Source organism: Rhinolophus sinicus, chromosome 11 (assembly GCF_057876585.1).
Source record: "Rhinolophus sinicus isolate RSI-liver-muscle chromosome 11, RSI-T2T, whole genome shotgun sequence".
In the NCBI taxonomy this organism is placed as follows: Eukaryota; Metazoa; Chordata; class Mammalia; order Chiroptera; family Rhinolophidae; genus Rhinolophus; species Rhinolophus sinicus.
In genome coordinates, this window is record NC_142511.1 from 5001 (window position 1) to 230185 (window position 225185).

The 225185-nt window shown below is 53.0% G+C and overlaps 20 protein-coding genes, 3 long non-coding RNA genes and 1 pseudogene across 63 annotated transcripts; 10 read left to right on the forward strand and 14 right to left on the reverse strand.

Moving 5' to 3' along the window:
• Positions 1 to 16488: 16488 nt before the first annotated feature.
• Positions 16489 to 33341, reverse strand: LOC148756597 (uncharacterized). Of its 2 annotated transcripts, none has more exons than XR_016022675.1 (3): positions 31975 to 33341; positions 16719 to 23116; positions 16489 to 16613 (listed from the first exon to the last, which is right to left on the reverse strand). It is a non-coding gene; the product is annotated as an uncharacterized LOC148756597 (long non-coding RNA). The 2 variants fall into 2 exon arrangements; XR_016022676.1 differs by lacking the exon at positions 31975 to 33341 and adding an exon at positions 25065 to 25428.
• Positions 25492 to 30425, reverse strand: LOC148756598 (mitotic spindle assembly checkpoint protein MAD2A pseudogene; annotated as a pseudogene).
• Positions 33342 to 36364: 3023 nt separating the features above from the next.
• Positions 36365 to 58587, reverse strand: CD244 (CD244 molecule). Of its 2 annotated transcripts, XM_019713010.3 has the most exons (9): positions 58388 to 58587; positions 49787 to 50128; positions 49382 to 49702; positions 48023 to 48130; positions 47567 to 47631; positions 45511 to 45570; positions 43793 to 43858; positions 42451 to 42507; positions 36365 to 41406 (listed from the first exon to the last, which is right to left on the reverse strand). In XM_019713010.3, the coding sequence occupies exons 1-9, from the start codon at positions 58446 to 58448 to the stop codon at positions 41326 to 41328; spliced, it is 1161 nt and encodes a 386-aa protein (XP_019568569.3). In that variant the 5' UTR covers positions 58449 to 58587; the 3' UTR covers positions 36365 to 41325. The 2 variants fall into 2 exon arrangements, 1 of the variants encoding a protein (XP_019568569.3); XR_016022677.1 differs by lacking the exon at positions 36365 to 41406 and having other exon boundaries at positions 42489 to 42507; positions 44144 to 45570.
• A 5226-nt stretch (positions 58588 to 63813) lies between these two features.
• F11R (F11 receptor) lies at positions 63814 to 91895 on the reverse strand. Of its 3 annotated transcripts, XM_088801518.1 has the most exons (10): positions 82991 to 83174; positions 67796 to 67864; positions 67579 to 67686; positions 67251 to 67397; positions 66786 to 66988; positions 66533 to 66635; positions 66311 to 66418; positions 66212 to 66224; positions 65875 to 65923; positions 63814 to 65741 (listed from the first exon to the last, which is right to left on the reverse strand). In XM_088801518.1, exons 1-10 carry the CDS (start codon positions 83049 to 83051, stop codon positions 65706 to 65708), a joined length of 897 nt encoding a protein of 298 aa, XP_088657644.1. In that variant the 5' UTR covers positions 83052 to 83174; the 3' UTR covers positions 63814 to 65705. The 3 variants fall into 3 exon arrangements, with proteins under 3 accessions (XP_088657644.1, XP_088657642.1, XP_088657643.1); XM_088801516.1 differs by lacking the exons at positions 63814 to 65741; positions 65875 to 65923; positions 82991 to 83174 and adding exons at positions 83243 to 83455; positions 91754 to 91895 and having other exon boundaries at positions 66070 to 66224; XM_088801517.1 differs by lacking the exons at positions 63814 to 65741; positions 65875 to 65923; positions 82991 to 83174 and adding an exon at positions 91754 to 91895 and having other exon boundaries at positions 66072 to 66224.
• LOC141569354 (uncharacterized) lies at positions 83229 to 91620 on the forward strand. Of its 2 annotated transcripts, XR_012492896.2 has the most exons (5): positions 83229 to 83368; positions 83689 to 83792; positions 87307 to 87456; positions 89378 to 89481; positions 91122 to 91620. It is a non-coding gene; the product is annotated as an uncharacterized LOC141569354 (long non-coding RNA). The 2 variants fall into 2 exon arrangements; XR_016022679.1 differs by lacking the exons at positions 83229 to 83368; positions 83689 to 83792; positions 87307 to 87456 and having other exon boundaries at positions 89052 to 89481.
• TSTD1 (thiosulfate sulfurtransferase like domain containing 1) lies at positions 91779 to 93155 on the reverse strand. The gene is made up of 4 exons (XM_019713002.3): positions 93016 to 93155; positions 92681 to 92803; positions 92049 to 92211; positions 91779 to 91961 (listed from the first exon to the last, which is right to left on the reverse strand). Exons 1-4 carry the CDS (start codon positions 93023 to 93025, stop codon positions 91910 to 91912), a joined length of 348 nt encoding a protein of 115 aa, XP_019568561.3. The 5' UTR covers positions 93026 to 93155; the 3' UTR covers positions 91779 to 91909.
• A 187-nt stretch (positions 93156 to 93342) lies between these two features.
• USF1 (upstream transcription factor 1) lies at positions 93343 to 98522 on the reverse strand. Of its 4 annotated transcripts, none has more exons than XM_019713001.3 (11): positions 98367 to 98522; positions 96718 to 96810; positions 96301 to 96350; positions 96124 to 96208; positions 95672 to 95773; positions 95279 to 95474; positions 94951 to 95038; positions 94758 to 94816; positions 94575 to 94669; positions 94231 to 94359; positions 93343 to 94059 (listed from the first exon to the last, which is right to left on the reverse strand). In XM_019713001.3, the coding sequence occupies exons 5-11, from the start codon at positions 95768 to 95770 to the stop codon at positions 93970 to 93972; spliced, it is 756 nt and encodes a 251-aa protein (XP_019568560.1). In that variant the 5' UTR covers positions 95771 to 95773; positions 96124 to 96208; positions 96301 to 96350; positions 96718 to 96810; positions 98367 to 98522; the 3' UTR covers positions 93343 to 93969. The 4 variants fall into 4 exon arrangements, with proteins under 4 accessions (XP_019568560.1, XP_019568557.1, XP_074178357.1 ...); XM_019712998.3 differs by having other exon boundaries at positions 96093 to 96208; XM_074322256.2 differs by lacking the exon at positions 98367 to 98522 and adding an exon at positions 97725 to 97862 and having other exon boundaries at positions 96093 to 96208.
• A 910-nt stretch (positions 98523 to 99432) lies between these two features.
• ARHGAP30 (Rho GTPase activating protein 30) lies at positions 99433 to 113409 on the reverse strand. 2 transcript variants are annotated; one of them, XM_019712995.3, is made up of 12 exons: positions 112965 to 113409; positions 108449 to 108551; positions 106787 to 106931; positions 105882 to 105964; positions 105629 to 105736; positions 104938 to 105065; positions 104298 to 104469; positions 104115 to 104218; positions 103957 to 104034; positions 103039 to 103440; positions 101911 to 102176; positions 99433 to 101826 (listed from the first exon to the last, which is right to left on the reverse strand). In XM_019712995.3, the coding sequence occupies exons 1-12, from the start codon at positions 113059 to 113061 to the stop codon at positions 100195 to 100197; spliced, it is 3318 nt and encodes a 1105-aa protein (XP_019568554.3). In that variant the 5' UTR covers positions 113062 to 113409; the 3' UTR covers positions 99433 to 100194. The 2 variants fall into 2 exon arrangements, with proteins under 2 accessions (XP_019568554.3, XP_074178356.2); XM_074322255.2 differs by lacking the exon at positions 112965 to 113409 and having other exon boundaries at positions 106787 to 106927.
• Positions 113410 to 114062: 653 nt separating this feature from the next.
• NECTIN4 (nectin cell adhesion molecule 4) lies at positions 114063 to 135870 on the reverse strand. 8 transcript variants are annotated; one of them, XM_019712916.3, is made up of 11 exons: positions 135734 to 135870; positions 133271 to 133400; positions 128087 to 128236; positions 120380 to 120739; positions 118888 to 119178; positions 117986 to 118106; positions 117029 to 117177; positions 116721 to 116892; positions 116292 to 116367; positions 115919 to 115993; positions 114063 to 115702 (listed from the first exon to the last, which is right to left on the reverse strand). In XM_019712916.3, exons 3-11 carry the CDS (start codon positions 128160 to 128162, stop codon positions 115478 to 115480), a joined length of 1545 nt encoding a protein of 514 aa, XP_019568475.1. In that variant the 5' UTR covers positions 128163 to 128236; positions 133271 to 133400; positions 135734 to 135870; the 3' UTR covers positions 114063 to 115477. The 8 variants fall into 8 exon arrangements, with proteins under 8 accessions (XP_019568475.1, XP_074178118.1, XP_019568472.1 ...); XM_074322017.2 differs by lacking the exon at positions 135734 to 135870 and adding an exon at positions 135473 to 135610 and having other exon boundaries at positions 116721 to 116877; XM_019712913.3 differs by lacking the exon at positions 135734 to 135870 and adding an exon at positions 135473 to 135610.
• A 296-nt stretch (positions 135871 to 136166) lies between these two features.
• On the forward strand, positions 136167 to 137949 carry KLHDC9 (kelch domain containing 9). 2 transcript variants are annotated; one of them, XM_019712930.3, is made up of 4 exons: positions 136167 to 136705; positions 136998 to 137157; positions 137245 to 137443; positions 137671 to 137949. In XM_019712930.3, exons 1-4 carry the CDS (start codon positions 136182 to 136184, stop codon positions 137835 to 137837), a joined length of 1050 nt encoding a protein of 349 aa, XP_019568489.3. In that variant the 5' UTR covers positions 136167 to 136181; the 3' UTR covers positions 137838 to 137949. The 2 variants fall into 2 exon arrangements, with proteins under 2 accessions (XP_019568489.3, XP_019568488.3); XM_019712929.3 differs by having other exon boundaries at positions 136998 to 137443.
• Positions 137950 to 138149: 200 nt separating this feature from the next.
• PFDN2 (prefoldin subunit 2) lies at positions 138150 to 144296 on the reverse strand. Its single transcript, XM_088801522.1, has 4 exons — positions 144145 to 144296; positions 139161 to 139249; positions 138929 to 139052; positions 138150 to 138449 (listed from the first exon to the last, which is right to left on the reverse strand). Exons 1-4 carry the CDS (start codon positions 144217 to 144219, stop codon positions 138276 to 138278), a joined length of 462 nt encoding a protein of 153 aa, XP_088657648.1. The 5' UTR covers positions 144220 to 144296; the 3' UTR covers positions 138150 to 138275.
• On the forward strand, positions 144292 to 147086 carry NIT1 (nitrilase 1). 3 transcript variants are annotated; one of them, XM_019712940.3, is made up of 7 exons: positions 144292 to 144448; positions 144888 to 144980; positions 145229 to 145507; positions 145600 to 145703; positions 145892 to 146025; positions 146165 to 146290; positions 146561 to 147086. In XM_019712940.3, exons 1-7 carry the CDS (start codon positions 144432 to 144434, stop codon positions 146825 to 146827), a joined length of 1020 nt encoding a protein of 339 aa, XP_019568499.3. In that variant the 5' UTR covers positions 144292 to 144431; the 3' UTR covers positions 146828 to 147086. The 3 variants fall into 3 exon arrangements, with proteins under 3 accessions (XP_019568499.3, XP_088657645.1, XP_074178114.2); XM_088801519.1 differs by having other exon boundaries at positions 146450 to 146580; XM_074322013.2 differs by having other exon boundaries at positions 144313 to 144682.
• Positions 147087 to 147355: 269 nt separating this feature from the next.
• DEDD (death effector domain containing) lies at positions 147356 to 156112 on the reverse strand. 4 transcript variants are annotated; one of them, XM_074322022.2, is made up of 6 exons: positions 155969 to 156112; positions 154408 to 154440; positions 149585 to 149971; positions 149370 to 149477; positions 148971 to 149117; positions 147356 to 148525 (listed from the first exon to the last, which is right to left on the reverse strand). In XM_074322022.2, the coding sequence occupies exons 3-6, from the start codon at positions 149907 to 149909 to the stop codon at positions 148149 to 148151; spliced, it is 957 nt and encodes a 318-aa protein (XP_074178123.1). In that variant the 5' UTR covers positions 149910 to 149971; positions 154408 to 154440; positions 155969 to 156112; the 3' UTR covers positions 147356 to 148148. The 4 variants fall into 4 exon arrangements, with proteins under 4 accessions (XP_074178123.1, XP_074178124.1, XP_019568501.1 ...); XM_074322023.2 differs by lacking the exon at positions 155969 to 156112 and adding an exon at positions 155720 to 155742; XM_019712942.3 differs by lacking the exon at positions 155969 to 156112 and adding an exon at positions 155561 to 155582.
• A 157-nt stretch (positions 156113 to 156269) lies between these two features.
• On the forward strand, positions 156270 to 166216 carry UFC1 (ubiquitin-fold modifier conjugating enzyme 1). Of its 4 annotated transcripts, none has more exons than XM_074322027.2 (7): positions 156270 to 157046; positions 162332 to 162619; positions 164509 to 164576; positions 164820 to 164883; positions 165179 to 165255; positions 165466 to 165556; positions 165766 to 166216. In XM_074322027.2, the coding sequence occupies exons 2-7, from the start codon at positions 162497 to 162499 to the stop codon at positions 165844 to 165846; spliced, it is 504 nt and encodes a 167-aa protein (XP_074178128.1). In that variant the 5' UTR covers positions 156270 to 157046; positions 162332 to 162496; the 3' UTR covers positions 165847 to 166216. The 4 variants fall into 4 exon arrangements, with proteins under 4 accessions (XP_074178128.1, XP_019568508.1, XP_019568507.1 ...); XM_019712949.3 differs by having other exon boundaries at positions 156270 to 156770; positions 162329 to 162619; XM_019712948.3 differs by having other exon boundaries at positions 156270 to 156770.
• A 395-nt stretch (positions 166217 to 166611) lies between these two features.
• USP21 (ubiquitin specific peptidase 21) lies at positions 166612 to 172631 on the forward strand. 2 transcript variants are annotated; one of them, XM_074322008.2, is made up of 13 exons: positions 166612 to 166950; positions 167746 to 168366; positions 169141 to 169200; positions 169358 to 169478; positions 169671 to 169782; positions 169943 to 170098; positions 170482 to 170594; positions 170834 to 170937; positions 171088 to 171174; positions 171441 to 171519; positions 171753 to 171860; positions 171963 to 172077; positions 172269 to 172631. In XM_074322008.2, the coding sequence occupies exons 2-13, from the start codon at positions 167767 to 167769 to the stop codon at positions 172357 to 172359; spliced, it is 1746 nt and encodes a 581-aa protein (XP_074178109.1). In that variant the 5' UTR covers positions 166612 to 166950; positions 167746 to 167766; the 3' UTR covers positions 172360 to 172631. The 2 variants fall into 2 exon arrangements, with proteins under 2 accessions (XP_074178109.1, XP_019568466.2); XM_019712907.3 differs by having other exon boundaries at positions 166631 to 166950; positions 170530 to 170594.
• A 567-nt stretch (positions 172632 to 173198) lies between these two features.
• On the forward strand, positions 173199 to 176739 carry PPOX (protoporphyrinogen oxidase). 3 transcript variants are annotated; one of them, XM_019712909.3, is made up of 13 exons: positions 173201 to 173421; positions 173530 to 173623; positions 173765 to 173899; positions 173983 to 174131; positions 174297 to 174429; positions 174656 to 174800; positions 174904 to 175094; positions 175556 to 175616; positions 175766 to 175884; positions 175954 to 176064; positions 176142 to 176291; positions 176401 to 176443; positions 176524 to 176739. In XM_019712909.3, the coding sequence occupies exons 2-13, from the start codon at positions 173537 to 173539 to the stop codon at positions 176664 to 176666; spliced, it is 1467 nt and encodes a 488-aa protein (XP_019568468.1). In that variant the 5' UTR covers positions 173201 to 173421; positions 173530 to 173536; the 3' UTR covers positions 176667 to 176739. The 3 variants fall into 3 exon arrangements, with proteins under 3 accessions (XP_074178121.1, XP_019568468.1, XP_019568469.1); XM_019712910.3 differs by having other exon boundaries at positions 173203 to 173421; positions 174016 to 174131; XM_074322020.2 differs by lacking the exon at positions 176401 to 176443 and having other exon boundaries at positions 173199 to 173421.
• Positions 176740 to 176835: 96 nt separating this feature from the next.
• B4GALT3 (beta-1,4-galactosyltransferase 3) lies at positions 176836 to 182272 on the reverse strand. Of its 8 annotated transcripts, none has more exons than XM_019712921.3 (8): positions 182159 to 182272; positions 181202 to 181346; positions 180594 to 180884; positions 179831 to 180066; positions 179102 to 179292; positions 178872 to 178994; positions 177716 to 177820; positions 176836 to 177598 (listed from the first exon to the last, which is right to left on the reverse strand). In XM_019712921.3, the coding sequence occupies exons 2-8, from the start codon at positions 181281 to 181283 to the stop codon at positions 177325 to 177327; spliced, it is 1302 nt and encodes a 433-aa protein (XP_019568480.1). In that variant the 5' UTR covers positions 181284 to 181346; positions 182159 to 182272; the 3' UTR covers positions 176836 to 177324. The 8 variants fall into 8 exon arrangements, with proteins under 8 accessions (XP_019568480.1, XP_019568487.1, XP_019568484.1 ...); XM_019712928.3 differs by having other exon boundaries at positions 181202 to 181276; positions 182159 to 182249; XM_019712925.3 differs by having other exon boundaries at positions 180594 to 180861; positions 182159 to 182240.
• Positions 182273 to 182357: 85 nt separating this feature from the next.
• LOC109435217 (uncharacterized) lies at positions 182358 to 188176 on the forward strand. Its single transcript, XR_016022678.1, has 3 exons — positions 182358 to 182581; positions 183076 to 183171; positions 186739 to 188176. It is a non-coding gene; the product is annotated as an uncharacterized LOC109435217 (long non-coding RNA).
• Positions 188177 to 188803: 627 nt separating this feature from the next.
• On the reverse strand, positions 188804 to 199053 carry ADAMTS4 (ADAM metallopeptidase with thrombospondin type 1 motif 4). The gene is made up of 9 exons (XM_019712906.3): positions 195386 to 199053; positions 194140 to 194463; positions 193781 to 193913; positions 193115 to 193285; positions 192049 to 192335; positions 191762 to 191948; positions 191351 to 191526; positions 190368 to 190543; positions 188804 to 189950 (listed from the first exon to the last, which is right to left on the reverse strand). Exons 1-9 carry the CDS (start codon positions 196016 to 196018, stop codon positions 189524 to 189526), a joined length of 2514 nt encoding a protein of 837 aa, XP_019568465.3. The 5' UTR covers positions 196019 to 199053; the 3' UTR covers positions 188804 to 189523.
• Positions 199054 to 199200: 147 nt separating this feature from the next.
• Positions 199201 to 207050, forward strand: NDUFS2 (NADH:ubiquinone oxidoreductase core subunit S2). Its single transcript, XM_019712920.3, has 14 exons — positions 199201 to 199509; positions 200229 to 200335; positions 202251 to 202441; positions 203789 to 203909; positions 204118 to 204230; positions 204436 to 204510; positions 204618 to 204695; positions 204832 to 204917; positions 205098 to 205217; positions 205782 to 205911; positions 206148 to 206243; positions 206395 to 206478; positions 206596 to 206653; positions 206801 to 207050. The coding sequence occupies exons 1-14, from the start codon at positions 199319 to 199321 to the stop codon at positions 206836 to 206838; spliced, it is 1488 nt and encodes a 495-aa protein (XP_019568479.2). The 5' UTR covers positions 199201 to 199318; the 3' UTR covers positions 206839 to 207050.
• Positions 207051 to 207167: 117 nt separating this feature from the next.
• FCER1G (Fc epsilon receptor Ig) lies at positions 207168 to 210364 on the forward strand. 2 transcript variants are annotated; one of them, XM_019712947.3, is made up of 5 exons: positions 207536 to 207694; positions 209207 to 209298; positions 209425 to 209457; positions 209861 to 209881; positions 210032 to 210364. In XM_019712947.3, exons 1-5 carry the CDS (start codon positions 207646 to 207648, stop codon positions 210092 to 210094), a joined length of 258 nt encoding a protein of 85 aa, XP_019568506.1. In that variant the 5' UTR covers positions 207536 to 207645; the 3' UTR covers positions 210095 to 210364. The 2 variants fall into 2 exon arrangements, with proteins under 2 accessions (XP_088657647.1, XP_019568506.1); XM_088801521.1 differs by lacking the exon at positions 209207 to 209298 and having other exon boundaries at positions 207168 to 207694.
• A 1686-nt stretch (positions 210365 to 212050) lies between these two features.
• On the reverse strand, positions 212051 to 213318 carry APOA2 (apolipoprotein A2). Its single transcript, XM_019712952.3, has 4 exons — positions 213256 to 213318; positions 213017 to 213102; positions 212617 to 212749; positions 212051 to 212279 (listed from the first exon to the last, which is right to left on the reverse strand). The coding sequence occupies exons 2-4, from the start codon at positions 213066 to 213068 to the stop codon at positions 212165 to 212167; spliced, it is 300 nt and encodes a 99-aa protein (XP_019568511.3). The 5' UTR covers positions 213069 to 213102; positions 213256 to 213318; the 3' UTR covers positions 212051 to 212164.
• Positions 213319 to 214981: 1663 nt separating this feature from the next.
• NR1I3 (nuclear receptor subfamily 1 group I member 3) lies at positions 214982 to 223052 on the reverse strand. Of its 5 annotated transcripts, none has more exons than XM_074322371.2 (9): positions 222781 to 222982; positions 222496 to 222632; positions 221909 to 222039; positions 220726 to 220895; positions 220434 to 220573; positions 220093 to 220238; positions 219885 to 220001; positions 219588 to 219693; positions 214982 to 215122 (listed from the first exon to the last, which is right to left on the reverse strand). In XM_074322371.2, the coding sequence occupies exons 2-9, from the start codon at positions 222600 to 222602 to the stop codon at positions 215008 to 215010; spliced, it is 1032 nt and encodes a 343-aa protein (XP_074178472.2). In that variant the 5' UTR covers positions 222603 to 222632; positions 222781 to 222982; the 3' UTR covers positions 214982 to 215007. The 5 variants fall into 5 exon arrangements, with proteins under 5 accessions (XP_074178472.2, XP_074178474.2, XP_088657646.1 ...); XM_074322373.2 differs by lacking the exon at positions 214982 to 215122 and adding an exon at positions 215547 to 215987; XM_088801520.1 differs by lacking the exon at positions 214982 to 215122 and adding an exon at positions 218604 to 218744 and having other exon boundaries at positions 222924 to 223052.
• Positions 215415 to 219421, forward strand: TOMM40L (translocase of outer mitochondrial membrane 40 like). Its single transcript, XM_019712945.3, has 10 exons — positions 215415 to 215550; positions 215831 to 215898; positions 216158 to 216250; positions 216523 to 216624; positions 216780 to 216885; positions 217074 to 217196; positions 217311 to 217387; positions 217600 to 217702; positions 217817 to 217957; positions 218981 to 219421. The coding sequence occupies exons 1-9, from the start codon at positions 215436 to 215438 to the stop codon at positions 217954 to 217956; spliced, it is 927 nt and encodes a 308-aa protein (XP_019568504.1). The 5' UTR covers positions 215415 to 215435; the 3' UTR covers position 217957; positions 218981 to 219421.
• Positions 223053 to 225185: the final 2133 nt, after the last annotated feature.

Here is a 225185-nt window from a genome sequence, read left to right on the forward strand (position 1 = left end):
GATATTTACCCGCGACTGGAGGTGTAGTTTGTTTAGAGAGCTTTGCTTAGCTCGGTGTTTGCCGTGGAGACACTGCTACTCTGGGGACGGCATCGACTGCCGTCTATACCTGCTTCTTTCAGTATTTCCCAGAGAAACACTGCACAAGGGAAGAGAAGGTAAGGGGCTTCCTGTGCTGCCGAGTCGCTGAAGGGGGTGTTGAGCCCCGGCGGACAGAGCGGAGGCCGGGCTGGGTGTGGAACCAGGGCTGGTGTTTGTTATGTGAAGCGAGATAGGCTTTAGGGTCATTGTTCTACGAGCGGCTGTTTACTGTTTTCACTGCCATTCGTGTAGGTTTTATTTTAAGCTCCATTTTGCTTCCTTGATGTATGTGGTTTATGTCAATTCCACTGTGTTGCTTATGATTTTTTGTCTTTTCTCGAGTGACCTGGATGAGTCCATTAAAACTCCTACTGTGTCTGCTGACACATTTCTAGTTACTCACGTCACCTGAGGCCCAACGGCTGCTGATGTAGTCTTCACACATTGCCTTTTAATAAAACGGTGATTGCAACAGGGGTGAACAGCTTCACCTCCTTGAGTGAACTTGGATATGCATAGGGCTTGGACTCTATGAAATGCATGTCTTTCTGCTTTCATGGTCCGGTTTTGACATTGTTGTGTAGAATTGTAATTTACTTTCCATTAATTTCAAACGTGAAAACTTTGAATACCATTACAGGTACTATGTCTGCACTCAAATTATGCAGCTGCATAGCATCTGTTGATACACAAAAGTTTTTAAAATTGAGGAAATAGCATTTGTCCATTATTTATTACTTCTGCTTTGGTGTCAGATTACAGAAACCATGGTCAAGTCCTAGGTCAGACATTCATCACGATGTTTTCTTTTAGCTTTCTTAATCTAATCTCATACATGTAAGACTTTGATCTATCTCAAGTCAGTATTTTATGGTGTAAGTTAAGGGCACCATTTGATTCCTACACCTGGGGATACTCCATTGCCCATCACCATTTTTTTGAGAAGACTCTTTACCTAAATGAATGGTTTCCTCCTATGACAAATGACTGAAGATGGATGCATTGATTTTTGAGGTCTTCATTCGGTTGCATTCTATGTCTCTAGAAATGCATCACATCGTGATATTTCTGTCAGTGAGACTGGACATATCACCGTGACCACAGAAAACTATAATGGTGCAGAAAATCTGTCACCTGGAGATGTCCTAGCTGTCCTAATGTACCACAAGGCATCATTCACGCATTCGTGGTGATGCTCATATAAATACTACAGTGCTGCCTGTCATCTAAAGAATGTACTTAATGTGAAAGTGTACATATTTGGAGTTAGCAATTTGCAGAGATGTGTGAAACGGGAAAAGTGATGGGAGATTGGAAGTTCCAGGCCCCACATACATTCATAGGGCCTCACCCCTCCAGGATAGTAAATGTGTTACAGAAAATGATACACTTAAATTACACAGGGGCAAATCGTGACCGGCTTCATGTAGGCTATTGAATGGTCTGTGATCTTTCTGTGATGCTCCTGTAAAAACAGTGAACCAAATGCAGGGGGTAGGAAGCATTGGTTATTCTACTTTATCTTCAAAAATGATGAACTTTAGACATCAATATCTATGCATAGAATGGGTGCTTCTACTATTTTTCTTGGTAACTGTCGTGCAATTACAGTCTGGGCAATTCAATGGGGCTTTGACCTTACTGGGATAACTGATGTGCCCTTCAATAAGTGAAAAGTTTTTCATAATATATCATAGTCACATTTTTAACATAAAAGGTGGATCATCTGCAGCTTTAAGTCAAAAGGTAGAAAAAGGGGCATCTGCATTATAATGTTTTAGGTTCAGTAGTCTGCAGTTTGTACCATTCTCTAAACGCGTGAAGCTAATAAAAAATTCTCTTTGTATTTAACAAAGCAGACGTCAGTTTTACCTCTTAGCTCAGAGAATATCCAAACCTGTTTGGAGGGAACTTGGTAAACCTCTTTATCTACCCTGCAGGTACTATGTCTTCGAAGACGAGGTGGAACGTGCTTTTGTACCTGCTTTACTTCAGTATCTCTTCAGGAACTGTGGAAAAGAAGAAAAAGGTAAGGAGAATCTTCCTGTGTGTATAGTCTGCTGAGAGGTGGGGAAAAGCTTATCTGTTATCTGAAAACGAGGCATAGAAATGAATTGGTGTGAAAAATCATGGTTTTTTTTGTGGTATCAGTAAGTATTCAGTGCTGATTTTTTTGCATGTGGCTGTCCAGTGTTAATAGTGCCGTTTATGTGAGTTCAGTCATGGGCTCCTTTATGCTCTATGATCTGTCTTTGGTTTTATGCCAATGCCACGCTGTTTTTGCTACTATACTTCGTGGTCTAGTGATCTGGAACACTGGAAATAAAAATCTGATTATGTCTACCGTATCCCAGGTCACCCACGTCACCCGAGGCACAGTGCCTACTGATACAGTCTCCCAACAGTGCCTCTAATTAGCTTCACCTCTTTGGGAGAGTTGGGTCTGCGTAGGTCTTATCCCCTCTGACAGACTTGGATGTGTTCTGCTTTTCTGGCATAGTATTGATGTGGTTGTTTCAAATAGATTACTATGCAGTTATTACAAAGTTATGGAAAACTTTCTATAGCACTAGATTCTTTCTGTGCTCAGATTTCAGGGTTCGGTCCCTAGTCGGGCTCTGCATCTGATATCCGGGGTTCCAGACTGGTTGGGTCCAGCTTCAAGTCTGGGCCCATGTGTGTGGGATATGTACAGCTCTGGCTCCAAGGTTTGACGTCTGCAACCTAGTATCCGTGGTCCGGCATCACATGTGAGGCTCTGGCGGTTGGTGTCCAGCATCCGTGGTGTCTAGCTTGTGTTCTGGCTTTGAGACTGGCTCAAATTGGGGTCCGGTTCTACTCTGCGACATCCGATCGATGTCCCGGGGTCTGTTGTCCAGCGTTGGAAAAATGGTTAGGTACCCAGTACAGATTCGGGAACACAGGATGTGTGTCCCGAATCTAGCATTGGCAGCAGGTGTCTGTCAAACTATGATCGTTTACCATGATTCAATGTCAAAAGGAATCCCCAAATTGGGGTTGTGGTGAAGATGGAAATTGTATTCAGTGCAAATAGCTCTATTGTGATACAGCATTGCTGTGAGAATAGCATAGCTGTGGAGCGGCTCGGTAGTGTTACAGCTCAATTATGCATCATCGGAGCCCTAAGTAGAAGAGACCCTGAGGTGAGTTCCCTCTCTGGCTAGACACTTCTGCTCTACGTTCCTCCATGACCTCCGGCGTTGTCTGGTCCTGTCTGCTTTGCCCCTGAGAGACATCGTTCATGTGCAGTGCACTGTGGGAGGCAGGCGGTTTCCTGCCAGACTCTCCCTGAAGTGTGGTTTGTGTAAAAACCGTGTGTGAAAATGGCTGCTGGGCTACCTTTTTAACAATTTGAGGCGTTAGCCGGCCTTGACACTTAAGGAGATGTCTTCTTTCTCAGAGCTTACGTCTGTGTTCTTTTTGCATGTGAGGGGCACGGGTAAATGAAACATGGCTGCCAGAGTCTCCTGAGAGCAATTAGGCAACAGAAACATAGCTGTCAGAATCTCGGGACAGCAGAGTTTCACGCTAGAAACTTGTCCTCTGAAATATCCCAAGAGCACTTCCGTGTGAAAAATATGGCCACCAAAATCTCCCGAGAGCACTTTCGCTTGAAAATATGGCGCCGAACTCTCGCGATAAATATGGCCACCGAGATTTCCCGACAGCACTTTCGCGGAAAAATATGGCGCCGAAATCTCACGATAAATATGGCCGCCGAGATTTCCCGACAGCACTTTCGCGGGGAAAATATGGCGCCGAAATCTCGCGATAAATATGGCCGCCGAGATTTCCCGACAGCACTTTCGCGGGGAAAATATGGCGCCGAAATCTCGCGATAAAGATGGCCGCCGAGATTTCCCGACAGCACTTTCGCGGGGAAAATATGGCGCCGAAATCTCGCGATAAAGATGGCCGCCGAGATTTCCCGACAGCACCTTCGCGGGAAAATATGGCGCCGAAATCTCGCGATAAATATGGCCGCCGAGATTTCCCGACAGCACCTTCGCGGGGAAAATATGGCGCCGAAATCTCGCGATAAATATGGCCGCCGAGACTTCCCGACAGCACTTTCGTGGGAAAATATGGCGCCGAAATCTCGCGATAAATATGGCCGCCGAGATTTCCCGACAGCACTTTCGCTGGGAAAATATGGCGCCGAAATCTCGCGATAAATATGGCTGCCGAGATTTCCCGATAGCACTTCCTCATTAAAATATGGCGGCAAAATCTCGCAATAAATATGGCCCCCGAGATCTCCTGAGAGCACTTCCGCATTAAAAATATGGCTGCTGAAATCTCGCCACAAACACAGCCGCCGGTATCTCCTGACAGCACTTACGCGTGAAAAATATGGCCGCCAAAATCGCACAAGAGCAGAGGTTCACGCGCGAAACATGGCCACTGGAGTCACGGGAGAACAGCCGTTTGCACGATAAACGTGGTCGTGGGAATCTCATGAGAGCAGAGGGTCACACCAGAGCTGGGGCCGCTAGAGAATCAGAAGAGAGGCCTCTGCCGTGACAGACGCCATGATGCCTTTCGTGTCCTGCAGCGGTATCTTCTGTGAGGGAACTGGTTTTTTCACTGTATCTATCCTGGACGCTCTCCGGCTGGGACACGACATGCGATTTCCTTCTGTACCTGCTTTACCTCTCTGTCTCCCCAGGAGGCATGAACGAGAGCCAAAGGTAAGGAGACTATGCCGACTCTGCGGTTCGCGGGAGGTGTGTTGGCCAGTGTTGGCCACTAGAGGGCCCAGCACAGAAAAGACATAGTAGTGAAAATTGTTGGTTTTTATTTGTGGCGTAAAATAGCGTTCAGTGCTTTTGTTTTGCATACAGCTGTCCCATATTCCCAGTGTCGTTTCTGCTGCTTCAAATTTGGCTGGATTCTGCTCCACTGATCTCCGTGTTTGATTTTATGCCAATACCACCCTGTTTTGGTTAATATAGGTGGTTTTTAGAATAGTAATCTGGAAAACTGGAATTATAAATCTTGCTGTCTTCCAAAGCCCAGATCATCCACATTACCCAAGGCACTAATACGGTCTCCCCACAGTGCCTCTTACGCCAAGGGCAGTTAGCTTCACCTCTTTTGGAGAACTGGGTCTGCGTAGGGCTTGTGCTGTGTAATAAACTGGGATGTCTTTTCCAATATTTCGCTGTGGTGTTGACATGGTTGTTTAGAATTATTACTTTCCAGTGATTTCAAAACCATAGCCATTCTACTGTGTGTGAAAGGGGTATCGTATTGTGATTTCAGTTTTCATTTACACGAGTAATAATGTTTAACATCTGTTTGAGTGTTTTTTGCCCATTGGTGTCTTCTATGGGGAAGGGTGTGTTCAAGTCTATTTTCAGCCATAAAAAAATAAACTGATAAATACCCTAACTACAGAGATGAACTTTTGTGGTTTAGGTGCCTGAAAATTAGTTCAGTTTTGTTTTACTGTAATGTAACTGTTGGGCATTAAGCTTTTGGTTGCTGAGGCACCAACTTTAAACCATCCATCTAAAATATACTTGCGCAGGTACACAGTCACAGAGCCAGGCTGCCTCACCCATAAACTTCCCCTTTAAAAAAGCCCAAGTTGACCTAAATTTCTGCCTGCTAGAGTGACCCAATAAAGAGTGAATCTCTGAAACCCAAGGTACTCCCAACATCTGCCCCTACAAAGGCAGAAACGCAGGTCTGCACGTGCACTCCCTCTATACCCAGGACCTTACCGTGTGGCCAGGGACAGTCAGACCTTCCACGGGCTGTAAATATAAACCTTGTTTTATTCCCCCCTCATAGTTTCCTGATAGTTGTTGCTGAGGTCATTCTTACAATCATAATAATAACAAGGGCGGGTCCGGCCACATTGCTTCAGGTCAGGGAAATATCTACAGCGGCTCACGACAAGTGACAAAGACCCCAGGCGTCCATAGGCAATAGCATCGTGACAGACCGGCTCAGACCAACGCAAAACAACCTTGACAGAACGCTAAATGACGGCCAGATAGAAAAGGCCACCGATAGAATGCTTCTCTTTATATGGATTTATACAGATGTCCAGATTAAGTACACTCCTAAAAATACAAAGTAGAGTAATGGTACCTAGGGGATAGGGGAAGGAATGGAGTCACTGTGAATGGCGACAGGGTTTCATTTTGGAGTGATGATAATGTTCTGGAATTTCACAGTGGTGAGATTTGCACAACTGTGTGAATACCGGGGTCCCCTAGATCTATGTTTTCTCACTTTCCGTGGTCAACTTTGGTCCAAAATTATTACATGGAAAATTCCACTAAAAAAATTTTAAGTTTTAAAATGCAGTGTTCTGAGAGGCATGATGACATCCAGTAACATTACGTACTTTTTCACCCAGGATGTAAATCATGCCTTTCTCCAGCGTACACACGCTATATATTTTCCCTGCATATTAATCACCTGGGTTATCAGGTGGACTGCAGCGGTACTGCAGTGCTTTTGTTCCAGTGACCCTCGTTTTACTTAATTATGGCTCCAAAGTACAACAATAGTGATGCTGGCAATTCTGAGACACCAAAGAAAAGCCATACAGTTCTTCCTTTAAGTGAATATATATGTATGGTTCAGTACAATCTGAGGTTTCAGGCATCCATTGAGGATCTGTAAATGTATCATCCATAATTAAATGGGAACGATTATGCTGAAAGTGACACAATGATAACCTTTAAAATGATGAATTGTATGGAATATAGATATTATACTTCACTGACTCTCCTAAAAAGAGAGCAATTTTTTAACCTCAAAGATTTTGAGTAATTTGATAGTTTTTCAACAGTCATCTCATCAAGATTTACAACATTTCCATTGCCCTGGAAGACAATCTTTTAAATGCCAGGCTTACTAGAAACTAGCTGGAGTCTCATAGTATCTTCTGCATTCAATCTACATCTTGTACTTGTGGAAATGCATTAAGGAAATATGGACACGCCCAAGTATGTAGTTGAAAAAGGACAGGTAGTTTAATATGCTTATCCAGTAACTGTGGATATTGCTCTTAGACAGTAAAAACTGAACAAGGGATCATTTACTAGCAATGTACAGTCTGAGATCATACAGATGTTGACCTTAAACAAAAAGTCAACTAGATATTCCTTCGACAACCAAAGAAAAGGTTTATTTGGGGGAAAAGGGAGAATTCCCACCCAGGACATGCAGCCGTGGACAGCCGTGCTGCCAGTCCCCAGCAGAAAAGCGGAGATTCTTTTCTAGGAGTTTGGAGAGCTGTGATAACCAAGGGGCTCTTCCTGTAGGGCTTTGTCATCCATGTAGCAGTGAGAGCTCCCCCTACTATACCCTCCCCATTCCAGTCTTTGGCGAGGGTCTGTATTTTTTTTTACACAGGCAAACTTTTTTTGCTGTATTATATTACAATCCATTGGTCTAACGTGCACTTTAAATCGTAGTTTCGTGCATGATTTTGTAACATCATGCACTGGTTATTTCAAAAAACTATGGGTTCGATGACCTATGCAGATCTCACGAATGTGAACACATTTCATTTTACATCAATAATCATATTCATCACTATCATCAGTCTTAAGTACTTGGAAGCTGTGACGTTCACAGTGGCAGATACAACTTTTCCAAAATTCTGTTTTTCATTTGAAGCTCAGTTTTATATTGCCAAGAAACGCTGTTATTTATTTTGCATGAATTTTCCTTCATGCAAAGTTGAGCTTCCAAATCTTATGATCACACAAGTGCTCTTTCTGGGGACAATTTAAATACAAATTGTAGAATATTTGTTACATAGATATTATAAGACAGGTAATCAAAAGTTGAGATCTTATAAAATTATTTTTTAACACTCCATTGAGGACATTCTGAAGTGAAATATGTCACATTTCTTAAAACTGTGAATGTGGTCATGAAGAATAATAACATAGCTACTGATTAATCAACTCTAGTACCATTTGCTTGATGCATAATGAGTGGCAATAGTTTTAATGACTATAGTTTTTGCAAATCAAGGGAAATAATGCAAATAATCGGTGGAAATCCAACAAATATGTTAAATCTGGGATTATCAGTGATAACTGTAAAATTCTTTCGTCTTTTCTGTATGTGTGAAATTTTTCATAATAACGCATTGGGGGAGAAATATAGTAGACAGCAGGACAGATGTGGACTATGATCTATTGTTTGCCAAGTCCTGGTGAATTACCATAGGCCAATACATCACTGTCTCGTTCTTAGAGCATTACGGTGAGCCGTGACAAGTAGTAGGTCAAAACACTTTTTATTCTTCTTCAAAGTGGTCTCGGTTATTTTAATTCCTTTGGTCTTGCATGATATTTTAGACTCTGATTACCCACTTCGACATATACCACCCTTTATGTATATTGTGATGTCTGTTAGGATGTATCTCCATGTGCCAAGCACGGTGTCTTCATTATCCAAGGACTATCCTCTCCCCTTCCTCTTTGCTAAAAGATGACTATGTCTTTACTTATTGGTTGGTGATAAATGTATGACACCTGCCCATTTGTGATTCACTGGATGAAGGCTGATGTCTTCATTGATTCATTCAACACTTGAGAAATATTTCTCAAATGTCAGGTATGAGCCTGCCACGATTATTAGGCACAGAAGATACATCGGTAACTAATGTTCCTTGTGATAAATTCATTGAGGCGGGGAACACATAACAAATGATGTAAATATTGATTTTTTTAAAGGTAACAAGTACTATGGAAAAAATAGAAAAAACCAACTAGAGGGGATCGGCAGTGCCAGTGGTGTAGCTGCAATGTTAAATAAAGCAGTGCCTTAGTTTCCTAGGCCTGCTGTAACAAGTACCACATAGTGTGGACTTAAAAAAAAATGTATTGTGTCACAGTTCTGGAGACTATATGCCCATAATCAGGGTGTTGGTAGCATTGGTTCCTTCTGAGGGCTGTGAGTGAAGGATGTGTTATAGGCCTGTCTCCTTCACTCGTAGACCTGTCTTCTCTCTGTGTCTTCACATCATCTTTACTCTATGTGTGTCTGTGTCCACATTTCTCCTTTTTTGACAAGAGGTATTGGATTGGTGATCTAATGACCTCACTTTACCTTGATGACCTCTGTAAAGACCCTTTCTCCAAAAAAGGCCGCATTCTGGGCCTGGGGGATATAACTTCCGAGCGTGAGTTTTGGGAGGACACAATTCAATGCTTAACAGACAGTCAGGATAGAATTCATTAATTTGTAAGGTGATACACACTAAATCTAATCTTTTTCCATAGGACTGTGTGATTGAGTGAACTTTGTCACTGAAAATATCTAAACTGTAATTGCTGATGGACGTAACCAAAAGCGGTTGGTCTTTCAAACTGTTTGAAGCCCAAAATCTGTGGAATCTCTATTCCCTTGCCATCCATCTCTTAAATTCATCTCATTCTTGGAGTAACTTGCCAACTACAACCAATAGCTGGTTTTATACACCATTACTTTGTTTTTACTTGATTCCTGTACAGCTGCTGAGACACTAGCAACATAGTTAGTTTGGAACTCAGCTAAGGACGAAGTTAACTAAATCAATTTCTTTCCCTTCCTGCCGTGTAACAAGAAAACCAATGCCACCGTTTTCATCAGTGTATGCTTAATGAAGGGATGAATGTTAAGAAGATACTTTGACCCCCCATGTGCCTATAGCTTTGGACACTGTGATGCTGGGGTTTTTTAATTCCTCAGGGCTTTTCTATTCCTCTTAGTAAACCGCCAAGATCCTTAGCCAGATGTGGAGGCAGCAAGGAGTTTCAAAAAATATTGCAGCCTCTAGATTATGGAGCCAAAGTGATCTGGGTGTGAACCCTGGCCCCTCTATTTCGTATTGTGCAACCTGGCCCGGGTCACTTTGAGCTTATGAAGTGGAAGTTAATACGTATGAACAGATTTACCGTGAAATTTAAATGAGATGGTGCGTGTAACTCACATGCCATATGACGTTTAAAACATAATTACTTCCTTCCCTTCAAATTCTAATTTCTACTTAGTAGCCATTGCATTTTAAGTTATTACATCAACACAATGACAGAGGGAGACGGGACAGTGTTCGAGGGAGCTCTGAGTGATTTTTCAGAGAGAATTATTATTCTCTCAAGAGAATAACGATGGTAGGGCATATTTACTTTTTCAGTTGTAATAGCCGATTTTATAAGATGCTATGCCATGTGCCAGGCATTATAGTATTGAGACCAGACACACACTAGCCAGTTATTTTTTAATTGAAGCTTCGCCATTACTAGCTATGTGAATTTGGGCAAATTACTTAAAAAGTCCAAACTCTAGTTCCCTTAACTAGAGGGGGGAGAATATTATGTTCCTCGTACGGTTATAGATAGAAATAACGCAGTAAAGGGCTCAGCAGACGGGGTACCTCACAGTCAGGTCTGTAGTTTTTTAAATAAGCAACGATGAGTACAACTTGTTATGAGCATTCACTTGGAGCTAAAGATTTGTTTCCCCAAAATCAGTTTTTCTGAGTATTTCTTAAAATCGGCTTTACTGAGGGTACAATTTACAGAGAGCAAACTGGGTCCATTTAAAGTGTTACCAAATGAATAGTCACGGAACCACCACCGTCAACAGACAGATCGCTCCCAGTGGTTCCATGGTGGTCCTGTTTGCAGTCCGTTGCTCTCCCATCCCCAGCCACAGACAACCAGGGACTTATCTGTTGTCATTAGACATTACCTGTTTTAGAATGGCATATACGGGAGTCACAGAGTGTGTACTCTAGTGTGTCTGACTTCTTTTACTTAGAGTGCTTTTCACATTTAACCATGCAGTTGAGTGGTCATTAGTTTGCTATATTTTATTGCTGAGTAGAATTCCATTATATGGCTATACCCCGATTTGTTTATCCAGTCACGTGTTGTGAATTATTATACGTGACATCTGTTCTTTACATGTACGTAGGGTTTCAATTCGATAAATGGACTTGATGAATCATATAACTGTACGTTTAGCATTTTAAAGACATGCCAAACTGTTTTCCATAGATGCTGCACTATTTCATAATCCCCTCAGCCAAGGATGAGGTTTCTATTCGCTCCAGTACTCATCAATTATTACACTTTTTATCTTAGTTCTGTTACTGACTGTGAAGTACTAGCTCCTTGGCTTTTCATTTGCATTTCCATAGTGACTAATGAATGCTGAGCCTCTTTACATGGGTTTAATGGACAGTCAGTCCTATATATTCTTTTAAGTGAAGCATCTGGTAACATATTTTTATAGTGGGTTGTTTTTTTTTTTTGGTTTCTCTTACTACATAACTTATGAGTTATAAGGGAGACATTTTATACTTCTCACTGTACAGACCATCCTCGTTTCGTTACATTTATCTAAGTGTCTCATGTTTTTGTATCACCCAGAAAGCACAGCTCATGATGGAAGTAAGGTTCGGTGGATTAGGAAAAGGCCTGACCTGAAGCCCAGAATGACTGCTGCTTTTACTGTAACCAAAGCAACTGGGAAACCAGGGGCTCACAAGGCGGTGGATCAGCCCAGGAATGTTAACAGTGTAAGGGGCGGTATTTCCAAAATTACGATATTTCCAAAAGCCACACCTATGACTTGTGCCGAGTAAGGCCAAGTCCCAGACATGCTGACCTCTCAAAGTTGGGGCTCAGTGCTACTCCTGTGAACGCAGCACAGCAGCCAGAGGGAGGGGAGGGCAGCAGGAGACTGTCTTAGGTCTGGGTCAGATTTTGCTTCCAGAAAAGCATATTGGGTAGCAGTGAGCCCAGAAGGGCTGGTGCCGAGTCTGCACATGTAGCGGCTGAATGAACTCAACCAAGGTTTGGCACACACAAAAGCCACCACCAAACACTGATGACCACAGACCAGCAGCAGGGTTGTGCCACATGGGTGTTGAGACCTTAGTCTCTGTGAATTAAATCCCATACTCAGGGAGAGAAGGACTAGAATCCAGGCCTTCTGAAAACCAGAATAGCCAGTAGTCTCATTGGAACTCGTGGGAACTCATATATGTTATACATGAGAGAGCACAAGCTCCTGGGTTGACCTGATTGTTTCCAACGAAAGGATAACTGGGGGGGGGGGGGGGGGGCCTGGTTGGGCCCAAAGTCCAACCCCTCCTCTGATCACCAGCCTACTCTCTTGTCAGTCACGGGGGGGGGGGAAATCTTTTTAGTTACTTAGCCCAGAGTGGCTCCTTTTCTAATCGTCACTTCTTCATGTGAGACTGCAGGAGTTCTGAGAGAGGGAACTCCAGCATTAGGCCTCTGGAATAGGTGCCATTAATAGTTCTGATGATGACACTTAGAACTCACATGAGTGAACATATTAAAAATAATGGTAAAACTTTTTAAAATAAAGTTGTACTTGAGACTTATTGATACTAGACAAGACTAATATTTATACTCATAGTTTTCCATCTATTGAGCAGATAGTGTACTGGATAGTGGAACTGGAATAGAAACATACTGAGAAAATTGTGTGCATACATTATTCTCATTGCTCACCTGGTAACTTAATCTCCTTCCTGCCATCACCTCAGAAAAACATGGTCAGAGCGGGGAAAAAATGTTTACAGACCCAGTTATACAGAAACTCTACAGCTAGGAGTGCACTCTGAGGAACTAATATTTAATGTGTGGACAGTGTTAGAATATTCATTGCAGAGAAATAGTTGAAGTCAACCTAGATTTAATGGGAGGAAGTCTATAAATACGACATATACGTGAGATGGCATATACGCAACCATTTACAATCATGTTTACACAGAATATGTACGCAGTGGGAAATAATCTTGATGTATGTGGAATTTCTTAAAAATGTACTAACGGTCTTGGATAAATGTCAAGGAACACAACACCTACCAAGACTAAATCTCAGACAAATAGAAAATCTGAATAGACCTGTAACAAATAAGGAGATTGAATCCGTAATCAAAAATCAAATAGAGTAGTATATACAGAGAGGGCTTTGGGAAATGGGCAGAGGTCTACAAACATAAGCTTTTATTGCAGAACACTTAGCAGAATTGTGTCTATAGGTTTACCCAAATTACTTAATGTCTGAATGACTAAATGAGTCTTTTCAACATATGATTGGTAGAAAAGGGAATGGTGAAGATGCTGAGGAGTCACCCTCCCAGTGTCACAATGGCTCCTGTGCCGGTTCATGCTCTTCTAAGTTTGCGGCACTTCAGTGTGTGAGCAACTTGGGGAAATAGGAATTTAATTTTTAAATGACCTGAATAGAACCTTCTCCATATTAGACACACAAACGGTCAACAGGCACTAAAATATTAAAGATCATTAGCCATGATGGAAATACAAATTAAAACCACAATGTGAAACCCCTCCACGTGAAACAGAATGGCTATAATTGAGAAAAATAAAACAAATGGCAGCAACAATGTGGAGCAATTAGAACCCTTAAATAGTCCTTCAGAAAGTGTAAAATGGTGGCCTGAGTGTATTATAGTTGGGAATTTCTAACCCATAAAAAAATTCCCGTGAGGTACAACAAATCCACTCCTAGAAATAGACCCCCCAAAATTGAAAACAGATGTTCAAACACTGATACATGAATCCACAGAGGCACTGTTCACAACAGCAGAGGCCTAGACAATCAAAATGTCCATCTTAATCAGCAGTGAAAACTAAGTAAATAATTGTGTAGCTATACCAGGATTCTTTAGATTGATATAATTATGAACATATTAATAATTTCTAGAAACATGTATCCCCATAGCACACACAAAAATTTTAATATACCAGAAGACATATTTACTAATACACCAATATATTTAGTTCCTCTACAATAAATACCAAAAAGTTGATAAATCTATTTTCAGTAATCAGTGTTTCATTATTTTATCCTATTTGGAAATAGTCTAGACGTTAAATGCATATCCATCATTAATTTAGATAACAAAACTGTTAAGTTTCAAATTACCAAATACACGTAGAAAACCTTTTCAATGCTTATGTACAATATAATTATCGCTGAAAAGTTTCCATAAATATTTTTTATTTTCATTGTATCTATCTTACCTATTAGTTAAAAATTTGAGATGTCAAAATCAATTATTACCGAGGCTATTTTCTGGACACATTTTGTAACACAGATAACAAACTTATTTTTAGAAACACAGTTAAAATATATATATTTTATGTTAATGACTTTCACAGATGTGACTATGTGATAAACCCAAACTAAAACCATCTTTAATATCAAATATTTCACCACATCATCTGATCCTGAAAAGCATTTGGGTCAGTTTGTATTTTATTTCTTAATTTATATAAGCATTTGATTTGTTCAAACCAATCAAATATTACACTAGTAACACCATCCACAGATACAAAACATTTTACCACACACAAAACAAACTGGTTTCACATAGAGATCACAAATTAACAGAATTAGTAATAACTTAGAGAACGCACAAGATGGTTTACAAGAAAACAGCTGGTAGTCACAAGAGCTCTGTAATACAATTTAAATGTAGAAGTTTTTCCCATTCCACGATCCATCGTCTATCCCTGGACAGTGAGGACTAAATAGTAAAACACACCAACCAGCCTCCTTACAGCTCAGGCCAGGAAGCCAGAGGCCCCTACACACGGAATATAGAGGAAGCAGCCCTCCCAGAGCCAAAGGGTCACCCCCAAAGACAGTCAGAGAAAGTACAGACCTTCGTCACCCAGGAGGTCAGGATGGAGGTGTGGACAGGGTGTCTCAGGTCTCCCACAAAATGGGAGGCACCTCCAGCCCCAATCCCACTAAATCGTGGTTTCCGGGAGGTGCTACTAGACTGGGATCTGTCCAGCTCTAACGGGTGAGAAAGGCTGGGGGGACAGATGCCCCTTATGGGCAGAGGCCCCTCAGGACACACTCCCCTGGGAGCTGGCACAGCCAGGCAGAGGCCCACTGGGAACCCCAGCTTATCTCACTGGCCACCAGGTGCAATGGAGTAAGTGCACGTGGCCGATGGTGGGGACGCCGGTCTGGACAGAACCGCTTAACTCCCCAGCCTGTGGGGCCGGCTCCAACGACAGGCTTACGGGAGCCTGTGCCTGTGTTCCGTCCCCGTGGTAGTGACTTCTTAGGACAAACGACATGCAAGACACAGATACAAGAAAAAACGAACACCTCTGGGAGGAAAGAATATAGAGTCTCTAGGTGCAAGAAGTTAGCTGCACAAGTATTTTTTTCTGACGATCTAAATTCAGAAAAGAGACAAAAGCCTCGCACCCCTTCTAACTTCTACCCAACCCCAAAGACAGAGACCAGGAATTATGATACATGCGCACCTAGAATTCACATCACCATGAAATTTCCAAATACAGCGAGGAGAAATCAGGTAAATATGACATTTAGACAAGGGTGGGAGTGGACTCTTACATTTTAGATGTAAAAATGGGAGATTTACAGGTAATTCAGGAAAAGCTGAACACACGTGGCTGGTACATTTGGTGAGGCTCCTGCTTGGAGTCTTCCTGTCTACTGCTAAGGGGATTGTGGTCAGGGTTTATTTGTGCTTCACAGTCTTTAAGGAGGCAGGAAAAGGGGAGTCAGGCTGGAAGAGGGAGGCTTGTATTGTTAAAAATGCCCCTTTTGCAATTTATTTTCCTTGGCTCAGCTCTCTGGCCTCAGATAGTTGTAGGCTGTGTTTACATTTCTGATCTGCTCGGCAGAGGACCTGGGGGAGATGCTGAGACTCTAATTTGTATCAGACTGAAAAAGCCGCCTCAATTTTGGTCAAGTTCCTGATCAGTTATTACATTCCTTAAAACTTGTTCCAACATACCAATTCTCGTAATATTAGATCGAAATACAGTTTTTAAAAATTTGCACATCTCTTGATTTTCCCTTCTGCTTTTTTTAAACCTAATGTTGACATTAGCATTTTTAAGACCCAACAAGATGAAGAACTAATTCAAAAGTTAAATCTCCTTGAATTCGTTTGTATCAAACATGTGGTCTTCCTCTTAGGTTCCAATAAAACAGCTGTTTGCCATGAAAATTCTCCAACGCAGTTTCAAAATTTGAAGTTTTTCCAATTCAAAGCAACTGTGGTAGGACCATTGATGATAGGATTTTAATAGCTCCTAAAACCAAAAAGCCCTTTGACTAACTTAACCAAGGAAGCCAAAGGCTTTCTGTCCCTGTGGTATTTTCTTTCTTTTTTTTTTTTTTAATTAGAGTTTATAGGAGTGACAATTTTCAGTACAGTTACATAGGTTTCAGGTGTACAATTCTGTATTACATCATTTATAAATCACATTGTGTGTTCACCACCCAGAGTCAGTTCTCCTTCCATCACCATATATTTGATCCCCTTTACCCTCATCTACCAGCCCCCTCTCCCCTTGGTATTTTCTTTCGATTACAAACGGCACAAGACACAGACACAGAAAAAAATGACCACTTCTGAGAGGAAAGGATCAATAAAGAAAACCTGAGTCGCTACTCCCGAGAAGCCAGCTTCACAAACATTTTTTCTTGCCAATCTACATGTAGAAAAGAGAAAAAGGACACGCAGCACTTCTAAATTCTCCCCAACCCCACAGAAATAGACAAGGAAACATGACAGGGTGAACAAAAACACCGCTTACCTCTGCCTGCAGATGAGATGTCCATGAGCTCCCAGCTGCAGAGTTTCCAGGCGCTGTAATCCAGCCAGTAATTCTCCTCCCAGGCTCCCCAATACTGTGGGGCTTTAACAAAATTCTTTTGCTCTCATCTTGTGTGTTAGAGGAGATCAGGTCCTTGTATCTATCACCACAGGAAGGCATTCCAGGACGTAGGAACAATGCATCATGAGCAGAGGCGAGCAGGCCAAGGATTTAATAAAAGAAACAAAATATATTCCCAATATGCAGGAGTGCACAAGACCACGAGGAGAGTGACTGCACTGGAACAAAGAAAAGTTAGGATTATATCTGAATGAGGGCGGGAAATATTCAAGGGTGGAGTCACAGGTGATCTGTGGGCGTTTCGAGGGCGTTCCCAGGGCCTGTCTTTGTTGATGCCTCCTTCCCACCCGGAGGAGGGATTCCCTTATAGGAACTGTGAAAGGGGTGGAGAATTTTCCCGCCTGTAATGCTAATACTGTCATAGCCAATTACAATTAGCTGTAGCTGTAGCATTTCTTAGGAATTTTTCCCTGCCTGGAATTCTGATAGTGTTATAATCCATCACAGTTAGCTGTAGCTGCACTTTCTCTTAAGAATCATTGCATTGCATTTCTGTTTTCTTTGTTTCCTCTCACATCTTCCTTCCTTTCCTCCCCCATCTCCCGTGGCCCTGTGCTCTCTGCCTATGGTAATTTTTTCTAGCTGAGCTAATCATAAAATTAATAGAATCAGATTAACGTAAAATAGAATTTTAACATATGCGCATGGGGAATTCACATACGTCTAAAAATTCCAAAGGCAGCGAGGTCAGATTGGGTGCTTGGCAGGTAATTTAGGGAGAGCGGCACACTCTCAGGAGGTAACTTGTTGTTAGGCAACCCAGAAAATAATGGGACTGGGGGAAGGGTGGTCAGCAGGCTCCCTGGGCGTCTTCCCGCCTTATGCTAAAGAGTTTATGCCAAGGTTCCCTCCCTAAACCAGGTCTTTCCATCTGAATCTCTTAGACAGGAAGGGGGGAGGGTCAAAGGCTGTTTCAGAGTCTTTTGTTCCCTAACAAGGAGCTTAAAGTCAATGTGCACAAAGACAAAACTTTTCATCCTCTTCATTCCCACCTTTGTAACTTTAATACAAGTTTCACAGCCAGAAGTTAAATTGGTAGATTGTTCCGTATTTCATTGATCTAATCATTCAATCCGGAGAATAAGTTAGTTAAATTGTTGGATCTTATTTCATGATGCAGTGATGTAGATACAATCCCAAATTTCACCTTTTAGTAACTACCCTGCTTAGGTGACTTGCTCAGGTGGAGGAAAGGAACAAACCGTCTTCTACCCTCAAGGTTTCTTGTGGCTGCTCTAATAATCAAACAGACATGAGACAGATTAGCCAAGAGAAAATAAGCCGATTTAATACATACACATGGGAACCCCGCACACAGGAGAGAGTGAGAGACCCCACGTACAGGATTGGTAGGGAATTAGAAAGGGAACCTATGTAGCTAAGACATGCCAAGCTAGGAATGAAGTAAGGTCCCTTGGGGGCTTGAAAGTGTCACTGCAGAGGGGTGACAAGAGGAAATGTTTCATAAATATCTTGAACCTAGTCAGACAGACAGATGTTGACAGACACTAAAGGAGGTCCGACAGGGGCAGAAATAGACAAAGCATGCTGGGTGTGGGGTGCTGAGCTGCTACCAGCCCAAGGTCGCTGTGTGCGTGACCTGTGGGTTTGGGATCTCTCGGGGTGTCCTTGGCTGCCTCTGCACTGTTCCCAGTTCTTCCATATATGCCTTTAAGCCTCCACGAGCCTGAAGTCCCCACACCAGGCCAGCACTCTGGACCTGAGAGTGGCCCCAGCCTTGGATGAGACCCCTTATGCCAGGGAAAAGCTGAGTGACTCTACCCCAACCCACAGGACAGGTCCAGCTACCACAGCCGTGCAGGGGGGAGCCTGTTCCAGCAAAGCTGCCCCAGGAGCCCGGTGTTCAGCTCCCCCTGCAAATGCTGCACCTGGAGTGGAGTCCCCAAGGCCCCTTCAGCCCCAGTGCACAGGCCAAACCCTGGGATCCCACCACAGCCAGCCTCCCCTGCCAGGAATGCTAAGTGTTTTAACCCACTCCAATTAGCTGTAGCTGCACCATTTCTTAGGAATAATCTCATCTCCTCTCTTTTCCTTGTTTTGCCTCACGTCTTCATTCCTTTCCTCCCCTCTCTCCCTGAGGCACTGTTCGCTCTGCCTATGGTAACTTCTTCTAGCTGAGCTAATCATCAAATGAACAAAATGAGATTGATGACATACATCAAATTTTAATATATGTGCATGAGGAATTCACATGCTTGTCAAGATTGGGGGCTTTGCAGGTAATTTAGGAAGAGTGGCACACTCATGGAAGGTAAATTGTTGCAACTCAGAAAATAATGGGATACGGGGGAAGGGTGGTCAGCAGTATCCACTGGGCGTCTTCCCGCCTTATGCTAAGGAGTTCACGCCAAGTTTCCCTTCCTAAACCAGGTTTTTCCATCTGAATCTCTTAGGCAAGAAATGGGGGTGGGGTGGGTCAAAGGTTCTTTCTGAGTCTTGTTTCTTAACAACCAGCTTTAAATCAATGGTCCCAAAGGCAAGTTTGAGTCCTCTTCTTTCCCACCTTTGAAACTTTATGAGTTTCACATCTAGAAGTTAAATTGGTAAATTGTTCTGTATTTCATTTATCTAATCACTCAGTCCTAATGATGGAGGAATATTTTCCTATGATTCCCCAATTCATGTAGATGATGTTGGATCTGCCGGCAGTTTCTGGGTGTAGGCCAGGATCGTGTCTCGTGAGACCCAAGAATGGAAACACGGACCCAGGAGAGGTAGAGAGTTTTAAAAAGAGGATAGTTTATTCGAGGCAAAGAGTCAGAGCTCCCGAGCAGGAGGGGGTCCCGAATGGGGGTGGCCCCGTGACGGAGGCAAAAGCCCTTACTTTTATATCTTCCCTTGCCTGTTTGGGAAAAGGGAGCTGTTTGAAGAAGGGAACTGACACCTTCTAATGCCTTCTAATCTAATTTCTCTACCATGTTTGTGCTGCTTGCCCATCCTAAAGGAATTAGGAAAGTAATCCACTCTTATGTATCAGATCTGTTCCGTTTGTCAGGCCAAAAAGAATTTTATGATTAATCTAAAGGCCTTGTTATATTACGTCCTGGAGCAAAGGAGTGATTTCAAAACCTGGAGTTTTAGGATTATGGCTGTCTTTTGTTTATTCCACCAGGGATGCTAGCTAACCTGTATCACTAATAAGTTAGTTTATAAAGTAATTGTTGAATCTTATTTTATGATGCAGTGATATAGATCTACTCCCAAATCTCACCTTTTGTTAACTATCTGATTACTTGCTTATGTGAAGGAGGAAGAAACTTTCCTCTACCATCAAGTTCCTTTTGGCTGCTCTGATAATCACATAGACATGAGACAGATTAGCAAGAGAAAATAAGCAGATTTAATACATACGTAGGGGAACCACACACACAGGAGAGAATCAGAGACCCCAGGTACAGGAAAGGTGGGCAGATAGAAATGGTAAACAAGGCATCCAAGCTAGGGATGAGATAAGGTCCCTTAGGGGCTTCAAAGTGTCACTGCAGGGGGGGTGTGACAGAGCAGATGTTTCATGACTATCTTTTTAACCTAGTCAAAGAGATGCTGACAGAGACCAAAGGAGAAGGTCAGACGGGGACAGAAATAGAAGCACGGTGTAGGGTGTGGGGTGCTGAGCTGCTGCCAGCCCACAGTTGCCGACTGAGTGCGTGGCCTATGGATTTGGGATCTCTTGGGGTGTCCTTGGCTGACTCTGCACTGTTTTCCCAGGTCTTTCATATATGCCTTTAGGCCCCCTGCTTCCTCAGCTGTCCCGGGAGAGGCTGCAGTCTGGACCCTGCAGGACTCTCTCTAGTCTCTCTGAAACATGCCCAGATTGGGACACCCACAAAAGAGGCCTCACCTCTCCCTGTCCTAGAGCTTAACAGATGACCAACCCACTCCCGGAGGTTTGGGCTTGGAATGTCCCGTTCCTGAGCTTAGGAGATCCCCAGGTCCCAGTTACATGCTTTAGATAATTACCCTGAAACTTACGCTTGCTTACTAGTCACAGTGCCCTGTGCTTGCCGATTACAATATTTAAGGCCTAGCATTCTTTCAAGGTCACTGCTCCTGGGTTGGTGAACACGTTCGAGAGCCAAGTCGCCAAAGGGAAGCCTCCATGCAGACCCCCGGAACCATCACATAGCTTCTGGAGGAATGCCCAGATTTCCCCATAAATACGACAGGCAGGTCTAACAATGTTAAGGCAGTTTTTGGAGGTGTTAACCCGCTGCCTTCTCAGGCCACCGGTGCTCTGATAATAAATGCTTATTCTATGACCCAACTCCTGTGTCGGTCTATTGGCTGAGCAATGCAGGCAGCACGAGCCCCGGACTCGTTTGCCTCCGGTTTCAGTTTCTGGCCACCCAGATGGGACAGCCTCGGGACTCCTCCGGTAAGTCTCGGCTTGAGGAGGGTCTCGGGGGCTGCCTGGGACTGGGCAGATTCCTTAGTGCAGGACCGACCTCTGCTGAGATATTTTGCTCGTGGAGGTGGGGTTTGTGCCAGGGCCTGCCCGTCATGGATGCCTTTTCTGCACATTTGGGATAGAATAAGCGTTGGCTCTGTTTCCTGCCTCTAATTTCTGGTTTGGAAATCGGGGTGGCTCTGGCATGCGCAGCCAGAGGACTTTACACTCAACATCTGCGGCTCCTCTTTGAGGGCCATCTGGGGGTCATACTGACCCATTGGCATCAATAGGTGAGGTTGCAACATCCAGCAAGGCGTAATACCCCCACCAGTAAGGGGCTCTGGTTGCAGGCTTCCTCTGGTCTTAGAAGCACGCCTGTGGTCGGCACTGTGAAAGCCACCATGCTCGGTTTCAGTCTTTGGGCATTGGGTGGCCTTAGGGCCACACTTGGTTTTCGGTATTCGCTCACTAGCTGATTGTCTGATGGTCAAAGGACCATGTATATGGATTAAGACGATGTCGCATCCCAATTTGGTGCCTGGCCAGGTTTTGGTTTTGGTATTCGGATCCAAAGTTAGTTTTTCTGGTTTTTGTCTGTCTGATTCAGGAAATACTTGGATCTGTCTCTGTGTGTGTGTGTGTGTGTGTGTGTGTGTGAGTGTATATCAAGTGTAGCTGTATGTGTTCAAGCTCAAATATGGGATCTAAGGTTTCAATCCCAGCTGGGAGCCCATTGGGTAAAATATTAGGACATTGGCAAAAGTACAGCTATAAGCCGTTGACCAAAAAGACATTAATGTTCTATTACAGCGCTGTTTGGCCAATGTATACATTAGATTCTGGAGAATGCTGGTTGCTCGATAGTTCATTAAATTACACTATTTTGCAATTGGAATTGTTCCGTTAGAGATCTGAGAAACAGGGTGAAATTTCTTAGGTATGCCTTTATGATAGACTCTGAAAAGAATGGAACTAAACTGATAGTTCAGCAAAAAGGGGACTCTACCCATCTCCTAATCCACTAATGAACAGGAATGCTAAGGCTGAGGTAACGGAAGCAAAAAAAGACACTTTTAAAACCAACTGGCTAATTCTCAAGCCAGACCTCCCACCCTTTGTTCCAGCATCTTTGAAATTTTAAGGGTAACTGTAAGATCTTAGGACCTCTCTGCAATTGTTAATGATTCTGTTCATATGTATATTATCTGTGATATGTGTGTTTGTACATTTTATATATAATGTTTTTGCCTCCAGATGTATTGCCAGTTTGTAATTGATTGGCTTAAAAAAAAAGATTAAGCACTTATAAATTTAAATACTAAAAACTAACTAGAGTACTTGATACTAAAATATTTGATACTAAGACTAGTTTAACTTTTAGTTAGATATGTGTGTGTTTTTTAGGTTAACGTTAAATATGGTATCTTTTGCCTGGGTTTACAAAAATAAATTCATGTTATCTCAGTCACAAAATTTGTCCAAAAATAGCTTGGGTAATAATTACCTTTGAAATCTCCTAAACTTAAGAACTAATAAAATGTTAACAGATAAAACTTTTCAGTAGTAATAGAGTGTGCATGCTTGGACGAGGTTTCTCAGCATCTGTTGGTAACTTAAGATTTCAGTTTTAGGCGACTGGTTGGCTCAGTGGTTGGAGTGCAGTGCTCATAGCAACAAGGTCGCTGGTTTGATTCCCCCGTGGGCCAGTGAGCTGCGTCCTCCACAACTGGATTGAAAGCAGTGACTTGACCTGGAGCTGAGCTGCGCCCTCCACAACTACATTGAAAATGACTTGACTTGTAGCGATGGGTCTTGGAAAAAAACACTGTTCTCCAATATTCCTCAACTGAAAAAAAAACAGAACAAACAAAAAAAAAAACACCTATAAATAAAAAGATTTCAGTTTTACTAACCTGTGTTAAATGATAAAAAGTATTGAATATCTAGGTATTTCAAAATAACAAAATGCTGAAATATTAATTATCGGATGAGTCTGAGTTAACCTATTTTTTGGTTTCTTGTCACAGGATATATGAAAGCTAACTTACGATGTCAGTAAATGTGTTTTTTAATTTCCTTTAAAATATAATTTTTAAAAATTGGTATTGCTAACAAAAACCTATACTTCTAAAGGTTGCAAAATGTGTTTATGGATTTGCTAATGGAAATGTTGAATACTTGCTTTTAGTTGTCAGTAAAAATTAAGGCTCTGAAGGTTATGGATTTTCATTAATATGTAAGGAAATGATGTATGTTTCCAAAAAATGCATAAGGTATAAAAATATATTTTTGAAGGAAAAGAAAGGAGTTTGTCCTAAGTATGATTATTTCTGAATAAGTAAGAGGACGCAAACCAAGAGGGACTGGGAAAATTATAGAAGGTTTGTGAAGAAAAATCTTGAAGACATTTTATATATGGTTAAACTAAATGTGACTTAAATAAATTTAAGTATCAAAAGTAAGACAGTACAAAATTAGTTAAGTTTTCTCTCTCTGCTAAATAAAACAAAGTTTGTTAGACTAGTGGTCTGCTACTGATATTATAGAAAAGTTTTCCGTCTGAAAAGCAAAGATTTTCTGTATCATCAAAATAATTTTCTATGTTTATATTGTCTTAATTAAATCTTCAATTACTCAGGAAAATTAAATCTAAGAACTGACTTTTGCTAATAGTTATGCAAACTTGTGTATTTCAGGACTGCTGGCGTTCACGTGTTCTTCTCGGTGTCAGATCTAGACCAATATAAGGAAGCTTGTTTTCCTAACCTGGCAAGGTAATACAATGGTTCTGGTCCACTGTTACATTCCTGATAAAGGCTCAGATCCTAAAAGAAGGACAGGGGATTTGTTTATTTGTCTTTAACAACCACGACAGGGAAAAGGAGGAAAGAAAGGAACACTGACACTGTAGATGAGGCCAGAGGCAGGCCACATTTTTGGCTGCAGTTAATAGACAGGCCAAGGCCAGGGCCACCTCCGGGCCACCCTAGCAGCCCCAGAAAGGAAAAGGAGCCTGCTTTGGACGTGGAAGCCCAGGCCACTGGGGTAAGGCGTGCTAGAATCCTGCAAAGCAGCCATGCCCACTGTGCAAACTGAAGGGCACTGGAGGAGGGATCGTCCCCTGTTCTGAAGGGAGCAGGGACCAACTCCTTCCCTGCAAATGGCTGTAATTGACTGAGGGGCCTAAAGTGTCCAGTGGCTCCTCAGAAGAAAGAGCTCATGCTCATCACAGAGGAGGAACTGCCGGTGACCCTTGCCGTGGCAGGTAAGCCTGTTAATTCCCCGATTGATATGGGAGCCATTTATTCTGTCTTGACTGCTCACTCTAGACCCATTTCTTCCTCTAAAATCTGCTTGGTTATAAAAACAGCCCCTAGACTTGGGCTCATTTTACTCAGCCTGTTCCTTACCAATGGTCTATACCTGAGAGAAAATATAAAATGAACGAATCAGACTTAAAAAGGGCTCTGGAAGTTTTCTGAGCAGACCTCTAGGCCTGCCCGTTGCTTTAGATTGTGACCTCAATTCTTTTACGTCCTGTGTTAACTTGGGAGAGGTTCAGCAGACGCTTAGGAAATATGGGGGACCAGTACCTCCCCCAGGCCAACCCCTCTACATATTGTAGCCCCAGAAAGCCAGGAGGCCAAATACTACTGAAAGCCTGGAAGGGGAGGAGTCTCTAACAGATCAGTTAGCTCAGAAATGAAAGGGACCCTTTGCAGTTTTCCCAAGCCCCACAACTGTTGTTGAGCTTCAGGGAGTCAGTGGCTGGGTCCACTTCCCTTGAATCAAACCTGTTTCATTTCAGTCTCCACAGGACGCCCCCAGAAGGAAGACTGTCACTCGTGTCCTGTGAGCCGGCTGAAGACCTTAAGCTCGTCTTCAAACAGACAAGTTTGTGTCGTCTGAAACACAGCAGTTTCATCTCCAGATGGCCATCTGCCAGGGTTCCAATTCGTCCCTCCTGAGGATGACAAGCCAGGCCAGTAGCCACGTAATAACCAGAGGACCTTTCCTCTGTAGTCCCCTCCCCGCTAGAACTGAACAGCAGAGAACTCTCTGTTAGCCAGAGGCAAGGACTACGCACTCTCAGCAGGAAGTAGCAAGAGACCTTGTCACCCGTATCCCTGGATTTAAAAATTGTCTTTATAATATAGTTATTTGTTTCTAATGTAACCTTACCGATTTTATATAAATAAAATGAACATAAGATGGGGAAATTTAAACCCGGGCCCGGTTGGAACCACCATGAAATAGGCCTCGCCTCTCCCTGCTCTAGAGCTTAACAATTGACCGATCCCCCCTCCCTGCGGTTTGGGCTTGAAATGTCCTGCCCCAATTCCTGAGCTTTGGATGCCCAGTTCCCTGCTTTACATAATTACCCTGAAACTTGTGTCCCTGTACTTACTGATCACAATCTTTGATGGCCTAGCATTCCTTCCAGGTTACTCTCATCACTGCCCCTGGTTGGTGACCACATTGGAGAACAACATCGCAAGAAGGAAGGCTCCATGCAGACCCCTGGAACCATCAGGTGGCCTCTGGAAGAACGCAGAGGTTTCCCCTTAAATATGCCAGGCTGGTCTGAGAATGTTATGGCAGTTTTTGGAGGTGTTAACCGGCTGCCTTCTCAGACCACCGGAGCTCTGATCATAAACGCTTATTCTATGACCCAGCTCCTAGTAGGTCTAATGGCTGAGCAGTGCAGGCAGCACGAGCCCGGAACTCGTTTGGCCTCCCTGTGGTCTTTCCATACCCAACCTTTCAGCTCTCAGACCTGGGTTACTTTTGGTCTGGCCCTCCTGGGCTGCCTCTTTTACAAGCAAAATAAACCTTTGGTTTGCACCCCACTGCTCCCAGATGTGGTGACTTACAGAGGCTGCCTAGGCGCACTGTTAATTCAAAAGCGGCCCTGGGGATGCTCGGGAGCCAAGAGGGGAGGGTGGCCTAAGGCAGCATAGGTAAGAGACAGGTAGGAAGGCAGTTAATTCTCGTGTGCCAAGCCCTGTGTTTGGTTTCACCTCCAGGACTCCACATTCCAGCGGGCAGCTCCCAGGGCACAGAAGACTGCACCTGGGGCACAGCCCTGGGTCTGACACCTTGGCTCAGAAGCCTTTGGAAAGAAGAGCTTATCCTGACCTCCACTCAGCTGTTATTCCCAAGATGCACACAAGATGGCAGCAGAGAATAACTTTTCCCGGTCACCTGCACAGGGTGTTAATTCCAAAATGCACACGAGATGGCAGCAGAGAGCATTTCCCTGCCCACCAGCCTTAAAATGAGAATCCAGGCCCCTGGGACTACATTCTCTTTGAGATAAATCTGTTTTAGGCCCTCACAGGTCCCATCTCACCTACTACTCCTATTTTCCAATTGAGGTAGAAACAATTATTATCTCCCTTTCACAGGTATTTAAAATGAAGACTGATTCTAACGCAGTTCTGAGTCCGAATCGAGGCTGAAATTACCAGCGTGGGCCAGAATAGCTTGCACACACAGGGTCCTGGACAAACAGAGTGATCCAAATAGTCCTTATAGCATTGGGTGCAATCTTGGTTATTCTATTCTGGAAAATCTGCAAATAACCTTAATAACCTAATCTAGTGAGCTGAGCTAACCAGCCACCCCTAGAAAGATATTTTTAAGAGTGCTCTATTACCAGAATTTAAGCAGTAGAAATATTAGTTTTGTAAGTGTAACTGATATACATTACAACCCAATTGGAGATTTTTTCAGTATGGTTACTATACAAATAAAATAAATGGCAAAAGGACATGATAGCAATGTTTTGTTATTTATGTATCACCAGATATTTTAGGACATGAACAAAGATTCTGAGTGTTCAGACTTCTTTTGTTGTGTTTCATATTTAAATAACTCCCTACCTGTATTCCGAGTCAAGCTACTTGACAAACAGGTATGATCTGAGAAGGCATTTAGCTTTATACCAAAAGTTTTTCTAACTACAGTTACCACCTTCAAGGAATTGACATTACGAGACAAATAATATGCTGGGTCCCTTTTTTGAACACTGCAAAAAATTGTGTCAACAGCACTGGAAGTCAAACTGATACCCCCCAAAAAGGGAAAAATCATTCATGGTCCAGGAAAGTATGTTAAGTTCTCCCCTGCATAACAGTTAAGCAATAAAATATGTAAACTACAGTTGACTTGGTTTCAGGAGAAGCACATTTGAGGATTACGTTATTGTTCTCTTCTCATCTACAGTCATTAGCAGGGATTCTGTGGGCCACCATGCTATTTACTCTGTGGATTGTGGTAGTGAGGCAGGAAGACAGACTTGCTCACAATTGGTGATCAACTGTGGTCCTGTCTCTTCCCATTTTTCAGGCACAACCTAATATTTGTATAAATCAGGAGGTCAAAGGAACAAGAAACTTCCGACAATGACAGGAATATCACTGTAGCTGTGATCTGTCTGATCACAGAAAGGATTTCATCTTGGAGAGCTTTCTGAGCCTTTTCTCTGGGTGTACTGTCATCTCTGGCAGTCTTGTCACAATATCAAATTACCGTCTTTCAAGGACCCTTTCGATATGTGAGAGGACTGCCACTACTTTCTTAACTGAACTCTTGTATAATCCAACTTTTAGTTGTCCCACGTTATTTAGGTATTTCATGAGCTCTGAATGAGTAGTTAGAGTCAAGGTGAACCCACATTTCTGCACTAGAGTCAAGTTTTCAAGTGGATACAGGCCACGCTGATATAACATGTTGTTGATGTCAAGAACTCAGCCATGATGTCAGTGCTCGTGCAGGGTGGTGCCTCACTCCTGGGAGACCTGCAGGACCATTGCCAGATCCACAGACGGGCGAGCCCACTCACAGGGTGATGGCAGGGCTTACGGCAGCTCCCCGTCATCTAAGTCCAGTGATCTTTTTTCCAAACATAAACTATTTTAATTGTATATCTCTTACATACAGTAAAATGTAAAGATTTAAAATCCATTGGTTTTTTTGTTGTTGTTCAAGGGTCAAAATCCATTGATTTTTGATAAAGGGCAGACAACATTAAATTGTGTAAAGAAGGGTATTTCCAACAAATGTGCTACACAGCTGGCCATACACATGAAGAGAAATGAAACTGGACTCTAACCTCACACCACATACAAAAATTAACTGGAAATAGATGAAGGGCTTAAATATAGGAGGTAAAAGTATAAATTCTCGAAAAAAACATGGAGATATATTTCTGTGACCTTCGATTAGCAATGTTTTCTTAGACTTGATAACACATACAAGCAGCAGCAACAAATAGGTAAATTGGACATCCTCCAAATTAAAAACGTGTGTGTATCAAAAGGAGCTAGCCAGAAAGTGGAGGCAGCCCATCAAATGGAAAAATATTATATACCTGACAAGAGTCTGTTATCCAGAGTAAAGAATTTTTAAAACTCATGAACAAAAAGACAACTAAAATTTGTAAATGACCTGAATAGAACCTTCTCCACATTAGACACACACATGGTCAACAGGCACAGGAAGATGTCCCACATCCTCGGTCCTGATGCAAATGCAAATTAAAGCCACAGTGTGATCCCCCTTCACATGCACCAGAATGGCCATAATGGAGAAAACTAACACAAATGGCAGCACCAATGTCGAGAAATCAGAACCCTTAAACATTCCTTCTGAAAATGTAAAATGGTGTGGCCTCGGGGTACTACAGTTTGGCATGTCCACCCCATAAAAGATTCCCATGTGTTTCAACAAATCCACTTACAGAAATAGACCCCCCCAAAAAAAAAATTTAAGAGCTGTTCAAACAAAAACTGATAGACTGATACATAAATCCACAGCTGCACTGTTCACAGTAGCAGAGGCCTAAACAATCCAAATGACCATCTTAATCAGCAGTGAAAAGTAAGCAATTGTGCAGCAATACCAGGATTCTTGAGATTGATGCAATTATGGACATATTTAATAATTTCTAAAAATAATATTCCCCATAGCACATACAAAAATTTTAATGTGGCAGAAGACGTGTTTACTAATACACCAATAAATTTAGTTCATCTACAATAAATAGCAAAAATTGATAAATCTATCTTCAGTACTGTTTCATTATTTTCTATTTGGAAATAGTCTAGACATTCAATACATATCCATCATTAATTTAGATAACAAAATTTCAAAGATTCAACTTACCAAAGACTGGTAAAAAACCTTTTCAATGTATATATACAATATAATTATTGCTAAAAAGTTTACCTAAATATCTTTTATTGTCATTGTATCTATTTTATATATTAGTTAAAAATTTGAGATTTCAAAATCACTTATTACCGAAGCTGTTTTCTTGACACATTTTGTAACACAGATGACAAACTTATTTTTATAAACCCACTTAAATATATATATATTTTACGTTAATAACTTTCAAAGACATGACTATGTGATAAAACCAAACTAAAACCAGTTTTAATATCAAATATTTCACCAGATCATTTGATATTGAAAAGCCTATGGGTTACTTTGTATTCTGTTTAATTTATATAAGCATTTAATTTATTCTACCCGATAAGATACTACAAACTAGTAACACCATCCAGAGCTACAAAACATCTTACCACAAACACAAACTGGTTTCACACTGACATTACAAATTAACAGAATTAGTAATAACTGTAGAGAACGCACGAGATGGTTTACCAAGAAAACAACTAGTTGTCACAAGAGCTCTATAACACAAGTAAATGTAGACGTTTTTCCCATTCCGGGATACATCGTCTGTACAAGGACAGTGAGGTCTAAATAGTGAGACAACCAACCAGCCTCCTTACAGCTCAGGCCAGGAAGCCAGAGGCCCCTCCACACAGAGTGCAGAGGATGCAGCCCTCCCAGAGCCAAAGGGTCACCCCCAAAGACAGAGACAGCACAGACCTTTGTCACCCAAGCGGTCGGGATGGTGGGGTGGACAGGGTGTCTCAAGTATCCCACAAAATGTGAGGCACCTCCAGCCTCAAACCCACTAATTTGTGGACCAGAATCTAGAAAGCTGGGGGGACAGATGCCCCTTATGGGCAGAGGCCCCTCTGGCACACTCCCCTGGGAGCTGGCACAGCCAGGCAGAGGTGCACTGGGAACCCGATCTTACCCCACTGGGCACCAGGTGCAATGGAGTAAGTGCACATGGCGGATGGTGGGAACCAGAGAGGATTACCTTCCTCGGTCACAAACCCAAGCTCCCGGGACACAGCAGAAGGAAAGAAAAACCTCATGCGGTTTCTGGACAGGGACCCACACAGCAAAGTTTGTTTCCGCAGACGCCGGTCTGGAGAGAACCGCTTAACTTCACAGCCTGTGGGGCTGTCTCCAACGACAGGCTTATGGGAGCCTGTGCCCGTGTTCTGTCCCTATGGTAGTTCCTTCTTAGGACAAAGGACACGCAAGACACAGACACATGAAGAAACAAACATCTCTGGGAGAAAAGAATTAAGAAAACTCTGGAGTCTCTAGGTACAAGAAGTTGCTTCAAAAATATTTTCCTGCAAATCTTATTCAGAAAAGAAAGAGACTCGCACCCCTTCTAACTTCTACCCAACGGCAGACAGAGGCCAGGAATGTAATACATGCACACCTGGAATTCACACAAGCATGAGATTTCCAAAGACAGGAGAAATCAGGTAAATATGACATTTTAGACAAGGGTGGGAATGGGCTCTTAGATTTTAGATATAAAAATGGGAGATTTACAGGTAATTCAGGAAAAGATGAACACACGTGGCAGGTCAAGTTTTGTGAGGCTCCTGCATGGAGTCTTCCTGTCTGCTGCTAAGGGTACTGGGCTCAGGTTTTCATTTGTGCTTCACAGTCTTTCAGGAGGCAGGAAAAGGGGAGCCAGGCTGGACAGGAAGGCTTGTATTGTTAAAACTGCCCCTTTTGCAATTTCTTTTCCTTTGTTTAGCTATGTGGCCTCTGGCAATTGTGGGCTGCGTTTACATTTCTAAACTGCTTGGGAGAGGACCTGGGGGAGATGCTGAGACCCTACTTTCTATCAGACTGAAAAATACAGCTTCCATTTTTGTCAAGTTTCTGATCAGGTATTAGAATCTTTAAAACCTGTTCCAACATAGCAATTCTCATACTCTTAGATCGCCATGCGGTTTTTAAAAATTTGCACATCTCTTAATTTTCCCTTCTGCCTTTTTTAAACCTAATGTTGATATTAGCATTTTTAAGACTCAACAAGCTGAAGAACTAATTCAAAAGTTACATTTCCTTGAATTCGTTTGTATTAAACGTGTGGTCTTTCTCTAGGTTCCAATAAAACAGCTGTTTGTCATGAGAGTTTTCTTAACACATTTTCAAAATTAGCAGTTTTTTCAATTCAAAGTAGCCACAGTCTGGCCACTGATTATAGGATTTTAATAGATACTCAAACCCATAAGCCTTTTTACATCTTAACCGAGGAAGCCAAAGGCTTTCTGTCCCTGTGGTATTTTCTTTTTATGACAAACGGCATAAGAGACATAGACACAGAAAAAAATGATCACTTCTAAAAGGAAAGAATCAATAAAGAAAAGCTGTGAGTCGCTACTCCCGAGAAGCTAGCTTCACAAACATTTTTCCCTGCCAATCTACTTGTAGAAGAGAGGAAAAGGACATGAGGCACTTCTACATTCTCCCAAACCCCATAAATACACCGGGAAGACTGACATGGTGAACAAAAACACTGCTTACCTCTGCAGGCAGACATCCTTGTGCTCTCAGGGGCAGCGGTTTCCAGGAGCTAGCAGTGCCCCAATAATTCTGCCAGGCTCCCAAAAACTGTGAGGGCTTAAAAAAAATTCTTTTGCTCTCATCTTATGTCTTAGCTGAGATCAGCCCCTTGTATCATCGCAGAAAGGCATTCCAGGATGTAGGAACAATACCTCATGAAAAAAGGCAAGCAGGCCAAGGATTTACTAAACGAGAGAAAATATATTCCCAAAATTCAGGAGTGCACTGGACCAGAAGGAGTGGGACTGCACCGAACAAAGAAAATTTAGGATTATGTTTGAACGGGGCGCGAAATATTCCAGGGAGGTGATCTCTGAGCGTTTCCAGGGCGTTCCCAGGGCGTGTCTTTCTGGATGCCTCCTTCCCACCGGGAGGAGGGATTCCTTGTAGGAACTGTCACGGGGACACAAGAGGTAGAGATTTTTCCTGCTTGCAATGCTAATACTATTGTAATCCATCACAATTACCTGTAGCTGCACCTTGTCTTAGGAATTTTCCCTGCCTGGAATTCTGATAGGTTATAATCCCTCACAATTAGCTGCAGCTGAACCTTTTCTTCGGAATGATTGCATTTCTGTTTTCTTTGTTTCCCCTCACATCTTCCTTTCTTCCCCCTTTCTCCTTGTGACCTTGTGCTCTCTGCCTGTGGTGATAACTTCTTCTAGCTCAACTAATCATAAAATTAATAGAATCAGATTAAGATAAAATCGAATTTTTATATATGCACATGGGGAATTCCCATACATGTAAAAATTCCAAAGGCAGCGAGGTAAGATTGGGTACTTTGCAGGTAATTTAGGAAGACTGGCACACTCATGGAAGGTAAATTGTTAGGCCACCTAGAAAATAATGGTACACAGGGGAAGGGTGGTCAACAGGCTATACTGGGCATCTTCCCTCCTTATGCTAAGGAGTTTACCCCAAGTTCCCCTCCTAAACCAGGTCTTCCATTTGAATCTCTTAGGCAGGAAAGAGGGAGGGTCAAAGGCTGTTTCAGAGTCTTTTGTCTGGAACCCTCGAACTCTAACCGGAACTAGAACTCGAACCCGAACTCGAACATGAACTCGAACCCGAACTCGAACTCAAACTCGAACCAAACTCAAACCCGAACTCGAACTCGAACTCGAACTCGAACCAAACTCGAACTCGAACCCTAACTCGAACTCGAACCAAACTCGAACCCAAACTCGAACTCGAACCAAAACTCGAACCAAACTCGAACTCGAACTCGAACTCGAACCAAACTCGAACCCGAACTCGAACCCGAACTCGAACTCGAACTCGAACCTGAACTCGAACTCGAACTCGAACCAAACTCGAACCCGAACTCGAACCAAACACGAACTCGAACTCGAACTCGAACTCGAACTCGAACCTGAACTCGAACCCGAACTCGAACTCGAACCAAACTCGAACCAAACTCGAACTTGAACTCGAACCAAATTCGAACCCGAACTCGAACTCGAACTCGAACTCGAACTGGAACCAAACTCGAACTCGAACTCGAACTCGAACCAAACTCGAACTCGAACTCGAACTCGAACTCGAACCAAACTCGAACCCGAACTCGAACTCGAACCGAACTCGAACTCGAACTCGAACCCGAACTCGAACTCGAACCAAACTCGAACTCGAACCAAACTCGAACCCGAACTCGAACTCGAACTCGAACCAAACTCGAACTCGAACTCGAACTCGAACCTGAACTCGAACCCGAACTCGAACTCGAACCAAACTCGAACCAAACTCGAACTCGAACTCGAACTCGAACCTGAACTCGAACCCGAACTCGAACTCGAACCAAACTCGAACCAAACTCGAACTCGAACTCGAACTCGACCTGAACTCGAACCCGAACTCGAACTCGAACCAAACTCGAACTTGAACTCGAACTCGAACCAAACGCGAACCCGAACTCGAACTCGTACCAAACTCGAACTCGAACTCGAACCAAACACGAACTCTAACTCGAACCAAACTCGAACTCGAACTCGAACTCGAACCTGAACTCGAACCCGAACTCGAACTCGAACCAAACTCGAACTCGAACTCGAACCAAACTCGAACTCGAACTCGAACTCGAACCAAACTCGAACTCGAACTCGAACTCGAACTCGAACCCGAACTCGAACTCGAACCAAACTCGAACTCGAACTAAACTCGAACCCGAACTCGAACTCGAACTCGAACCAAACTCGAACTCGAACTCGAACTCGAACTCGAACTCGAACCAAACTCGAACTCGAACTCGAACTCGAACCAAACCCGAACCCGAACTCGAACCCAAACTCGAACTCGAACTCGAACCAAACTCGAACTCGAACTCGAACTCGAACCTGAACTCGAACCCGAACTCGAACTCGAACCAAACTCGAACCAAACTCGAACTCGAACTCGAACCAAACTCGAACCCGAACTCGAACTCGAACTCGAACCAAACTCGAACTCGAACTCGAACTCGAACCTGAACTCGAACCCAAACTCGAACTCAAACTCGAACTCGAACCCGAACTCGAACCCAAACTCGAACCCAAACTCGAACTCAAACTCGAACTCGAACTCGAACCCGAACTCGAACTCAAACCCGAACTCGAACTCGAACTCGAACCCGAACTCGAACCCGAACTCGAACCCGAACTCGAACTCAAACTCGAACCTAAACTCGAACTCAAACTCGAACCCGAACTCGAACTTCGAACAAGGCAGCATAGGTAAGAGCCAGGTGAGAAGGTAGTTAATTCAGGTGTGCCAAACCGTGCGCCGGGTTTCACCTCCAGGACCCCACATTCCAGCGGGCAGCTTCCAGGGCACAGCCCTGGGTGTGACACATTGGCTCAGAAGCCTTTGGAAAGAAGAGCTTATCTTGACCTCCACTCAGGTGTTACTCCCAAAATGCACACGAGATGGCAGCAGAGAATAACTTTTCATGGTCACCTGCAACCAGGTGTTATTCCCCATATGCACACGAGATGGCAGCAGAGAATAACTTTTCATGATCACCTGCAACCCGGTGTTATTCCCCATATGCACACGAGATGGCAGCAGAGAGCATTTCCCTGCCCACCAGCCTTAAAATGAGAATCCAGGCCCCTGGGACTACATTCTCTTTGACATAAATCCTGTTACAGGCCCTTCACAGGCCTCAGCTCACCTACTGGTCCCATTTTACAGAAAAGGCAGAAACAATTAATATCTCCATGCACAGGTAATTAAACGGGAGAGTGATTCTAACACAGTTCTGAGTCCAAAACCGGGACCGAAATGGGCCCACATGGGCCAGTAGAGCTTGCATACATGGGTTCCTGGTCAATATTATCTACGTATTATCAGATACTTTAAAACATAAGCAAAGAGTCTGAGTATTCAGACTTCTTTTGTGGTGTTTCATATTTCAATCACTCCCTACCTGTATTATCAGTTGAAGTACCTGACCAAAAGGTGTGATGTGACAAAGCATTTAGCTTTATACCAAAAGTTTCTAGTTTTATACAAAAAGTTTTTCAGGGTGAGGCCAGGAAGCCAGAGGCCCCTCTATACAGAGTGCAGAGAATGCAGCCCCCCCAGAGCAGATGGTAAACAAAGACAATGAGAGAAAGCACAGACCTTCGTCACACAGGCAATAGGGATGGTGGAGTGGACAGGGTGTCTCCGGTCTCCCACAAAATGTGAGGCACCTCCAGCCCCAAACCCACTAAATCGTGGTCCCCAGCAGATGCTACTGGACCGGGATCTGTCCAGCACTAACGGGTAAGGAAGGCTGGGAGACAGATGCCCCTTATGGGCAGAGGCCCCTCAGGACACACTCCCCTGGGAGCTGGCACAGCCAGGCAGAGGTGCACTGGGAACCCCAGCTTCTCCCACTGGCCATCAGGCCCAATGGAGTAAGTGCACCTGGCTGATGGTGGGGACCGGAGAGGATTACCTTCCTTGGTCACAAAGCCAAGCTCCCGGGACACAGAACGGGAAGGAAAAGAAAAACCTCAAGTCCGCAAACACCAGTCTGGAGACAAACACTTAACTCCCCAGCCGGTGGGGCAGGCTCCAATGACAGGCGTATGGGAGCCTGTGCCTGTGTTCTGTCCCCTTGTTGGTTCCTTCTTAGGACAAACGACATGTAAGACACAGACACAGGAAAAAGTGAACATCTGTGGGAGGAAAGAATAAAAACCCTAGAGTCTCTAGGCAATAAGTTCACAGATATTTTTTTTCTGACGATCTAAATTCATAAAAGAGAGAAAAGCCTCGCACCCCTTCTAACTTCTACCCAACCCCACAGACAGAGACCAGGAATTATGATACATGCGCACCTAGAATTCACATCACCGTGAAATTTCCAAATACAGCGAGGATAAATCAGGTATGACATTTAATGACATTTAGACAATAAATATGACATTTAGACAAGGGTGGAAGTGGACTCTTACATTTTAGATGTAAAAATGGGAGATTTACAGGTAATTCAGGAAAAAGCTGAACACACGTGGCAGGTAAAGTTTTGTGAGGCTCCTGCATGGAGTCTTCCTGTCTGCTGCTAAGGGGATTGTACTCAGGGTTGTATTTGTGCTTCACAGTCTTTAAGGAGACAGGAAAAGGGGAGCCAGGCTGGACGAGGGAGGCTTCTGTTGTTAAAAGTGCCCATTTTGAAGTTTTTATTTTATTTAGCTCAGCAGGCCTGGGGCAGTTGTGGGCTATGTTTACATTTCAGATCTACTCAGCAGAGGGCCAGGGGCAGATGCTGACACTTTCTCATTTCTATCAGACTGAGAAATCAGCTTCCATTTTTTGTCAAGTTTCTGATTGGTTGTTAAATCCTTTAAAACCTGTTTCAACATAACCGTTCTCTAACTCTTAAATCTCCAGAAAGGTTTTTAACATTTGCACATCTCTTGATTTTCTCTTCTGCCTTTTTTAAAACCTAATATTGATATTAGCATCTGATATGACCCAAGAAGCTAAATACTCATTGAAAATGTTAAGAATATTTAAATTTCCTTGTATTCATTTGTATTGAAAATGGGGTCTTTCTCTAGGGTCCAATCAAACAGCTGTTTGTCATAAGAGTTCTCTGACACATTTTCCAATTTAGAAGTTTTTCCAATTCAAAGGATCCATAGTCTGACCACTGAAGATAGGATTTTAATAGCTACTCAAACCGATAAGCCTTTTCACAGCTTAAACAAGAAAGCCAAAGGCTTTCGGTCCCTGTGGTATTTCCTCGTTACAACAAATGACACAAGAGACAGACACAAAAAATGACCACCTCTGGGAGGAGAGATTCAATAAAGAAAACCTGTGAGTCGCTACTCCCAAGAAGCCAGCTTCACAAACATTTTTTCCTGCCAATCTACATGTGGAAGAGAGGAAAAGGACATGCAGCACTTTTAAATTCTCCCCAACACCACAGAAATAGACCAGGAAGCCTGACGGTGAACAAAAACACCGCCTACCTCTGCCTCAGACGTCCCCGAGCTCTCAGCAGCAGCGGTTGCCAGGAGCTAGCAGTGCTCCAGCCGGTAATTCTCATCGCAGGCCCCCCAATACTGTGAGGGCTTTAAAAATTATTTCTTTTGCTCTAACCTAGTAAGTGTGTTATCGGAGAGCAGGTCAGAGTCATCACGGGAGGGCATTCCAGGATGTCGGTTGTAACAACGCCTCATGAACAAAGGCAAGCAGGCCGAGGAAGTATTAAAAGAAAATATATCCACAAAATGCAAGAGGGGACAAGCCCAGGAGTAAGAGCAACTGTGCTGGAACAAAGAAAATTTAGGATTGTACTTGAAAAAGGGCGCAAAACATTCAGGGATGGAGTCACAGGTGAGCCCAGGGCGTTTCCAGGGTGTTCCCAGGGCCTGTATTTACAGACCACTCCTTCCCATCGGAGGAGGGATTCCCTTGTAGGAACTGTCCTGGTGACATAGAGGGTGGAGATTTTTCCCTGCCAGCAATGCTAATAGTATTAGAATCCATTACAATTAGCTGTAGCTGCACCCTTTCTTAGAAATGATCTCATCTCCTCTCTTTTCTTTGTTTCCCCTCACATCTTCCTTCCTTTCCTCCCTGCTCTCCCCTTGGCCCTGTTCTCTCTGCCTATAACAACTTCTTCTAGCTGAGCTGATCATAAAATTAACAGAATCAAACTAAGATAAAATAGAATTTTAACATATGCACATGGGGAATTCACATACACGTGAAAATTCCTGGGACAGTGAGGTAAGATTGGGTGCTTTGCAGGTAATTTAGGGAGAGTGACACACTCATAGAAGGTACATTGTTGTTAGGAAACCCAGAACATAATGGGACTGGGGGAACTCCCGGTGGTCAGCAGGCTCCTCGGGCGTCTTCCCGCCTTATGCTAAGGAGTTTATGCTGAGGTTCCCTCCCTAAACCAGGTCTTTCCATATGCATCTCTTAGACAGGAAAGGGGGAGGGTCAAAGGTTCTTTATGAGTCTTTTGTTTCCTAATAATCAGCTTAAAGTCAATATGCCCAAGGGCATATTTTGGTCCTCTTCATTCCCACCTTTGAAACTTTAATAAAAGTTTCACATCCAGAAGTAAAATTAATAGATTATCCCATATTTCCTTGATCTAATCATTCAGTCGTGAGAATAACTTAGTTTAGTTACAAGGTTGAATCTTATTTCAGGACCCAGTGATGAAGATACACTTCCAAATTTCACCTTTTATTAAATATCTGATTACTCGCTTATGTGAGGGAGAAACGGACTTTCCTCTACCCTCAGGCTTCTGACTGCTGTAATAATCAAATAGACATGAAACAGATTAGCAAGAGAAAATAAGTAGATCTAATGCATACACATGGGAACCGGCACTGTTTCCCCAGGTCTTCTGTATATTCCTTTAGGCCCCCCAGGACTGAAGTTCCCACGCCAGGCCAGCCCTCTGGACCCAAAAGTGGCCCCAGCCTTGGACCAGACACTTTATGCCAGGGCAGAGGTAAGGACCTCCTCCCCAACCCAACGGACAGGTCCAGCTACCTCAGCTGTGCAGGGGGGAGGCTGTTCCAGCAAAGCTGCCCGAGCCTGGTGTTCAGCTCCTCCTACAAATGCTGCACCTGGAGTGGAGTCCCCAAAGCCCCTTCAGCCACAGTCCCCAGGCCAGAGCCTAGAATTCCACCACAGCCTGCCTCCCCAGCTCTCCCTGGGGGCTGCAGTCTAGCCCTGCAGGCCTCCTTATGGCCTTTCCATACCCAGGCTTTAGGCTCTCAGACCTGGGTGCCTTTTGGTCTGGTCCTCCTGGGCCACCTCTTTTACATGCAACATAAATCTTTGGTTTCCACCCCACTACGCAAGACGTGGCGACTTACAGAGGCTCTCTGCGCACACTGTGAGTTGCAGAATGGCTCCGGGGAAGGTCGGGAGGCAAGAGGGGAAGGTAGCATAAGGCAGCATAGGTAAGAGCCAGGCGAAAAGGCAGTTAATTCAGGTGTGCCAAGCCCTGGGCCATGTTTCAGCTTGAGGACTCCACATTCCAGCGGGCAGCTTCTAAAGCACAGATGACTGCACCTGGGGCACAGCCCTGGGTCTGACACGTTCTTCGTTGGCTCAGAAACTTTGGAAAAAAGAGCTTTTCCTGACCTGCACTCAGGTGCTATTCCCAAGATGCACACGACATGGCAGCAGAGAATAGCTTTTCCTGGTGACCTGCACAGGGTGTTAATTCCGGAATGCACAGGAGATGGCAGCAGAGAGCATGTTCCTGCCCACCCGACTTAAAGTGAGAATCCAGGACCCTCCGACTGAGCTCTCACTGTGAGATAAATCCTGTTTTAGGCCCTTCACAGACCTCATCTCACCCACTGCTCCCATTTTCCAGGTGAGGCACACACAATTATTACCTCCATTTCACAGGTATTTAAAATGAAGACTGATTCTAACACAGTTCTGAGTCCAGAACCCAGGCTGAAATGGGCCCACATGAGCAAGTCAGAGATTGCACACACGGGGTGCTGGACACACAGAGTGATCATAATAGTCCTTGCAGCATTGGGTGGAATCCTGGTCATTCTATTGAGGAAAATCTGCACATGACCTAATGGTCCAGCTTGCCTTGCACTCACCAAAGCAGGTTTTGGGGTGGGACCAAGGCAGGCAGTGGGGAGTGAGGTGGTGGCCCAGCCCTTCACAGGAGCACAAGCCGCACCAGATCCTATGACAATGACTCCCCCCGTCAGCTATGCGATGGGGGAGTCCTGTGCTCGGGCCTTTGAAAATCTCTTCCTCCTCAGCCCCGAGCATGGGTCTGCTTCTCCCCATCTTCCCTTCCTCTGAGGTCACAACTGACAAGAGCTTCCTGGCTGCTCAGAATGGAGTCTGGGGTGACACTTTCCTTATGGGGGGGGTTGCCTGAGCCTCAGACAGGCGCAGAGCTGGCTTCTGTCTCCTCCAAGTACTAGCTGTGTGACTTCAGACAGAGACATGGAAAGTCAGCCTCCTCACCTGGGGTAACCGCTCCCTCTCAGGTGGCTGTGAGATCAGTGAGGTGAGGCAGGTCGGCTCCTGCCCCACACGTGATGGGCCCTCACTCCCCCTCCCTGTTCCCTTCTCAGTCCTTTCTCTACCTCTATGGGCTGGAAGGATCAAGAGTTTAGCAGATAGTCTCCTTGTGGCGGAATGAGCTCTCCTGTTGGTGTCCACACAACCACAGTCCCCTGAGTGCTGACTCTGGTATCTGTGCCAGCTTCATCCACAGGGCAGGGCTCACCACAGCCCCTCCCTGGTCTTCTCACCCCTGCTCCTCTCCAAATTCAGGGTCCCCGCTTCAGCTCAGGCCAGCACCACCAGAAGAACCTGCCAGGGGCTTAGGGCTGGTTAGTCCACCTCACAGGAGGGGCTGTTTCTCCTTCTGCATCACCATTATCTTTTCTTCCTCTGTGGAAGATGGGCTTGGACAAGGGGTGGGTCTAGAAATGTGATCATCCCAGGTTACTGGGATGGGACACAGGTTGCAGATTATAAAAGCAGGGGAAGAGAATCTTGAGAAGAATAAGAACCCCTACAGGTACATGGGCACTGACAGTTTACGGTACCTGAACTTGCTGTGCAGTCTTTTGTAAGCTACCCAAACTCTCCACCCATTCTGGTCCGGTTTGTAAGTTGAGAGAGATGGTTTAACAGTCTTGCTCTTACAATGGCTGTTAGAAATCGTTTTCAGAACAAAATACAGTCCATGAACAAACTCCCATATCTTCTCCAGACTGGGAACCATGGTGCAGAGACTCGTGTGGTGCCCCCGGCGTGCTGATGCCCAGAGCAGACACCGGTACACAAAAGATGTGAGAATAGCTGCGGCAGCTAGGAGTATGCACAAAAGTTCTCCAGCTCCTTCTGGCTCAGGCACACAGGACGCTGGGATTTGGGTTGTCTCTTTCCAACCTGTGGAAGAAAAGAATTTCAGACCCTCCCACTGGACTGCCCACCCCATCCCCGTGGGCTAAGAATTGTTACCCCATCTTACACATTAAGAACGTGAAGCTCAGCGTGGTGAAACAAATCACTTGGTGCCAACAACTACTATAAACTACAGAGGGCCTTGAATCCATTCTTCTGGCTCCCACTTGAGTGTGTCTGGACCACCGTGCTTCTTCGTGACCCCGGGATGGCCTTGGCCCAGTGTCCTCTACAACCCTGCACTGTCCAGCTGGCTTTGCTGTGGGGCCCCAGCTGTAGCGCCACAGACCCTAGCAGGCAGCTATCCTCTGGCTCCCCTTGTGACCAACGGCAGCGTCTTTATTGGACCCAGCGGGAAGCCTGGGTACAGCATGAGGCGAATGGGTAACGGGTGGGGTGCTCTCCCGACTTTGTGGGTATCAATGGGGAGTGTAATTATACTGACTCATAACATTCTGTGGGGGTTTTTTGAGATAATTCACATGAACACACTGGTAGGCTGCCTTATACATAATAATCACTCATTAGAGGTTGAGTCCCTGCTTTCCATTCCCTAAATGGTCTGAGAGAAATCAGCCACCAGGCTCAGTGGCATCTTTGGACATTATTCATCCCAGCTGATTAAGGTCACTTGTGTCCTGGAATGGTTCCCAATTACTTGCTAACTTTAGAAAGTCATTTAGATTCACTTATCCTCCCTTATCTGATCCCACCACACCCCACACACACACTTGGAAAAGAGACAGAGATGCCCAGTGTGTGACCCACAGCTGGAGAACTAGGCAGGGAACAGCCCTGATTTAAAACTCCTCACCAATAAGAGTCAGACCCCAACACACAATATGACCTTGGGTTAGACTCACTCTCCTTGGGGTTCCACTTGTTCATATCTGAAATGAAGATCTGGATTAGGAGATCCGTGTGATCCCTACAATTCTGAGACTTTGTGGATGACTTTTTCCTTAGTGCACAACTTCACGGCTATGCTATTTGCACGAACCCCATTCCAAAGGGGTTCCCGAATCTTACCTCTTCATAGACAGTGCTGATAAAGGAAGAGCTGTGGTTCCTCTTCTTGGATCCAGACTGGAAATTCAAGGGGTAAAGAGTGCTTCACTTCAAGTTAAGAAATACCCCCTCCTAAGTGATGTGAGAGGTCCCAAAAGGGACTCAGTGCTCAGAATGGCCCTGAAGTATCCACAGCCAGAAATGAGTAGAATCTCCTACCCCAGGAGTAAACAACACTGTTTACGGTCCAGAAAAGGTGTAACACACACCTGCCTGTGATACGACAGTTCTGAACCAAAGTCAGAGTTCAGCCTCCCACACCCACAGGCCCCTCAGACAAACCTGATACAAACACTGCCTCACAGCATCTCTTCAACACACCGCCTAGTTCCCACACACACATCCATACCAACCCTGGGACAGTGACCACAGCAGACCGGGGAGCCTGGACTCAGAAGCACTGTCAGCAGTCAGCAGAGTCATCAGAACATGAGACGCGGCCTGTTGCCATGCTGCCTGCGACCGTCAGACGGCCACGTGCTGCCGCGTGGATTCTAATCCCAAAGGGCTCCCCGATAGAATCCAAGCGGAGGGCATGACTTGTTGCAAAGGGGGGTGAGTGAGAAGTCTGCAGCCCGGCCTAACCCTCTCCCCCATTTGGTACAAACACATGACACCCGCCTGCCTTGCTCATGCTCAGTGCCCCCACAGCAGGGCAGCGCGCACCCTCCCCACACTCCACATGAAGGCTATGGATCTCTACTGTGACTCCAGCCCTGGGAACAGCCTTCTTCCCATCACTTCCCCATGGACACCTGGGCACCCGACCCTGAGGTTCCAGGTGCACATAAGCGCTGTGAGCCCAGCCTGGGGCACGATTCACAGGCACTCTGAGGGGCTGCCTCATGCCAGAGGCCTCCACCACTCACTGGCAGGCCAGAACCTCTGTCTGTTTCCCTGACAGTCAGTCCTGGGTCTCTGGATCAGTCTTCTCGGCAGCTCCGGGCTACATGCTCCTGGCCTCGAAACCGCTCCCGTATCTTTCTCCACAGCCTCGCTGACCTGCTAAGGACTGCGTGGTCCTCTCTGTCTCTGACTGTCCCCACCTCCCACAGAAAATCTACAGACACCTTGAATCCACTCTTTTCTTAGTCTCAACACTGTTCTTTTTCTTCAAATAGAACTGGAAAGGCATTTTCTAGTTGGCCCATTAAATAACACTCATTTAACACAAGCTACTCAGATACACAGTGGAAGACAGTTCACTCAGAAGTGCACACTACACACACACACACACACACACACACACACACGTCTGCACACACACCTGCTTCAGTAGCGCCCCCTGCAGGCGGAGACTCACCTTCCGGGAAGGCTGCACTAGTGAATACAATGTATTTCCAGTTTTTGGTGATGTGGGAGCAGAAGGCTAACGAAGAGAGAAATAAAATCACTCCAGCAGCATAGGTCGAGCACAACCCTCGGGACGGAGCTCATTTCTGCATCCCTCCCCCTCCACCCGGACCACACAGAAGCTTTAAATGTAGTGAAAAGAACCCTGGACCGGTCCGGAGGTCACACAACCGGAATGTTAGTCCCTCTCTGTCATTACAGCCGGCTCTACGTCTTGAGCACCGGCTCTGCACACGTGTTCTCCCCAACCCTTAAAACACTCCCCTACGGTGGCATGATCGTAATTGGCCTCGTTCCTCACGTGGGGCTCCAAAAGGGCGAGACGCTCAGGTCTGGGCGTTCACGGTACCAGCACCTTTAAACCCCGACTCTCCAGGGTTCTCTCCTCCGCACCGCAATGCCTCCCTTTGGCAACACGCCGTCCTTCTCTGGACCCCGCCAGGCGTCCTCAGAGGTGCTCACCACCTCCTAGGGCTGCACGGGACGAATCTCACGCTCACGTTTCAGTCTGACTGACTCTGCTTCCTTGCACTTAATTTAATGCCTCTTGTTGGAATTCAATGTGGCTAAAGCCGGACATCAATGGCTGTGCAGCTCTGGGAGGCTCTTCAACTTGACCCTCCAGCCGTGAGTCACATCCCAAGGGAGCGAGGGGAGGCAGCACCGCGCCTGGGAATCCCGGAGCGCGGAGAGGCCGGGCACCCGCACCCCGCCCCGCCGTTTCTCTCCTTCTTTCCTCTCCTCTTCGTGGTCTCCCTTCCTTTCTGCCCTTTCGCTTTGTCCTCTTCCTCCTGTTCTTGCCCTTTCTCTGAAGACTATAACCTCCCCCCAAAGGATTTTCTTTGTCCTGCAGCTGGACCACCAAGCTGAGGACGTTGCTGCCTCACGCCTTAAAAATAAATAAAACATAAAAAAGCCGTTTTTATCAGACATGTATCTTCAGTGGCCACCGGAGGGCAGTGTTTCCCTGGAAAGCGATGCCAGTCTGGGTACCAACAAGTGTCACCTCAGCTGCCAGCATTAGAGGCGCTTCTCCAGTTCCCGGGTCAGCTTCCACTGAGCGTTAGAGGTGGGGTGGGGTAGGGCGCTGGAGACCCGGCTTGGCCTGAAGCTACGTGGCCTTGAGCACGTTAGGCAGCCTGGCTCTGCTTCCTCATTTGCATTAGACCTACTTCATGGGCGTCTTAGGTAAGCTTCAATTAACAAGATGGACATCACAAGTACTTACTAAATGTTACCGTCAGGTCATAGTAAGATACAAGAGAACAACACAGATCCATTCTTTCCTGAAAACAGGTATAATACAGGGTGGAGATGGAAGGACCACGGCCCCTGCACTGGAAGCAGCAGGGAGGGACACGGCACCCCAGTGCCCTGACAAGCCTCCTCTCCCGCCAGCTGTCTGTGCCTCACCCGCTGCTGACCCGGAGGCAGGAGCCGGTGTGCGCCACACTCCCAGCTGTGCTCAGCTCTGTGAAGAGCCTCCAGGACCACACTGGTCCTTTCAACCAGCTTCATGCAGCCAAAGCCAAGCGTCTCCAGGGCTCCAGGAGCCCCAGGGTCTTACTCTGTCATTCAAGGGTGTGAGTTTGGGGGCGGGGTGTGGGGCCATGAGGAAGTCTCCTGGACAGGCATGGAAGGACTGGATTCGGGGAGCTAGAGTGATACCTGGGACTGGATCCTGGAGTAGATGGTGCTCCCTTCTCCAGGCACACTCTGCTGCTGCTCCTGCACAACAGATAGGAAGGGAACATTTGATCCACGCAGATCGCGGGTCTGTGCAGATTGAAGTGGGGAGAGACCGCCCAACGATCAGAGGCTCCAGGGAGCCTGGGAGGGACGGCGGGGAGACAGAGCGGAAAGAGCAACTCACAGGGTGGCAGGGTCAGGAGTGAGGAACCGTCCAGGAGGGAAGGGAGTGTGACCCTGGCCAGGCGGCTCATGTCACTTGATTTACTTGGTAACTTAGAGACTTGCCTTTGCTAACTTCTCAACTAAATTTGCCACTGACAATGGCACTGAGCTATGAATAAGGCTGAGATCTGAGCATCACCCCAGGGCACGGAAATTCAGAGACTTTGAATGTTTTCAAGCCCCCTCTCTGGATCCAGCCTTGGTGGTCAGCTTGTCTTGGCCTGAAGCCAGGCCCCGGGGCAGCTGCACTGCTGGGTGAAGCCCTGGACCCAGGCCCAAGGACATGCTCCCCTCTTCCCAGGAGATGGAGGGTGGAAGTGTTTCATTGCTGGGATGGGCTCTGCTGGGGAGCCAGTGGACCAGCAGGGCTCATTGCAAGAAGAAGAAGCTAAGAGGAGCAGAGAAACACCAGCTGTCCTTGGACATGGGAGAGTAATGGCAACTGGCCAAAAAACAGCAGTTTGTTGTTTTTCTCTTCTGACCAGACCTGATGGAAGTGTCTCCAGCAAGGTCAGAGGTGGGTGCTAAGTGAGACCACAGGACACTTGACATTGAGGCCTTTGGACAGAAGCAGGGGACAGTCGGCAGAGCCCGGGAGGGAGTGGGAGCACCCAGCTCAGAAGCAGGGGGACAGCCTGGATCCCCAGTAGTGTTTTTACTATAAATAATGATTCTCCCCCGTCATCTCCTTCATTTTTCTACTCTAGGTCATCTTCTTGGGCAGTGGGGGGGGGGCGGCGGGGGATATTATTAGCAAGCATTTGGGCACCAGTGGCTGCCGGGAGATAGACTTGCACTTATGAATTTGAACCAGAGTCCGGTAATGATGGAAGAAAATGTCTCCCATTGTTTTTCACACCCCATTACCCTGTGCTGCGGCAAGGAAACGGGCTGAGGGGCGGCACTGATTCCCAGACCTCAGGCAAGTTGCCTCTGTTCTATGAGCCCTCCAGGGCCTGACATGTGTGACCAGGACAGAAGAGCCCCACCACCGTGACTTCCTGCCTCTGCTCCTCAGGCCAACCCCCACACGCCACCGTCCCCACCTGGCAGTTCAATGAGACAGTGCCTTTCCCCAAGGCCTGTCACCACATCCTGTCTTGCTCAGGGGCAGAGCAGTGGGGGCACCCTGCAGCCCCACTGGAGTGTCCACTTCTAGTCGACACATAGGTTGGCCACTGCCGGCCAAGGCTGACTGGCAGAGAGATGCCCGGAGACGCTGGCTCTGGCTCATGACCTTCATGCTAACCCAGTTACCCTGCTGCATCTCATCCAGGCCCTGGCCTCTTCCCTAAACGGGGCGAACACAGAGCACTGAGCAGCTGCAACTCTGTCACGCTTTGGCTCGTCAGCCTGGCATCCTCTCCAGCCTGGGTAATGATCAAGGGACCCACAAAAGGAAATTGGACTTGCAGGGACACATGAATCTGTGGTCAGACACGAAACAAGAAGGTTGAGTTCGTCCTTGGGCGCAGGACAGCTGGTGAGGCTGGGAAGAAAGGAGAACAAGGTGCGTGCAGAGGCAGGAGCAGCGCTGCCGGCCGCTCCTGGGCTCTGCTGCCCCCAGCCCTGCTCAGCAGGTGCAACCCTGCACCCGATGCCCCTGTGCCCGTTTCGGCTCTCTCCCACTTCCTGTTTCCCTAGGGCCAGAGCTACAGGGCTCGTGGGGAAAAGATCGATAGGGAGGGCTGAGGACCACTTTGACAGCACAATTGTATGGTTCTCTCTGCCCCCCTGGTCTGAATGGTCATCCTCCCACGAGCATTTTCCAGACCAGCTGAGAGAAATCCCAGCCCACAGGACACCATACTTGATTTCTCCTGATTGGCAAGTTGATTTCTTCATAAATTGTCAGCACTTCCTTTGGGCTGGGCTCTGTGAGAAGAAAGAAGCAAAGAATGGAGCTGCCGTGCCCTCCACAGGGCATCCTGTCCAGTAGTCTGCTGCCAGCAGTGCCCTGTTCATCCCAGATGGCCAAGACCTTGAGAAAGTTCTAGAAAGGAAGAAGGTTAGTGCTGTTCCCAGGACACCCAAAGACCTCGGGGCAGCAACCACCCCGACACTCCTCCCCATAGGCTGTGCCCCAAACCAGCCACCTGCAGGTTGGGGATCAGGCTGTAAACATTAGGGGCCACCCCAGAAGGCGAGAACTGGGAGAAAAGGCCCAGCAGGTGTTTGTCCAGTGTGCACATATCCCATCGCTCCCAGGCATGGCTGCCGGGCTGTCGCCTCGGGCAGCAGCTCCTTGTAGGGGCCCTCCACTTACGCGACCGCTTCCTCTTCCTCCTGCGCACACAGACGTAGCCAAGGGCGCCGAGTGGCAGGGTGGTTATGAGAAACACGATGGGCACCAGGAAGGTCAGAAAGCTGAATTCTGAGGGACAAGGAAGGCAGGAGGCCTGGTTCCTACCCGTCCTCAAGCCCACAGCGCTCTCTGCAGTCCTGACACCCTGGGACTTCAGTCAAGGCTGGCTTCCTGCTGGTGCCAAGAACGGGGGTGTCAGCGTCTGATGGGCTTGTCTCCGGTTCTGCCTCCACACACTGTGCCCTCGGGCACCTGCGTAACATCTCTGACTCTGTTTTCTCTTAGGAAAAGGACGTGATGTCTACATAGGGGTTAATCATAGGACTTAACAGACGCAAAGCACCTGGCAACGTAAATGCTGCCACACCCCATCAACACTTACAACGTGTCTTCCACTTCACCTTCCTGCACCCATCGCTCTTGCTCATGCAAACTTCCACATGTAACGTTAGTGGCACCATGCAGCGTCACCATATATAATCCAATCAATATTCCTGATGACAGCTGGCTGGGCTCCTTATAAATATTATCTCATTTAATCTTAACAGTAACTCTGTTAGGTGTTTGTTATCACCACTCTCATTTTACCCAAGAGAAAACCTGAGGGACAGAGAGGCTTAGGAATCTGCCTGAGATCACACAGCTGTACATGACGAGGCTATGGCTGACATGACCCAAGGGACAGAGCCCCTGTCAGTCCAAATTCCGCAGCTGGCTCCTTCCTCGTTGCCCATGAAGACTTGGTTTGTTGTCTGCTGGCTGGCTGTAAGTTCCTTAGCTCAGGGACTGCAGGTTGCCTTTCCCTGGGAGGCCCAGGCTGATGGCACATAAGCCTTAATTTATCTGACACAAAGTGGTGCAAACTTAACGCGGGGAACTAGCAGGACAAGCACAAGCGGGAAACCAAGAACTCTCCCAGGTACCCTGCGATCAGAATGCAATAATACCCCCTGACCCAGGGTTCCATGTACAGCGAAGTCAGCTCCTGGGCAACTATGGGGCTTTGGGGGTTGTCACTTGAGAGGAGGAAGCAGGTCCCCATGAGTCTCTGAGGAGCAGGAAATAGTGATTGGCAGCCAGGGTGGGGCTGTGACTCACCAAACAACTATGCATCTCCCACTTAAAGGAAATACTCCTTGATGGGGAAAAAGTTCTTCCCAGACTGAGAGGCCTGGCTGTACAGGAAGCGCATGCCACAGGCCAAGATCCGCAGCACTGGGGGGCAGCCAAGGGTGCTCCTGCCCCGTCCCTTTTGCACGTGCGCCTTACTGTGGGGTCTGACACCTCAGCCCCTGCTGTTGCCCAAAGTGCTGCACTTACCCTGCTGGGTACTCGGACAGGTGAGTCTGTGGGTGTAGTTCGCCCAGCTGACAGGGTTGCTGACTCTGCAAGTATAGGTGTGCTCGCCTTTGGCGTCAATCCACTCTTCCAGGGTGGTGAGGTCCCTCCCTGTCTGGATCAGCTCGCTTCCTCTGTACCAGATGTAGCTCACGTTCTCGTAGCTCACGTCATCGTAGCTCACGTTCTCGCAGTTCACGTTAGCACCTCTGGTGACTGAGCAGGACAGATTCACTTGGCACAACCCTCTGTCCACTGCTTTCAACTTCCCCCGCTGGCACAGGAGGGGCTTCCCAACATGGTCTGGAAGCAGAGACTGTGATCAGGAAAGTGCTGCAAACACAAGCCCTGCAGGGGAGGGGGCGGGGAGCTGTCCTGGGCTCTCACCAAACACAGAAACATAGAACTGGTGCCTGCAAACACCCCCAGAATTGTTGGTGACCTCCAAGATGTAGAGGCCGCTGTCCTGCTGCTGGGCGTCCTTGATGAGAAGAGTTAGGGTCTTACTCACGAAACTGAATCTGTTGCTCAAATTACTGTGACGCTGTATGTTGTCCGACATAGATTCACTATTCCACGTGAGTATCAAATTAAATTCTTGCTTTGAGGACAGCTTTACCCTCCAATCCACAGAATGTGTCCTCGTATGCATGCTGGGAGGCCGTAGCCGGAGAGAAGTTCCTGCCAGTGCAACCAGACTGTCGGCCGGGGCTTCTAGGAGACACCAGGCTGCAGGAGGCAGGAAGGGCGTCAGGCGGGCAGCTGGATGCCACTCCCCTGGGGGCATGTCTGAGGAGCCCAGAGCCCGAGAACACGCACATGCTTCATCTGTCTCCGCTTCTCCCCAGCTCTGAGGAAGCCCGCAAACCCAGCAGGGCAGCGAAACTCTCCCGAGTACTTACTTTGGGACAGGCAGGGGTTAAACTCTACTGTTTGATGGTTAAACTCACAGTGACCCTCTGAGATTCTCTCTTTTTTTTTTTTTTTTTTTTCATTTTACAGCTAAGGAAACAGATTTAGAAAGAACCTACAAGTAACTACCACAAGCTACATAGTGACAAAGAGGAGCTTAACAGCCCATCAGTCTGGCTTCAGCGCGTGAACCCTTAAGTATTAAAACTACCATGTTACAAATAAACATCGGATGTGAGGCGAGCCCCCCCCCCCCCCCGCAACACTGAGGCCACCGCGAGTGGCCAGCGGTGACAGCTGGAAGCTCCAAATGGTCAGGCACAGCGGGCCTCACACTCCAGGCTGCACTCAGGAAGCCCCCTCTGTCCCTAGCACTGGATTCAGGGTCCTCTCGCAGCACTTGGCACATGGAAGTGTGCTCATTACTCATTAGTGGTTGACAGTTTTTTAGTCACGGCAAAGTCTCCACAAGGATTGCTCCCTAGAAAACAATTAGCAAAGGACAAAGGAAAATACACTGCCCAGGCAGGAATATCGCAGCACGTCCCTCTCTAGGGACCCAGATGGACACCAATGTACGTGAGGGTGTGACATACAGCTGCGTGTCACTGCTCACCTGAAGTTGAGTCCCCCCCCAGCCCCTGTGCTGCTATGGAGAAAAGTGGGTGTTCCTGTTTGGGGTGTGGCCAGTGGATGCAGGAAATACAAGTCTGGATGGTTGTGGAGGGTCGAGGAGGACTCGGAGGAGAGGAGGGAGTGGATGGGGCAGCTGTACAAGCAGATCTGCTACAATGGAGGCTGAGAGCAGAGTGATGGGGAGACAGATTTTCAGGTGTCCGTATGCGTGGTAAACACTCCCTGTGGCCACACCTTCATCCTGGCATTTCCTCAAGATGTCAACAGCCAAAGCGCCTGTGATTACTATTGGTTGACAGAAGATGTTCCTTTGATCGTGACACACCAAGAGTAAAACACTTCTTCATATTCATATCCCATGGTGAATTGGGTCTTCCTGGGACCAAACCAAAAGCAGAGACTGCGTTCTCAGGGTCTGTCCCGTGGCCTCCATACAATATGTGACCGCAGGCCAACCCAGCAAGCACTGGGCCAAGACCCTGAGTGCAAAGGTGAGTGGGAAAATACCTACCGAACCTACAAAGAGGACACGCACTGTCATCATTGATCACTGAGTCCTTCCTAAGACCCCACTGTCACCAGAGCCCCGAAGACTCAAGACCTCTTCATGCACAAGACACGTCTCCTGATACAAGACAATTTGGGATCTGGGAACAGATGATCCTTTTATTCCACGCCACAAATTTATGGGCGGAGATAAATAATCACCTAGGGAATTTTAATTCTGACAATGGAAGGCCAGATTAAGACACGCTAACCAATGCCCCTGCTGAGAATAACGGAAAAATGGGCAAAATACAAAAGCATGTTTTTAAAGGGATCAAAGAGATAAAAACAGTGAGATATTATGGGCCAAGGACTGAACGAAGGAACTCAGAGAGGTGAGAATAGCATGTTTTTAATGCTGTTCCCTGGAGGCATCTTCTGATTCCAGAAAAGGCAGCTGAAGGGTTGAAAAGCTTAGCAGAGCTTATAATAACCTCAAGGAACTAAGAGCATGGAGTCCAGGGACTTCCTGGTATAATAGGAAGTGGATGTATCTAAAATCGATCAGACTTGGGGTTGGGACGATAAATGGTAGACAAAGAGTAAGAATGAACAAGACACAGACCAGCTGTCACAGAAACTACAGCCCACATTTGAATCATCTCCACCCTGAATTGGGTTAAAGCGACCTAGAATCTCTAGTATTTCTAACATGGCTGCTTACTAGAGGTGAATATAAATTATCCCTGGAGGAAAATGGCATCGACGAAAGCATTAAACTATTTATAAAATTTTTCATACACTATGTCCAAAATGAAACAAAAAATAAATTGGCATAACAAGAGTAAACATGTCCAAAAACCAAAAGAAACAAAAAAGCCATAGAAACAGACCCAAGGGGCATCTAATGCTAGATAACAGAGGTAGTAATTCATACACTTCAAAGTGCTCACGTTTCATATGCTCAAGGAAATAAAATGTAAGTTTGAGAATTCTAGCAGAGAACTAGTACGATAAAAGGCAAACATGGCTACTCCCCTTGTGGTGGTACTTTGACCTCTTACCCTCATCCAGACATGGGGACACTGCCCATCTCTTGTCACGGGCCTCGCCTTCTTGATAAAAGCACGTTGTGCCAGTTCTAAGCTGAGGTCTGCAGAGGCATTGCACATTTTTGCTTGTCTCTTGGAATCTTATGTAGCTGATTTGTAAGCAAGCCTAAGACAGCTGGAGTGTAAAAGACACAGAGAAGAAAGACAACAGAGGGAAAACTGAGTGGTTTTCCAATAGTTTTTTAACTGAGGAGAATGAACTAAGAGTGGAAAGCCAGCAAGAAAGGAACAGTCGAAGACAGATCAGAGATGTCCTCAGGGGCTGAGCAGGTCCTGGACGGCCCACTGCTTCCCATAGTGATGTCCAGAGCATGGGGGGAAGGTCATGGCCAAGGAGAGGAGGATGGTTCGAAGCAGATGGCGTGTGTCGTCTGTGGGTCAGGAGAGGGGGCTGACCCTCGTGGTGTCTCCATTTCCTTGGAGAAGGAGGGGGAGCTGGTGGAGGCCGTGATGGTAGAACAGGACCTTGCAGAGATGGTGACAGTTTGAAGTCACCTGTGAGGAATGGGAGGAGCTGTGGGCCAGAGACCAGGATTCCCAGGACACAGAGGATCCCGCTGAGAGCAGAGGCTCTGAGCCTGCCATTGCTCTTTGTGGTTGAATTTTCTTCTGCAGCCAACAGTCAGTCCAATGTGGGGAGAGGGAAGGTGGCCAGAGTAAGGCAGGATGGGGGTGTGTGGCGCTGAGGGATGGTACTGTGTGCTGGGTACTGTGACTGCCACAAAAAGAACTTAGCCCTGTCCCGCAGGGGTGCGTGTGACAAATGGAGAGACAAGAAGTGCAAGCATGGAAACTTCAACACCAGTTCTCATGCTGGTGGTGAAGGAGCCAACAGCAGAGCTGCGTGGTTCAAAGGAGTGAGGCCACAGCAGGTCGCAGTGGTCAGGGGGCCCCCGGGACACTGCTAGGCAGTCTCAGGGCCCCTCTTCCTGTGGTTACGAACGAATGGGGTGAACCGCTAACTGCAGCGACAGGCCCAAGGCAGGTGACTGAAGGGCCTGTGCAGGAGGGCGTGGGCAGCCTGCATGGAGGGGAGTCAAGGAGACAACCTGGCTGTCACTGAGTCCCTCTCGCCCTGAGCCCAGCTGCAGCTGCTGCAGCCTCCAAAGCCACAGTCAGTTCAACTTTCTCAGAACTGGTCCTGCTGGTGGGAGGAGAGGAGAGGCCTGAGAACCAGGAGGACCGGCAGCAGGGAGTCGCAGAGCCGTGTAAGTGCTCCAGCCCTCAAGGATGTTGAGGTTTTCTCAGCTAAGCTTAGGCCACCAGGCTTGACGTGAGGCTCACAGGAGGGGCTCCTGCTGGCACCTGAGTGCACACAACCCAGTAGCGTCCAACAGTGCTGAGGCAGGGGGCCCCAGCCCAGGCGAAACCCTGAAGAGTGACCTCCAGCGCCCACGCCCGACCCTGGGGGCTGCATACTGACCATGCCAACTCTTCTCAGGCAACGCAGCCCCTCCTCTCTGGCAAACCTACCCACCCACGTCTCCATCCTTGTGTGTCAACTGGACCACGTCATTTATATGTGACACTATCCTCCAAGATAACAAGTGCTTTTGCCTTTCACAACTCCACTCAGACCCTGCGTTCCCCTGCTTCTGTGCAGGCTGCCCCCCTTGCTTACACTGTCCTCGTCCCTTCTCCTCCACTCTTGTTTACCCTTCAAGGACACTTCTGCAGCGCCCAGTCTAGAAGGAATCTTGGTCTCTTCACTCCCTGTGAGCGACTCAGCATTTCCTGTCTTCCCTTGTAGTTGTGATTTTACATGATTAGTTCCCTCTGAAAGAGCCTTAGGAACAGAATCAACATCTTCTTTCTCATCTTTGTTCCCCCACAAATTCTTGCATAGTTCTTGTAACATAAAGGCTTGATGACGCTGTTTAGTGAACTGTCTAATTGAATCCCAGAGTGCATCTCGGTAACTCCCGGAAGTGACTCTAATGGAGGATTTCCTCGTGGAGGTCACCGAGACGTGGTCCCCTGGGCACCGGCCTTTGCCTCACAGGGTTCACGCCCCTGCAGGCCCTCAGGATGAAAGGCTCACGTGGCGTTATCACAGAAAACCTGCAGGTGACCCAAAGTGTCCTCAGCAGTAGAATGGGTGAGTAAACTATCCAATAGTCACACAATGAAATATTACACAGCTGTGAAAATGATCAGCCAAATAACAACACAGATAACATAACAACATCCCATCAGATGTTGAGAGGAGAGGAGACAAGCACAAGAGCACCGTCTGATTCCACTTAAACACAGCAAAACTAACCTATGCTGTCAGAGGTCAGAGAAGTGACTGTGCTTATGGGAGCAGGAGTGGGGGGAAACGGAGGGGAGAAAGTAGGTGGTGCGTACAGAGCTGCCCTCATCCAGCAGCCACTCAGAGACGCCCATTACAGTTACATGCACTTTTCTGTGCATGTCACACCTCAATAATAAAGGTGTGTTTAAGACAATGGCCTGGCCACCCCTAGCACTCGGGTTCCACAGAACCAGGCTCCTGCAGGGTGGCCCTGAGTTGAATCCCGGGCTCTCTCATGCCCAGCTGCTTCATCACTGACATGTTGTGATGGGAAGAGATGGGCCCGACCACGCTGCCTTCTCAGAACTTGCCTGGGTCCCAGCACGAGCAGCGGCCATTAGACCTCTGGGAAGTGAGTGCAACTCGGCCACCCTCACGGCAGGTGCCCCACGCTGCCCACGCCACCTCTGTACCCACAGCCCCAGGGCGTTCACAGCCTGCACTGTGTCCTTTGTGGTTTCCTCAGAATGTGCAGCCAAGGCCTGACCTTGGGTCCAAGATAAACGTTAGGGTCCAGGCCCCCTCCTGTGGGCCGTGATGTGAAGGTCTCTGCTCTGCAACTCATCTGACCCCCAAATCATCCCAATCTGCCTGAGACATGTGAAAATAGCTTTTCTTTCACTCAACTGCCATGATCCGAGCACCTGCTGGGCTCGGTGTACACGAGTCACAACTGGGATTACACAGTAATCCTGCAGCGACGTCGGCTCCACAACGGGAGCCATGAACCTACCCCGAGTCCTCAGTGCCCACCCAGCACCTGGCACGGAGCTGCCCACACACACCTGGGGACAGGGACAGAAAGGGAGGCGATATTGTGAGAACAGTAAGCATGTTTTACAGTACAATGTAAGTGTGACAACACACGCTCCTTTATGTTACAAATGTTGGAGGCTCCCTGAGAACCTGGGTGTGATGATGCGGAACCTTCAGAAAGAGCCACACATTGAACGTGCACGGCTTTTCCCTTTCTACTCAGTTTATTAGTCAGTTAAGGGTCACTGCATAGTCTGTCTCTTGCCTTTGATCACACAATTAAGTGACATAAATATGTGTCCTGCCTCCAAAGAGACGAATAGCATGAGCCCTCACCTGGGGACTTGTCAGACGCCACACTTTTCTATGCACTTTCTACACCACGTCCCCCAACCCTGCCCGTCCCTGTGCAGCAGGCACCACGCTGAGCTCCTTTTCCCCTGAAAAGCTGGAAGACAGCGTTAGGTGAAGGTCTCAAGACTGGGAGGGAGCCCGTGCTCACACGTCTGGAACAGCTTTTCCCCGACAGCGTGTCCAGCCCATAGATAAGCTCACTTTATTCCCCAAGTTACTTAAAGTTTTCTTTCATTCTGAAATATGAACTGAGGGTCTGTGCCAGAGACTGTTCGAAATGATGAAGACACAGCAGTGAGCAAAACAGACAGAAGCACCAAGGGACTCACATTCTGGTGACATAGTGGAACCTGGAGACAGAAAATAAGCAAGCCAACAGGGTAGAAGGTGACCTGCAGAGGGCCTGGGAGCTGCAGGACAGCTGGGGCGGGAAGAGGGGGCAGAGGGGGCGGGGGGGGGGGGGGGGGCAGGGCGAGAGGCTGGTGTTTGCCCTGAACTCAGAGGGGTAGAGGGAGCAAGCCACGTGGAAGGGGACGATGCTGAGTGCTGGGGACCGGGGACAGTGAGCCCACGGGCCAGTGTGGCTGAAACGCAGGAAGAGCAGAGGGACAAGATCAGGAGGCCGCAGACCTCTGTAAAATGTAGGGCTTTCACTGTGCAGTGAGGAGCCTTTGGAAGCTTTCTGCAAAGATGGACGGCGACGTGAGCCTCTCAGTATCTCACATATTAAACTCTTCAATAAACCAAGTTTTTAAGACAAAGTTTCACCTTCAGCACGTCTCCTGATGGGACTGACAATGAACAGCATCACTTTAGCAATATTCCTGCCCAAAATACAGGACGTGACTCACTTGCAGAAACATCTGGCAGACCCAGGATGAGGAGCCGTCCCCAGAGCGCCAAAACCGTCAGCGACAAAACACTGGGAAAGCTTGGCCATCCCAGAGGCGTAAAACGCAAAACAATTGAGTCTAACCCACGAGCCTGACTAGATTCTGGATCGGAAAACAATAAAGCCATAAAGCACGTTACTGCGAAAACGACAACACTTGAAACGGACTGTCAGTTCGCTCGTGTTGCGGTTTTCCAGATCCGATCATCGTGCTGACGTGGTAGGAAACGCAAACGTCCTTGCTTACAGGATATGTGCCAAAAGATTTAGGAGCGAAGGGGCATTACTCTCAAGTGGGCCAACAAAAATCATCATACGTTATACACATATACATATATACGGAGAGAACAAGAAAGAAAGCAGATGTGATAAAAAGTTAACAACTGTGAATCTAGGTGAAGGAAATACAAGATTTTTTCTACTATCCTTGCAATTGTTCTGCAACTCTGAAATTATTTTACATTCAAATGTTTAAAAATTCAAACAAATAAACAGAGCGGTTTCAGTCAGCTTTGACCAGGCTAGCACCACAGACAAAGGACTTGGCAGGAAAAGGAACAAGGCCCCTCAGACCAAGTCCATGCGTCCCCTGCCCCAGGAAGTCCTCCCAGCCACCTGCACAACAGCCAACGACAGGGCTGGAGCCTGGACTCGGGGTGCAGGGACCATCATCCTGTCACACAGGCTCATAATGTCAGCCTCAACCTTCTGTCACTCTCAGCCCCAAAGCCAGGCCCCAGACCCTGTCAGTCCTACCTCAGCTTCCTAACAGACCATGGACAAACACCCCCTGCGCCTCAGTTTCCTCCCTTTGCACCCAAGTGTGCCCACCTCTCACACCACCCCTCCCAAGATGAGCCTCCAAGAATCACTGACCTAAAATGCAGGCTCAAAGTCTCACAGTGGGTGGAAGAGGGAAAGTGCCCTGGGCTGAGATCCCCACCCAGCAAACATTAGCTGGCCTGGTACCCCGCTGGCAGTTTGTGGTTTGCTAATGTTGCCCTAATGTTAGGACAATAATATTAGGACAAGGGCATCCTAATATTATCCCTTTCTCTCCCAATCTCTGCCCCCGACCTCAGCCCCACATTTCCCCAATAATTCTCAGGCTCCTGTAGCTTTGTGAAGCCACAGGTGCTAGGGGACAAAGGACCTGTACAGGAAAGCCTGAGTCCTGCTCAGCTTCCCTGCCTCAGGGAGCAGCACGACTTCCTAGGGAAACCGAAGCCCCGGGCCAGTCCTCATGTCTGCTGCCAACCCCACAGAATTCGTGTTCCCTTGCTCCTTCTTACAGCCGGCAGGAAGGACATGCTCCGTCCGCACGCAGAAGGGAACCCAAAGCTAGTGGAAAGCAACCTCCTTGCCTGGGGCTGCCTGCACTGCTGACTGCCACAGCCAGCGAGCTTCTCAGTGATTTCCCAAAGTCCACTGCCAGCCTGTCCAGACCTGTTAGGGCTGCTTGAGTCACAGATCCAGTCAGAGGCTCTGGGTGCTGACCTCCCCGTGGGCCGCGGCCCCACCGCCGGCCAGGCTGGGCCCCTTACCTTGACCCTGATGCCCCTTAAGGAGCAGGAGGAGCGTGAGGCTGAGAGCTTGGCCCAACATCCCACAGGACACAGGGTCAGCCTGGATGCACAGCTCCCAGCAGACGCTGTGTGCACAGGCTCGGCAGCCACCAGGCACGGGGGATGAGGAGGAGAACTGCCTCGCTGCCTGTCTGGCCACAATTTCCTCAACTCGGCTGTTCTCACTCACAGCTGACAAGGCTGCAGTACAGCCCCATGCCTGGACCTGGTCCGACAGTTCTCAGCAACGGAACTTGCTAGGTCGGCCTCAAGTGGGCGGGTACTTGGGGTTCAGTGACTCACAAACCAGCTTCATAATCTTGCCTCTCACTCTACCCACACCCAGTGGCTTTGTCCAAAGAGCAGAAACCCATGAAATTTCCCAATTCTCTTCACCCCACTGGCAGTATGGAGAAACCTGCATGGGGACCAGCCCTTACCCCGGACTCTCATTCCAACAGACATTGTGAAGCGAGAGGGGGAATGTTTGGGGACAGTGTGGGCTGACAAGTGGGACCCCAGCTGAGTGGGTCCAATCTTAGAGGAGTAGGGGGCACTAGAAAAACCTGACAGGCCCAGGGGTTCTCTGCAAGTTGATCCCTAAGTTGAAACACATGCAAATTCAAATGTTCTGGAAGAATTTGCTTTTGCTCATTTCCCTATCTGTGCTCAATTCCCTCCCTTCCTCTTTCTGCTTTCCCCTAGTTCTCCCCTCCCTCAACTGATGGGATGGAGGTGCACGTCTGCTGTGCTCTCCCATCCACAGTTCAATCGGACACTCCAGAGGCCAGGCAGCCCAGGGATGGTCAGGGGTTCATTCTAACGTCCCCCCAGGACGTACTGGTTTGGAGGCCACAGCCCAGAGTCCCAAGCCCTTTTCTTTCTTCTGCTTTCCCTTTAGTAGCAAATACTTGCAGTTCCCTTCAGGACAGCCCTTCCTTTTTCCATCCTGTGATCCACTTGCACTCACCTTGTCTGGAACTGGGCTGAGAGGCCAGACTGAATCCTGGCAGCCAAGAGAGGGAGGAGAACACAGCACTGGATTTGGAGCCGAGATGCAGACTTGGCTCAGGGAAGCTTTCCAGTAGCCCCTTTGCATACACACACTTATGTTCCCGAGACCTTGGTGGACACAGAACAGTGAGTGGGCTCGAGAATTCGGGCTCTGGAGCCTTGTCTCTCGGGGGTTAGCATTACGGCTCCACTACTCAGATCTGTGACCTTGGTAAGGCACCTAACCTTCTTGCGCCTCAATTCCTCGTCTGAACATGGGGATAACAACACCACCTTCCTTCAGGTGCGAGGACAACGTGAGTCAGTGCATTTAAAGTATTCAGAACATGGAGGGCCAACAAGTCCTCCAGTTCATCCCCGTACAAAGCTCTGTGCAAACTCAGCCCAGGCTGCCCCCCAGCCACTGCCCCTCCCCACGGGACAACTCCCACATTGTCGGATCCTCAGTGGCACCTGCACTTGTGGCTCCGTGAGGGGACACTAAAGGCTGATTTCCACCTGAATCTCTTATCTCAAGCACTGAAGAGTGTCATGGTGATCACATCTTTGTCTGTGACAGTTTCACGAAAAATAACCCCACCCTTTCTCTGCCTGAACATCTTTAAGAATTTCAACCTGTGTTTCATGGGGTACTCCTCTCAACAACAACAAAAAAGACATCGAATATGTCCAGAATACACCCAGAATGGGCAACTTTGGCATATTATTTTGAGCTAAAGGCAACTGAGAAGTGGTACAAGAAAAGCTCTCTCTCTCTCTCTGGATGTGAAAGGAAGGAATTAAGAAATACAAATTGGTAGTTACAAAAGAAACGGTCACAGCGCTGTCAAGCACAGCATAGAGAATACAGTCAATAATGTTGTAATAACCATGTGTGGTGTCAGGGGGGCACTAGACTAACCAGGGGGATCACTTCGGAAGCTACATAAATGTCTAACCACGATGCTGTACCCCTGAAACTAATGTAAAATAACACTGAGTGTCAGCGTAACTGAAAACTAATGAACACATTCGTAATCATAACAATACATCCCTCTGTCCTCCCCTATTTGCCTAAAAGCAGAACACAAATTTGTCAAGGTGTCCCCTCTTCTCCACCACGAAGGACAGAAGAAAACTCTCTAGACCCTTGGCACAGAGACAGCACCAGAAGAATCTACATAACAAATCTGTGTAATTCCTGTCTTCCATTCGTTTCCACACTCTGCTACCCGAGAAACCTGAAGTCCTTTTTCTGTGTTGTCACTTCTCTAAAAAGCTACTAATTGTTAGGGTGCTATGTAAACGTAGTTCTAAACATTCCTTTCAGTTACTCATCTCAGAGTGCTTCCCTGTGTAAGCATAGTGCAGGGTACAAAACGTGTTAGTCTCTTGTTAACCTGTCATTTGCCAGTCTAATTTATAGGCCCCACTGGAGAACCTAGGACAGGAGGGGGGGAACAATTTTTTCCTACCCTACAACATATACATTGGCTCCAGGTATTGTGTGTGCAAACTGTTGGGTACGGACATTTTTTATTCTCCCCTTATAGGTTCTTTGGCTAACCTAGTCATTGTCATAAGACAGATAAACAGGGGGGAAAACAAATTTTTATTTCATATGTACAGGAACTTAGATGAGAGTACACAAAGTACCAAAGCAGGCAGCATTTATACCTTTTAGACAAGGAACCAATACATTTGTGAAGAATTGACAAGACAAAGAAGTTTGGGCTTGGAGCAGCACGTTACTGAAGTAACAAGGTCTGTTTATACAGCCTTCTTAGCCCTGCGTCCGAGTCTCTCCCCACCTCCTGGTACAGGGAGGGGAGGGCCTTTCACAGGGGAGATTGAGTTCCTGCTTTCAGGGGACAAAGGAGGGTCAGTGTGTCCTCCTTGAACTGGCGGTCTCTGTCACTAAAGTAACTTTAACCCACATAATAAACATACCAAAGGGGCACACTCGGGGCAGCCTGCCACGAACCCCCATCACAACTGAGTAAGAGGTCATGAGTCTGTTAAGAGTGCTGCCAAAACGTTGGTGAGAAGGGGTGAGAAAGGCCTGAGGCCTTGGGGGCTCTCCTTGCTACTCAACCCCAAACTGCCCTTGCCAGGCCCCTTCCCAGGGAAAGGGACCTCTTCTCAATGTTTAGCCTTATTTTGCACAGGCTGAGGTCTCCCTGGGGAAAGTTTCAACGGGGTCTTAGCGGCCACCTCAACACCTTAAACCATAAACTGGGCTCAGAGGTTAGGAATAGCGCTGCCCCCTGTAAAGGACTCAGCTCACCAGAGACAAACAAATGAGGCCACTTTGTTCTGTTCTGGACCTGCCCACACACCAAGAACAAAGTATTTGTGGTGCCACCGTTTAAAAATTCAGGGCCTGGGACCCTCTGTCCCTCGGCTCCCTTCTGCTTTTCATTTCACTTGGACACAAAAGACAAGAGGTGATAATGCTGGTGACAGACTACATAACAGCTGTCACTCAGCTTGACTGGTGTTGATTTTGGAACCTGACACTTATTCACTGACCATATATGGACAGCACTACGCGCCTGACCCTGGGCACGCTCTGTGAACACAAGCCCCCACCCGCAAAGAAGCTGGGGACACATCCTACTTACTGAAATAATGACTGAACAACATCATTTTATTATTTCCGCATAGTTTAACAATCAACTAGAAACAGAAAGTGGATTTAAGTGTTATGACTCAGTGGGGATGGGTCTCCCCACACCACACCTCCTGCCCCGTCACTTGTCACATGCTGGTTTCCATCCTCTCTCTTCTCTTACAAGTTTCTGTATGACATGGTTTTTAAGTCCCTTTACCATCCACATCACTTTCTATGAGCATACTTCAGTTTGTCTGTAACTGTCTTCAAGTGTGGAACCTAGAACAGAACTTCATTACTTCAGGATGTAGTGCCACCGGCAACGATGGGATTTATCATTCCTGCCTACTCAGATCTTTTTTTAAATCATTCTGCAAGCTGCTGAGGTTGCCCTTCCGTCTCTAACTGCTTGCCATCAGTAAATATGACACATACCTTTTCGAGTCACCAGCAAAAATGCATGCAGTTCACTCTTCACTCCAGAAGGTGGCACTCACAGGTCCATTTTGTCAAGAGCTCACTTGTCTGTCCAGCAGATCCTGCTGGGATGGCAGACTCACGTGATACGGTCACAGCTCAGAGGAAACCGCAGTCACATCAGGACTTTCATTGTCCTCTCTCCCGAGACCCACATTCCCACCTGTCCAGAGGAAGTTACATTGCGTTGGCTCCTCCTCCTGCTTTCCTTTCCTGTCAGGGTCACTGAGAGCAGGAATTGGGCTCCCAGCTCCAACCTCCCCCTGCCACCCCCCCACCCCCACCCCCCACCCCCCCCACCCCCGCCCCGTGTCCCAGCCCCAGAAATCCCACTTGCCTAGTACTGGTTATGTGAACACAGGCAACCTCCTTGTAATTTCTGTGCCTCTAATCATTCAACAAGTTACCCCAAGAGAGTAAAAAAGATCCATTTCATATTAGAATTTTTTTTTTAAAGATTTTATTGGGGGAAAGGGTACAGGACTTTATTGGGGAACAGGTATACTTCCAGGACTTTTTTCCAAGTCAAACTGTTGTCCTTTCAATCTTAGTTGTGGAGGGTGCCGTTCAGCTTCAAATTGATGTCCTTTCAATCTTAGTTGTGGAGGGCGCAGCCCAGCTCCAGGTCCAGTTGCCTGTTACTAGTTGCAGGGGGCAGAGCCCACCATCCCTTGCGGGACTCGCGAGGCGTTGAACCAGCAACCTTGTGGTTGAGAGCCCACTGGCCCATGTGGGAATCGAACCGGCAGCCTTCGGAGTTAGGAGCACAGAGCTCCAACCGCCTGAGCCACCGGGCCGGCCCCTCATATTAGAATTTTACATCTACTTAACAAAAGGGGGAAAATTGGAGGAGCTACAGAATTCTTTTCTTCAAGTGGAAGTTGCTCTTTTTCGTCCTTCATCCCCTTTAAGTTGCCGCCCTGCCCCATAGAACAGAACGTCCTGTCCCCTCACTCAGAAATGGACCAACCTAGTTCCCTCCTCTTCCTCCCCTGGCCTTGACCTGTAGATCCAGTGCAGATGAGAACACATCCTTACACGCAATCATTAATCCCTGGTCATGGGGGCTCATGTCTCAAAATCCCAATCTCCAGGAAATTGCCCTATTCCCCATCTCCCAAGTCTCAGTTTAACATGAGAAATGTCCAGTTCAGCCATTCCCATTCAAGCACAGACCCTGGGTAAGTTAAAGTGTAATTATCAAGGCTTGGAGAAGGCTATCTAATTTCTAATCAATAAAAATATCAGGTGGATTTTGAATGGATACATCACTCTGGGAGTCCCAATTCTTTTAATGTAGAACTTCAGGATATAAACAAACTCAATGTGAAAAATAAACATTTATTACAAAAATCAGTTTTGACATTATACAATGAAAGCAGACAAGGTGTTTTCCAACCCAAAGGGGCGGCTGCAAGCTGCAGAGGTGAATACCTAGGCTGGTACCAACTGCCTCCTCCTCACAAGTGGCCCAGGGTGTGAGGAGACTCACAGGGCAGTGAGTCACCTCGGCCTCTCCTCACACCTCCCAACAGGATACAGAACTGAAACATACTTTACAAATCTCATGCTTACTGAACCGTTCCATAATCTCTGCTTTTATTGTCAAATTTGATTTTACTTCCATCTGGAAAATTTTCTTTGTTCGCGTGTGACCCTTACCTGATGGTTTGATTGGTCCTGTTTTTCCTTTTGGGTCCTTGCTACAAAACTCAAACTCTGTTGGGATTTCCAGATCAGGCAGCGGAGTACAGCAAAGCGGTACTTAGTTTCCTCCACAGAAATAATCAAATGACCCTAGAATATCCCTTATTTGTGCTCTTGCTAGTTAATCAACAGACTGGGGGACGGTGGTAGGTGGGGAAACAGTAACTTAAGGGCAGAGAGGGACTGACAGGAAGACGAGGACAGGCAGGCCTACTCCCTCCTGCGCTCGCTCACCCACAGCCGGACTCAGACTCGGTCACCCAGGATCTTTTCCTTAAACACCCACCCCACCACAGAAAGTAGCAGCTACTGCTAAAGACGAGTCTCCAAATGGTCTGAGACGCACTCCTGCCTCAGGCTCCAGCACTTTCTCCTGCAGCCCCAGGGGATGGCTGGTCGGCAGAGGCAGACGGAGGGCTTTCTCCCCTCACTCAGGGCTCAGTCTCACATAGAGTGCCATCCTCCAGCAGGGGAGGCGAGGCACAGGGAGCGCTGGCACCCGGTCCAGTGTTTGGAGCTCCACGCTGAGACAGGAAGCAGGAAGGGGTGGGAGAGGAAGGGGTGGGACCAGCCCAGGTTGCTGGAAAGCAGGGCTTCTGGCATTTTCTTGTTTGTACAAAGGAGCCCAAGAGCCTCACTGCCCCACTCACAGCAAGAAGCTTCCACAAACCAGGTTCTTATTTCCAGCAACATCCAGCTGCACACAAACTCACACAAACACCAACCCACCATGAGCTGAGCAGCCCTCCAGCACACACCCAGGTCCGCACAGAACCAGGAGCACACGCACTCAGCAGACACTACGACACACGTCCCCACAGCCCAGCAGACACAGCGTCAGAAGGTCCATCCAGCTGTTCGGCCAAAGGAAGAGTGATGGCTCGAGCCACCAGCTCCAGCTTCCGTTTCTTTTAATCAGTGGTTAAAAACTTCTGCTTCATGTCCCCTGAAAGCTGACTAAGCTCTCCACAACAAAAGCACCAGTTTTCCCCACTGACACAGTTGGTGTCAGTCTGTGTGTGGCATTTCCTGTGGGAAAGCAGAGGTGGAAGGGACCTTTTCAGCTGCTCTGGTCCCCAGTCCCCACTTGACAATGGCTGATGCCAGTTATCAGAGCAGCGTGGGAGGAAACAGTTGAGGAATCGGGCTCGAGGCCTGTACGATGGTGGCTGTACCCGGGGGTGAGTGCCCTGCTGCTCCTGCCGTCTGCCGTCTGCCGTCTGCTTGGGAGGGAGCAGGCATCACTCAGCACTCCTGCTCAATCCCTCGGAGGGGCGGGAACGAAAGCTTTAGAGTCCCAGGCCACTCAGTGTTGGTGGGAAAGGAAGGGAGGGATGAAAAAGGACGGGGCACAGAGCTGACGTTATTAAAAAACATATCGGAACTAAGATAAAAGTGGGGCCCCCTGAGGGGGGCTAGAAAACAAATAAGGCATCATGTGAAGCTACAGACATCAGGGGCCAGAGTCTGGTAGCACCTGAGTGAGGCAAGCGCAGAGAACCAACGTCACACCAGGAACGAAGAGGTCTGTCGGAACTCCCCCTGGGGACACAAAACACCCAGTCAGATCTCTATAGTCTTCTTGAGCTGATGCTCCCCCAAACACACAAAGGCAGGCCAGAAGCCCCTCACTCCAGCTGGGAGGGCCTCCCCGCCCCAGTGTGGGCAGACTTACTTCACTTCGAGCAGTGGCCTGGCTGTAAATCACCTTTTTATTTGCAGTCCTGCAGACAAGCCAGAAGATGGACACACTCAGTCCCCGAGCCCCTCTCCTGAACCTCTGCTTGCCACCTTTAGAGGCCAGAACTGAGAACTTTACAGAAGCAGAGTTCTGGGGGATCGGGGGAAGAGGAGATAGCACAGGGACACAGGGAACAGAGGTAGAAAGGCAGGTGTCTTCCCTGCCAGGCTGGTGGCCTCCACCTCCAACCCCCTCCCCAGCCCATCTCAGCCTCAAACCACATGCATCCTGTTCTCAGCTCCGGGGAGCCCCAGCACAGCACCTCACTCACCCTTTCTTCATTCCTGAAAGAGAAGAAATGGGAGCATGAGGTCAGCATGGCAGAGGTCTGTGACGGTGGGAAGGAGAGCCTTGGCGGGCAAATACTTACTGTCAAAGTAGCCTCGGCTGTAGGCAAACCAGATGCCGAAAATCAAGACTCCAAGGAGAATGAGGGTTACAAGGACGGCGGCCACGATGCCCCCCACATTCAGCTCCGCTACAAGACATCGAGAGGTCGGGCACGTGAGCGCTTGCTTGGGGACAGCACCACGGAGCAGGGCCATGCAGACCCGACCCCCATCTGAGCTCACCCTGCCACACCCTCGCTCACCAGCTTCCATGCGCAAGGGGTCTGACCTCACGGGTGTCCCGTACCCATTCTGAGCCTGACACATGTATTCTCCAGTGTCAGAGGCTGACACCGGGTCAAAGACCTGGAGGGCAGAACACAATCAGCCTCCTGCTTCCAAAGCCAAGTACCGACCTTTCCTGTCCCGACCCAAACGCCATGCTCACCCTGTTGCGCGTTCTACCCCCACCCTCAGGGGTTCTGCATCCCTGCCCCCCACACTCCCCATCCATACCAGCTCCCCTGTCTTGTGGTTCAGGGTGTAGGAGGAATTGCTGAAGGCACGGCTGCTTTTGGGCTCCGTTGGCATCAGGGTCCCGTCCCTGAACCAGTAGTACTCGGAGGGTGGGGAGCCGTCTTGCTCGGAGCAGGTCAGCACCGCGCGGCTCCCGATGGTGGCGGACGAGGGGATGCTGACGGTAGGTTTGGATGGAGGCACTGCGAAGGGAGAGGAGGTGCTGGTCATGGGCAGGGAGGGCTACAGGCGGTAGGTAGGCCGCTGACGAGGACACCGCAGCCATCAGCTCTAGCCTCCCTCCCTTGCCATGCCCGGTCCCCCCTAAATGGGATCTGGTCCCCTCTGACAGCTGTGACAGCATCCCCCACCCACACCACAATGAGCTGGGCAACTGGCAGACGGATCCTACTAAGCCTTTGGGGGAGACTCATCCTGGCCCCCATGGAGACATGGGGCACATACCGAGCACAAGTAGCTGGACGCTGGCCTCCCCGTAGGTGTTGCCACCTTCGTCAGAGACCATGCACGTATATGTCCCGGTGTCTTTCCGGGTCACAGAATGGAAGGTGATGCCACTGTGTGAGAAGGTAACTCGGTCCTCGTAGGAAGCTGCCGGGAGGCAGAAGCAGGGGCAGAGTGAGCTGGGGCGCTAAGAGAAACTGGAGTTGGTGGCCCCCAAGCCCTAGGGGCCACTGCCCCCCCCCCGGGCGGGGTGGGGGGGTGGGGGGGAACCCAGGCAGATCTGTCCCTCCACAGCCCGGGCCGGCAGGACAGGGGTGGAGTGTCTCACCTGTAATCTTGTTGTTGTAGCAAACGAGGCTGGTGGTGTCGCCTTGGGCAAACTTCCACTCCACCCGTGGAGAGGAGAAGCCAGAGTAGGAGCAGGACAGCTTGGCGGCTGCAGCAGATGGAAGTGGGCGTGAGGAACCGGAGGGAAAAAACGGATGTGGGCGGGCGCTCCCAGGGCCCCAGGGGTCTCCCCTCCCCCCCAGCCCCTCCCAACTCACGTTTATTCTCAGCAACTCTGACTTCGGGTTCGGGAGTGAACACGGTACCGCTGCCCAGCGCCAGCGAGCCTGCGGAGGGGGGGGGGGGGCGTGCTGTCAGGAGCGCCCGCCCGGGGCGGAGCCGTCCCCGCTGACCCGTCCCCGCTGACCCGTCCCCGCTGACGGCACCCGGCTGGGGCCTCACGGAGCAGGGCTCACAGCCGCTCACAAATACCTTAAATACCTTCTGTAAGTGCCTTCCGCTACGACTGTAGGCCAGTACTTCTTTTTTTCTTTTAATTTATTGGGGTGACAATTGTTAGTAAAATTACACAGATTTCAAGTGTACAATTCTGTATTACATCATCTCTAAATCCCATTGTGTGTTCACCACCCAGAGTCGGGGCCAATACTTCTTTATCAATGGAAACAAAGTGCTTCTTTCAAATGTAACTTCTCTCATTGTGACTCCCAGTAATCTAATTAGGTCCCCACTACCATTTCATAATTCAGAGAAAGCGTCTCAACTGCAGCCACTTGTCACAGTACTGGCAGGAAGCCACCACAGCGGGAGCCGGGGGTGGGGGGTGGGGAGTGGGGGGGGAGGGGACCGTGGGGCAACCCCACATGGACTGCAGGGCACGTGTGCTTGGTTAAGTGCTTTCCCAGACGGAGACCATTTGATCCTTGAAACAAAACCGACAGATCAGCAGGGCAAGTATTATCCCAATTTTCCAGGAGGGACTGAGATGGGAAGGAAGGGAGGGAGGGAGGAAGCCTGCCTGAGCTCACACAGCTGCGTCAGGCACGCAGGGAGGACCAGAACGGGACCCTGATGACCATGAGCAACTCCTCCAGGCGGAAGGACCGGAGAAGAAACGGTAGAGTAGGCAGGGTGGAGAGGGGCGGGGAGGGGAGACATGGGGTGGGCTGGGGGTGCAGCAGGGGTCCCAGGGGGCTCAGACCGCCCAGAATGAGCAGCAGGACGCGGGGCTCAGGGACAGCAATGGCACTTGCAGGTTCTCTCAGTGTTTTCAGAGCTCAGACTCATGCCATCTGCTCTGTTTACAGTTTAGGTCAGATTCCCGTCTTCCTTAGATAAGTGCAAGCATGTCGGTTAAACACAGCACACTTCCCCTTTATTTATTAATTACGCACAAAGTAAACCTGCTCTCTCCACCTCTGAGGCTTCCTTTGCTCACCTGAAAGGTTTGAACCAGATGCTCTCTAAAGTCCTTCAGGTTCCTTTTTTGGCATTAATGTTGACATAATTTATTTTAATTGACAGACAACACTGAATTAGTCTAGATAAACACTCTCTCCCCCATTTTACAGGTAAGAGAATTAGCTGCTGAAAGGTTAAGAGGCTGGTGAAGGTTTCACAGCTGGGAAATGGTAGCGGTGACATGAGCAGACAGGTGACTCCTACACCCCTTTTTTCCTTACTGTGTCATACGTTGATTAACCACGCCTTCTCAGAAAAGCCACTGGTTTCATGGAGGCAAACTATGTAATAAAATGGCGTTCTTTTAAACTTCAGGCCCATTTTTATGTATAAATTCTAATAATATTACCTTGTATGTATATATCTGGCATTACATTTTAATGTCAAATCTATTATCGAATGTAATAACAGATACAGAAATTAAGTCCAGTAGCTTTACAAAATTGAAAACTAAGGACATGAAATCTCAGCTCTCATCAAGAATGCTGATAATGAAATGCTTTGATTTTTGTCCAAGTCAGTTTTCTCTGCTGTAATGATCAGAACTTGTTTTTTTAAGATTCTCAGAATTTACAATGTGCTACCTGTGATCAGTGCCTGAACCAGACCTCTCCTCAGGAAGGCTTGTCCCAGCCACGAGCGGGGACGCCCTCTTAGAACAGCCAGAACACTGTGGGCTGGGACACACCTCCCGCCAGGGCAGGAGTGGGGGCTCCCACTGCCTGATCAAGGACAGGACGGGTCTATGGAGGCCTTGCTCCAAAGCCTCCCGGGGATGGGCGGCCACTCCAGTGCGACTTGGCGTGTCCCTCTGCCCAGCACCCCCTCCTTCCAGAGGTGTGGGTCCCAAGAATGTCCCGGTACGATGACTTGACAGCTCAGAGTCAGCGTCCCAAGAACCCAACCTCTGACACCACCCAAATAAAGAACAGTTTCCCATTAAAATAAACACTAGCCTATGAAGTAAAGGGCAGTACACATACAAAAACAAACAAACAAACAAACAAAAAAAGACACAGCATATGTGTTTCTGCGTTACTTCTGCCTTTAGCTGAGGTTCTTTTCTGAGTCCTCTCAGATCATCAGATCTGAAGCACATTCAGGAATTACACCCAATACATACAAACACTGTGGGCCACACACATCTCTCTTCTCATGAATCCTGACCCACTACCAACCTGGTACAGGCCTCTCTTCTCTTGTTTACAATCCAGGACCCTTCACCTCAAGTGCCTCCCACCTCCCCCCAAGGCAGGACGACGGTTGTCTGCCTGTGTCTGGCTGTCTTCCTGTCTCTCCCTGCCTGTGTCTGTCTGCCTGTCTCTCCCTGCCTGTGCCTGGCTGCAATACTCAACTCTACTGTGGCTGCGTATCTCACTGTGACTCCAGGCTCACAGCCATGCCCCTCTTATCACCACAGAACACCTCAGCCGATGGCCACTGCGTCCACAGTGCCCCTCTCATTCCTGGAACCAGACGGCCTACATTAAATTCCCATCTCTGTTACTTACTAGGCTGTGCAACCCGGGCAAGCCGATTAGTGACTGTGAACCTCAGTTTGCCCATTTGTAAAAGTTTCTACATTCAGAGGCTGTTGAGAGTTAAACTAATACAAAGTGCTTCCAACAGTGTCTGACCAACAGAAAGCACCAAATCGCCATTATATCTTATCGTTATCGTCTGTACACACTCCCTTGTAGGACTTCAATGTTTTCTTCAACAAGACATATAAACAAATATAAATACTGCCTGAAAAATGCTTCCACTCCAGCCCACCAAACCTTCTCTCCTCTATCACTGGAAAGACTAACTCTTTTCTAGAACCTTCACAGATAGGCCAGCAGACCTGAGGGCTGTCCCTCACTGCATCCCACGGCCGTGCGTACACCCAGTCATCCTCCCTGCCCACTCCCCTCATCTAGGCTGTCGCCTCATCCTGGCCTTCTCTTTGCCCTTAGCTGTGGACCTGCACTTGGCATACGATGCACACATACAAATGTCCTACTAATGCACACGATAAACCAAAAGAGAAGCAAATTTCATCCTTTCCACTGTGATGTTTGCTCTAAGTTCACAACAAGAAAGAAGTTGAAGGCATCAATACATTTTTGGCCCTTTCACGTGCAGAAAACCTTTACTTTATCTTGCACCCCGCTCTAGATGGAATGCTTTCCCATTCCTTTTCGCTCCAAGCTTCTTAAGGAAGTCATCTACCCACAGCTTCCAGCAACACACCCAAGTACCACTCATCCTGCTGTAGTACGGCTGTGGCTCTCACCTGGGAATTACAATGGCTTTTACCAAGGCTATCGGTCACTGTATTCCTCAATTCTTAGAGAAGAGCTTCTTGGGGGAAATTATGTTAAATATATACAAGTACATAGGCTATAAATCACACCCCAATTTCCAAAACATTAAAGCAGCCTTAGAATAAAGAACACCCAGCGTTTGTTCAGTTACCTCCTGTGGCCCTTGTAAGATGTCTGCCCGCTGGTCACTGCCCAACTCAGAGGTCACTCCACCCCTTTGGTTTCTATGTGTGGCCCTTCCGGGCTTCTCCCTGCCTGACTTTTGTCTTATTCTCCGGGGAATTCGCTCCCTCTGTCCATCCCTTAATATTAGTGATGCCCAGCACCCATCCTGGGCCTTTTCTCTCTCCATATTCTCTAGGAAATCTCAAACACAGCCTGAAATTCATCCTCCCCCACGCCTGGCGAGCTCCAGCCACTGCCTCTCACCTGAGCCCCAGACCTGTGGCAGTGCGTTGGGCCACGTCACACTGCTCGGGACATCCCACCAGCTCTTTCCTCCCACGCCTCCCTCCGGGTAGATGGCATCACGATTTATTTGGTCACTCAAACCAGAAATCTTCAGGCCACCACCCTCTTTCCTTCACTCTAGTCAGTCAAACACGGGGAGCTTTACAATGTCACCTCCCAAATCTCCACCAAACTGGCCCCTCCTCTCCATACCCATTGCTACCGTTAGTGCCATCGTCATCTGAAGAACTGCAATTGGTCTCTAACTGGCTTCTCTGCTTTGTATAATCCTGACCCATCCTCTATGCCACTGCCGGCGGGAGAGCCAACTCTTACCACCCATTGGAAGTACCCTGCGTGGACCATCATTGAATCCCTACAACAACCTTAAGATTTTCATTTTCATTTTCACATGGGGAAACTGAGGCCCAGAGCTGTTATGTGGTGGCACAGATTCAAATCAAGGCAGGCAGTGCTACACTGTACAATACCACCTTCCTCAAAACGCAAATCTAATACTTGGTCAAGCTTTCAATGATTTCACTGTTGCCTACAAGATAAAATCCAAATTCTTCAGCAAGGCAAGAGTTCCAGCACAACCTGACCTTGTGATAAGCTTATCATTTTCATCACACTCTCTACTCTTGCAGTTTACCCTCTAGCAATACGAAACTAAATACTTACAACTCCCAATAAAGACCAGCTGTGTCACAGCACGCCACTCCTGCTACATGTAACACCCTTTCTCTTTCCCCACTTTCTTCATCTGGCCAGCAGCAGCTCATCCACATTATTTTCCAGGAAATGATCTGCCCTCATGACTTGACCAGAGCAAGGTCAAGGCCTGTCCCAGGCTTCCACTGTCCAATGCGAAGCACTGTCAAAGCCTGTCCCCGTTATGATGACGTCGCTGTGCACGCGTGCGTCTCCCTATTGTACAGTAAATCCTCGGCAGCAGGGACCCTGTGCTACCCTGTTTGTGCGCGCTCAGCGCTGAGCACGATGCCTGCACAGGTCGGCCCGCACTAACGAGGCCACAGCCCATCACTCACTCCTACATCCACCTGTTTAGGTTTTTCTACAAAGATGAGCCCACTTTTCAAACTGGCAGATGGGGCATGCCCAAAGGAAGAAAAAAACAAACTCGATTCAAAGCCCAATCTTTTAAAAATTTTAGTACTAGCAAAGGTTTTGTTTGTTTGTTTTTAACTGTTCAGCTCTCAGGGATAAAAATGAGTGTTCCATTAATCTTTATTAAAACTTAGTCTCAGAACTTAAAAATTAAGTGTTTCTCAATTTGCTTCATAGTTTTGAAAAGAACTCAAGTTCTTTGCACATGGGCGATTTCGGCCTATCATTCTGCGAAAGGGACTTTTCTCGCATCCGGGCTTATCTTTGGGTGTCTGCATGACAGTAGCAGAGGGGGCCTCCTGCATCCCGGGGGAGTGTGCCGGGGTCAAGGTGGGACACGTGCAGGAGGTTTTCTAATGCCGGGTCTAAAATAGCAGTGCAAAGGGGGGGAGACGTGGATCCATTTAAAGTACCCCCATTGTTTTCAGGACCATGAGAGCAACCGAGAGACTCCAAGCGGGCCCAAGGCAGCTAAGGCGGAGGCCCCCGGCTAGAGCAGAGGTACTTTGCAATTGGTTCAGGGCTGTTACGAACTGAACTGCATTCCCTCCAACTTGACAGCCTGACCCCCAGGACCTGAAATGTGGCTGTGGAGAGGGGCCTTTACCATGGTAACTAAGTGAAGACAAGGCCCTAAAACACGCCCTGAGCCACGCTGACGGTGTCTTTACACCCAGAGGCACCAGGGTGCTCATGTGTCTTTATACCCAGAGGCACCGGGGTGCTCATGCACACGGGAGGCCCATGTGAAGAGGCAGCGTGTGGGCAGCCATCTGCAGCCCAGGAGAGAGGCCCCGGGAAACCAACCTGCCCACCCTGATGTGAACGTCCAGCCCCCAGAACTGTGAGAAATTACTGTTGTTTAAGCCACCCTGTCTGTGCTATTTTGCGATGGTGGCCCGAGCTGACTGATCCAAAGGTCTAAGCTGGCATCAGCAGTGGGCATTCGTTTGACTTAGGTAAGCATGACGGCATTTCTTTACAATGAAGGAAACCATCAACGAATGGCAAGGCAATGAATGGCAAGACAATGGGAGAAACTGTTTGCAAACCATATATCCATCTGATGAGGGGCTAATATCCAAAATGCATGAAGAACTCACATAGTTCAATAGCAAAAAGAACCAAACAATCTGCTTAAACAATGGGCCAGTGATCTGAGTAGACATTTTTCAAAAGATATGTAGCCAGCCAACAGGTATATAATGCTCCACTGTCACTAGTCACTGGGGAAATGCAAATCAAAACCAAAATGAGCTGTCAACACACAACCGTCTGAATGCCTATTATCAAAAGGACAAAAGATAAGTGCTGGCAAGGCCATGGAGAAAAGGGAACCCCTCATGCACTGTTGGTGGGAATCTGATGGGTGCAGCAACTATGGAAACCAGTATGGAGGTTCCTCAAAGATGTAACAATACAACTACCTACCTTATGCCACAGCAATCCCACCTCTGAGGATTCACCTGAATAAAATGAAAACACTAACCTGAAAGGTTATCTGCACCCCATGTTCACTGCAGCCTTACTTACAACAGCCAACATGTGGAAGCAACCTGGGTGTCCATCAACGGACAATGGAATATGATTCAGCCATAAAAAGAATGAAATCTTGAACTCCATCACTAGAGGAACGGAGAAATAGAACGTGCTATGTTCACAGGGTAAGGTGCTATCAGCCAATAAAAGGACCTATATCTATATATTTATACACCTATAGACATGCATTTACAATTTATATATGACTAGTCCTCAAAGCATCTTATTGTGAAATAAAATTTTTGAAAGAAAAATAAAGAATGAAATCTTGCTATTAGCAGACAGCAGCAAGAATGATCACAGAAGCACTGGCTGTAACAGTGAACGAGAAACCACCCAAACGTCCACCATCAGCAGAATGGAAGAATGTGGCATCTTCCCCCAGCGAGGTGCTACAGAGAAGCAAAGCTGAGTACGCCTAAGTTGCACGCATTCTCACAAACACACCAACGAATGCCGAAGTCAAAAACATGCCAGAAGAAACACACTGTTTACGGATACAAATATATGTGGCAAAACCAGAAGGAAAAGCAAAGAAATGTTAACTATAAAATGACACCTGGAGAGGAAAGAGTGCGGGAATGTATTAATCATTGTGGAGGGGTTTGAAGGTATCGATGAAGTTCTATTTTTTAAGGTGGTGGTGGCTGCATAGACGTTCATTATTCTTTAGTCTGTATGTTTTGTGTGTGTGTGTATATATATATATACACACTCTTTTGTAGGGAAAGATAAAAAAATCTCGCCGTTTGCGACAACATAGATGGAACTTAAAGGATTATGCTGAGTACAATAAAACAGATGAGAGACAAATACTGTACGATCTCAGATACAAATTTTGTGGGTATGTAATACACAGCATAATGAGTATGGTTAACAATACTGTACTGCGTATGTAAAGTTGCTGAGAGAAAATCTTAAAAGTTCTTGTCACAAGAAGATAAATTCTGTAACTATGTATGGTGATGGATATTAACTAGACTTGTGATCATTTTACAATATATACCAATATCACATCATTACACTGTACTCCTGAAACTAAAATAATGTTGTATGTCAATTATATCTTAGTAAGAAAAAAAATAATTATTTTTAAAAAAGGATCAACAGAACTCTTAAAGACCTTCATAAGGCTTGTCCTATACTTTTAATTAATCTTCTCTGAATTCTAGACATATTACTTACGGAGCATGACCACATGAATAAAATAATAGCATGTGCCAGGTACTCTTCCGAGACCGTTACATAAGGTTTAATTCATTTAATCCTCACAATACTGCTATCAGATAAATACATTACTCCCACCTAACATATGAGTGCAGTGGGGCTGTGGCTTTGCAGGAAGCCCTTTAGGCTTCTAATCCAGGTAACCCGGCTCCAGTACACGACACATTCACAACATGGAAAAATGCCATGTTGCCACCCCAAGGTCAAGGCAGGTCAGTTTGTACTGGCATAGAAACATGTTTAACATGTAAAAACAGCATATAGAACGTGATCCTACTTTTGTAAATAATAAAAATAACCTGCGTCGATGCATAAACAATCTCTAGATCTCAAACAACGGACAGTGCACATTGCCTGAGGGATCAGACCACAGGTGGCTTTTCTTTTCCAGGTTCTATATTTGTGTAAAAGTAAATATGGATTAGGTATTTTAATTTAGAGAAAAAGAGGGGGAAAGGGGAATAGAAAAGGAAAAAAATCAGACAGATGACAAGGAAAGAAAAACCAAACAGGAAATATCAAAATAGTGGCACCCGGGCCAGCCCGGTGGCTCAGGCGGTTGGAGCTCCACGCTCTTAACTCCGAAGGCTGCCGGTTCGACTCCCACATGGGCTCTCAACCACAAGGTTGCCAGTTCGACTCCTCGACTACCAACGGCAACCGAATCTGGAGCTGAGCTGCGCCCTCCACAACTACGATTGAAAGGACAACAACCTGACTTGGAAAAAGTCCTGGAAGTACACACTGTTCCCCAATAAATTCCTGTTCCCCTTCCCCAATAAAATCTTTTTTTAAAAAATAGTGGGACCCATACCAGGAAGCACTGAATGGTTAACTAACACGTTAGAGGTGAAATGAGGTAACAGATGAGTAAGAAATATGAGATTACTACACCTGCAGTGTAATTGTGAGTCTGATACATTTCAAGGAGAGAGAAAGGGCAGGAGAAAACCAGAACACAGGTCACTTGGAGACAATGGAACTGTGAACAGGAAAGTGGGTAGGTGGAACCGCACAGGGGTAGGAAGCGGAACAGAAGTTGGGTACAGAGAAGGGAGGTAGTGATTTAGGCGCTAAGACACAAATCAATCACGCATGTTCTCATACAGCTCAGATGAGAGTTGGCGGTGTACAGATCTCCAAAACTGGGGATACAATTCTTGCAAATCACTTTGTATTTGAGTAACAAAGCAACTATGGCAAATTGTATTTTCCAAACTAGACACCTGTCTATATATTTCTCTCATCTGGCATGCTTTTCTTACATTGTGACTGAAGTCGAGCCTACGTCTCCTTCTCTTGAAACTGAGCGAGGTCTCATGACTGGCTGGGTCAGTGGAGAGATGGCAGAGGTGACAGGGAGCCCCCATATTAAGGCTCGTGCCTTGCATGCATTGTCTCATTAAATTCTCGCAAAAGCCCCTGAGACAAGTACTATTGTTATCATCCCATTTCACAGATGACAACGCTGAGGCTTACAACAGTTGCCCCAAATCGCGCAGCTACAAACAGCAAGTTGAAAACCTTAACCCAGATCTATGTAGTTCTAAGACCCCAAAATTACTATGCTTCACAGCATCTCCATCACACAAGCCAGGAAACCTCATTCATCCTTCAAAATCCTGTTCAAATATCCCTCGATACATTATGCCTTTCCCAGTCAAAATTAATCTCTCCCCAACTTCTACGAATGTGGCCTAAGAAAATAATCAAAGATAAGATAACAGACGCATGCACAGGATAATTTAATGTTATTTAGTCCAGCAAAGAAAAAGAAAACCTAAATGCCCAACAAAAGGCGGACAGTTGCGTAAATTATGTTACAGCCACACAGCTGAATGGATTTTGCTGAAAGCATATTATACTTAAAAAAACACATAGGGCTGGCCCAGTGGCTCAGGCGGTTAGAGCTCCATGCTCCTAACTCCGAAGGCTGCCGGTTCGATTCCCACATGGGCCAGTGGGCTCTCAACCACAAGGTTGCCAGCTCAATTCCTCGAGTCCCACAAGGGATCATGGGCTCCGCCCCCTGCAACTAAAATTGAACACGGCACCTTGAGCTGAGCTCCCGGATGGCTCAGTTGGTTGGAGTGCGTCCTCTCAACCACAAGGTTGCCGGTTCGACTCCCGCAATGGATGGTGGGCTGTGCCCCCTGCAACTAGCAACGGCAACTGGACCTGTAGCTGAGCTGTGCCCTCCACAACTAGGACTGAAAGGACAACAACTTGAAGCTGAACAGCACCCTCCACAACTATGATTGAAAGGACAACAACTTGACTTGGAAAAAAGGCCTGGAAGTACACACTGTTCCCCAATAAAGTCCTGTTCCCCTTCCCCAATAAAATCTTAAAAAAAAAAAAAAAAAAAAAAGAAAGAAAAAAGCCACATATGTATACCACACATCTACTCAGAGGGAAGACTGGAATGAAACACCAGCTCTAAGTTTTTATCTCTAGATAAGAGAAGTACATGTGATTTAATTTTCTCTATTTTCCCATTTTTCTACATTGAGCATGTATCATTTCTTAATTAAAAAAAATAAATCTTTTTAAAATGTACCACTCTTCCATGCTCTCAAAACGTTTTGTACTTTGACGCCACCCCTGGCACACTCTACTCTGTGTTCCGCTTGGTCAGTGTGTCTGTGGCTCCGTGGGGACAGAGGAAGTTATGTTCGCATCCTGGCCAGCTCCTAACACTGCTTTGCCCAGACAGAAAATGCTGTGATGAGAAGCTGATCACAGAGGGGGTGGCGTCCAGATGCCGGAATGAAGCCACCAACAACCAACCCTTGTACAAGCAGGTCATAGCCACCACAGAAAAGCTACTTCTTTCTACTGCTTTATTAAGAAATCTTTGTTTTCTCTATACACCCTATTGATTATTAGAATTTTACTTAAGTTGCTTTCTTGCCTTGAATTTGTTTGAACTCGTTGAAGAAAAGAAAAAGGAGGGAAACCAGCCAGGCAGTCTCTGGTTTTCTCTAAGAATTCATCCAAACTTCCCCTCTAGACATATGAGCCTCACAGGACCTTCTAACCATCAGGGAGGACCCAGGGCCTCCGAAAGCCACCAGCTGAAAGCCACCATCTCCAGCGGACTCTGTACCTTAACATAGGCTAATTGTTATGGCTGCCTCTGGCTCCCCTCACAGCTTTCTGATCGCAGGTGTGCCTGCTTTTTTATCCCTGACCTCTGGCACAGTACTCAAACATAGTAACCACCACTGTTTATTGGGTTAACCAATGAATTGGACATTGCAGTACAATAAGAGCCCAGACCTAGAGCTTCCACCCCCGCCTGCTGGTCTCACCCCTCACACTCACTCCTGGAGGTTGGGGTGGGACAGGTAAGGAATGTGTGGACAGAGAGAGGAAGGCGCTGTGAGCCCAGCGGTAGCTGTGCTCCGTCTGAAAAGCCTTCCGACGTCAGTCAGCTGGCAAAGGCCCCTAAGGAAGGCAGACGGTGTAATGGCTGTGTAGGAGAGGGCTTTCACTCCACCTGGCTCCTGGCATGCTCTCAGCAGAATTTCCAGTTCTACCTGCTCTGCCCCTCCCCTCCCCCACCTGTCTCCCCATTACAAGGAAGGTTCTGCCTGCCTGCCCAGGGCGCACTCCAGGGCCTGGCATCTAGCTTCCTGCCAGCCAGCTGCTTCCTCCTGTTGTACTCCCACACTGTGAAACAAATGACACAGCCGGACTTTAGACAGAAACCCTGCTTATCACGGAGTCCCAGGCAGATGAACTCTGCGTTTTCAATGCCTGGGAAACCCCAGTATGTGCCCACTCACCCTGCTTCCCACACCTCTCACAACACTGAAACCTCTTTCAGTTACATCTGATGAGTGGTCATCCAGATCTTTCCTGAACCTTCTGAAAGGAAGCAGGTTTGAGGGTAGAGATCCCCAAGGTCTGTCCTCAATGCTATCAAATGTGAAAAACAAGCTCCATTATTTTGTAATCTAGCACATAAAATGTGCAGCTTTTAAATCTATCGCCGAGCATGGCTGTCTGCCGTGTCTGTGTCCACAGAACAGGCGCCCCTTGACCACGCTGACTTTGGGGGGCAGGTAGGGGCCCCCCTAATGGCCAAGACCACAACACCTGAAACACCAACGTGAAAAGCTCTCCAGGGAACATGAAGTGACATAAACAAGATGAAGCATGTAACAGGAGCCTCTTTCTGTGCAAAAGAGGGAGAAGAAAAAACTGTATGTTGGTACATACTTGTGTCTGGGTAACAAATAGCAAAACACTGAAAGCTACATGAGAGACTATGGGGGGTGGGGTGAACAGGAGACACCCCCACGCCTTTAATATCACTTTGATTCTCAAACCACATCAATGTATGAGCCTATTCTAATTCAGTAAGCTTTAAAAAAGAAATTACAGCAGCTCTAACCCAAAGCAAAACGAGGCCAGAGGTGGCAGAGCAAGGTGGGTAGACTGGAGAGAGACATCACCCAGTGAGCGTACAGGAGGGGCAGAACGCAGGCCCTGGAATTCCACTGCCACTCACTTCCCAGTTCTGGCTGTGGCCTGTTTCTAGTGTCTGGTTTTTCTAGTTTCTGGTTTCAAGGAAACAATTCTTTCCTGGGAGTAAATTCAACTGGGGGAGAGGGAGGGAGAGGAAAGGCGGGATGACCCCGGAGTCACACCTCTGGGGACAAGCTGACCCTGCTGCAGCAGAGCTAGAAAGCACATCAGCAGGAACAGCAGGGTTCACATATGGCCCAACCTGAGCCGTCCCTCCACCCTGGATGGCCTCCGGTGGGACGCTACATCCAGTAAGGGTGGGCGGGGCAACGACCAGCATTCCAAACTAGGTTCCCTTTTCTCCCCTGTCCTATTCACATGCCTCTCTGCTAAGCAGAAATGCCTATTCACTGCCTGGGAGACAGCTGGAGCCTTGTTTAAGCACAGGCTCTCTAGGGAGAGGGGACTGGTGCTCTCGTCAGCAGATGTTCTCTCAAGCCCTGTTCTCCCTGAGTTTAGTCTCCGATCCCTGCCAATCCCTGCCCAGCAGGCTCAGACCACCCTCTCCTCTAGGTTCCCAGGATGGGGTTGGGCCTTTGCTTAATTGTCAGTCACGTCTTGCCCTGTCTTCTTCCTCAGACAGCAGGCCCACACTGAGCAGCAGCAGCCCGGGAGGGAGGAGGGAGAACACGCAGGCGTCTGTACATACTTCTGACGTCCCAGGGGTTACAGGACAGACTAGACACTCAAGAGCGAGCCCCTACTTTTTTAACTTTTGCCATTGGGGATCTATCAAGATCTCTCCCTGCTTTCTTTGACCTACTTTCCGAGGGACAGATTCTTCCATCCTTACAGAATCCAGAGGGGATCACAGCTGCCCAGTGATGCCTTCATGTGTACGTAATATAGCCATGATGCCGTTAAATCGTCAGGACAGGGTTAGGACAAGTGTCACTGCTCCTGTTTTACAGACGAAAAGACGGAGCTACTGGCCTAAGATCACGGATAAGGCAGAGCCAAGCCAGACCCCAGGCGGGTGGCCTGGCTCCTATTTCCATCCTCAGTGTACTAATCAAATCACTCTACCCAGGGCTAGCCTGATTATTTATTTATTTACTTAGAGAATTTTTACATGTTTATTTCAGCCAAACTGATGACATATGCCAGAAGCGAGACCTCAAATGCTCCCCAGGCATAAAAGTTTTGCAGCTTCTTTAATGCATTTGAAATTAAGGAGGGAACTTAAAGAAGAAAGCGAGGTGGGGATTGGATTACAGGACGAAGTCCAGCCTGATTTAAATGTTACAGGGTTGTTTCCTCCAGCCCCGGACATGTGACTTCCCTGGGCCCACTGTCCTGTCAAGCTGATGCAGGGTCACCTGGGACGGCCTCCGAACCCGTTTTCTGATTCCCTGAACAGACCCAATCTCAGAATGGTGCTGTCACAACTCTCTCAGAGCCAGTGTGACTATTATGTGATACAGAAAGTTAGGAGGAAGGAAAGGAAAGGAAAAAGGGGGGGACACAGCTCCAGGAAGATTACAAGCATGACAAATACAGTGCAAACAGAGTCACTGGCGAGGAAAACAGCAGCTCATAGGTTTGGGGGCAGGAGGCACAGTACAGAACCGGCAGTCTTCAGTACTGAGTACCACACACAGCCAACAACAACCATGGAGTCACCAACAGTCCTGAGATCCAGGCAGAAGTAAAAAGGTGGGGTAGGCAGACAATGGAAACTGAAGATAAAAAGGCAAAAGCAGTCAGGAGACCTTTGTTGTCAGTCTGGAAAAGTCATTTCCTTTCTTTGGAGCTGTTTCCTTATCCGCACAATGGGGAGACCATTAGGCTCGCCTCTAGTCCAGTCCAACCCAAAGGCTTGTTTTTGTGACAACGGACAAATGTTTGTGACAAAGTAGTCAGTCCATCTGTCTAGGGCAGGAACCTGTCTCCACCCTTCAGAACTGAGCAAAATGAATGGCCTTAGAACTGGCGATATCGACGGTATTTGATCATTTCCTATCACATGGACCCTGAGGGAAAATCAGAGATTCACACCGACCGCAGACTGACTGACACAAGGACACACAGAAGCGTGGGCAGGGCACTCAGGGAGCAGACGACGGACACGCGGCAGGTGCGGACGCAGGCCGCCGCCGGGGGCACCCGCACCCGGGACGGGCAGGTCCCGGCAGGCCAGCGACTCACGGAGGCTCCGACTGGCTCCGAGGAGGATCCAGCCAAAGACCGCGCCCGGACCAGCCAGTCACTCAACACCGTTTATTAAGGACTCGGGTATCCCCGAAAGGAACAATGAATGCCGTTTTCTGAGCAATTTCAGATTTCAGCTGTATTTCCTCTTCAGACTTTGCACCCAGCCACTTTTCCCAGGGCAGCCGCCGCCCCGCAAAGACGCGGGGTGCGGGGCAACAGCCGGGGAAAGAACCCCCCGCCCGCCTCCATCAGCTTCCCTGGAGCCCCTGAAGGAGCAGGGCTTCCAGGGGCCCCGGGAGTCGGCGGTGACAGGCTGGTGGCTGCTCTTGGGCTGCTGGGCCCGGTGGCTGGGTGGTCTAGGGAGGCGACCCTTCCCAGGTGCGCGGCCGCGTGACCGTGGGCAGGGCCCTCGCGCCCACTGTCCATCCCAGGGTGAGCGCGGGGAAGTGGAACCAGCGCCCCGCGCTGTGTGCGCCTGCGGACCCCGCCGCTCCCTGGCCCGGGAGCCCCGGGAGCGGGCACAGCCGCCGGGTGGGGGCGGGGAGCGGAGCGGGACCGGAGGGCGCGGCGGGCAGGTTTCTGGACTCCTCCCCTCCGCGGGAGGGGCCCGACCCACCGATTCCTCCCGAAACTCCGGGAACTTACACAGGATCACCGACGTGAAGAGAAGCGACTGTTCCCTCCCGACTTTCGCCTTTGTCCCCATGACGACCAGGATCCCGACGCGAGAGAGGCCGCCGGAGCCCTGGGACAGACCCAGCTTCGCGCACAGCCGCGCGGACGGAGCTCCGGCCCAGGTTGAGCCCGCCGGCCCGCCCTCCGCGCTCGATTGGCCGGCGCCCCGCCCCTGCGCACTCCGATTGGAGGAGGCAGCCGCCGATCCTCTGAGTGACTCACCGCCGCCAGGTGCAGTTCCGCCCACCATTCTCCCCGTGAAGCTGGGGGGCGTCTTTTCAAGCCCGAGGCGCCTCTGATTGGCTGGAAAACAGTCGCCAAAGGAGACCGACTCCTCAGCTTCTGCAGGTGAGCACACCCTGATTGGGCGGCGTTTCCGAAGTAGGGTCTCTTGGACTGGCTGGGGGTTGGGTTGGAGCTGCAGTAGGGGGATACCTGGAAGGGGGAGGTAGGGAAGGCGGTCGTGTTGCGCACCCCGCGGAGACCGGCCTGGTTTTGTTGTTTGATGTTTGTTTGGCTGTAAGTTACTGGGTGCTGGAGAAGCCTTGGGCGCGTCCTTTATCAAATGAAAACCTCATTAATGTGCGAGGGGTGGGGGGCGAGGACCAGGAGAGAAGAGCACAATGCTACAACCCAAAACCGTGTTCATCTGTCGACCCCACTGGCAGCATTCACAAGCTTTGAGAGGGCCTGCGCTGAGAGGAGGGAAGGAAAGGAGAGGGCGGGAGAGAAACCGGGGAAAGGAGAATTACGTGGCTCAAGGAATTTAAGCGTAAGTACAGCACATAACACAAATTGACATGCAGATGCTCTGTGAGTATCACTATGACTATGTCCTTTAACGTGTGCGATCTGTCACAAGAGCCCTGTTTCAGAATTCTCTGCACAGTGACTAATGGTTGGGTGCTGACTAACCCCCTCTTTCTATAGACTATGTTGATACCAAACCTTTCTGTTAATATATTGTTACGTCATTTTTAAATGAAACGCATGTTCAACACCTTTACTGTTTGTAGTTTCTACTTTACAATGATTTAATTTTACCTGATCTTTGTGCACCCAGGTTACCTGTGGGAAACTTCCTGAGCATTCTCTCACTGCACATAAAAAGTTCATACTTTTATACAAAACAGTGGTATTCCTTGACCTTCTGCTCCTTCTCTCTTTGTTTTCATTCCTTGGTTCACGTATCTTGGGCCAAGATCCACTTCTGGTTCTGCCGTACTTTAAGCAATGTTTAAGCAATGTTTAAGCAACGTACTTAAAGCACCTGCTGGGTGCTGTAGGGGAATACAAACAAATACTAACCGCCATCCCTGGCTTCAAATGGCTTACAGTCTACTTCTAGGAGAAATACAGGAAACAATAACCGGAGGAGAAACTTCATATTAGTAAATCGAAACAAACATTTGGGTGCCTACCATGTGCAAAGCTCTGTTCTTTACCCTCAAAGGGAGGCACATAGACACAAAGGTAAGTATGAGAATGAAGAGGCGAAGAGGGACGAGCTTGAGAAGGGACCAGTGACTGGGCTGTGACCGGCAGAGGAACCTTGCAGGTGGGGGAGCTTATGCAGGGCTTTAAAGGAACTCTGAGACTGAGCGAAGTCTTTAGATGCAAGGGTCATTTTAGAGGTCATTTAGGTCTTCCTCTCACACTACACAGGAGGACCCATACAACCACCAAGAGTTTATACAATACTGCTTAAACTCTTCTAAATATTCTCAAGACGGACCACTCTGCTTTTAGTACACCTGTTAATTGTTAAAATATCCTTTCAACAAATTGGAATCTGCCTCCTGGTAACTTCCAGCCACTGCTCTCTAGAGTTCACAAAATATCTAATTATTCTTTGCCAATGGCAGCCCTTCCTTTAAGTATTTTCAGACACGTATTATGAGCTTTGTAAGTCTTTCCTTTTCCAAGCTAAACGTCTTTATAGCCTTCAAAGAGTCTTCTTATGGTACGTGTTCACCAGCCTCCCCACCCCCATCCCTATTAGTGTCCCTCTGCTGGATCATCCTGTGTTTGTTACTGACCAAGGTCTGAACCGGGCACTGGAGAAACCACCTCTCCATGGGATGGACAGATCTTGGTTCACACCCAGATCCTCAATTTCTAGCTATTGGTCTGTCGTTAGCCAGCGCACATCTCTCTGAAACTTTCTGCATCCAAGGTAGTCATGGTAATAGTGGTATCACTCACCTTATAGCAAAACAAGGATAATAAGTTAAGCATGGGGCCAGGTATATTTTAAATACTGAAACGGTAGCTATTTTCATCACTCTTACAATGTAAGAATGTATTTGCAGATGTAATAGCCAAATGACACTATTGAATTGTAGTCAATTTGTAGCAAACTAAAACCCACGACCTTTTACTTTCACTCGGACTACTATTAAATCAGGTCTCGCGTCCTATATTTGGGCAGTTCTTTCTTGATCAAAGGTTGTTTTGCATGTATCCCTATTCAACTTCTTATTTCTTGTTTTGAAAATGAAATATTAATATAAAGAAAAGTAGACGTGAAATAATGTTAATGATTACTATTAAATGAAAGAGAGTAAATACAAATTGTATGCATCCCAGTTATTTCTGTGTGAAACAGCTGTGTGCCCATTTACAAAGCATGAAGGTAATTGTGGAGCATGCAAATCATTTGACATTCACCCATTTCCTTCTCCCATAAAGTTGTTTAAATAAATAATAAAATTTTAAATTTCATTGTCATTGACATTTGTTTTACGTAATCTTTTTTTTAAAAAGAACAGATTTTGTAAACATCAAACTGGAGAGTTTGTCTGCAAAGTAGAAAACTCTGAGATTATTAAACATAAACCTTGACTCTGTCATCCAATATATTAGCAGTTGCACCTGAATTTGTGTTACATGCAAGTTCCATAAACATGCTCTCTGTGTCAAATCCAATAGGTTAATAAAGATACTGAACGAGGACGGAGTTGAAAACAATCCTGAAGTGACCTCTGGCCGAGGTGCCATGGCACAATGACAGTACTCCCTCCCCGATGTTCCGTCATGGGGAGAAACGCTGGACCTCTGTCATATGTGTGTCATGGATACCTTGAATTTTACAACCGATCCTATTGGTCACTTTACTTTGGTCTCAAGGAAGACTGAATCCACATTTGCAGATTAAGTCCTGACTTCATCCTGTCTTCACCTGACTCTGCTGTTCAATTTCCCCTTAGCCACAACTAGACATACGGTCTAATACAGTTGTTGCATCCTTTTTGGAACACAGGGTTTTGTGCATGTGGATGCCGTGAGATGCTACCCAGACTCCCCTTCAGGAAGGAGGGGTGTATCCCCCACGTATTGGCCTCTTTGGGAACTGCCTCCACTGAAGAGAGGCAACTAGGGCAAAGGCTCTCCCCTCCTGAGAGTCACCTAACTGTGTCACATGTGTCACCTCGAAAGAAGTTTCCGTGGGATACTGGGGAGGGCAACAAAACCTGTACGGAGCAGGCTAAGGAGGGAGTGTAAATTGAGGAGATAAAGGCTGTTAGTATAGACAGTTCAATCGAGATTCTGCTGAGAAGAACAACAGAGAAAAGATGAAGTAGCTGGAGGGGTGTTGGATGCAGACAGAATAGGGATTTTGTTTACGTGGAAATGCTTGTATGCGAATGGCAATGAACCAGTAGAGCGGAAAAAGTTAACGCTGTGTGAAGCAGAGGGGATAGCTGCAGTACCAAGTTCCAGAGGACGGAGAAGATGGGATCCAGAGCTCAAGATGAGGGTTACAAGGGAGCAGAGACAACCATGTACCACAAGAGTCAAGTATGTGGTGCAGTGGCGAAGATGGTGGAAACTCAGTCTGATTTCTTCTGTTCTCAGTGGAGTCTGAGGGAAAGTCATAAGCTGAGAATGCAGAGGAAATGGACGTTAGATCTGGAGCGGGGAGAAGTGCAGAAGAAACTGAACACACTAGGGACACGTACATGTTAGGGCTGGTGAACAGTGTTACGTGCCCAACAGAGACTTTGGACATGATTAAAGAGAGGCCAGTCATACAGGTCTGAATGGAAATAACTTCCCCACTGGAAGATAATGAAAGAATTGTTTTGTGTGTGTGTTTTTAATTATTTTTTAAGTTGAGGTATAATTGACCTATAGCATTGTTAGTTTCAGGTGTACAACATAATGATTTGGTATTTGTATACATTGCAAAGTGATAACCATAGTTAAGTCGAGTTAACATCTGTTACCATACGTACTTACAAATTATTTTTTCTTAGGATGAAGACTTTTTTTTTCTTTTTAAGGAGGGTGCGGCTCACAGTGGCCCATGTGGGGATCAAACCGGCGACCTTGGTGTTGTTAGCACCACACTCCAACCAACTGAGCTAATCGGCCACCCCAGGATGAAGACTTTTAAGATCTACTCTCTTAACAACTTTTAAATATGCAATACAGTATGAAAGAACTCTTATTGATGGTTTCTATTTTTAAATCTTTGATCCATTTGAAATTTATTTTGGTATGTGGTATGGGGTATAGAGCCTATCTATCTATCCGCACGCGTTGTTTTCATTACTAAGGATTTAATATATATTTTAATAAATGGTAGGGCTTGCTCCCCTCATCGCCATCCTTTTTCTAGCTTTTCTTGGTTCTTCGTTTGCTTTCTTTTTCTAGCTATTCTTAATTTCAAGTAAACTGATACCTTTATGAGGCCAAGTCTTCCTACCCAAGAACCTTTTAAGTCTTTTCTTTTGTGTCTTTTTTTAAGATCTTTTCTCTGTGTTTGAACATTTTCTTCATATAGTCTTGAACTTTCATGGTAAGTTTATTCCAGGTTTGGCAGTGAGGAACCTTCATGGAATCCACGACCGGATTAGGAGTAAAATAGTAAATAACAAAATGCCGTTCAGGTCAGTTAATTGGAGGACTTGCTTGAGGAATAGGATTAGAAAAGAGAAGACTGGTAGAATGGATGAGCTGGAAGGGATTCCCACTGGGAAATACTATCAAGTATAGTTTCTGAGGACTTTCAACTTCCTTCTCTCATTCTCTTTAGAATCTCTTATATTTCTTTAAATTTTAAAAATCTGCTTTCCTATATCCCACTTATTGTGTAACTGTGCTTAGCTCTTCTTTGGTTCATATGAATTTCAGAAGACATGGTCTATTACTCCCACGTAAACACTAACCAAATGAAGCTGGTGCTGTACTAAGAGCAAACAAAACAGACTTTAAGGTGGGAAGCCTCACCAGAGCTAAAGACGGATGTAATGAAAAAAGGATCCATTCAGGAGGAAGCATAACAGTTCTAAATTTGTACAGTCTGATAGCATAGTCTCCAAGTACATAAAATAAAACGGACAAAACTAAAAGCAGAAATAGACAAATCCCAATCACACTGAGAGATTTAAACATACCTTTGTAAGCAGCTGATACAACAGGCAGACAGAAAAATTTTAAAGAGGTAATAGATTTGAACAACATAATAAACTGTAACTAACTGACATACATAAACACTGTACCCCAAGACTGCAGAATACACCCTCTTTTCAAGTGTTCATGAAACATTTATAAAAATTGATCAGACACTTGGCCACAAAGCAACACTCAACAGTTTAAATCATTCAAGTCATACAGCACATGTGTTCTGACCACAGTGGTGATAAAACAGGGCCACAAGGTAAAAATTCATCAAGCTGCACACTTATGACTGACTCTTCTATGAAACATATTTTCCTTTTTAATACGACATCCTTTTCCACTGCCTGTCACAAGCTCCCTTCCATCATGTTTCAAAATATCTATGCTATTTAGCATAGTGTTTATTATTCATTCTTGTAGGCACATCTCCAAAACCACGTTTTATATGGCATGTACTTTACATGTTATCCCAGGAAGCTTTTACACCAATCCAAAGAGACAAGTCTTTTAACTCCCATTTTACAGGTAAGAAAAGGGAGAGTTGGAATAGTTTAAAATAGTAACTTGCAGTGACCACTAAGTAGCACTGAGTCAGAACTGGAACTCGGAACTCTGATTCACGGCCTTCTCTCTTTACATAATATCATGCTACCATTCGTGAGTATCATTCCCAACTTTCGTCCTTTGCATTTTCCTCCCTAAACACCTGAGTAAAACTTCAACATCTGTTGAATACCGCCTATGTGCTGGGTTCTGGTTTAATTGTTGGCCAAAAGTAAATAAAGTGAACAGCTTCTCCCCGTAAAGAGCTCAGCTAGAGGGGCGGAGTCACACAAGTTACAGACAGGTGTGTACCTGCCTCACTGCTCTCCTGTTTCTCCTGTGTCCTTCATGGAATTCAGTATTATCATTTATCTGGTTATTTTTCTCCCTTCTCCTTCATTTTAAAAGCCCTCTGGATGACGACAGCAAGTGTCCTGCCAAACAATTCTTCTAATTCTTGGGGAATTCAGAGTGTTTCATAAGAGACCGGAAGCTTCACAAATGGGGCAAAGGTGAGTCAAAGCCAGGGTCAGGGAGGAGTGGAGTTTACTTGGGCCACGAGAGAAGCCAGCTGATGGAAGATAAGTTTGGAAAGGCAGGGTGACCCTGGGTCCAGACGACAGGTTACATAACAGGGCAGGCACAGGTATATGCTGGGGTGTCTAGGCAACAAGGACCTGCTGTAAGTGATCTGCAGTGAGAAGATCAAAGTGTTGCTTCAGGATTGCTCAGCCAGTGATGTTTCAGAAAGGCTTACATTAGAAGATGCTGAAAGTCAGGAGGCTAGTCGAGCTCACAAATAGCTACTGAGAACTCGTGTTTGAGGCACTAGACGTAAGGAAACACGGGCAGTTCCTGCCTTTGCAGAGCTCACAATCGACTGAGAGAGAAACCATGAACATGTCATGTGGGAGCTATGATGACACAGGCACACGGGGAGCAGAGCCTGGGGGTGGGGGTGGGGGCGTCAGGTTTGGTGCTGTGGTTTGGAAAGGAAGACAGAAGGCAGGGATGTCACAGAGCTGGGACACTGGCTCTTAAGCCTCACCTGCTGAAACAGCCAGCTCTGTGGAAACAGAAAGAGCACCTAGGGCCAGGTAATGGGTGGGGGCAGCCTGTCAAGATTATGGACCCAACGATGAGGGAGAAAGAGGAACCTGCTTAGAATAATCAAGCCAGAGAGAGCGGTCAGCTCACTCTACTACCAGGATTGGAACCAAAGGACTGGAACCTCCATCAGCTAAACTGCACAAAGCGCAGCACAGGCTGGCAAGCAGGAAGAAGCTGGGAAACTAGGTTATGGGGACAGAAGATGGCAAATGGTGGCCTAGAAAGTGGCTAAAGATGTAACTGACTGGAGAGGGGCCTGAGAAATTCTGGGGCTTTCAGTGTCTTCTTTAGGATGGGAGTTACACGTGAGCATACCATTGTCTAAGCTCGATGAACTGAACACTTAACAACTGTGCTTTTATTAGAAGTAAATTATGCCTCAACTAAAGAAATGACATAATCGAATTATAATACTTGAGGAGGGAAAAAGGGAAGACTAGAACAGTTAAGACGCAAAGAGGGAAATTAGACCCCAGGAAAATTTCCCAAGCATTCTGAGACGAAAACAGTAACTGACACCTACTATTTATCAGACCCTGGGCTAGCCTCTCACCTTTTTTCACTTTATCTCCAGACCCACGCTGTCCAGCTAAGACAGGAATGTACTGATTAGACAAGAGTGGACGATTGTGTAGACTGTGCAGCGTAGACTGTGAGGGAAAAGATGTACGAGGGCTGGGTACAGTCCAGAAGGCAGAGGAAAAAAGGGAGGGAAGGAGGGAGGGAAGGAAGCAGAAGGAAAAGGAGGTGAGAGAAGTGCAGGAAATGCAGGAAATGTCAGAAGGAATGTCTTCAGAAACTTGAAAAATCAGAAAATTGGGTCCATCTCTGACCCCACTCTCTCTTCCACAAATAAAGGAATAACACTTTTTAAAAAAATCAAACTTAAGAAGTCAGAACTCTGCCATTACAATATTTAAACGGCATGGAAGGATAAGCATCAAACTGTCACAATGCCAGCGGGAAGTTACACGCATACACGTACCGTGTAGTGTTGAATTTTGCCTCAGTAAACATGTGCTTTTTCATTATTTTTACCCAGTTATATTTCGTTCAGCCCAGTGCGGGATCGGAGGACAGTGCTGATGACAGCTGGGACCTGTTTTTGGTGGCACAGCAGAGCCCGCACAGCCTGTGTTTGACACATCTACAGGGATGGCCTCCACCACTACAGCCAACAGCTGGGACTGGGGACCTGGAGGTGTAGAGCGAGGGTAGGCACACTTTCCAGAAAGGACTAGATAGTAAACAGCTCAGGTTTTGAAGGATGCAAAGTCTGTTACAAGTATTCTGCCATGTTGGCACAAAAGCAGCCATAGCCAATATGTAAATGACCGGTGGTGGCCGTGAGGCCAGGGGCCCTAGTGTGCTGCCCTCCGGTCTACAGCAGTGGTTCTTGCTCCTGACACATATTAGAATCACTCGAGGGGCTCACTTGGGGGTGCCCAGGTCTCACCCCTAAGATTCCAAATCTGGATGGGGCCCAATTCTTTTTTTCTGATGTACATCCTGGACTGAAAACAATTGTTGTAGAAGGAGAATTGTAGTCGCAGGAAACTGCTGGGATTTTTTCTTTTGTTTAGTGTGTGTAGGGTGGGGGAGCAGATGAAGCTGGAAGGAGGACTCAGGGGTAAAGTGAGACCTAGATTAAGATCAGAACTATTTTCAACTCACCTGACAAGTTGGATGCTTCCAGGGCTTTGATGAAATGCTCTTTATTTGATGCTTTTGCGTGTACAGGCGTGGCCCAACCCAACAAGTCAGCCTCTTCATCACGTTTATTTCGGTGTCTCTTGGGGGTGGGCTCACAGTCCATAAGCCACCTCCTACCTAACCTCCTTTCTGGAACCATTCTCTATAGGCCCCGGCATAGTTGCGAGCCCTGTGGAGACAGGACCGGGTGAGGGCAGGGCAGGCCGGGCACAGTCAGTCCCCAGTTGCTCCCCACCAGCAGCCACCCTCCCCATACCCTCTGTATCCAAGGCGCTGGGCCAACTGGGTGGCCTGCAAGCCACGCTTGCCTATCTGACAGAAGAAAATGAGATTGTCATCTTCCAGCTTCGGCTTCTCAGCGGAGTACAAAGCCTGGAAAGCAGCGGGCTCCATCTGCAGGGCACTTTCCAACTCAGACGCTGGGAGGAAGTCAGAGGACAGAACGGAAAGTCGCAGTTTGGCGGTCTCAGGTTCAGAGGTTTTCCTGGAAGGACTGGGTCCTGGTGGTCGAATAAATCTCGAGGGGCCCCCAAAGCAACATGGCGGCCACCAACCCCAACCTCACGGGTAGGATGCAGCCCGCCCGCGCTGGGAGTCAGCCAAACCACCTGTGACCTGAAGCCGCTTTTTGAGGAGTGAGGAGAGGCGGGACTCCGTGACGCAGCCTCGGGAGTCGGCGGAGAGAATGGGGGCAGCCCCTCCCCGCCGCCTGTCACCTCTCAGACACCAAGGGCGGTTGTGCTGCCAGGCCCGCCTCCAATCGGCCTCCCCCCAGGAAGCCTGGGGGGAGAGGGATGGCAGAGCCTCTCCGCACCACCCTACGTGAGGCCCCTCAGCTAAGACCCCCTGGGTCCACCACGTGGCGGGCGCCCCCTCCCAATCCCGTACCCGGAATGTTGAGTGCCCCGGGGATGGTCCCGGCGGCCGCTTCCTCCCGAGATCTCACGTCCACGAGCCGCGCCCGCCCGGCAGCCAGGAGCGAGCGGAGTTCCGGGAGCAAGACGGTGGGTGCTGCGGGGGGAGGGGGGGCACGAATGCCTGGAGGGCTCTGCCGCGGCGCTCCCACCCAGCACGCCGCCCCACAAGGTCGTACCCCCCACCCCGCGGCACCCCAACCGGGAGGGGCAGCTGTGGACCGCAGCCACGCCCCCCACCCCACTACACTCCTCCCGGGGAGGCCACACGCGCGGGGCAGGACGCGACCCCAGGGCTCCCTCAGGTACCTGCAGCCATGGTGCGCGCCGCGATCGCCAGCTGCAGGAATGCTGCCTGGCCGGCCCACGGGCGCCCGCAGACCGGAACCGGAAGCAAGGCATAGCCTCCCGCACCGGCCCGCAGCTCTGGTTCGCCGTGCCTCTAACACTCGCCAACCAGAGAAATCCTGGCGTTTGTGACGACCCACTGGTCTGGCCCATGTACTAGGACTCGGAGTAACGAGCACAGGAGCAGCACACGGTGGAATCTTGGCCCAACCCTCACTGGTCAAAGCACAATGTGCCCCCTCCATCCTGCCCCAGGGGCCCACAAAAGAAGAGAAAACAGGAGACAACTGTGGCTCTGAATATTTTATCTTTTTTTGAAAAAAAAAAAAAAGGAAAGAAAAGGGAAAAAAGACCCAATCCCCAGGAAGGGGAAGGTCCTTTGAGCCCCGGCCTGCGGCTCTCCCTGGCTCCAGAGGCTACTGCATAGGCCTCCGCTGAGGGCCAGTCTTCTCCTGGGGCAGCAGCCACTGCTCAGCATCTGTTCCCCAGCGTCCTCAGGTGCACCTCTGAGCTCCAGGGTCGGGAGAACCAGTGCAAGTTCCCGATTCCCAGGGTATCCGGAGCAGCACTGCTCAGCAAACCCTCTGCTGGCACTGTGAGCAAGCACTGGGCGACCCCCAACTTCCGTGCGTCCAGTACTCAGCATGGAGCCCGCACACGCACTGTGCGGGAGGGGCCCCGGGGCCCAGGGCTGCGCGGTGGGGCTGGGCGAGGCTGTCAGGACACATCCATGTGTCACACCCCTGCAGGCTGCTGTACCACAGGGCCTCTGGACACGCGCCTCTCAGCTCCCCCAGTCCCGTCCGTGCCAGAAGTGGGCAGTGAAGGAAAGGGGCCCAGGTTAGCCTGCTGCTCCTGGGCTGTCTGCAGTCCTGGGAACAGGGCTGTAGGGCCCACAGCCCTGGATGCCCACAGCTAGTTGCTGTCACTCTTGATGACCACCTCCACCCCGTGGTGCCGCAGCTGGGCTCGCAGCAGCAGGTTCTTGTTTTTCAGATCTTCCACCTGCCGTGAGAAGGAGGCACTAAGGGGCGAGGTAGACGCGTGGCACAGCCAAGTCCCTAACTTCCGCGGATGACCCCCGCAGATGGGAAGAAGATGGCAACCAAGCGCAGCGTCCCCAACTGGGCCAGAGGCCGTGGGGCCGCAGGGGCTTCACTGAGGCCTGGACTCTACCTGCTGTCGAAGTACGTCATTATCCAGCTGCAGCTGGTCCAGCCCCTGCAGCTCTTCAGACAACCGGTGGTTACTCTGCCGAAGCTCCTGGATGTAATCGCAGGCTTTGGAGAGAATCCCACCTTTGCTCTGCAAGAAAAAGCCAACAAAATGAGGACTAGGATAAGTCACGTGGCTTGCGTTCCAGAAGCTCGCTCACACTTTGGACCTCGGTGTCCCCTGAGGAGCCTCAGAGAGAGATAAGAAGAAAGCAGTGCCGTGAGTGCCCACTTGCGACCACATCTGGGCACAAGCCCAGGAGACAGGATGCGGGCCTCCCGCCCACCCCAGGGTCCCGCCATGACCTGGCCAGACTTGGTGCTCTCCATGGAGCAGTCGGGGATGATCTTCGACAGCTGCACAATCCAGTTATTGATCTTGTCTCGGCGGCGGCGCTCCACTGTGGGGCAAAGTGGGGGACAAGGTGAGCGGCGAGAAGTCCCCCTCAGACATCACTGCTGTCCCCAACCCCAGCACGCCACCCCTACCTTCATTATGCTGAGCCCTGCGTTTCTCATCCCGAGTTGTCCGGGGAGCTTCTGACTTCCTGACAACGGAGCCCAGGGTAGCCAGAGTGATGGAAGGTCAAAAAGTAAGATTGGACTGTGGGGTCAGGAATCGCACAGGATTTGGCAGGGACTAAGACCACTCACGGAACTGAGAAGAGACAGGGTTACTCACGGGGAGTAAGGGTGGGTCCTGGGGGCAATGGAGCGCTGGCCACCTCCTTGCAACACTTCTTGTGGTGACATCATCACAAAGAACTGACCTGTGAGCATGCAGGTGGGTGCCGTAAGGACATGGGGCGAGAAACGTCAGCCAGCTGAGGCCAAGGCCCTGGGACCCGCCTCTGACAAGAGGGAACTTCCTTCTGCTGGAAGGGCAGCCCCAGACCCCCCGCCTGCGCAGGCCTCAGTGATCCTTAGGGGCCATGGGGAGAGGCCCAGCGCCCAGCGGCTGGCCCACAGCCCATGCCAGCCCCTCCAGCCAGCACCTCACAGCATCTTACCAGTGCCGGGAGGGGTCGCCTGTCCCAGCAGTGCCTCGGAGCCCTGGGTAGTGACGACAGCTGCTGTGCTCCCGGATGTTGTCCCTGCCGCCCCATCCCCCACGGCCGTGCTGGGGAAGTAAGTGTAATGCGTCTCAGCAGCTGTGCCCTCTGTGTCAACGCCATCATCACTGGTGAATGCACCCTGGATCACCGCCTGCAAGGGGAGCAAGAGAACTGAGTCCAGTGACGGTCAGATTCTCCCCCAGGAACTGCTCTGCAGCTACCCAGAGGGAGAGGCATCCAGACAGGCACAGGCAGCTCTGGGGGCCTCGGGCCCCCCCCCCCCACTGTTTCCCTTCTTCATTTCACTCTTCAGAGAGCCAGTTCCCTCCCCCAACCACACCCCTGTACCTGGGTCATAGATTGAGTGGCAGGGTATCCACTGATGGCACCAGTCCCCTCAGTCTGGCCATCCAGCTGCCCCTCGGACACCTGGATCACCCTGTACATCACCTAGAAGCAGGGAGGGGAAGAGAGGATGAGAGTGTACGTGCTAAGGCTCCCGGGGCCCCTCACAGAGCTTCTCGTAGATAGAATACGAGCCCTTCAGGGACACAGACCCAGCCTCTCCCCTTCCTGCACCCACACAGAGGTTTCAGCGTAGCCCTACCCCGTACCAATCTCTACTGCAAATGTAGTGCCCCACCCCCACCCCCTAAATAGCCCACAGCTTCACCTCATCCTCCAAGCCAGGTCTCCCCTGACAGGTTCAACGACCTCCCTCAATCCCAACCCCCAGGAACACCTGCAGCCACCTGGCCCCCTCCCTTACCTGGCCCCCATTCTCAGTTCGGAAGACGTACTTGACGTTGGGGTCAGGGAAAGTGGCGGCTGACTGGATGCTGGCAATAGCCACACTGGTTGGGTCTTCCCCAGTTGCCACTGCACCTGAATTACAAGAGCACAGGAGGTAGCCCATGGGAGAGAGAGACGCCATGATGGGCTCTTGATCCCAACTCACTTCTGTTTCTACCACTCACCTTCCTGGATCTGCACTGTCCCCTCTTCCGTTTCAGCTGTTTTCTGCTGCCTGTTTGTGGAGGGACATGGGGAGAATCAGGGGAGGAGTGACTGTAAAGCTCACTGGCCCAGTAACATGTGGCTCCCAAGCTCACTGGCATTCCCCACAGAGCGAGGTTAGGTTAGAATCTACTGAGTGTTCCCTGCGTATGGAAGCCGAGCTAAGCACTGAACAGGCACATCCTATTCAGTACCATGAGTGGCGCTGGTAACACTACTTTCGTTTTATGGAAGGGAAGGCCAGCCACAGAGCTAGTAAGTGATGGAGCTGTGACCTGAACCCAGGCCTGCCTGGCTCCAGAGCCAGTGCTCTGAGCCATTCTGCATTCTCTAGGCCTCCCGTCCCCCATCCCAGACCCTACCTCTTCTTCACTCACCCCTTCATCTCTCTGTGAGGGGGCACATCCGAGGAACTGGTCCTTCTTTGGAAGTCTTTGTATCTCCTGACTCACAGGCCTGAGTGCTAAGTCCTGGTAGAAATCAGGTAGTTTGCAGTGACTCTAGGAAACTGAGCAGCCTTCCCCCCAACCCCACCCCACCCGCCCATATCTAGAACTTAGGCTCCATGAAGACACAGCCAAGAACAGGGCACAATCAGCTTCCTTCATTCTGATGCTGGGGAAGGGGCTACAGTGACTGAAAAAGCAACTGTATAAACAGTGAACCAAGAAATGTCTGTTGTCAAACCTAGGAAGGGAAAACTTGAACCCCATTGCCGTTGGAAAACCCTCCCGAATTATAAATGCCACACTTGGCCCTCGGGCCCCATTCCAGTGACAGGGCTCTTGTTTTGGGGTGTGCAGATTTATATCAGTTATTATTGGTTAAAGATTCAAAAGCCCAAGTGTATCCTCTTCAAGCCCAAGTGTATCCTCTTCAAGCCCCATCTATTTTATTCACCGAGCCTAAGAACAACAGAGTTGCTACAATGTTGCCATGACAACTCCAAATCAATGGAGCCTCAGCAAGAAGGGAGAAAACTCCAGGCCAGGGTTGGAAAAGACAAGGGACAATGAATGAGGGAGGGATCCATCCACAAAGTGCCTTCCTTAGGACCCTGACACCCAGCCAGGGGGCAGGAAAAACAAAGGGTTGAGCAGACAGATGCCTCCAGAAAGAAACAGCTACATGGTACAAACCAATAAAATAAATCCCACATGAAAGGGTAACTTTTGTGTAAATTCTCTACCCATTCAGTCCCCCAAACCTTTCCTATCCAAGGAAAATCTTCAGCGGATGACCCTTTGAAAGCCCGAATCCAAGGAAAGTGTTAACCAAACAGAAAAAAAAGAATTGGGAACTGAAAGTGAAACTGTCCGGAGGAAGTACCGCTGCAAGAAGCCCCCAGTCCCCAAGGGGAAGTGGCGCCGGCTTTGGGGACCACCTGCTTCTCCGTCCTGGAACCTGCGGGGACAGTGCCCCTCCAGGCTCGCGGCGCTGACTGCAGGAGGAGGCAAGGAACGAGCGCGGGGCGCGGGAGGCGTCGCCAGCGCCCACAGCTGTCAGCCAGGGACAGCCGCCGAGGACAGCCGCCGGCTCAGGCTGCGCATTCACATCCTCGCGGGACGTGCGGACGCATCTCCTGAGCACGAGGGCACGCGACACGGAGAGCAGGAAGGGACGCTGTGCCGTGCACGCTCGGGCGACGAGGGCCCAGCGAGAGCCCTGCTCGGTCCGGACACAAAGGGGCAACAGTCCCGTCGCGACAGCAGCCGGCGCGCAGACCTCGCCGGGGAGCGCGGCGGCGTCTCCCGCAGGCTCGCCGGCCACAGGCGCGCGCCCCGGCCCCGGCCCGCCGAGCCGGCCGAGAGGGCGCCGCGCTCGGCCGGGCGCGCAGGGCGGGACGCGCGGGGCGGGCGCGAGTCGGCCCACAAAGCGGGTGGGAGATAAAGAGCCTGGCACGGCCCCTCCCTCAAAACAAAGGCTTCCCCAGGCGTCCCCGGACGTGAAACACGGAAACAGAGCCTCGGCCGCCCGGTCTGGCCGGCCCACCCAGCCTCCAGCCTCCCGCGGGCCCCGCACTCACGGGCCAAGGCCGCCTCAGCCGCCGGTTCTCCCCGACAGAGCAGCCCCTGTCCCGACTCCGGCAGCTCCATGGACCGCTGCGCATGCGCGACCCCGGCGCGCGGCCATGCGGCTGAGGGGCGGAAGTGCCGCTGAGGGGCGGAAGTGCCCGGTGGGCCCGCCCAGCCGGGAGCCGCCCACTTCCCCTCGCGGCGCCTTGAGGGTTGCGGGGTGCGCCGCACGGGGGCGTGGCTGGGGCCGAGGGGCGGAGACTTCCCGGGAACCCGGAAGGATGACGAGAGGCCGGCGCTTTCGGCGGCGGCAGGGGGGAGACGCCTGGCTGTGCTCCGCTCTTCCAGCTGGACGCGGCCGTGTCGTTCAGTTCCGGGAGAGGGCGTGAGGCCCGCAGAGGTGTGGGCACGGGCGTGGCCGCCGCGCCGTCCTTACCGAGGGCGTCCGGGCGGCCAAGGGGGAGTCGGGGCACGACGTGCAGCGTTTCCTGCTGGAGGCTAGGACGTGGCTGGGCGCGCTCAGGCCTGACCGCTGCTTCGTGGCGGCGTCAGAGCCGCGCACACAAACACCCCCGCCCCCGGGCTCCCAGCTTTTGAGGCTCGAGCCTGTGACGGGGACCTCGCTTCCCGTCCTCGCCGGTCAGCACCCGCCCTCCCCCCGTCGGGGTCGGAGGAGCGCGGCGTGACGGGCCGAGCGGAGCCGGACTCCAGGGGTCCCAGCCACGTCTGCCACGCGTCACCGCCCACACCGCTGGCAGGCCTTTGGGCTCCATTAGCGTTAGTTTCCTCGACCAAAATGCAGAGGCCATTCCCCGCCCGACAGCTTCGTACGGCCGAGGGCGGAGACTCCATGCGCCCCGGAGACCCAGCCTTCATGGCGCGTGGTGGACATTATGTCAACGTAGGTTTCTCTTCCCATCTCCTGACCGCCAAGAGCCCAGCTCTGGTTTCTAGCCGCAGGTCTCCATGGCAACTGAGGAAGAGCTCACGAACAACAGGACGACAACAATTGGCCAAACGTATGCAATTAGCATACCTATCACACAAGACTTGCATAAGAATAATGAAATCCCACTGTTTACATGTAAAAATACAACTTTTATTCTGAAACGTCACCCCTTCCTTAGAATGGGACTGGAGGCCCCGGCCCGCCTGGAGAAGCAATTCCAGTGCCTAGGGGATACCCTTCCCCTTCCCTGGAATAGGAGGAAATGACTCCAAAGGCAAAACGAGACGCCAGACAGGCCTCTTCCTTCAGGTGACAGAGGCAGGGGTGGAGGAGATAGAAAGGGAGCCAGTCCCTCCAGCAAACACCGAGGTCTTCAAAGAGCCTGCTGAACGTGTCACTCCTACTCAGGGACTAAGAGGGCCAGCAGGGATACAGGGGTCCAAGGACAGAACAAGCTGAGCAATCCTCCAAGTGTTTGTGTGTGAAAGGCTCAGAGCCGGCCCTGTTCCCCACCCCCACGCTGGGGGCTTCCATGGAGAGAAGTTCACGGCCTCAGAGGAGGCAGAAACTTGGCCGGAGTTCCCCCTTCAGTCTTCACTTTGACAGGCCTCTGAAGTGTTCTGCCTGCTCTTTCTTCCCTCTGGCCAGTGACCTCACTCCCTAGGAACAGGACCTTTTCTTGGGGAATCTCCTGAGGAATAAGCGCTTTGTGTCTGAGCCAAGTTCAGGCAAACCAACCGAGGCAGTGCCTCCCACAGGCAGAGAGACGCTAGAGGGCCGGAACCCATAGAGGTGGGCTCCACAGCTGCTCAGGCTGCAGAAGTCACAGCTGGTCAGGGACCCAGAGATTCAGGACAACTCCTGTCCCCTTTGCCCAGTGCTCTGGCCCGTTACAGTCCCTCGCCCTTCTCAGGGTTGGCGTGTGTCTCAAATGCATATGTTCGACGCTGTGGGGGCAGAAGGGGGTGAGGGGGCTGGGCTTCTCTGGGGGGCAGGCTAAGCCGACTCCGGGGTCCAGACCCTTCTGTGCCTACAGATGGGAGCTCCAAGAAGCTAAGGGGCCGAGGGGAATGGGCAGGGGTCACGCTACAGGGGGAGGTTCTGGGGAGGAGGCTGTAGTCCTCTCCCCCAGTACAGGTCTGGGTCCGCCGAACTCCCTGGGCCTCAGTCCTCTGGCGGTCTCGGGCCAGGGCCACAGCAGCATCAAAGGAAAGACTGCCCCCATTCCTCCAGGAGGTGCGGGAGGCTCTGGACCCCCAAGCCCTCTCCCCAGGAGTCCCATCGAGCCGGCCAGGCCTCGGGCATGGGTTTGCAGGAGCCACGTGGATCTTACTACACATCGCACTGGGCATCTTGGCAAACTGTGGCTTAGGGGGCACCACTGGCACGGAGCGCACCTGTTGGACCTGAACCATGGTGGCAGCCAGGCGCATGCTCACACCACCGGCTGGGCCCAGGAGAGAGGGCCACAGGCTGCAACCCTCCTCCGGACTGGGCTGCCCCTCAGGCTCCATGTCCTCCAGCCGAGGTGGCTGTGGGGGTGCCCGCTCCATCTCAGAGGGCTGGGCGTTGCCCTCTTTGGCACCGTCAACCTCCAGGGACTCTCCACAAGGCCCTTCAAAGAGGAAGTCGTCTTCTAAATGTCCTCCAGCCGTCCGGTCTCCCTCCGCCTCTCCGTCTCCACTCTCCCGTTCCTTGCTGACCTGCCCCGCTCCTCCTTCAGCTGATTCTTCTGCACTTGTGCTGTCTTCACCATCTCCTTTGTCTTTTCTTGCCCCTTGGTCCCCATTCTCCCTGTGTCCTTTGACTTCATCCTCGTCCTCTCTGCCTCCCTCAGCCTCCTGTTTGTGTCCAGCTCCCTGGCTCTCATCAGCAGCTCTGTCCTCCGGGGCCTCGAGCTCTGGGTCCCTTCCAGCTTCTACCTGGGTTCCCTCTCCTTCCTCAGACCCTTCCTCTCGCTCAGTCTTCCTTTCCTCCTGGTGTTTCCCCTGCTCCCCTCCTGTGTCCTCCGCACCCTTAGCTTCCTCCGTACTCGCCTCCCCCTGCTGACCTTTGGGCTCCTCGCCCATGGCCTCCCTGCCTTTCCCGCTTGAACTGACCATCATCTCCTGGCTTCCCCCAGACCCTCCTCCGTCCTCACCTGCCTCTGCAGCCTCTAGCTCCCTCTCTGGGCTCCCCTCAGCCTCCTCCCTGATGTCCCACCTGCTGCCAGGCTCAGCCTCCTCGTCGTCCCCAACTGCCCCCTGTGCCTGCCGCCCCTCAGCCTGCCCTGGCGCCTCCTGAGTCCTGCACCCTGCGGCCTCGGCCTCCGGACTGCCGGGACCCTCCCAGGCCAGGGTTTTGGCCCCCAGAAGGGGACTTAGGTCATCGTAGGCACTCAGAAAGACTTCCTCCCCATTTTCCTCCTCTGCTTCAGGTCCGGGGCCAGCAGAGTCCAGGGGACAGCAGCTGGGAGCGAGGACAAACTGTGCCTCATCCAGAGACAGGTCATCCAGGGGCGGCTCCACAGAGAACTCCTCCACCTGCGGGCATAGCGCTGTCTGAGGACCAGCTGGTCCTGCCTCCCCCAGCTTACCACCCGCAAGCCCGGCCCAGCTCCTCCTCACCTGCGGCCCAGCTCCCAGGAGCTCCTCCAGGTAGTTCATCCCAGGCTCGTCCTCCCCGGGGGAGAAGGCTGCTGCTGCAGTTGCTGCCTGGGCTGCTGCTGCGTCCTCCGCCCCCGCCCACTCAGGCTCTGAGCTGCTTGAGTCCTCGAGGAAGGAGAAGGAATCCTGCACCTCCTGAGACAGGCAGGCGTCCAGGCCCGCGGCCATGTCCTCTGGGTCTGAGCCAGCCAGGGGGCTCGGGCAGGGACTGGCCTCTGACTTCTCGTCTGTCGGAGAAAAGGTAGTCCCAGGAGTACAAAGGCCAAAGCCGTTCCTAGCACTGCTGCAGCGCGGGCCCAGCACTGGGACTTTCGGCTCACAGCTGCCGTTACTGGGCTCCCACCAGGTGCCAGGCACCATCTATGCATTTTGCAATATGCTGTCCTACCTTCCACACAAAACCACCCTATCGGGACATTTATCTTCATTATATATATGAGGGAACTGAGACTCTGAGAGAGTAAACACTTTGTCCCAGGTCACACAACAAGTAGCACAGACGAAACTTGAACCCACACGACCCAACTCCACGGCCCACGGCCTTACCCACTGCCCTGTGTGCCCCAGCACTTGTCACCACTGACTCTTGAGGAAGTGGAGTCAGAGCAAAGGTCAGACCACAGCTCTGCCACCTCCCACCTAAATTAGTAACGAATTGCTTAACCCAAGTCTCAGGTAGGTCCTGCTGCTGTAACAGGATAGCACCCGTGTCACGGATTATGCGAAAACGAAATAAGCTACACCTGCAAAGCCCTTAGCTCAGCACTCGGTGTGTGATAAGCCCTTGATAAATGTCACCTGTTAGAGTTAATGTGCTGACTGTTATTCCCATGACAGTGCACGTCCCCACCTTGGACGCGATGACCCCTGACACAGACCCCACCCTTGGGTAGATGACCGGTCCCCTCTCTGTGGGTTTCACACCAGTTCAGACATAATATCATTGGATCCCCCAGCCTTGAACCAGGGAGCCAGCTGAAGTTACCCACCCAAAGCCCGTGGCCTGCGGCTTCTGATGTCCCCAACGTCCCAGCTCCGCCTGGAGTTCTAGTCCCCTCTCCCAGTGCTGGGCGGCCCCTGGATCCTCACCTGGGGGCCCAGGGCCAAGGCCGGGGCCGGGGCCGGGGCCAGAGGCAGGGCTTGGCCGGGGCTGCAGAGCAGGGCACTCCAGGCCACGGGTGAGCCTGGCCAAGGCGACGTTGGAGATGATGTTTGGGGGCATGCTGAGGATGGAGCTGATGTGCAGCGGGAGGTTGACGTTGTAGGGGTCTGAGATGTGGACGCCAGCACAGCGCTCCGCACGGCTGCCGCCCCCAGCACGGATCGCTGACCGACCCGCTCGCGGCGTGCCGGGCTCAGAGTTGCTGTTGCCCGGGGCCTCTGCGTCAGGCTCTGGCTCACCATCTGCTGCCTCCACAGACTCACTCTCCAAGCTCTCAGGCAGCAGCGGGCTTGGCCGGGGGCTGCTGGCTCCCACCAGCCCCTCTGGCTCTGCGGAGGGGCAGAGGTGGGCAACAGCTTCAGCTGCAAGGGACCTGCACACATCAGTGATGCTCCCAGCTCCCTTGGCCACTCCAGCAAACACTCCACAGCCAGCAGGTCCAAGGTCACCCTGCCTGCACATACCTAGGACCCCTTTCCCTGCCTGAAGACAGTCACAGGCTGTTATGCTCACACCACTCTGTCTCTGCTTGTGCTTGTGCCACCCATAGAGGGGCAATGAAGTCACCACTGTTAACTCAGCACCTGGCTTGGTGGCTGGTATATAATAGACGCTCATTACATAGTTTTTAAGTTAGTGAGCACACGTGGCCACATGTACACACACACACACACAAATTCACAGTGATCTTATTAATAATACTGTGATTCCCTTACAGACACACTCACAGACATGCTCCCACACAGTTGCTCACAGGCCCGTGCTGTTAATAACACAGCACGTGCACACATGGGTATATGTGCACACACGCACGCAGACACATGGGAATGCACACCTATACTCACCATCACCGGCCGCAGCCATAGCACTCAGTGAGTCCATGCTCTTGGCTGGCCGCAGCGTCCCCTTATCAGATTTGTCATCTGCAAGGCAAGGACAGCATAGAGGCAGGGCCTGGCCCCCCAACCCGCGCTGCAGCTCTCCCGTACCTCCCCAGACTTACCCCTGTCCTCAGCCCCCCGCGGAAGTTTACGCTTGGTCTCATGGCCAGAGCGACCCAGATTGAAGATCGATCTCCATTTCCGGACCTTCAAAGACCCTTTCCTCCTGGAGGGGATGGAGAAATCACTGGGGTTGGCACCTGGCAGTCAGCGTGGGGCAGGAGGGTCCAGGAAGGAGGCCTTACTTGTGTTCGGCAATCTCAATGATAGTGTGGTAGGGCCGTATCTGTGGGGGCCCGTCCCCAGCCTGCAGGACGCTTGGCAGCTGGTAGGGCAGGGACCTGGGCATAAGGTCCTCAGGGCTGCCCGACGCCCGGGCCCCTGGAAGGGACCGCCATCCGCTATCCATCTCACCACCTCGGAAAAGAAGAGGGATTGACCGGCCAAGAACAGAGACAAGACAGGGCTGCAGGCACCCAGCTCATCTACCTGCCCACTCACCCACTACCACGCTACGGATATGCCCGGAGGGCCCTGTCTGGCCCCTCAAGAGGGAGTGAGCTTTCCAGGACAAACGGCCAGGAGATCCCAATGACACTGGCCTGGTGGGCTGGCATGACAATGATCAGTCAGCAGCTTGAGACCCAGGACAGCGATTAAGAGTCAAGCTATGCCCAGATCGAGAGCAGCCTGCTCCAGTCCTGACTGCACCACTGTCTCTCCAGGCCCTCGCCCTGGAGAGGTGGCTGTAAGCATCACCTCCCTGCAAGGCTCGGTTTCCTCATCTGCAAAACGGGCAGACTGAACTAGACCCCTTTTGATGCTTCCTGTGGCTCTGACTCAACTCCCAGACAGAAGTGCTGATATGGCCGGAAGGACACTCACTCAAGAGGGCAGCACCCCCAAAGAGCTGCTTCACGTGCGTGAGGATGAACTCGACCACGATGGACTGCACACGCACCTCCATGAAGGCCGCCGTCCCGTTGAAGCCTGAAGCCTCTATATCCTTAGACCTGTGGAGACATGGACTTATTCTCCCACAGCCCCACCTCACTGCCTTCCCTGAATTCTCCCTGCACGTACTTTGCACCCTTTCCCCTGCTTGCCCTTAGCGCCATCTCCTTCTCTTAAACCATATGCACGAGTCAAGTCTCAAATGCCACTTCCTCCAGGAAGCCTTCTTGGACATCCTCGTCTCAATTAATTTCTACCGTCCCGTACACCCACAGTGCTTTGTTTATAATGAATATCGGGATTTCTCACAATCTGCCTTGCACCATAAAGAATGATATGCAGGCCAGTTCTCCAACAGACTGCAAGACATTTGCCCAATACACACTTGATGAGGACCTGTCCTGTTCAAGTCCCTGAGCTCAGTGACACTGTGAGGATACTCAAAGGGCTGCCCGTAGGGACTTTGCCCACGCTCAGAGCGTGTTACGGGGTGAGTGCCACCCCACTCAGGGTGACCCTGTGCCTCCCCGTTTCTCACCGGGCTCTGTGAGTCCCCCTCTGCCCTCTCCAGTGCATCCACACAGCCACAGCCCTCCCAGAGCCGTCCCCACACAGTGCCCACCTCAGCAGGTTGGGAGCCCACACGATGGCCAGGTTGCGTGCGTGCATGTTGGTCTGAGCGCTGAATGAGGCCATGTGCACCAGGTGACGCATGAGGAACTCCAGGGTCCTGCGGAGAGGGGCACCACGGGCCAGGGGGGTCACACAGGGCCACACAAGGCAGGCGTGGGGCTGGGACCTGGGAGCTGGCGCCGGGAGGAGCATGCGCCTGGGCTGTGTGGGGGCGTCAGGGTGGGGTGGGGGGCCACACACACCTGTAGTTTGGAACGGGGAGTTCCCGAAGCACCTCTAGGATCTTGACCAAGCGCTCGGGCTCCAGCTGCACTGCCACAGCCTCCTGGTTAGGGAGGGTTCCAGAAGCCGGAGTCAGTGCCGCAGCACTGGCCCTGCTTACTGCCTGGAGCTCTGAGCGACTCCCTGCCCCGGAGGAAACAACACACGCTGGCAGCAGACAGCTCCGATCTGGGGCACACAGACCTGCCGCTGAATCTGGGCTCTACCACTTAAAAGCTCTTGTGGCCCTGAGCAACTCACTGCTACCCTGTGGCGTAGTCCTCTGTGGGTGGCTCTCTGGCACTGGACTGTAGCCATGCCCCCCCCACACACACACACCGTGGGTGCCCCTAGGCGTGGCTATTCCAAGGTACGCTGGGAGGCCACGCCCACCCAGGTTAGCCGCGTGGGCCACCGGCTGCCACAGTGGTCAGAGCTCCAAATATTGTCATGCTCAATAAAGTGCAACTCGTTTTAAACTTTCATTCTGGACGGCATTTTTGTCACGTTTTCTTACAGATGGTCAACATACAAGCAGTTCATGGAGAGTTCCAAAAAGGGTTCTCATTCCCTTAAAAGTAGGGGCCCCCCAGTGTCACCCCTGCATGTGGTCGGGGACCTCGGTCCAGGTGACTTCCAAGGGCCTTGCAGCTCTGACCCCCTGGTCCCTACTCCTCCCCCAAGTGTCACCCCTGCATGTGGTCCACAGGCCTTAGGGAAAGGATGTAGGGGAGGGGTGGGGAGGGCACAGGTAGGGGAGAGAAGATTCAGGGGAGGAGTCTTCCCCAGGGATGAGTCCCTGTCACTCAGGATCACTGGGACTCTGCGTGGCACTGGACACACCTGGGATGTCAGCCCCAGGGCAGCCACCCAGACGCTGACTCACAGCGAATTTGTCGTAGAGCCGGTAGGTGAGCAGGGGATCGGGCAGCTCCCTGAAGTAGGCCTTGCACAGGGAGGACACACAGTGGATGTCCTGCAGGTACACGTCCCGCCGCAGGTCTGGCTTCCGCTCAGCCTCGAACTCCTGCCTAGGGAAGTGCACACACTCAGGGGGGGTGGGCGTGTGTGTCGCGTACAGAGCGGAGGTGAGGACACACGTGCATGTCCACGGGGACGCTCGTCAGGGCTGTAGCTGCAGGTGTGAGTTGCGATGTGGGGTCTGTAGGGGTCAGTGGGAGTGGGGGATGAGCCTAAATGTGTCCTGGGCACCTATAAGATGGGTGGGTGCGTGTAACTCTCAGAAGGACACATAAGTGTAAATCTTCGTAACCTTGCTTTAGGCAACGGTTGACATGAAAAGCACAAGTAACAAAAGAGAAAATAAATCAAACATCAAAATCACAAGCTGTTGTGTGTCAAAGACCACTGTCAGGAAGGTGAGGCCTGCCCACGGAGTGGAAGAAAGTATGTGGGACTCACAGATTTGATAACTGCCTAATATCCAGCATATTAAAAAAACTCTTAACAGTTCAAAAGAGACAAATGACCCAATTTAAAAATGGACAAAGGATTCGAATAGACATTTCTCCAAAGAAGACATACAAATGGCCAAAAAGCTCACAAGAAGATGCCCATATTTCCCTAGCTACTAGGGAAATGCAAGGATAGATAAACTGTCACTTCACACCCACTGGGGTTGCTATAATAAAAAAAGACACAGAGTGACAAGTGTTGGCAGGGATGTGGAGAAAGTGGAACCCTCAGACACTGATGGTGGGAATGTAAAATGAGGAAACTGCTATGGGAAAAGTGTGGCAGTTCTTTTACGAGTGCAGCATAGAGTTTCCATATGACCCAGCAATATTACCCACTCCTGTGCAAATACTCAGAAGATGAAAGCACAAGTCAACACAAACACTTGCACGTGGACGTATTCATAACACCAAAAGGTGGAAACAAGCCAGAGAGCCATTAACTGATGAATGGATAAACTAAACGTGCTGAAACTGTAAAACAGGGTACCACTCGGCCATGAAAAGAAATGAAGCATTGGTACACATGACAACATGCACGAACCTTGAAAACATACTAAGTGAAAAAGCCAAATACAGAAGGTCACAGATGTCTGGTTGCACTTGTGTGAAATGTCCAGGAAAATCCACAGAGACAAGTTGGCCAGTGGTGCCAGGGGTTGGGGGGGAGAATGCGGAGTGACTGCTGATGGGGAGGGGGTTTCTTTCCAGGGTGATGAAATGTCCTGGAATTAGATCGTGGTGATAGATGCGTACCTGTGAACATACTAAAAGGCACGAATTGTACATTTTGTAATGGTGAATTTTATGGTTTGAGGATTATATCTGAACTTTTTAAAAAGCTGGGTGGTGTATGTGGGCGTGGAGAGGCGTGTGTGTGTGTGTGTGTGTGTGTGTGTATGTGTGTGTGTGTGTGTGTGCAGGGCGCTGGCGGGCCTGGGGCGCATGGCCCCCCTTTTCCGGGAGCCCTTCCCTGAGACAGTCCGCAGCACCTTTGTCCCTCCCCACCCCCTACCCCCGCCCCCCAGCTCGTGGCTACCTGGCGACAGCCCTGCCTGCACTGCCTGACTCACCGGAGCTTCTGGATGTTGGAGGAGACCCCTGAGAGGCGGTAGATGCCGTCCACCACTCCGTGCTCCTCCACAAAGTCTGCACAGCTCCTTAGCACCTGGGGCACTGGGGACACACGGGGCAGAGGAAGAGAAGTCAGAGGTCTGGGGGTCAGAGATAGCAGGGGCCTGTAGGACGGAAGCATCAGAAAAGGGGGTTTGGGGACACTGAGGGCAGAGCCCACCCAAGAGAGGCTTGTCCGATTCTCAAGGGGCATCGGCTCCAACCTGCCAACCCCACAGCCTCTGCCTATGGGGTCTGCAGCCTCAGCATATGCCCCCCCACCCCCACCCTGTGAGGGGCTCACTGCCACGCAGACTCTCCCTTCCTGTTAGAATGCTCTGCCCTGTCGAGCTGAAACTCATCTCGCTGTGATTCCTAGCTGCTACTCTGGAATCTTTGCAGGGGCAGCAATCTGGTTGAAAGGGGACTGACTAAAGGTGAGGACCTGGTGCTGACAGTGCATTTCCAGAGCGTTCTACATAAGGTAAAGGGACAGGAGTTGTCCCACCCACAGTGGAGCAGGGCTGAGGGGAGCGCTGTGAGACACCCCCTCTGGGAAGCAAGTTAATGGGCGTTAGCTCTGTCCTAGGAAGGTACACAGAACAGTGACAAACCTTCACTGAGGTCGATTCGGGAGAGAAGCGTCTGTGTGCCTAGCACTGTGCATTACGTACCTAGTAGTGCCCATTTTGTAGACAGGAAAACTGAGGATCAAAAGTCTGAGGGACCAGTGTCACCCAGTTAGAGCCAGGAAACAATTCCTAGAGCTCGAAAAGCAGATTATGAGTCCCAACCCTGGGCCCCTCCTCTGTCGCTAGACTGTAGCCTCCCTGAGGACAGAATCTACGCATGGCCCATCTAGGTGGTCCCGGTGTCATCTGACATGGTGTCTCCTATGGGGTAACCCTCAAAACCATGTATGGAACCCCATCCCCACAAGGCCACACAGCTATTTCCAAGGCACGTCCCTGCTTTCCATCTTTTGTCTTGCACACACCCTGCTCCACCCCAAGCTTCACTGCTTATCTTCCAGATACAGAATAAAATATAAACTCCTCAGCGTGATATAGAAGACCCTTCACAAATCAAGTCCAAGCTGCGCTCCCGCTGTAGCCCCAACCAATTCCCCAACAGATCGCCCCATCCAGCCCTTGGCGAGTCCATGAACAAGCCTCAGGACCACCACTCCTGTTACTCGCCCCTCGCCTGGACTTGTCCTCCGCTCTGCCTGCGGGTGTGGGGGCTGCTGCAGACCTTCGTTGACATCTGTGTCAAAGTACTCACTGCCCTTTGTTATGATTGGTTTCTTTTGTGTCTATGCCTTTGGACAAATAGTAACACCCTCCGCAGCAACCAGCACAGTGCGCCGCAGAGCCTGTGCTCAATAAATGGTTACTAAATGACTCAGTGAATTAACCAATCAACTCTGAGGACTGGCGACATCACTGGAGATTTAATAGAGAATATTGCCTAAGATGAAACATTGAGTCGTCCTATTAACTGACACTCACCAGAGTCATCCTTCTCAGGCGTCAGTGTCAGAAAAAGCGGTGTTTCTCCTAAGCCACCTGCTTTGCTTTGCTTTTGGGCTTTATGAGGCTCCCACCCGATTGGGGTTACCTCTACTGGCATTGCCAGGAAGCTCAGAGCCCACGGCCAGAACCCGCTGAGACGCATTTCTGGGTCCTGATCTTACCCTTCCTCCTGTTCTCCTGTCAACTCAGTTCCTTCCGTCCTTTACTCTTTTTGTAAAGTTTTGTGGTTTGGAAGTCATCCATCCCAATTTCTTTGTGGAATTAAGATAGAAACACAGAATGGAGGAAATAATTCATCCATCAACCACTACTTTATCTGCCTCGTATGACCTGGTGTCCACACCCTAACCCTCCTGCACTCCAGAGCCAAGACTTGGATAAGACAAGGATGGCTCCGAGGGTACGCAAGTGAAGGGAGCGTTCAGTCTTGGGCCTGCACAAGCCCACTGTGCACACACACACCCTTGAGCACCTCCTTACCAGAGGCACCTCACCTAGGGCAGGTGCACAACCTGAGGGGACAGCTACCTTGGATTGGGCACCCCAGCTTAGTCCTGGCCCTGCAGGTCACCATCTGCCCCTTCCAGACCTGTGCCCTTTGCAAGGGCCCTCCTGACCTGAGCACCCTGCCCCGAAGGCAGAGATGGGGTGGGCCTTCCTTGTTGAAGCTGCTCTCCTGTCATGGGCGCTTAATGCTACACCAACTCTTGGCCACCACGTGACTCATAAACAGTCTGCTGTCCCCTAAACCCTAGGTCCTTTTCACATGGATCGCAAGCCAGCCAGCTGGATCTTCCCCACCCTGTCCTTCTGTTGATTTTGAACCTCCAGAGAAGACTAAAAAAGGCATTCGAGTGGAGCCACTGAGGACACGGGTCAAGGAAATGGAGAAGGGATAACAGGGTCAGATGGCAGGGGAGTCAAGAAGCTAGAGATCAGAGAGCTGGGGTCAGAAATACAAGTTAGAGACAGGGTTGGGGTGGCAGAGTCAAAGGGATAGAGACATCAAGGAAATTGGGGCAGGTCAGGGGAGAGGCCTGAAGCTCAGGGACCTGGAGAATCAGAACTCTGAACAAGGTGTTACAAAGAGATAAAGATTCGGGAAAGGAAGAACTCAATACGTGTGGGGCCTGTGGGGGGGTGGGGAAGGACGAGAGCAGGGAGCTGCTGGGACAAAGAGCTGGGAGAAGACGCTGAGATGGAGCCAGGGTGTGAGGATGGGGGACCAACATAATCAGAGGGAAAATGAACGAGAGACAGATGTCCAGGCCAGGACTTTCATTTCTGCTGGGCCTCGGGATAGAGAAGCCGTCACCAGCTTTCCCTGTCCTTCCACTTTCCACCTGTCAGTGCCAGGAGGGGCTGGGGGGGGGGGGGTCGCGGGCGGAGGGGAGAGGAGCTGCCCTGGGCCCCAGCGAGGCCGTTACCAAACCCCTGGGCTCAGGTGCGGTTCTGGGAGGGCAGCAGGTGCTCCTTCCCCAGGATGCACTGGGGTCAGGGCCAGGCCACCAGATGTCTATCCCTGGCAGAGAACAGGGCCCTGACGCGCAGGGGTGCAGACAGAGGCCAGGAAGGGTCAAGGAGCGGGTCTGTGCTGGATGTGGGCTCAGTGTTTCAACATGAGCTTGGAGGGCGGGCCATGGGGAAGGGCAGCGCCCAGGAACAGGCTGCACTGGGTTTGCAGAGAACTGGAAAGAGAACATCAGCCCCAGTGAAGCCATGTGCCCTTGGCCGGGAGTCTTCACTGTCAAGGGGAGGCCCCTGTGAAGGGTCGCCCTGCGCCCTGCACGGGGCGGCTGGGCTTTGCCCTTTGAGAAGCACCAGGCACCAAGGAGCTGCGTCAGCCATTCAACACTCTTCCTTGGGGCCTGGGTTTTCCCTTAACCGAGGCCAGTAGGGATGGGGGCCTCTGGGTGGGGAGAAAAGGGGAAGAAGGTGTCTGGGGATACAGGGCGGGGCTACGAGCAGGAAGTGAGCCGGGAACCACCATCACCCGCTCCACTGCAGGCCACAGCACAGAGCAGAGCAGAGGACAAAGAGGAAATGACAGATTGGGGTGGGGTGGGGGTGGGGGAAGAGCGGGCCCTTTTCTGGGAGGAGATCGGTGTGCCCAAGACAAGCTGGGCCGGGCCAGGATACCTGCGTTCAATTTCAATTCAAGTCAAGAAATGTTTTTGAGTGGCAACTTACTCCAGGCCAAGCACAGAGTGGAGGGAGTAAGCCTGGACTCTGGGCCCTGGTCCTCCTGAGTGCCAAGCCCTCCAAGCCCCCCGGGAGGAAGCTGGGCCAGCTCCACAGACAGTCCCCGCACCACCCTCCTTTGCTCTCCCCACCCCATCTTCAAACCAGGCCTCAAGCCACCTCTCACTCTGCTGGTGCCCCCACTTCAGCAGTCTCCCCCCTTGTCCTGCACTTTGAACCAGCTTCTCCTTTGTGCGGGGACACAGGAGAATCGTGGAGAGTAGGGAAGGACTGTCCCCACTCCTCACCCTCATCTGTGGTGGCAGAGGGCTCGAGCCCCTTAACCTGGTCCCTGGGCACTCTCCTCCGACCATGGTGCCAGCCTCAGACCCCCGGGGCCCTTCTGTCTCATCCCATTCACCCCAAGGACCATGGGTTGGCCCTTCTGCCAGCCATGTCCTGACCCCGTGCCCTCAGCCTCCCTCTGCTCCCCAGTGGTCCTCCCTCTGATTCTCCTACTTGTTCCGGGTTCCTAGTCTCTCCATCCTCACCCGCTTGGCCTCCCTGTGCCCTCCCAGGCAGTCACAGGGGAGCGGCCCTGCCTTCTTCACCGAGCACATTTCCTGCCTTGGCTGCTGGCTGGCAACCCCAAGCTACTGCCCCTTCTCCATGGGCACCCGGAGGTGCTCGTGTCCTCAGACTCGATGGGGGGCTGGAGAAGCTCCACCCCTCCCGCGCGCAGCTCTGAGGGGCCCCTTACCCTCCTGGCCTGAGTGCTGCAGGTGCTCCTGGAGGTCACACCCAAACACCCGTTCCTTCGAGCTGCCCTTCTTCTTTCCTTTCTGCCGAGACTTCATGGCTGGAGCCCCAGGGCTCTGGCCCAGCTGCCTCTGTCCCCCAGGACCTTTGCCCTCTACCAGTCCCCCATGGGATCCCAAGCCAGCCTCTGGGCTTGGCCCGGCCCCAGGGGCAGGGCTCCCAACTAGGGGTAGAGGGTGGCCTGGCAACGGGTAGCAGCTCCTGCCTCTGGGGCCCTAGCCGCACGGAAGTGGCTGTGGAAGAGGAAGCTGCCAGGACCCCGGCAAGAAGCTGCGTCTCGTGGCCGACCTGGCACTCGCCCTTCTGGCCCCGCAGCCCTGGGGGTGCAGGAAGCTGTGCAGCTCCTCAACCCGCTTCCTGTTAGAGCATCTTTGCAACCACACAGGCTAAGGGGGGGGACGGGGACGGGCAACTGACATTCAGATCCTCACCCACGCCTGGGACTTCCCTCACTGGCTGAGGGGAGGTGATGTCAGAGCTTTGGGGGGTGCTGGTGCCCGGGGCCGCAGCAGGTGACTGACCCTCGGAGACCAGAATTCTGGTGTTCAAGGTGGAGACCCAGGGCTGGCCCGAAAGTGAAGCAGCACAGGGCTGCCCCCACAGGCCTGTCACCTGTGGAGTGACAGGAGTCCACAGAGCCTCCGTTTCCACACACAAAAGTGAAGGGAGTGGACGAGCCCATCTTCAAATCCTCCCACCTCAAACATTCGTTCTGTGGGGCTCGTGAATGAGCTGCTTCTTTGTAATGAGCGCACACTGCTGCCTACCTCCAGGCCTGGGGCGGGAACTCCAACGTGACACAGCGTCCCAACCTGCAAACCAAGGTGCTGCCTGTCCTGGAGGGGCTCTGAGCTCTACTGTCCCATCTGGGGATGCTCACAGTGGCTGCTGGTCTTGTGGAGGCCGTGTGACTCCCCCTTCCCTCTGGGCCACAGGCCGCTAGGCCTCCCCTCGTTGGGATCATGGGGAGGGTGGTGCTGAAAGAGGGTACAGGGGTTCAGGGCTTCCACAGCTCAGAGGGCAAGATGGGAGCCAGACAGAACAGGTCCTATCTGTTTATTTAAAAACAGAACATCATTTTATGTACAGATATGCATATATTTATACAGAATGTACATACGAGGGTCCAAACCCAAAGTCCAGGGCTGGCTGGGGTGCAGGGTTAGGCTGGGAGTCTCTCCTTTGGTCCAGAACTCCAGCACATTCCAGGCCAAGCAGGCTTTGGGCACAAATCCAGGTATTCTGGCTAAGAGTGTTTGGCTGGACCGGGCATTAACAGACCCTATCTAACCACAGCCTCCACCCAGAGAAATTGCCACAGAAGCCCTGAGGTGGTGGCCCCAAGACCCCTGGGGGATGGGGACACGCTTGTCCCCAGCAGCTCCTTCACCGGCACCTCCACGCTCCTGGAGCCACTACCCTCTCTCCCCTACACCACAACTGAACCAGGAGCCCTGTTACCAAGTCCCAACAACCCCCCAAGGGACCACCAACAACTGTGCACACAACTAAGAAGAGACAGGAGGCTAGGGGACGAGCTGGGGACCGAGAGGCTGAGGACCCTAGTCTGTCTCCCCAAGCCAGTCACTACATGCTCCCCCCAAGAGGCCACCTAGGTTACGATGCCTTACAAGGAGCACATTTCAGAACCATAGGAAGTAACCCCCTGGGACGGGGAGTGAGTGCAGGCTACTCTGCTGAATTGCTGTGTAAACTGGCCTCACTTTGAACAGTCCTGGTAATAACAAACATTCACACATATCAAGCCTCTTCTCCTATTAGAGGGTGCGTAGCAGTGGTCCTTACAGAAGCCCCTCGGCAGGTGCGTTCACAGAAAGTCTGTACGAGCAGCAGGCTCCAGGCTGGAGGGCAGAGGGCTCCTTCTCAAGCAGTGGGAGATCGCAGACCCCCAGGCCACTCGCCCCTCGGCTCCCAGGTGGTGGGAGCCCGCTCCCCCACTTGGGATGCCAGATTCCAGCTCCAGCTGTGCCCGCACACCTGGCTGTGCCCGTAGCGTCCACCTGTCGCCTCCATCCTCCAGCTCCTTAATACTGCTCTGGGGTCTAAGGGAAATACTGCGTCCACAGGCAGGCCTGTCACATAGCACACCAGCGACCAGTCGGCCTTCCCCAGGCAGCTGCCCGAGTCCCGTGGCTCATACAGACCAGTCACCTGGACTCTGACATGACAGCACGATGCACACCACAGATGGTCACCCGTCCATGCACATGCAGTCAGCCAACACGCACACACATGCACACACACACACACACACACACACACACACACACACACACAGGAGGGACTCAGCCCTCCGGTCATCGAACGGAAGGGCTGGAGGAAGAGGATGAGCAGTCAGTGGGGTGGGAGCATCTTCCTGAAGAAATAGGTGTTTGGGGCCCAGAGATGCCCCTGTCAGCAGATGGAACGGGCACCGGGTGGGGGGGGGCCTGGTCACACCAGGTGCCCCCGCCCATTGATATAAATGCCATTGCCAGTGGGCTTGGCCCGCAGAGTCCCATTCTCCTGCACGAAGTGGTTCATGGCCTGTTTGATGCCTTCGTCCCCATCTTCCTCCTCCTCGGCATGACCGGAACCTGGAGACAGCAGCTCCGTCTGTGTTTCTATCTCCCTCACGGTGGTCAGCGTGGAGTAACTCCGGCCCTCTGGCTCTTCACTCTGGAGGCCAAGGGCAGAGGGTATGTCAGGGACCAAAGTAGGGCAGTCAGGCTTGAGGGGCTAGTGGGCACCGTGGGGTCAGAGGCGCAGGGCTCAGAGATGGGGCCAGGAGCGCTAAGCATCGGGAAGGGACATGGGACCAGGGTGCAGGGGGCTGCCTGAGCCAGGGCTGAGGGGGGGCATGGGGAGGGACACCGGTGGGGCCGGGGGCCTCACCATCACAGAGCAGCTACTGTTGTCCTTGAGACTATCAGGGTGGCCCTCGGCTCTCAGCCCTACACTCTCCTCCGGCTGCGGGGCCCGGACATGGGGCAGGAGTCAGAACCAGGCTCCCCGCTGGCCTGTCCTCCCTCACCCCCTTCCCCCCAACCTCAGTCCACTCTGTCCTTGTTACAAACACCCTTGTTTCCTCCCCCCATTCCCACCGCAACCCCACGGTGGAACCAGTGCTGACGCTGACGGTGGCTTCCCAGGGGAGCCCAGCAGGCTCAGACCAGCTCTGCTCCCCCACAGGCTGAGCCCCGGCTCACAGTCAGTGCCCCCCGTGGGGGAGGCTGTGCTCCTGGGCAGCAGAGGGCCCGGCACACACCTGGCTCCTGGGGTCTGAGCGATGGGAATGCAGCCTCCGGATGGAGTTCTCCCTGGTCAGGGTCAGCTCCTCCTCACTGGGAAAAACACCCCCGGTCAGGAGCTGAGGGTGGTGGCCCCCCCACGGCAAGCCTGTGAGTCGCGGCTGCAGGTGTGGGTGCTGTGTGCTCCTGCAGGCGTGAGCCCGCGGCTGCAGATAGCAGTGTGGCTGCAGAGCGTGCATGTGGTGTGCAAACGTCTGTACTTGGTGACATCTGGGCATATGGGTCCAACCCTCAGGCAGGCGGTGGGGCTGTCATCCAGCCGGGGTTCAGGCCCCAAACTCCTCCCCCCTTCAGAGGCTCCGCCCCCTCCGATCCCCAGGCTGCCTACGTCCTCGGCCCGGCCCACCTCCTGCTTGCCCTCTGTCCCGAGAGCGGCTGGCACTCACTATTTCTGCGTCATCTGCTGGGTCTTGCGCCGATGGTACCGGGCCATCAGTAGCACCACTGCCACCAGCAGGCCGACCAGGAGCGCTGCGATGGCGCCCACCACCAGCATAGAGGCCGACACCAGGTCCACCTGCCTCCCGGGGGCCTCGTCGGGGCCTGTGGACACAGCCGCTGCTGCGTGAGTGAGGCATGCCGCGCTCTGGCCCCGCCCTGACCCGCAGGCCAGCCCCTCCCCCATCCAAGGTGTCGGCTTCCGTTGTCCCCACCAGACCGGGGCCCAGGTCCCTGTGTCTGCCGGGGTGCTTACCAAGAACCTCCACAGTGACCTTAGAGTCCCTCGAGGACAGCTCATTGCTGACGTGGCAGATGTAGACGCCACTGTGCTCAGTGGTCAGCGGGGGAAAGCCCAGGGTGTCCCCTTCCGCTCGCACCCCGCTCGGCAGAGGTCCGTCCAGCCTGGAGGGCAGCGAAGCTGTTGGGTGCCACCGCCCAACATGCCCAGACCGCTCTCCACCTCCCGCCTCCATGACGTCACCCAGCGCCGGAGGCTGTTCCCACAGTGTCCCACCCTGCCCCAGGCAGGTCTAGGCAGCGGCCCCCTTCTCCCTGCCGCCCAGCCTGACCCAGGCACCCCACACACGCGTGCCATCCCCATGCTCCCAAAGGCATCACGTCACCCAGCACGGGGTACCAGGAACACGTGGGATAAGGTCCACACAACAGGACACTTCATTCCCGCCAGGGCCCAGAGGCACTTGGAAAGGTGACTGCGCGCCCCACACCCACAGCGCTGCGTGCAGAGCCCAAGGCCACACGCCTGCCCGGGGCTCACACACGTGCGCCCCTGGCCCCGCCTGGACTCCCGACACCACAGACCCTGGGAAAAGGCAGCGTCTCTGAGCTGCTGGTCCGGAGTTGTTGCTTAGGCAGGAGTTGGTTAGAAACAGTTACAATCAGCTCTATCTTTTGTCTTACCCACTTTAGGAACTTACATAAGTATAAAAAATATTGAAATTTAAATACTGCATTATATTTCAGTGTTTAAAAGTAAGAAAAAAGCCGAGGTGTTCCTGGCTTATGCCCACCCAACAACCATGAACCGAGACCCCTGGGTGTGAGCGATGGTGTTTGCTGACCATGCGTGTTCTTGTATCGGTGGGAACACGAAGCCCAATTTATGTGGGGTTCAGAATCTATTGCCCCAACCCATAACGAGTACATGCTGGCCTTGGGGGGGCGGGCTCTGGTCCCAAGTGGGCCTCACCGTGTCCAGTTGTAGGAGGGGGGAGGCTGCCCTTCACTCAGGCATCTGAGAACAGCCCCTTCTCTGCCAACCTGCCACAGCTTCTGGTCTTCAAGACCCCTCACAGAGGCCTCGGCAAGGACTGGAATGGAAGGTGAGAGGAGAAAACATGGGGCTGAGGCCTGGGACAGCTCCCTGCCCTCTCCCAGTCACATGGCCCCCTCCCTAAGCTCAGGGAGGCCACACTGGTTTAACCAGGGCAAGGGGCCTCTTAGTACCCCCGAATGCAAACAGGTTGCTGCTTCTGAGTCCCTGTGATGCCAGGTAGTACCAGGCACAGATCAGGTATTCCATAAGTGCTCCCTGATCCTTCGGAGGCTAAACAATCCTACTACTTCATTTCTGTAACAAACATTTGTGGAGGACCTACTTTGTGCCAAGGGCTGGGTTAGTCTGAGCAGAGAACAGCTCTATGTCCCCAGAGGGTCACAACCTACTGCTGGGGAGACACCTGCTTCCTCTGTGCTCCGTGCAGTGTGTGGGTAGTCCTGTCTGCACCCCCTGGGGACCCTGCCAAGGGGGAGGGTTGTCCTCACTGCCAATGGTGCAGCCCTAACGAGACAGGATGACAGCGGCGAGCAGAGAGCCCAGGCTCGTCCCGTCTGTCCATCCCTAAGCCCTAAACTGTCTCACAAAGTGCTTTTGGCTCCGTGTGTGCCCATGTCCCTGTGAAGCAGGCAACATCCTCTGTAAAGAGGAGGACACTGAACGTTTGTGAGGTCTCAGTGATTCGCCCAGGTTTCTGGGCCGGGCTGCAGGCCTTGCACCTTCCAACTAGCGCTGTCTCAGCCACACAACGTGGCACAGGACTCAGGCTGGCTCAGGCCTCTCGGCACGTCACCGACGCCGATCCAAGTACTCACAGGCCACTTGGAGGATGTGAGTGATCCTTTGGTCCTGCAGCAGGCCAGGGTGGGACACCACGCAGGTAAGTGGTTGCCCATTCATGCTGCGGCTAGGCACCAGGTGGAACTCTGATGTGACAGCAGCTGAGCGAGAGTGCTTGAAGGAGCGGCTGGAGGTTGTGCCCTTGACCTCTGTGTCCCAGGTCACATTGGGGGCTGGGCTGCCCTCTGCTGTGCAGGAGGCGGCCAGGGTCAGCCCCTGGCCCTCTTCTAGCGCTGGACCAGGATTCAGCGAGGGCAGAGGAGGCACTGTGGATGGGGGAGGGGGTCACAGTCTGCACAACCTTGTCCAGGAGGCCCCACCCCAGGCCAGTCCTGGCCCCACCCCACCCGAGGCCCATCTTGCACATGTGCAAGTCTCAGGCCCCTTTTTCTTCTGTTATTTCACCAAGAAAGACAGCAGACGGGTGGTAGAATTTAATCTGACTCTGTACCTTTGTCCATTGTTTGAATTTTTAACAATGAGCATGGAAAATTTTTGAATGAAAACGAAAAAATTTAAAAACTAAGCAGATAACATGTGCATAATAATAAGCGCCACTAATTAAGCACTTACTGTGTGCCAAGTATCATGCTGAACACTTTACAAAGTGACCTCATTTAATCCTGTCATCAAACCATCGAGGTAGACAGATGTTGTCATCCCCGTTTCATAGGGGGGAAACTGAGGCTCGGGTCGCTGAAGCCTAGACTCACACCCACAGTTTCCTACCACCAGCTGGTGTCACTAACTTCCATGCGGATCGAGGAAAACGGTGAAGGCCTTTACTTTAACCTTCACAACATGAACTGCCAAAGCACAGAATGCTGAAGATTTAGCTTTAACACAAATGCCCACAGTGCAAAGTGGTTTAAAGGGCAGCTGTGGTATCCAAAAGATACTACCCCACCCACAGTCTTGGGCCCACACATCGGCGTCCAGCCCCACATGGAGCCCAGATGTGAGGGAGGCTTTGAGCGCGTGTCTTGGGTAGAACTGTTCTAAAGACCGGTAAGTTTAGCTTAGAGAAGAGGAAGCTGGGTGGGGCATGAGACGGGGCCTCAGCTCTTCGCAGTGCTGTCAGGGGACAGTCACTGTGGATCGGGGATCACGTGGGAAGGTGAATGAGCTGGGTAGGAATGGGAGGACCTGGAAAGGCACTGCAGGTGAGGGACCAAGGTGGGCACACAGGAGGAGGGGTGCTGGCTGGTTCAGGGAGCAAAGAGGAGAGGGAATAAGCCTGGGCCATGTGAACCCAAAGGGTGAAAGAAACCAAGAGGGAGGTTTCCCGTCGACAGAATGGGGCACTTCCTAATGGATGGGGTCTCCGCCAGGCTGACCGAGAGGTATGGAGTCCCCACCACGTGGGTGCGCGGGCGGACCGGTGGTACCTGCCCCTCCCGCCGCTGCCTCTTGCTCCTGTCCTGCCCCCACCCCTGCGGCCCGCCTCTGCTCTGCAGCCCCGCTTACCCAGCACGCGCAGCCTCAGCCGCGCCTGGAAGCTGCCGGCGGGGAAGGTGCTCACGCGGCACTCGTATTCGCCCTCGTCGGCCTGCACGGCGTTTCGCAGGAGCACCGCGCCGTCCTGGGGGATCCGTGGGAGCGGCGGCCGTTCCACGCGGCCCTCGTAGGCCGCGCTCACGTGCAGCCCATACTCGGAGTGCAGCAGCGCCAGCTCCCGGGCAGCGGCGCCCGCATCCACGCGCAACCAGGCCACCTGCCCCACTTGCTCGCCAGGGTCCCCTCGGTAGAAGCAGGGCAGCTTTGCGTCCTGACCCAGTACCACGGTCACCAGGTCGGAGGTCTCCAGCTCACCCGCCGGGCACCGGCCTGCGGGGCAGACAGAGGCAGCCAGGATTAGACAATCACGGCAAAGGCAGCAGGAGCTCCCTCAGCGTTTATGCTTGCAAAGCACGTTCAGTCCATTACCTCATTTACATCCACACGACATTCTCAAGAGGGAGGTGCTATAGCACCGTTTAACAGATGAGGAAACTGAGACCCAGGGAGGAAGTGACTTGCCTAAGGTGGGCAGACAGGTATGGAAGTGTCACGCCCTCTCCCAGTTCAGGGCTGTCTCCTGAGCAATTGCAAGGTGGGGACTGCCCTCCGGTCCTCTCTGGGGAATGCAGCTTCTGTGCACGAAGACAAACGCATCTACCAAAGGGGAACGTGAGTGCTCTCAGGGGGAGGAAGGGTCAGGCGCAGCTGGCACCTGGGAAGGGCCTGTGGCATGGGAATGTCCACCCAGCAGGCCCTTTGGAACGTGCTTCTCATGGCTTAAAGATGAGAGACCTGGATTCCCAGAAAGGAAGGTGTTCAGTGTGGGAGGGGTGGCACGAGCTGAGGCTCCCGGGAAAGACAAACAAGCGGTGAAGACAGAACGGCCCACAGACGTGAGGTCAGGGCAGACACACAGTGACACTCAGAACAGTGAGCCAGAATCAGAGCAGCCGATATGGGGACGACCTCGGAGGGCGGTGACGAGCCGAACAAGGCATTCGGGGACACCGGTCATATAGCCTTTTCTGCCCTCACGAAACATGGCATCAGCGTATATGGAGACCGACTGGACATGTGGTGATTTCGGATTTAGTGCCTGGTGCCGTGCGGGGCACCAGTCCTGCGGAGCCCAATCACGTGGGAAGCCTCATGCAGAGCTGGGTGGGATCAGGAGGGGGGCACACACAGAAGGCGTTCCAGGTGAGAGACCAAGGCGGCTGCCCCGAGGTGGTGGGGAAGGCAGGACGGAGGCAGGGGTGAGACGTGTGGCTGGGACCAAATCACCCAGGACCTTCCAGACCAGACAGAGGAACTCAGATTTGGTCAACAGGAAATGGGGACTCACTGATGAGGCTGGAGGTGGGCTGCCCGGTGTCCTCGGCAACATCCCTCACAGTGCTGCAGGGTGGGACGGAGGGGACAGTTCTGGGGGAAACTCAGCAGGATTTGGTCACTGACCAGAAAGAGCCGAGAGACAGAAAAGGCTCAAAGATGACGTCTAGGTTTCTAGGAGGACAGACATGAGGGAGGCAGGGCCTGGGGAAGCTCAGAGTTGGGAAGAAATAAACTTGGAGTTGGTGAATAAACATGTGAAGTGTAGGGCTCAGAGGCCCCCCAGTACTTCTACTGGGGTGCGAGAGCCACTTGCGGAAGCGGGTTCCAGCAGCTCCCCAGTTGGGCCCTGCCTCTGGCCAGCTGCTGGTCGGCATGGCCCCTGCTTGGACGGCCCCACCCTACCCGGGTAACTCCTACTCATCCTTCAGACTCACTGGGATAGACTCACTCCTACCTGATGCCCTCCCTCCCCACCCCCACCTCAGGCAGGGGGAGGTGCCCTTCCAGTCCCCTGGCAGCTGCTTTGACCCCATCTTAGCCCGTTTTCTCATAGATGGTATTTGATATTTTCTTGTCTGCTTCTCCCACCAGACTGAGCTCCTCAGAGTAGAAACTGGGTCTCACTTCAAATGTGGAAACACTGTTTCTGATTTAGATCTTCCTCTGGGAGCATGCGGTCTGCATGCCTGCCACATAATTGGGACTCAATTAAAGTTTATTGAAGGACTTGGTGAATGAATGAATGAATGAGAGACAGGCAGCAGGAAACGATGGACCAAGGAGAATGAGAGTCTTTGGTTGGGCTGGCAGGGGGGACTTGGCATGGCGACCCTGGGGTGCAGGCAAGATAGGCTGGCTAACTGGGTTCACTGCCCAAGAGAGCAGCTCTGCACTGGACAGAGGGAGAAGTGGGCAAGAGGGGCAGTGAAGCCCCCAGGAGTGGACAGAGGGGTCCGGTGAGGCAGAGCCTGGGGTGGAGGGAGGGCCAGGACCTGAACAGGACCGGACAGACCTGCAGGGCCAGATACCAGGGCCCTGAGCTGCCTGAGCTGATGCTGGCCCCGCCCAGCCCGGCCTGGGAGTCCAGCTACCACCTGTGCCCTCCCAGGCGCCCCCTGGGCCCCGGCGGGAGCAGGGCTGCCCAGTGGCCTCTGTTTCAACACTGGCATCTGTGTGGCCACGGGTCCTAGGCCCTGCTCCACTGGGACACTCAAACCCTTCTAAAGACGGTTTCCGGGACAGTATCAGATGGAATATTTTTCATTCCCATCCTTACACTTGTCAACTGTCTGTCCACCACTAATCACCTACATTTACCCCCCAAATACCTTCTTAGGGCACAATAGGTATCGAGTACCCAGCTCATGCCTGAAGCCAAGACCTGTACTCCCAAGCCACAAGCCCAAGCTTTGCGGAATGAGGAACCCCTTAAAGTAGGAAAGTCCCTTCTGCATCTCTTGCAGCCCCATTGCCCCAAATGCAGTATTCAGAGGGAGCACCTTAGCTTGGGGCAAGACCTCCCAACACACACCTTTACATACCCCACACCCACATACACACCCCCACGCCCCCACACACACACACACCACACCACACAAGGAAGAGAGCTTGGGCTCCAGAATCTGTCCTGGGCTGAGTGGACCCAGACACCCAGGTCAGGGTTACGAGGCTGCCTCCTCCTCCTCTTCCCCACCCAGTGCCCCCTGGCGTCAGCATAAAGGAGACACCTGCCTGCCTGGCGAGGTCGCTATGCGGGCATGGAGTGGCCAAGCCCGTGGACCCTCTGCTGCAAGCTGTTTGCTGGGGCCCGTGATGGACTCTGCTGGCTGGGCACTCGTCCCTAGCCCTCCCCTGCTCCTCGGAGACCAGGCCGAGAAACCAGCAGCCAGCACCTTGCGCAAGGGAGAGAACAGGCCCAACTGGCCCAACGGGATCCCTGCCCTGGCCTCCCCACCCTGGCCAGGCCCCCACGGCCTCTTTGGGGCCCTGCCCTCTGTGTGCCCCGCCCACCCGCTCCCAGACGGCCCTGCACTCCTGGCTGGGGCTGGCTGGCTGCTCCCCACCCTGTACTTGGGTCCCAAAGTCCCTGTCTGTTTGACACCTGGCCTCTGACCTCAGCAGGGAAATGAAGCCCCAAGCTGCAGTGTCTGGGGAAGGAGGCTCTTCCTTCTGAGGGGCCTTTCTCCATCAGCATCCCCTGCTAGTACATTCGGGAGTGCTCGCTGGGGCCCCAGAGGCGGCTCTGTGAGTCTAGTGTGTGTGTGACATGCAGCTTTGGTGCCGACGGCCTGGTGCTCAGTGCTGGGCCGTGGGTGCATGCGGCTGTCTCCTTGTGTGAAGTTGGAGTGTGTCACACACGTTTGTGTCTTGTCCTCAGGACAGTGTGTGCTCGTCGGTGGTGTGTGACGGCGTGTGTGCGACTCAATGCCATGTCATGTCAGGGCGTGCTTCCTATTCCACGGACTGTGCACACAGCGGCTATTTCCATGTGGGTTACCCTTGGCTTCTGTGTGTCCCCCTGTGTCACCTACCCATGGCCAGTGGTGTGTGGCTCTGTGTCCATCTGGAGTGTGGTCCAGGCTGCCCTCCCACCTCACCCCAGACTGGGGGGCAGAGTCATCTCAGGTGGAGGGACCCAGAGACTGTTCCTCCAGGTGACGAGAGTTCCATCAAGTGCTCCCCAATAGAACAAAACAAAAGCTCTCCCTTCCCTAGCTCCTCCATTCCTGCTAGAAGGGCTCCCACACTCTTACCCCCCCAGCTAATCCTCTGGCCCCCCCAGGAGGCCTCTCCCTGGGAATGTGTCAGGCTGCTGCTGCTGCTGCTGCTGCTGCTGCTGCTGCCACCACCAGAAAAACCAGCTCCAGCACCAGGCCTGGGGTAAGGGTTGTCTGGTGTGGCTTTGGGGGGGGGGAGGGGTCCAAGCCATCCAGGGTCTCATTCTCCTTTCTTAACCCTTGCCTCCCTCACTGCACAGCAGCGCCTCCACCAGAGAGCTGGAAGATATGGGTGAGATTGGGGTGGGAAAGGTCCTGGGAGAGGAGCTGTGAGGCCCCCCCATCCAGGACAGGTGACATGAACAGCCCAGCAAGTCCCTTTTCTTCCCCCTCCCCCATAACCTTGGCCTTGCAGTGCTAAGGAACTTGAAATCCAGGAGATTCTCCCTCTGCCTTCACCCACCTCCCTCACTTACCCCCCACTGTCCTAAGCCCCCCAGCTTAGCGAGAGCTTCCCAACCCGGGCAAAGCGCCCACCCACCGATTAGAGTCTGGGGAGGGGGACTGCACCAACCTCAGAGGGAGGTGAGAACAATGGGGGAGGGCAAGCCTTGAGGCAGCCGGCTCTGGCCCAGACACAGCTCCCAGCACAGATAAGTCCCCTAAACCCCCCGGAGCCAGTCTGAGCCCGGCTGAGTCACTGCAACAGCCACACTGTGGGTGGGAGACCCAGAGCTCAGCTTCTCCCAAACCCCTGAGATCCTCGCCAACCCCCACCCCGCCCCCGCCTCAATCCTGCCAGCCACCCCCCAAGTGTGGACAGCCGTGCCCCACCCAAATCACAGCCTCAGCTCAGCTCTCAGGACACACCAGCTTTAAAGGCAAGAGGGGCAGGGGGCAGAAAGCTCTGGGAGGGGCCACAGGCTCCCGTGCCAGCGAGAGGGCTCACACCACTTCCCAGCCACCTCAGGGGCTCAGTGGCCCCCACTTCTGAGTCTCCTTCTCATTGTTTCAATTCCACCCCCAGCCCCAGCCCCCATGTTCAGCCCTTCCCGGCCTCTGACTCAGCTCCCACTCACTCCCCCCTTCTCTGTCTGCACCTGGATCAGAAAGGGTATATTCTGGAGGCTAGAAAGCTCAGGTACTCTCCCCTCATGAAGCTTGTACCCCCTCACTTCTCCTGAGGACCCCAGGATCTCCAGGCTGTGACCCTAGAGTCTGCTCACTCCTTGCTGCCAGCTCAGCGGCTGGGCCCCCTCAGCACAGCCCCTGCCCGAAACAGCAGGCTGGGCCGAGGTCACTGGGGCCATGGGGCTCCCGGGTCCTCCCTGTCTGTTCCCCTCCCTTTCTGGCTTCCATGGGTCTGGGTGGGTCCCACAGTTAAGAGCCTGCCCCTGCTGTGAACAGGAGTAGAAAAGCAGGGATGGGCCCCTCCCTTTCTAGGAAACTAACTTCAGACAAAAGGCTGACCATCACCCTCAGAGGACAGGCTTCAGAATTCAGAGAACCCTAGCCTCTGATACTGTGGGGCCCAGTTGGGCTCACACAAAGACCTGTGCGGGGGACCCTGCTGGAGGGGTGTCTGTAGATTTGGGGCCCTGGGCCTCAGGGCAGGAGATGGGCGAGGGAGGAGGGCGGGTGCCTCACCCGGAAACTCATCCCATTAAGGAGAAACAGAGCTGTGGTGTCAGGCACCTCCCAAGCCTGGACTCCTGGCTCCTCACTGTCGGGGGTGGGGCGGGGGCGGGGATTGGGTGGGTGGGGCGGTGGGGGCAAAGCGAGCTAAAGGCCCAGCAGTTGGGGGCAGAAGGCAGAGCCCAGGGGAAAGCTACCCTGGTCCCAACTCAGAGTGCAGCCAGGACATCCCCCTTCAGTCAGGGGCCGTTTTCCCCACCGCCAGAGAACCCCGAAGCTGGCGGCCGTGGATATCTCCAGCCTTACTTCTTGGTCTCCCAAAGTCTAGTTTCTTAGTTGCTCAAGGTCACCTAGCAAATCAATAGCAGAAATGGGGCCTGAACCCGAGGCTTTTTTAGAGACAAGAGACACTCCAGCTTCCTAGGAGGAGACGCCTAAGCCTAGAGAACGGGGTTGGCAGTGAAGGGCCGCATTTGGTTCATCTGGCTGTGCGGGTGGCAGCAGCAGAGTGTGGCCCGCTGGGCACCGGCCTCCTGGGCAGCCCTGGAGCCAGCCTGCCTTCCTGTGCACAGGGCCCACCCGTCAGGGCAAGGCCCGGTGATGCCATCACCAAAGGGGCCTCCGCACCCTCCCCGGAGCTTCCAGCAAGGACAGCGTTGTGCCGTCTGCCTGCAGTCATCTCTGCAGCGCCCGGGTCCTGCGTAGCCGGTGTGCTCAGAGCCCTGTCCCTTCAGAAGAGCAGACACGGACCCACTGGTGCTTCTGACAGTGGTCTTGCAGGTGGCACTGGCCTACCTGCTCCTCTTGGTCTTCCCGTCTGTACAGTGAGGGAGTTGGAGCCCTGAGCTCTTTGATCCCGTCTAGTCCTGACACATCGTGATGGGTCGGCCCTCAAGGGAGTGGCTGCTGGGTTCCCTGGCCCCAGCAACCAGTCCCCACCGCCTTGCCCTAAGCAACTGAGAAGGGCTGTCTGGAAGGTGGGAATTAAGATGTGGGGGGCAGGGGATGGCTGGGGCTGGAGCTTGGTGCCCTGTGATGGGAGGCTGGCCCACGACCCTCCCACTTCAAGACCTTAGGAAAGCAGCCCCACCCACCATCAGCTGGGGATGAGGTGGGGACATGGCTGCTGGGCCCTGGGGGACAACCAGGCTCCTTTCCTGCGCTGGGGCCTGGGAGTCAGGCCATCCTATGCAGACAGGACCCGCCTTCCCAAAGACGAAGATTCCAGTTACTCATCACTGTGGGCACGGCCCATCGAGTCCGTGTGTCCTGCACACACACACGTAACATACACATTCTCCCCCCACCCCCTGTGCTGAAGAATCCAAATCCTGTCATATCTGCTTTATACACATTAGACACAAGTAACACAAGGCGCCTGAGAAAATGGGGGGCAAGGGATGAACAAAAGGGAACCACACCCTACCTAGCAGGTATCCCGACTCAGCTAAGTAATCACCTGGTACCATCCTGGCACCTAATACTGAGTGCTGGGAAAGAGAGGGACCCGAGGCCCACAGGTGCCCTGGTCTGGTACTCCAGGACATCACAGGGACAGGAGGAGGCGGAAACCACCTGCCACTCTGGGCATCAGAGGCCCCTATTCCCGCTGACTGCTGAGGCCAGCGCGGCCGTGTCCACCCAGCTCACCAGGGGGTCAGCGAAGGCTCCTCTAGGAAATCCTGGGGCGGAGGGTCCCCCCAGTCCCACCTCCCTGCCCACCTGCACTCAGTCACCCTATGTGGTCCCCCAGAGGCAGCTCCAGCCTAGGCCAGGCTTTGGCACAGGCACTCAGGGACCTCAGACATAGTGACCTGGCCTGGGGCTGGAAGGGGACACAAAGCAGAAGAGCTGCTCTGACTCTTCTGATGGCTGGGGTGGAGAGGGTCCAGAGTCAAAGGGAAGAGTGTGAGTGTGTGTGTGGGTGTGTGGGTGTGTGCCAACGTGGGCTCAGCAGCGAGGGTCCCGGAGGCCCAGGCAAGCCTACCTGTAGATGACGCCAGCAGCAGCAGCAGCAGCCAGGCCTCAGGCCCCCACATGTCGGCTCCCAGGGACGGGGGCATTGGTCCAAAGGGAGAGCTGCCCAGTGTTTCTGAAGTTCCACCGAGTCCTCCCTGGGAGCCGGCTCGAGAGCTGGCTGGGGCACCGACACAGAAGTCAGCAAGCCACGGAGTCCCCAGGCTCTGACACACCTGCCTGTCCCCCTGGGGTTTCCGCTAGGGGACCCGGCCCCGTTCTACCCCCCAGCTGCTACCCCCAAGGAGCGCTGACCGGGAGCTCGGAGCTCCCCCAGAGCTGCTTCCCACGCCGTGGCCAACGACGACGGCAGAAACCTGGGAACCTGCTCAGCAGGTCAGAACAGGTGCGTCTCGGGGGCTGGGCCTGGCACAGGGATCCGCAGACGCCGCCCCCATGTCCTGGGCTGGCTAATGGGCGCCAGTGAGGGAAGGACCTGGGGGTGGGATCCCATCATCGGTGTGTGGAAGGGGCTGTGAAGGGAGAGGCAAGGTGGGCAGGTGGGTAGGAGGCCCAGGTTGCTCGAAGAGGGAGGCACCAGGCCAGGAGAAACAGGGACAAGGCCCTGAGGGTGGAAAGGAGCCTAGGCATCCCACACCTGCCAGCCGTGCCCCTTCCCGGGGCCTTGCCAGGCTCCCCCAGCTCCTGCAAGGACAGCACTGCCCTGAGATGAGAAGGCGCCCAGAGAGGGAAGGGCCTTGCTGGAGGACCTGCCACAGTTTGCTCAGACACCTCTATCCCCAGGCAGGGACCAAGTTCAAAGGCCCCTGAGAAAGGACCCCTGATCCCACCCACGTGCAGAGGCCAAGGAACTGACCAAGGAACTAGCCGCCAGACTCCTGGGCTCTGCAGCGGGCCCTCCCAGCTTCAACAGCTCCGCCTTACCTGGCCGGGGGTCTCAAAGGGCATCAGCTGTGCCCGAGAGGAAAGGGGAGCCTTTCCACCAGCTGGTGGCCATGTTACCCATTAGCTCATGACCCTGGACGAGACCATACGTCTGCACTCCATGCAGACAATCCTTAGCCCCTGCTAGTCCCGTTACAGCTTGTGTGCTCACACTCTGTGCACACCTCATCTCCTTGACTAAACCAGGATCTTCAACTCAAGAAACGCTGACCGGCGCCTGCTGTGTGCCGGGGAGTGGGCCAGTGTGGAAACTGAGGGGTGGGACGAGGTTGCCTGTGGGCTCCTGAGCGTGTTCCTCCTGAGCTGGTGGGTGCACGGTGTCAGCATGCAGTGGGGACAGGTGCGGTCAGTGGCCGGACACCTGGCTCCTGGCCCTGGGCCGTGGCCCCATGCTGGGTCTAGATCCCAGCTCTCAGCGATGAGCATGGCAGGACCTCTCCCTCAAAGGCGCTTTCCCTTAGGTCAGGGGTGGCCTCAAGCGCCAGGCTGGATGCCACCTCTGCCCTCTTCAGGACTCAGGCCCCCCCACCTGCCTGTGCCAGGGCAGCAGACCCACCCCAGTGCTGCCTTGAGAGCCACGGGGGCAGGGGCGGGGGGGGGCTGGGGGACGGCAGGGGAGCACCGTGTTATAATCCTCACACTTCGATCCTGTCCCATGGTTTTAGGGCAGCTCCCGTCCTGCCCATGAACTCACCCCTCCTGGTCAGGAGACCCCAGGAGAAACTGAGGCACGGGGTGGGAAGGCAGATCCTGGGGTGGGAAAGCAGGTACCAGTCCCCCTGTGTCCTTCAGCTGTCCCAGTCACGATGCACCCCCCCCCCAAGTGCTTCCAGTCAAGTCTGTGAGCCCTGGTTGGGACCCTCAGTCACTCGCCCCCAACTCCAGCCATGGTGGGGTGGCCACTGAAAGGGGGCAGGACAGATGACACTGTTCCATGCTGTGCTCAGGTCCCTGTCAACACAGCTCAGGGCACCACACAAGCCAGACAGCCACTGCAGGCCTTGCTTGAGGAAGGGGTCTCTCTCGTCACATAACCAGCACCTCCCCCATGCCCCCAGGCCCCCAGTCCTTGTGCATCACGGGGCGTTGCTCCTAGGGAACGCACCCTCAGAGTCAGAGCCTTCCTTCCGTCTTTGTCTTTGGGGAGAAGCCTGGGGTTGGGGCTGGAAGGAAGCACCGGCGGGGAGATCTGCCAGACCAGCGCCTGGTCCCTGGGCTCTGCTCCTTCTTCCTCCCTGAACCCCCATTCCTCTCGTGCCTCACTCCCTGCCCTCCTCCCACACCTTCTGGCCCTAAGAATGGGAGCAATTCAAGCCAAGGCAGCGTCTTTAGCACGTCCCTACCCATGTGCCCAAGTTCACCCAGCAGACATGTGCTGAGCTCCACTCTGCAGGCTCCAGGGAGGGGACGACACAGAGCACATGACCTCGATTAGGAGAGCGTGCTGTACCCCAGCGCCGTGCACAACTGCGGTCCCCACGGCCGGCTGCACACCTGAACCAAACCGGTTGGAGTGGGTAGTGCTGAAATGTTTGTTTGTGTGAATAGGACTTGGAGGTGAGTCAGGGAGGGACAGGGACGGGTGGGGTGGGGTGGGGGAGCAGGAGAGTGAGAGTGAGGGTCACATGGACCGGGTCAGGGAGGGCTGGGGTGGGAGTGGACAAGAGCTCCGCCTGTGAGTAACATCCTGTTTGTCTGCTGAGGTCCAGGTCAGAGAGGAGGTAGGGGTGGGGGACAGGGCCTTGGGAGAGACCCGAGTGGGCAGCTCCTCAGAGTGGAACAGGTAGGAAGCACACGGGGATCCATTTCTACACAGCTCTGCTTCTCTGGGTCTTGTTACCTGCTCGTTGCCTTGGTTTCTGCACTTTGTACGCGGAGGTGTTGAGGTTCTGACACTGTAGGACTTGATTCCACCCCCAAGTCTGTCTCCCTGCTCCTCCCATGCAGGATGGGGAGGGAGGGACCCCCGGAGAACAGGAGCCCCAGCAGCTTTCCCTCCCCTCCAGCTGGAGCCCAGTATTAGGATGGAGACCCCGTTTCCCCAGAGATTCCATCTAAACGTTGCCACATGTGGTGCCGTCCTATCCTGCAGGCCCAGGAGTCCTGGTCCCAGCCCCGTCCTATCCTGACAACCTCACTTCCTGGTGACCTAACAACATCCCTGGCGCTCAGGGGCCTGCACTTGCTTGTCCCTACAGAGCCCCAAAGCTAGAGTGACACACAGGGGATGAGGTGGCTGGACAGAAGTTGCGCTTGGGCGCTGCTTCTCAGGAGGCTGTTGCGTGCACAGCCCTCACCCCAGGGACACCCCAAGTTCTGTAAATACACGGCCATGAAACCAGGGCCCAGGCATATGGGTCTAACAACAGTAGGAGCCCGTGAGGAACTGTCTTCTGACAACAGCAGCGAGCAGGAAGTAAGAGTGAAAGCTAAGTGGGGCCCAGAGAACTGGGTGAGAGGATGGGTTCTCAGGAGGACCCAAGCTGTACTCCCCACACCCTCCTGTCTCCATGCCGACCACACAGTGGACCCACCTGTTGGGGACACAGATACAGCCCCCAGGGGCCAGCAAGGCCCGCAGAGCCCCCCACACCAGGCGTGTCTCCAGGCAACACTAGGCAGCTTCAGCTTCCCAACCTGACGCTGAGGGTGTGGCTCCTCCCTGAACCAAAGACTGCCACTTCCTGGCCATCAGCCTGAGCTCCTGCCACCACCCAGGGGAGAGCCTCCTGAGGCCCTGCAATCAAGCGTCACCCTTCACCCAGCCCTGGGGGGTGACTGGACAACTGCAAAACAGAAACTGAGGCTCAGGTCGAGAAAGATACCAGGAGATGCAGGGGCTGTGAGAAGCCTGGAAGGGCTGGGAGATTAGGCAAGAGGGTGGGGAAGACGCTGAGGGGAGACATTAGAGGAGCGGGGAGAAGCCAGAGGACCCCAGGGGGAGAGGCAGTGGGGGGACTGGTAGGAGCTGAGGGTGTCTGTCATCTGAGGGCACATTTTCTTTGGAGTTTGTTAGCATCATCCTCTTCTGCTCCTTGAAAACCCTAACCCCTTCCTTTCTGTCCCCATCAGGACCCAAAGTCACCTCAGACCTGCAGCTCTATCTGTGTCTTCCGCCAGCACTCAGAAGGCAGGTGCAGCTGCCCTGCTGGGGGGCGGGGGCCCCAGGCTCCTAGTCCTGGGAAGCAGGGCCAGGTCTTTTGGCTTCAGCAGGACTCGTCCTTGGCCTCACTCCCACTGCACTTGGAGACCTGGACCCTGCCCTGCAGTGGTCTTCAGCCACACAGGCAGCGTGGCCGAGAGCCTCCGAGCGGAGACCGCAGCAGGCAGGTCCCAGACACGGGAGAAGCAGGGGTAGAGCCCAGCGGAGCCCCCGAGTCCCTGAGCATGTGCTTCGTGCCTTCCTCACAGGAGCCCCTGGGAACCTCCCTCCAGCCTCCCCTTGAAGCCGTCCCAAACCTCAGTTTCCCCTTCAGTTCCAGACGTGGCAAAAACATAGAAGGTCTATGGATCAAGAAACAGCCCTCGTGTGTGATAATTAGTGAGCTCAGGAAACACCAGTCTGTGAGCTGGCAGGAAGAAAGGCTGCAGTCCAATCTCCCGGCCAGCCTGCTGCCCTCTGGGCCTCCACACGCGCGGTCCTCTGTGGGAAAGTCCTGCACCTGGAAGACCCACTCTGGCCTCCATCAGTAAGCAGCACCCTGTGCCTGTGCCCAGGGACCCCGAGCTGGCTCTGCAGTTCTAGAAAACAACCACGGGGCCAGGCCCGGCCACTCCAAAGCCCCTTGCAGGAAAGTCAGAGGGCTGCACAGAGATTGAGACAAACAGCACGGCAGACCCAGTGAGAGAAACACAGAAGGGGGAAGGGTGAGACACAGACCTCAAGGCACAGTGGGACAGGAGGAAACCTAGAAAGAGAAAGATGCTCGTACACGCACACATACACATACCGGGAAACCTAGAGACAGATACACATACGGACACACACGCACACACACACACACACGCACACGCACACAGTTGTTGAAGAGGGTAATTCAGAGATGGAATCTGAAATGGAAACAGAAAGACCCACAGGGAGATTTCCGGGTGCCTATGTACCTACTGCTGCCATCACTCAGCTGCCTCCCTCTTGGGCCCTCAATTCTGACCACTCAACAATGACTTCCACACTCAGTATCTCCAAGTCCCTCAAAAATTCAAGTTCTTTCCCCTCCTCACCCCACTTCTGCATCATTCTCTGACTCACCTGATGCCTGTTCCCCAGCCTGCCTTCCCCCGCGGTCCTCCAGGCTCGCATCTCAGGAGCGCTCACCGTCTGGCCTCCTGCGGTCTCTTTTCCTGCTCATCCTCTGTCCTTGTTGGTCCATGTCCTTATTCTGGCTGAGCAGAGAGCAAAGAATCAGGTGCTAATGGGTCAGAATGAGCTGTGGGAACAACATGCAAGGGTCAGGGGATAATAGAGGAAGAGCCAGAGAGCTGGGAGATAAAGGCAGAGGGAACCAAGATGTCTCCAGGAGGGTCACCAAGACCCACTGTTGATGTGTGTGTGCACTGAACATCACTGAGAACCAGGGATGGTTCTGGTCAGAAAACGGAGTTAAGGGAAGGAGAAAACAGATGAAGAGCTTTGTGGGGCGGGGAAGTTGGGCTCCAGGGATCCTTGCCTGCCTGTAAAGGCCAACTGAGACCAATCTCAAAGAGTCCCATCAGGATTAGGAGACTTGCAGGACGAACTGCCCTCACCCCCACATCTGGACAGAGGTTGTCCCTGGATATTATTAGCAGGTGGACAAGGCGCCCTGGCTGCCCTTCTATCTCACAGCTCTCTCGACCCTTGCCACTGTCTTAATGCCTTTTCAGTTTTGTGTCATTGACAGGTCATCACAGATGCCACCCTGGGGTGTAAAGTATGTGACATGCAAGTGCTGTTGACTTGTTTTCTCTTCTCTTCTTTTTTTTTTAACCTGCTTTTTTTGTTGGTTGGTTTTTTCTGCCTCCTCAAACATACAGGTTTGGTTCAGACCAACCAGGGGAGGTAGGAGTCCTGGGCAACTCATACCTGGAGAGCAGCAATGATAAGATACCTCCAGAAGAGGTGCACACCTAGAGTGGCTGCGTGTCCAGGTGAGATGCCAACTGCTGAAGACAAGAGTCAGAGTGGATCCTGAGCAGAGGGGGAGACAAAGCTGGGAGACAGGAGATGGAAAGGCCCTGGAGTGGGGAGTTCCTTGTTCTGTCCAGGAGAGGCAGAAAATGAGTCTGGCAGAAAGAACAGCCAGACTTAGGCAAAAGCAAGAGCCCTGAACTGGCATATCAGCCAATAAAATTCAAGCAAAACGACCCCACCCCCAGGCGGCTGCTGGCCTTAACCCCAGGAGGTGACAGATCTGAATCCAGCTGTGGGACGTTAGCCAGTCACAAGCCTTAGGGAGGAGTAGTTTCCGGACTTCGGCCAAGCACATTATAAGTTAGTGATTTAGGGCCGGCCCTGGTTGGAGCACGGTGCTCCTAACGCTGAGGTCGCTGATTCAGTTCCCACATGAGCCGGAGAGCTGCGCCCTCTACAGCTAAGTTTGTGAACAACGGCTCTCCCTTGAGCTGGGCTGCTGTGAGCAGCGGGAGGTTGGCATAAGCCCCAGTGGGCTACCGGGGGCAGCCGGCGGCCAGCGTGAGTGGCTGGCAGGGGCTGACCGACGACTGCCAACCGACTACCTCAGCCGGGGGGAGCACAAGGCTCATAATACCATCATGGGCTAGGAAGCTGTGTCCTACACAACTAGACTGAGAAACAATGGCTTGAAGGAGGGGGGGAGCAGAAGAAGGGGGGAAAAGTATAGTGACTTATTACAGATTTTTTTTTTACCATGATCTGTAACATAGAACCCTCCTTACAGACTCAGGGAAAGCAACAGCTGGGAGGGCCAAGACGTTCAAAGCTATTACTGAGTCCAGCTTTAAGGTACAAGGGGGGAACAGGGCCTGCTAACCTTCCTGACCACACTTTCCCTGCCCAGTTTTCTCTGGGGATCAAGTTAGGAGTAGGAGGGGCAAAGCCCTGCTGTGCTGTCACATCCCAGAACGGGGACCCACCCCGCTGCAGCTCTGACCATTCCCTCCACGTCCTGGGCATGATGGAGACCAAGCTGACGTGTGGAAGCCACAGGCAAAAGTAGCGGTCACCGTCACTCCCATCCACGCACAGCCCAGCGTGGGGCACACAAGTCCTGTGTCCGTCGGCCGGCTGTGCTGTGTTCCTCCTGTAGCCCAATCTAGCCAGCTTGGATTTGGGTCCTGGGGGACAGAGCAGCTCAGGGGCCTGGCTTGAACAAAAGGAAGACACAGGGAGGGCCAGGGGTCTGTTCTCACGCCTCCCGCATCCAGCTCCTAATGCTGGGCAGCTCTTCTCAGGAAAACCTCCCGCCCAACTCGACTCCAGACGCCAGGGTACCTCCGTTTTCTTGTGCTGTAGGAGCCCAGGAGGCAAGACGAAATATGGGATTCATCTTCCCAGGACTCAATAGCGACAGGCTCAAGTGTGCCTCACCCCAGCCGTCACACGCGCAACGACAACGCGCACAGAGACTGGGTTCTGCTCCCCTCTAGCGGCCGAGCCGATGGGTCGGGCCTGCGAGCCTTTACCGGCCCGGCTCCGGACGACTCCGAGGGAAACGGCCAGTGCACATTATGTGGATGGGAAAGTGAGGCTTACGGAGAAATGACCGCCCCGAGAGTCAGGGCGCAGCGGGACAGAAGCCGCGCCGGCCGTGGGCTCTGCTGCCCGGCGCCCCGGGAGGTCACACGCGGTGCCTCCCGCCCCGCAGAGCGGCGCCTGCGCTTCAAGCGTCGTCACCAGTCACCTGGCCGCTTCGGGACGGGGCCCTCGTGAGGAGCCGCTGACCTGAGGCTTTCTGACCGTCAGAGTCGTCCAGGATTTGTAGTATGGAGCTTGCACAGCTCCTGTCGCCACGGTAACCGGCACTTTGCGACCTTCGGTTTGCGGCGGGCGATCGCGCTGCAGCCGCGGCGGTGGTTGCTGGGCGACCGCGGAGGGAGAGAGCGGGGCTCGAGGCGTGACGCTGCGGGCTCCGGGAAGCCCCCCATCTAGGGCTCCCCTCCCGGGCCCCACAGCCCGCAGCCCGCAGCCCGCAGCCCGGGCCATGGCGGTGGCGCCCCCGAGCGGGGCAGGGGGCTCGCGCTGGACCTGGCGGCCGGTGGCCCGGGACGCGCTTCTGGCGCGGGCCTTTCACTCGTGCACGGAACTGCGGGGTCGGCTCTATCTGGTGGGGGGCCTCCTGGCCGGAGGGGCGAGAGAGCCCAGCGGTGACACTGTGGTCTTGGACCCGGCGGGGGGCCAGGCCGTGCGGCTGGGGGAACGGAGCGGCCCGAGGCGCAGCCACCACGACGCGGCGCCGCTGGGCGGGCGCTGGCTCTGCGCCGTGGGCGGCTGGGACGGGTCGCGTCGCCTGGCCACGGTAGCGGCCCTGGACACAGAGCGCGGAGAGTGGGAGGCGTGGGCCGCGGCCCCCGACAGCTGCCTCCCCGCGGGCCTCAGTAGTCACACCTGCACCCGCCTCTCAGACCGAGAGCTGCGGGTGGCAGGCCGGGAGGGCGGGACCCGCACTCAGCGTCGCTATGGAAGCGTCTACACCTTAAGGCTGGACCCCTGCGCCCGCACTTATTGGTATGGTAACCCTGCCCCAAACATTTCACCCTCCCTTTATCTACACTCTGGAAAAGCCAAGGCTAAACAATACCGTTGGCAGTTTATCCGCATCCTCACCCTGACAGTCTCCATCCTGGGAAGATGACACCATGTCTATGCTGGCCGAATCCCCCATCCCCCTCATCCGACCTACCTCACTGTCCCATGCCTCCTCTTTTATCCTTATCAGAGGGTGGAACAGGGGAAAAGGCAGTGCAGCACTTCGATTCCCCAGAAAACCCAACTTAGGCCCATTTCTGCTCCCCCACAGCTATAAGGAAGAAGGCTGCCACACAGCCTCACGCTCAGGGCACTGTGCCGCCCTGCTCCCAGTTCCTGGGCAACGCCCAGGTCACCAGCTGCTGCTCTTTGGAGGGTGCAAGTCAGCGGAACCAGAAGTAGCTGGGCGCTGGAGTGCTGGGCAGATCACGGTACTTATTACCTTCTCACACCTTGCTTTGGGTGGAAGGGACAACTCAACCCCAATGCCATGGACAGTCCCTCCTTTCTCCCCCAAGGAGGAACCACCTGCTGCCCCCCGTTTGACGCAACAGCTTGCAAAGCTTGTGAGCAGTGGGCAAGGGTCCAGGCAGGGGCCCGCAGGACTACGGCATCACTCATGTTCTGTGGTGGGGCCCTTTGCTGTGCTGTTTGGTGGAGAGACGCTGACCAGAGCTAGAGACACCATCTGCAATGACCTCTACATCTACGATGCCCGTGAGAGACCGCTAATGGTTGAGGAGGGGATGGTTGGAAGATGGGAGAACCTAAAACCAGAGAAAGAGGGTAAAGTGGTGGGGCAAGGAGAATTAGTTGGCAGGTTAAAGGAATACACAGAATACTGAATTTTGAAGAGGCCTGCCAATCAAGTGAGAAGAAAGGGGCAAGCCTTTGGTTTTGGAGCCCCATGGGTGCCAAAACCCACCCTCTGCCTTACCCAACAGGCAAGTCTCCTTCCCTGTGGTTCCACTTTGCCTGTGCAGACCGTGAGCTGAAACGCACAGGCCATCGGACCTGCCTCTGGAATGATCAGCTTTACCTGGTCGGAGGCTTTGGTGAGGACGGCAGGACGGCTAGCCCACAGGCTTGCATCCTGGACCTCTTTGTCTAATGAGTGGTGCCAAGACACACCACCACGCTTGTTTTGTCATAAACTCATAAAGCATTATCAACAGTTACCTGCCTCGTGTCAAATGCTTATTAAACTTCAACGTGAAAGTCAACATTGGTCTCTGAATCTTTTGGGTGAGGGCAGTAAATAAGTAGACACATCTTTATTTGCAAGGGAAAGGATCAAACAAGGGACCTCCTCTGATACTGTAAGCCATTAACCTGATGGGATCAAAAGCCACAAATCATACGCTTTTCCCTGTCCCCATGCAAATTCCGGCCCTAACTGTGGGAGAAAGCGTCAGGCTAGAGCTAAGCATTCTGACCAAAACATTTAATTAACAAAAAAATATTACAATAGCAGAGAAAATAATAATAACAATAAAGAGAAATCAGAAGACGTAGGAGTCAGGGTAGAAAAGATGCCACAGCCTTGGTCCTAGGAGACCAAGACTCCGGCCGAGCTGGCCTTGGCTCCAGCCCCTTCTGAGCTGTCCTTGGCCGGCTTCTCGTCTTCCCCCATGAGACGAATGTTGTGCTTTTCCCGAAACTCATTTAGTTCTTTTCCCTTTGCCTGAAGCTGCTGTGTCAGTGTCTCGATGATCTTCTGTATCTAGAGGAGAAGCGACAGCGATTCCATAAGAATTCCAGCACTCCCTCCCCCACTGCGTAAGGACTGCGGTTGACACCTCTAACTTCACCTTTAACCTGGAAGTAAGAGTAGACCCAGAAACCAAAAGTATTCCTCTCTCAAACACAACGGTTCATAAACTTGAGTGCACATAAGAATCACCCAGGCTGCTTATTTTAAAAATGCCACTTCATGGACCCCACATGCGAAGCTTCTGAATCAGGAGAGGGCCTTGGAAGCTGCGTTTTACATCAGTCCTCCAGGTGGTCTGGATGCAAGTACCATGGACTCCACTGTGAGGAACTCTAGTCAAAGCCCCCTCCCCGCCCCCCACACACACCAGCCAGGTCAGCGACTGGGAAAAAGCAGCCCACAGCCCGCGGCCCTCGTGTCCAGGAGCTGGACGCAGAACAGCGTGAGGAGCATGGCTCCTCGGCAACCTGAGCCCCTCTCCTGCTCACCTGCTCCTTGTTGCTCTCCAAGGCAGGCAGCACCTCCTTCACAGTCCGCTCCACCAGCACACCTCCCACCATGCGGTAGCACCTGCGGGTCTCACCCACCTCCTTCAGCGTGTCGATCACGAGGCTGCGTGGGGACAAGGCAGGGCCTGAGACCCAGGCCCACTCGACTGCCACCCTCCCTACAAACTGGCCTCCCCACTGTCCTCTTGTTCACGTCTCCTGGCTCCCTGACCTGTGCTCATTCAACTCCATCTCTAGCTCAGCTGCCTTGGATGCCAGGCCCCGCTGTTCCTGCCGAAGGCGGTTGAAGCCAGCAATTACCTAAGAAGGAGAGAAAGACAAGAAGTGAGAGAGGAGACGGGAAATGGCAGGCTTGGCAAAGCTGCAGTGGCACACAGATGCCTTGGGAAAGGCCGAGGACAACCTGGCACGTCTGCCTTCAGTCTGCCCGGCATTCCATTCACCCGACACTCGCAGAGCGCCCCCTGAGTGGGAGATGCATGCAGATCCCTCTTGCAGTTCATGGTGGAGGAAGAGCCATCTGTAATGTGGGGAGGTGGACAGCTACTGGGCTTGCAAGGAAAGGAGGGCGTCAGGAAAAGCTTTGTAACGAGGAACTCCCGTTACTCTTACTGGGTTCAATGGAAGAAGAGAATCACGATTGGACGCATCTGGAAAAGCATTTTCTAGGGTATCGCTCCACTAATTATCTTTTCAGTTTAGTGCCCTCTTCTCTGACAAAAATACTCAACTCGACCAGAGAAAACTTCTTTGACTTTACTACTCCATTAAATAACGGTTCTCATCCCTATCGTCATCAAATTGTTTTAGGACTAGTCTATACTCACAGCCTCCACTGCCTCACTTCCCACTCACGCCCAACATACTGTAAGATGCACTCTAATTGCTTTCTGTCTATACTAGTTATAAACCATTAGTACTTATTAAATTGTCCTCTCAAAGATCGTGAATGGCCTCCTACATAAGTGCATAATCCAACGACCTTTTCTCAATCTTCAATCTGCTTCTTGACACCTTTTTCTTTAAGTAGCAACATAGTATGATGGAAAGACTCCAAATTTTTTAATCTGACCTGGGTTCAAATTCTAGTTTGGCTATTTACTTGCTATGTGACGAGTTATTTAACTTCTCTTGGTTTACTCACTTACAAAAACTGAGCTAATACACCACAGAGCAGAGTCTCTCAATATCAGTACTATTGATATTTTGGGGGAGATAATTCTTTGTTCTGGGGGGCTGTCCATCGCACTGCAGGATGTTTAGCAATGTCCCACTAAAAGCCAGTAGTACCTCCTACTTGTGACAACCCAAGCCCTCTCCAGGTCAAGTGTCTCCTCGGGGCAAAAATCACAGCAGGCTGAGAGCCACTGCGGCAGGTAACAGTGAGAGTCAAGTGTCTGACAGAATGTAGCTTCTCAGCTCTTAGTTTCCAGGACCCTTCAGTTCTCTGGTTCTCCTACCTCTCCCAACACTCACTCGTTCTGTTCTGCAAGTTCTTCCTCTCACCCCTACAAGGGAGACAGGATCTAACACTCTGTTCCAAGTACCCCTCCCTTTATTACCTATATGATTTCAGTTGGCATTCTTAGCTACTTCTATGATTTCAACAATCGCCCTCATTCTAATTGACAGCCAAGCCAGACCTTCTCAGAAATTCTAGACCCACATTCCCAAGTTAGAGGAAGGAGCCTTGGGTCAGACAAAATGGCTCAAGTCTGACCATGAGCAAGTTGTTTCTTTTTTTAATCTAAGTTTTTTCTCTAGTAAAACAGAAACATCATCTGTCTCATAGGATGTTGTGGGGAGTGATTGATTGATTACGTCAGGGGTTTAGAATACTAGCCAGCATCTGACAGGTTGTCATCAAACAGTGCTGCGATTATCACAGAACCTCTCCACCTCAATGTCCCAGGAACACCTGACTCAGGTCATTCAAAGCTGAGCTGATCACCTTTCACCCTGTTTAAACTGTTCCTCCTCTTGTCCCCCCTATTTTTGCTAACGACAGCACTCGAGCCCTCCAGGTAGGAAACCCCGGTCCCAGCTTTGAACACACCCGTATCCCAGCAACTGCCAAGTTTATTGCACCCACCTCAGCAGTTTTTCTTTGGCTCAATGACATCACCCTAATTCAAGCCTTTATTACCTCTTGTCTGAACTAGTACAACAGTCTTTTAAATTATCTCCCTATTTTTGGACTCTCCAAATCCATCCTACACACTGCTGCTGGCTTCATTTTCCTAACACTTAGATGACATAGAAAAATGTTCATGATATATTATTAAGCTTAAACAGCAGGTTATAAAACAGGACATATTATATAATACAACTTTTGTAGAAAGTATACATTGTAGAATGACAAAGTTATAAAATATGTAAAATACACACGTCCTCCCTTTTTACACACACACACACAAGCGAAACCATCGAGGAGGGGAAACCTCTCAGAGAATATGCTCCTAGACAGTAAGAATGGTTCTCTCTCGATCGCAGGGTCATGGTAATTTATTTCTTACTTTGTACTTTTCCCTGTGTTTTCTACAATCTCCACAATGAACATGTATTATTTTATGTAATAGGAAAAGAACTCAATAGTGGATCACATATCCTTCTATCACTCCCTCCCTGCTTCCATCAAAAACTCCAGAATTCTTTGTCGTGCAAGCATCCAACTTACTTGGAAGATCACACCTTTCTGACTTATACCTCATGACTTCATTAAACCAACCGGTCACTGCCCTTCGCATCAATCTATGCTCTGTGCTCTCCCCTTCTTCCTGTTTCCACTGCCCCTGTTCAAAACTATCCACTCCTTCAGGCTCAGTTCAAGTTCTTCTGGTCTGATCATTGTATACGTGAAAAAAGTAGGTCTGTCTGATTCTCAAGTCCCTCAATTAAAAGCCCTGCTCTTCCAGTTACTGACTCTTGGTAAGTGAACTAAAGCCTCTGAGGCCCAACTGTCCTTATCTGTAAGGGAGGACAATACAGCCTACTTCAATGGCAGTAATTAAGTAACAGAAGAGAAAAACCAGTAAAGTGCCTCGCACAATCAGTTACTTGCTTCCATCTTGTTTATAAGGGACATATGTGGCTCCTATTTGCAGCAATGATAAATCTTATGTTTTTTACCCAGTGTTCTCTCTGGAACAAAAACAAAAGCCAGAGTGTTAAGCAAGAACAGTCTCAGAACTCAATGATCACACTCCTCTGTGTCTTCTGAGGGCTTCTTTCTCCACCACCCTTACATGTTGGTTCCACCCCACTCTGCTTCTTTTTTCACTGTCTGTACAAACCCTAGATGATTTCATCCACAACCATGGCTCTGTCTACCACCCAGAAAGCCACACTTCTCTACTTTAGAGCTCCAAGTCAGATTTCTTTCTGGAAGTCAAGATTCATAAATTGAACCACTTACTAAATGTCTCTACCTGGATGTCCCACAAGAAACCCAAACTCAAATCCTACAATAAACGTATTCCCTCCCCCCAAACTTGTCCATCTTCCTGTGGCACCACCATTCATCAAAGACAAAAGCCTGAGAAGCATCCGAGATTCTCTTTTCACCCCTTTTTCTGCACATTCAAGTCTTGCAGACCATTTCAAACTTTAAGTTCACCTGCATCCCAAACATGTCAGGCAGTTTCATGTCTTAGTGCTTTTACACACATTGTTCCCTCTACCTAGAAAATCCTCCACTTCCTTCTTTGCTTGACTCACTTCTCTCATCCTTTGGAATGGAGCTGAAGGATTATCTCTTCTAGAAAACAAGATCATTAGCACTTATTAAACCCATACTTTATTCCAGTCACTGTGCAAAACACTGTGCACGCATTGTCTTGCTTAATAACCAGGATTCAGTGATGAGGTAGGTACCATTAGGTTTTCTACAGGCAGGAAAGCCAAGAGAGGCAACTCTTGGGAGGTCATCCTCTATGGTAGAAATGGTCAAACACACGCCTGTCCGACCCCAGTGCACTTCTTATCTTAGTCTTAGCCACCCTGCTATCCCCCAGCTTCCCTTTCTGCCGCCCGCCCCTGCCAATCCCATAACCTCCTGCTTAGTTGGGGTCCCTCCTCTAGCTGCCCTAAATAAGGGCCTGTGTGGAACACTGCAAACCTTATTGTTTGGTTTGTCTTTTCTCAAAGGAGTCCAGCTACCTTGAAAACAAGGTCTACTTCATTCATCTGTTTCCCTGTACCCAGTAGAGTATCTGGCACATAGCAGACCCTCAAAAAGTACCAGGTTCCCTCTCCCTTCCCTTTTGCACCAGTAAGTCTGAGGCTATGTCTTCCTCCCTCCTCAAAATCCCACAGCACTTGATAGCGCTCCTCGGACACTTACCGGCTGCCTCATATTAACATTTCGTGTTACCTTACGAGTATTTTCCCCAAGCAGACTAGAACTCTTCGATGGCAAGGGACAGTTTGAAAAAAGATATCTTTATGCTGATACATTTGCCTGAGTAATTGTTCAACGAATAACTAATGAAGGACTCTGTAATTAAAAGAGCTACTGTTTAGCTATGTGTTCCTTTCTCTTGTGTAGATTCCTTCCCACCTCTGTTAAACACTAGCCCCACTATTAGCAAACCATGCTTCCCAAACCACAAAAGGCGTTCTGATTCATTTATAAAACGCTGCCCGATGCTGGGCACTCGGGGAAATGCAAACTCAGATCAGAAGAGGGTTTCTGGCCTCTAAGGAAATTCAATCTAATAGTGACTCCCGACTCAAAACAGCATGACACAGAAGACGCTCGGCTATGAGCGTCACGTGGCTCTGCAGGGACTGCAATTGTCACCTCGGTCTCAGGGTCAGGTAACAGACCGCACAACCAGCGCGAGGACGAATCCCCGGGACCCGCTACGAGCTGCCGGCCCAGCTACATCCCGTCCGAGGGTGCGGAGAAGCGGGGACAGTGACGACCCGGGTCCGTCAGACCCGCGCATCCTCCCAGGCCCTGCCGCTGGCGGCTTCGCTCCCCGGAGCCCCACCGACACCCCGCGGCGGCGCGGCTTTCGCCTCCAGCCCGCCCGCTCTCCCGCAGGCTCGGCCGCCTTCTCCCACGACCCGCCCCTGTGAGCGGCCACCCAGCGCGGGCCTGGAGCGAAGGCCGGCGGCAGCCGGGGCGCCCCCTCTTCCCGCATCTCCTCCGGACGCCGCCGCCCGCCCCCCTCCGCCTTCTCCGCCCTCACCTGCTCCGCCGACACCGCCCCCTTCCCCGCGCCGCTCCCGCCGCTCTTCCCCGCGCGACCGCCGCTCTCCGCCATCTTCGCCGCCCCGGGGCTTCCGGCGCGCAGCGCAGACCTCGCGTCACTTCCGCCCGCGGGTTTCCGCCCGCTCGCCGCCGCGCCGCCGCCCCCAGGCCGCTCCGGGTCAGGACCCTGCGAGTGGTTCCGGCGGCGTCTTCCCGTGGGGCCTCGTCCCCGCCCCGCCGGCCGCGGTGACTGCCACCTGCGGTGCTGTGACCTGCGCAGCCGAGATGCCGGCGCTGCGAGGGCAGGGAGGACGGGTTAACGGGAGAGGGGGGCGCGGGCCGGGACCCGCGTGCCGGCGCCCGCGTCTACCGCGGGGGGGGAACCGGGGAGGGTGAACCTGCCCTCGGACGGGTGTGCGGGCGGTGCAGTCAGGAGAGGCGGGGGAACCCAGGACGTGCCTGGGCGAGGACTGGGACCGCTGCGGCGCCCGGCAGAGGACGAGGGCTTCCGTTTAACGCGAGATCACGGAGTCCAGGTTTCTCCCTTCTTCCCACCTTGTGATCTCTTCCGTGGCCCGTAATTACCTGCGACAAAGAGCATCTGAAAGACTTGGGGGCGGAGGGGGGTGTTTGCTGGCAGGGCCCTGATTCGGCGGCACAGCATGAAGAGAGAAGTCAGAGGAGCCTAGAAACTCACGGCTTAAGGGAGGGGTTGGTGTCCTTATTTCTCCCTTTCCTCAGGCAGGGCTTCATCATAAGGCCTCATCAGCTCCTGTCGCTTCTGTGTCCTGGACTCCGGATACCTCGACTCTCAGTACTTTGTGCTCAGCCCAGGTAACATGTTTGTCGTATCTTCAGTGCCTGGCACGTAGTAGGTGCTCAAATGTCTTGTTGGATGAATGGATGGTGGGAGACAGTGGGGTACGAGCCATCCACGGAACATTTGATGGGTGGGCCATTGTTCCTTGTACGAGTAGCATCAAAGGGGTGTCCAGCCTTCTTGCCTCCCCATTTGAGCCCTTTGCCGTTCAACTTGGGTTTCCCATGCTGGGAAATCTGAGTCCTTCCTGCGCTCTCCGCAGGCCCAGAGCCATGGCTCTCTCCCCCTCCTCCTCCTCCTCCTCCTCCTCCTCCTCCGACGCACTGCCCCTGGTGGCTGTGTGCCAGGTAACGTCCACACCAGACAAGCAGCACAACTTTAAAGCGTGTGCTGAGCTGGTTCGAGAGGCCGCCCGACTGGGCGCTTGCCTGGCTTTCCTGCCTGAGGCATTTGACTTCATTGCACGCGACCCTGCAGAGACTCTGCACCTGTCTGAGCCACTGGGAGGGAGCCTTTTGGGAGAATACACGCAGCTGGCCAGGTACCAGGGAAAGGGGGAGGGAGGGAGTTTCTTTGTTGGTTAGTGTCTCTGGATTGCCAGATATGAGAAGTGTCAGTGTCCCCTTCCCCCAGGGAATGTGGACTCTGGCTGTCCTTGGGTGGCTTTCACGAGCGTGGCCAAGACTGGGAGCAGACTCAGAAAATCTACAACTGTCATGTGCTTCTGGACAGCGAGGGTGAGATGTCATAACTCTAGCCTGCCTCTTCCCAGGCTTTTCTACCTAAACAATTCTCCAGAATTCTCAACATTGAGTATCCGTACTTCTCGGTTCCTGGACTATGAACTATCACCTTGGGATAAGAGGAACTAAAAGCTGGGCTTCTAGAGAATCAGCCCCAGGTTTCCTCCTCTCTTTTACTCCAGGGTCGGTAGTGGCCACTTACAGGAAGACGCATCTGTGTGACGTAGAGATTCCGGGGCAGGGGCCTATGCATGAAAGCAGCTCTACCATGCCTGGGCCCAGTCTCAAGTCCCCTGTCAGCACACCAGCAGGCAAGGTGGGACTGGCATATAGTAGGACGAGAGGGAGGGGAACAGGGACACTGGCATGTAGTAGAGGAGAAGCAGCCCTAAGGAGTCGGGTAGCGGTGTTGTGACGGGACGGGGGCTAACCAAGTAGGCTGGTTTTCCTTCCAGATTGGTCTGGCTATCTGCTATGACATGCGGTTCCCTGAACTGTCTCTGACATTGGCTCAGGCTGGAGCAGAAATACTTACCTACCCCTCGGCTTTTGGATCCGTAACAGGCCCCGCCCACTGGGAGGTAAGAGGACACCTCTTCAAAACACGCCTTCTCTCAACCTGTCTTCCCTCAGCCCTGCCAGTTGACTTTCTCCCCCTTCCCAACTAGTGGGAAAATTCATTTTCCAGGCTGTTGCCTCTCGTATGTTAAAGAACAGTTAACATCGTAAATCTTTCCTAGGCAGTTACCAGAATGGTCACAGTGGGTAGACTGGCCTGCAGTGTCCATTGCCTGTCAGTTCCCCACTAGCTGCTACGTGTGTGCGTCAGTGAAACACGTCCCCACCCCCAGGTGTTACTGCGGGCCCGTGCCATTGAAGCTCAGTGCTACGTAGTGGCAGCAGCACAGTGTGGACGCCACCATGAGAAGAGAGCAAGTTACGGGCACAGCATGGTGGTGGACCCCTGGGGAACCGTGGTGGCCCGCTGCTCTGAGGGACCAGGCCTCTGCCTCGCCCGAATCGACCTCCGTTATCTACGCCAGTTGCGCCAACACCTGCCTGTGTTCCAGCACCGCAGACCTGATCTCTACGGCAGTCTGGGTGGCCCACTGTCTTGAGACTTCTGACTTTGGGGTGCTGAGACCCCCATTGTGAGCCGGGGTTGCTGTAACTTATGGGCAGGACCCAGGCGCAGCTCCCCTCACTTGGAGAACCTTGAGGCTCAGCTTCTTGGCAAAGAAGAAACTCATCTGAGCTCAGATTTCAGTTTCAGAAAGGTGGAATTTTATATAGTCACTGTTTATTTCAAGAGAACTGAAATTATGCTGAGGGCTGAGCAGCACTGGCATTGAAAAAAAATATAATAATCATAAAGTCTGTGTGTGGACATCTCCTTCGGGAGCTGAAAGGGGAGGTGGTGTTGGACCAGCAGACTAGGAGCCATCCAGGCCTCCTGGCTCACGCCACAGGCCTCCCTACCTACATAAAAGTGCGACACTCAGTGCATGGCCTGGCCCCATGCTCCCAAGCCCGGGAGTGGGAGTGGGGGCGGGGGGAGGACAAAGAAGGGAGCTGATACTGAATTCCTTCACTTTCACCTACTGTGCCCTGTGCCCAAGCCAGAAGGATGCAAAGGGGAAAAGGGCTGCAGGGTCCATCATTTATTTTCACTTGAACATGGAAGGAAGGCTCACACTCCCCCTGCCCCTTTTCAGGGGGAGTCTACTTTCATCAGCAGCCTCGCCCTGCCCACCCGTGCGTGTGCACAGACACACCGCAGTCGGTGGGGAGGGCGACCAGGCTGACCTATTCCTCTTACCTACTCTCCCCTGAGGGGGGTTTGACAAAGGGGAAAAAGGAGGAGCCACACCAGGCAGAGGTCTCGGCCATGGCGTGGAGGGAGTGAGGCAGAGGAGCAGCACCAGAGGCCAGGAGACAGTGGGAAGGGCCACAGCTTGTTTTTTGAAAAATTCTATAATTTGGGAGAGGGTGGCGATTAATTTCCAAAACCCACTTCCGAGTCCCACCTTCCACACAGCTCCCTTACTCACAGCCCTTTGGTTTTTCAGACAGGATTTAAGAGCCCTCGTGAAGCCAGTTGCACTGCTGACCCCCACGCACACACGCAGACGCAGTGTTCACTTCAGTCCCTTACGGAGACTGCGCTACAGCCTTTGCTTGTTGTCCCTGCACATCTGTCTTCTGGCTCAGTGGCAAGGTGGCTGTAGACACATGGGGTAAGTGGGAAAGGGGACAAACAGGAAGCCCAGGCACATGGCTGCAGGGAGGGGTGGGGACACCGCTTCCATGGTTCTTTGTCTTTTCCTTAAAAAAAAAAAAAAAAAAGGCAGGGCTGTGACCGGTTGGCAGGGTAAGAACAAACCCCAGAACAGAACAGTGTGCGCTCCAGACGTGAGTGGTGGGGCAGCCCCGAGGAGGTCAGGGCAAGGCCTGCAGCATCAAGTTCGTCAGGAGCTTCTGTCGGCCCAGCTCATAGTCCTCCTCGTCCACGTTCACCAGCAGCTTGATAGCTTCGTGGCCCACGGCCTGCTTCAGGGAGTCTGTGATGAAGACACCTTTGAGCGCCTCCAGTAACGAGCCGTTGATGTAGTCGCGCCAGAATGCGTCGAGGTAGGTGAGCTCGGAGAACTTGATGTCGCAGATGATGGAGCCCAGGTCCCGGGACTTGAGGATGGTGTTGGCCTGGTTGAAGCGCTCAAACTGGCGCTCGAGCGGGTCCTGCCTGTTGGAGAAGACGTTGCCCTGCAGCGCGGTCTCGTGCTGGCAGTACTCCGCCCGGACCCGCAGTCTGATGTCTGGGAAGGAAGACGTGCACAAGAGACTGCGGTCAGGGGTGGCTGTGCGAGAAAGGCTGGCAGAACAGGGTGGGCAACACCTGACAGCTCCCTACCTCTCTCCTAGGACTCGTTCCTTCCCGGGGCCTGAGAAACCCTGGCCCTAACGCAGGAGGTTGGACCAAGTGGGCCAGACCCAGACCAGACTCCCCATCACTCATAAGCGGCCCCTTCTTCTACGAGGCCTCCTAGTCACCTCACTACCCTGTCATGATCTGGTCCACCATACAATATAGATGTCATAATGGCACCCCTTTGATTTAGTATCAACTAAAAAGAGCTGAAATGCACCCTGCCACAGGTGGAGGGGCCCGAGACACCCCAGCCTCGCTGTGCAGCCGCCACGCGAGCCCACACTGCCCAGGGTCCACAGTCCTCATGCCCTCTGCAGCCCCCACGTCCTCACCACATGTCTGTTTCTCCTTGGGATCTGCTGTCACTGACTTCCGGCGTTTTCGCTGGCTCCCGAGTGTGGCTCTCCCTCGAGCTGGCCTCTTGCTACACATCTGAGGGCCCGGAGTGGGGCAGCACACCACAGGATAGTGGGGAGGCACTGACCAGAGGGTGAGAGGGGAGAGGACAAAGTCAAACACCTGCCGCACAACGAGGGGGAAATCACTTACACTGAGCATGGAACGCAGTCGCCACGATGTGACCCCCAGGTCGTGGACACCTGGGGACACAGGGCTAAGGTGATGCAACAGTGCCTCACCTGGCTTATGGGGCTACGTGTCCTTTCACTTAAGCCGGCAGAACTGGGGCTGGGATGGGATCACAGCAATGAGGGGACTTCATATCCTCTCACCTGTTTTAGGGGGTTGGGTGGGCCTCGGTTCCGGGTCACTGAGGGCTCTGGGGGTCACATAGCGAATCGATGTCTCCTCCAGATACTTGTCCACGAGATCGGGGCACACTGTGGGGGAGGGGTCATTCAGGAAGAAACCCCACTTCTGGTGCAGCCCTCCCGCGGGGCCTCCCCCGCCCCTAAGCCCCCAAGCCCCCAGCCCCGGGCGCCCTCACCAGCCCGCCTCCGCTTGAGCGTGACGTAGGGCAGCAGGTCATGGCGAGTGATGACGCGCAGCAGCTGTAGCACCTGGCGGAAGTTACTCTCGTCACAGCGGCCCTGGCGCTCCAGCGCCAGCAGGAAGTCACGTCCGTTCCGGATGAGGCCCCGCTCGTGGTCGTCGATGACATCAACAAACAGGAAGGAGAGCACACGCACGTCCCTGTGTGTCAGATGGGTGCCCACGACGTCGAACATGCGGTGCAGGCTGTAGAGCCCGTGCTCCAGCGCGCCACGCTCCTCCGGCCACACCTGGCTGGCACGCCGCTTCAGGCCCGCCATGCTGGGCTCAGGGGCGCAGCGCCTCCCAGCGGTCCCGCTCTGCCGCTGGGGCCCCCGCTACGCTGCAGGGCAAGGAAAAACCATCGTGGAGAAACAGTCACTTCTCCTAAGTGAGACTCAGGTGCAGTTTCAGTGCTGCGTTTCCAGCAGGAGTTGCTCATAGATATTACCATGATTGGCCCTCCTGCCACCAAAATACTGCTTTTGGTTCCTTGTTCCCTCCCCACCTCCAGTTCACCTCTTAAATGTAGGCAAAATTGAGAAGAAGAGAAGTCACTCCAACTCCATTATGGAAGCAGTAACAGATGAACTGAGGGACTAACAGCAGGGAAACTGAAAAGCTTTAGGGCGAGAACGGTTCAACTCTGTATCATTAAGCTGTGTAGCTGTGTCACCTTAAGCACGTCACTTAACTTCAAAGTCTCACTGCCACCATCTACAAAACACGGATCGAAGAAACCACTCCTCATTCTTGTTAAGAATCCACTTAGAAAAGACATGTAAACCACTTTGTAAACCTCACACACATCGTCGTGAAAGCGATTTCAGAGAGAAGCATCCAGGACCTCTGCGGCCCAGACTCGCCCCTCCAGAACCTATCCTTAGGTTTCCTACCATCCGACCAAGTCCAGGCCAATCAGTACTCACCCAAAACCGCGGGCTGACGTCCACACACCTGCCATGCCCGTGCTGAGTGGCAGGAGGTGCCACTTGGACATGTCACCTCCTGCCTTTCCTCATGGCTGTCACTTACCAATCACAGCCCTATACTCGTATCAGTGGGCATTTGACTCACAAAGCCCCTCCATCATCCTGTGAATGACCCAGCCCAGGACCCATCCTCAGGTCTAACAACGTCACATCCGTTCCAGTCACTCATACTCACTGCCCCCCAAGAGCACACGCCAGTACTGCTCCCCTCTGACCACAACCTCCAACCACCCAATCACTTATAAATCCCTGTTGATGCTGCTTCTGAGTATTTCCCAAATCGGCCTCACCTTGCCACCGCCACCGCCCTGGCTCAGGTCCCAGGGAGCTCTCACCGGGGCTTCTGCAGTGGCCTCCTTAAGGGCATTTTACCTCCAACCTGTATCGCCCAAACCCCTCCCCACAATCAGCTAAACTGCTATCTACAGTGCATGCCTGACCATCACTTTTCTGCTAAAGACCTAGCTACAGCCTCTCCTGACCTGTAACACTCCCAGCTCCTTACACAGCACACCAAACCTGCCCACATTTCCAATCTCCACCCACCTCTCATTCTCTAAGGTTACTGTTTACAGTGCATACACATCACTCCATTCATTCTGTCCCTTCAGACCACTCCCTTTGCCTGAATGTCCGCTTCCCAGCACATACTGCCCCTGTGAGAGTCAGCTCAGATGCCACCTTCAAGTTCCTTCTCTATACCACATGGGTAAGTAGCCCTCCTCTGTGCTCCCATGGACAGTCCTGTTTCCTTGAAGCCATTTATCAACGTATACAAAAATTATTTGTGCGTTGATTGTCCCACTAGATCTTAAGCAACTTGTTAGAGGGACTAAACTATATCTGCCTTTAGATTCCCAGTGCCTCGCAGTGGCCTAGCCTCGCATACACTGACCTCCATGTCTGCGAGGTCATCACAGCAATACCAATTGGGAGACAAAGTCACGGGAGTCCAAGAGCGAGAGGACCTCATTAAAACCAGACACGCAACTCAGAGACCATGCTGTGCTCTGGCTGTGGCCTCCCCTCACTGCAGGGCTGCCCTGCCACCGCACCCTACTCAACAACAAGGGGCTGTCTGTCCCTTTCTTATACCAAGCGACTGGGTCTGGGTTAACAAGGAGAATAAAATGAGCTACTTCAGAAGAGCCAAGCTGGCGGGGGCAGAGGGGTGGGGTGTCTCAGGAAACTGAGGAGCAAGCAGGACCTGATCGCCTCTCCCTCAGTAACAGTAAAATGGAAGCATGGAGATTCACACCTCTAAGAGAAGGCGCGTGAATCACTTAGCCCCATCCCATGGGTTCTGATATGTGGATCAGAAATACAGCCCATTTCTAGTTATGACAGCCCAGATGCCCACACCCCCCGAAGCATGGGCAACAGCTGGGAAAAGAGCTATTCAGCTACACACTGGATTTCCTCCCCTCGTCCTCTCACTTCACACCACAGCCCCTGGTATAAAGGGAGAGGCTGAAGGAGAACAACTTCCTGCTCAGGACAGGCGGCCTGGGGACGCGAGCCCCTCGCAGCCCGACCCCTCCCTGTTCTTCATCCAACCTGCTCCCTTTGGCCGGCTGCTGGTTATAAGGAGCCCCGAAAAGCACATGGGCTCCAGGACTCCCTGATTCAAAATGCCCTGCCTATAAACCCCAGGAAATAAAGAAATATTGTCCCCACATTAACCGGCCACTGGAAAACGAGGCAAACTACAGGAAAACACTATAGTCCTAATTATTCGTCAATGGATACAACTCTATAACAGACCTCAACCGTCTGAGATTTAACGCCCTACATTTGAGGGGAAAAACAGCCACTTTTAAGTCCTAGATCCCCAGGCCAGATCACTCAAGGTGCCAGGAACTCAGAGCTTCTAGGTCAGCAGTTCTTAAGCGGGGGCGATTTTGCCCCCCAAGGGTTATTCGGCAACATCGGGAGACGTTTTAGATTGTCACGAGGGACGGGAGTATTACCAGCATGCATTATTACAGGCATGGATGTTGTTAAACACCCTACAACACAGGTCAGGCCCCACAACAAAGACTTATCCAGCCCAAAATGTCAACGACGCTGAGGGTGAGAAACCTTACTCTATATGGAGCAGAACGAAGGGTCAGAAAGAATAGAAACAGAATGTCACTTTCCACCCAAGATCTGGAGAGGAAGCCTTCCATCCCCAACCCAAACCCATCAAACAATGTTCCAGAAGAAAAGGAAAGCCAGTCAGACACAGACTTATTTAACTCATGAGTCGAACTGGCACTTGGGAGTTCCATCCCAGTTCAACCTCAGCTGCTCTCTGTCACCTGCTGTCCCATTCAGGTGAAGAGCAGTGACAAGCTACACTGCCTTCTGCCCCATCCCAGGAGTCTAATCTGACCTAGTTCAGTGCCATCCTCTGCCAGACAGACAAGAAGGATCCCACACTAAACCCTCACAGCCAAAGTTCTAGAACTAAAGCAGTAGCGGACCTTCCCTGGTTAGGCCACTTCTTCAGTGAAGTGAAGTGGAGAAGAGGCCTGCGTCTCCCAAAGCCATGTCCTCGGGAGAAACAGCAGGAGGCTGGTGTGCAGGCTATTGCACCACTTAATTATCGTCTAGGATGGTGAGTTCACTCACTCAGCAACCCAGATGTGGATTCCAAGAATCTATTTAACTTCAGCATTAAAAGAACATGGCCAGGTTCCCCTTAACCCAAAAGATACCCAGCTTTCTGTGGCACTGGAGTGAGGGAACCCAGTGAAAGTTACACAGAGCTCCTACATGAAGTTTCCAGCACGGTAAGGAGAGCGTACCCTCTGCACAGAAGATGAGCAAGACCTTCTGAGTCTTGGTGTCTGAAATTGTGCCGGTCACCAAGACAAACACGGACGCCAACACGAGTCCTGATCCTACTGGCTGGTTTGAGTTCGTTTGAGATTCTGATGTATGAGTCCCCCACTAGATTCCCAAAAAGAATTCTTTTATTCTGATGAATTGCTGCATTTCCTAAAGTTATAGTTTGTTTGTTTTCTTTAGGGGTGGTCCGAGCCAGCCAGGGCTAACGGACAGTCTCTATGTATCTACAGGATTTCCTTGATTGCTTGTTCTGTTAGATTCTACTTCCCAGCAAAGTCTAGTCTCGGCCCAACCATGGATGGTATCTGTATTTTCACAGAACTAGAGGTATTTGACTCTCTCAGAGACCCTTAGAGAGGAAAGTCATGAGGAAGAACTAAAAAAGAGTGATGTCTTGAAACTTGAAATAAAAACACGGAAAACCTTAAAGATGGCTAAATGTACATGAAGAGGTTTCTTGCTGGTGAGACTAGGGAAATGTAACCAAGTATCTGGAAGTCAGAATTACATAGTAAGATTCCTCAAAAGGAAGGTTCCAGGAACCCTGAACCCTGAGGACAGCATAAGCTACAGGAAAGGCCTTCCCATGGAAGGTGGTGCCTCAGCAGCCCTCCAAGGATGACTTTCAGTAGACACTGTGCTCGAGTACAATGTCCCATGTGCTAAAAAATGTTTCTCTCAGAGCTGCCCAAGAAGACTACATGATAACAAAACAAAGCTGGGGACTTACGCCAAGACACCTGATTTCTGCTCTCCTTTCCCTCCTACCTTTCTCCAGTTACCTAAAGAGACAGTGACCGCAACAGATGCTATACACTCAGTTTGGGAGGTGAATGAAGACTCCTTCTGCCTGGCACCTACCCCATCACTGGGCTCAACCCCAATACATTTCCCATGCCATTTCCCTTCCCATCAAGGGTTTGAAAACAATAAAAAAAAGTTCCAGACTTACCTCTGCAAGAAACTTAATTTCCCAGGTCTCTTCCTAATGTAAGGTTCAAAGCCAGCAGCAGAACAAAAATAAGGGAGAAAAAAAAGAGTTAATTTTCAAGCTTTATTTTGAATCCTCAAAGGACCAAAGAGTTAGTAGATCATAGTTGCAAAAATACACAATCAAGCCTAAAGCCATTTAGATAGAAAAGCTCTACTCCAAGCTAAATAAGAGAACTCACCCCGCCCAAGTCCCCAGGCTTCCCCAACTGTACTGGCCAATTCACAAAACAGTACCAACTCCAAGAATTTCCAGCCTCAACAGCTCATGGTAAGAAAGGTCCCAAATGCAACAACTTGTGGGAAAACCAACTATCCTCTGACACCTTCCCACCTGACTCCTCAATTCATTATGAGACCCACCTATGTTGTTAAAATATAAACATTGATTTTCGTTTTCGGGAGAACTGGGAGGAAAGTGATTACAGCCGAAGAAGGCACTTTCATTCCACCAAGCAACCACTTCACGTATCAGACCACAACGTCCTCCAAATTCTGTCTTCACCCTCTCCCTTACCGAGCACACAGTGAGGACAAACTAGCCACCGGGGCAGCATCCATCTCAGAAGAGACATTTTCTACACCCGAGTACTGACCCCTGCCTCCTAGCACGTGAACAGCAGAAGGAGGGTCTGAAAGCTAAAGCCCGGGTTCGACGAGCCCGGGTGCCTACGGGCCCTCCTGCGTCTCTGTTCCGCTTCTCACACTTCCAGAGCCGCGTCCGGAGCGTACAGGCGCCAGCACAGCGCGGCCGTCCCCCTATTCTCGCACTGCTAAGATCCAGGGGACTCCTTGCTCTCACCACACGCCCGCGACAGCAGCTTCCCCATTTCCCCTGTCTTCGTACCCAGGAAAAACAAGGCAGAAGCAAGCGAGGGAGCCTTTGAAAGCAAACCCAAGTCCACTTCTCCAAGCCCACATGACCGTTCCCTTCCGCCCGTCCCACCCCATTAAAGCTGCAGGCCCGGCGATGAGAATTGGCTGCAACTGATGCTGCCCAACTGCGCCGCCTCCTTCGCACGGGGGGGCGGACACCAGGCCCTGTCACCGCGCAGCCCCGCTGTCCCGTCCGCCATCCCGCCCCCCTCCCTCTCAAACTTTCCTCCCAGTCTCACTTTCTGCACGGCCTCGTCACGCCGACGCGCTCTCGGGTCCCCACACCTCCGTCCGCTCCCATTCCACCCCGATTCTCCCGGAGGCCCTTCCCCCTCCCGCCCCAATTTAACCCTTTCAAACCCCGTCCCGCCGCGCGAGCCCCACGCTCCCCCGGTCACCTCGCCCCAACAGCCTCGAGGGAGTGCGGTCCCCTCCCAACTGCTGGCCGCCGCAGGCCCCTCGCCGCCCCCGGCGGGACCGCGGCAGCGCGCCCCACCCGCCGCCCCCGCACGCCCCCTCGGCCGCGCCCCTCCCCCGCCCGGCGGCGTCCCGTCACCTCCCCTCCCGCGGTCCGCGGGCCGGACGTCGCCCCGCCGCCCCCTCCGGCCTCCCTCTCGGGCCCTGTGCGGCCCGCAGCCCCGCCTCACCCCGGGCTCAGGCTCGGCGCCGCCATGTTGGATCCATCCGCGCCGCTCCCCCGGCCGTCTCCCGGCGCCGCATCCGGGCTCCTGCCGCCGCCGCCGCCGCCGCCACCGCCGCCGCCGCCGCCGCCGCGGGCGTGGGGCGGGGGGAGGGGAGGGGCGGGGGCGTGGCGGGCACGGGCGTGGTGGGCGTGGCGGGCGCAGGCTGCGTCCTGACCGCGCGCCGGAACCTGGTCGGCTCTGGCGGCTTCGGGGCCGAGTGACGCAGGGCCGCGCAGCCATGCTGGGTGAGGGCAGCCTGGCAGCGGCGCGACTCGGGGCGGGGTCAGCTTCACTCGGGCGGCGACAGTAGGTGTTGGCGGCCATCTTGCTCTGGGGCAAGCTGGCAACGCCGGTGTTTCTTGGCGGACCGCGGCTCCGGGGACACGGTTGCCTTCGTGAGTGTGGACACGTCGGTGGCGCCAGAGCTGGCTGTGACGACGTGCAGACCCACTGACAGACGGACTGGCGGCCATGACGCGTGAGGGCGGAACGCGACCGGTCGGATTGCCTGCGAACTTGGGGAAGGTTCGGGATCCGCATTTGACCTTTGCTCTGAGCTTCCTGGTAACCCGGACGAGCCTTGCACCGGGGTCCGGAGCGGAAAGCGCTGCACCGGTGCCCTGTCGGATTTCACTCTGATCCTCTGCTTATGAGCACCCGTTTCCTGGAAGAAGTGTCGCCTGAGCCGAATCCTGGACTGTTGGGAATTGGGGAACGGGGCCCGGTACGCTCTGGAGCTGCCAGCCGACTGGTGTGATTAAAAGAGGTAATAGATGAGATCTGTGAGCTGAGCTGTGGGGAACCAGACTACACGAGGCCTTGTAAATTAGTTGATTCATCCTAAGAGCGATGGGCAGGCTTTGAAAAGAGTCTTAGCCGAAGTGTGAACAATTACATTTGCATTTTAGAAGATCACTGTTTGCAGTGGGGACAATGGACTGGAGGAGACGAAATTAGAGACTTGGAAGCAAGGAGAACAGTTGGGAAGCTCTTACCCCAGGCTCTGCCTTACAGAAGGGAGAGTGCAGATGGGAAAAAACAGGTGGGAAATGGGTATGAGGCAGAGGGAGAAATCCAAGACATTGCCCAGCCATTCTGACTTGGGCAGTTGGGGAATAATGATGCCATATTTTATTTTGGGGGAGAGAATGGGTTTTAGGTGCCTGTGGGATATTCAGTAAACAATGGAACGTTAGATAATGTGGGCTGGGAACCCAAAAGAGAGGGTCGGTGGGTGGGTGTGCGCGTGTGCGCATGAGCACAGATGGTCGTTGAAGACATGGGAGTGAATGCGATGGCCTAGAGAGGAATTACCTGCACGCAGGGATGAGATGAGGGAAGAGGACACTGAGAAAGGGGCAAACAGAGGAAAGGGAACCAGGAGAGAAATATCAAGGGAACTGCTCAGATAAGATGCTGACTAAAATGTACCCGTTGGATTTTGCAGCAAGGAAGTCATTTAGTAGTTTTGGAGAGAGCTGTTTCAGAGGTATGTGTGGTGGGTTAAAAACCAGACTGAGGTAAATTGAGTGGCTGCAAAGGCACAGTGTATAGTTACAAAGACAGTTTCTTCATGGCGTTGACTGTAAAAAGAGACCAGTTGTAGGATGCAGCATGAGACTGAGTGCCAAAGAAAGGAGCTTAGGGGACTGGGACGGCCAGTGGAGATGTCCTGATGGCAGTCGGATATATAGATCGAAACACAGGAGAACAATACACGAAAAGGAAAGAAAGGAGCTGTAGAACAATACATATGGCACAATTACACAGGCATTAAACAATTAACCATGAAGCGTAGGCATGGGAGGGATGAACTTACTTTTTTATTTTAGATCCAACTTTACTGTTTCAATTTGTTTTACTATATACATGTATTGCTTTTATACAAAACTACTTTTTAAAAACCCCGGTGACGTGTCAGCCAGAAATTCTGAATCATGAACATTTCAGTGCTTGCTGAAGCCATAGGTTTGGATAAGCTCCCCAGAGAACAGCAGAGCTCTAAGAAGAGTGCTCTGGGGAATTCGTCACTTAAGGCACAAAGGGAAGAGGAGCCCTTGGAGAATCTTTGAAAAGGAACAGCCAGTGAGGAAGAATAAAAACTGGGTGATGATTGTCACAGAATCGAAAACTTGAGAAAACTCCACTGAGAAGACTGAGAACCCGTGTAGGGTTCCCTTGTTACTGTGAGTCCTCTGCCTTTCCCATCTCTTCCTTTACTTCAGTTCCTGTCTCTTCCTTGGAGCCCCATCTGAGAAAACATCCCTCCAGCTTTCAGAGACTTGCCCCTTCAGCTTGACCCTGGTTCCCACCCTTTTCTGCTTCTCAGTGCACTCTTCTCCCACAGTTGTCTCTATTTCACTGGACTCTTCAAGCTGACACCCTTTCACATGCTCTTTCCACTGTCCTATGAAATAGTTCTCAACACACTGTAATTCTGTGATGAGAAAGCCCTTTTTCTGTACTGAAGAAAATTGACCTCTTCGTAACTTCCACTTATTGCTCCTATTTTTTCTCTCTGGGTCAAAATCACAGCTACATGTCAGCCCTTCAGATAGCTACCATGTCCCTACTAAATATTTTTTTTCTAGGTCCATGGTAGTACCAGTTCAAGGTGTAGCAGATGTCTTATCTTCCGTGATCTGAATACTCTATTAAGGCTGCTTGTCCCAGTCCATTGCTGTTGCCCAGCTCTGCCAGAATTAAGATCTTTTCAAACCAGATGTTCCCTTAAAGAAGTCCCTACCCTGTTAGCAACCCATTCTCCCAAGTATCTTCTTAACTCTTCCGTGCCCACTCTGATCCCTGTGTCCCTGGCTGGGCTTTACTCTTGAACTTGACCTGACAGTGGCTTGCTGTCCTGACAGCCCTCTCCTGTTCTTGGTTCCCCATTAACTCCAAACTGCTCCACTTACTCATTTTCACACAGGCATCATACTGGCTCCTAATCTCAGTTGAGTTTCAGCCTCGCTGTCAACCCTTAGCTAGAATTCCAGTGTCCCCTGGTTTCTGAATAGAAGAGTAGGGACCACAGTCAGTCACTGGAAACTAATGATCTGCTGTCCAAAATGCTCCTTCAACTGTGCTTCGTTCACCAGTTCTGACCCTCACTAATAGGACTTTGGGCAAGTCCCTTAACTTCTCCAAGCTTATTTTCTCATTTGTAAGAAGGACAAATATAACATGCACCTCATAGGTCATTGTTTTAATAGTTATATTACATAATATACATGAAGTGTTTATGGGACCTAGCTCACTGTAAATGCTCAATCCATGTTATCTAACATATCTAACGGGTTTCAGAAATTCAGCTTCATTCTGACTGCTCTCTGCTGCCCCCATGGGGGTGACTTTTTCTAAGTGTGTGCCAGGACAAAATACAGCCCTGTCTCACCAACCCCACCAGCTAATTAGAGAATTAATCAATTCTTCTTTGGTTGATTGTTCAATCAAATAAAAATGCTCCTATATTCTTGCCCATTCTCTTGTCTTTTTCAAAGAACCTATCAGAAAGCATGTTTTTCCTGAAATCAAGATATACTGTCCCTATAATGTTCTTCGAGATTGTTAATTGAGTAACACTGGTGACAAAAGTCATTCAGTCATTCTCTTAATAAACACGTGACTTCGTGGTGCTCACTGTTTATCTGGGAAGACAGACACTAAGGAAAGAAGATACCTGTATCATTTTAACACGTTGCGTACGGATCACGAGAATCTTCGTTTTTTCTGAGCGGATTTTTATGAGGGATTTAAACCCCGCCGTATACAACGTGTTAAGTTGAGATGGGTGCTGTGGAGAAAACAGAATGCTATGACAGGAAAATGAATGATCAGGGAAAGCCTCTCTTTAAAGGGGTGGCATGGAAGCTGAGACCTAAAGAGGAGGAAGGAGCCTGCAATCTTGCAGAGAATGGGGACGTGTCCTAGACTGACAGGACACCTGCAAAAGGCCAGGAGGCAAGAAAGATCTGACACCTTGGAGAATGAGTCCCAAGGATCTCCAGGAGGAGCCACTAAACATGGGGGGTCACGGCTTTTATTTCCTCATCACTCATAAATCACTCTTCAATAGCTGTTTTATAATGTTACGAAGAATCAATAATCTTTTTTAGTTTCCAGAATTTACCATCTGAAATTTCTCTCTTTGAAAATGTGGACATTTGCCATATTATGAGTTCCTCAGATTACCTACAGGGGACACAATTTCACTTATATAATACTTCTGATTTCTAGAACATGTGTCCCAGCCCTGAACTCATTTAAAATGCTAAGAATCCTGTTACTATTGTACTTAATCATGAACTTATAACTAACGAATTTTTCTAATTCCTCACCTTACCTAATTTCTTCATGTTGTCTTCCAAACTTTATTTTTATTTGTTTTAATATAGCAAAAATAATGTAATTATCATTATTGCTCAATACCTAGATAACTCCTGAGAACTTAAAAATTATCACAAATAATAACAATTTAGTAAAGTGGGGAGAAAATACCATGAGGAAATAAATAACCTTTATATATACAAACAGTAAGTTAAAAATATAATCAAAGACCCAATAGCAACAATACAGATAAAATGCCTAGGAATAACCTTAAGAATGCATGATTGTATGAACAAAATTTTAAAATAATACACACATAAAAGAAACTTGAACAAATGGAAAGTAAATTATGTTCTTGGATAGAGAGAACATGCAATGATGTTAATTTCCCAAAGTTGTCTATAAATGTAATGTGATCTAGGTTAAAATACCAGCAAGATTTAAAAAAAAAAAAAAACAAGCTTATTTTAAAGTTCACATGTTAAAATAAGGGAGAATTGAAAAATTCTGAAAAAGCAAAGTAATGAATAAAAGCTAGCCCAACCAGATATAAAAATGTATTAGAAAGCTACAATAATGAAAACAGTACCCTGTGAATAGACAAATTGCTATACATGTGATGATTTTATATACATACATGTGGTGGCATGTAATCAACGTTTTTATGGTGAGAATGCTTAAGATCTACTCACAGTAACTTTCAAATATACGACACCTTCATTACCTATAGTCACCATGCTGTACATTAGATCCTCAGAATTTATAAGAATTTATTATTCTTATAACTGAAAGTTTGTATCCTTTGACCTACATGTCACCATTTCTCTCCTTCCCCATTTCCAAAATCTTATGACAATGGCAAAGCCTCATTCCAAATGCCTGCACTCCACCACACCACAGTGCCTACACCCAAAAGGGAATAAATATTTTTCCCTTGGAGAGAGCTCTCCAGTGAGATACTAAAAAGCTTTGCTTTAGCCTTTTCCAATACCCAATATTAAAAAAAGAAAAAACATACATAACATGCTAAAGATTAAAACCACATCATCTTAATGAACACAAAAAGCATTTGGAAAAAATTCCAGCATCCGTTCATGATTAAAACCCTCAACATCAGGAATAGAAGGGAACTTCTTACCTTTTTAAAGAGCATCTATGAAAAGCCTACAGCTAACATCATACTTCATGAAGAAAGACAATACTTTTCCCATTAAAATCAGAACAAGACAAGGATGTCTGCTCCCAATACATTTGTACTGGAGGTTTCAGCCATTAGAAATTAAGATGTAGTACGCTCATCACATTTGTAGATAGACTATAGAATTTGATGATTAATAGACTCTGTTCCAAAATTACTGCTGCAGGCTGGAGTGATTAACGGAGTAAATAAGATGTGTAAATTAAAGCTAAAACGAATTTATTTAAGTTTATAAAACCATTGCAAGAAACAAAATTCTGCAGGTTACGGGTAACTACTGCGTGCCATCCACTAGACAGACAGACATGATTCCTTCCTGGATGGGTTAATTCCAGACCCAAAAATGTCTAGGCTGGACGAAGGCACGTCTTCTTGTGCCCTCTAAACTCCCTTGGCACTCACTAAGAGTTCTCTAACTCGATCGTGTTATTTTTTCGGGGCCGAGACTGTATATTACACCTTGATTCTCCAAGGTATCCGGTAATTATCCGGAGTTCAATACCCTTCTATTGGATGACTACATCGGCCTCAGGCCCATTGCATGAAAGCTAAGGGCGCTTATTCGAAGCGAAAACGTCAATCACGTGTTTTAGGACGACTATCCGGAACGGTGTCTAGAACAGCCTGAAATTCGAACCACTCTCCAAATTTGGGGAGGTGCCGGAAGAGTTTTCTGAGATCACTTTTCTGAGCATGAGCGGAAGTCACGCTTTGAGCCTTCGGCTGGGTTTTACTGATAGGTGCCATATTCAGGACCGAGCAGTCCTTTTCCATTCTGTTCTTCCCGTTGTACCCACAAGCAGGTGACCAGGTGACAAATTTGTCTTCGCTGCAAGAAAATAAAGATCGCATTCAAGGAAGTCTTAAGGCAGCCCAGCTCCCCGTCTTCCCATAGTAAAGATGGCGGCGCCCTGAATGTGAGCGACAGGTAAAGCCACTTCCGCGTTTTTCTTGCGCCCTTGCCCAAGATGGCGGACGAGGCCACCCGGCGTGTCGTGTCAGAGATCCCCGTGCTGAAGACTAACGCCGGACCTCGAGATCGCGAGTTGTGGGTGCAGCGACTCAAGGAGGAATATCAGTCTCTTATCCGGGTCAGTTGTGCTACTGAGGTCGACCGTCTCGCAAAAGGGTGGCGGGCAAGCCGGTGTCCTTAGGAATAGGCTCCGTGTGGAAGCCGCTTCCGGTTTTAAAGTTTAATTTCCCAAATTCATAGCAATTGGAGAATTGCGGGGTTGGGGAACTTGGGGACGTTGGGGAGCAGGCAGAACAGACTCGCGTTAGGGGCCACAGTGTGACCAGACTTTCTGGCTGAAAGCAGTTATTTAGGGATACGCCTCCCCGGAAGGTGACGTGTCTCTCTGGCTCCAGGGGTTTGCTCTCCTGGATGTAGGGGAGGTGGTCAAAAGGAGTCCCTGCGGCCCTAAGCCCCGGTCCACATCTCTAGGTTCCCTCCTTCACTCTTCCGGAGGGAAGAACACGTATTAGGGCTGAAAATTCCAGTAAGTGTTAGTTGCAGAGAGCTGAGGAGCAGAGGTCACAGTCAGGAACGAGACATTCTGTCAGCTAATCTCCCTTCTGTGTAAGAAGAAAGTTTGTCTTCCTTGTAGTGGCCTGTGTGTTTCAAAGGCCAGCAGCTTTCCTGCCGCATGCGTTCATTCGCTACAAAAAAAAAAAAAAAAAAAAGTTTTATTGTACATCTGCTACCTAAGAAGGGGTCCAAAGCCGACTGAGGTAGACAGAAAGTCATTGTAATACATTGTTCAAGTGGATAGAGCGAGGGAGGGGGGTACAGGGAGCCTGAGAAACTGCTAGGATGTTTTGAAGCAGGAGGAGAGATGCCTAATCCAGTTTGGGTCTGGTCAGGGAAGGCTTCCTGGAAGAGGCAGTGCTTGAGCTGAGACTTAAAGGGTAAACTAAACATAAGTTAGCCGGATAAAACATGAGGGTAAGAGAAGGACATTCAAGGCTAAAGGAACAGCATGAACCAAGGCATAGAAGCCAGAAATGCCATCATGTGTCTGAAGAAACCTAAGCAGTTCAGATTTGCCACAGCATCAAACGTGTGGCAGGGAGTGATAGGAAAGGCTTGACAGATAGGTTTGGGCACTTGGCTGTTATCTTGGAGGCTTTTGGTATACCTCTAAAGCATTTTAAACTGAGAAACAACATGGTCAGATTTGGGTTTAGATCAATCACAGTGGCAGTAGAGAGGGAAATAGAATTGACAGGGTAAAAATTGAAGGTAGGAGACAAGTTAGGAAGCTGTCATTAATCGAGGCGAAAGAAAAAGGTGATGATCCAAGCTCGCCAGCCACAGTGAGAATAGAGAGAAGAGGTAGACCTGAAGAATATTCAGAAGGTGAAATCGGCAGGACATTGTGAAGGACTGGGACAGAGTAAAGGCAAGGGAGGGTTGAGAGTGACTCCCAGGTGCTTGGTGACTGAGTGAAGCTGAGACTGCTGCCTGAGATTGATGCAGTGGACAAACAGGCCTGAAGGACAAGGGGGAAAGGCTGAGTTTGAGGTACCTGTGAAATGAAGGTAGAAGTTTCAATACATAGTTGGATACTGGAGTCTGAAGCTCTTGAGAAAATGTCTGGGTTAAAGATAAACATTTGGAAGTCATCAGCATGTGGGTGCTAGTCAAAACCGGGACTATATGAGGTCCTCCAGGGAGTGGGGGTACACCATGAAATGAGCTGTAGACTGCAGGCTGACGCTGTCAGAAGTGAGAAAAGAACAGAACCCAGGTGATATCATCAAGTCTTTTGTGCTAAACCGAGTGGAACCTAAGCATTCTGTGTTCTGCTCTGGGCAAGTCCTGTGCTTATCAGTGTAGCTTTGTCTTCAGCTTTTCTTATATCACAAAAGTTGGGTGAACATACTAAGAGAAAAAGTAATCACACACTTTTCTTTTGAAGGAAAGGGGACTGCCCTTGGCCCCAACTTCCCTCTCAAAGACCTAATTCTCTGCTTTTAGTATGTGGAAAACAACAAGAATGCGGACAATGATTGGTTCCGACTGGAGTCCAACAAGGAAGGGACTCGGTAGGTAGGCAGACCATTTTGGGAGGTATGGGGGTGCGGCTCTGACATGGCTTGAGCATTTTGGTGTCTCAAAGCTCACTGCCAGCCTTTCCTGCTTCATATTAGCTGTGTCCACTCCCATAGCTCCAGAGTTTCCCAGTTCCCTTCCCATGAAGCTCCCAGGCTGGTCACCTAGGCCAAGATGATGTCATTTGAGAATGAGAAGGATGGGCACATTGGACTGAGGTTTGGTCTTTGTTACAGATGGTTTGGGAAATGCTGGTACATCCATGATCTCCTCAAATATGAGTTTGACATCGAGTTTGACGTGAGTATGATGCAGTAGGAAATAGGGATGTTGGGAGAAGGCAGGTGGATAGTGTTATTGTTAACAAGCTAACCTTTCTTGGAAGGACCAAAGAGAACTTTAAACGGGAGGGAGAAGCTGAGGTTTAAAGTGTAGTTTACAGTCACTAATCTCCAGGTCCAGAGGCCTGATGTGCACGTGCCTCTTGGGGGGTTTGCCAGACACTTTAGTCCAACCAAGAAATGTGTGTGTGTCTGACAAGATGAGTTCCTTTCTATCCTCATTCTGTTTTATTAAGGCTTTATCATTCCTCCAGATTCCTATCACGTATCCCACTACTGCTCCAGAAATTGCAGTCCCTGAACTGGATGGAAAAACAGCCAAGATGTACAGGTAGGACTGAATAGGAGATGGAAAGGGGTCACAGAAGGGCTTAGTGAAGAACTGGGAGGCAGGAATTTTCCAAGTCTGCTGGTCTAGAGGGCTCCAGGCCTCCTACCGAGCCTGGCAAAGTGCTCAGCTGACCCTGTGCTCCCAAGAGGCTGCTTGCTTTATGGTAAATCTTGCGTGTCAGCACCTTCTTCCCTCTTGTTCCTCTCATAGGGGTGGCAAAATATGCCTGACCGATCACTTTAAGCCTTTGTGGGCCAGGAACGTGCCCAAGTTTGGATTAGCTCATCTCATGGCTCTGGGGGTAAGTTTGGGGCGTTTGGTATAAGTGTATGTGTGTGGGCAGGGGTAGGCCAGGCCCTGAGCTGTATAAGAAAGTAACTGAGAGTCAACAAGGAAGAACAGGGTTTTCTTTTGGGCATGTTCCCCTAGAATCTCCCAAGAAAGTAGCTGCTGGGACAAGAGACATTGACTGGGTGGTAGTAATCTCACAGGGTCTCCCTTGTGTTACAGCTGGGTCCATGGCTGGCAGTGGAAATCCCCGATTTGATTCAGAAAGGCGTGATTCAGCATAAAGAAAAATGCAGCCAATGAAGGATGGAGTCACTGAAGCCGGACACAGGGACCTTTGATACACTAATTCCTGTCTTCCTCTGCCCCTCTTCTTAACTCATGTAACAGCTTTCCTCACACCCCTTCACCCTCCACTGTTAGTTTCTAAGTAGCTGCAGCAGTACCAAATTCCCAGCAGTGCTGGGGAAAGAAAAACAGTTTTACTACTGAATTTCTATGTTCGGCTGCATAGAGAGGGGAAAGACGGGCTTTGGAAAACCACAAGGCAGTTTACACCTCTTGCCTGGTGGAGCAGTATGAGATCCTGGAGGGATGGGGGGTACTGAACGTGTGTGTGGAGTCTTTTCAGTTTCTGGAGATAACTCATCAATAAAAGCTGCTTCCTCCGGTGGCCTGTGGTTCTCATTGGTGGCTGTTCACAGAGGGTGAGCAAGCCAAGGCCCAATGCACGTGCACAACTACCTTTAGTTTGGGAGGGAGCTGGGGAATGCAAGGAAAACCTTGACCGCTCTCCCTGCTGCTGAGACCCTGTTGTCCGTTAGCGAGGAGCCTCCTGCTTTGGCCTGCAAGGTGCTTGAGGGACAGTGCTGCTTGGCCAGCATTCACGCCCCGCAGGGGTGCTGGACACCCCTCTCCCCCGCCCCGCCCGCCAGCTCCCTGAGAGGGCTCTGCTGCAAGCCTGGGGGCCACATTACAGTTGTCAGATCCACATGCCTATGGGCCGCAGGATGGGGTGACGGGACCCTATACTCCAGGGAGCTGGTTTGGAGCAACGGTTTAAGCACGATGATGGCAGGGCTGGGAACTGGCGGTCCTAAACTTGGCTGCGTTTCCATGGTGTCGGCGGCGGAGCCAAGGGGGCCGGCTCACGCAAGCGCCGAAGGAGCAGGCGGTAGGGTCCGACTGTGGGTACGCAGGCGCAGTGAGCGACGGTGAAGCCGGCGGCCGGTGGCCTCTGGGGCCGACAAAGATGGCGGCGGGCCCGGCGGCGGGAGCGACCTGGGCGACAGCTGCGGCTGAAGCTGCGGTCGAGCCCGCGGGGGTGCTTCCCGGGGGCAGTGGGGGTTGGCCCTGAGCTGGGGCCTGGCTCCGGCTGGCCTCCCCCGCCGCCTCACCGGGGGACAGGTACGGACCGCGGCGTTATGGTGGCGGGCGGGGGGGTCCGAGGGAAGGCTGTCCTGGACCCGGGAGGACGCCCTCCACAAAGGCAGCGGCGTGGGGGGCCCGGTAGGTCTGGGAGAACTGGGCTGGAGGGGCAGCATCCGTGGGTCGTGGGGAACGCACCGCCGGACTCCTAGCCAATCAGCGGCCTCGGCCTTTCTGCCCTCGAGGGGGGCGGACCCAGCTGAAGCCCTGCTTGCGGGGCGGGGTGGGGGGGGCGCAGAGATTAGGGGTCCGGTAGTTGCTCGTCCTCCCTTCCCGCCACTGCCCCTGAGGCCCTACACCACGTTGGAGCTCTAGGGTTTTGGGGGGGGGGGGGAGTGGTTCGCAAGTCACCGGTTTAGTCGGCTTCATTTGCAGCCCGGAGGGGCAGGGGTTGAGCATGGCATGCTGTCCTTTGGGCTGTTACCCTTGCATGCGCACCCTCATTTGACCAGAGGTCTTAAGTGACCCAGGGCACATCCTGCTTGACTACCAGGTGTGGGGCTCCTTGTCATGAGGGTTAGATTATAGAGACAGGGGAGGTACAGGTTATCTTTGGCTTCTCAGCAAAGCTGTATTCTGCAGGAAGGTGGTGAGGAATGTAGAAAGAGTCACAGTGCCGGCTGCTATCATTCCTTCATTTACTTACTCAAAACTAAGTGTTACTTTGTGCCAAACATTATGGTAGGTACTGGCTCTGCAAATAGAAGCTAGTATGCTGGCTCAGGGTCCCACCTCCCTCCATACTCACATGCTGACCCTCTCTTTTCCTCCCAGGTCCAACCTGTGGTGTCCACAATGCCCCAGGCCTCTGAGCACCGCCTGGGCCGGACACGAGAGCCACCTGTTAATGTCCAGCCCCGAGTGGGATCCAAACTACCATTTGCCCCCCGGGCCCACAGCAAGGAGAGCCGAAACCCAGCCCCTGGGCCGAACCCCGTGTTACGACCTCTGCCTCCCCGGCCCGGTCCACCTGAGGAACGGCTCAAGAAGCTGGAGCTGGGACGGGGACGGACCTCAGGCCCTCGTCCCAGAGGCCCCCTTCGGGCAGATCATGGAGTCTCCCTGCCTGGCTCACCACCCCCAACTGTAGCCCCTCCTCTCCTGTCCAGGACCAGCCTAGCTCGTTCCAAGTCTGTGAGCAGCGGGGACTTGCGTCCAATGGGAACTGCCTTGGGCGGGCATCGCGGCACGGGAGAGCTAGGGGCTGCACTGAGCCGCTTGGCGCTCCGGCCTGAGCCCCCTCCTTTGAGACGGAGCACCTCTCTCCGGCGCCTCGGGGGCTTTCCTGGGCCCCCCACCTTGCTCAGCATACAGACAGAGCCCCCTACTTCCCACGGCACCTTTCATGTGGTATCTGCCCGGCCCTCCGAGCCTTTCTACTCCGGTGACAAGATGGTGAGGACTCGCCAGCACACATGGCCTTGCATTGCCGTGTTCCTCCACACATCCAGCTTTCTTGCCACCATATGGGTTTTCAGTCCCCTTTTCCTAAGTCCCTTTTTCAACCCCTGGTTACAGGACTCGCTGTCCTGTCCCTTACTGAAGTACCATCACAGGGTTGTCTGTGACTCCTCAGCGTGCTGGGCCACTGCAGTCCCCAGGGAATTGACCCAACCTTTTGGAATTCTCCTTTGTGTCCCCAGGCCCTTACTTTCCCTGGCTGCATCTTCTCTCCCAGGACACCGCCTAGGCTTAATTAATCTCTGGAGCTGAAGGGGGCGGGCTCAGAACCTCTGAGCTATTGTGGTTGCCATTTCCCGAGCCCAGAGAGCTAGGCTGATTGCGTTTGGAGCCATCAGGAGAGGGTGCAGGAAGGGGCCACGGGGGCGGGAGGGGGCCTTGGAGGCAGCAAGGTGGGAGTGGGGAGCAGCTGGGCAGCCATGCCAGTGCTTGGGGAATTGCCCCAAGAGCTGCAGCGCCGGCTCGCTGGGCAGAGGAGTAAGTGGGGAACAGGTGGGGCAGCCCTGGCTGAGTCTGTGCTACACTCAGCTGTGATGGGCTTCCTGCTCGTGGCCTGTGAGGTAGGGAGACCCCAGTACCCAGTGAGGGAAAGGGTAGAGCTTGGGGGTGAAATATGGGCTAGGGGAGGCAACGGGCAGCATGCTGTTGAGAGGTTAAAGGGCCAGCTGACACGTAGGGGGACCTGCTGACTGTCCTCTGACTTTCCAGGCTCCCCACACACTGCTTCTCGGCTCTGGTCATGTTGGCCTCCGAAATCTGGGGAACACGGTGAGAGCCATTCTCCTGTTCTTCCTCCAACAGGAAGGTGAACTGGTGCTGGGGGTGGGGAACTTGCTGACGGGGAAGGCCTGGGGATGGAGGGCACGGAAGTCCTTCCTGGGCAAAGGTCTGGAGGGATGATGGCAGTGTGTCTGCTGCTCCCCAGTGCTTCCTCAACGCCGTGCTGCAGTGTTTGAGCAGCACTCGGCCTCTTCGGGACTTCTGTCTGCGAAGGGACTTCCGGCAAGAGGTGCACGGAGGGGGCCGAGCCCAAGAGCTCACTGAAGGTGGGCATTGACTCCTGCCCCCACCCAAGTCCTCTTTCCCCCAACCTTTTGCAGCCCCAACTGCAGGCCCCACATCTGGCAATTGTCCCTCCCAGCACCTGCTTTCCCAGAGTGCTCCCCACCTACTGAGACGCCTCCTGCTTTCATGTACCAGTCACTAACCTGTTTCCCTCCCCGCTCCCACCCTGATAGCCTTTGCAGATGTGATTGGTGCCCTGTGGCACCCTGACTCCTGTGAAGCTGTCAATCCTACTCGGTTCCGAACTGTCTTCCAGAAATACGTTCCCTCCTTCTCTGGATACAGGTGGGAGAGCTGGAGGGTATGGGATTTCTCTGGCCATGTCTGGGGTAGGGCCAAGCAGGGGTCTGGCAGCACCGTTCTCCAGGCAGGAAGTGGGGACCGATGTCTGGGCAGGGGCTAGTGTCTGGACGGGTGGGGTCAGTCGCCCCTACTCTGGCTATAGCCAGCAGGATGCCCAAGAGTTCCTGAAGCTCCTCATGGAGCGGCTACACCTTGAAATCAACCGCCGGGGCCGCCGGGCCGCGCCGCTCCTGGCCAGCAGCGCAGCACCCTCGCCACCCCGCCGCGGAGAGGCTCTGCTAGGCGAACCTGAGTTAAGGTAAGGCTGCCCTTCTCCCTCTTCTCCCCTGGAGTTGGCCAGCAGTTACTTCCTTCACAGAACTGAGCTGGTCCAGATTGGGGACGTAGGGTCCAGGGAAATGCTTAACCCAAAACCTGGTTTGAGAAGCAGTGCAAAAGTGGGAGGAAGGCAGGAGAAGGAGGGGAGCCGACAACAGGCACATAAGGGTCGGAAGCCCTCGGAGGAGGACAGCATGCTCTTCCTGGTCTGCATTCCTTTCTCTTCCTCGCACCGTGGATTTCCCCAGAAAGTCCTCTGAAGCGTTACCCCTTTGACTCCTCTTTGAAATGTAGAGAAGGAGCTGAGGTATGGGCGGGGTACAGGGCTCTGTGGATCCTTTCAGTGGTGTTTGGGGTGCCCAGTGTTCCTGCTGTCTCATGGGTGCTCCCCATTTCCCTGACCTGTGGTAGTGACGACGACCGCGCCAACCTAATGTGGAAGCGTTACCTGGAGCGAGAGGACAGCAAGATTGTGGGTATGACATGGGGCACAGCAGTGGGGACGTGGGGTGGGAGGGGGCGCGTGCTTGGGAGAAGAAAGTGATACGACCAAGGGTGTAGGAACGACTGGGTGATGACAACGTGGGAAAGGTGTGAGGGCCTTGTTAGGAGTTGCGGGGGGAGGGTCGGGTGGGGAGGGGGTAAGAGATGAATCCCAGGCAGCCTCTCAGTGCCTCACAATGACTGTTCCTCCTGCCCCTTTGCCTCTCCCTAGACCTGTTTGTGGGCCAGTTGAAAAGCTGTCTCAAGTGCCAGGCCTGTGGGTATCGCTCCACGACCTTCGAGGTTTTTTGTGACCTGTCCCTGCCCATCCCTAAGGTGGGATTCCAGGGGTGGATGGGACATGGGTTCGGTGACCCAACCCTACCCACCCCACAGTGGGGGAGGGAACAGTGGAAGCCTGGATTGACAGAAGAGCTGGGAGAGGAAATTGAGAACATGCTGACCCTTTGTTCCCTTTCCATCCAGAAAGGGTTTGCTGGGGGCAAGGTGTCTCTGCGGGACTGTTTCAGCCTTTTCACCAAGGAAGAAGAGCTGGAGTCGGAGAACGCCCCGGTACGTGGGGTTCATAAGGGGCACGGCAGGGGTGAGGTTCTGGGGGCCCCCTATGGGTAAAGGGATTGCATGATGCCTTAGTGTGGGGAACAGTGCTTGTGTGTGGGTCTATTTGGGGTCTCAGCTGTGTCCTCGCACTCCTGGGACAAAGGGGAGTGGCCCAGAGGACACAGGAGTGATGGGGAAATAGTGTGGGTGTGGGTCAGGGTGTGGGAGAGCCAGGCAATGTGAGGAGCACAGTAACCTAACGTGTGACATTTATTCAGGTGTGTGACCGATGTCAGCAGAAGACACGAAGCACCAAAAAGTTGACAGTACAAAGATTCCCCCGGATCCTCGTGCTCCGTATCCTGATCTCCAAATTCTTATTTCTTCCATTCATTCCCTTTTCTCATCCCCCTCGTTTGCAGAGGCTGGACACTAGGGAAGTGAGTTTTCCTTAGGAGAAGCCGGCCACTCCACTGATCCCAGCCACGCTCCACGTGTGTCTGGGGGATGGGGGGGGGTGGAAGCATCGAGACCTCAGTCCCACTTAGAGGCCCTCCGCCTCTTCCAAGTGCTCCTTAACCAAGGCTTAGATCTGAACCGATTTTCTGCCTCCCGAGGCTCCATCAAGAAAAGTTCAGTCGGCGTAGACTTCCCGCTGCAGCGACTGAGCCTAGGGGACTTTGCCAGTGACAAAGCCGGTGTGTCTGGGAGGAAAAGTCCTGAGGAGCACCAGGAAGGGGAGGCAGAGTGGGAGCAGGCACAGCTATGGTTGTAGAATCTGAGGGTGTCTCATTCCGCAGGAAGCCCTGTGTATCAGCTGTATGCCCTTTGCAACCACTCGGGCAGCGTCCACTATGGCCACTACACAGCCCTGTGCCGGTGCCAGACTGGTTGGCATGTCTACAATGACTCTCGGTGAGAACCACCTCCTGCCCGTTCCCACTGCAGCCCGGACACCTCCCCCAGCATGAAGCCCCAGGAGGGCAGAGTGCCTGGTGAAAGGAGAGGTGGGGTCTCCCTTGGCTTCCTGCATGTTGTGCGGTTGACCTAGGGGGCAGCAGGGAATATGCAGGAAATAGCACAGCCACTTCCCATCTCCCTCCTAGTGTCTCCCCTGTCAGTGAAAACCAGGTGGCATCCAGTGAGGGCTACGTGCTGTTCTACCAGCTGATGCAGGAGCCGGCCCGGTGCCTGTGACACCCCCTTTAAGCCCTGGCACCTGTGAAACTCGTGCAACGCCCTTAAGCCCCAGGCTTCCCATTTACCTCAGAGACGTCTATTTTTGTGTCTTTTTAATGGGGAGGGGGACGGCGTGGTTGTAGCTCCCATTATTTTTTTTATTCTGAAGCACCCTTCCACGTGGAGGTCCCGTCTCCCGGCCCCGTGTACAGAGCCCCCCAGGCCCGTGCCCGTGTACAGCCCCCAGACCTCTACAGTCTCACTTTTTGTGAATAAATTTATTAAGAAAAGGTGATGTCCTTGTCTGCATTTGTGCTCGGGGTGGGCCGCGCTGGAGTCTTCCTGGGGCGCGTTGATGCCCACTTTCCCCAAGCAGTGACGGTTTGCTTTGGGAGGAAAGGGGGACCCTGGACCAGAGGCTGGCACCGGCGCGACGGTTTTTGCGGCCGAAAGGGGCTGCGCCCGGCACCCCAGGGCCGTGTTGACAAACACTGGGTGCGTTGCCGGGCGGCCGTGGCTCCCGCAGGCCCAGGCTGTTGCTAACCAAGGAGCTGCGTGTGGAGCCGCCTCCCCGCGGACCAGCTCCCAGGGTCCCCAGCCAGTGTCCCCACAGCCGAGGCTCACGGGGCCGTCCCCCGGGGTCTCACCGTCGCTGGGCCTGGAATTCGGCGCAGGGCAGCGCCGACCAGGACGCGGCTCTCGCCGCCGCGGCCCGGGGGAAGGCAGCGTTGGACACGGCCGCTCACACCCACCTGGCACCCGACCGGCTAACACCGGGCTCCACGCCGCAGCCTGTGCGACCCGTTCGGGGTTTTCATTGGTGAGTGGCATCCGGGGCCTTCCCGGACTCGCCAATCCAGAAGCAGGAAATGCTGCGCCTGCGCGAGCCGCGAGAGTCCGCGGGACGGCGAGTCCGAGGGGCCGAAAGGGCTGGGGGCGGGGGCGGCACCCTGGGCCGCGGGCCCGGCGCGGCCCGATAGCGCGGGTGTGGCCCTGGCCCGCCTCCCCGCGGAGCGCCGGCGGGAAGTCCTGCTCCTGCCCGCCGCCTGGGCCTCCCTGTCGTCCTCGTCCCTCTCGCGGGTGAGTCCTGCGCCCCCGGCGGTCCCAGGTTCCCCTAAAGCAGTGAGGGGCGGGCTTCTGGAGAGGGGGCGCCCCCGCTCAGCCTGTCGTCCTCGCGCCTCGCCCCAGGCTCCCAATGGGCCGGACCGTGGTCGTGCTGGGCGGAGGCATCAGCGGCTTGGCCGCCAGTTACTACCTGAGCCGGGCTCCCTGTGCCCCCAAGGTGAGTGCCCACGCGCGGCAGGGAGCCTCCTTTACACGCGTCTCCCATTTCCGGCGGAAGGGAACGCGCCGCCCGCTGCCCCTGCAGACCCGGTACCCCGGGGCTGGAGGCCGTGCTGCAGGATCTCTCCCGTGACCGCAGGTGGTCCTGGTGGAGGGCAGTGAGCGTCTGGGAGGCTGGATCCGCTCTGTACGAGGACCAGACGGTGCTGTCTTTGAACTTGGACCTCGAGGAATTCGGCCGGCGGGAGCGCTGGGAGCCCGGACCCTGCAGCTGGTGAGAGGCCGCGGCGGAGGGGGCCTTTCTTAGAGGACAGCGTTGGCCGGAGGAAGTGTATTGGTGGTCAGTTGTTTCCTCAGTTTCTCCTCTTCCCGAGGACGTGCGGAGAGCAGGTTTCCGAGCTTGGTTTAGGCTCAGAAGTGTTACCTGTCCGCGGAGACCATCCAGCTGCCCGGAACAGGTTCCTGTATGTGGGCGGGGCTCTGCATGCCCTGCCCTCTGGCTTCAGGTAACACTGGCACCTCCCGACTGCCCATCCTTCTGCTTTGCGCCGGCCTCGCACGGCTTCCATTTCTTCATGTCCCAGTCTGTCAGCTGTCCAAGGCAAAGGGGTCAAATGAATGCACGTGACCCCTGGAGCCGGGATGGTAAGGCAGCCCCTTCATCCGTGCAGGGGGCTTCTCCGCCCTTCACCTCCCTTCTCCAAACCTCTGCTTTGGGCTGGGCTGAGGGACCTGACCACGCCCCGGGGCAAAGACCCTGATGAGACTGTGCACAGTTTCGCCGAGCGCCGCCTTGGACCTGAGGTGACACTGCCCAGAGGCCCCAAATCCCCCTCCTAAGCCAGCTGCAGAGCCCATTTGGGAATGCCCTTTTTCTCTTCATACCGAGTGGTCGCCAGAACTCGGTGTTGGGGCGAATGCCTTCACTTCCTTCTCCTCCTTCTGTGATGGGGGGACTGCTTCCCAGCGCGCGCCCTACCCTACCTCCTCCCCCACCACGCGCGGGCCTCAGTCCCAGGCTCACCTCTAGGTGGCGTCTCTAGCCGTGGACAGTCTCTGCCGAGGAGTGTTTGCAGGCAACAGTCGCGAGCTCAGCGTCAGGTCCTGCTTCCCTAGTCTCTTTCGAGCTGAGCAAACCCATCGTTCCGTGTTACTGGGGCTGCTGCTGGGGGCAGGTGAGGGCGGCACTGGTTTAAGGGGGATTCCACTAAGAATCGCCAGGTGAGGGACCGGAAGCAAGCGGTGCTATTGTGATTCTTCTCTGCTTCCTCGGTGCAGGGCGGAGCTCGCAGCCTGACTCCGCCATCATTCGCCAGGCCCAAGCTGAGCGCTGGAGCCAGTGGTCACTACGTGGAGGGCTGGAGATGCTGCCCCAGGCACTCACCACCCAGTTGACTCATAGGGGGGTCAGTGTTCTCAGAGGCCAGCCAGTCAGTGGGCTCAGCCTCCAGGCAGAAGGGCGCTGGAAGGTAAGAGAGCCCCCTGGAGTGTGATGAGCCTGTGCTGGAGTTGCCCTCTCTGCCTAAAGGTTACAACCAGGCCAGGGCTGGCAGGATTGGAGCTACTTACTGGTGCCCTAGGCACTATTTAAAAGTGCGCTACCCCCTCACCCCCCAACCCCCCACCTTCTTAGGCCTGACTTGTGGACCTTGCTCCAAGAGCCATTGACCAAAGTCTGTGGGTAGATGTCATGCTTGTAAGCGGCTGAGAGATAGGGGAAAGAGCTCCCCACCCACACTGGACATTCCAGAGTGGACACGGGCCTGTCTGGCCACTTCCTGGAGGCATAGGAGGGTGACTGGGGGCTGACTACACAGTCTCGCAGTCTCTTCACCCTGGGTCAACACCCAGTCTGATGCCACTTGGGTGCCCCCGAAGCTGAGGCAAACTTCCCGTTATGTCTGTGTCTCAAATGCCTTCATCCCATCAGGTGTGTCTAGGGAACCGCAGCCTGGAGGCTGACCATGTCATTAGTGCCGTTCCAGCATCAGGTAATGGGGCAGCTGCCCTCCCCTTCCCCAGCCGGGGTGAGGCAGGCTGTAGGTCTCTGGGCCAGCAGGACCATGCCACACCCCCAAACCGGTCCTCCTGGGCGTCCGAGGAAACGACAGCGTGAGTGCCTCTGCCTGTGCCCCTCCAGTGCTCAGCAAGCTGCTGCCTGCGGACGCTGCGCCCCTGGCTCGTGTTCTGGGCACCATCACTGCAGTATCCGTGGCCGTGGTGAACCTGCAGTACCGACGAGCTCGTCTGCCTGTCCAGGTGACAGAGAGGAAGGGGACGAGGGCTCCACCGCACCCCTTCCCTGCTGACCAGCCTCCTCTTCTCCAGGGATTTGGACATTTGGTGCCATCCTCAGAAGACCCGGGTGTCCTGGGAATTGTGTACGACTCAGTGGCTTTCCCTGAGCAGGATGGCAGCCCCCCCGGCCTCAGAGTGACTGTGAGAGGGGCTTCCCAGGGCTCATCTGGGCCGGTGTGGCTATGGCCAGGCTGCTCAGTGCCGTGTTCTCCCCCTAGGTGATGCTAGGAGGTTCCTGGTTCCAGACGCTGGAGGCCAAGGGCTCTGCCGTGTCTCAGGAAACACTCCGACAGCAGGCACAGGAAGCAGCTGCCACACAGCTGGGGCTGAAGGAGCCGCCAAGTCACTGCTTGGTCCACATGCACAGGGTGAGCCCCTCGCCGAGGGCGCGCACGGGTGCTTTTGTCATTGTCCTCGTCTTCCGAGGCCTGGGACAGCAGTGATCAATTTCCCCTTTCTCTCCTCTTCTCTCCCCAGAACTGCATCCCCCAGTATACGCTAGGCCACTGGAAAAAACTGGGTACGCTGGGAAAGCAGCTGGGCTGAGAAGGGCCAAGGAATGAGAGCCCAGCTCTAACGTTCCGTGTCCTTTCTTTCCAGAGTCAGCCGCCCAGTTTCTGGCCACTCAGAGGCTGCCCCTGACTCTGGCCGGCGCCTCTTATGAGGGGGTTGCCGTGACTGACTGTATAGAGAGCGGACGGCAGGCGGCAGCCCAGGTCCTGGGCACAGAACCCAGCAGCTAAGCCTCACCCCACCCCTCCCTGCCCGGCTGGCAGGGCGTCTGTCACCCATGAAAATAAAAGTTGCTGGAGCGTGGCTTGGTGGCCGTTCTGGCAGCTCGGGGCAGAGTGGCGGGGGCCAGAGGGCACAGACATGCAGAGGGTGCCTTGGACGCAGAAAGTGGGAGCAGAGGCAAGGCAAAGTCCTTTATTAGAAAATATATCAAAACCCCGCCCCCGAGCCAGGCCCAGAAGGGAAGCTGCCCAGCACTGGCGGAAAGCACCCAGGGGGAGTCTTACTTCACCAACACACTTCCTGGGAGCCATAAATAGAATAAATATTCACAGGGGTCCCGGGAGAAGCCAGGTCACTCTTCTCTCCATGGAAGAGGACGGGACTTGGGGTCCAGCCCTGCTCCTGCCCCAGGGGCAGGGGACTCCCAGGAATAATCACAAAAAATCATGACATCAGGATTCACAGTCATAGCCCTGGCAGATGACCCTAGAAAGAGGGACCCCCAGGTCTAGAGGAGCCCAGCTCCAGTCCAGCAGAGAGGAGAGGCCTGTGCCCCAGCACAGCACTAGTCAGATCCCCCACACCCCTCTAAGAGCAGTGAGGAGCTGAGGGGGGAGGACACGGCCCTCTGATTCAGCTTCATGATTGAGGGGCAGGAAGAAGGAGTCAGTGTGAACCGTGGGGGGCTGTGTGGTTGGCAGTAGGCAGAGGGCCGGGCCTGGCTGGGGGCCGGCGCTGCAGCATCTCCTGACGGAAGGCCTGGGAGGAACCAGGTGGGTAACGGGGACCAGAGGCAGTCCGGGGACCCCGAGGGTCCGTCCCAATATCTGCGGTGATGTTTGTGTAGAGAGGGCGCCGCTCTCGAGCCAGCAGTCGGTATGTCAGTGAGTTCATCCCATCCTGCGTCCATGAATTCTGGGTACGGACCAGGAGGTCAAATCTGAGGGTTAGAGGTCAGAGACTGAGACCCAGAAAGGAGCAGCCGGGACCGTTGGGCGTTTCCTGGTGGCGTGCCGAGCAGAGGCCAGCCAGGCGTCCCGGTTCCCCCCACTCCTACCTGTGGGGGTTCTCCTCATTGCCCTTGTCTCCCCGGTGCCTCACCATCTTGTAGTGCCCCACGGACGTGGGGGGGCGGGAGATCTTCATGCCAGCCAGGCGGACCCTGTGGGAAGAGAAGGCACCTTGGGGATCCAGCCTGGAGGAAAGAAAGCTGGTGACAGGTGCACAGGGCCAGCAAGGAAGGGACAGTCCGTTCTGTCCGCAAAGAACAACTATTAGCAGGCCAGAAAGTGAACTATTTCGAGTTAGTGCCAAGTCCTGGAAGGGGAGAGAGAGTCCAACAGAAAGGCAATGGCTGAAGAGGACGTGCAAACCCTCAGGACCTTGTGCGAGGTACCCTGGGGCCTGTATGCAACTAGCAGAGGTAGGTTTGCACCTTCCACCTCTGCTCCCTGAGTGGCTCCCAGGAGCAGCCCTTGTAGTCTGGGAGGGACAGGACGAGACGGGCCGACAGACCCAAGCCCAGTGGTTCTCACTACAGTAGGGGCTGAGCTGCCTCCTGTCTGCCCTGCAACACCTGGTTCATGACCAAAAAAGGGTGGAACCAGGTAAAGGGACAAACCCAAACTCGGACACAGAAGCAAGAATGAAGATGGCCTGGAAAAGTGCTGAAGGAAGGCATTTAGAAACTGCTGGGTGCTTTTCCCACAGGACTAGAATTCACCGAGGTGTCATCGTAGAGGACAAGGTGGGGGGAAAGCAATGGATCCAGTATATCAAGCTCCACTGTTCACACTACAAATAGGAAACCGGGTCAGTGGAGGCTGAAGGTCAAATGGAAAGGGAGTTATCATCACGCCAGTGGCACAGGCTCTGACAGAAAGTGATTCTGGGCTATAGGAGTGCCTCCTGTCCCAGCCCCATAGGAAGTGGCCTTCATGCGACCCAAGCAGAAGGAAGGACAACTGTCTCTAGGCCCTTCCCAGTTCTGGAATCCCATGATACTCTCTAGCCTATTGATCTAGGAGACTAAAGGGTGACAGAATGGAGAGTGGCGTGCAAAATCTGACCTCGGACACCCAGAGGACGAGGAGTGGTTGGGCACAGGGCAGGACCAGGGGACTAGGGTCAGTGTTCAAAGGTCATGGCCAGGGGTGGCCTCAGAAGATGGACCAAGGCTGGGCAGGGGAGGGTGTGGTGGGCGGAAGTCTGACCTGGCAGCAATGTCGTCATCCTCGCCACCCCAGCCCCAGTATTCATTGGGGAAGCCGTTCATCTTCAGGTACTGGTCAGGAGTCAGCGCCGAGACCCCTCCAAAGTACTGGGGGTACGGGAGGCTAGAAGAGAAAGGTCCTCGGGTTCTGAGTCTGGGACGCCCCTCCTCCACCCCTCAGCGTGTCTCCCCCATGGGGGTGGTCTCCCAGCATCCTCTCATGCCTCCTACCTGTATCCAAACTTGTTCATGGCGACAGCCACGTGCCGGGGGCCCCGGGGGTCGCACACGTACAGATTGTGGTCGTTCTCTGGCAGGAGGTCCACGTCGTGTAAGAACAGGCAGTCCCACTCCTCGTCACGCAGGGCCTCCCGCACCCCCACGTTCAGCAGCTTTGCTCTGTTAAATGTGCCATTTCCAGCCTGAAAGACACCGAGGGGCACCAGGCTGTGTCTAGTGCAGAGAAGAAGTGCCGAGGGATAAAAATGGAAAGGGGGAAATCAAAGTGGGACGGGGGCAGAGAGACAAGCTGCGTTACATTTTTCATTCACCACATGTCTGAGCCACAGTACATGCATCTGTACTGCCATGTGGCCGTTCAGTTCCTCCTGACAGGCACCAGCCATGCCTAGCACGTGGGCGCCAGTCATCGCTCTGCCCCACTTCAGGGAGCAAGCATCTTGCTTAAGGCCACATACGAAACACATGGCTGAGCTAGAATTTTAGTCCAAATCTGTCCAAGTCCAAGTTTAACAAAGGACAAATCACGGCGTGTTGGACCATGGGAATACCCTCAGCAGAATAAGTACGGGGCTAGCAAGTTGGCAGACAGTTCCAGGTATTACTGCATGTTCGACAGTCTGACTGTTAAAATTATCCCAGGACACATCAGAGGAGGAGCGTTTACTTGTGGCTTTGGCTTCCTTATAAGACAGTCAGGGTGTGTGTGTGGGGGGGTACCTGGTGGATGACGTAAATGCCGTAAGCGAGCTGCTGGCGCTGCAGGAAGGGGTGCAGGTGGTAGAGTAGCAGACGCAGGTGGTGCTCCCGGGCACGGTGGGGCACGATGATGGCGGTTCGGGAGCGGGGCTCGCACCCTGCAGGGCGGTAGCGGCCCCCCGCTTCCACCCGGGGATTCCTCTCCACAATGTCTGCCAGCGACGGCACTGGACTAAAGGACACGGACACGGGACCCACTGTCGGGAGGGAATGGAAGGGATTAGAAGACCTCCAGGGACTGGGAGCATCTGGGGCCTGGCAGCCTTGGTTGGGAGCTCAGCAACCCCCAAGGGCTCGCTCAGAAAGCTCACAAGCCTTGAGTTCCCCATCACTGGGACAGCTCTGCAAAGTCTGGAAGGTGCAGGCCCCTCACCCAGCTTACGCTCTTATTTTAGGGTTCCACAGCTCTGCCTCACAGCTGCAGGCTACAGTTAGGGGTGGAGAGAACATACGGACTTGCCTAACTAAGAAATTGGGGCTCACCGACAAAGCGAGCATTTTCTGGTGTGAGGCAAGAAGCAGCCCTGACAGGGCAGGCGATGGAAAGTAGTGGGTAAGCCCAAGAGTCAAAACTGCAAATGCAGCATCCACTGTACGTCAGCCTCACCCCACCTTCAGTTACTAAGCCTCCTGTGCTAAGTCCCACGCCTGCCACCTTTGCCTTTCCAGGCCTCCCAGCCCCCACCTTGGCCTTCCCTTCACCCCTCCTTCCTTCTGGACTCACCTAAGAGAGGGGACCGCTCTGGACAATAGGGCAGGCCTTGAGGAGCTGGAAGGCCGCCTGGGGCCCCAGGCAGGTGACTGAGGTTACTGTAGACGTCATGGGGGTGAGAATAGTCAAATGTGGGCCCCTGCTCTCGGCCAAATAGGGCACTGAGGCTGCGGAAGCCACCCAGTGACAGGTACATCATGACGGCCAGTTGGGAGCCCGCGAGCAGGGCCAGCATGCAGGGGCGTTCCAGCAGCCTCCGCAACATCCTGGGCTGTGAGGTCTGGGGAGGGAGAGAGGACAGCTCTGGGGGCAGGCAGGCAGGGAACAAGCCAGCAGAGACCATCCGTAGGGATGCAGGTGGTGCAGGGGTAAAGGAAAAACAGGCGAAGAACAAAGTCACAGAAAGGAGCGCACAGGGACACGGCCATCGCAGTCACGCAACGGGAAGAGATAGAATGTTATCACAGCAACCCCACCTCCTGTCCCTCCCAGCCCAGGTGTCACTCTCCTCCACCCCTCCCAAACCCTCGGCTGCCATCTACTCTCTGTCCCTACCCCCCAGTTCAGAGGCGCCTCTGGGAAACCTCCCTTCCAATTTAGGGGGGAAGAGACAGACTAACCTAGGCTCAAACTGTCTTCTTCCAGATCAGGGGGGCTGCCGGGGGTCCCGGGGGAGCAGAGATGTGAGGCATCATCTAACATTGGAAATGTCACAGAGGACAGAGAAAAGCTCCATCCAGTACTCCGACAGCGTACCTGGGACAGCTAGAACAAAAGTGGGCAAGGATGACCGAGCCACGCGCAGGGGGCAGAACCCGGGACCAGGCGGATGCTGGTTTCCCGGCAAGGGAGGTGAGGGAAAGTGGTTGGAAAAAGAAAAGGGGAAGAGGAGGAGATGCTAGGTCCCTGGCCTCTCCCACAGGCGACCCCGCAGCGGGAGGTCAGCTCCACACTTAACCCTCCCCCACCCCAACAGGACCAACCTGTTCAGGGAGTGGGGACAGGGCAACGAATGGACATATTATTCTCGCCAGCGGGTGAGGCAGTCATGACAGGGCTGCGCAGCGGTCTCTAGAGACCCGGGCGGAGTAGGAAACAGGCTCTTTTCCATTCCTGACGTGCCTGGGAGCTAGCTCCGCAGGTGCAGGGAGCGTGACCACCTGGGAGCTGCAGGCAAACACCCCGAGGCGCGCGGGGAGCAGCGTGGGGGAGGCGTCCTCTGCCTTCCCTCCCCCTCCCCAGTGCCAGCGGGGTGGGGAGGAGGGTTCCTGCTCAGGTGAGTCGGGGGAGAGGGCTGGGCGGAACCTGTGCGGGGCACCTGGCTGGCTCACCTGGAGGGGTGTGGCCAGCGTTCTGCGGGCGGTTCCAGCCGCAAGCTTGCGGAGCACCCACCGCACCCCACCCTCCTCCCGCGTGCGCCCTACCTTGCTCTGGGAGCCCACCAGCCTCGGTCCACACTCCCACCTGGACCGGCTCCTTGTTCCAGCGCGTCTGCAGCCTTTGCCCCAAACTTCTCCTCCCCGTGGCCCGAAGCTTTTGGCCGGGCCTCTCACCCCCTCCGCCCTTAGACCACATACCTGGTCCTCTGCTTCCCGTCGTCACCGCCACCCTGACAGCCGGGCAGGCACTGCAGCCGCCATCTTGGAAGCGGGCGCTGATGGGGCGGGGCGTCGCGTCACGGGGCGGGGCCTCCGGTGGCGCCGGAGGGACGCAGGGTCGGAGAGCCGCGGGCCGGGGGCGGGGTCTCGCGTCCCGGGGCGGGGCCTCGTGTTACAGGTGGCGCCTGGGACCGACCGGACGCAGAGCCGGAGCGCTGCGCGGCCGGGCAGAGCTCGGAGGAGGCTAGGTAACCAACCCGGAGGGGCTCGACCCCCGGGGAGCGGGCGCGGCGGCTCATCCACGCCTAAGTGACTCCTGGCCGAAGCCCACTTCCCACCCCTCAGACTTGTGAAAACAGCAGCGCAGGGCGGAGACTGAGCAAGAGGCCGACTGACCAAGAGGTCAGTTTCTGGCCCGTCCGAAGACCCCACCATCAGCCCGAGCTAGGCTGAGCCCTTTCCTCTGTGAGTCAGTGGCGCCCCCTGCGTCCTGATGCCACTTAGTATCAAAACTGTTTCTTGCTCAGGATACATAGTTGCTGACTGCTCTGGAGCATTTTTGTATCCCTGTGATATCCCGCAGGCCTTGAAAGAGAAACAGTTGCCAATGAAACAAGGAAACATTGAGTGTGGATAGAGGGCAGCGTGTGCTTTAATGTAAAAATTGTTTCCCCAGATATTAGAGTACAATGGACGCTCCATTAGTATGCAGTATGTTTATTTTGTGGCTTCCGCAACCTCCTTAGCATATTGTGTTCCGTGGAAGCAGATGTTTACACTGAGGAAACGGTGTGCCTCAAAAGCTCACGGTCTGGTGTGTGTGAAAGCGGGTGAGGGTGTGTGTGTGAACAGAGCGTGACAAATATGATAGCCCGGAAATGGCCCCTCATTCACAGGGACGGTTGCAGAAAGTCGGAGCCCTGAAGGACTTGCCAACAGCACAGCCTTCTGCTTCGTAAGATTCTATTTCCATGGAGCTACTTTACAACTCTGTAAGTAACTGAGTGACATGCAAATTCTGTCCTATCTGATAGAGATTCAAATAACCCCTATGCTCCACATCGTAGAAAAAATGTGTTTTGCCCCCATTTTCATATTCATTTCTGTATTCCTGACCTGTAACTGTGTGTTCTTTAGATTTTCTTTTGACCCCTTTGTAACATCTGCCTGTTTCCTCATGAGTTAAGTAAAATCTTTAGCACATGTTCATTTTTTTTTTTTTTAATTGGGGAACAGTGTGTTTCTCCAGGGCCCATCAGCTCCAAGTCGTTGTCCTTCAATCTAGTTGTGGAGGGCACAGATCAGCTCCAAGTCTAGTCGCCGTTTTCAATCTTTAGTTGCAGGGGACACAGCCCACCATCCCACGTGGGAATTGAACCGGCAACCTTGTTGTTGAGAGCTCACGCTCTAACCAACTGAGCCATCCAGCTGCCCCAACCTGTTCATTTTTATATATGTATTGACAAAAACTCTCTCCTTGACCAAACTTTAGACAGACTCCTCTGGGCCCTCTTTTCAAATAGCCCTCATATTTGGGCCCCTCGCCACTTTTCCAAGAATCCAACTAAGTCAGTTTAGCAAGAATCCATCCCCTCCACACACACACACACACACACACACACACACACACACACACCTTAATATCCAATCACCCTGGCCTGCCTTCAGCAAGAATCCTGTTATGTCTGTTTAGCAAGATTCTCCCCACCCTCAATGTAACTTTCTATCCACTGACCCTCTCATTCTGCTCATTGGATGTAAATATCCACTTGTCCATATTGTATTCAGAGTTGAGCCCAATCGCTCTCTGACTTTTAGGAGGCAAACAGGACTTGTTGATTGACTGGATGTGCCACCAAGACAGGGCGTTAGAGGACTTGAGGTGACTCCGGACTCAGGCCTACTGTGAATCACTGGGTGGACAGCAGCACCATGAAATGAAAAACAAAACTTAGAAAAGGCACATTTGGAGGAAGTGGTAGAGATGACAATTTAAACTTTAGACTAAATGAGTAAGGTGCCTGTGGAAGCTCAGTGAAAAGACACTGGGCTTGAGTGCTGTGCCAGCTTGGAAACCCGTTAGATGTGTGACGCTGAGCAATACACTCGGGTTGGCTCATCAGTAAAATGAACCCTCTCTTAAGGGGTTTTGTGATAATTAGTGAGAAGCATGGGAAAGTGCCAGCAGGTATTCCATACATCTGAATTTTCAGCACAAAGTAGGAGCCGAGCAAAAGCTCAGGGTTTTTAAGGAGCTCACTGTGTAAGGAAAAGATAGACCCACACCGATCATTGAAATGTGGTTCTCCCAGCGGACCCTTCCTCTGAGCCCCTCTGCTTCTCCATGGTGTGCTGTTCTTGGAAGACTGACTTTCACCTTCTCTTCCCCCAGCCCCCCATTCTACTAGTTTCTAACAGCTCCCCTATATTCTTTTGTAAGCCCCCTGTTTTCAAGAACTTTCATCTCCATTCCATTTCACCCTGGCCACACCCAGCATTTCATCGTCACCGAGAACTGCTAGGTCTGTGTGAACTTAAATACTAACGTGTTGGTTGGTTTCTTCTACCACACTGCCTTTCTATATTCTGAGTAAATCCTGGGCCCCCTAGTGGCCGGGTCATGACACAACACGGTGGGAGAAACCCAGGCTTGTCATCAGCAACTAATTTAAAATAATTTAAATCAAGATTTAGTTCCTCAAGGAAACATCACAGGCACGGGGGAGGAGGCAGTGGGGCAGGGGCACATTTCGATGCATAGCATTGCACGTTTCAATGTCTTTGAAATCTTTTCTCTCCCACCTGGATGGTAGCTTCTCCCTAAAGCTGTCCCTTCGGCCCTACTCAGCTCCTTACAGTATTACCCTCCAGCTTCAAGTCTGTTCCCTTTATATCACGTTGGCTTTGCATAGCAGCAAAGAGCCTTGGAGCTGAGCCAGCAGGTGGAAAGTTCCTTCCTCCACCACCACCCTACTCTCCATGGGGTTCCTCTGGAATGGGAGGCGGGCACCTCCCCCAGGAACTCTCAGGACCCTTCTTCTGTGCTCAGTGCCCTCCTGTCATGGCACCCATCACACAGGTCTGGAATTGTTGTCTTACCTGACTGTCTCAGCCACCACACTGAACTCTCTGAGGACAGGGACCATGTCTTCCCTTCTGTCATCCCCTGGATAGAACCCAGACCTTTGGGCACCAGTTCTACAAAACAGGCCATCTTAGATCTGACCCAGACAGTTCCTTGGTATAATTATTTTCTCGTGCTAATGCAGGAGAGGGAAGGGGACAGGGAAAAGGAAGAGATCTGAAGGGAGAGAATCCGCACGTATGACACTTCCTGGAAGCCAGACACAGGGCCCAAGCATTTACGTCATCATACTGCTAAGTTCTGCCCCCCTCTCCATAAGGCACGTAGCGGTACACCCATTATACAGGTGAAGAAACTGAAGCTCACAGAGATCTAGTTGTTTAAGAGGACATCATGACATGGAAGTGGCAAAGCTTAGGTTCAGTCTGAGTCCAAAACTCTGCATCCTTTCCAGAGGCTGTGAGAATGTGATTTGTACCCCATTTGTAATCCCATACCTTATTTATTGAACAAATAAGTGAGATAAACAGTCAATTCTGATTGGGAAATTAGGTAAACAAACATATTTTCCTGAGACCCATTTTCAGCTTCTCAGTGCTCATTTGCATCCACATTATCAAGACAATATGCTGGTGTGTCTCAGAGAGTCAGACTCATGTCTGTCACCGTGTGCCACTGTTTGTGTATGGGTGTGTCCCTGGGTTTGTGGGGCCTGTTGCTTGTTGCCCACAGACTGTGTGGAATGCCTGAACACTACTTCCTGCCTTCCTGCGCCTTCCTAAGGCTACTGTGGTGCTCCGGCCTGTCCCCATATAAGGTCCTGTCTGGGGGGGTTCAACGTTATTGCTCCCCTGCCCCGCCTCTTTCTGAACATTTTTGGAGCTGGTGGTTTTCCCCAGTAACTGTCAGCTGGTAATGCTTCCTGCCAATGATTTTGGCTTGCCCCCAGCAACAATCAGTGGGGAAGGTATCCCGATTGGTCCTGAAGCATCCTCTTAACCAATAAAGTGTTAATACGTTGAATTCCACTTTCTTCCGTCCGCCTCCCTCACAAGCCCCCACCCATGAGATGCTGGTTTTGTAACTTACAGTCAATCTGTTAGTTTAGAAAACGAAATACTGTAATACTACATGGAGATTAGGAAACGGTCTCCAGAACAAGTAGAAGTGTAAACAAGTAGCCGGTCCCATAATGCCCAGAATCCCTGACTCTCCCACCCCCACCCAGAAGCAGTGCTTGGACGAATGCCCAGATTCCCTCTGCTCTAACCACAGAAGCAGAGACTCTCAGGGCCAGAAAGAGCCTCCAGAAACTGGCCCAACTCAGTCACTGCTTCAACCTCAAACAGACAACGCTTGCCTGCCTTGGCGTAAAGCTGTTGTCCAAACAGAGACACGGTGCTCACCCCACGGCAGTGCCTGGCTTTCCTTCCTCCAGCTCATCACTGTCCCCTCTTTCTCCCTCTCAAACCAGACACTGGGATGTCTCGGGGCCTCCTCCTTCCTGCCATTCCTGCTTCTCCTCCCGCTTGTTCGCCCACAGCCCAGCTCAGGCCCAGTAAGCAGGAAGCCTGGGAGGCAGAGCCCACCTTGGCCCTTGTACAGAGGTAAGCAGCCCCGATCCCCAGCCACAATGGGTTGGATCCTGACTTGGGGATACTGGACAGCCTGTGGCCCCTCTGGAAAGGGTGGTCGGGGGACAGCAGTCCACAAGGTATTGTCAGGCCTGCCTGGGAGGGAGGGCTGGCTGCCTGTCACTTCTTTTTGATGAGCTAGTTTTCTCTCTCCTCCTCTTTCACTGAACACCTCCACCCATCCACCCAATCACAGGGGGCCTTTAAGCCTCTCTGGGAAGATGTTTAGCTTTATAACAGTCAGAACCCTAGTTAGTGAGCAAGGGGCTTCCTTTTACAATTATGCCAATGAAAGTGATTACAAAGTGAGTCGCTAAGAGCATTAAGAAAGGTCAGAGGGCTCTCCCGAGGCTCAGTTCCTCGTGGCCCAACCAAGACTCTCCCTACACGCAGAGCAGAGCCCGTGAAGCCCACCCAACCCTCACCCTACAGTTCCTTGTGCCGTCCTGTAGTCTGTTTTGGGGTGAATGCAGTGAGCTCCTTTAGCAAACTGCTTGTGTTTGTACCTCACATCCGAGCACAGAGCTCTGCCTGTTGTCCCAGGAACTCAGTATGAAGGTCTGAAAAAGCGTTACTGGGGCTCTGATTTTGCTAACTAGAAGAAACACTTGAAGATCACGCTTCTGTTTCTACCTCCTCCAGCCGTGTAGGCAGGAGGACAGCAGCAGAGGCCAGGGGCAGGCACAGCAGTGGGGCCACGTGTGTGGAGGGGGGTGGGGTGGCCCTGTCCCCAGAGCTCACGAGGGGGAGGCGCGGTGCTCGTGGCATCAAGCACAGGGTATTGTGTAGGGCACGGCCTGGTACGGGACTTGTCAGCAAGGCCCAGCCCGTAAGCACAGCAAACAGCCACCACCACGTCCCCGGCCTGCCTCAGCCCAGTCCCAGCTGCATAGCCCAGCACCGTGTGGCCACCCAGCTCGAAGCTGCCAGGGTCGAGTGCCCTGTGCCCCCCTCTCCCACCCACTCAGGTCTGTTTCCTCCATATCGAGCAGTCCCATTACTGTCACTCAAGACTCCAAATTCTGGCAGGATCCACCTGCAACCCTTTCCCAGCCCTGTTCCCGCCCGTGGACGTCCCAAGTTCTTTCTTAAGCAAAGTGGCCTGCTCAGCAGGAAAAGTACAACTGTTTCTACTCTCCGCTGCCCTTCCTGCTCTGCCACCACTGACACCTGGCTCCTGTCACCTCCGAGCCTTCCCCCTGCCGCTCTTTATGTCCTCCCGACTGGCCCCTACCAAACCACCTTCTGTTTCACTTATTAAATTCCCTTCTAACCTCACCTCTTCCAAGACGTCTGTTGGGTTTGCACTGGTTGCTTCTGGGGACGCTGTCATCAGCAGTCTTGGGGCACCTCTCACATGGGCACAGCCTTTATTTACTCTTTGAAAATACTGTAACATTTGTCCCCAGAACGCCGTGTGGGGAGAGGTAGCATCGGCCCCTTGCTTGGCATCAGTGACTTACTCAGTTCTACCAACTGACAGATGAGCCCCAAGTCGAGTTCAGGCCCTGTGCCCACTCCAGAGCTCTCTCTCCAGTTCAGCAGGTCCCGCAGACCCCAGTTAGCAGCTCACCCTGAGTGCGTGTTTGTGTGCAAGGAGTTGTGATCTTAGCACCTTCATGGTGTTGTCAGTGTGCTTGGGGACAAGGGTTTATTTTGTCTCCATGTGGTTGGGAACCTCCAGAGATCAGGGACTGAACTGCGCTTTCTCTGACAGTCCCTGAGAATCCAGGATAGGGTTGTGCCAACCAGAGGAACTACGCCGGTGGCAGGGGCAGGCCCCCCTCACAACGTGGGTCTTTGCCATGTTCCTGTGCATGCAGCCCCTCTGGCATGGAGGTGCCAGAAAGGTGATGGAGTCACTGGCAGCAGCTGCCGTTTGCTGGGCACTTCCCAGGGGCTGGGCATCGTGCTAGTTCTTTATTTACATAATTTAATTCTCACAACAAATCTCCAAGGGCAGTATTATTATTGGCAATTGAGGAAACGAACATTCAGAGCCGTGGAGCTGGTACAGCCCACGTCTGTCTGACTCCAAAAGGAGCACATAAATAGCAGAATTCAATTACATGTAAAACATAATAATCCCTTACTCCCTGAAGACGTGTCCTACCCTTGGTTGTTCCTTTCCCAGGAAATAAAAGCCAGGGAGAGGGAAGCAGGGTCGGGTGTACCTCATGGATAAACACACACACGTTTTCTCTCACACAAACACACACAGATCACTCAGGCCATCACCTTCACCCTGGATTTCCTGGCTGGGGTGAGGGCGAAGAGAGGTAGGGGCAGTTTCCCCAGGACTCAGCCCTCACCCCGTTCCCTGGTGCTAAATAAAAGTGAATAAATACTAAATAAATACAAGTGGGGCCCGCCCTGCCTTCCCCCTCCCTCCTCTGACTGGCAGGGCTGAGGGAGCAGTGTCGGTGGAGGACTGTCGCCCAGTCCGCTCCATCCACTACGTCGCTGCCGTCCAGGGCAGGGACCGGGCAGGGCCAGCCTGCGCAGGGCAACGGTCCAGGGCTCGCCCCTCCCTCACGGTGTCTCCAGTGAGGCCCCACGAAGCCCAACAGTGTCCCAGCTAAGTCCAGACCCCGGTGCCCAGGGAGGGCAGCCGGGACGGTGAGGTTATTTCCTGCCTGCCCAGGGGCGCCGCCGGAGGACCTCTAGAATCTGCGCCTTGCGGTGCAGCCAGTCCCGGGGAGAGGGCTGCACGGGCGAGGGGGTGGGCCGGGGCACAAAGAAGCTGTATCGGAGGCGTGCGCCCTGGGTTTGGCCGGCCACCAGCACCTGCAGCGTCAGGGGCTGGGCCAGAGGCCCGTGGCCCGCCAGAGTCTCGGAAGGTGCAGTGGCCCCGCTGTAGCGCAGGCTGACAGCCCCGGGCAGCAGCACATCGGCGGGGGAGGGCACCAGCGTGTATTCGCCGTTGAGGGCGTATGAGCCATCCGGGAGCTTCAGGGCCAGATAGAGGCTGCGGGGCCCAGGGGCCGCCTGCTGCCGGACCAGGATGTGGGTGGCGCCCGCCGGGATGGTGAGCACATTGTTGTATCCGTGCCTGTGTGGGAGGAGAAAGGGCAGCTCAGCAGCTTGGTCCTGGATGCCCTGAGCCTTCTGAGCTGGGTGTGTGTGTGAGTGTGAGTGAATGTGTGAGTGTGCGCGCGTGCGCAATGAGGGTTGTCTCCTCTGACCTCTGTGAGGTGTCCAGCCTGGATCTGAGCTACCTGTGACTACCTCCTCCCTGAGCCCTGGCCCTCTACACCTGCTGCCCTTCACTGCGGTGCCTTTCTAAGCCCCGCCTCCTGGGGAAGTGTCCCTGCCGCCCGCCCAGGCCCTCCCTGCAGCCACCCGCACCTGCTGAACAGGTGGGACACTGACAGAACTGCTCCGTCCTCTGTGTTGAGTTCACGTCTTATCGCCCAGGCCCAGCTCAGTGTCCAGGAAGGCGGGAGGAGGAAGTCAACAGCAAACAAACCTGAATTTTCTGAAGGAGCCAGACTGCTTGCTGCAGCTAGAACCATCCCCACCACACACCATGCACTTGTCAAACTTCTTTTTGGAGCCAATGATGCGGTCACAGCCGGCATGAATGCAGCGGCCCTGGACACAGACCGAGGAGCTGTCCGGGGAGCAGGGGGTCCCGTCTACCACCTGAGGGCGAGAAGGGGCAATGCAGAGGGTTGCTCCCAAGTTGGGCGGGGTTGGCGAGCCAAACAAGACCCACATCCTACCAGGGAGGGGCTGTGGATGGCGCGGGGAGGGAGCCCCAGGCCCCTTACGGGATAAGCAGAATACCAACAACCACAGGGAAAACCCCCGCCTTGGGAGCCTCTGTGAATCGGACACTGTGCTGAGTGCTCCATAAATGTGAACATAAACTCACAACCACAACCTCAGGGTTCCTGCGGTGGAACCCTGAGGTTCAAGGAAAGTAGGAACATGCCCAGCGGTTAGACAGCTGGCCGGCGCCGCCAAGGTGCGAATTGCAGGAGTACAAAACCTCCATGGCACCATCCCAGGTGGCCGCTAGAGGGCAGCCAACCTGCGGGAGTTCTCCCCAGCCTGGGGCGCCAGGGAGCAGATGGTAGGGTTGGTTCTTCCTTTTGCAGCCTTCAACCTGGGGCCCTGCCACAGAGAGGGCGGGCGGGGAGGGACATCATGGTCTCCAGGCCTGTCCAGGGAGGGACCGGCCGTCTATGAGCCGACAGGCTCGCTGTGATCTGGCGGAGGAGCCCATGGAAAAGGGTGAAAGAGACCCCAAAGGCCCCAGCTTGTGTTCTCACGACAGAAAGCACTGGGAGATGGGGAGAGACAGGAACAAAAAACGAGGGAGCAGGGCAGCCTCGCACTGCCTGAGGGGCCACTTATCCAGAGTCTGTCTTCCCAATGCCCATGGACCCTGGGGCTGGCCTGGCATGGCGATGGGAATGCCAGCAGGCCTGGCATCCTGGCCCTCACCCGTGGCTCCAGCACGTAGTAGTAACCCAGTGCCCGGGCCTGGCAGGTGAGTTTGCACTGGTCCCGGGTGGCCACACCCGTGTAGCGAGGGACCCAGTCCATAGGCCCTGGGAAGCTCTTGAAGAGGTCAGTGCGATGGTTGTAGGCAGCACACTGCTCCTCACGGAAGGTCAAGGCTGCAAGAGGGGAAAGGGATGGTCAGAGCCCCTAGCTCACTGCTCCCAGCCCCTGCACCTCGCCCTTTACACCTCTAGACTGCTGCACCGGCACCGGTGTCCCCCACAGACTGCCAGGGAAGGTTCTGGAAGGATAAAGCTGCTCCTGCCACTGCAGGGACCGTCAGCACCTCCTTGGTCCCCACACTTCGTCCTGTCCCCCCTTCCCCCCAAGGCTCCAGTCCCCATGCTGCACCTGAGCCAGTGGGGCAGTCCTGGCTGTTGCAGGAGCGGAAGCGGGTACGGCGGCCCTCACAGTACTTGCCGCCATTCCGGGGGGTGGGCCGAGTGCAGTCTCGGGAGGAGAAGTGGACACCACCCCCACAGCTCCGAGAGCAGGCACCCCACGGTCCCCAGGGACCCCAGCCACCAGGCTGTGGGACCTGCAGAAGCACAGAATGGAAGGGTGGGGTACACGCGCTCTCTCCTGGGCTCAGGGCCCATCCCCACTCCCCAGGCTCCACCCCCATCCTGGGTTCTCACCTTGAAGTCCTGCAGCTGGTCCATGTGGAGGCAGCGGCCCCCCATGCAGGCCTGTGAGGGCCCACAGGGGGTGCCGTCGGCCCAGGGTGAGTGCTTGGTCTGGCACATGGCGTGACCATTGAGATGGCCGGAGCACCAGAGGGCAGCACATGGCGGTGGCAGCTGAGGACAGTGGTGTGAGTCGGGCCCGAAGGTCAGCTGGCACTGGCGGTCAGCATCATAGTCTTTGCCAGGGAAAGTCACAGGCAGATGCAGGGGGGCCTCTGGCTTGTCTAAGAGACAGTGTCCTGGGAGGGGCGCAGGGGTGTGAAGTCAGCTGTGAGCCGAGGCATTCTAGTTGCCATCTGAAAGCCGGGGCTCCCTGGGCCTGGGGGACCCTAGGATCCAAGTGGTAGGGCTGGAAGAAGCTTTAAATCGCAGCTGCAATTTACTGGGTGCTTATTGTGTGATGAGCACAGGCTATGTTCAGCCACCTATGAGACAGCACTGTCACGCCCATGTTGCAGATGAGCCATACGGAGCCAGGTAACTGGCAGCCACACGTCTACACACGTCATTGACGGTCACACGTCTACACGCATCACTGACGGTCACATCTACATACGTCATTGACGGTCACATGTCTACACACATCACTGACGGTCATATCTACAAACGTCACTGACGGTCAGACGTCTACACACATTGACAAGTCACACGTCTACACATGTCACTGATGGTCACATGTCTACACACACGTAAACAACAGAATCGGGATGGGAACCCAAGGACTCCGTCCTCCTGCCTATTCTAACCAACTTTCCCATCAACAACCCTGCCCGCCTCAAGTCGCCCTGCTGGGCTCGCACACCTCAAGTTACAAGGCAGTCACCTCACTCTGTGTTGGACAGCTCGGGCCCATAGCAGGTCAGCTCTAAGTCTCCTGGGCCAAGATTTGCCTCCCGCAGCTGTGCTACTTCTCCTGGGAGGAGGTGGGAACCACACTAGGACAGCAGCACTTCTCCCCCACCCCCCACGGAAGGTGGCCGAGGAGAGGACAGTGGGTGCAGGCAGGGCGCCTGCTTACCATAGCCGTTGTCCAGGAAGTCAGTGATGAAGCGGGCACTGCATGGGGACCAGGGCTCCTCTGGGTCCACGTGCGCCATCACAGGAGCCATGACATGGCGGGAGGCGCTCCCAGGCCCGTTCAGACCCACGCATGGCTTTGAGTTGTCATGGAGCATGTTGAAGACGTGGCCTGTGAGAGCAGAGGCCCTGCTGGAGTCCAAGGGTCCCAGCCCTGTGCCCTCGGGCTGCAGGCCCATCATAAACCTGGTTGCAGCTGTGGGTGGCCAGACCCATCCCATGCCAACCCACTCTAGTGCTCTGAGGGCTCCTCAGTATGTAGCCCCCCTCTGTCTCCCCATCCCCCAAAATACACTCAGGACCTGTCCCTACCCACTTGTCCTTGTGGACACATTCCCAACCCACACACCCCCATCTCTGACCCTTGTGAACTCTCAGTACTGGGCCAGACCCTCACACACACCACACAGCTCACAGTGGGTTTCTGCAAAGCCTAGATGCTTTTGTCTACACCAGAGCACAGAAGGATGGCCCTGCACCTAGGCCCAGGGATGAGGAAGAAACGGCTTGTAACCCCCATTTGCACCCTGCTGAGCTCACTGTCCCCTCAGCTCACCTGACACCCGTCATCCATCCCAGAGGTCCCAGGGCCCCACCCCCACCTTACCCAGCTCATGCGCAGCGGTGAAGGCCGACTGGAGTCCATCATCCTCCACGACAGCACAGCTCCGAGCTGGGTCACACACGGTGCCCACGTCGGCCATGCCCAGGGTGTCACAGGTGGAGACCCCACACAGGTCCTATGGAGGGGGATCATCGAAGATACATGAGGGAGCAAGACACGAGGGTCCATTGGGCTGAGACCGGATCAGTGGGGACTTGGGCACTGTCAGGGCCCAGGCAGTCAGTGGTGTGGGCGGGGCCAGGCGCCACCCTGCACGGCTCCAGGGGCACCGTTTACATCCTTCCACAGGGTGCTTCTGAGAGTCGTGCGGTGTGTGGCCTGTGGTGCTGGTGGGGCCTCACCTGGCGCGTGAACAGAATGGCTGTGTCAAAGTGGTCAGGGTCGGAGTCCTCTGGGCTGTTGAGTCCTTGTTGCCAGGCACAGAAGCTGCGCAGGGTCTGGGCAGCACTCGGCACCACTTGGGGTCCTTCCTCACCGGGCGCCAGAATCACCAGCCGAGTCACCACCAAGTTGACAGGGTTGTGGATGCTCGGGTGCTTGAAGGCCTTGGCGGCAGCTGCCATAACTGTCAGCACATAGCGTTTTAGCCCTGCACCATGAAATGCAGCCATCTTGTCATCGGCCACCACTAGGGTCTCCACGAATCTACTCAGGGAAGCAAAGCGCTAGGAGAGAGAGGACAGCAGGTCGTGAGACCGCCTGCCACACCAGGGGTCACTCCCCCCCTTCTTCCTGGGTCTGGAGCTCAGCAGAGCCAGCTGGCCCTGAGCACGCCCTGTTGATTCCCCCACCCCCAAATGTGGTAACTGAGAAATCAGCTGTTGGTTCAGAGAGGGGAGGAGAAGGGGGTGCCACGTCCCAGAGAGGGCCGCCTGGGCCCCAGAGGTGAAAAGCTGCTGGGAGGGGCCTTGGGGCCCCCAGGCCTGAGTGTGACTGGGGCTTGAGGGCTGGGCCGCAACGTGTCTGCCCTGTGTGGTTGGAGGAACAATTCAGTCAGCAGCCAGGCGCAGGCCAGATCTCAGCGTGGCGGGTGTGGGGAGCGTCTGGTCTGGATTAAAGCTGGGGGTGGGGGGAGTAAAGGATGGAGCTTCAGGCAGCCTCGTAGTCAGTGCCTGTGGGAACAGACGGACCACGGTGTGTGGGACGTCTTTCCTCCCTGGGCACTCCTGCCCTGGTGTGCAGGTGGCCAGGACAGTTTTGAAGGCAGCACCACAAGCCAATCCTTTGGGCCTAAACGCTCAGTCCTTTAGCCGGTGTGTGTGTGTTGGGGGGTGGGTTGAAAATCAAATGTGGACACAGGAAAGAGTCAAGGCCAAGGGGCTGTTAGGACAGCCTGTAGCTAGGGGCCGTGGCAGCAGGATGCCATGGTCAGGCAGGGGCTGGGGGGGGGGGCGGCGGGGGAGGGATGGCTCATTCCCAGCAGAGCCTCTGACCCACTTCAGGGAACCCTTCTTGGGGTCAGCGATCTGGCCAGGAGCAGGGTCAGGCAGGGAGAAGCCAGAGCTGTCCCAAGATAGGCTCGTCAAGGAGGAAGAGTGGTGCCCAGCGGACCCGGGGCTCAGCCAGACGGACCCCAGGGTGGCCTACCTTGGCTCTGCGTGGGCGGGGGCTGGGGTCTCCAGGAGGAGCCTTGACGTTGCACATGGGGCCCTGGCCGCTGACGGGACGCTTCCGGCGTAGGATGTGAGCCCCAGGGCCCTCAGCAGAGTTCGGGGTGCCTGCCTCCAGGGGCTGGATGTGGAGTTCGGTCCCCCGATACTGCAGCACCCCTAGCAGGGCCCCTCCGTCCCAGTGTAGAGATGCCACCGACTCCGGGTCTGCGTTGACGGTGCCGGTGAGGTAGGTGCCGGCCTCGGCCCCGCCCAGCCCCTCGGGTGCCCGGCCCAGGTACTGCACCGTCAGCCCGTCGACCCGCACAGCCGGGTCTTGCTCCAGCTCTAGCAGCAGCGTGTCCCCAAAGGCAGGCAAGCGGCACAACAGCCTGGCAGGGATGCCCAAGCCAGGAGGGACGCTGCCGTTGAGCTTCTCTGGAAACACGATCTCTTCCTCTTCCCGGGGGAGGGGGCCGGCTGGCTGGGCTGTGGGCAGGAGGGAGACCAGCAGAAGCAGCAGCACCAGCCCCGAGACGGCGGGCACTGTGGGGAGCTGTGGACGGGAGCGGCTTCCCCACAGCCAGCAGTCCGCCAAGCGCCTCCCGGGACGCACGTCTGTCAGGGACATGGCACGGCGGCTGTGCTGGGAGGGCCTGAGGCTGTCCGGTCACCGAGTCCTTCACGCCCTGGCTTTGCAAAGCTCCTCTGCAGCCTGGGGCTGGGCCTAGTGCCAAGGTCAGGGGCAGGGTTGGCAGAGGGGCTGGGGACCTTCAGAGAAGGCAGGGAAGACTTAGCCCTTGGCTTGGGAGAGGTGCCTAGTGGCCTGGCTCCTCCCTAACCCTGGTGCTCTGCAGCTTCTCTGGCCTCCCCCTCTGTGCGCCCTCAGACCCTGGCTTCGCCTCTGTGCCTTTGTCTCTGTCTCTTTCCTGCTCTCTCTCCCCCGTCCATGTGTCTGCGGGTCTCCCTGTGGGTTCTTCCCACACTCCCCGCCAGCTCTTTTAAGCATCCTGAGGCGCTGTGATTGGCTGAGCTGGAAGCCATTCAGCCAGCAGCTCTGTTGGTAGGACTCAGATGGGTGTCTCATTCCTTCCCAAAAACCCTCAGTTTTGTCTTCCGTTGAGAAAAATGGGACTTGCCCCGGGGAGGGGGGCCTCTAGCAGCCGAATGGAGGGTCATAGGCGCTGGGCCAGCTGATGAGACGGCCTTTGCCCAAACCCCACAGCCAGCTCTCAGCTGCCTCCCTATTTGGCAGACAGAGCCCCAGGAGGGCTAGGAAGTCCGGGAAAGGGCCTGGCCTACACGCACAGAAAGGACCAAGGTCCCAGGAGAATTCTGGCATGGCCTCCCTTTTCTTGGGGCTCCCTCAGGCTGCCCTCTGCCCTTATGGGCTGGTTTCCAGAGCTGAGGAGAGAGGGTAGAAGCCTCAAGAGGGCGAACAAAGAAAGGAGCTAGCTCAGCACTGTCAGGACCAGAGACCGAGCAGCAGGAAAGAGTGCAGGAGGCTGTGAGACAGGCCGGCAGGAGGCAGAGATTGGGGAGTATACTGCCCAGAGGTAGGGCATGTCAGCTTCAAAGGGCGCACCTGGGAACGGGCAGAGGGCATGCCAGGCAGGAGGGGTAACGACTTCCTTTCCCAGGAGGAGGGTCCAGGGTGGTACCTCCTCTAACTTCTCTTCTCTCCCTCACTGAGTAACCACTATCTGCCCCTCCAAAGCCTGGAACAGCCATTCCGCCTCCAGTCCCCTCAGGGCTCCCCCTCCCCACTTCCTGACTCCCCATTTCCTTGGCCCAGCGCCCGGTAGCTTCCCCCAGGCTCTTGGCCCTGCTCCTACCCACTCCTACCCAGAGCCCTCCTCCAGCCTCCCCCCAGCCCACCCAGCACAGGAACCCGGACACACCCAGAGCTGGGCCCTCTGAGGGAATCCCCACTTGGCTCCCAAGTCTGGCTCCACCTTGCCCTGAGAACCCATCGTTCTGGGAACACCTAGTCATCCGCTAGTTCCCATCCCCTTGGACAGGGAGAGGATGGAGGCAGCATTGTGAATACAGGGAAATTAGGCAGCAACAGGAACAGGAACCCGGTGCCTGAGATGGGAGAGAGCCCCAGGGAGGAAGAGGTGGTGTTGGGAAAAGGAAGCAAAATGACTCCATCAGCTCTGGACTGGAGAGGACCCAGCAACGAGGTCTTGGGGACGGTCTCTCAAGCAAGGAAGCAAAGGGTTCAGAAGTGGGGGCAATGTCTGTTCCCCCCAGGCTACAGCCACTCCCTTCCTCAGGATATCCCCAGGAGGGGGAGTGGGGTCAGCAGTCCCCTTCCTTTCCCAGAGACTGCCCCCCTGCCCCTGCCCCCATTCGTCTATTGGCTCTCTGCCTCGTCATCTCCTGCACCCCACATCATATCCACCAGGACACTTCCTTCCCCCTCCCTTCCTGCTCAGGTCAGTAATACCTGCTCCAGTGCCCACTGCGTCCTGTATCACCCACCCCCTTGTGACTGCCTGGTGCCCTGACCCTGGTCCTAAGCGGAGAGGTTCAGACAAAGGATGGGAGACCAGAAGGGGCAGGGGCGAGAGGCGCTGTCACGAGGACTCTTACTGCCCCTTCCCACCCCCCATCTGAGATGAGGACAAAGGGGGTGACTAAGCAGTGAGAGACAAAGGGCCTTGGAGTTGCAGCAGCAGTGTGTGTGGGGGGGTGTTGGCACCAGGGAGAAGGCACAAAAGATGCCGTGTCCTAGGCAGCCCCCAGGAGCCCCCCTAGTTCCAGCTCAAGTCGCCCTCAGGGCCAAGCGGCCCTAGTCTAGACTGACTTCTCTCAGGCTGGATTAGGGCAAATAAATGCAGTCCCCCCATCACCATCACCACACTTGCTGAGCTCCAAATGCAGAAGGGGACAAGGCCCAGGGGAGGGTGGGGAGTCGGGGCAGGAAGGCAAGGGGGCTGCCCAGTCCACCCTGGTCCCCTCGGTTCCCAGAGCCAGGTATGACCCCGCGCTGTGGCGCTGTTCCCATTAGGTCAACAGCCCGCTAAGTCTGGCTTTCTCCTCTTTCTCCACAGCTGAGAACTCCGTGCGCCACCCTGCTGGTCTGCCTGCCCCACCCTGCCGCTCCGCTGGCGGGCTGGGCCGGGACCCTGTGTGGGGGGGCCTGGGGAAGGCCTCTGGCGGGCGGGCGCGAGTGGGAGGCACCGCAGACTCAACGGGTGGCCCAGCTGGAGCGGGGCTTGGCGCAGCGCACAGACCGGGAACCGGCCTCCAAGGCTGGAAAACTGCCTCTTCCGCACAGAGCTGGGCTCCGACTCCTGGCGGTGACGTCTCCGCGGCGCTGGCCAGGACTGCGGCGGGGTCGGGGTCAGACGGGGAGGGCAGGGACTGACCCACGATGCGAGTGGGGTGTGACGCACGTCTAGGGGCGCTTCCTGAGTCTGTAACTCGAGGGTCTGGGAGCCTGGCGGACATCAGGGTCACCCACAAAGGACCTCTGGGGTGCGGCGCCCCCACACCCCGCGGCCGCGCCGATGCGCGTGGCCGTGGCCTCCTCCTCTTTTCGTTTTATTTGGGCGGAGCTCAGACCCGCCCGGCCCCACTTGGGACCCCTTGCCCCAACCCGTTTAGGACATCTGGAAATTAGCTGGCTTCCCTGCTCCGAAACTGTTGGCTTCGGGACGGGAGGTCATTGGCACAGCCTGGGGCCACCCCAGGAGGAGGCCGGGGGCGGCCAGGCGGCGGGAGCGGGCACAGCCCAAGGGCAGCGCGCGAGGGGCGTGGCTGCCCCGGCACGAGCAGCAAGTCCCGCCGGCCAACGCCTAGAAAGCCAGGCAGGAGCGGAGGGAACGGCTTCCCTCGGTCCCGGGTATTTGCGCCACGTGAGGCCGAGGCGCAGAACCCGGATGCTGTCAGTCTCAGGTCGGCGACCCCGCCAGCTTCCAAGATGGCGGCCGCATTGTGCCGACGGGCCAGAAGCCCACAGGAAGTGCGCGGGCGGGACTTCCGCCCGGCCCTCCTCCTACCGTCCGCCGCGGGCAAGATGGCGGCGCTGAGGGCTTTGCGCGGCCTGCGGGGCGTCACGGCCCAGGTGCTGCGAACAGGGGCTGGGGGCCGGCTGCCTATTCAGCCCAACAGGTGAGGCCCGGGGCAGCCGTCGACGCGCTGTCCCCAAGGCTGGGGACTCCACGGGCCCTGTGACCCCTAGGAAAGAATGAGCCGGGCCCGTGACCCCTCGCCCAGGCCTGCCGTCTCGGGCTCCATCCAGGTGCTTGGCGCCCGCTGTGGCGGAGGAGAGAGGGTCTTGGGCTGGTTCGGCCACGGGTGAAATCAGGTGTCCCCTTGCCCTGATGCTCTGCTGCTTCTGAGCCCCGTCGCGGGTGGCGTGCGATTGGCGAAGCTCACCTTGGACGCTGTGGGCCAAGAGGGGAGCCCGCTGATGGGGTTCGGTGAGGAGAGCGAACTGAGAGCCGCAGATTCCCAGTACGGCCTTCGCGCCGTCTTGAGCCGAGCTAAGGATGCGTCTGTCTCTCTGTCTGTCTCTCACACACTCACATCAGTTGACCTTGAATAAACACCTGTCTTGCATTCATGTTCACCAGGACGGGGATTTGAGGGAGCCAGCATCCCAACCTTGCATGCACAGGGGTGATAGGTGAAGTGACTCTGGGACTAAGTTGTTAGGAATGGAACCTGCAGAGTTCCAGCTTGTGCCGAAGCAGCACCTACTGTGTGTCGGCGACTCGGCATTGAGGAATCCCAGACAGCCTCCCCTGGTGTCTGCCTGTCTCTAAGGGGATGCGAGCGGAGCAGGCACTGTTCAGCCAGTTGTTTGGGGTCTGTCTTTAACTCCCTAGAGGTGCTCGGCAGTGGCAGCCCGATGTGGAGTGGGCAGAGCAGTTCGGGGGAGCGGTCATGTACCCCACCAAGGAAACAGCCCACTGGAAGCCTCCACCTTGGAATGGTGAGTGCCCAGAGCCCCTGTCCCAACCTGGTTTTTGTGTTCTTGAGTGCTCTATCTTAGGCAAGTTTTAGTTCCCACCCTTTCTGTGTTCATCATGCAAGTCAACAAACAATGGTAGTGATAATAGTATTTGTCCCAGCCAACCCTCGGAGGTCCCTACCAAATTCCTGTCTTTAGCTTCAGCTTTTCCCATAGGTTCAGTATATTTCCACCTCCTTGCTAGACCAGGTGGTTTTCCCACTGGCACCCAAATGACTTCCTGAATACAAACATTTCTTACTCCATCAAAACCAGCTTTTCTTTTTGACTTTTTGGTTTTGGTCAGTGGCTTTGCCATTCTCTCAGAGTTGAGACTTTTTGGTCACCTTCGGCTCTGTTCTCTCTCCTGCCCTCCATGTCTGTGCAGCAAATCACAAAACCACGCGGCTCTTTCCTAATGTCTCACATCTAGTCACCTCTCTCCTTCTTGTTCAGACTTACTGTGTGTTAGACCTTGATTATTTCAGGAGTCTCTTCCCTGGCTTCCTGCCACTGATCTGCTCTCCCTGCAGCTGTCCTATACAGTGTCACCACCTTCGTCTTCCCCAAACATCGTTTTACGTGTCATTCATTCTCATGCTCAAAAACCTTCAAAGGTACTTCCAGTTACTTTTCAAAAACTTAATGGTAAAAGCAGCTGAGTGCTCACCACGCACCGAGTGGTCTGTATGCACTGTTTTACTCCGTCCTTACTGCAGGCCTCGGGGAGTGACACCAGTATTATCTCAATTTTGAGGAAATTCTGGTGCAGGGAGAGTACAGCTGGATCAAGGATGCACAGGTGGGTTTGTACTTGGGTCCGTCTGACTCCAGAGTCCATGGTGAAGAATTTGCATCGAAACGCTCGCCTCTGGTCTCAGATCTTGGTTCTTCACTTAGCAGTGAATGAAGCGCCTACTTAATTGCGTTACTGTGAAGGTCAAATGAGATAGTGACATAAGCCACTTCCTGTAGTGATTGGCACATGGTGTGTCTCCCTTAGTGTTATTAGTGATGCTACTGTCCCCACCACCTGCCGTCACTAATCTGCCTCTTGGCAGGGAAGGTACTTCCTTCCTCGTTTCTAAGATTGACCCATGTGGATCCCATAGCCTGGGTGTCTCTTCTTCTCACTGCCTCTCAGAATCATTCCTGTATTTAAGAGCCAGCTCAGATGCTGCCTCCATGGAGTCTTCACACTGTTCTTTCTTTTTTTTTTTTAACATTTTTTGTTGTTGTTGTTCTTTCCTTCCTTTAAACATTGATGGTAAATTTGACCTGTGGTAGTAGTTTTCACATGTACTTATTTCCCAAGAGAAATTGGAAACTTCTTCAGGGTAAGAACTGTCATTAGTAGTGGTAAGAATTACAATACATGTACTGATTGGTCCATCAGATACCTTTGGAGGGCAGTGTATCCTAGTGGTTAAGAGTGTGGGCCCTGGAGCTGAAAGGCCGACTTCTGTGCTGGGTCTGCCGTGTACCAGCCCTGTGAGAAAGCGTTTATCCTCTCCAGCCTCAGTTTCACCAATGAAATGGGCTTAATAATAGTACCTAGTACTTGTGGTTGTTGTGAGAATTAATGAAAGTAAGCAAAGTTCGTAGAGTAGTCCCTGGCAGATGGTAAGGGCTATATAAGTGTTATCTGTTACTACTGTTCCTTTCCAAAAGGTATTCTGGGAGACATGGAGAAAGGGGATTCATGGTCCCTCTCATCACTTTAGATCTCCCTTCCCCCTTTTCCCATCCATGGTCTTCCTGGTCGCCGTGGAGATTAGGATACTTACGGTATAGCACGGTGAGATGGAAGACGTGTAGGGACGGGTAACTCCTTGCTGTCTCGTGGGGGTTCCCAAGGGAATTACCCCTTGACTCTCAACTGTTTCCCACTTCTCAGATGTGGACCCTCCAAAGGACACACTGGTGTCGAACTTGACCCTGAACTTTGGGCCCCAGCACCCAGCAGCCCATGGTGTCCTGCGCCTGGTGATGGAGCTGAGTGGGGAGATGGTGCGCAAGTGTGACCCTCACATCGGGCTGCTGCACCGAGGCACCGAGAAGCTCATCGAGTACAAGACCTACCTACAGGTGTGGGCAAGCACGGCCTATGGCAGGACCTGGGGTACTTTAGCCTGGGACTTGGCCTCTTTACAGTCCCCAAAACCCCAGGGGAGGAGGATTTTGAGGAGCGGCCCTTTGAGGTTATCAAGATGGTCTTGGCTGGGAGGATGGACAGATGTGGCAGGGGACACGTGACTTAAACCATCTGGATTTGCTTTATCCAGCGGCAGTGTCCTGCAGCCTGAGTACTCTCCCCGCTGTGCTGGCTGACTCCCAGCTTACACTCCCTTCCCCCTCACTCCGGTGCCTCAGTCTCCCTGCTCAGACCAGTACGTCACAGCCACTGTCCCTGGGCTCAGGGCAGGAGGACAGAGACGTCAGCTCCCTAGGATTAGCAGCTGATTCTTGTCTCTTCCAGCTCTCTACGTTTATTTTTGAAACGCTCAGTGAGTCAGAGTGACTGGGAGGGAGTTTGTGACACAGTTTGCCGGTTTTAGGAGAACTGTGACCCTAGTGGTGAGGGTCAGATTCGCAGGCATGGATCTGAGAGGAGTCTGGGCGTTTTTCCTTACTGTCACGAAGAAAGGTCTTGATAGCAGGATGACGGGGTGAGGATTTAGAACCACTGACCAGAAACGGAGTCCCCTGGAGAGTCCAGGCAGTGGTGTCTTCTGGTCCCACAGTCCACGGAGTTAACCGTGTAGCCTGGTCCCACGTCACAAGGACGTCAGGACAAGAACTAACTGTCTCAGGGAGGGGCCCCTCCACTCCCTCTCCTTCCTGGAAGCCAAGGCTGGCCGACAGCCGGGACTGGGCTTCTTGGTTCCAGGGGAGGACCCCGGGAACCGTTCCCACTAGAAACAGACCGCACCCTTCCTGGCGCTCCGTCTCCCATGTTCATGCCAGCGCTACCGACACTGATGACCTTTCCCCTTCAGTGTCTCAGAAGGGCAATCGTCTTTGGCGTCTGGGGCCAGGGGGCTCTTGGCAGTGGTGTCACAGGACTGATTGTTACATTTTCAGGAATTTTGTGAGCCACTTTTTATTAGTGTACAATTTAATACGTTCTGTTAAAAACCAAGGCAGGAAGTACTGGAAAACTCATACTTGCTAATTTAACTGCGAATTACTGTGCTGGGCTCCCGAGGTGTTTCCCTTCCTGTGTGTGGGGAGGGGACACTGCACAGCGCTACGCTGCCCTCTGGGCCGCTCCAGAGCCTTGTAGGAGACTGGTGAACACGGCGGCCTGGGTCCCCTGCCCCGCACCCTGCTGGTTATTGGGAGTTCCCTTCACCCTGCAAGGGCCCGGGGACTGGGAAGGCGTGTGAAGCAGCTCCAGGCCTGTGACATGGGCCCGGCTCCACGTCTTTTCAGGCCCTCCCGTACTTCGACCGGCTAGACTACGTGTCCATGATGTGCAACGAGCAGGCCTACTCGCTGGCTGTGGAGAAGCTGCTCAATATCCAGCCTCCGCCGCGGGCACAGTGGATCCGCGGTATGCCCGCCCCCGCGCGCCAGGCCCCGCTCCCCTCCTCGGGGTGGGTGCCGTGGATCCGCCCCACCCCCATTGTGGGTACAGCACAGCCCCCACTCCCCTCCTGGAGGCGTTGAACCCAAGCTTAGTCTGCAGACCCCGGGCTCTGTCCTGAACAGCTTGTCAGACTGGCCGCTTGGCTCCTCTGCTTGTCTTCATCTCTGCACAGTGCTGTTCGGGGAGATCACTCGCCTTTTGAACCACATCATGGCTGTGACCACACACGCCCTGGACATTGGGGCCATGACCCCTTTCTTCTGGATGTTTGAAGAAAGGGAGAAGGTATGAGAAGAGGGAGGAGATGCGGAAGTGGGGAAGGTGTGAAGAGACAGGAAACGGGAAGGGACATAGGGCCACCACTCGGGGGAGGTTTGTGTAACCTGGGGCAGGTTCTTAGGGAGCTGTCATGTGGGCTCGGTTGGGAACCAGAGGCACGAGCAAGGGGGTGGACGTAGCGGGTCACTGGTTCCCTGTGTGTCCTTTCAAGATGTTTGAGTTCTACGAGCGGGTTTCTGGCGCCCGGATGCATGCAGCCTATGTCCGGCCCGGGGGCGTGCACCAGGTGAGCGGTCCCGTCGGCGTCGGCGCCCGCACCCGCCGTGGCCACTGGGGGGCAGCGCTGGCCTGTGGGAAAGGCCGTGCTGTGTCGACCGTGTCTCTGGCTTCTAGGACCTACCCCTTGGGCTTATGGATGACATTTATGAGTTTTCCAAGAACTTCTCTCTTCGGATTGATGAGTTGGAAGAGGTAAGATAGGAGTCGGTGGGGAAAAACCCCTCCTTCTCCCCAGGCGGGGCTTACGGGCTTTTCGTCCCCAGTTGTAGAGAAACACAGAGGTGCTTGAAGGGGTCACGACGTTCACCCACGTGTTCTTGACCAACAGATGCTGACCAACAACAGGATCTGGCGCAACCGGACAGTGGACATTGGGGTTGTAACAGCAGAAGATGCGCTGAACTACGGTTTTAGGTGGGGGCCGCAGACTTGTCACCTGGCGGGCGGGGGATGCCAGCCCCATGTCTCGGCTTCAGCAACAGGGGCACCTTCTGTGCCCTGTTCTGAGTTTGTGTCCCCTGCTGGGATTGTGGGGGAGGGGAGCGTGTCCCCTCCTGGTGGCAGTGACCCTTGTTCCTGGCGTGCTCTCCTCAGCGGGGTGATGCTGCGCGGCTCCGGCATCCAGTGGGACCTGCGCAAGACACAGCCCTACGACGTCTACAGCCAGGTGGAGTTCGATGTCCCCATCGGCTCCCGAGGGGACTGCTATGACAGGTGAGGCCCAGATTCTTCTCGGCTCCGTGTCCCTCTCAGCTACTTTCTGCTTGGCTGCACTTCCCAGTCTCTGCTGTGTGTGCTACCAGAGGTGCTTTTCAAAGCACTTTCACACACGTGACGCCTCACTTCCCTCTGCCTTGTCCAGTGTCTGAGCTAGAACCGGTCGGGGCTGTGTTTTATAGCTGGGGAAGCTGACGGGCCTGGCCGTGCCAGGTGCCGCTCGCTCCACTCAGCTTCACGTTCTGCTCCTGTTCACTGACGCTGCATGAGCCTTGCCACAGTTTTGTGTTCGGGTTTCTGACCACACCTGTTCTGTGGCCCAAAATGTGGCTGAGGCTGCTTGAAGAGGGAAGTGCCATACGGCATGTCTGAGAAAACCCAAGAGGCTCTGCGGAAGGGCCCAGTGCTAGGATCAGAAGACGGGGGCTCTGTCTGGTGGCTGAGCTGAGCAGAGCTGCTGCGCTGGGGCGAAGGAAGGGGGAACTTCTGGCGCTTTCCGGGTCACCGAGAGCAGCCTGCCTTGCTCCCCCCGGCGCGCCCAGCCTGTCCCGTGCACGGCAGGTACCTGTGTCGGGTGGAGGAGATGCGCCAGTCCATCCGAATCATCTCGCAGTGTCTGAACAAGATGCCACCTGGAGAGGTCAAGGTGGATGATGCGAAAGTCTCCCCACCGAAGCGAGCGGAGATGAAGGTCAGCGCGGCACACGGGGGCTGGGGAGGGGCCGTGGTTTTGGATTCAGTCCCGCTTTGTAGTTTTCCGTTTTCAGAGAATTCTCGGCATGAGAGTCAAGTGCCGCAGCCCCCTCTTCCTTATCTGCTCTGCTCATTTCTTGTCTCCATGAGGGTGGAGACACTGCCTGTGCTGAGGAACGGCCTATGGGACACTTGGCGTCTGGCTCACTGATGCTCCCCTTTCCCTCCCTCCAGACGTCAATGGAATCGCTGATTCATCACTTTAAGCTGTACACTGAGGGCTACCAGGTTCCCCCGGGGGCCACATACACCGCCATTGAGGCTCCCAAGGTGAGGAGAATGCCGGGGAGGGCAGTGGGCGACTGGAGATAGGCGTCCAAATAAATGCACGTCCATCAGGGAGAGAGGACGTGAGAGTGAATGGAGCTGCAGAGAAACATGCCTTCCTGCTAATGGAGGTGGTCCCCTCTTCCTTGGTCAGGGGGAGTTTGGGGTGTACCTGGTGTCTGATGGCAGCAGCCGCCCGTATCGATGCAAGATCAAGGCCCCTGGCTTCGCCCACCTGGTAAGAACCACTTGGTGACGCCAGCTCCATGGATGAGCAGAGGCGTGGCTGAGTGTGCTGGGGCGTCCGGGCCTTCCCTGCGGGCCCCCGACACTGTTGTTGTCTGACTCTCTCCAGGCTGGTCTGGACAAGATGTCCAAGGGACACATGTTGGCGGACGTCGTTGCCATCATAGGTACGAGGCCCACTGTGTCGTGTGTCGTGTGGATGCCCCAGCCCAGGGCTTGGACGGGTTGAGGACAGAACCTGAACTTCCTGTTCACAGACTGAGCACGGTAATGAGCTGTGGCTCCTGGGTGACACCACTTCTTCCCCGACCTAGGTACCCAGGACATTGTATTTGGAGAAGTGGATCGCTGAGCGGGTCCTGCCTGATCTGTCTCCTGTCTGTGAACTTCCTGTGCGGGGCCTGTGGTCGTTGGAGACAGGCTGTGTGTGTGTGTGTGTGTGTGTGTGTGTGTGTGTGTGTGTGCGCGCGTGCGTGAGCACTGGGCTATCTGACTTTCTGTGCATGTGCTGGGAAGCAGAAACTGTAATAAAATAGCCGCCTTCCGGCCCCTGTGCCGAAACTCCTCAGCGTCTCACTGTTGTTTTCGTTTTGATGGGAAACTCATTTGTTAACCCTCCACTTCTCTGTCAGACACAGTTCTTAGCAGTTTTTCCTGCTCATCCCCACCCCCTCCTCTGACTCTTGTCCTTTCCACTTCTCCATTCCCCATTTCCTCTTTTCCCCAAACCAGTTTGCCTAAATTTGCTGCTCACACAAATTGGTAAACTCAAATCAAGACGGGTACAGTTCCAGGTGGGCGGGAAAGGGCCGTGGTGGGACCTTATGGAAACTCGAGGGCAGTTATCACAGATGTGTCTGGGCAGGGCTGCAGCGATGGCGGGTCACACAGCCTCTCCCACGGTGGCCGTCCCCGCTGTCTGTAGCAGCAGGCCCTTGGTCACTGTAGGACTGAGGCGGAAGAGCCCAGCTCTCAGCTGCCTTAGTTGGCCCTTCCGGGATCCGCCTGGTCTGTGTGCAGGAAGGGGAAGGGGCCGAAGCTGGGGGAAGGCGTGGCAGGAAGGGGGGTGCTCTGTGGTCAGGGAGCTGTTTCTGAGCACAGCCACACAGTGCCCTCACAGCGTCCGAGCCCCGCTCGCGGTCCCCACATCCTGCCCAGGATGCGTCCAGCAGTGGTCTTTCTCGTGCTCCTTCTGGCTGAACAAGCAGGTGAGAGGGTCTGGTGAGGGTGGGAGTCAAGGGCACGTGTTTGGGGGCCGAGTCAGGCAGGTGGGCAGCGGGTAGCGGGGCACAGAGACCCTGAGGCTGGTCCTGCGTGGTCCCCATGAGGACACACGAATCGTAGCTCCCTCCTTTCATGTCCCCCTCTGTCTTTTTTGGGATTGGTATGCACTTAAGGCTTCAGTTGGCAGGGGAGGGCAGTGTGTGACATGAAAAGCTGGTTTGGGAAAAGCTGCATTTCCGGTGGGGTGCCTTTGCTCTCCACTGGGAGCTGGTGTCAAGCTGGTTGAGTAATATTTACGTAGTGCCTTTAGGGGCTGCGGCCTGTCCTTGTGCCTGGGAGTGAGGCACGGGCAGTCAGACGGACGCAATAGCCACTTCTGTGGGTCATCGCAGGCACTTGTCAGCAGCTGGTGGGGGGCGGGCGGCATGCAATTCCAGGGACCTGAGCACTGGGGGAAACTGAGGCGGCGACGGGAAGACCTCAGCTGCCCTCGGGCTGCAGTCAGCGTTCACGAATTCTCACTTCTTGCTCTGGGGTATCTTGTGAGAATGTGTTTTGAAGACGGATGGTTGCAGCTGGGGTAAGGGAAGGAGGTGGTGGGAGAAGTTGGGGAAATTGAAAGAAGTCGACGAGAGGACTTGCACCAGCCCAGCTGTGAAGGTGGAGGGAAGAAGTGAGTGAGTGTCCAGTCTGCCAGCAGGAGACGAGGGGCAGGGCCACCGAACTGGAAGGAAGGGGCACACATTTGAAAGCAGAAATACCTGGACTTGGCTGCGGGCTCTGCCACGTAGCTCTGCTTCCGAGTCCTGGTGTCGTCATCCACACGGAGGTGACGGCACTTCCCTCACAGGGTGGCCCTCAGGTCTACACAGCATCAGCTGTGACAGGGCTACTCGTGTTCCGGTCACCCATAGGGCCGGGTGGATGGGTGCTCAGGCCAAGTGTGATTTTTGTCGTTGCACAAACTTCCTCTCAGTGGCCCAGGGTGCGTAATAGGGTAGAGTCCTTGCGACAGGCGGAATGGGACAGCTGTCGTTCCCTGGAGCCCTGTGTGCTGCGCCAGCCGTGTCCCTAAGGCCTGGGAAAGCAGAGGCCTTGTGTTTTCTGCCTGAAGGGGCTGAAGGGAACAGGTCGAGCAGATGACCAATCATGGAGTAATTGCCTTCCCGCCCATCCCCAGCTCACATCCTTCCTGTCCAGCTCTCAGCCACAGGTCACAGGACTTAGCAGAGACACTCCTGTGGTTTCTTCACTGAAGTTTGTCACTGCCCCCCTCTCTGGGCTGAGGTTTTGGTCTCTGCCCAGTGAACTCAGATGGGTCCCCTGAGGGCTGTGAAGTGCTCGGTGGTGACGGGAGCCCACGGTGCTAAAGCACAGGCTGCCTGTCAGGCCCAACACAGCAGCCCTCCTGGCGAGGGAGGAGGGTGGGGAGGGCTCGGAGGGAGGCGAGGTCCCCTCGCTGAAGCCCGACCCCCTGGCACGGTCTGTCCCCTCAGCCGCCCTGGCCGAGCCTCAGCTCTGCTACATACTGGATGCCATCCTGTTTCTGTACGGCATTGTCCTCACCCTACTCTACTGTCGCCTCAAGGTCAGGCTGGCGGGTGGCGTGGGCTGGCTTCCAGGGCAGAGGCGGGGAGAGGGTGGAGCAGAAGGGTGCCCATGAGTTTGCAGGGAGGCGGATGGGCCCTTGCTAATGACCTGTCCTCTTCTCCAGATCCAGGTGCGGAAGGCAGCTGTAGCCTGTGAGGTATGGATTCCCACACCTGGCTCGTCACAATTTTGCAGACTCGGCCCTTCTGGGGCTTTAGCCTTGGGGTCAGCGGCCCCTGCGAGGGCACGAGTCTGTGACGCTGACCTGCACAAGCTCCAGCGCCTTCCCCCCTCCCCCTCCCCCTGCCACCCTGCCATCTAGCTAAGTCACAAGTAAAGTACTCAGCAGGTGACAAGGAAGAGTAAAGCTGAGTGATGATGAGTGATGAGCCCGTGACAGTCGCATGTGTGTGTGTGTAGATACATATGTTTGTAGCCATGTGGGCAAGTGTGCATCCGTGCCCCACTGTCCTTGGGCAAGCCCTTGGCCCTGGGTGGGGACACGCTGAGGGGCCATGAAGGGTCATGGGTCTCTAACACCTTGCCCTTTGCCTCCACAGAAGTCAGAAGGCATTTACACGGTGAGTCAGGCTGTCCACCCGCAGCAGAGGGCAGGCGCTCAGCGGAGGGGGGGCTTCTCAGTGCCTTTTGAGAGGGTGGGCTGGGTGGGAGCCCGGGGACACCTCCCCTTCTAACCTCCTGACCTCCTGACCTCCTGGCCTGCACTCCAGGGCCTGAGCATGCGCACCCAGGAGACGTACGAGACCCTGAAGCATGGGAAGCCGCCACAATAACTGGAACAGAGGCCCTTGGCCATGGCCTCCCAGCCCCCATGGCCGGCACCACACACACCTGCCGCCATTCGTGCCCGCTGACCTACTCATGCTGACGTTACGTCCCCATCACTGGACCGGGAGGCTCTGCATCCCTTCCAGAGACCTGCGCTCAGGGGCTGGTCGCTATGGTTACACTCTAGCCTCACCCTGAGCGCACTCTCGTCTTCCCAGCCCCAACCCCTGAGTGATGGAGACGGAGTGCCACCAATAAAGCCGTCACACACTGGACCCCACGGCTCGATCACTCACCCTCTACCAGACGTGGGCTGGACACAGCTGCCCCAGGGTAAGGCCACCTCCGCTGCCAGCCTTGCAGAGCTCATGGCCTCTGGGACCAACACCGCCTGTGAAGGCGGACGAGCCCAAGCCCGGTCCCTAGCACGGGAACTCTAGTGCTCTAGTGGGCACATGTACAGACATTGCACCTCGGATACGACCTGTGGCCCTCCAGCCCCAAAGAGTGGGCAGATCCGAGTGTACCACGCAGGGCCCACGGGCGTCAGCTAGCCTGCTTGGAGAGCCAAACTTGCAGGGCGTATGGTGTGTGAAGGCTCGTGTGATGTTCCTAAAGAAAGGTTGTATGGGAACTGACTTCTCAGTGGGTTCTGGGCAAGAGGGACCTTATCGGACGGGTAGGGATTGGAGTTGGGTAAGGCCAAGGGAGACCAGTTGGGTCCAGAGGGGACGTCAGCACCTCCGAGCGCCTGGGGGTGGCTAAGGAGCCCCCCTGATACAGGCCTGTTCTGTTTCCAGCTCTGCCAGGAGGCAGGATTTCTGCAAGTATTTCTGCCCAGCAGCTCTGTCACAATGGGTCTCCAGTCCCCAGGCTCACCCGGCCACCCCCATGCAGGGCAGTACCCCATTCTCACAGTGACTCGCACCCTGCAGTGTGTTTTTCCAGCTCCTTGTACCATTTGATCCATTCCCCAACCCTGTGGTGTCGGGCTTTTTGAAGTTTCACCTGTCCAAGGTCATCTTGCAAGTGACAGATTGACATCTCTTTGTCCCCACACATTTTGCCACAAGAGAAAACAACAGATACTGGGAAAGAAAGGGGAGGAAGGTGGTTGTAAGTAGTGACGGTCTTGAGGGCCAGACTGAAGGGTATCAACACGGAGAAGGCATTGGAGCCACATCTGGTGCCTGGGGAAGGTGATTTCAGACGACATATGAGAAGTGAGAGTCAGGGTAGGGAAGTGACTGTTTTGGTGGTAAAGTGGGGATACCTTTTACTGGAAAATGCCTCAGTTTCCCTTGCCCTAGTTTTGGGACTGTGAGCCTCTACACCAACCCAGCCCAATGCCATTCCAGAGGGGAGGGCAGCACCTCCCCTGGGCAGCTGACTTTGATGGCTTCCAAGTAGCACAGCTCCCAGTGTCTAGGAGACCTCCCGAGTGGGAGGTCTGCCAGGCCTCTGCCTGTCACGTCTGCTAGTTCCAAGCTCTCAAATGGCTACCAGGCACCCAGATAACATGGGGAGAGGACTGAGCGCCTGTGTTTTACTGTAGGGTGGGAGAGCAGGGTTTCCCTGGCTGGAAGGAAGGGGGGCTTGGGCGGCAGCCCTGGGTTCCCTTTATGGAAGCTCTCTCCTCTTCCACAATGGGCAGGAGGCCAGTGGGAGGGAGCCTTCATTTCCTGTGACCTGCGCAAGTGCAGCAGTTCAGTTCATGCCCTGCGCAGCTCCTCCGCAGAGCAAAGGTTCCCTGGTCCTCAGGGCAGACCCAGTCCCAGGCCTGCAGACTCCTTTGGTTTGGAGAAGAATCACGGCGCCCCACCCTGTCATTTCCCACGTTTGTGTCTTCAACCCTTTCTCCACGCTTCTCATCAAAGCCCCTCTCCTACTGGATTTCTCTTTGTCCCCCCTCGTCCCCCACCCTTCCTTCTCCCAGTCCTAAACAGAGCCTGGCTCACCACTTGACTCCTTTAATATTTATTGTGGAAACAAGGAATAGGGAGGGAGAGGGGCTCTAGGCTTGGCCATCTGGTGTTCTAGGGGCCAGCTGGGAATGACAGACAGTGGACCCCTCACTAGGCCTCTGGCTGTGTTTCGAAGTCCATGAAGTAGCCCAAGAAGTATATCAGATCACTTCCAGCCTTCTTGACCAGGGGTGTCAGCTGCTCCTCTGTCCTGTTCAAGTAAGCCCTGGATATGCAATGGGTCAGAGGTCAGTGTGAGGGACCCGAGGCATGGGCAGGACCTTGGTGGAGGTGGAGGTGACACCCAAATCCCCAAACGCTAATGCACAGCTTCTAGGTGGAGAGGCAAGCCGCCCACTGGGAGTGGACGCACCCTGGAGACAAACCCAAAGCCCAGCTCCTGCGGCCCATCTGTTCACGATGCCCATGGCTCTGGGGGGGACGAGGCAATCGTTCTCTCTGGTTTGACCTTGTCCCCCTGGAGCCCCACCCGAGCCCTGTGTTCTGTGGGATTGCCCATGTCCCCTCTTTCCCCTCCCCAGCACCTGGGCCCTGAGACTCACTGGGCCTGGGTTTGGAGCTCCAAGCCACTGGCCTTTCCCACCAGCTCCTTGCCGTAGTTGGCCAGGGTCTGGAAGTACTGGGAGAACAGGCTCTGCAGACCCGGCTCCTCTGCCTGCCTGCGAACCAAAGCCCCTGCACACAGACACACGCAGTCTTCTCAGCTGGGCCCCAACCGCAGGTCCTGCTGTCCTGCCACCCTCTGCGGTGCCCAGCCCAGCTCACAGCCCTCCCCTAACAGGTCTCCAGCCCCAGGTCTTTGAGGGTTCTCGGGGCTGTACAGAGGGGCCGTCTTCGTCTTGAACCCTCCGGCTGCCAGATCTGGGCACAGGACAGCTGACAGATGGGCAGCTAGGAGCCCTACGCCTTTCCCTAGGGGCCCCCGGTCCGTATCACACCTACCTTCAAGTCTACAGATAGTGAGGAGCAGCAGAGTCACTGCAAGCAGCTTCATGGTGGTAACAGTGGAGAAGGTGGCTTGGGAGCAGCTGGTGGCAGGGGAGGACACAAGTTGAATGGGCCGCGGCCCCTCCCCAGGGACCCGTACCTAGCTGCTCACACCAACCTGGCTCCCGCCCTCCCTACAACTGAAACCTGGTTCTCTTTGGGTGCTGCACACTGCTGGTGCTCCCTCGGCTTACCTGGTCAGTGCCTCTGTCCTTGGCGTCCGTGCCTGACCTGGCTGGGGTGACAGGGGCTATATACTTGTCTGCTTCCCCACCCCCTGTCAGCTGACAAGAACTGTTGAGGGACCCGTTGGGGCAGGGGCCAGTCGAGTAAACAAGTTGGAGACCTGGGGGAGGAGAGGACAAGTACACAGGGCCGCATGGTGACAGGCTGGGAGGCAGTCACACAGGCTTGCGTGGAGGCCCATCGGAGGTTTGTCCTCTCCGGGTCTGCGGCAGCAGGAAGCTGGAGCACTAGTGAGTTTTTCTCTGGAAAGCTCTGACATATGAAGCCCTCAACACTTGGACACTTTGCCCCATTATGCGTAGATCTCATCTCCCCAACCGTACCCCCCTTCACTGCAACTTGGCAGAAAGGTATTGGGGAACAGAAGAAAGGGAATGGAGTTGAAATTAGGGGCAGAGGGCGGGTGTGACTGACTCAGTCCCGTGTTAATATGTGATGAGAGAAGACAGAGAGCCCAGAATGACCTCTAGTGTGCTGACCAATGAGTGGCTCTACCCCCAAACAAAACAAAGCAGGCTCTGCCCTGCCCTGCCCTGCCCCCTTGGAGGGACCTGGCAGGAAAAGAGGTTAAGGTGAAAGGATAAAGGTTGAAGATCCCTGGTCATGGGATCGCTTATCAGTTCTAGGTGGTGGTCAGCCAACATGAGTCAGCAGCAGCCATGGTGTCCCTCTGAGTGAGGCCCCAGCCCTGATTGGGAGGGAGGGACGGACATTCATTCCCCAGGCCCAAGGCATTTGGGTGAAGTCAGCCAAACAGAGACCAGAAGCGTTCGATCTCTCACCCTTTGACCCTCAGGGTGTGCGGACAATCCTGAGAGGTGGGGGTGGAGACGTGCGGGACAATGAGATGGCCAGTACCCAGACCTCCATGAATCCCCGGTGCACACCCCTCCCGCGCCCCGGGCACCGTAAGGCGCTGGGCTGGCTCATCCCTGGAGCGGAGCTCACGGCGCACACGGGCGGGCGGGGTCCATATTCCTGAACTTTATTCGCCAGCTCAGCCTGGGGAGTCAGGGAAGGAGGGGTTAACCACCGGGGGCAGCTGTGTCAGGGAACAGCTCCAGAACCGAGGCTGCGGCCCCTGCTGCAGCCCCAAACTCGCACACCCATTCCCATTCCAAAGGGATGGAGGGAAGGACGAGCGGTGCGGGCGCGCGTCCCAGGAGAGCTGCGCCCGCGCGCTGAACGCATCTGCGGAGCACGTGGAGGGCTGCGAGGAGGGGCCCGGGGCTGGTGGGGCGCGGGCGCCGAGGGCGCGGTCAGCCAGGCTTGGAACAAGTGCACCCAGCCGTTCCCTGCGCCACGCTTCCCAAAAGGCAAGTCTCCAGGCTGCGTGGCGGAGGGAGGTCGGCGGCCCAAGCTCGCTCACGTTCCCTCCGGTGTCCAGTGCGCTCCCAGGTTCCCCCGACCTTGAAGAGGCCGGCGACCTAGACCCAGTGAGTAAGTCTCCCGAGCCGCCATCAAGCCCCGCCCGCATCAGCAGCGTCGGGGCCGGCGCTCCCAGGACCCGGGCCTGCCACCCCTCTGCTTCCTCCTCTCCCAATGGCCCCTGGGAGATGGAGGCCGGTTTATTTTTTTTTTTAAGCGATTGGGCAGGGCCCTATCAAGGGAAGGTCGGGTCTCCGGAAGCTTTTTTGCCCGATTCCAAGATGGCGCTCATGACCACGCTGAGAATGCAACGTGAAGCCGCAGTTCTGCCATCACTCAAGATGGCTGCCCCCACCAAGATGACCGGGGTGTGCCGGAGGGATAGGGGCAGCAGGATGGTCTGAGACGGTAAGGGCTACTGCTCCGTTGCAAGCCTCGCCTTGGGGCCTAGGAATGAAGAGTAGAAAGACTAGGAAGCTGGGTGAGGTCTCTGGTAGGGCTAGGGTTGCAGAATGCGTAGGGGACGGGGTGACAGGTGGGGGTGAGGGATCAAAGATGGGAAGGGACTGTGGCTGGGATTCAGTCTCCCCCCTGGTGCCCTCTCCCCCCACTCTTCCCATTCCAGGTCTTGCGTTGGACCATGTGGAAGTTTCTAGGACTGGGGAACCGGATGATGGGGGGTGGCGCCCGTGGTGGGTAGAGAGAGGAATAGCGTCTTTTCCCAGGCTAACCCCGGCCCCTCCCCGTCCTCTGGACTGAAATGGGGAACACGCTGGGCCTGGCACCGACGGGGGCTTTGCCGCGCCGGAGTCCCCGTCGAGAGGAACCTCTGCCCAACCCAGGGAGCTTCGATGAATTGCACCGTCTATGCAAAGGTGAGAACTTCGCATCTGGGTGTCTCAAGCTGAAAGGGCAGAGGAGGGCAGGGTCTTCAATGCAGGGTGTGCAGTGATGGGAGGAGGAAGGGGAGAACACAGCTGGAACGTCCAGCCTCAGGGAGGGTTAGATGCTGGAATGGGGTGGAGCGTTTGGTTGCAGGACTGGAAAGGAGGTCAGTTCCTCCACAGCGCTTTCTGCGCGCGGGGTTGAAAGGGGAGACTCCTTCTTGGGGAAGAGGTTGCTTGTCTGTGCTTCTTCCTCCCCTTCCCCCTTCAGATGTGTTCCCAGCACAGATGGAGGGAGTGAAGCTCGTCGTCAACAAGGTTCTGAGCAGCCATTTCCAGGTGCTCCCACTTCTCCAGCGCCTCCTCACGTCCCTCCCTGCCTGTCCCCATCCTCTTCTCATTTCCTTTGTGTCCACCGTGGCCAGGCCCTATGGGACAGGAGGGAGGCTGTGGGGCTCTCCTTACCTCCCTTGCCTGTGGTCCCCTCTGTATATGTTGTGATAGTTGGGATTTTTAGGAGGCCTTCTGGATGGGGAGAGGCTGAAGGATGGGATGGGGGCCTGAGTGGAGCAGGAGGTCTCTCTCTCTCTCTCCTCAGGTGGCCCACACTGTGCACATGAGTGCCCTGGGGTTGCCGGGCTATCACCTCCACGCGGCCTATGCAGGGGACTGGCATCTTAGCCCCACTGAGGTGAGGGCTCCACACACCTGGGACCCGAGTGCAGAGGACAAGGAGATGTGTGTGTTCTGGGGAAGAATGGGCAGGGCACCTCCCTGCTTCTCTGGGTGTCTTCTGAATGGGAGGGGGGAGGGTGGGGACACATTTGTGGGTGATGGGTGGGAGGGTTTTTTGTGGCTCCACTAGGGGGCGCTGGGTACCGTTAAAGAAAGCCTATAGGATTTGGATTGTGGCAGAGTGGTGCCACCCACTTAGTCTTCCTGTCTCTGCTCCCTGGTCAACAGGTGTTCCCGACGGTGGTAGGGGATTTGGACAGCAGTGGCAGCCTCAACGCCCAGGTCCTGCTCCTCTTGGCAGAGCGGCTCCGAGCCAAGGCTGTCTTTCAGGTGACCCCTGGTTCCTGTCTCCCTCCACCCACTGAAGCATTCATTCCTTCTCTCTCCTCCCTGAGTGTCTTGCTCTGGGGGTCCAGAGAGAGGAAAAGAGGCAATAGTGATGGCAAAGAGGGAGGGAGATGCTACTTCTTGCCTTCCCTCCCCAGACACAGCAGTCCAAGTTCCTGACGTGGCAGTTTGATGGCGAGTATCGGGGAGATGACTACACAGCCACTCTGACCCTAGGAAATCCTGACCTGATCGGGGAGTCAGGTGAGCAGTTGGGACCAGGTTCTTTTTGTCCTGGCCGCCCAGTTGCTCATGTTGGCTGTGCCTCTTCGTCATCTGTGCAGTTCAGGGATTAGAAAAGGAACTTCTTGGGCAGGCTGGGCTGGGACTCCTGGGGGTGAGGGGCTTCTGCCCATTGTCTCTAGGACTGACTCCATGTCTCCCACTCCCAGTGATCATGGTCGCTCACTTCCTGCAGAGCCTCACTCATCGGCTGGTGTTGGGAGGAGAGTTAGTTTACCACCGGCGGCCAGGCGAAGAGGGGGCCATCCTGACCCTGGCTGGGAAGTACTCGGGTATGGGATGACGAGGACAGTGATGGGGAGGGGGCGTTCTGGACGCGGCTGGGCTTCCTGGCCTGTGGCCTCCTGCAGTGACGTTCCTTTTCTCCTGCACGTTGGTTTTTGCAGCTGTACACTGGGTAGCTACATTGAATGTGGGATCGGGCGGGGCCCATGCAAGTTATTACCACAGGGCAAATGAACAGGTGAGACTGCTGACCCCATTTCCCAACCGGCAGGTCAGCCATGAACTTCCCCCTCCCCACCCCCTCCGAGGTCCTGCTGACCACTGTTCTTCTTGCCCACACTTCGCATACATTCATTTCCTGCATGCCGGACCCCTCTGCTGAGCCCTGTCTGGACCCTTCTAGTCTTCACTGAGACAGACCCCTCTCCCATTCTTGCTCCTGATTCTCAGGTTCAGGTTGGAGTGGAGCTTGAGGCAAACACAAGGCTACAAGACACAACCTTCTCCTTCGGTTACCACCTGACTCTGCCCCAGGCCAACATGGTGTTTAGAGGTGAGGGTCATTGGGGCAATGCTGGGAGGCACGGCGGGCCTCGGGGCTCCCCCTTGCTTCTGTGATGCCTTTTTCCAAGCCCCGTGAACCATCTCGTCCTTGTTCTCCCCCCAGGCTTGGTGGACAGTAACTGGTGTGTGGGTGCTGTGTTGGAGAAGAAGATGCCCCCCTTGCCCGTCACCCTGGCCCTCGGAGCCTTCCTCAATCACTGGCGCAACAGATCCCACTGTGGCTTCAGCGTCACTGTAGGATGAGGTTGTCCCAGAGTCCCCAGCAGCTGCAGCCGCTGAGTCAGGTGCCCCAGGGCCAGAGAGTAGGCCCCTCCCCAGAGCCCACCTTGCTGGGTGACCTCTGGGTCCCGGGAGCAGAGTGGGAGACAGGCTGTGCCCTCCCCGGATTTGGAGCTGCCACAGGGGAGCTGATGAGGCAGTGGTTGGAGGCTCTCCCTCTGCCGCCAGCCCAGCGTCATCTTCCCGTGCTTGTGGCTCTGGACAAGGGAGAGGGGCTGAGGGGTCCATCCGGCTGAGCTGTCTCCCCTCACTCTCCCCTGCCTCCATTTCTCCGTGGATTAAGCTCCTCGCCTCTTCCTCTTCCGAGCAGAAAAGTCTGCATGGGCTAGATGGGCTAGCCCCCCATCCTGTTTTCCATCCCAGAGCCTCAAAGCTGGGAAGGAATCTTTGACCTCAGAAAGCGGGGCCACCCCTTCCAGAGGGGCGTCCTCCTTCTCCAGACCCTGTGTTTCTGGAGCAGTTTTACCCCCACGGTCACTCCACTCCCCTGTCCCCCATGACTGCATGGACAGGCAGTTATTGCTTTAGTCTTTCATTGCACCCACTGGGCTCCCTTTCTGCAGTGCCGGCCTCTGGCCCAGCAGCTGCCCTTTGCAGTCCAGTGTGTCCAGGTGGCGGGGCCTCAGCTGCACACCTCCTGGAGCAGAGGCATCATGGCGGACAGCCCCTGCACGTGCTGGAGCTGGTGTCTATACGCACTATTAATGCTTCGGAGCTCAGCCAGCAGGCCCAGCAGCTTCGCGTACAGAAACCTTGGGAGGAGGAGGTGGCATGGTCACCACACGGTCACCAGGGAAAGCGGAGGGAAATAAGGCCGCTGAGAGTCCCGTCCTGAGGCCCCGAGCCCCTGAAATGCCTCTGTGAAGCTAGGTCTGAACTCTAGAGAAAATGGTTCCACTGTGACAGGTTTGTCAGAGGTCCCAAAGTTCCCCAAGGGCCCTCTGTCTGACACTGTCTTCTCTCCCCGTGCTGTTTGTCTTGAACCCAGAGCTCCGAGGCCCTCGTGTGAAGAAAGCCCAGACTTGGCCAGAACTTCAACTGTGTGGAACGTGAGGGTCTGGTCTAGAGCAGGTTCTAGAAGGTGGGCGTGTTCTGTGTGTAAAGTGCCCTCTTCAGGCCAGACTGGCCCGTTGAGGCACGAACGAGAGCACGTGCGGACCACACTTCAGAGCCTGGAGCGGTCATTGGACTGTTGACCTAGGGACCAGCTGTGCCCATGAAGCTGTGAATGATGTCACGTCAAGGGGAGTGAGACATGGAAGGAATTGGCCCAGTGGAGATGGAGAAGTGGGGAAGGCCCAGGAGAGAGTAAGCGAGACCCTGGGAAGGGCCTTTCAGCTGGAAAAGGTGGGTGGGTGAGGGACAGTGTCATCACTCAGGAATGCTGTCATTTGCATCTCAACTGAATAAAAACATCTGGAAAAAGTGAGATGAAACAGCAGTAGGAGCAATCAGGGTGCTGGACTGGATGAGAATGGAGGGAAGGACTACACCCCAGGGCCCTGTGTTCCCAAAGGGAAGGACAGTAGAAGCCTTATGTTGCGTTCAGGACCTCTCCCTCCCCATGTCCCCTCCAGGCCCCCATGTCCCCATACCGATTCCGGGGCCTGGGCTGCTGGTCTTTGATGTAGGTCTGCAGAGTCAGTGCCATCTCCTCCTGCACCTGCTCAATTTCCTCCCTTCGGGTGACCCCTGGCCGGTCTGTAAGACGGAGCGGGGGGTGGGGAGGGACAAGGTGGGGGCTGCACAGAGCCCCAGGCAGTGGAGGCTGGGATAGATAGCCCCATTCCACGGGTTTGACGGCTAAGAGGCCTGGGGTGGATGGCTCCACAGAGCTGGGAGTTTGGGGAGAGTTGTTAGAGCCAAAGCTTGTGGACGTTGGGGGTGCTCACCTGGAGAGAAGAGAGCCATGGCGGCCAAAAGCGCATACTCGGGATCCTGGAGCTGCAGTCGCCTCAGGGCTCCGTGGAAGCGAAAGAGCAGCTCTAAGCACTCTGTCTGGAACCCCACTGTGGGAGAGACAGGCTCAGGAGCCTCGGGTCACCTTGCCACCCGCCATAGCACAAGGACACACGCCCCCACTGTCCAGCACCATCTCACCATGGGCTCCGTCTTCTATTGTGTAGCGAAGGGGACCACAGAGGAAATGCTGCGATTGCAGGCAGAATGTGGTGTTGAGAGCGATGTGACAGATTTCTATAGTGGCCCCCTTGAGGAGGGAGATCTGGTCCTCCAAGGGCAGGGACCTGCAGAGGCAGGAGTCAGGCCTGAGCTTCCGAGAGGACGGCAGCAGCCCTGACTTGGGACTGCGAGACTCCAGGCCTGCGGCTGGGACAGGCCGAGGGACGGGATGGTTTGCTGGGTGACCTTGTTGCTTGGTGGCGGGGGATTATAATTTCCTGGAATGTTTTCTTCCGGAAAGGTAAGGGGAGGCCACACACCGGAAGATGGGCAGGTCCTTGGTGAACTTGACCACTTGCTGCACCATGAACGTGTTGATGTCTGCGAAATGCGTGAGCAGGGGCAGCACAGGGACCAGGCCGGGCAAGCGCGGCTGCCGGGTGAACAGGTGCTGTGGGGGCTGTGGGGCCAGAGCCCAGTGAGGCCCGAGGCCGAGGCCCAGGCTCCTGGGGTCCATCCAGCCTCATCTCAAGGGCTGCCACACGGCCCTCCCTCAGACCAGCCTCCCAGCGCCCTGTGGGCCACGTTCCAGCCCCAGCCCCGAAGCCTCACCTTGAACAGCACAAATTGGTGGAACATGGAGCCCAGGTGACGGCTGTGGGCCCCCAGCAGCGTCTGGACCAGCGCTCTCTGCTCCTCACTCAGCTGCTCAGCTGCCTGCTGTGCCCGTCGCTGGGCCTGCCGTGCCCGTCGCTGGGCCAGGGCTTCTGCAGACAGGATCACTGCCCAGGCGAGAGATGTGGCACAGCTGTCAAGGCCAGCCCTAGGTGGGGACGGCCACACACTCTGCACCGTGAAGGGTGTGGGAGGGAGGCTTCCTGAGGCCCCAGGTGCTGGGTCCTGTCCGGTTTCCCCGGCCCGTGGGACACTGCCACCGAAAGCAGTGCACTAGGCTGGGGACAGGAAGTGTGGACAGTGAAGTGGGAACCGAATGAGGAACTTTGGCTTCTGGGGGCCATTGAAGAGAGAGGGCTCTGGATTCCTGAAGCAGCACCGACATGTGCACAGCATCCTCATCGCACAGGTTCTGAGGTTCAATCTCATGGCTTTAGCCCTAGGCGGAGGCAGGGCAGCTGTTACCCATATTTTTCAGAAATGTAAACAGGCTGAGATTCCAGTGACAGGTTGTCACAAAATACTTAAGGGATGTAGATTGAATTTCAAACAAAATTGTTTGACTTCTGCAGTTTCCACTTCTCCACATGACAAGTAGTGTGATGTCAAGAGAAAAGCTGAGCTTGAACCTGGACACTCCGACTTCTTAGCGGAGTAAACCTGGGTGAGTGGACTTGTGTGCGTCCCATTACACTGTCTGTTGGAAGCATAACCTCAGTACCTGGCACACAGAAAAAGCATTCCGCCCTTAATTCAACGGTTATCAAGTACTTCCTAAGTGACAGGCACTATACTTGAGAGACGAGAGGAAAAAGCAGGCCAGGTGTCTGGGGAAGAGCATCTGGGGAGGGAATGGCCACTGCAAGTTCAGAGGACCCAGGGACAGTCAGGTGTGTCTCAGGGTGGCCCCAGTCAGTGTGGCTGGGATGGATTGAGCAAGGGGGAAGGAGTTGCAGACAGAGTCTGGGAGGCCGCGACATCAGGGGAGAGGCAGAGCCCCTGCAGATTTCCAGCACTATGGTGACATCACCCAACTTATCGGAAAAGCTTCCTGTGCCTGCTGTGTGGGACAGGGAGGGCACAGGCCAGTCTGGACTCGGGGGTGGGAGGGGCGACTCACTTTCCTTCTTCATGCCGGCATCGAGGCACTTCCGCAACCTGCAGGCTGGGCAGTGCCGCCTCTGGGCCTTGTTGATCTTACAGCTTCCGGCAAAGGGGCAGCTGAGACCAGTGCTTTTGCCAACTGTTCGTCTGTGAGAGATGGACGCTGTGAGGGTCGGGGATGGCATTGGACAGGTGGGTATGTGAGGGGCTGCGGTGACATGCTCGAAAAGATCTGTGGTGATATGAACTAGTCTGAGCTGTGCCCAGAGGTCCTTGAGCGTGGACAGGGCACAAACACCCTGAAGCATTTCTGTGGGGGCCTGGACTCAGCAGACAGCCCTAGCTTGGAGCTTGGCGCGTTTCGGGCAGTGAGGACACATAACGGCTCTGGACTAAGGGTTATGTCCATGGGACACACACTAGGCCTTCCGACTGTTATTACGCCACCTGTTTATACAGTGCTGAGGTTGGCGAGATGCCGTGAGCTGACCACAGGGCGTTAGGCTCAGGGTGCGGGAGGAATGGAGCTGCACGAGCTCGGGCATGTGACAGGCTTAACGGCCACCTGGCAGGGGCCGTTTCTGTTGGGGAGCAGGCTCTCACCTGAAGAAACCCTTGCAGCCCTCACACGTCAGGGCATGGAAGTGGTAGCCTGTGGCTCGGTCCCCACACACCACACAGCTCCTCGACTCGTCTTCCCCACCGGCCATGGCATCAGGTGGGGTGGCTGTCACAGGCCCCTGAATGCGGGAGGGTTAGCAGTCAGCTCTGGGCTGCCCTTGACCATCTTCTGCCCCTTCTGCAGCGTGTCTTCCTGAATCTGCCCTGAGTTGGACCCCCCGTGTTATCTCTATTGTTTTTAGTCTCTATCCCTCATAGATTTCCTACCTGCTCTTCTCAGGCAGCATGTCACCTGCAGGCCACAGAATCTGGTGTGGGAGGCCTGTCTCCAAACTCCCACTGTGCCCCTCTTTCCCCATTGGCCTCAGGAGCTGCCCATGTCTGGGGTTAGGGATTCTGGCCCTTGGTACCTGGACAACGTAGAACTGTGTGTGTGGCCTGCAGTCCTCAGAGTCTGCCTAGGTAGGGCACAGACTCTGGACCCAGGGCAAAGGCCTGGCTGGCAGGTTTTCCCAGCATGCCCATGGTGCTGGTTGATGGCATATGGGGAGGGACCCTGGTGGGTGGGACCTCATGACTTATTAGGACCTGCTGCCAATTAGACCCATGGCGATTTTCCCTACTGCTGAGCTCCGGGCTACATCGGCAGTGCCCTCTGTGTGGGTCCTGGATGAGCTGGAAAGAGAGGGGGAAACAGCGCGCTTTTTCACATGCAGAATGTCAATAGTAACAACATGTGTAAAGCTACACAAGACTCCCAAACCAAAGTTCAGAGACTGGGGGCTAATTAAGGGCTCATGCAAAGAGCTAGAAGAGGTCCCACTTCCTAACTGGGGAGGGCTGAGAATGGGAGTGGCCTCTAATGTGTCAGAGGTACTTGGGATTGATTTGGGGACTCTTGTGGCAGGCGGGCTGCATGGGCTTGTGACCTGTGCAGCCACACGAGGCCCTGCGCTGACAGGGCTCTTGGGCTTGGTTTAATGTTGGTCTCTTGAAATTCTTAGTGATTTTGGAAGAAGGAGCTCTGCATTTTCATTTTTTGTTGGGCCCCGCTAATTATGTCCCCAGTCCTGTCTAATGAATAAGCTGAGAGTCAGAGGAGCCTTCCCTGGGGTTGTCAGTGTTGTGTTGACACTGAAGGCACTTTGGCCAGTGTGAAAAGTATACACAAGAAAAAACTTATATATATATATATATATATATATATATATATATATATATATATATATACTCGTGTGTGTGTTTGTGTGTGTGTGTGTGTGTGTGTGTGTGTGTGTGTGTGTGTACACTATCCCATCTAGGAACAGAACAAGTAATTTCAAAAGCTGTTTGGATGTTTTGGGGACGGGCAATCTGTGGGTATGTGGGATACAAGTCTGATTCCACACATACTGGAATAACGTCCAGGTCTGTCTTCCAGTGTGAAAGGTCCTGTCACTGCAGCTATCCCCGGGTGTTTGCTGCTTCTGCACTAACACAGTCTTCTGCCACTAGAAATAAACAGTTTTCCTTTTTTTGCTGTCATGTCTTCTGCTTCTCCAGTTATGAGTTAAATTATAATTAATGTTGTTTTACAGACAAGTTAGAAACCCAAGTGCAGGCTAGAGACATAAAAACACACCGAGAGAGACAGAGAAGAGCCTGAAGTAAAAAGAGCCTTGTTTGCACCCCCAGAATGAGCTGGGAACCCTTCCTGTCAAGTGGTACAGCTTCCAACTCTGCATAACATATTGCGTTTTGAAATAAGATGAATTCCAGAGAGCACAGGTGCTTTGATCTGGCCCCGGGAGACGGTAAGCATGTTTGCGTGTGTGCATCTGCTGGGGTCTTTGCTTGCTGGAATTCATACTCATTCAACCAACAAATATTGACTGAGAACCTGTGATGTGTGAGACACTAGGGACGAAAAGATGAGTAAGACGCTCTGCTGTCCTCGTGGGGATTAAATGTGCTGGTGGGGGAGCCAGACTTTTAAGTGGATCTAAAGTAGTCACACCACGGAGGGTGCACAGAGCATTCTGGAACTACAGAACACAGCCACCGAGCCCTGCTTCGGTGAAGGGGTGTTGAGGGGGAGGCAGAAAAAGCTTCCTGGAGAGGTGACAAGTGAGTTGATTTTTAAAGAATAATGAGGCAAAAATCCGAGGCAGCTGAGGCAGAGGGTGCGAGCTGAGAAGTTCAAGAAACCAGGTACAGAAACCAGGTACAGAAAAGCAGATGTGGTAGAGCCACAAACAGGCCCCTCCTGCTGGGATTGGGAGGGGAAATGTCTAGAGAGTCAGTGTTGAGGCAGAGATGTGGGCAGGTCCTCCTTCCTTCCCCTCATCCCCCGCCAGGGGTCGATGTCATGCCCTGTCACTCCTGCCTCTTGGCCTGTGCGTGCCCACCACCTCTTGGTGGAGCCCAGGCCCTCATCATTTCCCACTGACAACTGCAGCAAGCAGCCCTCACCTCTAAGCCACCCTCCCTGCTGCTGCTATTTCTAAAATGCAAATGTAATCATGTCTCTTCCCTGCTTAAAATTCTTCATTTGCTTCCCATCACCTTCAGGATAAAAGCCAATCTCTTTGGCAAGTCACACAAAGTGCTTTGTGATCTGGCCCCCATTTATCACTCTGGTCTCATATGTGGCAGCCCCACTCCCGCCCCACACCTAACACATGACACTTTGG

Coding starts and splice junctions, on each gene's coding strand:
- CD244 (XM_019713010.3), bottom strand. CDS start 58,448: ATGTTGGGCCAAGCTCTCAGCCTCACGCTCCTCCTGCTCCTTAAGGGG. Junction 50,129..58,387: donor TAAGGGGCATCAGGGTCAAG/GTAAGGGGCCCA, acceptor TGCCTCCTGCAG/CCTGGTGTCTCCTAGAAGCC. Junction 47,632..48,022: donor GAGGAAGAGGAAGCGGTCGC/GTAAGTGGAGGG, acceptor TTCTTCTCACAG/AGCCCAGCCCAAAGGAAGTG.
- F11R (XM_088801516.1), bottom strand. CDS start 91,895: ATGGACTGTGAGCCCACCCCCAAGAGACACCGAAATAAACGTGATGAA. Junction 83,456..91,753: donor GGAAGCATCCAACTTGTCAG/GTGAGTTGAAAA, acceptor TCCCCCTTCCAG/GTATCCCCCTACTGCAGCTC. Junction 66,419..66,532: donor CCCCTTGCGCATGGAAGCTG/GTGAGCGAGGGT, acceptor GATGTCTTGTAG/CGGAGCTGAATGTGGGGGGC.
- TSTD1 (XM_019713002.3), bottom strand. Junction 92,212..92,680: donor CGGGGCACTCAACATTCCGG/GTACGGGATTGG, acceptor ACTTCCTCCCAG/CGTCTGAGTTGGAAAGTGCC. Junction 91,962..92,048: donor CAGCGCCTTGGATACAGAGG/GTATGGGGAGGG, acceptor CTGTCTCCACAG/GGCTCGCAACTATGCCGGGG.
- USF1 (XM_019712998.3), bottom strand. Junction 95,774..96,092: donor GAACTGAGAATGGGGGCCAG/GTAAGGGAGGGG, acceptor CCCTGCTTCTAG/GTGATGTACAGGGTGATCCA. Junction 94,670..94,757: donor CAGGGCTCAGCATAATGAAG/GTAGGGGTGGCG, acceptor TTTGCCCCACAG/TGGAGCGCCGCCGCCGAGAC.
- ARHGAP30 (XM_019712995.3), bottom strand. CDS start 113,061: ATGAAGTCTCGGCAGAAAGGAAAGAAGAAGGGCAGCTCGAAGGAACGG. Junction 105,965..106,786: donor GGCTCTACGACAAATTCGCT/GTGAGTCAGCGT, acceptor CTCCCTAACCAG/GAGGCTGTGGCAGTGCAGCT. Junction 104,219..104,297: donor ATTGAGATTGCCGAACACAA/GTAAGGCCTCCT, acceptor CATCCCCTCCAG/GAGGAAAGGGTCTTTGAAGG.
- NECTIN4 (XM_019712916.3), bottom strand. CDS start 128,162: ATGCCCCCGTCCCTGGGAGCCGACATGTGGGGGCCTGAGGCCTGGCTG. Junction 120,740..128,086: donor GCTGCTGGCGTCATCTACAG/GTAGGCTTGCCT, acceptor TCTGCCCCGCAG/GCCGGTGCCCGGCGGGTGAG. Junction 115,703..115,918: donor ACAGTAGCTGCTCTGTGATG/GTGAGGCCCCCG, acceptor CTTGGCCTCCAG/AGTGAAGAGCCAGAGGGCCG.
- KLHDC9 (XM_019712929.3), top strand. CDS start 136,182: ATGGCGGTGGCGCCCCCGAGCGGGGCAGGGGGCTCGCGCTGGACCTGG. Junction 136,706..136,997: donor CCCTGCGCCCGCACTTATTG/GTATGGTAACCC, acceptor GCTCCCCCACAG/CTATAAGGAAGAAGGCTGCC. Junction 137,444..137,670: donor CCTCTACATCTACGATGCCC/GTGAGAGACCGC, acceptor CTTACCCAACAG/GCAAGTCTCCTTCCCTGTGG.
- PFDN2 (XM_088801522.1), bottom strand. CDS start 144,219: ATGGCGGAGAGCGGCGGTCGCGCGGGGAAGAGCGGCGGGAGCGGCGCG. Junction 139,053..139,160: donor ATGGAGTTGAATGAGCACAG/GTCAGGGAGCCA, acceptor GTCCCCACGCAG/CCTCGTGATCGACACGCTGA. Junction 138,450..138,928: donor TGGAGAGCAACAAGGAGCAG/GTGAGCAGGAGA, acceptor CTTCTCCTCTAG/ATACAGAAGATCATCGAGAC.
- NIT1 (XM_019712940.3), top strand. Junction 144,981..145,228: donor GTACTTTGTGCTCAGCCCAG/GTAACATGTTTG, acceptor CGCTCTCCGCAG/GCCCAGAGCCATGGCTCTCT. Junction 146,291..146,560: donor CAGGCCCCGCCCACTGGGAG/GTAAGAGGACAC, acceptor CCCCACCCCCAG/GTGTTACTGCGGGCCCGTGC.
- DEDD (XM_074322022.2), bottom strand. CDS start 149,909: ATGGCGGGCCTGAAGCGGCGTGCCAGCCAGGTGTGGCCGGAGGAGCGT. Junction 149,478..149,584: donor GCTCAAGCGGAGGCGGGCTG/GTGAGGGCGCCC, acceptor CCTCCCCCACAG/TGTGCCCCGATCTCGTGGAC. Junction 149,118..149,369: donor CACCCAACCCCCTAAAACAG/GTGAGAGGATAT, acceptor CCCTCTGGTCAG/TGCCTCCCCACTATCCTGTG.
- UFC1 (XM_074322027.2), top strand. CDS start 162,497: ATGGCGGACGAGGCCACCCGGCGTGTCGTGTCAGAGATCCCCGTGCTG. Junction 162,620..164,508: donor AATATCAGTCTCTTATCCGG/GTCAGTTGTGCT, acceptor CTCTGCTTTTAG/TATGTGGAAAACAACAAGAA. Junction 165,256..165,465: donor AAAACAGCCAAGATGTACAG/GTAGGACTGAAT, acceptor TTCCTCTCATAG/GGGTGGCAAAATATGCCTGA.
- USP21 (XM_074322008.2), top strand. CDS start 167,767: ATGCCCCAGGCCTCTGAGCACCGCCTGGGCCGGACACGAGAGCCACCT. Junction 169,201..169,357: donor TCCGAAATCTGGGGAACACG/GTGAGAGCCATT, acceptor GCTGCTCCCCAG/TGCTTCCTCAACGCCGTGCT. Junction 171,175..171,440: donor TGGAGTCGGAGAACGCCCCG/GTACGTGGGGTT, acceptor ACATTTATTCAG/GTGTGTGACCGATGTCAGCA.
- PPOX (XM_019712909.3), top strand. CDS start 173,537: ATGGGCCGGACCGTGGTCGTGCTGGGCGGAGGCATCAGCGGCTTGGCC. Junction 175,095..175,555: donor AGGCAGAAGGGCGCTGGAAG/GTAAGAGAGCCC, acceptor TCATCCCATCAG/GTGTGTCTAGGGAACCGCAG. Junction 176,444..176,523: donor AGGCCACTGGAAAAAACTGG/GTACGCTGGGAA, acceptor CTTTCTTTCCAG/AGTCAGCCGCCCAGTTTCTG.
- B4GALT3 (XM_019712921.3), bottom strand. CDS start 181,283: ATGTTAGATGATGCCTCACATCTCTGCTCCCCCGGGACCCCCGGCAGC. Junction 180,885..181,201: donor AGAAGACAGTTTGAGCCTAG/GTTAGTCTGTCT, acceptor GCCTGCCCCCAG/AGCTGTCCTCTCTCCCTCCC. Junction 178,995..179,101: donor ATGAACAAGTTTGGATACAG/GTAGGAGGCATG, acceptor TTTCTCTTCTAG/CCTCCCGTACCCCCAGTACT.
- ADAMTS4 (XM_019712906.3), bottom strand. CDS start 196,018: ATGTCCCTGACAGACGTGCGTCCCGGGAGGCGCTTGGCGGACTGCTGG. Junction 191,949..192,048: donor ACCAGCTGCAGGACTTCAAG/GTGAGAACCCAG, acceptor GTGCTTCTGCAG/GTCCCACAGCCTGGTGGCTG. Junction 191,527..191,761: donor GGACTGCCCCACTGGCTCAG/GTGCAGCATGGG, acceptor CCCCTCTTGCAG/CCTTGACCTTCCGTGAGGAG.
- NDUFS2 (XM_019712920.3), top strand. CDS start 199,319: ATGGCGGCCGCATTGTGCCGACGGGCCAGAAGCCCACAGGAAGTGCGC. Junction 206,244..206,394: donor CCGCCATTGAGGCTCCCAAG/GTGAGGAGAATG, acceptor TTCCTTGGTCAG/GGGGAGTTTGGGGTGTACCT. Junction 206,479..206,595: donor CCCCTGGCTTCGCCCACCTG/GTAAGAACCACT, acceptor GACTCTCTCCAG/GCTGGTCTGGACAAGATGTC.
- FCER1G (XM_088801521.1), top strand. CDS start 207,311: ATGGAAACTCGAGGGCAGTTATCACAGATGTGTCTGGGCAGGGCTGCA. Junction 207,695..209,424: donor CCTTCTGGCTGAACAAGCAG/GTGAGAGGGTCT, acceptor CCTCTTCTCCAG/ATCCAGGTGCGGAAGGCAGC. Junction 209,882..210,031: donor AGTCAGAAGGCATTTACACG/GTGAGTCAGGCT, acceptor CCTGCACTCCAG/GGCCTGAGCATGCGCACCCA.
- APOA2 (XM_019712952.3), bottom strand. CDS start 213,068: ATGAAGCTGCTTGCAGTGACTCTGCTGCTCCTCACTATCTGTAGACTT. Junction 212,750..213,016: donor CACTATCTGTAGACTTGAAG/GTAGGTGTGATA, acceptor GTCTGTGTGCAG/GGGCTTTGGTTCGCAGGCAG. Junction 212,280..212,616: donor GAGCTCCAAACCCAGGCCCA/GTGAGTCTCAGG, acceptor TTGCATATCCAG/GGCTTACTTGAACAGGACAG.
- TOMM40L (XM_019712945.3), top strand. CDS start 215,436: ATGGGGAACACGCTGGGCCTGGCACCGACGGGGGCTTTGCCGCGCCGG. Junction 216,625..216,779: donor GAGCCAAGGCTGTCTTTCAG/GTGACCCCTGGT, acceptor TTCCCTCCCCAG/ACACAGCAGTCCAAGTTCCT. Junction 217,388..217,599: donor ACCACAGGGCAAATGAACAG/GTGAGACTGCTG, acceptor CCTGATTCTCAG/GTTCAGGTTGGAGTGGAGCT.
- NR1I3 (XM_088801520.1), bottom strand. CDS start 222,602: ATGGCCGGTGGGGAAGACGAGTCGAGGAGCTGTGTGGTGTGTGGGGAC. Junction 222,040..222,495: donor GGCTGCAAGGGTTTCTTCAG/GTGAGAGCCTGC, acceptor CATCTCTCACAG/ACGAACAGTTGGCAAAAGCA. Junction 220,239..220,433: donor AAGGACCTGCCCATCTTCCG/GTGTGTGGCCTC, acceptor CTGCCTCTGCAG/GTCCCTGCCCTTGGAGGACC.